The sequence below is a fragment of the Hypanus sabinus genome, chromosome 7 (assembly GCF_030144855.1).
Source record: "Hypanus sabinus isolate sHypSab1 chromosome 7, sHypSab1.hap1, whole genome shotgun sequence".
Lineage (NCBI taxonomy): Eukaryota > Metazoa > Chordata > Chondrichthyes > Myliobatiformes > Dasyatidae > Hypanus > Hypanus sabinus.
The window spans coordinates 171,180,375-171,468,732 of record NC_082712.1 but is presented as its reverse complement, the minus strand read 5'-3'; the positions used below and the strand labels follow the sequence as shown (position 1 = coordinate 171,468,732).

Sequence of the window (288,358 nt, the reverse complement as noted above, 5' to 3'; positions counted from 1 at the left end):
AATCTTAAGGCCCACAGAGCGAAGATGCTTGTGCGTGTATTTGTTTAATGTGTACTTGATGTTGCACTCCAAGAAGCACATGATACTTCACAAATCAACCGATTGATTCCAATGGCATGGAAACCATGACGATTGGAGCTGATGGATTTGTTGCAGCCTTCATCCGCCATCACAGCCATTGAGTTCGAAGTAACTTTCTCCGCCTGTTCCACCGTTGAGGTCTTGGTTGGATTGTTCTTTGTCAGGGACCTCACCCTCGACCTTACCGCCACGGGTGACCCTACCAGGAGCATAGCTCCAGACGGCATCGCTCTCGGGATCTCAGGACCACACAACCCTCTCCACAAAAAGGTGACAATCCACAGAGAAGCTCACTCCTGTACGCCTCCTCATCAGAATAAGAATTTCATTATTTCTAATTTGTTTATGTTCTAGAGAAACACAGAGTCAGAGCTTCAATCTCCATTCACTGGAGTAGAGTTCCAACTTTGCACCTTCTGAACCCAAGGCAGCAAAACTTCCACTAGGCAAAGGTGTGCTCCAATTCTTCTGACCCACACCACTCCTTTTCTGCCTCAAATCCTCCTGGATAAACCTGACTTGCTCTCACCTCAAGGCCTGGTTTGTGGAGACCTCCCTGTGGTGATCTGTCTTGCCTTCTGGCATCTCCCTGGCAGATCATGGACAACTTTCTTACCAAACAATGACTCTGCAGTCTTACCAACCCCAACTGTTGAAGTGAGTTAGGAGAGTACAGGAGGGAAAAAATGTAGCTGCTAGAGTACAGAGAGGTGTTAACAGAAAGAAGGACCTTGATTTACATATACTAAATCCCTTAAGAAAGAAGGGCATGCCGATAGGGTGATTAAATTTGAGTGCAAGATGCCTGCCTTCATCGGCTGCGGCTTAAGATATGAAAAAAGAGAAGTCATGCTGGAACATTGGAAAACATGAGTTAGACCAAACCTGGAGTACCCATACAGTTCTGGCATTTAATTGGATCACTACGGGCCAAAGTGCATATTGAATAAGCAGGGCCCGGGTCAGAGAGCAAGGAATGACCTTCTGTTTGGCCAATTTAAGTGCCGGTTGAGATTGAAAAGGTCAGGTTGTTGGAGGCGGAATCAAGATATGGGCCGGTTTCAGCTTGCTGTTCAGCAGGGTTTACTCATCTCTGTGCTGATCTGAGGCTGCGGCCTGCAACTAGCGGACTCCTGGATCAGCTGCAGTGATGTCTGGCTTCGTGGCTCTGGTTATAAGGACTCTGGTTATTCACCTCCATAGATGCTGCCTGACTTGCTGAGTTCTACCAACCTTTTGTGTGTGTTGCTCAAGATTTCTAGCATCTGAAGAATCTCATGTGTGTTAAGATCCTAAATTGACATTTGACTGTTTCCACAATTTCTATTTTGGTGCTGGATTTTTGGCATCTGCATTCTTTTACTTTATTTCAACAACCAAATTCCGAACGGTTTACAAAATACGTTCATCATCCCAATAACCATGGATGCCGTAGTAGCATGGCATTGTTACAGCTCAGGGCATCGGAGATCGATGTTCAATTCCAACACTATCTGTAAGAAGTTTGCATGTCCTTACTGTATGTGCATGGGTTTCCTCCCACAATCCAAAAACTAATCAGTTAATAGGTTAATTGGTCATTGAGAGTTGTCCTGTGATTAGGCTCGGGTTAAATAGGTCCATTGCTGATCCAGAAAGGTCTGTTCCACACTGTATCTCTGACTGAATGTTTTAAAAAATATATAAAATTTTCAACCTGGCCCTTTAGTCCTGTAACAATAAGGAATCTGCATCATTTTTCTGAAGCATTTAAACAGCACAGTCCTTGTACTGTATAAATCTTTCTGTATGAAGACTACTTCACTGTTAATCTCTTGAAGACTGATTTTACTGTTCTGTTAAATGAGTGCCAAGCAGACAGACTGTTTATATCAGTTTTCCACAGATCCCCTTTTGGATTTTGTTTTACTGGATCTTGCAATGCAGCCTTGAAGACGATCTCCTTGCCAACTTTTTTGGTATAAATACAGATAAATGTCCACTTTATTTATTTTAATTAAGGTTTTAATTAAACGAATCTTGTAGAGTTTTTCGAGGAAGTTACAGGGAAGTTGAGGTTAGTAGGTTTTGGTTTGCATGGTTGGCACCAGAGGCATGGCAACATGATGCAGTGGGGTCACAGGTAGTTAGAGTCGTAAAGAGAGCTTCTGGCACATTGGCCTTCATAGATCAAAGTATTGAGCACAGCAGTTGAGAGGTTATGTTGAAGGTGTAGAAGAAATTGGCAACACAAAATTTGGAGTATTGTGTGCACTTCTGGTTACCTACTTACATGAAAAATATCAATAAAATTGAAATTTACCAGGATGTTGCCAGGATGAGAGGACTATAGGTTCAATAGGTTAGGACTTTATTCCTAAGAGTGTAAGAGAATGAGAGGAGATTTGTTAGAGGTATACAAAACTTGAGGGGTATGGATAAGGTAAATGCAAGCAGGCCTTTCCTGCTAAGGTTGTGTGAGACCAAAACAAGAGGTTGCAGGGTGTTGCTCGATGCCTAGTCATTGGTTAGGATGTGAACACCACTGACTAGGCACATTGCCCATCCCTGACTCCCATCTATTAAGATCAGGGTTTTTAACCATGTTACGCCATTGGCCCTTCTGGCAGTCTGGTGAAGCCAATGGGTCTCTCACAGAAAAAGGAATTTAAATACATAATTTTTTTAAATGCCCAGGATTACAAATGAGACCAATTATATTGAAATACAGTTATCAAAATATTAAACAAAATTGTGATATAGTAACGTGTTTCTTTATTAACACATTAAATAACAAGTAGTGATGAGCATGCTGGAAATATTATTTTGAGATATTTGTAACAACTAATGTAAAATCTGATTTTTTTTTTTCTTTTCCCTATCTGTACCTCCTTCCAGGAGGCAGCAGTGAGACGAGAGCATGACCAGGGTGATGGGGATCCTTGATGGTTCATGTTGCTTTCCTAACTATCTTTGTGAATGAAAATTAAAGCTGCACATGCTAGAAGTCCGAAATAGAAACTGGAAATACTGAAAACTTTCAACAGGTTAGGCAGCATCTGTGGAAAGGGAAAAGGAGTTCACAGACCCATCCTACCATGTCCAGTTGTGATGGATTGTTGACAGTTAGACAGAGTGAATCAATCAGATTCTGACAAAGGGTCTTCCATCTATAATATTAGATTCATTAAGTAGAATCATTCAATAAAATCATGGGTGAAACAATCCTTATCTCATCTCCCCTTTCTTGCATTATTCCCTTAATATTCAAAAATACATTAGTCATTATTTGGATATTCTAAGTGATGGAGCCTCTTCAGACCTCTTGGGTACAGAGTTCTAAAGAATGACAACCCTGGGTGAGGAAATTTCCTTTCATTGCTGTCCTAAATGGTCGGCCCCTTATTCTGAGAACATGCTTCTTCACAACCCAACCAGGGGAAACATGAACTCCACGCCTACCCAGTTATAACTTTTTTTAACTGTAAGGTTTCACAAGCTACAAATCAGATAAAATATCTGAGTTCAGCAAGTCGGGCAGCATATATAACTCTTACAGGCCAAAGACCTACCGGTTGGTAGGTTAATTGGTCATTGTAAATTGTCCTGTGGTTAGGCTAGGGTTACATTGGGGCTTTGCTGGACAGCATGGCTCAACTGGCCTATTCCGTACCATATCTCAATGAAATAAAAAGAGAATAGACGTCAACATTTGAGGCCAAGGCCCTTTATTACTTCTGGAAAGGAAGTGGGAAAAGAAGCCAGAAAAAAGATCTGTTTGAGTTGTGTTGACTGAAATACAAATAATAGTTAAGATATCAAGGAGACAATCCACTTGTACAATATGCTATAGGATATCTCCAATAGGCATAGTTTCCTCCAAGTTTAAGTCAAATTTTCCCACTCTGGCTCCTCTCTTGCCCCTTCTCTTCTCCTCACATGCCCATTACCTCCCTGGTTCTCCTCCTTCCCTTTTTTCTGAGGTTTTATAAGGGTTGGCAAACAACCTTAAGGTGCATTACCGCCACCTTCTGAACTGGAGTGTGGGTCGGGATATCTAAATCCTATATATTTATATTTGTATCAAATTCCATGAAAAAGACCTGTATTCTTAAGGAACTGCACCATACTCCCCTTTCTCTCATGATTCATTCTCCCTTCCTGTCAGATTCTTCTTCCTTCAGCCATTTACCTTTTCTACCTATCACCTTCCAGCTTCTCACTTCATTCTCCACCACCACCCCCTCTTCTGTTCCCCCCACCCACCTGACTTCACCCATCACCTTCTAGCTTGTGCTCATTCCTCTCTTCCCCCATCCCCACCCCAACACCACCTTTTTTTTAATTCTGGTTTCTTCCCCCTTCCTTTCCAATCCTGATGAAGAGCCCCTGCCCAAAATGTCGACTGTTTATTCCTTTCCACTGATGCTGCCTAACCTGCTGAGTTCTTCTAGAATTTTGTGTGTGTGTGTTGCTCCAAAATTTAAAAGTTGGTACAATATATGTAAGTCAAAAATTTTATGTACTAAACTTTTGATGACTCTGAGCTCAAAGTTCCACAGTTCCACTGAGCTGTAAAAGAATTCTCTTGCACTCAGTTCCAAATCACTACACATGATCATTTTACCAACTGATCAGGGTCACCCCTCCCCCCCCCCCCCCCCCCCCCCCCCGACTGTACAGGCATCTGATGTGGCACTCAGCATACTTCAGTGTTTGTCACGCATTCTAAGTGGGTAGAAAGTGAGAGCAACCCTGAGCCGGATGAGATCAGCAAGACCTTAAGCCCAGCACAACCCACAGGCGCATACCACAATGATACTGTCTAGCTGAGCCAGTCTCTCGGTGGCGAGGATATTGATAACCTTATTTCCTCTCATCCTATTGCTTGTGATAGTTACTTTGTGCCACGTGAATAACTTCCAGTGAGTCAAGATCACAGTTTTAGTAACGTGATTTCACCATTCACTAACTTTGCAATGACTAGGGGAAAAGTTAATAGCCTTTAAAGCTTTTTTTAAAAAGTAGCACAGTACCACAGCTACTGTTTTACTGCTCCAGTAAACTGGGTTCAATGGCTCCAGTACTGTCTTTATGGAACTTCCAAGTTCTCTCTATAGAGTTGAATTTCCTATGGATGCTTTAGTCTCCTCCTTAAGATTTAGGAGTAGAACTAGGCCATTTGGCCCCATTAAGTCTGAACCACCATTCAATCATGGATGTTTTATTTTCTCTCTCATCTCCACTTTCCTGTCGTCTCTCCATACCCTTTGATGGCCTTACTAATTAAGAACCTATCAACCTCTGTTTTAAATATACCAGTAGTCATAAACAAGTGCAGTACAGAAACAGGCCCATCAAGTCCATGCCAAAACTATTTAAGCTGCCTATTCCCATCCAATTGAATTGACCATAGCCCTCCATACCCCCACCATCCATGTGGCTGTCGCTTAAATATTGAAATTGAGCTCACTTGCACCACTTGTGCTGACAGCTCATTCCGCACTCTCACAACCCTCTGAGTGAAGAAGTTTCCCCTTCTGTTCCTCTTAAACTTTTCACATTTCACCCTTAACTTGTGATCTCTGGTTGTAGTTCCACCCAACTTCAGTGGAAACGAGGCTGTTTGCAATGACGGTCCCCACAGCCACCTGTGGCAATGAATTCCACAATTTCACCACCTTCTCCCTAAAGAAATTCCTCCTCACCTCTGTTGTAAGGGAAAATCCTTGTATTCCGAGGCTTTGCCTTGTGGTACTAGACTCCTTCACTGTTTGAAACATCCTCTCTGGATCTACTCTATCTAGGCCTTTCAATATTTCATGTTATTCAATGAGATCCCCCTCCATTCTTCTAAACTCCAGTGAACGTAACCCAAAGCTATCAAAGCTCCTCCTATGTCAACCCTTTCACACCCAGGATAATTCTCAGGAACCTTCTCCAATGCCAGCACATCTTTCTTCGATATGGGATCCAAACTGCTTAATAGAATGTCAAGGCTCAATGCATTTTTGTCAAATTCTTCCAAGGTGCCTCTCTGGAACCTTTACAATAAGCCAAAGTCTGTTGTTTTTTTTCAATCTCCCAGTTTATTTGCTCCATTATTCACAAGTGTACTTTCAGTTGAAGAAGCCCTAAACATTAGAATTTACTTCCAAATCTTTCCCAGTCACCCTCTGCTTAAAAGCTTCCCCTTTCGCTGGGGGTTTGGGCTAATGAGGCACCCATGTACTCTTTTACCGAATTTGTACTGGCATTAGTAAGAAATAACTGCTTAACGTAGTTAGAGATTGGCAAGTATAACATGGACAACACTGACATGTGGCTGACGGAAGATCATAGTTGAGAGTTTAACATCCAAGGATACACATTGTATTAAAATGATAGGCCGGTAGGCTGAGGGGTGGGTGGCTCTGTCGGTAAAAATTAAAATCACATCCTTGGGAAGAGGTGACATAGGACTGGAATATGTAGGATCCTTGTGGATACAGTTAAGAAACTGCAATGCCATTAGACAAAGACAACATAGATATCTAGAAGGCAAATATTGTTTTACAAACCTACTGGAGTTTCTTGAAGATGTACTAGCAGAATGGATTTGAGAAAACCAGTGGATGTGGTGTACTTGAATTTTCAAGATGCCTTTGATAAAGGCCACATAAAAGGTTTGTGAGTAAAATCAAAGCAATGTAATGTTTTGGCATTGAGTGGAAATAGGTTCACTATTAAATAAAATCACTATCTCTCAATCAATATTGCTGGAAAACAGTGAGTTATTTACTAGGAAGATCTGTTTTGGGGATCTTGATGTTCACATATCAGCGACTATATTTCCAGGGCTTCATTTTTATCGGCTTGTATTTTGGTTCATTTCAGGGTGATATTTTTTTTAACTATTGTTAAATTCAAAGAAAAATCACTAAATTCAAACTATTTGGCCAATGATGACAAGTGTTCCTACACATTGAGTCATCTACTGCCATACATATTTTACTACCCCAGAGTTTTATTAATTCATTAAAACCATTGAATCCATACACCCTAAGAAACATTCAGCCCATCTTACCCATGCTGCCTCTCAGCAGATGGTGTGCTGTTCCAATCAACAGGGCTGGCTATGAGAAAGCTATTCCAGATTTATTTAATTAAATAAGTGTTCCCTCAGTAGCTTTTAAAATGGCTCTGGATCAATAATAAAGACCTTTTGGATACAAGTACAGTGACTGAACCAGTACATTGAACCAAAGGCAAAAAGCAGAAACTCAAGTGGTTTTATGGTTTTGAAGGAAGATGGTACCAAGTCCAAATGTGGTCAAGTGTGCAGCAGAAGTATGGAACAACAGCCTGAGACTGAAGCAGCCATGGTGGTACTGCTGGTTGCAACAAACAGCATAGAGTAAGTACAAACAAGATTTTGATTCTCTAGCAAATTTCAATAGACATGCTATGGACAGCATTCTGACTGGTTGTGGCACTGTCTGGTTGGAGGAGCTAATGCACAGGCTCAGAAAAAGCCTCAAGGTTGTAAAGCTGTGGAGCAGACGATGGGCTAAATAGCTTATTTCTGCTCCAGTCTTTGTGATAAATTCATCCAGCTTCATCATAGGCACTAGCTCCAACCACCAACTACGTTTTCAATAGGTGATGCTTCAAGAAGGCGTCATCCATCACTAAGGACCCCAGCAGCCAACACGTGCCCTCATCTCAATGTTACCATCAGTGAGGAGGTACAGGAGCCTGAAGACACACACCACACACTCAACCTTTTTGGGAACAGCTTCCTCCCTTCCACCATGAGATTTCTGGAATAACAGAAATTGCTTTTAAGAAGGAGCTGGATAGGTATCTTATGAATAGGGGAATCAAGGGATATGGGGACAAGGCAGGAACCGGGTATTGATAGTAGATGATCAGCCATGATCTCAGAATGGTGGTGCAGGCTCGAAGGGCCAAATGGTCTACTTCTGCACCTATTGTCTATAACAATGAACCCATGGACACTACCTCATTTTTGCACCACTTTTTTAAATTTTTCTTGTTGTAACTGTAGGTTTTTTTTTTGTCCTGCTCTGCTCTATGGCCAGTTCAATTCCCGCTGCTCTCTGTGAGGAGTTTGTACGTTCTCCCTGTGACCATGTGGGTTTCCTCTGGGTGCTCCTGTTTCCTCCCACAGTCCAAAGACATACCGGTTGGTAAGTTAATTGGTCATTGTAAATTGTCCGTGATTAGGCTCGGGTTAAATCACAGATCAGCTCGACAGCACAGCTCGAAGGGCCAGAAGGGCTGTATCCCAATAAAATAAAAATTTCAAAAGGACATAAGGCAGTGATAATAAACCTGATTTTTATTCTGATTCTGATGTTCTTTGGATTGACCTCCAAGGGAACAAACTAAAAGAACCAAGATGAGCTGAAATCTCCTCCTATACTGTGTCATTCTGCAATTTGTCAGAATCATCAGCTGCATTAGATGAGAAAATCACCAGGTTACCATCAGTTCTTTCTATGCATACCTTGGTGTCTAATACTTCATTTTAAAAGTGGTGTTAAAGTAATGTATGAAAATAAAACAGGACTTAAATCTGTGAGAAAAGGTGAGGAGGGATTTGAAAGAGATGCATTATTCTTGATGGCCTGTGTGATTGACCCATCATTAAAGTTCAAGTTCTAGTGATTCAGCCACTTGTGTGTATACAGCTAAATGAAACCTTGCTCCTCTGGGACCAAAGTGCGAAACAGAGTCACACAAACAAATATTGTTAGGATCCAACACACCCAGTCACAAAATAATGTCAGCCAAGTCCTTGAGTGAGCTGGGCTGAATGCTGCCAGTTTGACATGAAGTGTGAGGTGGATGTTTATGTATAACGGTATAATGTTACTGACACTATTATAATAAAACAAGCATAAATACATGAAACAATTGAAAAGTGATCAATTGATAAGTGACATTCAGTACATGTGTGTTGGGTGGCAGCATGGTATTTATTAAGAAATGCACAAAATAAAACATTATTCATATTCCCCAGTGGAAGAAACCAGTGTTCCTACCATGTGTGATGAGGCCATCGTTATCAGCAAGTTAAAATCAGTTTTTACCAAACAGCATTTTTTTTCCAGTTGTATGTTATATGCAAGTGTTGCTGGCAGATCATCACTCTTTGATCCGCACAAAAGGTGTTGGTCTGCCAGCCCATCAAGATGTCTGTAGAGGAATGATGCCAACTGGCAAATTTCAGGCTGCAGAAATATGTGCTGAGAGATGCACTGAAGCTTGGTGGGGAAGGACCATGCAGTGGGGTTCTTCTGCTACTGGAGAGGAAGGGGCCAGGTTGGGGGAGAGTCCCCTCAACTATTGTGGCCATATACCGTCCCAGGGTGCTGAACGAGTAGCAACAGAGCTATTAATGAGTACGAACATAATAGAACAGTACTGAAAGCATTGACTTTGAATATAAAGAATGAAAAGGTATCACACAGTATATTCCTGTAAGTTTTTAAAATTATGAATAAAGTTTATTTTGTTTTTAAGAAAAAGTTAGCAAACATGAAAACAACAATGAGCTGACTTCTTAGGATCTAGCTGGCTCCTGTCCAAAGGCAAAGAGCAGAAACTCAAGTGGTTTTATGGTTTTGAAGGAAGATGGGACGGAGTCCAAATGTGGTCAAACGTACAGCAGAAGTATGGAACAACAGCCTGAGATGGAAGCAGTCACAGTGGTACTGCCAGCTGCAAGCACATTAATTATAACGTACCAAGATTCATCACAGCCAGGAGTGACCTCGAGACTTGTTGAGGAGCAGAAGATAACACTGGCAGGAAAAAGTATATTCCACCCCCCCCCCCCGCCCCCCCAACACCACATATCTACAAGATGCACCTTCGCACATTTTTTTCAGCCCTCATCCCAAGTAGTAAATTTGACTTAATTGCATGCTTGCTTAATACCAGACAAGACTAACTCTTGTAAATCTTCATGCGACTTAAAATTAATGAGATGTCAATAAATTTCACTTCCCTCCATGCCTGGTTTGGAACGAAATCCAGAGAATCACGGGAATCAGCATGTCTCGTAACAATAGATAATCCTCAGTCCGCAATGCACCTCTTCCCCACCCCCTCCTTCACCAATGGGGGATGAAGTAATCTCTCAACATGTGAAGGTCTTCCAGAGATGGTGAAATGCATTAGTAATGTGTAATGTCACTTTCAATTTATCTGCAGAATAATTTCAACAAAGCGCTGTTTTGGAATCTTCTTATCTCTACTTCCCCTTAATGTATTTATAAAGAAATGTTAGTGCTGTTCTAAAAATTGCATACTTTTATTTTTGATTTTAGCTGTTTGAAAATTAGGTACTCTTTAAAAACAGCTGATGTTGACCCTTTGGAATTTTAAGCTTAAAATCCATCCTACAGAATTCTTAGACCTAATATGTACATGTTTATCTTCAATAAAAGATAATGGGCTTTGCTGAAGAATTTGCATATCTACGTTTGACATTTAATATTCTCAAACTGGTCCTCTCTGAATTTTGCCTTTTTTGAGCAGCTTCCAAAAGGCCACTTGGAAAACTGATTTTCCAATGGGATTTGCAGGAATGCCCAGCAGACTCAGCTGCATGATCCTGAATACACCAGACGTTATACATCGACTTCAGCTCGAAGTTTAATATGATTGTCCCTCAGAGGCTGGTGGGTAAACTGTCTTCATTGGGACTTAACACCCCTCTCTGTAACTGGATGTGTACCTCCTTTCTGATAGTTACAGGAGCATTAGGACTAGGAGTTCCAGGCTGGGTAACAGCTTCTTCCCTCAGGCTGTGAGACTAATGAATACCCTGCCCCCGCTGATGTCTCATTTCATTTCATTTTCCAATAAAGAATATACAAATCAGAGGAGAAGTTTAGCAAACAGATAATACAAAAGACATATAAACAGCAATAAAAAAACAAAGTATTTATTGTCAAAATCAGATAGGTAAAATGTTACGCTGTTATATATACAATATATTCAAAAAAAACTCATAACAATCATAAAAAAAGATTGGAAATGTTATTGATAAAGGGAAAAAACCCCACTAACTAAACTAAAACAAAAAAAAGAAAGGAAAAGAAAGATTGGGCAGTCCATTTGAGGATAAAATTAGAAAAAAGAGAAAGAGAAAAAAAACATCCTTCCAGTCATCTCCGAACCTTCACGGATAAGGATTTTCCCTAAAGAGAATAAAGAAAAATAAATAACTAAAAATTAAATTAAATCATGTGAAAATATTGAATAAAGGGTCGCCAGAGGTCTCATCGCTAGAGCATCAAACTGTTTACTATTTTATTTACTGCTTACCTGTGCTACGCACTACATGCATTTTAAATATATTTTATTAACTTATTTGTGGTAATATTTTATTTTATGTGCTGTGTGTGATGTATGTATTGTGGGTGCACTGTGGTCCGGAGGAACATTGTCTTGTTTGGTTATGTATATGCACAATCAGATGACAATAAACTTAATACATTCATAAGGGCCGATCAGGCTTAAGGTCAGCTCTGTTTCAACCGTGGAAGCTATTACCGAACTATCATTGCTCAGCATGGTGTTCTTTCATCTGTGCATTCGAAGGTTGTGGGTTAAATTTCACAATGTAGAGACCTGTGACAGAGTACCAAAGCAGGGCTGCCCTGTTCGAGGAGCCCAGTCCATCACAGCAAAAGCCCTCCACATCAGTGAGCACATCTACCAATAGCACTGTCACAAGAAAGCAGAATCTATCATCAGGAGTCCCCACCATCCAGCCTGTGCTCTCATCTCCCTGCTGCCGTTGGGAAGGAGGTACAGAAACCTTAAGCCTCACACCAGGTTCAGGTTCAGTTATTATCCCTCAATCATCAATCCATCAAAACTTCACTCAACTCAACACTGAACTGACTCCACAATCTATGGACTCACTTTCAAGGACTCTACAACAGGTGTTCTCAGAACTATATATTTATTTAATTATGTTATTATAATTATTATTGTATTCTTTGTATTCTTTGTATTCTTTGCATTCTTTTTCACCTTGTTTGCCCATTTTTTTTGTGTGTAGCTTTTCATTGGTTCTTTCTTTTCAAATCTTTTTATTATTTCTATCCAAAATAACAAGAGTACATCGAAGTAGGTAACACTCACAATGTCTCAAAGGAAAAAAATGTTTTAAAGATTGAAAAATATGGTGACACAAAAAAAGAAACAAAAAGGAAAAAAACCCTACAAAAGCAAAGAAAAGTGAGGAAAAAAGAACCCATTAGGTGTTCAACCTCGGAGCCGTGCGTCATACAAAAAGCTTCTAAAGATTAACATCAAACCGCCAGCAAAAAAAAAAACAAAATTTACAATTAGATCATGGAGGAAATCTATCAATTAACTCAAATGGTAGTAATGAGCAAATGAAACCCATCTTTTCTCAGAATCAAAGATTTGACTTCTAATTTTCTCCAAACTAAGACATAACATCACTTGAGAGAGCCATTGTGACAGAGTGGGGAGCCGACGTATCCTTCCACTTTTTTCATTGGTTCTATTTATCTTCTTTGTCCTACAGTGAATGCCAGCAAGAAAATGAATCTCAGGGTAGGATATGGGGTAAGTTAGTACAGTACTTGATAATGAGGTTACTTTGAACTTTGCTTATCATGTGACAGGTGATACACTGTCACATGACAAGACCTTGCCCACCCTCAGATGGATGCAAAAGATGTTACGCTACCACTTGAGAACAGAGGGATGCTCTTCCTAGGGCTCTGGCCAAGTTCATCAAACAGTACCAATTAAAAACAAATTATTTAGTCATCACATTGTTCTTTGTAGGACCTTGCTGTCCAACAACTGTTTGTTGATCTGGTGTATCATAATAAATCAAAACAATTATTGATTGGCCCATTACTAATAGAAATGTACTGGGCATTTCAGAATTTAGTTATGCGTCAACTGTCTGTGCTCATGTAAACAGTACTGTGCAGAAGTCTTAGGCATGTGTAAAAAAAATCTGTAAAACAAGGATGCTTTCAAAAATAATTAAATAAAAAGCTACCAGATATCAAAATTTACTATAAAGAGTAGTAAACAGTTTGAAAAAAACTAAATCAAATCAATATTTGGTGAGACCACCCTTTGCCTTTAAAACTACATCAGTTCTCTGAGGTACACGGTTGAGTAACTTTTTTTTTAAAATGGGTGATAGGTTGTTTTTGGAGAACTTGCCACAGTTCTTCTGCAAACTTGGGCTGTCTTGTTTGCTTCAGTGTCTCCAGGTAATCCCAGACAGCCTCAATGACATTGAGATTAGGACTTCGGGGAAACCATACTATCTGAAACCATATATATTTTTAAAAATGTAGGGCACATAAACCTTTTGCACAGTACTCTACCTCCCCTCCCCAAAAAAACTGTAATGTCATTAGATGTACTTAAAGTGAAGGTTGATAGATTCTTGAAGAGCAAATGTGTGAAACATTACGAGGAGAATGAGGTTGAGCAGGATGATAAATGAGCCATGGTAGAACAATGGAGCGGATTCAGTGAGCCAAATGGCCTAATTCTGGTCCCGTGTCTTATGGTCAATTAATAACAGGGCTGGCTGCATGAAGGAAGAATGGGAAAATCGGAGTTCAGAAGAACGAGTGGGCACCTCACTGAAACACAAAATGCTGATGGAATTGATCCGGATGATGAAAATGTTCAGGATGGTAGGAATGTCCAGGATCAAGTATCACAGACCGGGTCAGCAAAATAAATCTGAAATGAGAAGAAATTTCTTCAGCCGAGGAGTGATGAACCTTTGAATTTCTCTGACACAAATCGATAAATATATTCAAGATGGAACTGGATATAACACTAAAGAGATTTAGAGATATAGGGAGAAAGCAGAGAAAGAGTTCTGGTTCTCACTGAAATGTGGTTAAACAGCAATATGCCCAACTCGTGTGTTTCAACTCAATGTGATGACTCTGTTCAGCACAGGCAGGAACTCTTTGTCAGGGAAATCCAAAGGAGCTGGAATCTCTGTGTACATTAACAAAGGTTGATGCACAAATCCATCTGCAATTCACAGTCACTGTTCTGAGGAAACTGAGCATCTTACAATCAAAGTCCAGCCACATTATCTGTTCAGGGAGTTTACTGTTGTGTTTGTCGCTGCTGTTTATACTCCCCCCCAAGTGCAAACACCAAGGACACACAGCGGGAGCTTCACAGTATCATCGGCTCTCTGGAAAACAAGCATCCGCACAACCTCTTCATAATTACAGATTTCAATCATCCAAATTCTACCAACATGTCACCATGGTCACTCGGGGAAGCAAACAGACTGGACCACGTTTATACCAAACAGATGCGGTACTCACAAAGCTGTCCCATACCCTCACCTTGGCCCCTCTGACCACAGCTCCACAATGTTAATCCCACCATACCAACCACTGCTGAAAATGGAGAAACCACTCGAGGACCATCAATGTATAGTCATGCCCCAGGATTCTTATAAACAGACTGACAGTTCAAGGAGGACAGTTCAAGTGGAGAAGACACGGACCTTCTCTATCTATCATCAGCTATTTCCGTAAATATGTAGACAACGTTGGTACCTCAAGACCTCATGGCCCAGAGCGCAAAGGTGCACTCCCTACTAAAAGTCCGGGATGCTACCTTCAAGTTTGGTGACAGAGCAGTTCTCGGAGAAGCCAGGAGAACCCTCCTCTTCAGCATGAAGAGGGCAAAGGCCACCTAATCAAAAAATTCAGGATCACCTGTCAGATAACAATCCCCAGTGTATGTCCCTGAGCATCAAAGGAAAAACAGAGCCGACTTTTCCAGTGACACCTCCCTCCCTGATGCTCTAATCAACTTGTATGCATGCGATGAGTCATGAAACGTAACACCAGCCATGTAATGTATTAAGAAGTATCCCCATCCCCGGTATAACAACAGGTGAAAAGGCCACAGCACCTGTCATTCACGTGGCCCCGACACACCTAGAAAACAAGGACACTTCTGTAATGTATGTATCTATTTCCTTTAGAGCAATGACACCCCACCCCAGCACGACGTATTGATCTGTGCGTGCGCATTGCTCTCACTCACAGCAATGTGGACACACCAGTTAAAGCCCTCTCCCACGTACATGCTTTAATTTAATACATAAGTAGTTGCGCACAGACACCACAAACTGGCGGCGAGTACGTGTCAGAGAATGTCACCAACTGCACCAGCAGTTACGGGACAAAACAGCGAGAGCTAAACTGCACCAGAAAGCCATCACGTACACTAACAAACGTGTGAGTACAGTGCATAGAAACAGTGAAAGACGTGTGGAATTTAAAGTGAAAATAATGTGGGAAAGTCGACTAATTTGATAGCACTAATGAAGGCTGAGAGTCTTGTATCAAGGAGGTTGAATTGTACTGTAACATGGACAACATGAAGGAGCAAAAGAAAGCTTCTACACTTCTCAGCTTAATGGGCCCAAGAATGCACAGTCTCTTACGCAACTTAGAAACCCTGCAAAGCCAGACAGCAAGACATTTGACAAAATTGTTATAGTTTTACAAAATCACTTGAGCCCTAAACCACTGGTAATAGCTGAGAGATTTAGATTTTACAAATGGAACCAGTCAAAGGATGAAAGCATTTCTGAATACATTGCAGAATTGCGCAAACTTTCCCAGTACTGTGACTTCCTGATGCATTAAGGGACAGGTTTGTATGTGGCACGCATAGTCAAAGCACTCAAAAGAAGCTATTATCCGAAAGAGGCCAAACCTTACAATGGGCGTTGACCATTGCAATGTCATTAGGACTGCAGCAAAAGATGGAGCTGGATACAGGGTCAGCTTTGTCTATAATTCCAGAAGCTGACCACACAGACTGTTTTCTAAGATACCATTAGAGAAGACCTCAGTGAAGCTAAAGACTTACACAGGCAAAAACGTGTCTCCCGAAGGCAAACTGAAAGTAAATGTGATGTATGTAGGACAAACACAACAGTCAGAGCTTTAAGTATTGAAAGGTGGAGGGCCAGCAATTTTCAGATGTGGATGGTTGAGAAAAATCCAACTAGACTGGCACTCAATCAAAGCTTTGAGTGTGACATCAACAGGCATCGGCAGCCCAAATGGTAGCACTAACCAGAGAATGGAACAGCTGCTTAATGTAATGAGAAGGTGTTTGAGAAGGGAATTGGTAAACTCAAAGGCATGAAGGCCAGAGATGAACTGGACGAAAGAGCAACACCAAGATTCCATAAAGCACTTCCAGTGCCTTTTGCACTATGTCCTAAAGTGGATGCTGAACTGCAGAGCTTGGAGGCATCTGGAATTCTCTCCAAGGCTGAGTGGAGCAATTGGGCCATGCCCATTGTCCCAGTGACAAACAAAGTGAAGGCTGGAGCTATTCACATATGTGGGGGTTTCAAGGTGAGCATCATCCCAGTTCTCCGTACTGTGCAGTATCCCCTGCCTCAGAAGACATTTTTGCATCTTTGGCAGCCAGGGAGAGATTTTTAAAGTTTGACTTGTCACAAGCCCATCTGCAAATGGAGACTGAGGAATCAAGCAGGAAGTTCCTCACAATCAACACTCACAAGGGACTGTCTTTGGCGTTGCATCAGCTCCAGCAATTTGGCAAAGAGCAATGGACCAAGTGCTTCAAGATATCCCAGGAACACAATATTACCTTGATGACATCATTGTGACTGACCAAGATGATGAAGAGCACCTCCAGAACCTTGGTAAAGTGTATACCAGGATGAGTGAGTACGGTCTGCACAGAGAGAGAGGGAAGTGTGAGTTTTTCAAGCATGAATTCTCATATTGTGGACATGTCACTGACAAGCATGGCTTACAGAAGTCACAAGAGAAGACTGAAGCAGTGCTACAGGCCAAACCGGAAAATGTGTCTCATCTCAAGTCATATTTGGGCCTTGTAAACTAATATCACAGTTTTCTCCCAAAAATTGCTACTGTGCTACACCTATTGAATGCACTGTTGCAGACAGGAGCAAAGTGGGAATGGTCAGAAAGACGAAGGAAACAAAGAGACTAATAACATCAGATGAACTGCTCACCCACCATCCCTGCCCATCAGACTGGCTTGCGATGTGTCCCCTTATGGCATTGGAGCTGTTTTGTCATACATGATGAAAGATGGATCTGAACACCCGAATGTGTTCAATTCAAGATCACTGATGAGTGCAGAACACAGCTACCCACAGATCGACTGAGAGGCCCCTCAGTCTAACTTTAGTGAATAAGGAAGTTCTACCACTACCTCTACAGACAGAAGTTTACACTAGTGACAGATCACCAGCCGCTTATATCCTTTTTCAATCCCTAGGAGGGAACTCTAGTGACTGCTGCCAGTCATAATGTTGGACACTGTTCCTAGGAGCCCACTCTTATGACATAGAGTTCAAGGGTACCGAACCACACAGCAATGCTGATGGCTTGTCATGTCTTCCGCTATTGGCAACTATTGGAAGAAAAGTTTTCATACTGTGACCCAGCAGAAAAGTTCCACATCGCATTGGTGGACGAGTTGCCCGTAACAAATTACAATATACAAAGGGAAACAAGGATTGACCCAACATTGTCAAAAGTCTATGAACTAACCATGCAAGGATGGACAGCTCATGGTAACCCTATGTTTCCAGAAAGTTCTCAGCGAGACAGGAACAGCTGTCGGTATGTCAAAGAACGCTAATGTGTGGATCTCGTGCTGTTGTTCCCTCTAAACCGTGCACTAGAGTGTTGGAAAATTTGCATGAAGGACATTTGGGTGAGTCCATAAGACCATAAGACAAAGGAGCAGAAGTCAACCATTCGGCCCATCGAGTCTGCTCTGCCATTTCATCATGAGCTGATCCAACCTCCCCTTTAGTCCCATTCCCCTACCTTCTCACCATAACCTTTGATGCCCTGACTACTCAGATACCTATCAATCTCTGCCTTAAATACACCCAATGACCTGGCCTCCACTACCACCCGTGGCAACAAATTCCATAGATTCACCACCCTCTGGCTAAAAAAATTTTTTTGCATCTCTGTTCTGAATGGGCGCCCTGCAATCCTCAAGTCATGTCCTCTCGTACTAGACTCCCCCACCATGGGAAACAACTTTGCCTCATCCACTCTGTCCATGCCTTTCAACATTTGAAATGTTTCTATGAGGTCCCCCCTCATTCTTCTAAACTCCAAGGAGTACAGTCCAAGAGCGGTCAAACGTTCCTCGTATGTTAACCCTCTCATTCCCGGAATCATTCTAGTGAATCTTCTCTGAACCCTCTCCAATGTCAGCACATCCTTTCTTAAATAAAGAGCCCAAAACTGCACACAGTATTCCAAGAGAAGTCTTACCAGTGCCTTATAGAGCCTCAACATCACATCCCTACTCCTATACTCCATTCCTCTAGAAATGAATGCCAACATTGCATTCACCTTCTTCACAACCAACTCAACCTGGAGATTAACCTTAAGGGTATCCTGTACAAGGACTCCCAAGTCCCGTTGCATCTCAGAACTTTGAATTCTCTCCCCATTTAAATAATAGTCTGCCCGTTTATTTCTTCTACCAAAGTGCATGACCGTACACTTTCCAACATTGTAATTCATTTGCCACTTCTTTGCCCACTCCAAGATGAAGAGTCTTGCCTGGAGCTATGTGAGGTTACCAGGGTTAGATAAACAGATTGAAGACTTGACCAAAAGCAGTTTGTGATGCCAAAAAGCTCAAAATGCATCCCCACAGGCACCGTTACACCTGTGGGAGTGGCCGTTGTCACCATGACAAAGAGTGCATATTGACTTTGCTAGGCCATTCATGTTTCTGATTGTTGTAGATGCTCATTCTAAGTGACCAGGTATGATACCAATGAAGTCAACCACCTCAGCAAAGACGGTCTCCGCAGTGAGGACTATCTTCACCAGAACTCGCTTACCAGAACAAACCGTGAGTGACAACAGACCACAATACACGTCAGAATTCTGACTGTGCGCGAAGAAAAATGTCATCAGACATTTCAAGTCAGTTCCTCACCACCCAGTAATGAATGGGTTAACTGAAAGATTTATCTGACCTTCAAGTGATAGACAAGGAGGACATTTCACCTCAGCACAAGGTGGACAACTTCCTTTTTGTGTATCGGAACTCTGTTCGTGTGACAACCTGCTATGCTGTTTATGAGCAGCATTTGATTGCTCTGGGCTTATATTCAAGGAATTCAAAAGAATGAGGGGGTTCTGCTTGAAACCTATGGAATGACAAAAGGCCTTGGTAGAATGGATGTGGACAGGCTGTTTCCCGTGGTGGGGGAGTCTAAGACCAGAGGACACAGCCTCAGAATAGAGGGGACATACATTTATAATGGAGTTGAAGAGGCATCTGTTTAGCCAGAGAGGGGTGAATTTGTGGAATTCAGTTCTACAGACAGCTGTGGAGGTGATGTTATTAGGCATATTTAAGGCAGAAGTTGTTAGGCTATTGATTGGCCAGGGCATGAAGGGTTACAGGGAGAAGGCAGGAGATTGGGGCTGAGAGGGAAATGGATCAGCCATGATGAAATGGCGAAGAAGACTCAATGGGCCAAATAGCCTAATTCTGCTCCTATATCTTACAATCTTGTGTTCTGTAGAAATTCCTCCTTATCTTTGCTCTAAAGAGATGCCTTCTTCATTGGTACCTCTTCATTAGTCTCTTTTTAGTTGCTAGCTGCAATCAGGAAGGTGAAGTCACTCTGCTAACAGGTTATGTACCATTTCCCTCAAGTTGGATAAATCCAGAGGTCTTGGAGCAGAATAGGATGAAAGCTGAATGCAGGGTAATAAAGTGCAGAGCCACGGAGAGATTTCAACATGAGGCCGTGTATTTTAAAGCAATTATTACCTGCTGTTATCTGGTTAATGGCAGGAACAACTAAAGGAAATGTACATTCACAGAAAAATTCTGTCCTCTATTATGAGCAATATGTTTTTCCTTTTATTGCTTTTGCCTCCAGGGGAAATAAAGCAAGACTTGCAGCCAATAAAAATGAAAAAGGAAACAACAGCTGAGGTGGTTCCTACTGGGCTTACAGAGTCCTGCAAGTTACAGATTTTTCACCAGAACAGCTCAGTAGTGCAGCGGTTAGTGCAATCATTTTACAGCATCAGTGATCACCAATTGGAGTTCGATTCCTGCTGATATCTGTAAGGAGTTTGTATGTTCTCCACCCCCCCCCCCCCCACCGGGCTTCCTCCAGGTGCTCTAGTTTCCTCCCATATTCCAAAGATGTACGGTTAGGGTGAGGATTAGTAAATTGTGGGCGTGCTACATTGGTACCAGAAGGTGGTAGTGCTTGCAGGCTGCCCCCAGCACAATCACGCTGATTTGATTTGACACAAGCAACACATTTCATTGAACATGTAACACATTTTTTAAAAATTCCAAACTAAACTTTATTCATAATTAAAAAGTTACAAGAAAAAAAAAGTGTAATGCCTTTTCATTCTTACATTCATAGTCGATGCCTTTGGTTGTGTTCTGTTACATTCGTTGAAACCAATTGCACTGTTGCCACTCATGTTGCCTCTTGGGGTCGACGTACGTGTGGCCAATAAAGCTAGTCAATAAGATAATTAATCAGTCATTAATCGGTAGTTTAGAGTAACCAATGAACCTGAAAACCAGTACACCTTTGGGTTGTGTGTGGGCACCTACAGGAAATGTGCATCCTGCAATTAGGAAGAATCCTGGATTGCCGAAGCTATGAGACATTGGACGTGGTCATTTTAGCTTAGAGTTAAATGTTATTTGTTTGGATTTACCAACTAAAAATGTTCTACAAGTGCAGGAACTAAACCAGAAAGTGCACAAAATGCTCAGAAGGTCAGCCAGCAACTGTGGATAGAAATAAAATGAGCTGACATTTCAAATCAGTGCCTCTCCTTGGTACTCATCTGATGAATGGCTGTCAACCTGATAAGATTCAGAGTTGGAATCAAAATCATGTTTATTATCACTGATGTCTGTCATTAAATTTGTTGTTTTGCAGCAGCAGTACAGTGCAATTTATTGAAATCATAAGTTACAATAAGAAATATAAAAAGTAAATAAGAGGTGCAAAAACAGTGCAAAGGTGAGGTAGTGTTCATGGGTTCATGGTCCATCTGGAAATCTGATGGCCAAGAGGAAGAAGCTGTTCCTAAAATGTACAGTGTGGGTCTTCAGGCTCCTGTACTTCCTCTCTGATGGCAGTAGCAATAAGGGGAGAGTATGTCCTGGATGGCGAGGGTACTTCATGATGGAGTCATAATAATAATATGCTAGTTCTGTCCCTCTCTTTACAAATGCTGCCTGACACATCAAGTCAAGTCACTTTTTATTGTCATTTCGACCATAACTGCTGGTACAGTACACAGTAAAAACGAAACAATGTTTTTCAGGACCATGGTGCTACATGAACAATACAAAAACTACACTGAACTACATAGAAAAAAAACTACACTAGATGACAGACCTACCCAGGACTGCATAAAGTGCACAAAACAGTGCAGACATTACAATAAATAATAAACAAGGCAATAGGCAAAGTAGAGGGCAGTAAGTTGGTGTCAGTCCAGGCTCTGAGTATTGATGAGTCTGAGAGCTTGGGGGAAGAAACTGTTACATAGTCTGGTCGTGACAGCCCGAATGCTTCAGTACCTTTTCCCAGACGGCAGGAGGGAGAAGAGTTTGTGTGAGGGGTGCATGGGGTCCTTCATAATGCTGTTTGCTTTGTGGATGCAGCGTGTGGTGTAAATGTCTGTAATGGCGGGAAGAGAGACCCTGATGATCTTCTCAGCTGACCTCACTATTCACTGAAGGGTCTTGCGATCCGAGATGGTGCAATTTCTGAACCAGGCAGTGATGCAGCTGCTCAAGATGCTCTCAATATAACCCCTGTAGAATGTGATGAGGATGGGGATGGGGGGTGGGAGGTGGACTTTCCTCAGTCTTCGCAGAAAGTAAAGATGCTGCTGGGCTTTCTTTGCTATGGAGCTGGTGTTGAGGGACCAGGTGAGATTCTCCGCCAGATGAACACCAAGAAATTTGGTGTTCATCTGGTGACACAATGAGTAATTCAAAGATTGCAAAGTATACTTATTATCAAAGTATATTTGCAGTATACAATCCTGAGATTCATCTTCCACACAGACAGTCATGAAACAAAGAAAACCATGAAAGCTATTTAAAGAAAAATATCAAACCCCCAACTCACAAAGAACAACTCGTGCATATGCCACAAAATAATGAGCAAAAAAAACAGAATATAAAGTCATTGAAACAGTCACCAACTCCCCCGGGTGTCAGTAGAGGTCGTGACTGAATGTCATGAGATGGCAGTAGATTTTGTGCAATCATCGAAACAGTCCAGGAATGTTCAGCTCAGTTCAATCCAGTGCTGTGTCTCATTTGTTGCACTGGACACAGGGCCAGTCCAATCGGAACCGCACAAATTAGCAGCCAGAAACCAGAACCACATCATAATGTGAACTACAAAGTCCAGTCCACAAACTGTGCCAACTAAACCATGCCCAAGACCCAGCACTCCGACACCATCCTCTGGGAGCAGCAAGGGAGAGGGAGAGAGAGTCCGATCAAACACAGGTACCTTCCTTGGGGAGCAGCGAGAGAGAGAGAGACCAGTCGTCAAGCACCTTCCTCCGGCAGCAGTGAGCGAGAGTGAGAGAGATACCAGTCACCCGCAGGCAGACAGTACTAAAAACCCCACTCGTCTTCTGCTCTCATCCTCATCTTTCTCAATGCTTTAATCAGCGGGATTGGCGGGAAATGCAGTTGATGATGGATTCACGCCCTGTCCCTGTCTCCAGGCTTCTTGGCCTTGAGGGTGTACACTTTGCTCAGAACCACTGAACTCCCTTGGACACGGCAAAGCACTGGATCACTCAAACAGCATGGAAATACACCATCAAGTTGAGTCGCCTGGGACTGTACTCACTGGAATTCAGAAGACTGAGAGGAGAGCTTATAGAAACATATGAAATTATGAAGGGGATAAACAAGATAGGCAGGAAAGTTGTTTCCACTGGTAGGTGAGAGTAGAACTAGGGGACATAGCCTCAAGATTCAGATGAGTAGATTTAGAACAGAGATGAAGAGGAACTGCTTTTCCCAGAGAGTGGTGAATCTGTGGAATTCTCTGCCCAATGAAGCAGTGGAGGCTACTTCAGTAAATATATTTAAGACAAGGTTGGATAGGTTTTTGCATAGTAGGGGAATTAAGGGTTATGGGGAAAAGGCAGATAGGTGGAGATGAGTCCATGGTCAGATCAGCCATGATCTTATTGAATGACGGAGCAGGCTCGCTGGGCCAGATGGCCTACTCCTGCTCCCATTTCTTATGTTCTTATGTTCAAAATCTGGATCACAGGCTCCAGTAGTAGCAGAATTCCATCTGAAAGAAGAAGAAGCAGTTTTGGTAACTGTCTAAAGGATGTCTCCCTTGCTTGCATTGTTTGCTAGTGCCATCTTCCTCACAACAGAACTTTCTTATTATTTCAGATTTACAGCATCTGTGAATTTTGGCTATTTGGTGCAAATGAAGGAAATGCGAAGGAAGCAAGATTTGAGATGCATGATCCAAATAAATGGTGAAATATGTTTGAGGGATTTCACCTGTTTCTAGCTCTCATTTGCCCAAAACATTAAAACAAATATAACAAGACCAACAAATATATAAAAAGGGCAAACTCACTAAAAGAGTTTTAGACAATCGTGACAGGCTTTCTCACTGTTGAATGTGCCAGGTGCCTGTGAGCCATGGTCATTTATCTGCATTCACATATTATTCTACATTGAATGATAACATTCCTAACCGAGCCCTTTTAAGCTAACTGCCAAGAATTTGTTTTTAATAACTCTGCGCAATATTATTGGCACAGGAAAGCAAAAGCTCAAATGAGATTTGTAGCTTTCCAACTTTTTACTGATAGATTTTATTCTCTCGAACAGACTCTTCTGTCAATGACAAACACTACAGACCTGGCCTTCTATGGAAAATAGCCCTCATTAAATTGCAAAACGTAATGCATTTTACACAAAAGCCTTTAAGGAACAGCAGTGAGAAATGTCAAATGAATGCAAATTTTTTTTTGTGCAAAAAAAAACTCCTGGAAGAATTCCACAGGTTAAATAGCAGCTGTAAAGGCAAAGGTATGGTCAACATTTCAGGTCAACAGCCTGCTTCAGGGCTGAGACTGTAATGGCTCTGAAAATCTGTGCCAACTAACTAGCGGGGGTGTTCAAGGACACCTTCAATCCCTCACTGCTAGAGTCAGAGGTTCCCACCTGCTTCAAAAGGGCAACAATCATACCAGCGCCCAAGAAGAGCGGGGTGAGCTGCCTGAACAACTACCAGTCAGTGGCAGTCATATCTGCTATGAAAAAGTACTTCGAGAGGTTGGTCATGTCAAGGATCAAACCCAGCCTAAGCAAGGACTTGGATCCATTGCAATTCCCCTATTGCCAAAATAGGTCTACAGTGGATATAATCCCACTGGCTCCCCACCAGTGGGGATTAACTGGACTGTAGTAATAGCTACTTCAGGGTGCTGTCTTTCAGTCAATCACCATGAAAACATACCATCAAAATGTAGACCACAGGCTCAAATAGCAGCAAAGTCCCATTTGAAAGAAGAAGATTACAGCTCAGCTTTAAAAACAATCATACCCTCAGTTCTAATCAACAATTTCCAAATCCTGGGCCTCCGTACCTCCCTCTGCAGCTGGATCCTTGAGACATCTCCACCTCACAGACAATCAACACTGGCACACCTCAAGGATGTGTGCTTAGCCCACAGCTCTACTCTCTCTACACCCACGAGTGGGTGGCAAGGCACAGCTCAAACATCAGCGATCAATTTGCTGGTGACACAACTACTGTTGGCAGAATTTCAGATGGTGATGAGGTGGATAGAGATAGATCAGCTGGTGGAGTGGTGTCGCAACAACAACCTTGCACTCAACGTCAGTAAGACCAAGGAATTGATTGTGGACTTTAGGAAGGGGAAGTCAAGGGAACACACACTGAATTCTGAAATCTGAATTGACTATATTTCTTACATCCTTCAGATACATAAGGAGTAAAAAATCTTTACGTTACATCTTGGTGCTTAGAAGTTGGTACAGAGGAGATGTCAGGGGTAAGGTTTTTACACAGGGGGTGGTGAGTGCGTGGAATGGGCTGCCGGTGGCGGTGGTGGAGGTGGAAACGATAGGGTCTTTTAAGAGACTCCTGGATGGATACATGGAGCTTAGAGGCTATGGGTAAAGCCGAGGTAGTTCTAAGGTAAGGACGTGTCGGGCACAGCTTTGTGGGCCTTAGGGCCTGTGTTGTGCTGTAGGTTTTTCATGTTTCTATCTCCATCTAAATGTGGAATTTATAGTAATTTGTAATAAATCGTATTTACAGTAAGATATACAACACAACAGTCAATACAGCTTAGAAATGCAATTGTGTCAGCATGAATTAATTAGTCTGACAGCCTAGTGGAAGAAGCTGTCCCAGAGCCTATTGGTCCTGGTTTTTACGCTGCAGTACTATTTCCCCAGATGGTAGGAGCTGGGACAGTTTGTGGTTGGGGTGACTCAAGTCCCCAGTGATCCTTCGGGCCCTTTTTACACACCTGTCTTTGCAAATACCCTGAATAGTGGGAAGTTCACATCCAGAGATACACTGGGCTGTCTGCACAACTCTCTGCAGAGTCCTGCAATTGATGGAAATACAATTCCCATACCAGGCAGTGATGCAGCCAGTCCTAGGATGCTCTGAATTGTGCCCCTGTAGAGAGTCCTGAGTATTTTGGAGCTCGTGCTGAACTTCTTCAACTGTCTGAGGTGAAAGAGGAGCTGTTGTGCCTTTTTCACCTCACAACCAGTATGTACAGACCATGTGAGATCCTCAGTGATGTGTATGCCAAGGAACTTAAAGCTGTTCACCCTCTCAACTCCATTGATGTCAATAGGGGTTGGCCTGTCTCCATTCCTCCTGTAGTCCACAATCAGCTCCTTTGTTTTTGCAACATTGAGGGAGAGGTTGTTTTGTTGACACCACTGTGTCAGGGTGATGACCTCCTCTCTGTAGGCTGCCTCGTTACTATTTGATATAAGGCCAATCAATGTAGTATCATCTTCAAACTTAATTAGCAGATTGGAGCTGTGGGTGGCAACACAGGCATGGGTGTACAGAGGGTAAAGGAGGGGGCTCCTGCATTGAGGGTCAGAGGGGCAGAGGTGAGGAAGGCCACTCTTACCACCTGCCAGCGATCTGACAGGAAGGTCCTCATCGAGGGATCAGAAGTGGAATGGGTGAGCAGTTTCAAGTTCCTGTGTGTCAACATCTCTGAGGATCAGTTCTGGTCCCAACATACTGATGCAATTACAAAGAAGGCACAGCAGCAGCTATACTTCATTAGGAGTTTGAGGAGAATTGGTATGTCACCAATGACGCTCACAAATTTCTACTGGTGTACTGTAGAGAACATTCCAACTGGTTTCATCACCATCTGGTATGAAGGGGCCACTGCAGAGGATTGAAGAAAGCTGCAGTTAGCCTCCCCAGCATCAACACACCTTCAAAAGGTGACCTCTCAAAAAGGTGCCATCCATCATTAAGAACCCCCATCACCCAGGACATGCCGTCTTCTCATTGCTACCATCAAGGAGTAGATACAGGAGCCTGAAGACACACACTCAGCATTTCAGCAACAGCTTCTTCCCCTCTGCTGTCAGATTTCTGAATGGACAATGAACCCATGAACACTACCTCACTATTTTTTTCTTACTCTCTCTCTCTCTTTGCACTACTTATTTAATTTAATTTTTATATTTGCTTCCCATTGTAACTTATAGTTTTTATTGTTATGCATTGCAATGTACTGCTGCCACGAAACAACAATTTTCACAACATATACCAGTGATATTAAACCTGATTCTGATTCTAAAAGATAGGCAGTTAATAGAATGAAGAGACAAAGGCTGGTAGGTGATAGGTAGAAATATATGAAAGGAGGGGCATGAACAGGTGGACCAGTTGGAGGATGGTGAGGAAAGGAACGCAGGTGATAGGTAGAACCACGGGAAAAAATAGAAGTGCCATGGAGCCAGGTGGCAGAAAGACAGAGACTAGTTGGTCATATAAAGGAGGGATGATGGGCAGATGGAACCAAATGGAGCAGGGTAAAGAAAGGGTGAATCAAGAGAGAAGAAACTCAGGTCGATAAGTATGTGCATGATGGGCAGGTAGTACCAGGGAGGAGAGGTGATGGGTAAAGACAGAGACTGGTTGATCATAGGTGAGGCCACATAAAGGAGGGATGATGGGCAGATGGGGCAAGAGATAGGAAAGGTAAACCAGGAAAGAAAAAACTCAGGTTGATCAACATATGAGTGATGGGCAGATTGAACCAAGAGGAGGAAGGTAATGAATCTAGGAAGCAAAGGATAGAAGGATGGAAAAGGTGATCAGAGAGAGAGAGAGAGAGAGATGTTGGTGGACTAGTGAGAGGGGGAAGGAAGTCAACCACTCCTTCACCTCCATAGATGCTGTTTGACTTTTTGAGTTTTTCCAGAGGCTATGTTTTTGCTCTGTAATTCAGAATATGCGGTCTCTTGAATCTGCAATTTTTGCTTGGCTTTATAAGTAATTCAAACATTAAAATACTTTTTGGGATATAGTTCTAGCAACTGATCACATTTATATAAAGTATTTTCATAAGATGTCCTTGCTTGCTGAATGTAAAATATTTTACAAATGCAAAGTATTTCCTTCAGTTGACAATGTTTCCGCAGATTGTTTCCTTAAGCTGCATTAATTTTCATAGAACTTCTTCGAGTAAATTATATTGTGGAAAATTTCCCTTAAGCTAATCATACTTACAAAATGTACTTCAATAGAACTGTTAAGGGTGAAGTTATGGAGTACTCAGTGACACAGGATAAGTTAGCATGGTTTTCTTAAGGGAAAATCTTGCCTAACAAACCCGTTAGAATTCTTTGAGGAGATTACAAGTAGAATAGTTAAAGGGGATGCAGTGGATGTTTGGACTTTCAGAAGGCCTTTGACAAGGTTCCACAAGTGAGGCTGCTTACTGAGTTAAGAGCCTATGGTATTCCAGGAAAGTTACTAGCTTGGTTAGAGCATTGGCTGATTGGTAGAAGACAATGAGAGGGAATAAAAGGATCTTTTTCTAGTTGGCTGCCAGTTGCTAGTGGTATTCCACAGGGGTCGGTGTTAAGACCACTTATTTTTATTTTGTTTATCAATGAATTAGGTGATGGAATAGATGGCTTTTTTGCCAAGTTTGCAGACAACACAAAGATTGGTGGGGTGGCAGGTAATGTTAAGGGAAACAGGAAGGCCACAGAAGGACTTAGACAGATTAGAAGAATGGGCAAGAAAGTGGCAAATGAAATTCAATGTTGGAAAATGCATGGTCATGCACTTCGGTAATAGAAATTAATGTGAGGACTATTTTCTAAATGGGGAGAAAATCCAAAAATCTGAGATACAAAGGGACTTGGGAGTCCTTGTGCCGAACACCCTAAAGGTTAACTTGCAGGTTGAGTTGGTGGTGAGGAAGGGAAATGCAATGTTAGCATTCTTTTCAAAAGGTCTAGAATACAAGAGCAGGGATGTGATGCTGAGGCTTTATAAGGCACTGGTGAGGCCTCACCTTGAGTGTTGTGAACAGTTTTGGGCCCCTCATTCAAGAAAGATGTGCTGGCATTCGAGAGGGTTCAAAGGAGGTTCACAAGGATGATTCTGGGGATGAAAGGGTTATCATACGAGGAACATTTGATGGCTCTGGGTCTGTACTCACTGGAATTTAGAACGATGAGGGGGGATCTCATTGACTCCTTTCAAATGTTGAAATGCCTAGACAGAGTGGAAAGGGTGCTTCCCATGGCGAGGGAGTCTAGGACAAGAGGGAACAGCTCTGGGATAGAGGGCCATCCATTTAAAACAGAGATGTGTAGAAATTTCTTTGGCCAGAGTGTGGTGAATTTGTGGAATTTGTTACCACAGGCAGCTGTGGAGGCCAGGTTGTTGGGTATATTTAAGGCAGAGCTTGATAGGTTCTTGATTGGCCATGGCATCAGAGGTTATGGGGAGAAGGCTGGGGAGGAGGGGAAAAAAGGATCAGCCATGATTGAATGGTGGAGCAGACTCGATGGGCCAAATAGCCTATTCCTATGTTTTGTGGTCTAAGTTTCACCATGCTTCTGGTGCCGACTTACTAACCCTAACTAATGCATCTTTGGTATGTGGGAGGAAACTAGAGCAGCTGGAGCAACTTGCAGTCACAGAGAGGAATTCAGAAAGCAGTGGGAATTGAACCCCAATCACTGGTACTGCAAAGTGTTGTGCTAAACACTACACCACCACAGTGCACAACATACCCAACCGTATCCAGGGCAACGTGTTCCACTTGACTGCCTTGCAACCCTTACCCCAAATATGTATTGCTCCCATCAGTGGAACACTAGCTGTACAGCACCCCAATGACCTTACTGTCACAAACTGCCAGAGATTACCTCATTAGCGTTTCCCAAACCTTTATCAGCAATGACCCAGAAACAGCAGGGAAACCAACCTCTGCAAGTTCCATTTAAAGACACTTGCTGTTGAAATGTGCCATTTGACACTGAGTTAAAATCCTGAAACCTCATCAGCCTTCCTGCCTCCACTTGAACGCCCCCGTGGGGGGCATCCTGAGCAGAAGGGTCACTACTGGCTCGAGAAAGGAGGAAGCTGAGATCCATCTTCTCAAGGTCAACAAGTTAATAGATTTAGCATTGCCCATATATTTCTCATGAATAGAACACATACAGATGTATAAAATTCTCACCGCTGTCTGTAAGGAGTTTGTACGCTCTCCTTCTGACCATGTGGGTTTCCTCTGGGTGCTCTGCATTCTTCCCACATTCCAAAGATGTATGGCTTAGCAGGTTAATTGGTCACATGGCTGTAACTGGGCAGTTTGGGCTTGTTACTGCGTTGTAACTCTAAAATAAAAAATAAAAATGTATTTTACAGAAATAGATAATTCAGTGCAAATGGCCCATGATAATATTTGTGCTACATATAAAACTCCTCTCACCCATCTTCATCTCAGTCTTTCAGCACATGCTTCTGTTCATTTCCCTCTAATGTGGTTATCCAATTTCCTCTTAAATGCATACATGACATTCCCTCAACCCCCTCCATGCATTAACGTCCTCCATTCTAACCACTTTGGATAAAGAATTTTGCTGAATTCACTACTGAATATATTTGTGACATACATATTTATACCATCTAGTTCTAGTCTCTCCCACATGAGCCTATTAAAGCCCGTCTATAAATTTGAAGATCATTTGGGTTTGCCCCTCAGTCTTCCCTTTCAGTGAGGAGAGAGCCTCAGGCTTTCCCTGAGACCCACGTGTTATAATCAGATTTGACACAACACAAGTGCTGTGATTTGCAGTCACTGCTCTGGGTGATGTTCACAATCCACTCACAAAAAAACTGATTACGGAGCAGTCAAATAAACTCAAGCAATCCTGTCATGATCTGGCAAGACCAGGGCTGTGTGAATCCTCTTGACAAATTAGGCTCTGAACTCCCATCTGGTTTATATTTTACTGTTATTTAAGTCCGAAAAAAGTCCAATAACAAAACTAAAAATAATCTGGAGTTGAATCACCCTCAGAGTTGGTCAGAAAAACAAAACTCCGGCAGTGGCTGGAAGTTTGACTTCCCACATTGAGCTCATGATTTAGAATCTCAAGGGTGTGGACAGTGAGGGCACTTGGTTGAAAGACCATCCAGCGGCAGACAGCAGTGAAAATAGATTGAATAATTGTAAACTTACACCAAATCTTAATAGGTTCAAGGTTCAGGGTTGCTTATTGTCATTCTTCAGCACTCGAGTGTAAATGAGAACCAAATGATTGTAACATCGAATCCGATGCAGCATTAAAAAGCACGATAAATGGAAAGAACATAATAAATATAAATATAAAAGTAATCCTATAAAACACAATGTAGAGTGAGGCTGTATATGCATATACCAATCTTATTTGTAGAGAATTATTGTATATATATATATATGAAGTATCTGTTATAAGGTGACTGACAAGAAATGATAAAGTGACATAGTGACTCTTGGCAAGAGGAACTCTTCTAGGTAGCAGCTGGGCTTCTGAAAACACCACAGGACAGTGACTGTGTCAGTATAGGTATAAGGTACGGAGTAAAAGCATAAAGTGGTGGTGCCTGGCAAGATGAAGGGTGCAGACGGCCTGTGGAGAGGAGTGGCTAGTATGAATGGAGTGGTGGTGGGGTGGGTTAATGAGTGGAGACGTTGATCAACTTGATGGTTTTGGGAATCTTACAGCACACTAAATCATTCTTAGCATCTAAACTCAACCCTAAAACATTTCTAAGGTACCTTAAAGTATGACCCTTACAGAGTCATGGAGTCACGGAGCTATAGAGCAGGAGAAAAAGCCCTTTGGCCCAACTCTTCCATGCTGACCAAGTTGAATGTCTGAGCTGGACCCATTTCTTACATTTGACCCACATCCCTCGAAACCAGGGGTTCCAACCTTTTTTATACCATAAGCAAATACCATTAATCAAGACATCAGTGGGGACTCCTGCTCTAAGCCTTTCTTATCCATGTATTTGTGTGAGGTCGACCTTGGACATTCCACCCTAGCTCTCAATGTGATACTCAAGCCAGGGCAGTAGGATACGGAGAGCAAGCCATTGCCCATGAGGAGGGCCCACCCCTCCACGCTGCTGATGAATCGAAAGGAATGGCGGTATTTAGTAGGTAAATGGGAGCTTATCCGCACTACCTCCCCCAGATTTGACAGCCTTAAGGAAACACCAGTCTAAATGTCTTTGACAGTAAATGTAGATTAGACAGAGAGATTTCCTTTATTTGTCACATGTAATTGAAACATACAGTGAAGTGCGTTGTCTGCATCAACGACCAACACAGTCTGAGGATTGTGCTGGGAGCAGCCCGGAGATTCCAAAAGGACAATGAGTATAAGGGCACTTTATCCAAATGCCCGTAGTATTGGAAACAAGGTTAGTGAACTTGTGGCACAGATCAGTACCAAAGCATATGATTTAGTTGCCATTACAGAAACCTGGTTGCAAGGTGGAGATGATTGGGAATTAAATATCCGAGGGTATCAAGTCATATGGAAAGATAGGCAGGAAGGCAAAGGAGGTGGGGCAGCATTCTTAATTAAGGATAAGATCAGGGCGATTGTGAGAGACGATTTAAGATCTACAGAGCAGAATGTTGAGTCCATCTGGGTAGAGATTAAGAATAGTAAAGGGAAAAAAATCACTGGTGGGAGTTGTCTATAGGCCACCGAATAATAATGTTGCAGTGGCAGAGGCGATTAGCCAAGAGATACCTGAGGCTTGTAACAACGGAACGGCAGTGCAATGGGGGATTTTAACTTCCACGTAGATTGGGTGAATCAGGTTGGTCAAGGGAGTCTTGAGGAGGGTTTTATAGAATGCATCCATGATGGCTTTCTTGAGCAGCATGTTAGTGAGCCTACTAGGGAAAAGGCTATCTTAGATCTAGTCCTGTGCAATGTAACAGGTAAGATCAAGGATCTTGTAGTCAGGGATCCTCTTGGAAAGAGTGATCATAGTAAGATTGAATTTCACATACAGATGGAGGATGAAATAGATCTAAAACTAATGTATTATGTTTGAACAAGGGAGACTACAACAGGATGAGGAAGGAGTTGGCTAATGTGGATTGGAAGCACAGGCTACTTGGTAGGACAGTTGAGGAACAGTGGAATACTTTCAAAGAGATTTTTCACAGCACTCAACAAAAGTATATTCCAGTCACAAGTAAGGACGTAAGTGTGGGGAGAGCCAGCTTTGGATAACTAAGGAAATAAGCAATAGTATCAAATTAAAAGCTCATGTGTACAAAGTCACAAAGAGAGGTGGGAGACTGAAGGATTGGGAAAACTTCAAAAAGCAGTGAAGAACTACTGAACAAGAAATAAGGAAAGGGAAAGTAAATTAGCACAGAATATAAAAACAGATAGAAAAAGTTTTTATAAATACATAAGGCGGAAGAGGATGGCTAAAGTCAATATAGGTCCCCTGGAAGACAAGAAGGGGAAATTAATATTGGGTGATAAGGAAACGGCTGAGGCATTGAACGACTATTTTGTGTCACTCTTCACAGTGGAGGACATGTTTAATATGCCAAGGAATGATGTTATGGACGAAATGAGAGGTGAGGACCTCAATAAAATCACTGTCACTAAAAAGATAGTGATGGGCAAACTAGAGGTCCTGACGGTAGATAAGTCCCCTGGTCCAGATGGGATGCATCCCAGGGTGCTTGAAGCTGTCATTAAGGAAGAAATAGCGAAACATTTAGAAAAGAGTGGTTCCATTAGACAGATGCTGAATTCATGGATTCAGAAAGGGCAGGTCCTGTTTGACAAACTTACCAGAGTTCTTTGAGGACATAATGAGTGCAGTGGATAGAGGGGAACAGGTGGATGTCGTATACTTGGATTTCCAGAAGGCGTTCGATAAGGTGCCGCACAAGAGACTTGTAAGTAAGATATGGATGCATGGAGTCAGATGAAGTGTATTGGCATGGAGAGTGGATTGGTTAACCAATAGAAGGCCGAGAGTTGGTATAAATTGGTGTCTCTCTGGTCGGCAGTCAGTGGTGAGTGCGGTGCTGGGCCTGCAGCTGCTTACCATTTACATTGATGATTTGGAAGAGGGGACTGAGTGTAACGTAGCAAAATTTGCTGATGACACTATACTAAGTGGAAAAGTAAATTGTACAGAGGATGTGGAGAGTCTGCAGAGGGATATAGATAGGTTAAGTGAGTGGGCCAAGGTCCGGCAGAAGGAATACAACATTGGTAAATGTGAGATCATCCACTTTGGAAGGAATAGTAGAAGAGAGGATTATTAGTTAAATGGTGAAAGATTGCAGCATGCTGTTGTGCAGAGGGACTTGGGAGTGCTTGTTCATGAATCGCAAAAAGTTGGCTTGCAGGTACAATAGGTTATTAAGAAGGCAAACGGAATGTTGGCCTTCATTGCTAGAGGGATTGAATTCAAGAACAGGGAGGTCATGCTGCAACTATACAGCACCTGGAGTACTGTGTGCAGTTCTGGTCTCCGTACTTGAGGAAAGATATACTGGCTTTGGAGGCAGTGCAGAGGAGGTTCACCAGGTTGATTTCAGGGATGAAGGGATGAGGAGGGATTGAGTCGCCTGGGACTATACTCTCTGGAGTTCAGAAGAATGAGAGGGTATCTTATAGAAACATACAAAATTTTGAAATGGATAGATAAGATAAAAGTAGGGAAGTTGTTTCCATTGGTAGATGAGACTAGAACTAGGGAACATTGCCTCAAGCTACAGGGGAGAAGATTTAGGACAGAGTTGAGGAGAAAGTTTTTCCCAGAGAGCGGTGAATCTGTGGAATTCTCTGTCCAGGGAAGCAGTTGAGGCTTTTTCACAAAATATATTTAAGATACAGTTAGATAGATTTTTACATAGTAGGGGAAGTAAGGGCTATGGGGAAAAGACAGGTAGATGGAGCTGAGTTATGGACAGATCAGCCATGATCTTATTGAATGGTGGGGTAGGCTTGATGGGCAGGATGGCCTACTCCTGCTCCTATTTCTTATGTTCTTATGTAAGTGTTGCTGTGTCCTGATGCCAACATAGCCTGCCGATAACTCATTAACCCTAAACCCAACCATACATCTTCGGAATGTGGGAGGAAATCAGAGAATTCAGAGGAAACGCAGACAATCATGGGGAAAGCATGCAAACTCCTTACAGACAGCAGCAGGAATCAAACCCCTATCAGTGTTTACTGGCACCGTAAAGTGGTGTGTGAACCACTTGTTACCATGCCTCCCCCAAACACTTCCTCTGACTACTCATTCTATATATGTACCCACTACCCCCAGTGTGATAAACTTGCCCCTGCAGATCTCTTTAATCTTACCCCTCTCACTTTAATCTATGTACTCTAGTTCTAGACTCCTCTAGCCTGGCATTTAAAGTTGCTTCTGCTAACATCTGGATAGGTCTAAGTCAGTTCAGAACCAGCAAGCCACGAGGTAATTTTATAAATGACTTGGCTGAGGAAGTCAAAGGTTGTTTAGTGAGTTTGCCGATGGCACAAGGTTGGTGCTGGTGTGGACAGTGTGGAAGGTTACAATGGGAATTTGACAGGATACGGAGCTGGGCTGAGAAGTGGAAGATCAAGTTCAACCTGGAAAATTCAGGATCAGGATCAGGTTGAACGTCGCCAGCATATGTTGTGAAATTTGTTGTTTTGCGGCAGCAGTACTTTGCAATACATTGTAATGAAAGCTATAAATTACAATATGTATATATTAAAGAAGTTAAACAAGTAGTGCAAAAAAAAGGAAAGAAAACTGCGGAAGTGTTCATGGGTTCATTGTCCGTACAGAAATTTGATGTTGGAATGGAAGAAGTTATTACAGAAATGTTGAGTGTGTGTCTTCAGGCTAGCAATGGGAAGAGGGCATGTCCTAGGTGATAGTTGATGGATGCTGCTTCTTTGAGGCATCGCCTTTCTAAAATGTCCAGGGTGCCAGTGTCCATGATAGAGCTGGTTGAATTTGTAACTCTCAGCAGCTTTTTCTGATCCTGTGCAGTGTCCCCTCACGCCCCCACTCCCCCCCCCCCCCAGCCCCGCCGCCATACCAGACAGTGATGCAGCCAGTTAGAATGCTCTCCATGGTATATCTGTAGACATTTGCAAGTGCCTTTGGTGACATATCAGTCCTCCTCAAACTCTTAACAAAATATAGCCGCTGTTGTACCTTCTTTATAATTGCATCAATCAATTGTAGAGTGAAAGGTGGTTCACTTCGAAAGGTTGAACTTGAAAGAGAAATACATGTGAAACACTCTGGTTTTCTCGGCTAGGACAGACAATCCTAAAAAAATTGAACCAGGGCACTACACATGGTCTGTGGCAGGATTGTTACAAGTGTGGAGGAAGAAAGGGATCTTGAGGTCCCTGTCCACAAACCCCTCAAAGTTGCCTCACAAGCTGATAAGTGTTTAAGAAGGTGTGTGGTGTATTAACCTTCATTTAGTCAGGGGATTGAGTTCAAGAGCAGTGAAGTAATATTGCAGTAATATAAATCTCTGGTTAGAGCACATTTGGAGTAATATATTCAGTTCTGGTTGCTAGGGCTTTTCTCAAAGAAGGATGAAAGGTAACTTACTATGAAGTGCATAGGATGATAAAGAATGGACAAGACCAAGTGGGCAATCAGAGACTTTTCACAGGGAGGAAATGGCTAATACGAAGGGGCATAATTTTAAAGAGATTGGAGGAAAGTATAGGGGGAATGTCAGAGGTAGATTATTTACACAGAGTGGTGGGTGTATGAAACACGCTGCCAGGGGTGATGGTGGAGGCAAATTCACGAGAGGCATTTAAGAAACTCTTCGATAGGCACATGGACGAATGAAAGATGGAGAGCAATGTGGGAGGGAGGGTTAGATTAATCTTAAAATAGGTTAAAGGTTCGGCACAACATTGTGGGCCGAAGGGCCTGTACTGTGCTGTATTGTTCTCTATTCTATGTTTTATATGGATCCACTTTTGATAACCTGGGAAAATTACTTTTATTCTAACTCTCCAAACTGACAAGGATAGGGTCATAGAGTGGAACAGCACTGAGAAAAAGCCTTCGGCCCATCTTGTTCATGCCATATATCTTTCTAAACCTTTCCCATCCATGAGTGTTGTCATTGTAGATGCCTCCAGGCAGCTCGTTCTCCATCCACATGAACTAGTTGCCCCTCGTGTCCCTTTTAAATCTTTCCACTCTCACCTTAAATCTTATGCCCTCGAGTTATGGTAATTATTATTGATAATAGCTTCCTGTGGCAGATTTCTTCATTGACTTGAATTTAAAATTCTCAGCTGTCATGGTGGCATTAAACTAAACATCTCCACATCAAGATCTGCGGGCCCTGGGTACTAGTAGGGTGGCATAGTAACATAGTGGTTAGCGCAACGCTTTACAGCCCCTGTGATTAGGGTTCAATTCCTGCCACAGTCTGTAAGCAGGTTGCATGTTCCCTCTGTGGCCAAATGGGTTTCCTCTGGGTGCTCTTGTGTCCTCCCACATTCCAAAGATGTACAGTAGGGGTTAGGGTTAATAAATCGTGGACCTGCTACATTGCCACAGCACTCGTGGGCCGCCCCCAGCACATCCTCGGACATTGACACAAATTATAAATCTCATTGTGTGTTTCTATGTACATGGGACAAATAAAGCTAGTCCCGATGAAGGGTCTTGGCCCAAAATGTCGACTGTTTATTCCTCTGCGTAGATGCTGCCTGATCTGTTGAGTTCATCCAGCATTTTGTGTGTGTATGTGCTAATCTTTTTATCTTTTTTAGCCCAGAAACTGAACCACTGTGCCACAGGAGACGTATGATGCGTGTTGCTCTTTAAAATGTCTTCAGCAAATTAATTGGCTGCTGAAGATACACAGTTTCATTTGTTACTCTATGTTTTATTCCAGCGCTTTGCCCTCTCGACCAGAAGCAGAGATATGCCGTTCCATCTGACTGCAATATCCTGTATCAAATGGTGTTCTGGCAGTCTGTGTTCTCTTGGACAGGGTTCAGCTACCCTCCGACTTGCAGACACTAGTAATCCTATGACCACGGACTTGCATGACTGCATAGTGGTTCCTAGCTCCGTAACTCACACAAGATTGCTTATATGAATCTTAATAACGTTGTACATACCGTCAGCAGCCGATCCCTGCATCTCTTTCAGCAGTGCCAGTACATTGTGCGAGACAATTACTCAGGTGATCAAGCTGCTGTGGGGTTTACATTTGTCTGAGCAACGGCTAACTGTGTCCCTGTCTCCTGCTTGGGAGGATTCTTTTTAGGTTTTGAAGGCGGGGAGGAGGGTCGATGCTTTTGCTGCTGCTTGTACATGGGAGGGGGGAGAGGGGCCTCTGGGCTTCTAACTTTTTCTGTCTTTCATTCTTTGGTTTTTTCCTCTCTGTTTTGTGGGTGTCTGTGAAGAGTAAGAATTTCAGGTTGTATACTGTATACGTTCTCTGATATTGAATTGAACCATTGAACCTCTGGTTCCAAAATTCAAGATTCAAAGGTATTTATCACATGTATTTCAAAACATACAGTAAAATGATTTGTTTGCCTTAACAACCAACACAAGTGTTAACAGTCATTCTGGTGCCTACATAGGATGCCCACAAAACTCGACAGAACACAAAACAGAAGACAACATGCAACAAAACAAAAACAGCAAAACAAGCCCCACTCCTCTCTCCCACCCATGCTCCACCCCCCAGGGCAGGCATCTTCAACCTCCAGCCACTAGCAAACTCGGACCCGGACGCGCAGACGTTGAGCTTCAACTCCCCCAACAGACTCACAGTAACTTGTAAGACTCAGGCTCCAGCCAATGGACCTCACCTTCAGGTCTTCCGATTCAACTCCGTTCCAGTGAAGTTATATGGAAAAGGGTGTGAGGTGTGCACAATCAGTGGTTAACGCTACATTTGACATTACAGGGAGAAGGCAAATTTCACACAGGCCCACTCACCAGCGCACACAACTGCACGCACGTGCACATCCAACACCAGACACCCAGAAACCATATACACATGCATATAAACATGCATATGCCACAGTCTGTATATAGTTTGTACATCCTCTCCATGACCATATGAGTTTCCTTCAGGTGCTCCGGTTCCCTCCCACATTCCAAAGATGTACAGATTAGGGTTAGTAAGTTGTGGGTACATTATGTTGGTGCCAGAAGCAGGGCAACATCTGTGGGTGGCCCAAAAATATCTTTGTTGATTTGATTTTTTTTTTGAGTCTTAGAAAAGTACAGCACAGAAACAAACCCTTTGGCCCATCTCGTGCATGCTGAACCATTTAAGCTGCCTACTCCCATCGATCTGCACTGGGACCATAGCCCTCCATACCCCTACTGATTTGATGCAAACGACATATTTCATTGTCTGTTTCAATGTACATGAAACACATTTTTAATCTTCTTTACCTTTCAAAATAGATCTCAACCCATAACTGTAAAAATGCATAACCTGCGCAACGTCTGAATTTGAGCCTCGGTCCTGTCATCTGCTTACATGGTTCCAGTGTCAAAGCCAGCACAGAGCGCATTACTCAGAACCAGATTTCACACACCATCTAATAAGTACACATATGTCATCTCAGATGGGCTTTTATGTCGCAGTTCTAACATGGAGATGCTTCAGACCGAAAATGTACAACAAATGAAAACTTTCATTTGCCATTTGTAAATTCACAATGATTTGGTATATTTTGTTTACCTCTTACAAGAGGTTTCTGTGGCATATAGCTCATGCCATGTTGCGTCCAAGGTGGAAGGAGTGAGTTGTAGCTAATCCTCTTCTCCTGCAGTCGGGCTTGTTCCGTGTGATGTCTGTGGTCAGTGACTTGGATATGCACACAGAAAGGAGTTGTAGCTGACCACTGTGTGTCCCACTACCTCTAACACACGACATTCCTCCCTTGCTTTCACCAGCGCCAGCTCTAACTGCTTTAACTCCCCACCCTCCCACACTGTGGGAGCATCTTCGCACACATACTGTACCAATTGAAGACAGTACACCAAGACCTTATAGCATCATAGAGCACAGAAACAGGCCTTTTAGCCCATCTACTCCATGCTGAACTATTATTTTGCCTTGTAATATCAACCCACACCCAGACAATAGCCCTCCATATCCATGTACCTATCCAAACTTCTCTTGTGAAATAGAATGCACATCCACTCTGGCTGCTGGCAGCTCCTTTCACACGCACACCAAGTTCCCATTCAGGTTCCCTTTAAACATTTCACCTTTCACCCTTAACCTATGACCTCCAGTTCTAGTTTCACCCACCCTCTGTGAAAAAAAGCCTGCTTGCATTTACCTTATCTATACCACTCATAATTTAGTATACCTCTATCAAATCACCCTTCAATCTCCTGTGCCCCAGGAAGTAAAATCCTAACCTATTTTCCCTATAACTCAGGTCCTTATATCGCAGCAAACTTGTAAAGTAAAAATCACTCAAGTGGGTAACTTGAGCAACATATGCAACTGGATCACCTGGACAAGTTGGGCCAAAAGGCTTGTCAATACCCTATCCAAACCTCTCATAGTATCTCTATCCCCTTATTCCCCTACCTTCTCAAAAGTAATCAGCGATGGACAAGAAATATTGGTCTTACTAGCCACACCAAGTTGCAAGAGGAACCCAGTATATAAATTTCACTGTAAACCCCTTATGACATCAGAACAATGTGATCCCACTTTCAACCTAATGTGATGTAATTACTCTACAAGGTGACTTTCCTTCAAAATACTTTATTAGTTGTAAAGTGCATTGAGACATTCTGAGGTTACGTAAGCTGCTATTACAATAGATTCCATTCGTCCAGGTTACATACTGTAATTCAAAGCAACACATATGAAATGCTGGGGATTCAGCAGGTCAAGCAGCATCCATCGAAAAGAGTAAACAGTCAATGTTTCCAGCCAAAAGAGTTCACTGTTTTCCATAGATTCTGCCTGACCAGCTGAGTCCCTCCAGCATTTTGTGTGTGTTGCTTTGGATTTCCAGCATCTGCAGATTTTCTTGTGTCTGACATATTGTAGTTCTCCTCCTCTGAGCCAATGCAGCAAGGCATCCACTCCTTGTCCCTATTGTTTATAAATAAAACCAAGAACAAATATGTTTCTAGGTCTAGTCTGTTGTGGTCTAAGGGTACAGTGACCAAACACTAAAAATTATTCTTTTTAATTATAAAATCAAAATGGAAGATGACTTGTCCACACAAGGACATGAAGAAATATCACATTATTCCCAATCTAATTGCGTAAAGCTCAGGGACATATGTGGACAATGTAGAGTGGTAGAGGAAGGCAGATAGAGAGTGAGAGAGAGTGAGAAAGTAAGAGAGAAAGGGGGAGAGAGAAAAAAAACATAGTAACCAATAGAAACACTAATATGGTGTAGACATCAAATGAAAAATATTTTCCAGCAAGTAATCTTCCTTTCTGATATAAACTGATATAAAGGATCCAATACCATTTAATCACAAAACCAAAATGGAGGATGGATTGTCCAAACATGGACATGAAAAATATAAAATTATTCCAAGTCTGTTTGCCATAAAGCGCAGGATATATGTAAATAATCAAGTGTGTGTGAGAAAAAGAGAGAGAGAAGAGGCCGAGAGAGAGTGTGAGAGAAGAGAGAGAGAGAGAGAGAGAGAGAGAGAGAGAGAAGAGGCAGAGGGGGAGACAGAGGTAGAGAGTAAATCTCATTCAGAAGGACACTGATTAAACCTTTCCCAGCACTCAATGAAGATTTGATATAAGGCACCTGCACTGACTGTGGTCCTCAACCATTAAATCAGAGCACAGCCTGGGAAGACGGGCTCACGGACTGACAGCTACGGGGATGGAGCCCATGCCCAACATACCAGTGGCTCAGTCAGTCGTGCAGCTGTCACCCTCGACCCAGGATGTACGATGGGAACCTGTGGCCTGGGGCAGTATAACTGAAAAATGAGACTCGCATCAAGATAGCCGTCAGGCAGATGAACTATGGTTGGAGATATCACAAAAGGCCCATAAAAATAGATTTCCTCTAGAGATAAAGCATCTTTTATATTATTTAGATGTCTACCACTGAAGAGGATCTATGGGTTCAATTAATTTTATGTATCTTTGTTCTGTGCAGAATGTAGAACTATTATGAGAGGTAAAGTGGGAGCGATGCTGACTTTTAGCCCAAGTTTTTTTAAAAGTAATGCACACAGCTCATAGGAAGCGATCAGGTAGATTTTAAAGAGCCCAGAGGACATGGAGAGTAATGAGACCAGAAAGTCTTCATGTTGTCCTGTGTACACACTATCCAAGCTGAACATTTATTGAGAGAGTGAAGCACAGTTAGTGGTGTCATGACCCAGATAAGAATTTAAAAGCCAAGGTCCCATCGGATCTCAGAAGTCAGCACATTGCTGTTTGTGGGTGCTTTCTGTGCACAAAATGGCCAGTCCATCTCCAAAATGATAACAGTGACCATACTTCCAGAGAAAAGACATGTGAGACTTCAGATGCTGGATTCTGGAGCAACACACAAAATGCTGCAGGACAATCTCCAGCAGATGAAGCAGCATCCATGGAGGGAAATGGACAGCCCACATTTCAGGTCAAAACCTTTCATCTAGACTGATGAAGTCAGAAATGTCAACTGTCCATTTTCCTGTATAGATGCTGCCTACTTTGCTAAGTTCCACCAGCTTTTAATGTGATTCTTCAGAAGTAAGACTATAAGACATAACATCAGAATTAAGCCATTCGGCCCATCGAATTTGCTCCACCTTTCAATTGTGGCTGATTTATTTTCCCTCTCAACTCCATTCTCCTTCCTACTCCCCATATCTTTTCACCTTACTAATTAAGTACCCATCAACCTCTTCTTAATGACTGTGCCTCCACAGCCCCCAGTGGCAAAGAATTGCACAAATTCATCATTCTCTAGCTAAATAAATCCCTCCTCATCCAAGTACTTCATTAGCTGTAAAGCACTTTGGGTCATCCTAAAGTCAAGAAAGACGAGTGCTTTGCAAGTTAATTTCTTTCAACTAAGAGTAATTTTGAATTTAGCTCTGCCAAAAAAGGAATCATATTTGCCTCTACAATGTTAACAGCATTTTTTTTTAAATATTTGTAATTTTAGAGTGTTACAGTACTGTAAAGATGCATGAGCTTTTGGCCAACCTCCTGTCAAAAACAATGCATTGCAATTGAACTGAAAAAACCAGAACACATTACATGTAGATATGGCCGCATAAATACATGTCTACCAGTCTTACAGACGCAAAAAGGAGAAGTACTCACTACTGATAATACTTACCCTTTAAACTAATGGACACACACAGAGCAAGGGACCTCATAGTATTTTATATGTCCTGGATTCTGTCTTGCCACAGATCCAAAGGAACCTCAATGTTAAAAAATAAATACAGACATCAACCCATTGACAAGAGAAGCATAATCTTGGCTTTGTGAAAATTATTCATCGTAGACTCTAATTGATAAGCTGGTAATACTGAGCATCTCATTTAAAAAGAAATCTTTCCCCAGCCAAGCCTATTTATGTTCATCCTTTAAGGAGCATTACCCGGATAAAAGGCAGATTGTCCAGCACTTCGCATGTTATGGAATCTTGCTGTGCAGAGACCTGGAGCCACACTTCCTACATTACTGCAATGTTGCCACTTCAAGGGGTATTTGATATGCAGTAAAACATATAATTGATCAGCAATAACTTGGAGGCCTAGTCATTGGGTATATTTAAAGAGCAGGCTGATAGGTTCTTGATTAGTAAGGGTGTCAAAAATTACAAGGATAAGGCAGAAGAATGTGGTTGAATAGCCTAATTCTTCCTCTGTGTCTGATGATCTTATGGCCTAAAGCAGGTTGGGTATTTTATTTTATTTACAGATAGTGTGGGACAGGCCCTTCCAGTTCTTTGAGCCACGCCACCCAGCAACCCACCTATTTAACCCGAGCCTACTCAGAGAACATTTTTCAATGACCTACTAATCTACTAAATGGTACATCTTTGGACAGTGGGAAGAAACAGGAGCACCTGGAGGAAACGCACTCCCACACGGGAAGGATGCTGGAATTGATCTCCAAACTCCAAGGCCCGTGAGCTATAATCGTGTTGTGCTGCGTGATGAGTACGTATGGAGATCAAGGCAGTCTTTTCCACACTTTATATCAATCCTTGTGTAACCCAACTAGTTTTGTTTTGGATATGTTTCTCCCGGTCAGTTGCACTGAACCCAGTGCTGGCTGGAAGTGGACATACATCCAGCATGGCCTCTGGAAGAGAGAATGAGTTTAAAGATACGCTCCTCAGAGAAAAAGGTCAAGGGTTCAAGCTAATGATGTCAATGATGCATCCAATCTTAAAACAGACACCACTGTTCTTATCTGTCCAGTGGGGTCTAGTTATCTTTGTTAAAAAGCAGGATTACAGTTATCAGGCTAGTGTTTTAGGTTATTAAGACACAGGAGAAGATGGAGTGCTTCACATTACAGGCCATGCTCTGACCTGGCCAAAGGGCCCATGACTGAAAACTTCCAGTCTAACCTCCAACAATTCAGGGTCAACACTACGTGATTTGTAAAATGTTCGTTCTTTGTAGCAAATTGAAAAATGAGAAAGAGGAAGATAGAGGAGAGAGCATACGAAGGCCGGAGATGGTGTGGAGCAAAACCAGCTTCAAGAACTCCAAGTGATTAAAGCAGTATTTGGAGAAGACATTCCTCTTATTGTAATCCTTTCCAAAGTTTCTCCAGAGAAGATATAAATTCTGGTTAATTAAACTAACAGATGGTTCATCTGTTTGTAAAATAGTCTTCTCTTTGTTATTCTGGCAGTGACTATGGCCAACTTAAATGAAAAAGATGATGATCTGTGAAAAATAGTGTTTGTAGAATGCTCAAATGGATGCAATTCCATCAGCGTCTTGTTATCAGCATCAATAAATTACAGCCTGTTTGCCAACAAATGTCTCTGCCACGTGTAAGTAATTACTAAATCCCCACCACAAGACTTTTTTTTTATTTTTGCTTTGCATGTAGTTTTAGTGTTAGTATGGTTGTCAAATAATTTAGCACCTACAGAAGATGAATATTTAAAGAGAATTTAAGGCTGGCAGAAAGATTATTTACACTGAAATACTATAGCTGTTCAAAGTCAACTGTCTTTTAGAACCATTTGTAACATACACTACGAGGTGCAAATGGAATAAATTTGGGAGGATTCTACTCATCTGAATGGTAAAAGTACCACATAAAAATCTCAGATAAAACTGGTAAAACTTTGGAAATATTTCCAATTACATCACTTCATCAGCTGGGTGATTTTCTTATTATTAACATAAACTTTATTCACAGCTTTAAAATATTTATGAGAATAAACCATTCAGTACCTTCACATTCATAGGCAATGCTTTCAGTCTCAATGTTCCCTCTAAGGTGTGTGCATGCATGCAAAGGAATTTAAATTGCTCAGAAAAGGTTCTCACCCTCTACCTCATTGGCTTATTAAATATGTTTCATGTTTGTACACAATCACATTTCCTTTTCTGGTTTTTGATGTGGACAGTGTTGACAACGTGGAGTTTGCGATGAGTTTTCTGGAGATATTTAGAACTGGCTTATTTGTGCTATTTTTATTGAAGAAATTATTGATTCACTATGTCAAGTTCTAAGGAAGCAAAGGGCGTGATGTGCAAAAGAACTGCTAGTTCATTTAAAGCAGAATGGCTTAATGAAACAGTAGAAACTGCTACACCGAAAGCTCATGAGGTCAGGAACGTGCAGTTATGAGAAATGTTTATGTACAATACAGAAACTGATGTTACCTGCAAGTATTGTCATGATGCAAAAGTTTCCGGAGAATTTTCAAGTGGGAAGAAGTGGAGTGATATTCAGAAACTTGACTTTTTAAAGCTCTGGCAAGAAAATCTTTCATTACACGCTTCAGGCCTACTACGTATGCTCTGCAAGAGTGCAGACGAGCGACAGTGAAAACAATCAAACCAAGAGCATATCAAAATTCTTATTGACAGTGTTTTGCTAGCTGCTAAAATGAATACTTCCCGGTGAGCACATGTTGTCGTCACTGGGCAAAAAGCGTTGCACAGCTGAAGATTTTTGCACGCACTGGCCATTACAAGTTAGAGGAAACGTTGCTTTCAGTAATGTTTTATGGCATCCCTGCACACCAGTGGCACTGCTGCCATTCCTGTGGCTCTCTAGAGTGGTGGACTATGATGCCGGGTGACTGTCAGGACCGATATAAACATAGAAATTAGCAACAGAACAAAATGCATAGGGACATTTTTACAACTAGAATTATCTATAACATTTCAAACAGGCAGTGATCAACACAATTTATCTAAAATAATTCCCCTTAATCCTCATTTTGCTAAGGTATTAACCTCTCTGCAGTTTGGTACTTTGCTGGTGTGAAGAGAAGTCCTTAACTACAGTTTCTTATCAGTAACAACCTGACTGAGAGTGATTAGTGCCGTTTGTTTAGTTTCTGTGATTCTCAATGGTGCACTTGTGTTTGTTTTACCTCTTGTTCAGTTTTAACATAAACCAGGGCAGCTTCTTTGTAAACTTTGGATATGAACATCTCTTATCAATAGAAAGTGAAATTTGTGTTTTATCTCAAGTGCAGAGCAGTTTGGCCATTTCATGAATTCTTTATAATTATTTATAATCCGTTGTGAGGCCCTTAATTAATTGTTGCTGAGTTTTCAACTACAAGGCCTCCTTTTTAACCCACCTTTGGCCACGGTGGGTTTTACAGTATTCCCAGTCAATGAAATCCCTCCTTAGATCCCTCTGCTATGACACCATCTCTCCTCTTTCAAGTCCCCCTTTCAACTAGCTTGATGATTGGCATTTTGCACACTTCTTCTAATCTCTCCTGGCTTGACATCTGGCAAAGAGTGTTAGGACACCATTCCTTCTGTTAGAAGTGCTCTGTAAATGCAAGTTGTTGGTGTTCTTTTGGCACTGAAGGTATCATTCACATTGCCAAAACTTCTACTATTAGAGTTGCTGACTTTGGGCTGTAACATTGTAGAGAACATTACTGTGGAGAAATGTCCAAGGGGAGTACAACCAAGACGGGCCGCAGCAATGATCACACCACTTTACAGAGCCAGCTGAACGAACAGGGTTCAATTCCCATTGCTTTCTGCAAGGAGTTTGTATGAATACCCCATGATTGTGTGTGATTCCTCTGGGTACTCTGGTTTCCTCACACATTCCAAGGATGTATGGGTTAGGATTAGTGAGATGTGCCTGGGTTACGTTAGCGGCAGAAGCATAGCAACATTTTGTGAGCTGCTCCCAGCACGATCCTTACTGATTTGACACAAACAGTACACTTCACTCTATGCTTTGACATACAGGTGACAAAGAAGATAATCTTATAAAACAAAAATTAACAAAGGGCTAGAGGACTCATGAAGACATGTGGCTGAAAAGGTAATCAGAAGTGTACCCCAAAGAAGAAAAGAGAAGAAGGATGGAGATCTAGAAAGGGTCCTGCAGAGCTTGGACGGCAGCCACTGACAACAGTACAAGATAATTTAGGAATGGTCAAGAAGGCCAAAATTGAAAAGAGCACAGAGATCTTAGAGGGATATTGGTTGCAAGAAATTATAGAGGTAGGAATGCCACTACAGGTTGTTGAAGCAAAAAACATTGTAGTTAAGAAGCAAAAGGGGCTACTGGATATACAGAATTTTGTGCAAATTAAGCAAGAAGGTTGGTAGCAGAATTGGATAGAGAGGAGAATGTGGGAGACCAGCTACACTTGACTGGTACTGTAGAGTAACAGGACTAGCGTAATGTCGGGGGCATATTGGATAGCTACTAAGGCAATATGGGGGGAGGGTTAGTTAGGGAGAGAGGGAGAGGGAAACAGAGAGAGAGGAAGGAGTGGTGAGAAAACAAAATAGAGAAAGAGAAATAGACAGAATGGAAAAGAAAATAAAGTAGCCAAAAGGTGTAGATGCCAAGTGGAAATAAATTACCAGCAAGTAACTTCTCTTTCTAGTATAAACTCAAGGTTCCAATGGAAGAGAAAATACTAAAAAAAAGTTTGAACAATGATAACTTTCACAGAAACACATCATAAAATGTCACCTTGAGGCAACTGTTCAGAATAACAAGAGACCATCACAATTATTGTTCCAATTTTTTTTTTAGTTTTCATATGGTCTTTCAATTCGGCTTCATTCATTCAGTGACCCTTCTACCCCTCCCCAATCCTTCATCTCTTCCCTCTAAACAGCATAGAGAGAGACCACTAGTGTGTCTCTTCTCAATCAGTAGGAAGAGTGGGCATTTCCGATAGCAGTTGGAAATCAGTGAGACATCGAGCTCTACACTTCTAACAGTTCTCTAATTCCATAATTCAGATGGTTGTCCATCTGAAGCAGGAGCATTTTTGGCCAGAGAAAAACATGCTTTCACACAGCATCTTACTACATCTCTGGGAAACATTTCTGATACAGAAATAACTTCTTAAGTACTTTAAATGTGATGTGAACTGTGAAATAACATCTGATCCACAATTTGCTCTCTTCCCATTTTCTGAGGAAGCGAATTCCACAGATTCACCATCCTCTGGCTATAGAAATCCCTCCTCATCTCATCTCTGTTCTAAAGGGACATCTTTCGACCTTGTAGCTGATCCCATTTCTCCTTGGCTCTGACACCACTAGAAACATCCTCTGCACATTATCCAGGCCTTTCAAGATTCGGTAGGATTCAACGGTATCGCCTCTTCATTCTTCTAGGCTCCTGTGAATACAGGCTCAGAGCCATCTAACACTCCTCGCACATTAACCCTGTCAATCCCAGGGTCATTTTCATGAACCTCGTCTGGACCCTCGCCGAAGCCAGCACATCATTTGCCACTTTTGAAACTGTAACTTCCGATTCACGCTGATAGGCAAAATAGACCAAACTGAGCTGTTTAATGACAAGTTCCGCATTTCCGCTACTGTTGGTAAGAAGTCTGTATGCTTTCCCCGTGACCGCATGGGTTTCCTCTTGTTTCCTCCTCCATTCCGAAGATTTACAGATCAGGGTTAGTCAACTGTGGGTATGCGATGTTGGTGGCACAAGCATGGTGACAGTTGCGTGCTGCCTCCGGCATCTCCTCAGACTGTGCAGGCCATTCATGCAAATAGCATGTTTCATTGTACGTGTGAGAAATAAAACGAATCTTTATCTGAGACAAAACGTCACAGTCTACCAATGAGCCCAGCACCAGAGCAGTGAATGGAAAGTGACACTGGCTATCAGGTGCTCAGGCGTACAAATGACAATTCCATTCATTTGAATAGGGTCACCATCCCCATGGTGAAAAAATGTAGGTAAACACTTAAGTTACTCTATTTTCATTATTTTTTCGCAGTTTACTGTGCCAATAGTTATCAGATTTCCAATGATAATCATTCACCTATCTCTTTTTTCTCTGAAAATTTTCAAATTTATTGGGGTCTTATTGCGAATACTTTCCAAACTTTTGACTGAGGGATAACTATTTGGCAGAGTGCTAGGGAGAAAACTCCTCTTCCTCAAAATACAATGTTTGTAGTTGGTATGAGAAAATCGTGACTTGATGAACACTTTGTATACTTTAGTTTGTTGGTTATTAAATATTAAGAGGAAAGAGCATAGAACATTGCAGCACAGTACAGGCCTTTTGGCCCACAATGTTGTGCTGACCTTTTACTCTAAGATTAGTCTAACCCTTTCCTCCGACATAGCACTCCATTTTTCTGTCATCCATGTATCTATCTAAGAGTTTCTTACAAACCTCTGATGTATTTGTCTCTACCACCACCTCTGGCAGGGCATTCCATGTACCCACCACTCGCTGTCTAAAAAAAATTACCTTTGGCATCGCCCCCTATACTTTCCTCCAATCATCTTAAAATAATGTTCCATTATTTCTACCTTGAGAGAAAGTCTCTGGCTGTTCATTTGACCTCTATCTATTAACCATCTTTTACACCTCCATCAAGTCAAAGAAAGAGGAATAATCCAATCAGGTAATGGGGTCTTTTCATTTTTCAGTTGGTCACCAATATGGCAGAGTTGGGTAACCAATGGCTGTGTCGCAGGTAGATGAAGTGATTAGAGGCAGGAGCTCATGTGAAAGAATCTCCTGGTCCAAGTTTGCAACCTTACACCATCAACGAGTACAACTTTGCTGTCAACTACTGTAAAAGCACTCCCAACAGCTGGCAATGCATCATGGTATTTCCCTCAGTTCAATCTGGTTATCAATTAGGTTTATACAGCAGGGTATGATGGAGACAGAGGGTTTTAGGAATTGACGAAAATATCTGCTGAAGAGTTGGTAAAGTTCTCATTGATGAGGTGTACCTGACTTTATGCCTCTGTGTGCATTGTGTTCTTGTGCTCTGCACTGGTGTAGATTCCAACTCAGAATTCATACAGTCAAATGCATCATTCACATCAAATCAAATTAGTAAGGATTGTGCTGAAATCTGTGTCGCTGAATTAAGATATGAATTCCTCAGATACAGTTTTACGTATTTGATGTTTCAATAATAGCTGAATAATCTTGTAGATATATAGTTTGATTAAGTATTCCTGTTTCTTTAAATATTTAATAATTAATTATGGGTTATGTGTAAAAACATAATTGCATATGTCATAAGTAAACACCCACATTTCAGACCCGTGTCTTTCTTTGAATTAGTTTTACGTTTTGAAGTTACGAACCATATCAAACAGGAATGCTCCGTTTGAGGCTCAGTGCATAAATTCTCGTGCTTGATGTTGAACCAGAAGATCATAAGACATAGGAGTAGAATTAGGCCATCTGGCCCAAAGAGTCTGTTCTGTCATTCCATCATGGCTGAGTTATTATCCCTCTCAATCCCATTCTCATGCCTTCTCCCAGTAACCTTTGATACCCTAACTAATCAAGAACCTACCAACCCCTGCTTTAAACATACCCAATGACTTGGCCTCCACAGCCTTCTATGGCAATGAATTCCACAGATTCACCACCAGCTGGTGAAAGAGATTCTTCATAATCTCTGTTCTAAAGGGGCACCCTTATATTCTGAGGCTATGCCCTCCAGTCCTAGACTATTGAAAGCATTCTCTCCACGGCCACTCTATCTAGGCCTTTCAATATTTAATAGATTTCAATGAGATTCCCCCTCATTCATCTAACCTCCAGCGACTACAGGCCTAGAGCCACCTAACACTCTTCACGTGTTAACCCTTTCATTTCTGAGATTATTCTCATGAGCTTTCTCTGGACTATCTCCAAAGCCATCATATTGGGGAGGGCCCAAAGACCAGCATTTTCAGACCATTTTTCTAAAATATACAACAAAAATGTCTTGTGCAAAGTCTAGAATATTCCCAGTGAGTGACAGAGTAATGTCTTAAATTTTCACACTTTTGAATATCAAGGCTTCTTCGGATCCAGATTTTGAGCACCCTCTCAGAATATTTATTGTACGAGGAGCACTCTAATTATTTATCTCAGGCAAAAGAGCAGTGTGTCATTGAATGTTATAAAATCTTCTTGCCCTCTGCCCCATATATAAAGTAACAACAAACAAAAATAACATTGTATTTATACAAAATGTTGATGAGGCGTAATTATTGTGTGCAGTTTTGGTCACCTACCCACATGCAAGATGTCAATAAGAGAGAGAGCGCAGAAAATTTACAAAGTGTTGCCAGGACTTGACCTGAGTCACAGGGAAAGGTTGAATAGGGCCTTTTCCTGTACTGTAGTGTTCTATGACTCTATGTCTCTAAAGCAGCTTTCATGACCCTTGGACGTCCTAATATGCTTGAGAACATTGAACTACATTTCTGAGGACTGCTCAGTCCTGTAGGAATCACGGAAGGTCATTTTCACCTAGACAATCAGCTGATCGGAGCATGGAATTATCCAGATTCAACTCTGCATTTCATTAATCAGGCTGATCCTGACTAACATAGAGGAAAGCAAACCACAAATGAAGATCTAGTGCATGACAAGAGGTCATATTAGGTTGTTACATTTCTGCTTAGAATTTATCACCCTAACTTGACTCTGGATTCAAACTGTCACAATTTCAATGCCCGCACAATGCTGGAGGAACACAGCAGGTCAGGTAGCATCAGTGGAGAGAAATAAAGAGTCAATGGTTTGGGCTGGAACTCTTTATCAGGATGAGAGTCCTGATAAAGGATCTCAGCCCAAAATGTTGACTCTTTATTCCTCTCCATAGATACTGCCTGATCTGCTGAGTTCCTCCAGCATTTTGAGTGAGTTGCTCTGGATTTCCTGCAACTACAGATCCTTATGTTTACAATTTCAATGCTTCTCTGATTCTAGTTTTTCAGTTTTCCTTGAATTCAATTACCCTGCTTCAAGTTACAGTGCCTTCAGATGCCTAGATCCTAAGCTCTGGAAGTTCTTTCTTAATCTCCTATTCCTTTTTCATGGAGCCATAGATGTGCAAAGTCACCCAACATAGAAATAAAGCCACTTCAGTCCATTGATCCCACGCCAACCATCAAGGGCTCCTTTACACTAATCACACTGTCTTCTCCCCCATCCACTCACCAAATTCCAATATTTACCCACACACTAGGGGCAATTTGCAGTGGCCATTAGCCTGCTAATCCACAGTTTCTTGTGAATGTAGGAGGGAACTGGAGCACCCAGAGAAAACCCACATGGTCAAAGGGAGATATTGGAGAGATTCTGCCCCTTTCTGGAAGCACAATCACACCCATTTCTCTGACACAGCTCTCAACCACCTAACCTAACCTTCGGTCCACACAGTTTTAGCTTCAGAGCATGGTGGAAAAGAGACTCTGGGAGGATTTGGGCACAAGGTGAAAATTTCAATATAAAATAAATATAAAACTTAATGTTAACATTCACAGAGATGGGGCTTTTCTCAGATTGTTGCTAATTTTCAAACATCCAATAAAGGAGACCTGGGAGGATTTGAACACAAGATGAGAATGTCAACAGAAAGTAAAATTAATAGTTAATGCTACATTCAAGCAAACAATAGTTTGCTCAGATTGTTGCTAATTTTCAAACATCCAAAAGAGGGAGTTCTACTTCAGTAGCACCACATACACTATTCAGGATTTCACTGGAGTTTTTGTAACTGTAATGAATATTAAAAAAATAGTTAATGACATAAAAGTTCTGAGGTTGGCTGAGAATACTTGTTCTATTCTTCCCCTTCCTCCATTAGTAGCAATCATGAATATTGTGAGTTTGTCATCATGCCCAGCAAAATAAGGACTTCATCGCTCTGAGGATTGTTAGATGCTCTTGCTGATAATCAGTGTACGTAGGAGACATTCAGGAGTGAGGCTGATTGAGTGCTGTTGCAGCAACAACCTTGCACTCAACATCAGTAAGGCCAAGGAGCTGCTTGTGGACCAGGAAGGGAAAAGTCAGGAAAGTGCCCACACCAATCCTCATCAAAGGTTCGGCAGTAGAAAGGGCAAGCAGCTTCAAGTTCCTGGATGTTAACATCTCTGAAGATCTATCCTGGGCCCAATGTATAGATTGTGAAGAAGGCATGCTAGTGATTATATTTCATTAGAAGTTTGAAGAGATTTAGTTTGTCACCAAAAACTCCGGTAAATTTTTACAGTTGCACTGTGGACAGCACAGTGACTGATTCCATCACCATTCTGGTATGGAGGCACCAATGCACAGGACCAGAAAAAGCTACAGAAGGTTAGAAGCTCAGGCAGCTCCATCATGGACACCTGTTGCCCCAGCATGGATGACAGTGGCATACAAAAATGTGACATACATCATTAAGGACTCTCGCAGTCCAGAACAGGCCCTCTTCTCATTACTACCATCAGAGAGGAGGTACAGGAGCCTGAACTTGCACATTCAACAATTTAGGAACATCTTCTTCCTCCCTGCAACCAAAATTTGGAATAGTCTCTGAATCCCATGAACACTATTTTGTTCTCTTTTTGCACTTTTCTTATTGTAATTTATCATTATATTTTGTACCGCATTTGTACTGCTGCTGCAAAATAACAAATTTCATGTCATCTGTCAGTGATATGTCTCATCCAGCAGACTGGGCAAATGAGATCAACAGTGAGATCCAACAGCCGAGAAGGCAGACCTGCAGTGCTTCGTGGAGATTGAAAGGTATGACATGGCACCGATGAAGTCATGGTCATCCACTGTAACCAAGGAAGAGCCCAGTTTGTGATGACTACTTGTACCTCTGGACCCAGACTTCCAAGGTCAGGAGAGAGGGACTGCCCTTGTGCAACAGCTTTTCCACTTCAAAAATTTTTCCACACAGGTCTCCTGTCATTGTTGGGCACAACTGACAACCAACAGATCTACTTGAGAAGAAATATAGGGCCTGAATTCATCAGCACATCTAAAGGAATTCACCCCCAAACAGTGAAGCTCTTCCTTAGTATAACACAAAAGTTTTAGTCTAGATTTAGTACTCAGGACTAATGACATGGACCCACAAACTTCAGACTCAAAAGCATATTGTGTTGTCCATTGATTCATGGCTGATTCCAAGTGGCCACTGCAACATAGTAGACAGCTTCTGGAACCCAGGATCCCAATGCCACTCCAGTAGTTGAAGATGAAATCAAGCTGTGTTTAATGCCAAAGGTCAGAAGTCCAGAACTTGAGGTCCGCTGACCAGTGCCAAGTCTATGGGTCTCTATGAGCTCACGGGGGAGGCCAAAGCCAAGCATCAGCAGGTCTGAGTCCAAATTCACTCAGAGTTCAGGTCTGAGTGAAGGAAGTCAGGATAGGACGGATGGTAAAAAGCAAAGGGAGGGAGCAGTCAGACTGTCAGGAAGGTCGGGAAGACGGTAGGACAAAATTGCAGCCTGCAGGGACAGTATCAGTGCAATAGGGATGCAGAATCAAAAGGGTAACAAATACAGTACTCAAAGTGTTATATTTCATTGTATGGAGTATAAGAAATAAGGTGGATAATCTGTTGCACTTCTACTGATTTTCAGATATGATGTTGTGGCCATTACTGAATCACGGCTGAAAGATGGTTGTAGTTGGGATCTGAATGTCCAAGGTTACACATTGTATCAGAGGGATAGGAAGGTAGGCAGAGGGGTTGGCATAGCTGTGCTGGTAAAAAAAAAAATGGCATCAAATCAGTAGAAAGATGTGACATAGGATCAAAAGATGTTAAATCCTTGTGGGCTGAGTTTAGAAACTGCAAGGCAGCCCTAATGGAAATTACATATAGGCCTCCAAACATTAGCTGGGATAGGGACTACAGAATACAATGGGAAATGGAAAAGCCATGTCATAAAGACAATGATATGATAGTCATGAGAGATTTTGACATGCAGGTAGATTGGGCAAATCAGATTGGTGATGGCTCTCAAGAGAGTGAATTTGTTGAATGCCTATGGGATGGCTTTTTAGAGAAGTTTGTCATTGAGCCTACGAGGGAGTCAGCTATACTGAATTGGGAGTTATGTAATGAACAGGAGGCAATTAGGGACCTTAGGGTGAAGAAACCCTTAAGAGGCAGTGATCACAATATGATTGAATTCAACTTGAAATTTGATAGGGGGAAAGTAAAGTCTGATGTAGCAGTATTTCAGTGGAGTAAGGGAAATGACAGTGGTTTGAGAGAGGAGTTGACCAAAGTAAACTGAAAAGAGATGCTGGCAGGGATGACAGCAGAGCAGCAATGGCTTGAGTCTCTGGGGAAAATGAGGAAGGTGCCGGATAGATGTATTCCAAAAAGTACTCAAATGGCAAAATTGTACAACTGTGGTTGACAAGGGAGGTCAAAGCTAATGTAAAACCAAAAGAGGGCACACAACAAAGCAAAAATTAGCGGGAAGATAGAAAACTGGGAAGTTTTAAAAAACCTACAGAAAGCAACTGAAAGAATCATTAGGAGGGAAAAGAAGAAATATGTAAGCAAGCTAGCAAACAATATCATGATGGATAGAAAAAAGCTTTATCAAGGATTTAACAATAAAAGAGAGATGAGAGTGGATGTAGAAACACTAGAAAATGAGGCCGGAGAAGTAATAATGGGGACAAAGAGATGGCAGATGAACTAAAGGAGTATTTTGCATCAGTCTTCACTGTGGAAGACACTAGCAGAGTGCCAGCTGTTGAAGGGTGTGAGGGAAGAGAAGTGAGTGCAGTTACTATTACAAGGGAGAAGGTGCTGAGAAAGACCTAAGGGTGCATAAGTCACCCACTCCAGATGAACTGCACTCTAAGGTTCTGAAAGAGGTAGCGGTAGAGATTGTATTAGTATTGATCTTTTAAGAATCATTGCGTTCTGGCATGGTTCCGGAGGATTGGAAAATTGCAAATGTTACTCCACTCTTTAAGAAAGGAGGGAGGCAGCATAAAGGAAATTATAGAAGAGTTAGCCTAACCTTGGTGATTGGGAAGATGGTAGAGTCAATTGTTAAGGGTAATATTATGGCGTACTTGATGTCATAGGACAAGATAGGATAAAGTTTGCATGTTTTCCTTAAGAGAAAATCTTGCCTGATGAAGCTGTTGGAATTCTTTGAGAAGATGACAAGTAGGATAGATAAAGGGGATCTGTGGATGTTGTATATTTGGACTTTCAGAAGGCCTTTAACAAGGTGCTACACACGATGCTCCTTACAAAGTTAAGAGCCAATCATATTACAGGAAAGTTACTAGCAAGGTTAAAACTTTGGTAGGAGGCAGCGAGTGGGAACAAAAGGATCATTTTCTAGTTGGCTGCTGGTGAATAGTGGTATTCCACAGAGGCCGATGATGGGACCAATTTTTTTTTATGCTGTATATCAATGATTTCGATGATGGAATAGATGGCTTTCTTGCCAAGTTTGCAGATGATATGAAGATGGGTGTGTGGTAAACTACATATACCTGTCTGGACACACCCCCTGCTGACTGCTCCTGTGGCTCCTCCCACAGACCCCAGTATAAAGGCGATCAAGGCCTGAGCCCAGCCTCTCAGTCTCCAGGATGTAGTATGATGGTCACTCACTGCTTGTTCCTTCTTCCAGTCAATTAAGGCCGATACCTCGCCTTACGTCTCAGAGTGAGTTATTGATGGTGCATCAGGGTGGAGGGGCGAGTCGTGTTGAGGAAACAGGTTGGCTGCAGAAGGACTTAGACAGATTAGGAGAATAAACAAGAAAGTGGCAAATGAAATGCAGTTGGAAAATGCATGATCATGAACTTTGGTACAAGAAATAAATGTGCAGACTATTTTCTAAATGGGCAGAGAATCTGAGGTGCAAAGGGACTTGGGAGTCCTTGTGCAGAACCCCTTGAAGGTTAACTTGCAGGTTGAGACAGTGGCGAGGAAGGCAACTGCAATGTTAGCATTCATTTCAAGAGGTCTAGAACATAAGAGTGAGGATGTGATGCTGAGGCTTTATAAGGCACTGGTGAGACCTCACATTGACCTCACATTGTGAACAGTTCTGGGCTCCTCATCAAAGAAAAGATGTGCTGGCATTGGAGAAGAGATTCATAAGGATGATTCCAGGAATGAAAGGGTTATTGTACGAGGAACGTTTAATGGTTCTGGGCCTGTACTCTCTGGAATTCAGAAGATTGGGTGGGGTGGGGGGGGAGTTTCATTGAAACCTTCTGAATGTTGAAAGGCCTAGACAGAGTAGATGTGAAAAGGATGTTTCCCATGGTGGGAGAGTCTAGGACAAGAGGGCACAGCCTCAATAGAGGGCATCCATTTAAAGCAGAGACGCAGAGAAATTTCTTTAGCCAGAGGATGGTGAATTTATGGAATTTGTTACTGCAGGCAGCTGTGGAGGAGGCCAGGTCTTTGGGTGTATTTAAGTCGGAGATTGATAGGTTCTTGATTGACCACAGCATCAAAGGTTACAGGGAGAAGGCCGGGGAGTGGGGCTGACGATGGGGAAAATGGATCAGTCAATATTGAATGGCCGAGCTGACATGACCGTTAAATGCCCTAATTTTGCTCCTATGTCTTATGTTCTATGTCCATGTCCACTGGTGGCAGTGGCTGGAGCTGGATGCCTGTCCTGAAGTTAAAGGACTGTGCATGGGTGGGAGGGAAGAATGGGACTTGTTTTTTGCTGATGTTGTTTGATACTCATTGTGTTCTGTGTTGTACTGCTGAGCATTGTGGGCATGCTATGTTGCTCCCAGAATGTTTGGCGACATTGGTGGGCTGTCCCCAGCACACGGTTGGATGTGTTAGTCAATAATGCAAACGATGATTTCACTGTATGCTTCAATGTACACTTGACAAATGAATCTTGAATCCTGCCTTATTAATGTTTCATCCTACATATTATTTCTAGGATTTCACTACAGTAATACTTAAACTGAGCGTTCCTGAGTGTCAAAAGGCAGATTGTATATAATCAGTAGTGACTCATGCTGCACATCTGGTCGAGTTAATCTAGGGGAATGTGAGGCACTGACTGTTCCCTACTAAGTGTCATAGAAATTCTTTGTTTTAAGACAACATAATTTATATTGTACATGCTCTGATGATAAGTGGGGGGGGGGGGGGGGTTAAGAATCACATTTCAGAGCCCATGCAACGTCGGTAATTGTGTTCATTCCACAGAGGCTTGCGAATTAGTGATCAGTGGTGTGTGGCACAAGGAATGAACAGTCTTAATTTATAGAATCTCAAGCCTTGTTAAAATAAAACATCATTGGGCAAGGGCCACCTCGAGAGGGCAGCCCCCTGGACAAGTTGGGGGTCTTATCACCATGAGAAATGGCATCGCATTTTTTTCTCTATTAACCTGCACCAGATAATTTACAAGCCTATCAAAACAAAAGAAAAATTCAGCCTGCTGTAACTTTTGCCATACCTCTGAATTTGAAACAAAAGAGAAAAAAAACTAACAAACTAACCCCTTTAAATCTCCTGAATATATTGGCACAGAGTAATGCTTGTTTCATCTTAATGTGATTTAATCGGTTATGAAAACATTAAGGTTTGTGAAAAAGCATAAGATAATGTTGCGGGAATGGATTTCCTCAGGCCTGCACAGGTCCACAAAGGGGGCACCGAGCCTTTACTAGCACAACATCACATAAATCTGGAGCTTCTTCTAACTTTTACAACTCTTTTGATCAAAAGTTATATGTTCTTTGAAAGTAAAGTAGGTTATAAAAGCCTCCTCTAAATCTTACAATAAAATGTCAACCTCCATTAGAATAACAAACGTTGCAGTAATGGTTCACATATTCTGTTAAATCCAGCAATCAGCACAAAATAATGGCGTGTGCTTGTATCAGCCATGTGAGAGATCAATTCATGATCTTGTGCTGAAGATTATTTAAGATTTTGGCTTCGTTACATCTCACCAATCTTTTTCATTACTTTCTGCATAATTTTTTAAAAATCACCAATGATTGGGTGAACCTACTAAATAAGAATTTAGACCGAATGATATTACAAAGAAAGTCTGCATTTACGTAGAGCCTTCTCTGTCCCTTTTTGGGCATCCTAAATTAATTTGTGGTCAGCTAAGCACATTTTAATTGTAGACACTTTATAATGTATGAAAAATTACTGATAATTTGTGTTCAGCTTGTTCCCACAGACAGCAATACATTGATGGCTATAACTGTTGCTCTAACTGATGAGCTTTATAAAGATCATTTGTCACATGTGCATCAAGACATACAGTGAGATGTGTTGTCTGCGTCATTGTAACCTTTTTACAACGTGCTGGGAGCAGTCTGCAAGTGTCGCCACACTTCCGGCACTAATATAGCATTCCCAAACTCACTAACCCCTAATTTGAATGTTGTTGGAATGCGGGAGGAAACTAGAGCACCCAGAGGAAACTCCTGCGGTCGAGGGAAGAATGTACAAACTTCTTACAGACAGCAGGAATTGACCCACGATCAGTGATCGCTGGCACTGTAAAGCAATTGTGCTAACCGCTACATTGCCGTATCGCCCTTTACACAGTACTTACGCTATTGGACTGCAAATTATGAGGAAGGGAAGCCCAAATCTTGATCACAAGAACTTAAGAACATTATATCTTGGAATCTGTAAAGGAATTAATTGAACACAAGAGATGCTGCAGATGGTGGAAATCCAGAGCAACACACACAACATGCTGGAAGAACTCAGCATCTACGGAGAGGAATAAATCATTGATGTTTTGGGCCAAGACCCTTAAGGATTTAATTTCGCTATTAAACTGATTTAAAATGCAACTAAATCACCAATAGCCTTCCTGGAGGAAACCGGGATACAGTTACATTTAGGCCTGCTCTGAAAAGCACCTTCAATTCTCCACCCACCTAAACGGCAACTGTTTATTCATCTCCATAGATGCTGCCTGACCTGCTGAGTTCCTCCAGCTTTTTGTGTATGTTGCTTTGGATTTCCAGTATCTGCAGACTTTCTCATGAATAGCATTCACCTGCTGCTCATTCCAGATTCATCACCTGCAGACTATTTTAGCCCCAGTTCTCATCCACTGCTGGTTCATTTATTGAACCAGCTGGTCTCAGCCAGTTGCACCTAGTTGCCTATTGTGCTTATCTTCTGTTCTGTCTTGGTTTCTGGTCCCTCGTGACCTGTTATTTTGTTGTTTAGTATTAAAGTTACTATTGAATCATCTCTGCTACATTTTGGCACATTTATCTAGTGTAACCTCTGAATTATATCAAACCCAAGCCAATATGACTTAATTGCACTCTGCAGGCAAGTAGACAAATCATGCACACACAAATACCTATGGAAGTGAAACATATATCAACCTCGCCCACAGTGGAAAGAATTAACAAAGAAATGACTAAAAATTAAGAATTACTGATAATCAAAATTTTCAATGTTCTGGTAATTGGCGCAAGTTCAACACTTCCACACACAAATATGCATTGAACCTTCACTTTCAGCTGACCTATTATCTGTGCACCCACTTGCTCATAAGGTCAGCTCTGTACTTCTGGGAATGGCGGTAATGCAGTGTGTTCCGTCAGAGCCAGTCCTGTTTGCTATAAGATGCAGCATATTTGATATATTGTGCTGGCAAGCAGTAAAATATCCATTGTTGGTGTGCATCCAGAGAAAGGGTCAGGATGTGCAACACAGGATGTCAGGAATGTGGATAAGTTTGCTGTTCAGACTGGAGTGCTCATATTTTTGACAAACTGAACAATATGTGCTAGAAGTTACATAGATTTTGCCACAGGTTAATTGCTCATTGTAAATTGTCCCGTGATTAGGCTCAAGTTAAATCAGAAGTTGCCGGGTGGCGCAGCTAGAAGGGCCTAAAAGGCCTATTCCGCACTGTATCTCAATAAATAAATAAATTTGTATGTTCACATCTGATTACAACAGCAACTACATCTATAAAGTATTTTATTGTCTGAAAAATTCTCTGGAATACCATCAGGTCAAGGAAGTCTGTTCCAATGAATTTCGCAGAGGTGTAATCAGACAGAAGTTAACGTCAAGCCAAAAAATGGGACGTTAAGGCAGGTGAACAGACATGATCTCATAGAATGAAAGAACAAACTTGAGAGAGTAAAGGGTCCTGTTCCTATAGCTTCAATTCCTTGTTGTCAAGGTTTCCTGAGTCCTGAAGAACGATCTCGGCCTGAAACATTGAATGTTTACTCTTTTTCCATTGATGCTGAGTTTCTCCAACAGTTTGTGTGTGTGGCTTTGGATTTACAGCATCTGCATACATTCTCATTTTTATTTTGATCATCTTGCTTCATGCTGGCAAATCAATGCATTCCTCGACCACCAGGATACGGCATCTGTCCGCACTCTACTCACAGCTTTAGTGACTCCCATCTGAACTAAGATTTTCCTCTTTGCAAAAAAATTCAACACAGCTATCATTTATACAGCTCTTTCAATATATTAAGAACAATCAACTGTGCTTCAAAGGAGTGTTATCAAATGAAAAGAAAGGTCTTTTCCAAGGAAATACTTGATCAGATGAACATAAGCTTGGTTTTATGTAGGAAGGAAAGAACGAAAAGCAGAGAGGCATTAACAAGGAATTCTAGACTTTGTCTTAGAGTGAAGACACAACCACCAACAGAACATTTCACCAACATCTTGGAAGGCCAGAATGAAAGATGTAAATGGTTCCCAGGACTGGAAAAGAACTCTTTAACAAAACTGTAAGAACTCCCGCTGAACCATGTAGGTTTCCTTTGGTTTCCTCCATGGGACAAAGGTGTACCTGTTAGTGGTTAATTTATATTTCATCATCCGTTAGTTTTGAGAGACCATAGATTTGTGCCTTGGAAAGTTTCCAGGCCTGGTCAGAGTTGTATGGGAGACCCGCAGTTGCCCATGCTGCAAGTCTCCCCTCTCCACGCCACCAATGTTGTCCAAGGGAAGGGCAAGGGCCGATATACAGCTTGGCACCATTGTCGTCGCAGAGCAATGTGTGGTTAAGTGCCTTGCTCAAGGACATAACACGCTGTCTTAGCTGAGACTCGAACTAGCGACCTTCAGATCACTAGACCAACGCCTTAACCACTTGGCCATGCACCAACACAGTGTGTATATTAGTCATTGTAAATTGTCCTGGGATTAGGCTAGGGTTAAATAAGTGGCTTTCTGGGCTGTTGGGATGGAAAGGCCTGTTCCCCACTGTATCTCTAAATAAATATTCTGCAATATTTCAAATAAATAAATACTTATAAGGTAAAGGGGGGAAGACTATGCCTATGGAGGAATTTGAACAAAAGCATGAGAATTTTGGAACTCAGTCATTATTCAACCAGGAAACAAAATAGTTCAGTGGTATAGGGATAGCTGATGAACAGAATTTGGTGCACGTTTGGATACAAGCAGAAAACTAAGGATATGCTCAGGTTCCTGGATTCACTGACTATTCTGAGATATTCCTACATGGAAAATCTAATTGTTAAAGTTTCATTGATCCATTAGCAGAGCCGTTGCCCTCTTGACCTGCTCTATTTAAATCAGGTGGAACGCAGCAAACACAGACGAGAGTGAAGTTGTGAATCCTGCGAACAGAGAACAAACTGGTGCTCAACCCTGCTACTCTGTGTCAGCTACGTTCCCCCAGCGGAGTTCATCCCGTCTTCCTCTCTTCCCTCTACTATCATTGGAGAGGAGGGTCCCATGCCGCCAGGTCATCGGGCTTCACTCGCCTCTGGGCTGACCTGAGTCTGCAGCTGTGGACTCACTTTTGGGGGAATCTGCAGCTCATAATCTCAGTTTATTTGCTTAATTTTTAAACTATTTCCATGATTCGTCCTCTTTTGTACTTTGGGTGTTTATCGGTCTTAGTTACCGGTCTTAGTGTTTTTTTTCATGGATTCTATTATGATTTCATGTGGGTGCCTGCAAGAAAATGAATCTCAAGGTTGTACATGGTATACATACTTAGATAATAAATTTACTTTGAACTTCGAACAAACTATGAATTTGTAGAAGAAGGAAGTGAATTCTCCCCATCACTATCCAAAAATCCAGATGCAGTTTATATTTGAAACGTATGGATCACATTGCTTTGAAACTGGTTCATTACAAATAAAAATGCAACGAGTCGCTATCAAAGGAAATGTCACATCGTAATGTGGAGTTTATGTAGCTTACTAAATATAAATGACGCCATGATTTTATTGGCCAGCTATTGTTCGGTCTGGGGTAAAATTCCAAAGTTAGGATTTCAGAAATGAGGTCACTGCCCTTGCTCAGATCTTTGATGGAAAATCATGATATACGTATTTCCTGTGGCGAACTTACCCCTCGTTTGAAAGACTTTCATCAATAAAAGGATCTGTCATTTAACCTAATGTCCTATTTAAATTTCTAAATCAAACACATACATGCCTGCATCAGTTGGTCATTTACATACTTATCAACATAAGAGCAAAAAAACAAGCAATAAAGTCTCTTAATGGGGTACAGTCTCAATACTATAAGATCTCGACATATTACTGTAATCTAATTGTGGATTTTTTTAAATTTATTTTACAGTATTTAGAAATACAGTTAGAAACAGGCCCTTCCAGCCCAACAAGCTGAACCACCCAGCAGCCTATCAATTTAACTGTATCCTAGTCACAGGACAACTTACAACGACCAATTAACCTCCTAACATTTTTGGACTGTGGGAGGAAACCGGAGCAGTTGGAGGAAAGCCACCAGGTTCATCGGGAGAATGTACAAACTCATTACAGATGACACCAGAATTTTTGCAAGGTAGGGGAATTAAGGGTTATGGGGAAAAGGCAGGTAGGTGGAGATGAGTCCACGGCCAGATCAGCCATGATCTTATTGAATGGCAGAGCAGGCTCAATGGGCCAGATGGCCTGCTCCTGTTCCTATTTCTTACGTTCTTATTGAACTCCGAACTCCAGAATGCCCTGAGTTGTAATAGCGTCATGCTAACCTCTACGCTACCGTGGTGCCCTGTGCATTACTAACAAGATAAACTGTAGTTTTGCTCTGGGTAAGGACTTTTCAATATAATATTACTTTTCTCTGTCTCAGCTAACTTTTTTATTTCATATGGACAAAAATTTTTAGACTGCCGAGCAGCTGAAATTTTAAATGACAATACTTTATTTTCTCCTGTTGTTGATCTTGCCTATTAATCTGTAGCAGTTTGAGGGCATACCCTCCCAATCTTTTCAAAGTGCTACAGCAATATATTAAAGAAACATGTTAACCTGTCAAATGTATTGTTTGCCTGTTCTTCGGATTTCACAATTACTCCTATTTTCTGTCAGAAACTCAGCACCTCCACCACATTCCTCCCTCTCCCAGTGAAATGTGCACTGATATATCTGTTCTTGGTCAAGGCCATTGCCAGGTAAAGTGGCTTGGGCTCAGCTTAAAGATTAAACAGAACTATTATGAGTGAATGTGAGCCTCATCTTAGAAGGCTGTTTTTTTAAATACAAGTGAGGTGGATCAAAAACCACCTCATAAGTGATGTGGCATTCATCACGAGGGACCTGACTTGTGCTTTTTCATGAAACAGAGCAAGACAGACTGCTGCTGATCGACCTCCTGTGACAGGTTGTAAGGAGGCAAGCACGGGAACGGCACTGTTATCTACTTGGCTCTTTTTGCAACGCACAGGGCGTGAACATCACTGGGGAGGCAAACATTTAACACCCATCCCCAAATGCCCTTTGCAAAGGTAGAGGTGAAAATTTACTTGAGTCACTGTGATCTGTGTGTTAAAGATACCTCCAGTGCCACTGAAACATCAACTGTTTATTCCTCTGCATAGATGCTGCCTGACCTGCTGAGTTCCTCCAGCATTTTATTTAATTATTTAGAGATACAACACAGAACAGCCCTTTCTGGCCCAACAAGCCACCCATTTAACCCTGGTCTAATCACAGGACAATTTACAATGGACAATTAGCCCACTAACTGGTACATCTTTGGACTGTGGGAGGAAACTGGAGCACCTGGAGGAAACCAAAGTGTTCATGGGGAGGGATGTACAAACTCATTGCATTGGAATTGAACTCTGAACTCCGTTGCCTCAGACTGTAATAGCATCACACTGACCATTATGCTACCAGGCATGCGTTACTTCCAGAACTGTTGGGTAGGGCGCTCCTGGAGTTAAACACAGCGATGATGAAGGAGCAACACACAAAGTGGCTGGAGGAAGTCAGTAGGTCTGGCATCATCTATGGAGGGGAATAAACAGTTGACGTCTTGGGCCGAGACCCTTCATCAGGACATGACGACAGAATGGAGAGCATAGTGTTTGACTAAACTGTTCTAATATGGGTTGAAAATCACCATGAAAACATAGAACATACAGCACAGGAACAGTTCCTGTGGCCCACTAAGCTGTGCTGAATAATCCGTTGTTGTCATTATGCGCCCTGGCATATGATCATGGTCTTTCCATGTCCATGATTGCTCTGGGCAAATTTTTCTACAGAGTCGGTTTGCCATTGCCTTCTTCTGGGCAGTGTCTTTACAAGACGGGTGGCCCCAGCCATTATCAATACTCCTCAAAGATTGTCTGCCTGGTGTCAGTGGTCGCATAACCGGGACTTGTGATATGCACCAGCTGCTCACACGACCATATATCACCGGCTCCCATGGCTTCCTGTGATCTGATCTTGGTGGGGGGGCGTTCTAAGCAGGTGTTACACCTTGCCTAAGGGTGACCTGCGGGCTAGCGGAGGGAAAGGACGCCTTACAACTCCTTTGGTAGAGATGTAGCTCCACCCCACCACCTACCTGAACTAATTAAACTATTAATAAAATACTTAACTAAACTAACCCCCCTTACTACACAATGTCCACTCTCTACACATTAATGTGCCTATCTGAAAGCCTTTTAAAAACCTCTATTGTATTTAGCTCCACTCCCACCAACTTGGTGTAAAAAAAAACTTGCCCCACATCACTCCTTTGAAATTACTCCCACCTCGCTCTTAAATGCAGACTCTCTACTTTTAGACATTTCAAACACAAGAAAAAGATTCCAGCTATCTAGCCTATCTATTCCTCTCAAAACTGTATAAACCTCTTTCAGGTCTGCCCGCCTTGTCTGCTGCAAAAGGTATGTCTTTGCTTTACGTGTCAAATGTTAAACAAGTATTTAAAATGTTTTGTCATTAATGAAAAATAACGTCCTATAAAATAACTCAATAAAATTAGTGAAGAAGTCATCACCTTTAAAGTGATGTGTATGCTCAGTGGCTACTTTATCAGGTACAATGTACGGCAGCAACTCAATGCATAAAAGCACGCAGACATGGTCAAGCGGTTCAGCTGTTGTTCATATCAAACATCAGAATGGGGAAGAAATGCAATCTAGGTGACTTTGACCACGAAATGATTGTTGGTGTCAGATGGGGCGGTTTGATTATCTCAGAAAACGCGGATCTCTTCGGAGTTTACGGAGGATGGCGAGAAAAACAAAAGACATTCAGTGAGCAGCAGTTCTGTGAGAGCAAACACCTTGTTAATGAGGGAGGTCAGAGGAGAATGGCCAGTCTGGTTCAAGCTGACAGTAACTCAGATAAGCACATGTTAAATAGTGGTGTGCAGGAGAGCATCTTTGAATGCACAGCGTCGTACTTTGAAATGGACATGTGATGGGCGACAGCAGCAGAAGACCACAAACATACACTCAATGGCCACTTTATTAGGTACAGGAGGAACTTAATAAAGCGACCACTGAGTGTAATTTGGTGCCCTCCTCAATGATCCATAACTTAGTGACATTAGTCCCTAGTTAGGTCATTAGTGATGGTGATTTTACTGGCAAGATGCCTGCATTTGAGGGCATGAGTTACAAAATGAGGTTACTTCAATCCCTGGAATGTTAGAGATTAAGGGGTGACCTGATAGATGTATATAAGGTTGTGAGGGGCATAGACAGGGTAAAAGCGTATAGTCTTTTTCACCCAGGATAGGAGTGCTAAAAGCAAGAAAGCATAAGTCTACGAACAGATACTCAATATTTAAAGGGCTATCAGGGCAGCATCTTCCCACAAAGACTGAGGCATATTCGGAATGAGCTGCCAGAAAAAGTGATTGGGATGGGCACATTGGTAACATAGGGAGGCTTAGTGAGGGAGTTCTAAAACAACAGCCAAAGGCATAGTATTTGCTTTTAATGATACATTAAAGTCCATGATAGCACTGGCAAGACACGGTGGCATTTTGCAGGCACTTAACAAAGCTACAAACTATTCTACTAAATACACTCTTTCTGGACCATGATCAATGCAATCCACAGCCTGTAATTTTCCTCTGGAAGATGCGGTATTGAACCATTTGAACAATCTGGCATTTTCGCATCCTCACGAAGGATTTGGTGAACTTGGGTCTCAAGAATGCAGGTACAGCCGTGGCAGCCGTTGCTGGAGCAGACTGGGGTCTGGATTTAAGCAGCAGGGAACTGGGCCTGAGAGCAACAAATAAATGACCGACGTATAGCTGATTTAAACTCTGAGCCAGATTAAGTGGTCGAGGACGAAGGCATAGGACAAACCAGTACTCAACTCAATACCCTGTGAGGCTTTTCTTGCCTCCGCACTGAACCAAATCCACAGCTGTCGCTTGCGGCATTGGCGCTCGCCTAGCGCTGAACTGCCTCCGTGGCTGTGGACTCTCTTCTGGGGATTCTACGGTCCATGTTCTGTGTATTAATTGTTTACATTTTTTAGTGTTTGCACATTTGTTCTTCTATCACACATTGAATGTTTACAGACGAAATTTAAGGTAAATTTATAATGAAAGGACGTATACATCACCATATACAAATCTGAGATTCGTTTTCTTGCAGGCATACTCAACAAATCCAGTAACCATCATATAATCGGTGAAGGATCATACGCACAGGCCCACAGGGCAACAAAAAGACAATAAAATGAGCAAAGCAAATGAAAGAAAAAAAGTAATAATAATAATTATTATTATTATTATTATTATTATTATCATCATCATCATCATCATAAATAAGGAAAAAGTTACGAGAACACGAGATGAAGAGTCCCGGAAGGCAAGTCCATAGACTGAGGGAACAAGTCAATGATGGAGCAAGTGAAGTAGAGTGAAGTTATCCCCTTTGATTTAAGAGCCTGATGGTTGAGGGGTAATAACTGTCCTTGCAGTGTGGGGTTTTTCATGAATTCTAAAGTGTTTCTTTGTTATATGGTTGCTTGTATATGCAACCATAAAACAATCTCAAGGTTGTATATAGTATACATATTAGATAATAAACTTAATTTGAACTTTCAGATGAAGAAGGCCATGTGACACATGCCAAGAAGTAATAATATACTCAACCTTAACAGAGAACACAATGCCTTCCATTCCAGACTGTATGGTAGATTTCCTGCCAGTAAATAAAAAAGAAACAACTTCAAATCCCATAATATCATTCAACTTGTTAAACAGTTTAAACACAGTCAAGAAAAGTTAAAAATATATATATAATTAAAGATTAAAGATAATAAAGTTAAATTTAATTACTTTTTCCACTTAAAACCAAATATAAACAAATAATGATGTGTTCCCAATGTATATCTCAAAGTAGGAACATTAAGTGGTCAGGAAGTTATCAGTTACAGATGCATTATGTAGAATCTATTCTGATAGAAGGGATAAAAAGAACCAGATTCAATTGGTCCAACAAACTGACAGTTTAATATCTAAAATGACAATTGTAAGTGAAATCATTAAAGTGATAGACTAAAGCATGACTGACTGGCACAAAGTTATCATTCCATCCTTATTTAAACCATTACTAGAGAGTCTGGCAACAATTCCATTTATTAATCTATGTGAAACATATGCACACTTGCTCACCAATCATTTAAATATATGAAAGAAGCAGTGATATTAATAGCTAGTTATATTAAAAGGAAAGCAGAGGGAAGGGGTCTAGAAATGAAGAACACAAGATATGGACAGAAATAGACCAAAATGCTCTAAACCTAATTCATCAATGAGCAAGTTCATTGATAATTCATTGCCAGTTCAATCAAGGGCCAGAGGGCACAGCCTCAGAATAGAGCAGGGGTTCCCATGAAGATTTACCATTAACCAAGGAGCCATGTACCCCAGGATGGGAACCCTTGTAACAGAGAGCTGTCCATTTAGAAAGGAGATCAAGAGGAATTTCTTTAGCTAGAGAATGGTGAATCTGTGCAATTCATTGCCACGGGCGGCTCTGGAGAACAGGTCATTGAGTGTATTTAAGGTGGAGGTCAATAGGCTCTTGATTAGTGAGGGTGTGAAAAGTTACGGGGAGAATGCAAGAGAATGGGGTTGAGAAGGAAGTGGATCCGCCATAGCAGAGTAGAATTGATGGACTGAATGGCCTAATTCTGCTCCTATGTCTTATGGTCTTCCAACTTGTTTCAACTCTGCTGTTTTATCCAAATTTCTTTTGATCCTTTCAATGTTCCAAAAAAAGGGGACTCTTCGACAGACCCAAAGCGTCGACTGTACTGTTGTCCTGGATGCTGCCCGGCCTGCTGAGTTCCTCCAGTATTTTGTATGTGTTGCTTGGATAAGTCTTTATCAGTTTGAACATCTGGACACTGTAATTTTTCCCCATTTGTCTCTACAAAACTGCTCAAATAACACAGGAATCGTGAGTGAACAGCCCTCTTCAATTCCAGCCACAAATTCTCAATTGGATTGAGGTCTAGACTCTAACTTGACCACTCCAGGACAGTAACTTTGTTATTTTTAAGCCATTCCTCTGTAGCTTTGGCTTTATACTTGGGGTCATTGTCTTGCCAGAAAATAAATCTCCAAGTCACAGTTCTATTGCAGACTGCAACATGTTGCATGGAATGGGCCACCAGCAACGGTGGTGGAGGCAGATACGACAGGGTCTTTTAAGAGACTTTTGGTTAGGTACATGGAGCTTAGAAAAATAGAGGGCTATGGGTAAGCTTAGTAATTTCTAAGGTGAGGACATGTTCAGCACAACTTTGTGGGCTGAAGGGCCTTTATTGTGCTGTAGGTTTTCTATGTTTCTATGTTTCCTCCAGGATTTCCCTGTATTTTGCTGCATTCATTTTACCCTCCACCTTCACAACCCTTCCAGGGCTTGCTGCAGTGAAGCATCCCCACAGCATGATGCAGCCACCACCATGCTTCACGGTAGGGATGGTCTGTTGGTCAACATTTTTTGCTTTCATCAGACCATGGAACCTTCTTCCAGCTGACTGCAGAGTCTCCCACATGCCTTCTAGCCAAGATTTCATGTGAGTTTTTTTTTCAACAGCGGCTTTCTCTTTGCCACTCTCCCATAAAGCTGTGAGTGGTGAATGAGTGGTGAAGCACTCAGGCAATAGTTGCGTGCGCAGTCCCTCCCATCTCAGCCACTGATGATTGTAACTCCTCCAGAGTTGTCAGAGGTCTCTTGGTGGCCTCCCTCACTAGTCCCCTTCTTGCATGGTCACTCAGTTTTTGTGGACAGCCTGCTCTAGGCAGATTTACAACTGTGCCAGGTTCTTTCCATTTCTTGATGATTGACTTAACTGTGCTCCAAGGGATATTCAGTGACTTGGAAATTTTCTTGTATCCATGTCTTGTCTTGTGCTTTTCAATAGCCTTTTCATGGAGTTGCTTGGAGTGTTCTTTTGTCTTATGGTGTAGTTTTTGCCAGGATACTGACTCACCGGCAGTTGGACCTTCCAGATACAGGTGTATTTTTATTACAGTCAATTGAAACACCTTGACTGCACAGGTCTCCAAAACAGATATCCACTTAACTAATTATGTGACTTCCAAAACCAATTGACTGCACCAATCAGTGATGATTTCATGTGTCAAATTAAAGGAGGTGAATATTTATGCAATCAATTATTTTGTGTTTTATATTTGTAATTAATTTAGATCACTTTGTAGAGATTTGTTTTCAATTTGAAATGAAAAAGTCTTTTTTTCTGTAGATCAGTGTCAAAAAAGCCAAATTAAATTCATTGTGATTCAATGTTGTAAAACAATAAAACATGAAAACTTTCAGGGGGGAGTGAATATTTTTTATAGGCACTGTATGTTGGCGTTGGAAGCATGGCGACATCTAAGGGCTACTTTGCAAATCCTCGCTGATTTGACTTGCCACAAATGAAGCATTTCACTGTATGTTTCAAAGTACACATAGCAAATAAGACCATAAGACATAGAAGGAGAATTAGGCCATTCAGCCCATCAAGACTAAATAATGCTAATCTTTATGTTACAGCCACAATTTGAATACAAATTTTTGCTTGCTGCCATTGAAGAGGAACCTTTTAGTTTGGAAATTGTAGTATTATGCGTTTAGATAACTTTTCCCACTAGTTTCCCTCCTTCGCTTTTTTAGGACAGTTCACCAGAATTTTATTTAAAAAAATGATACTAAGCCACATAAGGAGACATTATGTTGGCTAGACACAAGAGATTCTGCAGATGCTGGAAATCCAGAGTAACACACTGGATTTATGCTGTAATAACTCAGCAGGTCAGGCAGCATCTATGGATTGGAATAAACAGTCGACATTTTGGGCTGAGATCCTTCGTCAGGACTACTTCTCCAGCGTCCCAATGAGAAGTATCGGCCCAAAACGTCGGCTGTTCATTCATTTTCATGGATGCTGCCTGACCTGCTGAACTCTTCTGGCACTTTGTTGGGAGTTACTCTGAAAATAAAGGGTTGACCATCTGACATTAAAAAGTAATTATTTTCAGAATTTCCAGGAGTAGAAGAAAACTGGTGGTGAAGAAAAGCCAAAGAAAGAGAATAACTAAATAGGTATAGACTTGCACAAGAGAGAAGATCAATAAGGAGTGACTATCCTATTGGTCACCTCCTCATGTCTTCCAATGTACAGTACATCATTGCCTGACCTACTGAATTTCTCTGTATTTAATCCAGACTATGAACATGACTTCTCTTATTGAATATTCATAATCAGTATGAAAAAAATAACCGTCTCCAAACCATTTTGCAACAGCTGTTGCATGTTTTCAAAACTGTGCTTCATTTCTTGACAGGCTGGACTGCGTTCAACCTTCCAGAGGAAATTCTAACTGAACTTTAAGAAGATTTACTGGCATCACTTACAAACGATGGATGATTTGAAGTGCAAAGCATCATTTGGCAATACATGCTTCCTCTTTTATTAGAATTTAACCAAAATAGAATTTATGTTTTCTTCACATGGTAACTTGACCATCAGTATCATAGCTTTCCCAGCACCTGTTGAGTATCTACTTTAAAACAGTCACTCTGATTTTCTATAGTTGTGAACACAAAGAGGATGTGCCACAACAACCTCCCGTTAAAGTCAGCAAAACCAAAAAGCTGACAGGAGGAAGAAATCGGGGGTCCGTGAGCCAGTCCTCATTAGGGGACTGGAGATGGAAAGGGTCAATAAATTTAAATTCCTATGCATAATCATTTCAGAGGATCTGCTCTGGAGCAGCACAGTAGGTGCTATTTCAAAGAAGGTACTGTAGCACCTCTACTTTCTTGGAAGTTTGTGCAGATTCAGTACGTCATCTAAAACTTTAACAAACCTCTAAAATGCACAGTGGAGGTCCTGACTGGTTGTGTCATGGTCTCGTATGGAACCATCTATGCCCAAGAAAGGAAAATCCCACAAAATACCCAATCCATCACAGGAAAATCCCTGCCCACCATTAAGTGCATGAACAAGGAGTCCTGCTACAAGAAAGTGGCATTCATCATCAAGGACCCCTACCTTCCAGGCCATGCTCACTTCTCAATTTTGCTATCAAGAAGAAGGTGCAGGAGCCTTAGGCCCCCACCACCAGATTCAGGAACAGCTGTTACCCTTCAATCATCAGGGTCCTGAATTGGCATGAATAACTTCATTCATAAGACAAAGGAGAAGAACTTCACTCACATCAATTCCAAACTGACTCCAAAACCTACAGACTCACTTTCAAGAAGTCATTTGCTCAATATTATTTATTTTATATTTGCACAATTTGTCTTCTTTTGCACATTGGTTGTTTCAAAGTTTAAAGTTCAATGTAAGTTTATTATCAAGATACATATATGTTATCATATACAACCCTGAGATTCATTCTCACAGTAGAACAAAGAAAAACAATGAAAAACTACACACAAAAACTGACAAATTGTGCTAATACAAAAAGAAATAAGTAATAATAAATTAATTCAATAAATAATAGATAGATAAATAAATAATACTGAGAACAGGAGTTGTAGAATCCTTGAAAGTGAGTCCAAAGATTGTGTTCAGTGATTAGTTCAGTACAAGTGGTAGCAGTGAGAAGAGAGCATGGCCTGGATGGTGGGGGGTTCCAACATGTGCCGTGAAGAGTTACAAATTAATGCCCTTCTCTACTGTACCTGGAAATAAATGGTGGTGATGAATTGGCATATAGGAGGGAGACTGAAACTGCTTGAATTTAAACCTCTCCCTCAACGTCAGCCAAACCAAAGAGCTAATTATCAACTACAGCAGGAAGAAGCTGGGGATCTATGAGCCAGTCCTCATTAGAAGATCGGAGGTGGAGAGGGTCAGCCACTTAAAATTCCTTGGCGTTATTATCATGGGGTTTGTCCTGGGACCAACACGTAAGTGCCATTACAAAGAAGGCACAACAGCACATCAGCTTGCATAGATACAGCACATCATCTAAAACTCTGGCAAATACACAGAGTTAATGGATAAATACACAGTGGAGAATATTCTAACTGGTTGCATCATGGCTTCGTACAGAAACACCAATGCCCAGGAACATAAAACTTTACAAAAAGTAGTGGACACAGTTCAGTCCACCACAGGCAAAGCCCTCCCCACCACTGACTACATTTACAAGCGATGCTGACATAACAAAGCAGCATCCATCATCAAGCACCCCCACCATCCAGGCCAAGCTCTCTTCCTATTGCTGCTATTGGCTAGGAGATGAGGAATCTCAGACCCATACCACCAGACTGAGGAATAGTTATTACCCTACAGCCATCGGACTCCTGAACCAGTGTAGGTAACTTCACTCACCACCGCACTGAACTGATTCCACATTCTACAGGTTCACTTTCAACTCATGTTCTCTGTATTATTTATTTATTGCACAATTTGTCTTCATTTACACATTGGCTGTTTATCAGTCTTTGTCTATCAGTAGGTTTCATAAATTCTATTCTGTGGCTTTATTTTCTTATGAATGCCTGCATGAAAATGAATCTCAGGCTAGTATATGGAGACATATGCGTACTCTGATAATAAATTTACATTGAACTTTGACTTTGTGACTGCATGTTATTTAGGGTGCTGTGCTTTTTCTGATTTCATTTTGAACTCTGCATTTCAGTAGGCTGCAAATTAATGTGACAGCATGTACAGGATCTTTGCGAGAGTTCGAGAGCAAAGGCAGACAATAAATCCGCTGTGAGAGGTCATGTGTTAGAGGTTAGGGAGAAGAAGTGGGAGAATTGTCATCCCTTTGGAAAGGTCAACATATGAAGACCCATTAAACAGCGAAGTGATATTTGAAAGATCAGATAACCATGAAATAGAAGAAGGTGCCAAGAGGAAAGTTTCAGGTTTTAGCAGTTTTCCACATAATAAAAAAAACATTATGAAGGATTGCAAATAACAAGGTGTATTATATTAATTTAGTTCAAGAAATAATATCAGAGATCAAGACAATCCAACTGCAATAAATACATTACAGGTTAAAAAGCATTCTCTCAGATTTTCATTAGACACATTCTTCACCAATATTCAATCCAAGGATCAAAGAAACATTAGAGGTGCTTGACTGTTATTAATAACACATTGCACCAACCACGACACTAGGATGCAACATTAGATAACATTTGAAAGAGAACTGTTTTTGAACAATCAGAGCTGCACATACATATTTATGGCCAATATATTTTGACATTACCTCACTCATCTTACTTCAGGCTGAGGTACAGAGCTTCAGTGCTGTTGCTTTAGCTGATCACCTTCCTGACCTGGGAACTAGAACAATAATTTACATAATCAATACATTACTTAAAGACTATTCCATTCATTTGTTGGGGAACCCAAAATTAGCATCCATTAATTTTGGAAATGTTAATTAATATTAATACTGTGTTGTACTGTCCTATGTTAGACCATCAGATATAGGAACACAATGAGGTCATTCAGCCCATTGAGTTTTTTCTGCTATCCCATTATGTCTGATTTATTATCACTCTCAACCCCATTCTCCCACCTTCTTCCTGTAACCTTGAATGTCCTTACTAATCGATAACCTTTCAACCTCCGCCTTAAATATAACCAATCATTTGGCCTCCACAGCCATCTGTGGTAATGAGTTCTGCAGACTCAAAACTGTATGTCTAAAGAAATTCCTCCTCATCTCTGTTCTAAAGGTCCTAGACTCCCCCACTATAGGAAACATCCTCTCCACATCCACTCTATTGAGGCAGAATCAAAATCATGTTTAATACCACTGGCATATGCCATGAAACTTGTTTCTTTGCGACAGCAGTACACTGCAATGCAAATTAAAAATCTGTAAAATTAGAGTTAGGAGTGTGTGTGTGTGTGTGTGTGTGTGTGTGTGTGTGTGTGTGTGTGTGTGTGTGTGTGTGTGTGTGTGTGTGTGTGTGTGTGTGTGTGTGTGTGTGTGTGTGTGTGTGTGTGTGAAATAAGAGTACAAATAGAGAAGAAAAATAGTGTACATGCGCTCATTGTCCATTCAGAAATCTGATGGGGGGAAACTGTTCTTCAAACATTGAGTGTGTGTCTTCAGGTGCCCCTACTCCTCCTTGATGGTCACAATGAGAAGAGGGCATGTCCTTGGTGATGGGGTCTTTAAAGGTAGATGCCACCTTTTTGAGGCATTGCCTTTCGATGCTGGGGAGGTTAGTCCCGTGATGGAGCTGGCTGAGTTTACAACTTTCTACAGCTTTTTCCAACCCCGTGCAGTGGCCCCTTGATACCAGATGGTGATGCAAGCCCTCTACAGTACATCTGTAGAAATTTGCAGGTGTCTTTGGTGTCATACCAAGTCTCCTCAAACTCCTAATGAAATACAGCCACTGTCTTGCCTTCTTTGCAATTGCATTGATACGTTGGGTCTAGCATAGATCTTCTGAGACGCTGACACCTAAGAACTTGAAACTGCTCACCCTTTCCACTGCTGATTCCTCAACGAGGACCACAGTCAATTCCTTGGTATTGATATTGAGTGTAAGTTTGTTGCTGTGACGACACTCAGCCAGTTTATCTGGTCAATAAGAGAAGTAATTAGCAGATAAGAACAGAAACAAAAGGTTCATTAACTTCCATTTCAGTCTCCTCAATTGCTGCCAAGCCACATCTATTGTACCCAATGCTCCCAGTGCTGCTTCCCCTATACTGGTGAGACACAAAGTAAATTGGGGACCATCTTGTCAAACACCTGCAGTCCATCCACCTAAAGCAGGAATTCCCAGTGGCCAACCATTTTGATTCCTATATTTGTTCCCTATCTGATATGCTGGTCTATGGCCTCCTTTTCTGCCACAATGAGGGCACTCTCAGGCTGCAGGAGCAACTCCTCATATTCCAGCTCGGTAGCCTCCAACCTGGTGGCATGAACATCGACTTCTCCAGCTTCCTGTAATTTATCCCCTCCCTCTTCCTTCTCCTATTGGCCTCTTACTTCTTCACCTCACCTGTCCATCACCTCCATGTAGAACCCCTTTTTCTTCCCTTTCTCCCATCACCCACTCTCCTATCAGATTCCTTCTTCTCCACCCCTTTACCTTTCCCACCCACCTGCCTTCACCTATCGCTGTCTAGCTAGTCCTCTTTCCCCTCCAGCCACCTTTCTCCTTCCTTTTCAGTCCTGAAGAAGGGTTTCTGCATGAAATTTCCGTAGATGCTGCCTGGCCTGTTGAGTTCCTCCAGCATTTTATGTGTGTTGCTTAAGTTATCATTGATAGTTATCTCAAATTCAAGTGGTGTGGGACTAACAACATGCAACATTCTAAGTCATGGACAAAAGTGACACCAATTGAGCCTAGACTGGTCTAATTGTGTAGGATTTAGCAGTGACAACTGCAATGTGATGATTGGCAAAAACAACTCCATCTTATCAAGAGGAGAAAACACAGGCCCCTCATATTTACAGTGTTGGCTGTCCAAGTCACCTGGTCAACATTTGTGCCAAAACTGCTGCTAAGGAGCTCTCAATGTCACCTGAAGAACTGCTCATTGACATCTACTACTACTACTCTGAGAAAAGTTCCAAACAAAGAGAAGACCTAAAACAGTTTCAAGAGTTCTGCAATGCTTCCCAGCAGAGAGTACAAAAGCATTTTCCTACACGCTGGCTTTCTTCAGGAAAAGGTCTGGACCATCTGCTGCACCAATTGCCAGCCTTTATTTCATATTGTGGCAAAGAGTGAGAATCAGAAGTCATCTCATATTCAGAAGAGGCTGAAAGACCCCCAAATGAAAATATACACGTTTTCTCCATAATGTCACACAATGTTTTGACAAATTCAATTTGATTTTTCTAAACAAGGCACCAATCCTCTTCAAGTTGAATCAGAGTGTAGAAGAGCTTCTGCATGACAGAGCAAGCAGATTTATTGAGCCAAAGGTATTGAGAGAACAGAACGTTCAGGAGATCGATGTGAGCAACCCTGAAATTCACTGCCCAGATGAAGAGCTTTTTACTGGGTACCTGGCAAGGAGGCAGTTGCTAAGCGAAGAAGCACAAGATATCCTCCCCTTACAAGACAAAGCAGTTCTTCAAAGATGCCAGAGCATTCTACGTCAGGAGCTTTCAAAAAATCTTGGAGAAGTTCCCAATGAGAAACCAAATCTGGAAAAATCTGTCAGTGGTGAATACAGAGAGCCAAGATGAGGTGAATCCAGAGCAGGTTTTGACTTTGGCAGAGAGATTTCCAAATGTGATCAAGGCAGATGCAAGAGTACAGCTCCACTCAGAAGTTTTGGATTATGTCTCAACTAACCTTGAAGGACTGGTGCCAAACTACAAAAGTTATTTGCATTAGCATTGAGACTGCCAACAAAAGACTCAACAAGGGGGATATATATATATGTGCGTGTGTGTGTGTAAATAGTTTTGGTATGTGATCAAATAAATTGTTGTGTTTTTTCATAATAAAATGTCCTGTATACCTACACCCTTGGAGGTTGACTGGGTGGTGGGGGGGGGGGGGGCGGTTGGAATGGCGGTGCTACCTCCCTGAAATGAGTTTTTGCAGGGTGAGATGTCTGTGAACATCACCTGAATTTTTTACAGATCATACTGTATATATGCAAAACCCTGACATATTTCGCAGTTACAAACATTAACCTAAGACCTGATGGCTGGCAGGTATATCAAACCAGCTGGGAAGGGGATTTAAATGAATAACTGGAACAGTATATCTGAAACACTGCTGGGAAATAGGTTCTGAGGGCAGACCAGGTTGAAATCCTTGCTCTTTAGTAACATATCTGATCTTTCCTATACTTTCCTATTCCTACTAGAAGCCCATTTCCGAAAGCTGTCCATTCTGTTCCCTCATGCTTTCAGTGCAGAAAGTCCTGGAGTTGGCCGACAAATATTGTTGGCTCGGTTTCGGTGACGTCACTTCCGGAGCGCGCTGACGGGGCGATCCCTTGAAGAGAGCGCGAGGGTGGAAGTGACGTATGCGCCGGGCTGTTTAGCAGGCGAAGCGGTAGCCATGAGTGTGCCGGCTTTCATCGACATCACCGAGGAGGATCAGGTGAGGCCGCGGGGGAATGGGGTCGGTGACTGTGAGGGAGGGGGGTCGGCCGGCCGGCAGGCAGCCGAGGAGCCTGGTGGGGAAAGGCCGCTCCCAACGGCCTGTCTGCTCCTTGACCCGCCCGCTTCCTACACGTGTCAGGCCAGGTCAGCTCGGGATCGCATCCAACCCGTTGTAGGCCTTGGAATAGAAAACCGCACACAGCCTGAGACGAACCGCAAATAAAACGCTGTAGCTGAAGTTTCGTTAAGTAAAGCATCTTAATTGCTGTGGTTGACGTTTCGGGTTGAGGCCCTTTTTAAAATCTGGTGGACTGTTGTCGTGTGGTAGATCCGCTGCTGACCATCTCCCTCCATAGATGTTGCCTAACCTGCTTAGTGCCCCTTCTCTGTTGCTTCAGGATTTCCAGATTGTTCTTTTCCAGTGACCACCTAGGGTCAGTAAGTTGCTTCAAAATTCCAAAGTAAATTTTATTGTCAAAGTACATATATGTCATCATATACAACCCTAAGATTAATTTTCCTGCGGACATACTCAACAAATATATAGAATAGTAACGATAACAGGATCATGACAGATCGATTAGAGTGCAGAAGACAACAGACACTGCAAATATATATAAATGAATAGAAATAAATAACGAGAACACGAAATAACAAGATATAAAGTGAGATTATTGGTTGTGGGATAGTAACTGTCCTTGAACCTGGTGGTGTGAGCCCTGAGGCCATTGTGCCTTCTACCTGATGACAGCAGCGACAGAAGAGCATGCCTAGGTGGTGGGGATTTCTGATGATGGATGCTGCTTTCCTATGACAGCTTTTCATGTAGATGTGCTCAATGGTTGGCCCAGTATACTGGGCCGAATTCACCATTTCTTGTAGTGCATTCCATTCAAAGGCATTGCTGTTTCTATATCAGGCCGTGACACAGCCAGTCAACACACTCTCCACTACATGCTTATAGAAGTTTGTCAAAATTTTAGATGTCATGCTGAATCTCCACATACTCATGAGAAATTTGAGGCGCTGCCATGCTTTCTTCGCAATTTCACTTGCCTGCTGGACCCAGGACAGATCCTTTGAAATAGTAACACTCAGGAATTTGAAGTTGCTGACCCTCTCCACCTCTTGAAGCATCAGTCAGATTTATTATCACAGACGTGTTGTGAAATCTGTTTTATAGCAGCAGTACAGTGCAAGACAAATTAATATCAGTTGTAATAAATTAATAAATAGTGTAAAGGAGGAATATTGTTCAAAAATTAGATAGTGCAGGAAAGAGCTATTCCTAAAATATTGAGTGCAGCCTTCAGGCTCCTATACTTCCTCCCCAATAGCAGTAATAAGAGAGTATATCCCGGATGGTGAGGGTCCTTAATCCTGGATGCGTCCTTGTGGCACCAGCTTTTAAAGATGTTCCTGATGGTGGGGGGCTGACTATAAATCTCTGGCAGCCTTTTTCAGTCCTGTGCATTGGAGCCTCAGTCCCAGGCAGTGATGCAATTAGTCAGAGTGCTTTCCATCATACACCTATAGCAACTTACCAAATCAACTCAAACTCCTAATGAAGTATAGTAAATAAGTATAACAAATCTGCAGATTTATTGAAATGGAATGGAACTACCAACCAGGTGAAGTTCACCCCTGGAATAGTTACAACTGTGTAGGTGGCATCTCCTTTGTAGGAATTCCAAGTCACGTCATTGTCATAGACATGGATTTACCAGGCTATAAATAACATGATTAGCTTTTTGAAGTACTACAATACATTACAGTCATGGCAAACATAAGCTTAAAATAACACAAATTATACACGTTTGGGCCAGGGACTGAGAACCTGAGGCCAAGACTGGGTTGGAGGCCTGTCTTGTGTGTGAGAGTAAGTGGAAGTATGGGAAGGAGCCTGTTTTGCTGTGGTTGGATTTTTTTTTATAACCATATAACAATTACAGCACGGAAACAGCCCACCTCGGCCCTTCTAGTCCATTCTGAACCATCAGTGTTCTGTTGTTTCTGCTTGTGCTATTCTGCTGAATATTGTGGGGATCCTATTTTACTGACAGTTGTGGGCTGTCCCCTGTGCACCCTTGTTAGTTGTTAATGCAAATGACTTATTTCTCTGTATGTTTTGACAGTGATAAATAGATCCAAATCTTAATCGAACAGCTCTTGGAGAGAACTGATATCAGAATCAGGTTTATTATCATGTCATGAAATTTGTTAACTTTGCAGCAGCTGTTCAATGCAATGTAATATAGAAGAAAAAATAAATAAATACAGTATATGGATATTGATTAGATTAAAAATCATGCAAAAACAAAAATAATATGTATTTAAAAAGTGAGGTAGTGTTCAAGAACTCAATGTCCATTCAGGAATCGGATGGCAGAGGGGAAGAAGCTGTTCCTGAGTGTGTGCCTTCAGGCTTCTGTACTTCCTACCTGATGGTAACAGTGAGAAAAGGGCATGCCCTGGGTGCTGGAGGTCTTTAATAATGGACGCTGCCTTTCCGAAACATCGCCCCTTGAAGATGTCGATGTCCTGGGTACTTTGTAGGCTAGTATCCAAGATGGAGCCAACTAAATATACAACCCCCTGCAGCTTCTTTCGCTCCTGTGCAGTAGCCTCCCCCCCCCCATTATTTGTTGTCATACCAAATCTCTTCAAACTCCTAATGAAGTATAATCACTGTCTTGCTGCCTTTATAACTACATCAATATGTACTCAATTTTGCATACCTTGACACTGTCTTATCCCCCCTTGTTCAATCTGTTCCCACCTATGTTCGTGACACTTCTCATGCTTTGAATTTTTTCAATGATTTTAAGTTCCCTAGCCCCCACCGTTTTATTTTCATCATGGACGTCCAGTCCCTATATACCTCCATCCCCCACTGAGATGGTCTTGAAGCTCTTCGCTTTTTTTTTGGATTCCAGACCTAACCAATTCCCCTCTACCACCACTCTCTTCCGTCTAGCGGAATTAGTTCTTACTCTCAATAATTTCTCCTTTGGCTCCTCCCACTTCCTCCAAACCAAGGGTGTAGCCATGGGCACGCGTATGGGTCCCAGTTCTGCATGCCTTTTTGTTGGCTTTGTGAAACAGTCCATGTTCCAAGTCTGTACCGGTATCCATCCCCCTCTTTTCCTTCGCTACATTAACGACTGCATTGGCGCTGCCTCTTGCACGCATGCTGAACTCGTTGACTTCATTAACTTTGCCTCCAACTTTCACCCTGCTCTCAAATTTACCTGGTCCATTTCCGACACCTCCCTCCCCCTTCTTGATCTTTCTGTCTCCATCTCTGGAGATGGCCTATCTACTGATATCTACTATAAGCCTACAGACTCTCACAGCTACCTGGACTATTCCTCTTCCCACCCTGTCTCTTGCAAAAAGGCTATCCCCTTCTCACAATTCCTCCGTCTCCGCCACATCTGCTCTCAGGATGAGGTTTTTCATTCCAGGATGAAGGAGATGTCTTCCTTTTTTAAACAAAGGGGCTTCCCTTCGTCCACCATCAACTCTGCTCTCAAACGCATCTCTCCCATTTCCCGCACATCTGCCCTCACCCCATCCACCCGCCACCCCACTCGGGATAGGGTTCCCCTTGTCCTTACCTACCACTCCACCAGCCTCCAGGTCCAACGTATAATTCTCCGTAACTTCTGCCACCTCCAACGGGATCCCACTACCAAACACATTTTTCCTCCCCCCCCCCCTTCTGCTTTTCGCAGGGATCGCTCCCTACGCGACTCCCTTGTCCACTCGTACCCCCCCATCCCTTCCCACCGATCTCCCTCCTGGCAGTTGTCCTTGTAAACGGAACAAGTGCTACACCTGCCCTTATTCCTCCCTCACCACCATTCAAGGCCCCAGACAGTCAGTCCTTCCAGGTGAGGCGACTCTTCACCTGTGAGTCGGCTGGTGTGGTATACTGCGTCCGGTGCTCCCGGTGTGGCCTTTTATATATTGGTGAGACCCGACACAGACTGTTTCGCTGAACACCTACACTCGGTCTGACAGAAAAAGCAGGATTTCCCAGTGGCCACACATTGTAATTCCACGTCCCATTCCCATTCTGATATGTCTATCCATGGCTTCCTCTATTGTCAAATGAATCCAAACTCAGGTTGGAGGAACAACACCTTATATACTGGCTGGGTAGCCTCCAACCTGATGGCATGAACATTGACTTCTCTAACTTCCATTAATGCCCCTCCTCCCCTTCTTACCCTATCCCTGACATATTTAGTTGTTTGCCTGTTCTCCATCTCCCTCTGGTGCTTCCTCCCGTCCCATGATCCTTTCCCTTCTCCAGCTCTGTATCACTTTCGCCAATCACCTTTCCAGCTCTTAGCTTCATCCCACCCCCTCAGATATTCTATCATTTCGCATTTCCCCCTCCCTCACTACTTTCAAATCTCTTACTATCTTTCCTTTCGGTTAGTCCTTACGAAGGGTCTCGGCCCAAAATGTCGACAGCGCTTCTCCCTATAGATGCTGCCTGGCCTGCTGTGTTCCACCAGCATTTTGTGTGTGTTGCTGTTTGAATTTCCAGCATCTGCAGATTTCCTCGTGTTTGCTCAATATGTTGGGACCAGGTTAGCTCCTCAGAGATCTTGACACCCTGGAACTTGAAACTACTCACTCTCTCCACTTCTGATCCCTCTATGAGGATTGATCTGTGTTCCTTCGTCTTACCCTTCCTGGTCCACAATCAGCTCTTTTGTCCTACTGACGTTGAGTGCCAGGTTGTTGCTGCGACACCACTCCACTAGTTGGCATATCTCACTCCTATACACTTTCTTGCCACCACCTGAGATTCTATCAAAAATGATTGGACAATACCAGGACAATGGCCGGAGTAAGTTCTTGCTGTTAACTATTCAACCACAGCCAGTGTCGTCCAGTATTTCTGTGTAGGACAATGTAGAATGCAAGAATACCATCCTCTTTCTCTTTCTCTCCACGTTAAGTTACCTGGTTTCAAGATCTTGACCCCTTGACAGCATCTATAAACAGTGATGCCAAAAAAATGACAGGGTAGTTATTTCTTTAGGGGTTCAGGTGATTTAACATAGAAAACTAAAGTCCCATACCAAGCTGGCTCTTCCTCACTTTCACTGGTTCCTTGTTTTCACCATTGAGCTGTGGTCTGTGGGAAACTTGACACAAGGGCATTAGAGGGATGAAAATATTCTGACAATAAACATTCTGAAAATAAAAGAATGAATATGTAGGAGTCAAAGTGTGTGAAGGAGAAATACGAGATTTTACAGATTTGAACAAAGCTCAAAAAATATTGTGTTGCTCAAGGTGAAACAAGCCCCACGCCCCACCCACCCACCTACCTTCCTCCTGGCCTGCATGCATCTATTCCCTGCCAGCTTGTCCTCCTCCTCCTCACTCATCCTCAACTTTTTTATTCTGGCTTCTACCCCCCTCCTTTCCACTCATGAAGAAGGGTCTCGACCCAAACAATCGCCTGTTCATTTCCCTCCATAGTCTGACCTTCTGAGGTTCTCCAGTATTTTATGAGTGTGTGAAGAAGGCAAACATTTCATTAAGAAAGACAATACTAAGAATGAATCATATAATTCTGCATTTAAACTTGCTATTTTAATGCAGGAGCCATACATACTCAAACTCAACAGAAATAAATAAAAAGCCTTTGCAAAACCACTCCCAAATAACACCCTTTAGACAGAACCATCAAGGGTGCTTTCTTTTTTATCCAGAGAAGAGTGTTTTGTTTCATGTGTGTATCAATTGTGGCACCTAGTCCTAGGCTGACTGTCAGTGTAAATCAGTTACAAAGCAGTTGTCAATTGTAAAGAGTAATTTTCACTTTCTAGATTCCAGTTGACAGTATATTCAGCCAATCAATTAACTGTAATTGTGAAACGATTGAAAGTGACGGTGTTGTCATGATAATCTGAATGAATGTGAGTGCAGTGCTGATCAAAATACAGTCAGTCCTCCTTAATCCACGGGTTCTGCATGTGCAGATTCAACCAACCGCGGATCAGGAAAACCCGTAAGTTCTCTCTGCAGCACTCATTGTTTGAGCACGTAAAGACTATTTTATTCTTGTAATTATTCCCTAAACAATACAGTAGACCAACTATTTATATAGCATTTATATTGTATTAGGTATTACAAATAATCTAGAGATGATTTAAAAGTACAGGCAGTCCCCAGGTTATGAAGGAGTTCCGTTCCTGAGTCCGTCTTTAAAACGGATTTGAAGTCAGAACAGGTACATCCGGTATTATCTAGCATCAGTTAGTCAAATGTTTGTCTTAGTATATAGTGTATATTTTACCTTTATATGCATATAAATCACTTAAGAAACATATGTATTTCAATAATCAAACCACTGCGTTGCTTAGTAATAATTGTAGCTTTCATTGGGGCAGGGCCTTTCACATTATCCATTAAAATAGTTCTGATCGTTGACCGACTGTAGCCTAACGCTTTTCCAATGACTGATGGCATTTCACCTCTGTCTGATCGCTTTATTATTTCCACTTTATTTTCAATCGTGATCGTGATTATTTTTGTGAACCGAAACACTGCGGATTCAGAGCTTGGCCACCGGGTCCTAAAAACCACCGCACTGAGAATAAGGGACTTGAGCATCTGCGTTTTTTTGGTATCCGCAGGGGGTCCCGGGACCAGTTCCCCCATGGATAAGGAGGGCCGACTGTAGTGTTCTGAGATCATTAAGATATCGCTTTGCCTTTGCTGGGGTAAATAATGGAGTGATGACTGGCCATTGTCTGCCAATGTAAAAGATTTTTACTCCCTCACATTGTGGGTTGGATGTAAGATTTAAATAAGTTCTAAATCAGCAACTGTGAATCCACAGCAAGTTGTTACCATTCAGTTTAGCTTCTTTCACTATATTCTGTCTAGTCAAAATGGACTTTTTTTCCAATTTTTACAATATTTCTCATCTTTACACATTGGCAGACCATGTCAAAGGTTTGCATACATTTGAGTTAAGAAGTTTCTTCTAATCTTGGTCTTGACTGGCTGATCACTGTATCCTGAGATTCACTGCCCTGGATTTAAATTTTCCATCTGAAGGGAACACATTCTCATCATCTCAGAACCTCTGGGTCACATTGTGCTGAATTGACCAATTGTCACTGCGTACCAGTGCATACCCGATTCTCTTTTGAAGTCACTGATGATGAGCCCTCATGAAGAATATTGCTGAAGTACTGCATCACAGAAACCTCTGATACTTCGACAGAAGGCAGAAGAGGACATTTTTAAATGAAATTAAGTTTTCTTATTCAAGTTGTACTAAGTAATAGATGCTCAAAACACCTAGAAATAATAAACTAGCAATGCATGACTTTCTTTCAGGAAAGGCCAAACTCTTCTGATCAGCCACCTGGTGGTGTAGTGGCATCTGCAACAGATTTCAGAATGAGTAGCCCCAGGTTCAAATCCAGCTTGCTCCTTGCATGCTTTCCAACCGTACTGGGTTGAGCGTCGAGCTAGCAACTCAGCCTCATAAAACAGACAAATGCTAGAGAAATGGCAAAGTTACCGCCTGATATGCCAGTGAGGCGTGGGAGGATGTTATATATTATATCAACATCTCTGAGGGTCTCTTAGCGATATTCTGACACTTTCTGTATTACAGCCTACCTTATGCTTAAATAGGACAAGAAGAACTATATAACTCATTTAACAGCAACAGTGGCTTGAAGTCATTTAAAAGAATCCAACTAGTCCTGGAGATTTTGACTGCCTGGGCTTTTGATCCTACTACAGCCTCATCAAAGCTTTTTAATCTTTTATTGCAAAGGACATTCTCCTTTTGCAACCTATAGGTCTTTTTATAAAATCAAAATAGATTATTCCAGTTTTCTTTCCTTTCAGGCCTGACAAGGTGTTCTCTTGAACCTTAATGGAGGATAATGCAGGAATTGTAGGGGCCCTAGGCAGAGGTGCTTAAAATGTCCTTAGCAGCAGGAGAGGTGCGGAGAATTGGAGGATAGTTAATGTTTTTCCATTGTTTAGTGAAGGCTCTAAGAATTAGCCAGGAAATTATAGGCTGATGAGCCTGACTTCAGTAGTGGGTAAGTTTTTGGAAGGTGTTTTAAGGTGCTGGATATGTAAGATTTGGATAGACAGGGACTGATTAAGGATAGTTAATATGGCTTTGTACCTGGTAGTGTCTGACCAATCTTAGAGTTTTTCAAGAATGATTGATGAAGGGAAGACAGTGGATGTTGTCTATGTGGACTTTAAAAAAAGTCTTTGACAAGGTTCCATCTGGGAGGTTGGTCAAGAAGGTTCAGTTGTTTGGCATTCTGCATGAGGTAGTAAGTAGGATTAGACATTGGCTTCACTGTAGAAGCCAGAGAGTGGTAGTAGATGACTGGAGGCCTGTGACTAGGAATATGTTGTAGGGAACTGTCCAGAGTCTTGTTGTTTGTCATGTATATCAGCAAATTTGTGGATGACACAGTGGAGGTGTAATGAGCAATGAGGAAGGTTATGGAACCTTGTAGCGAGGTCTGGACCGGTTGGAAAAATGGACTGAAATTTGTGGAATGCAAACAAGTGTAAAGTGTTGCATTTTGGGAGGACAAACCAAGGTAGGACTGTCATAGTGAATGGTAGAGAGTCACTAATGAGTGAATGCAGTAGAACAGAGTGATCTGCAAGTACATATAATTTTCCATAATCTTGTTGTTGAGCAAAATTGAAATAAACAGGGATGAGAATGGAAAGCAAGCGGACGTTAAGCACCATCTGCCTGCATTTGACTCGTCTCTGTTGCTCGCTGCTGCCAGAGTGTTTGGTCTTGGGCAAGATGGAATTGATGTGGTTTGAGGATTGGACATGTTTCGATGCGTTTCTGGTTACTCTTGTTTTTTTTATATCGTTATTTTCTGCAGTTATGATCAGGGCGAACTGGTTCTATGGCCTTCAGTCAACGAGCTGCACAGTGCTAAATTGAACTGAATATTCCTAGACTTTCAATGACTGTGGTTTGATGTTTTATATTCTGTGTTTTTCACTTGGTTTTTCTACTGTTCGCATGATTTGTTCTTTTATTTTATGCATTGGGTGTTTGATGTTTTTGCTGAACTGTACTTTGAATCTTTGAATAATTCATTGAAAGTGGCGTCACAGGTAGATAGAGTCATAAAGAGAACTTTTGACACATTAACCTTCAAAAATCAGTATTGAGTACAGAGGATGGGATGTCATGTTCAAGTTGTTTAAGACATTGGTGAAGCCTAAACTGGAGTACTGTGTACAACTTTGTTCATTTACCTACAGGAAAGATGTCAATAATGTACTAGGGTGTTGCCGGGACTTGAGGACCCTGATAGGTTAGCACTTTATTCCCCATAGTGTAGAAGAATGAGGGAAATTTGATAGACGTATACAACATCATGACTGGTATAGTTAGGATAAATGTCAGCAGGCTTTTTCTAACTGAGATTACGTGAGATGAGAACTAGGTGTCATGGATTAAGGGTGAAATGCTTAAGGGGAACATGAGGGGAATGTCTTCACTCAGAAGGTTGTGAGTGTATGGAATGAGTTGCCAGCAGAAGTTGTGGATGTGGATTTAATTTTAACATTTTAGAGAAATTTGGATGGGGAGGGATATCGTCTATGTTTAGGAAGATAATAGTTTGGCATGGACTAGATGATCTGAAATGCCTGTTTCTGAGCTGTAGTACAGTATAAGAACATTGAGAATATGTATTTAAAGATACAATCAGGCACTTCCAATCCAATGAACCATGCCACCCAATTGCACCCCAGGGACCAATTACTTACTAACCCTTATGTCTTTGGAATATGGCAGGAATCCCACCTTGTCATAGGGAGGACATGCAAACTCTTTACAGGCAGCGACAAGAATTGAACCCAGGTTGCTGGTATTGTAATGGTATTGTACTAACCACTAAGCTACCATGGTACAAAAGGAAAAGCAATAACAGAAAATAGAATATAGAGTTACAGTTATAAAGAGATTGGATCACAAAAATGTGTATGTTGTGAGGTTAGATCCTGCTGTCAGCAAATTCTAAGTAAATTATCAGCCTATGCTAGAAATATGCAGATGATTAGGCAGTGTCTATGGAGAAACAGTTTAATATTTCTGATTGAATACCTTTCATCTTCTAATTACTTTGTCTTTGAATCAGAAACTGATTATAAATCTCTGACATTGCAAAAGTCCATTAGAAGTTTTTGTGACCTCCTATAGGCCGATCTCTCTGCTCAATGTTGATGTAAAGACCTTAGCTAAAGTTTTGGCTCATAGATTAGAAACTGTCATTCCCTCCATTATCTCTGATGACCAAACAGGCTTTATTAAAAACCGTTTCCCTTTTTTTAACATTTGGCGTTTATTTAATATCTTATACTCACCTCCAACTGGGATTCCTGAATGTGTTATTTACCTTGATGTGGAGAAAGCATTTGATCGTATAGGCCATATACCTTTTTGCAGTTTTAGAAAAATTTGACCTTGGCCAAAGTTTCATCTCTTGGATCCAATGGCTGTACCTGTGTCCTACTGCCTCTGTTTTAACCAATTTTCAGAAATCCCAAGTATTTAATCTCAAACGTGGCACCAGCCAGGGATGCCCCTTAAGTCCCTTTCTCTTTGATTTGGCTATGGAACCTCTGGCGATAGCATTTCGAAACTGCCCTGAATTGACTGGGATTTGGAGAGGGGGTGTTGAGCATAAAGTTTCTCTCTATGCTGATGACTTATTATTCTTTCTCTCAAATCCGTCTACATCCTTACCTCTAATGTTTTCACTTCTTGGCCAGTCAGATCTCTGGCTATAAACTTAATTTACATAAGAGTGAACTTCTCCCAATTAATAAAGAAGCACAAGAACTAACATTTCATGATCTCCCTTTTAAAGTAGTCCATAATCAATTTACTTATCTTGGAATTACAGTCACAAGGAAGTTTAAAGATCTCTTTCGTGAAAACTTTGCCAACCTTTCATATGCTATAAAACAGAGTCTGGTACAATGGTCACCTCTATCTATGTCTTTGGTCGGTCGTATTAATGTTGTTAAAATGTATGTTCTCCCCAAATTTTTATACCTATTTCAATCTATCCCAATTTTTATTCCTAAATCTTTTTTTGATTCCTTAGACTCTATTATTTTGTCATATCTGTGGCAGAAAAAGCGCTCTAGAATTAATAAAATCCATCTCCAAAAATCTAAAAAAAGAGGGTGGCATGGCTTTACCTAACTTTCGTTTATATTATTGGGCAGCTAATATACGTTGTGCTACCTTCTGGTCTTTCTTCCATGGCCAACCCGAGTGCCCTAACTGGGTGGTGATGGAGCTGAGCTCCACCAAAGAATTATCTATCTCTGCACTTCTAGTAGTCTGCCCAGATCAATAGCTAATCCTCTTGTTAGACACACTTTGCGTATATGGGCTCAGTTCAGGAAATGCTATGGTTTCCAGGGGTTTTCCGTTTCCAGCCCTATTGCTCATAATCACCTTTTTTTTTACCTACTACATACGATTCAGCATTCCAGGTTTGGTATAGGAAGGGCATTAGACATTTTGAAGATCTTTTCATTGATAATCGCTTCGCTTCTTTTCAACAGCTCTCTGTTAAGTTCAATCTGCCCAATGCTCATTTTTTCAGATATCTCCAAATCCGACACTTTATTGCTCCTTTAATTCCTAACTTCCCTGAAATGCCTGCGAAAAATTCTATGGACCTATTTCTTTCCATGAATCCACTAGGTAAAGGCTTAATATCAATCATCCGAGATAAACTAGCGGCCTTACGACGGGCCCCCATGGATAAAATCAAAATGGCCTGGGAGCAGGATTTTAATATCTCCTTTTCTGAGGAGAGCTGGGATTCAGTTCTCAAATCGGTTAACTCAACCTCTCTTTGTGCTCGCCACTGCCTTTTACAGTTTAAAATTGTTCATAGAGCCCATATGTCTAAATCCAAACTATCTCGATTCTACCCTAGCATTAGTCCGCTCTGTGATAAATGCAAGAGGGGCGTGGCCTCTCTCATCCATATGTACTGGTTCTGTCCTAGCTTGGAGAAATTCTGGAAAGATGTCTTCACTACGTTATCGTGTATTCTGAATCAGCACCTAAAACCAAACCCCTTAATTGCTCTGTTCGGTTTTTGGGGTGAGACAGATTTATGTCTGGGTCCGACCAAATGCCGAATATTATCCTTTGCCTCGCTTCTGGCTAGACGCTTGATCCTCCTCAGATGGAGAGATGCTGCCCCGCCCACTCATGCTCAATGGCTTAACGACATCATGGCCTGTTTGGACCTCGAAAAAATTCATTATTCAGTTCTCAATTCGGATCTAAAGTTCCATAAGGTCTGGGGACCTTTTATCGAGTACTTTCATAACCTTCCTCTTGACTAGGGTTTTTTTTTCTTTTCGGTCCCTTGCTTTCAGCTCCTTTTTTTATTCTGGTAGAAGGCATTATTCTCTATTGCTGAGTGTATTCACAGTCTGGGAGCTTGGCTGTCCTGACTTATACTCTCTATATTGTGTTGTGGTTGGTCTGGAGTTGCTGTTGTTTTTTCTTGTGTTGTGGGGCTTGGGGAGGACACTAAGCTTACTTGTCTTTAATTTAGGTGCTTTTTTTTTGCTAAATTCTCTTCCTTTGTAGCATATTGTTATTGTATGCTTAATTTTGCACTGTTTTAATGTTCCTCATTGGGATTTGGGGGTTTTGATTTGTAAAATGTTTTGAAAAACTAATTTAAAAAAATTAAAAAAAAGAAGTTTTTGTGAAAATTGAGCCAGTGTGACGATTGTATTAAATGAAAGATTGTGGCGACCCATTTCCTGGCACATCCGAACCGACTCACAATTAGATAGCCTACGGGGGTTTGCGAGCACAGAGCTTTGGAGCCTCTGCGCCATGGGGGGCAGGTTGAGGGAGGCTTAAAAGTGAGGCTGAAGATTTCGAATAAAGTTTTTTCCTTCGACTGCAGTTACCGACTCCGTGTCGTAATTTTAGCGCTGCGTGTAGCACACCGCTACAATTGGTGACCCCGACAGTCCAAACGATTTTTGGACCAGAAATGACCGACGCCGCCTCTGTTCATGCAGTTTCGTTGAAACTGCCGGGTTTCTGGACACAGCGCCCGAACCTATGGTTCCAGCAAGCCGAAGCCCAATTCCACGTTCGCCAGATCACCTCAGACGACAATTGGTCAATTCAGCACAATGTGACCCAGAGGTTCTGAGATGATGAGAATGTGTTCCCTTCAGATGGAAAATTTAAATCCAGGGCAGTGAATCTCAGGATACAGTGATCAGCCAGTCAAGACCAAGATTAGAAGAAACTTCTTAACTCAAATGTATGCAAACCTTTGACATGGTCTGCCAATGTGTAAAGATGAGAAATATTGTAAAAATTGGAAAAAAAGTCCATTTTGACTAGACAGAATATAGTGAAAGAAGCTAAACTGAATGGTAACAACTTGCTGTGGATTCACAGTTGCTGATTTAGAACTTATTTAAATCTTACATCCAACCCACAATGTGAGGGAGTAAGGGACTTGAGCATCTGCGTTTTTTTGGTATCCGCAGGGGGTCCCGGGACCAGTTCCCCCATGGATAAGGAGGGCCGACTGTAGTGTTCTGAGATCATTAAGATATCGCTTTGCCTTTGCTGGGGTAAATAATGGAGTGATGACTGGCCATTGTCTGCCAATGTAAAAGATTTTTACTCAGGACTTTCGGACTCTCACGGCGCGAGCGGGCTGCCCGTTTACTGCACCTGGATGGCTTGGGTGACAGACCTCCATCGGCGTTAATGAATGAGATGTTGTCTCTCGCCGACGGACACACACCCTGCCTCATGTTTGAGCAGGCATTCCTGGAGCAGCTGCCCGAGGACATACGCCTGCTGCTGTCCGACGCGGATTTCAGTGACCCCCGGAAGGTGGCATCCCGGGCGGACTTGCTGTGGGGCGTCCATCGCACAGATTTCCCAGCCACGCTCCCGGCAGCAAACCAGTCCAGGCCCGGCCGCAGAGCCCGCCAACCCCCGGCCCAATGAACACTGGTGCTTCTACCACCAGCGGTGGGGCGCAGAAGCCCGCCATTGTCGCCCGCCCTGCAAGTTCCCGGGAAACGCCAGGGCCAGCCGCCGCTGATGGCTACGGCGGCTGGCCATCGGGATAGCCTCCTGTATGTGTGGGATAGAAGGTCAGGACGCCGGTTTTTGGTCGATACTGGGGCTGAGATCAGTGTTTTACCTCCGACGAGTTACGACACCCGCAGCAGGGCACCGGGTCCCCCCCTGAGGGCCGTGAATGGCAGCACAGTAAGGACCTATGGCACCCGTCAGGTGCAGCTACAGTTCAGCTCCAGCCAGTTCACGTGGGACTTCACACTGGCCGCCGTAGCCCAACCGCTTCTGGGTGCGGATTTTTTGCGGGCTCACAGCCTACTGGTCGACCTGCCCAGGAAGAGACTGGTACACGCCGAGACCTTTCAGACGTTCTCCCTGGGTGCAGCCCAGTTGCCAGCCCCTCACCTCGGCTCCATCACGCTGTCCGACAACGACTTCACCAGGGTCCTGGCGGATTTCCCATCGGTTCTGGCACCGCAGTTCACAGCGGCCATGCCCAGGCACGGCGTACAGCACCACATCCCGACCCAGGGACCACCCCTCCACGCCCGCGCTCGGCGGCTTCCCCCGGACAAGCTCCGACTGGCGAAGGAGGAGTTCCAGAGGATGGAGGAATTGGGGATCATCCGGCGGTCCGACAGCCCTTGGGCCTCCCCCCTGCACATGGTGCCCAAAGCGACGGGGGCTGGAGACCGTGCGGCGACTACCGCAGGCTGAACGAGGCTACCACACCGGACCGCTACCCTGTGCCGCACATTCAGGACTTTGCAGCAAACCTGCACGGCGCACGGATCTTCTCCAAGGTAGACCTCGTCCGAGGGTACCATCAAATCCCGATGCATCCTGACGACGTCCCCAAAACGGCTCTCATCACCCCGTTTGGCCTTTTCGAGTTCCTCCGCATGCCGTTCGGCCTGAAGAATGCCGCACAGACGTTCCAGCGGTTAATGGACGCGGTGGGACGGGACCTGGACTTCGCGTTCATCTATTTGGATGACATCCTCATAGCCAGCAGCAGTCATCAGGAGCATCTGTCCCATCTCCGTCAACTCTGCGCCCGACTGAGTGAGTACGGTCTTACAATCAACCCCGCCAAATGCCAGTTCGGACTCGATACCATTGACTTCCTGGGCCACAGGATTACTAAAGACGGGGCAACCCCTCTGCCTGCTAAGGTAGACGCGGTCCTCCTCTTTCCCCGACCCACCACGATCAAAGGCCTTCAGAAATTCGTAGGTATGGTCAATTTCTACCGTCGCTTCCTCCCTTAAGCTGCCCGGATCATGCGCCCCCTGTTCGTCCTGCTGTCGGGTCCGAGCAAGGACATTACCTGGGACGAGGAGTCGGCCGCCGCTTTCGTTCAAACGAAGGAAGCTTTGGCGAACGCCGCAATGCTAGTACATCCCAGAATGGACGCCCCTACCGCCCTCTCAGTGGACGCATCAAACACGGCAGTCGGTGGGGTGCTGGAGCAACTCATCGCAGGTCGCTGGCAACCCCTGGCGTTTTTCAGCAAACACCTGCGACCACCCGAGCTCAAATACAGTGCTTTCGACCGGGAACTGTTGGCGCTCTACCTGGCAATCCAGCATTTCAGGTACTTCCTAGAAGGTCGGCCCTTCACTGCGTTCACGGACCACAAACCGCTTACCTTTGCGTTTACGAAAGCGTCCGACCCCTGGTCGTCCCGCCAGCAACGCCACCTGTCCTACATCTCTGAATACACGACGGATGTCCGGCACATCTCGGGTAAGGACAATGTCGTGGCGGATGCGCTCTCTCGCCCTACCGTTCATGCCCTTTCCCAAGGGGTAGACTTTGAGGCACTGGCAGAGGCGCAGCAGGCGGATGAGGAGATTCCGAGTTACAGAACCGCAGTCTCCGGTTTGCAGCTCCAGGACCTCCCCGTGGGCCCGGGTGAGAGGACCCTACTCTGTGACGTCGCCACCGGCCAGCCCCGTCCCGTCGTCCTGACAGCCTGGCGGCGCCGCGTTTTCGACTCCATTCATAACTTGGCGCATCCCTCCATCCAGACAGTTGTCCGGATGGTTTCCAGCAGGTTCGTTTGACACGGACTTCGCAAACAGGTCAGTGAATGGGCCAAAACGTGCATGCACTGCCAGACGGCCAAGGTGCAGCGGCACACCAAAGCCCCACCGCAGCAGTTCCATCCCGCCCACCGGCGTTTCGACCACATTCATGTGGATATTGTGGGCCCCCTGCCAGTGTCGCGCGGAGCGCGGCACCTCCTGACTATTGCGGACCGGTTCACAAGATGGCCAGAGGCGGTCCCGCTCACCGACACCACCTCCGAATCTTGCCCCCGAGCCCTGATCGCCACCTGGATATCTCGCTTTGGTGTACCAGCCCACATTACCTCCAACAGAGGCGCCCAGTTCACCTCCAGCCTGTGGTCAGCTATGGCCAGCCTTTTGGGGACTCAGCTGCACCACACCACTGCCTACCACCCACAGTCGAACGGGCTAGTGGAGCGTTTCCACCGTCACCTGAAGTCGGCCCTCATGGCCCGCCTGCGAGGAGCCAACTGAGGACGAGCTTCCCTGGGTCCTACTCGGCATCTGCACAGCGCCCAAGGACGACCTGCACGGCTCGTCGGCCGAGTTGGTATACGGCGCACCCCTGGTTGTCCCCGGGGAGTTCCTACCAGCCCCAAGGGGGCAAGAGGAAGATCCCGCAGCAGTCCTGGGCAGACTACGCGAGAAGCTCGGTAACCTGGCCCCCATACCCACTTCACAGCATGGGCGGCACCCGACCTGCATACCCAAAGACCTACAGAACTGTAAGTTTGTGTTTGTACGAAGGGGCGGGCATCGGCCACCGCTGCAGCGGCCATACGAGGGGCCGTTTATGGTGCTCCGGAACAACGGGTCCACGTTTGTGCTGGACGTTGGGGGGAAAGAGGAGGTTTTCACGGTGGACCGCCTCAAACCGGCCCGTGTGGACCTGGCGCAACCGGCCGAGTTTCCGGCACCTCGGCGCAGAGGCCGACCTCCCAAGCAGGTTCTGGCCCAGACTGTGGACATTGGGGGGTGTATCGCCGGTTCTGGTGGGGGGGGGGGGGGGTTATGTGGCGACCCATTTCCTGGCACATCCGAACCAACTCACAATTAGATAGCCTACGGGGGTTTGCGAGCACAGAGCTTTGGAGCCTCTGTGCCATGGGGGGCAGGTTGAGGGAGGCTTAAAAGTGAGGTTGAAGATTTCGAATAAAGTTTTTTCCTTCGACTGCAGTTACCGACTCCGTGTCGTAATTTTAGCGCTGCGTGTAGCACACCGCTACAAGATCACACTATTTGTGGAAAAAAATTTTGTTGTCAAGATTGCTTGTCCAAGGTGTGAACCATAATGAGGTTGGAGGTTTATTTTGTCATAAACAATTTGTTTAAGCTTTACTATTTTTTTATTTCCCAGGCCTCTGAGCTTCGATCCTACCTGAAGTCAAAGGGGGCTGAAATTTCAGAAGAAAACTCAGAAGGTGGACTGCATGTTGACTTAGCGCATATCATTGAAGTCTGTGATATTTGTCTTAAAGAAGATGATAAAGGTGTGTTTCTCCATACAATTTCTATTTGGCTTTGAAGACATTGCTGTTTTACCTGTTTATCTGAGGCTTTGATTCCAAGCAGACTCTTTAAAAAAAAAATTGCAGAATCTTTCAGGGATAAGCTAAGGTGTGTAGGGTTTCAAGAATGGCTACACTTGGCTAATATTCTTTAAATGCTTTTCTCTACTCGTTTTATTCAGATGTGGAGAGTGTGATGAACAGCATTGTGTCTCTGCTGTTAATTCTGGAGACTGAGAAGCAGGAAGCTCTGACTGAAAGCTTGTGTGAGAAACTGCTGAAAGCTCGTGAGGGTGAGAGGCCTTCACTCAGATTGCAGCTGTGAGTATACTATGATCACTGAGCATAACCAGATTAAAACATAAAGAGTAATGTACTGCCTTACTGGATGTCATGTGCATTGTTTTATATTGAGAGCTTGCTGTGTATCAATTGGCTACGGCATTACCCTTGTTGCAAAAATGCTGTGGTTGTGAAGCATTGTCAGTTGTGAAAGACACTATATAAGTGCATTTATTCTCTTCACAATTGGTAATTGCATTTTCAGACAGTAGCTTCTTTGAGACCCTGGAGTTCAGAAGAATCTTATTGAAACTTGTCAAATATTGAAAGCCCTTGATGGAGTGGACATGGAGAGGTTTTTCCTATACTGGGCAAGTCTAGAATTAGAGAGCACAGTCTTAGAATAGGACGTCCCTTTAGAACAAAGGTGAGGAATTGCTTTAGTCAGAGGGTGGTGAATCTATGGAATTCATTGCTACGGATTTCTGTGGAGGCCAAGTCATTGGGTATATTTAAAGTGGAGATTGAAAGGTTCTTGATTCATAAGGCATCAAAGATTACAGGGAGCATGCAAAGAATGGAATTGACCGGGAAATAAATCAGCCATGATGGAATTGGTTATATGGGTTGAATGGCCTAATTCTGCTTCTGTGTTTAATGGTCTTATGGAGTCACTGGAGGCATTGAGTGCCCTAGTAACTGTTGCCCATCACATTATACCAGCACCCCTCCTGAGCCCTATTGTTTTGTCATGTCTTTGTTTTAGCATTATATAATTAAGACAGTAGAGACAGTTACAGCCTGCATTAATATTTAGGCAGGCAGAAAAAATAATAAAAATGTCACAGAGTAGGCTTTTAGAAGAGGATTGAATAAAGAATTTTTCTTCTAATCTACTCGCATTTTCCCACAGGATTCTTTTTCCTTTAGAATCACAATAATGGTATGAACAAAGGAGCCCCAGCACTGTATAGGACAACATCTTCTTTCTCCTCTTTTCAAAGCTGCCCAAGTGGGGTAACCTCAGCCTTAAATGTATTGGAATATTGTCTGCAGATATCAGGCAGACAAATTGGTAATTGCTGCCACTTTTAGAAATTTAGGCCAGTTTGGCCTGAACCTTTCTTTAACTTTCAGTAGTGACACCACTTAAGCTCTTCCATTAGTGCAGTGACCTTTCATTTGAAATTTGCTTACAATCAATTGTCGTTCCTTTTAGCTTTTTGTACCTTGTTGTCTAAAATCTTGCTGATGTTCTAGTGCAGGCATTAATAGTAAAATTTGAACAGCTTTCCCAGTGGTCCTGGTCAGACATTTCACCATCCATCAGCAATGTCATCCGACCAAAGCAATGAAAGATGAGGCAGACACACTAGACACAATCATTTATTAATTATATGCCACAGGGCACAGGAATGCTTAGTATTAAGAGGACATGGGGAATGTGATTTCTTCACCAGTGTCAAAAAGATAAACTTTGTTTTTAAAAGAACATTTAATGCAAAAATTGGTAGATTTATACATAAAGTCATAAAATATAAATGCGGCATAACCTTATTTAAACTTTATAAATTTGGATATGGTCCTCAGATCTAGAAAATTTTACCCTTTTCAGTCAGGGAAGAGGATCCTCAGTTACAAGGAGAGTCTGGAAAAGTTAATTAAGCGGATTAATAACCAGGTGTCATAGATTTAAATGATCACGTGGGGTGATGCGTCATAGACTCAGAGGTTCATTACAGCACTGAAAAGGATCAAAAGGGCAACATGAAGAGAATGCCTGTGCTGTTTTTTTATGATTGCAGTTGTTCAATCTGAGAACAATCTTTCTAACATTCGTATATAGTGTGAATGTGGCTATCCTTTTCACTTAGGTTGCGTAATCTTTTTCATGGAATGGAGGAGAACGCTCCTGCCAGGTACATTGTATATTGCAGTCTCATCAAGGTAGCTGCATCCTGTAATGCTATTCAATACATTCCTACTGATCTCGATCAGGTGAGTCACTCACTTCACATGTTTTAGTTCATTATGGTCATTGGCTGTTTTAATTCTGGAGCAAGTGGTAATGATGTTGGCGAGTAACTTCCAATAATGCTACAGTCCTGTAATAGAACATTCTGTTTGGTGGTATCCCCTTGTCAATCTAAGGCAGCAACACACACAACAAGATTTAAAGTTCTTCAGGGTAGACAAACCTTGAAGAGATTTCTCAATGGAGCAGCAAATCATTTATAAATCCCTGCCAACCTAAGGCAGGCAGGGATTTAGAAACAGGAGTAGGCTACTGAGCTCCTCATCCTGTTCTGTTCAATAAGATCATGGCTTAATCCTAAGTAACTTCAGTTGAAACAATTCTGTCAATCTTTCATTGATCCACCATAAATTCCATTTTGCAGAATACTGTTAGTTTCTTAACTGTGGAAAGAATTGTCTCTAAAGTTGAGTATCTGGCCCAGACTCTCCGTCCAGCAGCTACACTACCGTTTCACTTAATAATTTGAAAAGCTTAATCAAAACTTCATTTCCCTGTCAATAGGGACTAGTTTCATTTTTCAAGGATAATAGATACATGTACATATGTACACACACTCTCCTGTTACCAATGTTTCACCAGCAATAGAGCTTTACTAATGTTAAAACAAATAACCTCACTATTTTCATTTCATAGTGTCAATTTTTATGCCTTGGTTATTTAAATCATGCCAGATTTTTCCACCATTCTCTATTTTCTCCAAGTCAGTTGTTTGTTTTCCAAAATCATTTTCTAATCTTTATTTTCCTGGCTAGATTGGCAATCTTGGTATGATTTCTTTACCAGTTTTCAATGCACTAACAAGATCAAAGTATTCCCGATTCTGAGTCAGGAAGTATTAAACAAATCAGTCAGCATGTTTTTTTTTAAGGGTTGGCACTTTAGGATTAGTGACTGCTGAAAGTTCAGACAAACCACTTTTGATCAGAAACAGTTTCTTGAAGCAGATGTTGCCTGATCAACTTAGTGTTAACAATTTCCTGTTTGCGTTTATCTACAGTTAATGTCCTGTAGACTTTTATGATGAATAATATCAAAAAGTTAGTGAGTAACTTTTGTTTTCCAACAAGGTTCGGAAATGGATATCAGACTGGAATCTCACTGTGGACAAGAAACACCATGTATTGCGGTTGCTCTATGAAGCCTTGGTTGACTGTAAGAAAAGGTAATGTCCAGTTTTGAATTCAGTGGGTGTGCCACAGTAGCATAGTAGTTAGAGTGATTCCAGTACAGCTCGGGGCTTCAGTAAGGAGTCTTAACCACAAAGTACACTGCAGATGCTGTGGTGAAATCAACACGTACAAAAGCTGGATGAACTCAGCAGGTCGGGCAGCTTTTCATTGAAATGAGCAGTCAATGTTTCGGGCCAAGACCCTTCGTCAGTCTTGACAAAGGGTCTCGGCCCGAAATGTTAACTGCTCATTTCAACGGATGCTGCCCGATCTGAGTTCATCCAGCTTTTGTACGTGTTGAGTAAGGAGTTTGTTCCTGTGACTATGGGTTTCCTCCCACAGATCAAGGAAGTACCAATTAACTGGTAATTGTAAATTGTCCTGTGATTAGGCTGGAGTTAAATAGGTTGCAGGGCCAGAAGGGCCTGTTTCACGCTGTATTGCTAAATAAAATAAATAAACATTAATGTGCACTTAACTTTTGAGGTATTTGAAGTTAAATAGAGTTATAATACAGAGGCTTTACGGAAATGAATGATTGAGTAGTCACTGGGGACTGGATGTCCTGCTCTTGGTCCTCCTGCATTTTCTGCTGAACAATTAAACAAATTAGCAACAAAGGAATACTTGGGCATTAACTGCTATATTTTGATTGACTGGGCTTGCATTCTACTGTTTGAAGGGTTCTGCTCAATGTGTCTATAACATAACTCCAGTAAATGTAAAGGCTATTAATACGGTGACAGATTGTGCGCTGAGCCTTTGACAGGAAACAATTAAAACACTCAAGTTACCCCTCTTTGCTTTGTGTCTGGATGTCATAACTGCCGAAGTTTCTCTTGGGTCACGATAAAACACTGCTGCTGTTTAGGACTGTCTTCTGTATTTCTGAATTTCATCCTTGCTTATATCCAGGTCATTCAAGGATGATGCCAAGTAGCAAAAGCTCCTGAAAACCTAAATTTCTCTCTTCAAAAGCTGAGGTTTAGGATAACTTGAAAATGTTGAGTTTTACAAATGCTTGTTAGGTAGGAGTAATCAGGACTAGAAACAAGGGCAGTTATTTACCTTCCTTTATTTCAAACTTACTGGGTTATGAAGCCCCTCTATAGCATATTATAACTCCAGCCTTTACCTATAGTTCAGATTTCATCTTTCCAAATGCTCTTGTACTCCCTGATTGGTTCTATGGTTCTTAGTTCTGAGCCAACATGTGTATCCTTCATTTCAGCATAGCTGATAAGAACACAGTCTTAGAAATTTCAGAATAGAAGATGAGTTCAAATTCACAGGATTTCAGTAGAATATTAGAAACACTACTTGTTCCAATTAACTGGAGCTTTGGTAAGACTGCATCTGGAGTATTGTGTCCAAATCTAGGGTCTTGATTAAGAATATCCTTGTCCCACTCCCATCAGGGCAGAGACTTGGCAGCAACCACGTCAGGACCACTAAACTCAAAAACAGTTACTTCCCCAAGCCTTCAAGCTAATCAACCCATTAATCCACCCCACCACAACTAAATATACATCACCGAGTGTCACTTCATGTATGTAGAATCAATCTGTATAAAGTCTAATGAGTGGACAGTTATTGCAAGAGGAGGTTTATCATGAGGCAAAAAGAATTTGACACAAGGTAGCATCTTCCTCACATAGTACTTTGCCCACTAATGGGAGCTTTATGGAGCTGTGGAGGCTGATTGGCAGGCCTGAGAATAAACAGTACCCACCCACTTTCCAGCATGTTGCCTAGAGGTTAGGCAGGGAAAGCTAGAAGACAACCACATGATTCTGCAAATGCTGCAAGTCCAGAGTGACACGTACAGACTGTCGGAGGAACTCAGCAGATCAGGCTGCATTTATGGAAAGGAATAAACAGTCGATGTTGCAGGCTGAGACCCTTCATCAGGAAAGACAAAGCTGTATATTAAAAAAGAAAATGCCTTAATTGTTTTCATCAGGAGATAAAATACGGTAGTTCACAAAAGGTAAATTGTAGCTACTTGGAAATTTGTATCCTTAGTCAATGTTTGAGGGGCTAGGGAATCTGATAATAGCTGAAAGTCTTGCTTTCAATAAGTTCACAACATCTGCATGCTCAAAATAAACCTAAATCATAACAATCTCTAACTGTTGAACTTAATGACCCAGTGGCAATTAATCTCTATATACTCTAGGTGGAAATTCTGGAAGTAATGTTTATTTAGTATTTTAATTTTTGATTCTATATTTCATTATGTACTGTGTAGCACAGCATGTGGTGTTATAAGACAGTTGTACATCAAAGGCTTGAAATAGGAACAGACTTGAGCTACTTATCACTGTCATCTCGTGCCCAAGTTGCATTGCTTTGTTTGAACATGCGCCAGAATATCTTACTGCAGATCATATAGGAACTTTGTGCCTGACCTTAGTAGGCATGTTTGTTTACAACTCAAATGTGAAGCACATTTTTGAGCTGTTTTATTTTAAAGATTTAAACTTAGCTTCTTTCAGAAGCTTTTTTTAATGCTTCTATTGCCCTGACTTGATAGAAACATAGAAAACCTACAGCACAATACAGGCCCTTTGGCCTACAATGCTCTGCCAAACATGTAGTTACTTTAGAAATTACCTAGGGTTACCCATGGTCCTCTGTTTTTCTAAGCTCCATGTACCTATCCAGGAGTCTCTTAGAAGTACATATTGTATCCGCCTCCACCACCGTCCCCGGCAGTCCATTCCACACACGTACTACTCTCTGCATAAAAAAAACTTGTCCCTGATATCTCTGTATCTACTTCCAAGCACCTTAAAACTGTGCCTTCTCATGTTAGCCATTTCAGCCCCGGGAAAAAGCCTCTGACTATCCACACGATCAGTGCCTCTCATCATCTTTGCCGCTCCAAGGAGAAAAGGCTGAGTTCACTCAACCTATTCTCATAAGGCATGCTCCCCAATCCATGCATCATCCTTGTATATCTTCTCTGCACCCTTTCTATAGTTTCCACATCCTTCCTGTAATGAGGTGACCAGAACTGAGCACAGTACTCCCAAGTGGGATCTAACCAGGGTCCTATATAGCTGTAACATTACCTCTCGGCTCATAAACTCAATCCCATTGTTGATGAAGGCCAATGCACCGTATGCCTTCTTAACCACAGAGCTGACATACGCAGAAGCTTTGAGTGTCCTATGAACTTGGACCCCCAGATCCCTCTGATCTTCTACACTACCAAGAGTCTTAATGTTAATACTATATTCTGCCAACATATTAACCTACCAAAATGAACCACTTCACACTTATCTGGGTTGAATTCCAACACCCACTATCCACAACACCCCCAACCAACAGCTACATTCTACTATTGTTTATTAACTACAGTTTTGCCTTCAATGCTATTGTTCCAAGTAAACTCATCATCAAGCTCCAGATCCTAGGAATTAATGCCTCATTCTGTAATTAGATCTTTGACTTTCTAACAGACTGCAATTAGTAAGGATATGCAGCAACACCTCTACCACAATTATTCTGGTCCTCCACAAGGTGTATGCTCAGCCCCCAACTCTACTGCCTGGACACTCGTGAGTGTGCGGGCAGATTCTGCTCCGATTCCATCTACAAGTTTGCAGATGATAGCACTGTAGTGGTCTGTATCTGAAATAATGATGAGTTAAAGTACAAGAAGGAGGTAGAGAGCTTAGGAATATGGTGTCATGAGAACAGTCTTTCCCTTGATAATAAAACAAAAGAGCTGGTCATTGACTTCAAGAAGGGGAGGTGCTACACATGCACTAGTTCATGGCGTTCATAAATTTATGCGAGATCTTTCAAGAGCAATTTTCTGCTAATCAGTCCCTTAAATGCATAAAATTAGCAAGCCATTAGGTTTCCAAACATGTTTCACATTCTGTGGTAGGTCATAATATAGGCAACCCACTGAAAAAATTGCTCCATTTGTAGTTTCTTGTACTTTGAATTAGGGGAAAGGGAAGACAGAGAATGGGAACAAGAGGTTCTTCAAGGAACGGGTATGGGGTGAATGACATCCTCCTGTGCTGCATCATTCTTGCTAAGATAACTCAACAACTTGCACACTTTTTTTGAAATTATAATTTTCGATCACTGTCAACTTCAAAATTAATAAATATAAAACATTGTAGATCCAAACAGCAGTGATTCTAAAATTGCATGTTAAACTTCCATAGCTTATTATGATCTGCAGTGTTAGAATCATTGGTGTTTGGATGTACTGTTGTTAAAGGCACTCTAAAACTGCAACTCTAGTAGATTATGACAAATTTGGTGCATCAACATAGTGGTTTTGACAGAAGACAAATTTGTCCTTTTTAAAGAAAAGCTTTTAATCAACAGAAAAGGTTTCTTTTTCCTTTGTGAAGCAGCTGAAAAACCTATTAACTTTGAAAGAAAAAGTTAAAATATTTGTATGTCACAATGAAGTATGAATTAGCTGTATGTTATAGGAAGTGACTCAGAATGAGCCTTTAAGTATACAGGAAAGCAGCCTTATATCTGTGTCTAAAGGGCGAACTACTACACACTTACAGATGCTTGCCCAATGAATTATGAGGCATGGTTACTCTCCAAAAGGAGCAGAGAGATTGTGCACTGAAGCAAACTTTTGATCTAGTTTTCAAGTGTACCAACTAATTCATTGAAACCAATTTAAAAAGATAAATAGCACAACTGTGTATTTTATCAACCTTCTCTGTTCGCTTTTAGTGACTAGATAAATATGAAGCAAATGATAGGAATTAGTTGCTGTAATAGCATTTTGAGATTAATTGAGACTCAGAATGTAGGACTTATTAATACACAACTTTATCAAAGTTAAACTAGCAAACATTGTGCCTCATAACTGTAGCCAAAATGCCCAAAAGACAGCTAAGCAATATTGAAAATTGACACTGCATAGATCACATCTGGACAACTGCATCTACTTCTGGTTACCATATTTGAGGAAAGGTATGAAAACGCAAGACAAGATGCAAGAAAGATTTATCAGAATGGTTCCAAAGATTTAAGCCATAATGATGGAAAGGAGATGTTTGGGTTGTTCTGAGAAAAGAAGTCAAGAAGACATAGGGTAGAGGAATCAGAATAATTAATTGAGTTGGGATTGAGGAAAAAAGTAATCACTGGTGTAAGAGTTAACAATCAGAGGATACAAAACACCCCTGGCAGCAAGAGTAATCGTTACTTTAATTGCATTCCTATGAATAGAAATTGGAAGGTTTTTTTTGCAGAAAGCCGGCAGTGGACCTGGACTGAGTGATCCCTTTGTGTGACTTGGTGTTTCTGAATGAGACTGTAAATACCCCTTGTTAATGGGTACTTAAGGCCATATCCGTGTTTTCCAAATTATTTACACAAATGAGATAAAAACACACAAGTGTTCTTCAACCAGAAACATTAATTCTTTCTCTTAACAGATGCCACCTGACCTGCTGAGTTTCACCAACATTTTATTTCGTATTTTCTGCGTTTGTAGTTTGTTTTCCCATTTACTATTAATGAGTAATAACATGGATAATAGAGCTGTCAGAAATAATCTAAGGCTGGCACTGACAAATAATTTCATTGAACTTCACTTAAAGCCCGTCATTGAAATGTTCCCACAACCAGTTTCCACTTTCAAGGACTCTTCCTCTCATATTCTCTATATTTATTGCTTATTTGTTTTCTGTTAAATGGTAAATGAGTTCCATTGATGCAACTTTAGACACAAGATTGTCCAATACTTTCTAACAAAAAAATAATTATTAGAAGTGCTTGGTTCTTCATTAGAATCAACTATGTGTTTAAATTCTCACTCTTTTTAACAGTGATGCAGCTGCCAAAATTATGGTGGAATTGCTTGGAAGTTACACCGAAGACAATGCTTCCCAGGCTAGGGTTGACGCTCACAGGTAATGAATTAGTTTGGACTTTCTAAACCTAAATTGTCTTCGATATAGTTTTGGTTATGAATTATATAAATGACAGTTGAAAATCTTCTAGATAAATTGAAAACTTTACAGAGGTAATGCTTTATTGAATTTTTTTCCAACAGATGTATTGTAAGAGCATTGAAGGATCAGAACACATTTCTTTTTGACCATCTTCTTGCTTTAAAACCGGTTCGATTCCTAGAAGGGGAACTTATTCATGATGTGAGTTATAATTATGGGTTTGTTGCATTACAATGCCTTAAAATCAGGTTTTATAGTTAAGCAGTGGTTTGATGCATAGACTGAAGAAAGGTATTCTCCAACCATAATATGTATCTTTTAAAGCAATGTCTTGTTCTGCCTCCCACATGTAGTAATGCAAAGTAAAGCTATCAGGGTCAGCAGCTTACTAAGAGCACGGAGGAAATTGTCTCTGTCCGTAGCCTTGACCGTGTGTTTTAAATTACATTCTTCTGTCATTTTGTAATGAGAGGTATAATCTTGGCTGTGGCAATCAAAGAGGTACAGTGTACAAGATTAATGGATTTTCTGTTAAGTTGCCAGTGTTGTATTTTAGCCTGCTAATCTCTTTAATAACACTCGGCACAATGCTCTGTCAAATCGATTTGCCACTACTGGACGGATCCCAAAATTTCCTTTGATCTTTTAGTTATAACCCAGGGAGCACTGAAGTGAGTATGCTAACTGGGCATTTATTCAATTCCCACATGCCTCTGCAGTTTTTCTTTTTTTTTACAAAAAAACAGTCCATTAATTTTTTTTTCCATAATTTGGGTTGTAGTTCCATTCAGACAACGCAGTACAGGAAGTTCGAATCAGAGACCATCAAGGTTGCATGGAAGTGAATCTAACATAAACAAGAGTTTTGATGTTTATTTTTAATTGAACTACAGGCCAAATTCTGAGATTCTCATCATGAATCTTGCCTTGATTGGTCAATCTATTAGAAATAAAGCTGGAAAGAGCTAGTAACAGAATAAGCACCTTGATTTAACAATTTAATTCTCAAACTATTTATGTAGAACATTACAGCACAACACAGGCCTTTCAGCCCACAATGTTCTGCCAGTCTTTTTAATCTACAGACATTGATCTATCCTTCCATCCCACATAGCCCTTCATTTACTGCCTCTACCACCACTCCTGGCAGTGCTTTCCTCTGTGTGTGGGGGGACAGGGGAGAATCTTACCTCTGACATTCTCCCTCTCCCCCCTCCACCCCATTTTTCCTCCAATCACCTTAAAATGATGCCCCCCCATATTAGCCATTTCTGCCCTGGGAAAAAGAATCTGGCTGTCCACTCTATCAACGCCTTTTGTCATCTTGTATACCTCTATCAAGTCATCTTCCTTCACTTCAAGAGAAAAGCTCTAGGTTTCTCAACCTTTCCTCAATTTAACTATTTGTATCTATTGAAGGGTTAATCTAAAATATTGTTTTACAAATTACTTTTTCTCAGCAAGAAATGCTTTGGAATTCTAATCCAACTTTAACCAACTTCAGGCAGGAGTTTTAGAACTAAACTGTTGTAAACCCAGAATTAAAAAGGTAAGGCACATTACAAGACAATGTTTTGGATGGACATGCCAAAATACACACCTGTGACAAGAGAAATTATTGAGCTGACGTCACTTCTGACCAAAAATGATTGACCTTAAATGTTAACTCCTTTCCCATTCTGTGGCTCATGTCTTGATTTGTTGAATATATCCATCGTTTACTCTTTTTCAATTGTAATTACATTTCACAAGAGTTTAAGAGCACTTATAACTATTCAAAATCCTCTGGGAACTAATGCTTTTAATAATGGTTTTATGTTTTGATCCTTAACTATGGGGATAAGTAAACTGTTTATGGAAACAGTTTGGAAATATCTCAGATTAACTACGTTTTTCTCACAATGTTATCAGAGTGTTTAGGCTGCTTGCCAAAATCCTTGTTGTGTCAGTTTCTGTTAGGAGTATTTGGCATAACATTTTACAGTTTTGTGTTTTAATTGTATATCTGACCTTTTGTATTTTTGAGTTTGACCCAATACATCTCTATTTTTAGCTCCTGACGATTTTTGTTAGTGGAAAATTGGCCGCTTATGTCAAATTTTACCAGAGTAACAAAGATTTCATCGATTCACTAGGTGAGATTTCAATTCTTAAAATATAGTCAGAATTTAAGTATAATATTATAGTGGAGAAAATATATTTTTTCTTTTTACTGAAAATACTTGCATTTTTGAGTTGCCTGTTACAACCTCCAAACATTTCATTGTGCATCACAACCATTCGAGGGTTCCATTCATTCACAAGTAGTGGGCATTGTTTACAAAGGCAGCTTGTTTTGTCCATAACACAAGAGATTCTACAGATTATGGAAATCCAAAGTGACACACACAAAATACTGGAGGAACAATGAAGAGTAATAAATCGTCAATGTTTCCGGCCACTATCATTCAACAGGATTGATGTTTTTTGTCTATACAGTGTTGTCCCTTAAGCTATCTTGCTAAACCATTTCAAATGGTGGTTAAGAGTCAACCACGCTGCATTTATTTCCAGATTCAATGAAGGTGGCAAATTTCCTTCTCTGAAAAACATGAGGGAAACTACATAATATAAAAAATAATATTAGAATGTAAATACAACCTGAGGCTTTATAAGGCCTCATTTGGGGTATTGTGAACAGTTTATGGCCCCTTATCTAAGAAAGGATGCGCTAACATTGGAAATGGTTCAAAAGAGGTTCACAGAAATATTTCCGGGAATGAGATGCTTGTTTGATAGCTCCAGGCCTGAATTTGCTGGAATTTAGAAGAATGAGGGTGGATCTCATTAAAACCTATTGAATGTTGAAAACCCAAGATAGAGCAGATGTGGAGAGAACGTTTGCTATAGTGAGGGAGTCTAAACCAGAGGACACAACCTCAGACTAGAAGGATGTCCATTTAGAATGGAGCTGAGGAGGAATTTTTTTAGCCAGAGGGTGGTGAAGTTGGAATTCAATGCCACAGGCAGCTAACCCCAACCCCGCCAGGTCCAGGCCTCCCTCTTTCCATTCTCTCAACTTTCATTCCCCCAACCCTAACCTCCACACACCCACAAACCCTGGCCCAGCCAAACATGAGCGCTCATTCCCTACAGTCCACCCCCCAACCCACCATAAGCAATAATTCCACCACCCCCATAAACCCTTAGCATGTTACTAATGCTAAACCTTAAGATAGATGTAAGAGGGATAAAGATCCTGATAAAGGCAAGTTGTGTTGGACCAGGTTAATGAAGATTTGGGGCAGATTAAAGTGACAGGGTCAAGCGACACTGAATCTCCAATTATGAGATCAAGAAACACGAGGGATAAGAGAGAAGCACAAGAGGGTTATGGCAGGTTGAAAGATTCCTGATTGGTCAAGGTGTGAAAGGTTACGGGGAAAAGCAGGAGCATGGGGCTGAGAGGAAAAATGCATCAGCCATAATGAAATACCAGAGAAGGCCCAATGGTTGAATGGCCTAGTTCTGCTCCTATATCTTATGGAGTGAGTGAGGGCCTCCAGCGGTCAGAGTTGACCATGTATATTGCATCCTAGCTGTCTCGATATGCAAACCTGGGAAGTATGATATGGAGAATAAGCTGTTGCCCATGTAACAAGCCCCCCCTCTCCACACATCTGATGAACCCAAAAGAATAGCAGAGACCGACACAGTATGGTACCAGTAGCGTCGCACAAGTTGCCAATCAGCACTGAATTCAATACAGGGACTCCAGCTCCAGATTTTTCCCTCTGGGTTTACTCCTGAAGCCTTCCCCATTTGAATGGGTATAATCCCAAGGCAGTGGAGGTTTGAGATCAGAGATTTCCTTCTAGATGAGCTGCCAACCACAGCTGATGAGCCCCACCTACCCGGTGACTTTAAAAAACACTCTTTCGGGCTTAGTAGCTAAGCCATACATGAAGGCCAGAAGCTGGACTTGGTTATCAGAGACTATTTGAAGCACATGCCATTGGGAGCATTTAGTAGGTGGTCGGAGCTTGTTGCCTTTACCACTACCTGCTATGACAACCTTAAGAATCCAGTGGTCTTATAACCCAGTAGATTTGTAGATCACTGATACTAGCTTTTAATTTTCAGAAAAAAACTTGAATTTAAATCCTCTGGTGATATTTGAATTTGCATTAGTGGTTCAAGCCATTTATACTATTTTACTATTAAGATACTGTACTTCCTATATGGTCAGTTATAATCTAGGTAACATTCATCCTTACCACATGTACATAAAATCATACAGTGAAATGCACCATTTGTGTTAACAACCTACACACCAAGGATGTGCTGGGGGCAGACTGCAAGTGTCACCACACGTTCTAGTGCCAACATGCCCACGATGTTCAACACAACACAGAACAAAACGACAACAGCAAAACAAGTTTACTTCCTATCCTCCCACACGTAGACCTCCAACCCCAGGTCAGGCTGGCTCTGGGCATCTGGTCCTTGGCCCTGTGCTCTCAAACTCACAGGTATGGGGCCTCCAACCTCCATTCTCTGGCCCAGACTCATCCTCTACCCCTGAACTCACCAACTTCAGTCTTCAACATTTCAGGCATTATACGTCCAGACTCACTGAGCTAGGGACTTTTAACCTTTGCCTTTGCCGTTTGGACTTTGCTGATGATTTTGTTCACATGGTTGGGAGGCAAATTATGAAAAGTATATAGGAGCAATTTCCTTTTTCTCTTTAAAGTAGTGCCACAGTATCTTTTACATCCACCAGAGAGAATAGAGGATGTTTGTGCTTAACATCAAGTCTTATAGCACTTTTATCAATACATTGCTTCTTTGGTACTACAAAGATCGTCAACCTGACAACAACCTGACAAGATGATCAACAACCAACTTGTCTTCTTCTGCACTTTGGTTGTTGGTCAGTCTTTGTGTGTAGTTCTTCATAAATTCTTTTGTATTTTTTTGGTATTTATTCTTTTGTATTTGTTTTACTATGAATACCCTGCAAGAATATGTGTATTAGAGTAGTATGTGGCAATATATACACAAGGGATTCTGCAAATGCTGCAAATCCAAAGTAATACATAGAGGTCAGCTGCAAGAGGTCAGGCAAGGCAGCATCGATAAGTAAAGTTGATGTTTTGGGCCGAGACTCTTTGTCAGTCCTGATGAAACGTCGACTGTTTATTCCTCTCTATAGATGCTGCCTGACCTGCTGTGTCTCCAGCATTTTGTCTGTTATGATGACATATACATACTTTGATAATAAATTTACTTTGAACTTTGAATTCCTGTTTTCAGCAACTTCATGGTATAAGAGATGAGTGTTATTTTTCTGAAGTAATTACTCATTGTTCAAAAGTTTGTGGCATTTAAAAATCAATTTCAATATCAACTTTTAATTCCAAATACTTTGTCACAATTTGTTCTCAGGGTGTGAGGATCACTGACAGGGCTGGCACTTAATGGCACAAATAACAAGGGAATTGCTTTTAGTAGCTTGATGCAACCAAGAGGCTTCTCAAGTCAGAGGATTATAAAATTAGCTAGCGTGGTGTGGAATTGAAGCAGAAACTATGCTTCAAGAACTGTGATTGCCTTGTGACAACTTGAACTTGTGAAAGAAACTATAACAATAGAAGCAAAATAGTACAGGTGCTGTAAATCAGAAAATGTAAATGTTCAGACCAGGGAATGTGTATGGAGAGAGAGCACCAAAATCCATATTGGTAAATCAGTTCATTATTGTCACACATACTGCGGTACAGTGAAAAGGCTTTATTCTGCATACCATTAGGGCATTGAGCTAGTGCAAGGGGAAAGTAATAAGAGAATGCAGAATGAAGTATTACAGTTACACAGAGAACAGACAAAAAGGTGCAAGGCCATAATGAGGAAGATTAATTCAAAGGTTATGGGGAGAAGGAAGGAGAATGGGTTTGAGTGTGATAATAAATCAGCCAACGGAATGGTGGAGCAGACTTGGTAGCCAAATGGCCTAATTTTGTTTCTCTCTGTTATGGTCTTGACTTGCACTACGTTCATTGGCCTTATAACAACAGGTTAGAAGCTGTCCTTGAGCCTGGTGATGTGCTTTCAGGATTTTGCATCTTTTATCCTGTGGGGAGGTGGGAGATGGGGCATTTTTTAGCTCAATAAAGTATCAATTTTTGTTTCTCCTTCACAGGTGCCAATCCTACTGTAGTTACACATATTAAAACAGAAAACCCCAGGAACATGCAGTCATTCTGGTGTAGGGGTTTTGACTTCAAATGCTAACTCCTGTTACTCTATTCACTGCCTAACCATTTTTATTTTAGATATCTACATCTGTGTGGTCAACTTTTAATTTTTATTTACCCTCAGGTATTTACATCATTTGTGAATTTATCATAGAAGTGGGGACTGTTTTAAAGGAAATGAATTTTAAGTCTATACAACAATCCATTGACAGTTTTGGATGGTTCTTAGGCTGCAAGGTAGGGCTGTGGATTATTGGCTGGGTTTCGGGCAGTAACTTAACCACCGTAATGCTATGGTGCTGTCAAAAACTGCACAGGGTTGCAAACAATAACCAACTATCTCAAAAATCGAGGCAATGTTGGTGTGCAGCTTCCCAGTTCCCAAATAATAAAAGCAAATACTAGCTTTTAATTCTAAGTTTCCATCTAGTTCTTGGTCTAGATTAACCAAGGTCAGAAATTGATGTTTTGGCTAAGAAATTGGTGATGCTCCAAATGTGAGAGAATCTCCAAGATTGTGCTTCATTGTATCCAACAGCTGTTGGGGAAACGGTACTGACAGAGGCCGTGCAAACAGCTCCATCTCCTGTCTTTTGTCTGAAGGATTTGAAATGACGTGTTCTTTGGACATATGTATTAACAATTTTTTTGAAGTGCTAACCATGTCCTGATATAGTCACTCAAATTTATTGAATAAAAATTAACAATTTTAATTATTTTGAATTTGCCATTCTATTCAGTGGTATTTCACTGTATTAGTCAGACCTAAATTTCTTCCCCCTTCCTTTCCAGTCTGTTTATTCCTCTCCATAGATGCTGCCCGACCTGCTGAGTTCCTCCATCACTTTGTGTTTTGTTACTCTGGATTTCCAACATCTGCAGAATCTCTTGTGTTCTAAATTTCTCTTATTTGCCAATAGCTATACTGACAAAAATATCCTGTGATAGGAGGTCCTGGTACCAATTTACCATGGTTCCCATGTTGTCTTGATATTTAGTGTGTTTTTCTGAGTTTTCAGAATGTTCATTAATTTATTACCATTATAGATACCAGGGCCTGAGTTTAACAATTTCCTGTATAAAGACTCTAATTTTTAGAAAGGGAGAGAGTTGATATTAAAAGCAGAGATTAGCTTTATTAAGATTAGCTGTATTTGTTACATGTACATCGAAACATATAGTGAAATGTGTCATTCTGTGACCAACACAGTCTGTGGATGTGTTGGGGACAGCATGCAGGTGTTATCAACGTGGCATGCCCGCAACTCACTAATCCTGTCCTTTCGAATGTGATAGGAAACTGGAGCACCCAGAGGAAACCCATCCAATCACAGGGAGAATGTACAAACTCCTTACAGACGATGGTGATAATTGAATGCCAATCACTGGTCATTAGTGATGTAAAACATTGCACTGTCTGCTTTGCTAACATGCCAACAGCATCAGTTTCAAAGAGGGGGAACACTGGGGAATTTGGATGGCACGGGGGGATCAAGATTCGATCCTGAGCTCAGGTGCTGGCCATGTGAAGGTTGTGTGTTCTCCATATGATCATGTAGTTTTGACCAAGGTTCTTGGGTTTCCTCCTATGTCGTTAAGACAAGCTGATCGGTAGCTTTATTGGCCACCATGAGTTGTTCCAAGTAAGTAGGTGAGTGGTGGAATGGTGAGGTGTTGATGAGAAGGCGGAGAAAATACAGTGGGATTAACGTAATGTACGTTTGATGGTCTGTTCCATATTAAATGTGCTGGCTGTCTTTGTGTTTGTGCATAGTCATTCTCCCCATGACTGCATTGGTTTCCTCTAGATGTATTGGTTAAGGCAGGGGTTCTCAACCTGGGATCCATGAACCCCTCAATTGATGTTAAGGATCCATGGCATAAATAAAGGTTGGGATCACTTGGGTTAAGGTTAGTGAGTTTTGGGCATGCTATGTCAGCGCCAGAACCATGGCAATACTTGCAGGCAAACCCCAGCACAATCCTTAGACTGTGTTGGTTGTTGATACAAAACAATGCACTTCATTCTTTGTTAATCTTAATAAAGCTGATCTCTTTGCCTTTATCCATACCATGTGGATGGCACAAACTCCCAAGAACTATTTGTAAGAGATGAAAAGAAATCAGATTAAACATGTGTGACTGCAGTGTACTCTATAGTAGAATGACAGTATGGAAAAGGCTTGCATAAAGAAAGCTGTTCAGATTCTTCCATCTTCTACTCTATTAAAATAGATAATCTGCTTCGTTGCTTAAGGCAGGGAGTGTTGATGTCAGCAATCTCCTTATTTACACATGCCGGGAGGGAGTGGTAATTAACACTTCAGCACTCCCACAGTGCTGTGTAATTGACTGTTTAAAAGGTGCAGTGGTTTCTAATGTAATATTTGTATTAAAATGTGATTTTCATATTGCACTTGTTTTTGGTTGGCAGGGTTTAACAAATGCAGAAATTGCTTAGTGATGCAGAATACTTTATTAGTGCTTTAGGAGTTTGACATAATGGTAGTAAGTAAATCTGTTTGGCAGAAAATGAGATGCTTTTAAAATTTTGTATGCAGCTGATGTCTCTTTTCTGCTTGGAAATCAGTCCAGCAGCAAATGAGCTCTGTTTTGTAAGAAAACATTTGGACAATATTAGGTATGTTTTCAATTTTGTTCCAAGTGAGTTGTCTGAAACAAACTGACTTTCAAGGAGATCAGCGCAGTGGAGTTTGTGTCTTTCTCCTGCGATGGTGACATTTAATGCATTTTAGAATTTTATAGTGATGTACTGTATATTCCGGAGTATAGGCCGACCCCTTTTGTAGAGGTTATTGATTTAACCAGAAAAGATCACAAGATCTCACATGCAGGTACTCAGCTTTGCGGGATCCAGAACCAGAAAATTTTGTGAACCAGTACCTGCTAAGAAAACAGGCCTACACATTGTGGAGCATTATAAGCGAATTCTTAATAAATAAATCAGGGAGGGAAATTTTGGATTAGGTCTCCAATGGTAAAGAATCCTCAGAATTGTAACCCCCGCAAGACCATTTAGCGCCCATCGTAATCTTGTTAAAACATAACATGGGGTGGCGGGATCAGTACAGGTACTCAGTATTGAGTTTGCGACCGTCATGTACAAAAGATTAAAACAAATGCGATATGATGCTGGCTTCAAGCTGAAGGTTGTTGATTTTGCTAAAAGAACGAATAATTCTGCAGCTGCTAAGAAGTTTAGTGTAAAAGAGAGAGAGTGACAGAGTGGAGAAAGGCAGAGGACATTCTGAGGGAAATACCAAAGACGAAATGTACAAACCACAGGAAAACATGCCTGTGACCAGAACTGGAAGAAAAAGTTTTAGAGTGGGTGAATCACCAACAATCGTCCAGATACATTGTTACCAGCGAAATTATTCAAGTTCACCATTGAAATGGGCCAAAAAACACCGTGAGGTCAGCGAAAATTTTGAAGCTATGCGAAGTTGGTGCACCCAATTTATGAATAGATGTGATCTTGTGTTGAGACAAAAAACAAAGATTGCTCAGAAAATTCCCACGGGGTGTTGTTTATGTTCAAGAATGCTGCTGGATGGATGAAGTGGGTTAAAGAGGTGTGGTGTCAACATCCCAACGGTTTCGGGAAAGAAAAGTCGCTACTTTCTGGGACGTCTTGAAAGCGTCAGGTGAGACAAAAGCAGCATTGAAAGCTGAAAATACAGACATTGCAGTCATCCCTGGTGGTTTGATCTCTGCTCCAGCCACTAGATGTGAGTTTAAACAAATCATTCAAAGAATTCATGCAACGACAGTGGAACAAATTTGACTGAAAAACAGCCAGTAAATATGACCTGTCTTCTGTGTATTAATTTTTCCAAAGTTGGCACCCTGTGTATAAGCCGACTCCCTAATTTTAGGGCCAGATTCTTAGCTTATACACCGGAATTTACGGCACTCAAGTCATCTCAAGTTTTTTCCATGGTTGAAATTAAATATAAATTTTTAATACAAAAGTAATCAAATTATAAGGAGTACACCACAATAGTTGAATAATTGATTTTTTAAGAAGTTCATGTGAACAGATAGGATGATTTGGCAGAGTTTCAAATTTCTGGATTATTGGGATCTCGTCTGTGGAAGGTATGACTTGTACAAAAGGGACAGGTTGTACCTGAACCCGAAGGAGACCGATAAAAGGCAGGTTTGCTAAAGCTGTTGGGGAGAGCTTAAACTAATTTGGCAGGGGGGTGGAAGCCAGAGAATAGGGCTGAAGATAAGGCTGTTGGTTTACAAGCAGAGACACTGTGTAGTGAGATTGTCAGGAAGGACAGCAGATGCTAGGGCAAAATTGCAGCCAGTGGGATAGGTTGCAGTGTAAAAGGGGGACAAAATCGAAAAGGGTGTATTTGAATGCATGCAATATATGGAATGAGGTCAATTTTGTTGTGTAGTTAGAAATGGGTATGATGTGAGCATCATTGAGTCACAGCAGTAAGAAGATCATTGTTGGGAACTTAACATTCAATAATGCACATTGTATTGAAAGGACAGGCAGGTTGGCAGAGAGGATGGTGGGGGGGGGCTCTGTTGGTATAAAATGAAATCAAATCCTTAGAAAGAGGTGCCATAGATTGGAAGACATAAGAAACTGCAAGGGTAAAAATACCCTGATGGGAGTCATATACAGGCCTCCAAACAGTAGCCAGGATGTATAGGCTACAAATTACAATGGCAGATAGAAAAGGCTTGTTAAAAGGATAATGTTACAATAGTTATGGGGAATTTCAATTTCAGGTAGATTGGGAAAATCAGGTTGGTGCTGAATCCCAAGACAGAATTTTTAGAATCCCTACAAGATGTTTTTTTAAAGCAGCTCATGGTAGAGCCCACTAGAGGATCAGCTATTTTGGAGTGGGTGTTGTGTCATAAGCCAGATTTGATTAGGGAGCTTAAGGTAAAGGAACCCTGAAAGGAGAAAGTAATCATAAAATGATAGAATTCACCCTGCAGTTTGAGAGGGGTAAGCTAAAGTCAGATGTAGCACTATTACAGTAGAGTAATGGGAATTACAGAGGCATGAAAGAGGTGCTGACCAAAATTGTTTGGAGGGAGACACTAGCAGGGTTTCTGGGAGCAATTCTAAAGATGTAGCTTCATATATCCCAAAGAAAAAGGAGTATTCTATGGGCAGTATGACACACACCTTGGCTGACAAGGGAAGTCAAAGCCAATGTAAAAAAGAGAGGGTATACAATACCACAAAAATATCAACAATATCAAAAGAGGATGTCAAACTTCTATGGTTGTACCGTGGAGAGCATTCTGACAGGCTGCATCACTGTCTGGTAGGGAGGGGCTACTACACAGGATCAAAAGAAGCTGCAGAAGGTTGTAAATCTGGTCAGCTCCATCTTAGGTACTGGCCTGCAGAGTGCCCAGGACATCTTTAGGGAGTGGTGTCTCAGAACAGCAGCGTCCAGCACCCAGGGCATGCCCTTTTCTCACTGTTACCATCAGGTAGAAGATACAGAAGCCTGAAGGCACACAATCAGCGATTCAGGAACAGCTTCTTCCCCTCTGCCATCCAATTCCTAAATGGACATTGAAGCTTTAGACACTACCTCACTTTTTTTTAGTATACAGTATTTCTGTTTTTGCATGTTTTTTTAAAATCTATTCAATTGATTTACTTGTTTATTATTATTTTTTCTCTCTGCTAGATTATGTATTCATTAAACGGCTGATGTTCAGTTAACAAATTTCATGTCACATGCCAGCGATAAACCTGATCCTGACTTTTTTTTCAGATATATAAGGATTAAAAGAGGTGAGAGTAGAGAATTGGGTTTAATATTATCCACCAAATGCCAAGAGTTGTCTGTTACTTCAAATTCAGGTTTATTTGTTTAGGACATATACATCAAAACAGAGTGAAATGTGTTATTTACATTAACAACCAACTAAACCTAAGGATGTGCAAGCACACAAGTATTCTGGCACCAACATGTTCACAGAACAATACAAACAACAGCAAAACAAGCCTTCCTGCCACTATGGCAGTTAAGGCTCAATGGCCAGAATCCTGCGTCTGACGGCCCACTGGGAGAGGTGAAGGCCCAATGTCAGTAAGTCCGAAACAGCTGAAGGCATATGTCTTCTGTGTGCAGGCAAACAACTATCCAGCTTTGATTTTTATTATACTCTCCAATGACAACAGATGATGACCCCAAACTCCAGGCCTTGAACTATAGACCCTAGGGGGTAACCTCCTGCCCACGCAGAACCCTATCCCAAAACCTGCCAATAACTCGCTGACCTGAGGGGGCCAGCAAACTTTGTTCTCACTCGTCTGCCAACTTAACATCTGACCAGGGATGTCCTCTGGTGGTGCTGGTCCTTGCCATTGTGGTGTGAATGTTAACTTGTCACAGATGAGCCCATGAATGTTTGGACTGTTTTAATATTTAACAAGATTGCAAGTGAATATTTGAACATAGTGCAGTCTCCGAAACTGAGGACCTTCTTCGGTGATACCCTGTGGTTGGAATCCTGCTCTTTTGTACCTGATTGGACTAAGGCTGTGAAACTGAAATCGATCGAATGTGAGAAAGTGTGATGTACAGAATTTTAGCATTGCCTTCCATTGCTTTGTTCTGAATGAGAATAAACTATTAATCTGCTAGATTGTATTTGTCCAGCTTCAAGTGGGCAGGGCATACTTGGGGGAATTGCTTGATTGTTTGGTTGTGCCAGTGTTGTCACTGTTGTTGGCTGGTCCTCTGTTCTTGGCTGAGTGCACTGAACTTGGCTGTGGGAGAGAATCGAATTGGCTGGTTAAGGGCTTTGGTAAGGGTGGGGGATCTTAGTAAATAAACCCTGTTATCTTCATTTCTCCTCTTCTAGAGCACCTTTATCCATGTGATATGTGTAGGAATATTTTTTATTTTGATTTGCACACAGTTGAGAAATAAATTTTCAATGGCGCAGGAGGGAGAGAGTCTAAGCATTGAGATGTTTAGTGGGAAGGAGATTATGGAATCAGCAGGTGTTAGATTGAGCATTGGCGATCCAGACACCAGTTATCAGGCAGTCATTCTTTTTGGTTTTAGTTTTGATCTGGATAATGCTGTCAACCCTTTAATTGACTTATCGTTGTAAGCAAATCAGAATCAGGTTTATTATCACCAGCAAGTGTCATGAAATTTGTTAACTTAGGAGCAGCAGTTCAATGTAATACATAATATACAAAAAAATAAATAAGTTACAGTATATGTATATTGAATAGATTAAAAATCATACAAAAAGAATATATATTTAAAAAATGAGGTAAAGTTCATGGGTTCAATATCCGTTTAGGTATTGGAGGGCAGAGAAGAAGCTGTTCCTGAATCACTGAGTGTGTGCCTTCAGGCTTCTGTACCTCCTACCTGATAGTAACAGTGAGAAAAGGGCCTGCCCTGTGTGCTGGGAGTACGTGCTGCCTTTCTGAGAAACTGCTCCTTGAAGATGTCCTGGGTATTTTGTAGGCCAGTACCCAAGATGGAGCTGACTAAATTTACAACCCTCTGCAGCTTCTTTCAGTCTTGTGCAGTGCCCCCCCCCCCCCCATATCAGACAGTGATGCAGCCTGTCAGAATGCTGTCCACAGTACATTTATATAAGTTTTTGATTGTCTTTGTTGACACCCAGGAACTTAAAACTGCTCACTCTCTCCACTTCTGATCCCTCTGAAGATTGGTACATATTCCTTCGTCTTACCCTTCCTGAAGTCCACAATCAGCTCTTTCATCTTACTGACATTGAGTGCCAGGTTGTTGCTGCAACACCACTCCACCTGTTGGCATATCTCACTCCTGTATACCCTCTCGTCACCATTTGAGATACTCCCAACAATGGTTGTATCATCAGCTAATTTATAGATGGCATTTGAGCTATGCCTAGCCACGCATGTTTGAACCTGTCAGGCAATTGCTTTTTTAATGTTGTATAAATCGAGCCTGATGGAGATAGTGTGAATCAAACAGTCAGAGGTATGAAATAGAAATGGGTCCACAGAATCCACATGGGACTGTCAAATATCTATTATCTACATTCAACCTACTTTAATCTCATTTTATTTATTCTTCCCACCTTGTCATCAACACCCTGAGATTCTACCACTAATACTCAAGGGGACATTTTGCAATGTTAATGCCCATCTCTTTGGGATGTGGGAGGAAACCAGAACACCTGGGAGAAACCTGTGCAGTCACGGAGAGAACATGCCTGAAGTAAGGACTGCCTCTGATGCTGGCTCAACCAACTATGCCACAGTTTACCAACACACTCTAATGTCCCTCTCTGTTTTGTCTAATTCTCTCTTTCAAAAGGTTCAAATCTCTGTGTAAGGAATATTAAACAATTTAATGCCAATAATTTAACTACCATAATGGAAACAGAGTTAATACAGGGCAGGATGAGAACTATTAGGTCAACTATTAGGATTTTCTACTAGGAAGTATTTTTGTCAGTGGCTACTGTCAAATAGCAGAATAAAAGTTGCTTTATTACTTGTATTATAGTTTAATATCAATTAATGAAAGTTGTTCAATGACAAGAAGAATAAAGGCAGATCTTGCCACATGGTGCAACAGAAATTTAACTGGCCAAGGAACTAATCACAGGATGGAACAGGAATATCCATCTCTCATTTCTCGCAAACATTTGTCAACAGAAATTGGTTCCTCTAGAATGTGTACAAACAAGAGGTAGTACAAGTTTTACTGTCATCTTCAACCCTTATAACTGCTTTAGGTAAATTTTACAGTTCTTGTTCCTTTTAAGTTCTAATTTTGGAGCAATTTTGAATAAAGAAATATAAAATTCAATCTTGAGAAATTCTAGCAATTAAAGCTGACATGAGACAGTGTGCATTAATATTTTAAGTATTTATAGTGTGTTCCAGAGGTTCCTTGGGCATCACAGTTGATGATCAGGCATTTGTCAGGAATGGGACCATTTTATTCATTAATCTGCTGATGCGAGACTGAGAGAATTGAGTATTCTGCGTAGCAGTTGATACTATTAACATGCAAAACCAGAAGTTATAAATGAAGATTTATAGCTCTGACTTATTTAGCATTTTCCATTGTTTACTACTGACCATGAAAAAGGTTGCTTGATATGTTTAGAACACTGGAGTATTGAAGTAATGGTTGAGTTTTTGCAAACTATCTCCAATAGATGGCATGATTCCTGAAGTAATAATTTGCTTTTATTAAATGGTGACAAGATAGGCCAGAAGCAACAATCTTTTGTCAACTACTTTGCCCTAACATGTGTAGCCTTTCAATAAACCTAGTCTCATCACCAGCATGCTACTTAAAGTTCATCAGGATCCTATTTGCATTTGTTAATTAGGGATAGTGTGTGCTAATTGATTTTTTTCCCTGTGTAATTTCTATTAAGTTGCAATAGCTCTAGTTTTGCCCTAGTGTACCTCATTCAAGTGAGTTATGTTTTTCCACTGTTCTGTGCCATTAATGCCTCATTTGATGAGACAGTGTTAATTACAGTCTGAAGACTGGTTGTAACACTACTTTGGGCTTGTAAGGTTTGCTTTCTGTTCTGTGAAGAAAGTTATGTTGCCCTACAATCATTCCATTTTATGGACTAAGTCCAAACTATTCCTAATTTTAATTCATGTTGTACTAATATAAACATGTTTAATAACTTTTTGTCTTTAAAAAGACAAAGTAATTAACAGGAGTTTGTAGTATGTAGAGCTTTGTGGTGATATATGATCAGAAATTGTTCAGTCACCAATTTTGTGTACATCAAAAAATGTACTGGAAGTAAACAAAAGGCTGAACTGATGTTTGTTGTCTACAGGACTCTCTCATGAACAGAACACTGCCAAGATGAGGCTCCTCACCTTGATGGGAATGGCAGTAGAAAATAAAGAGATTTCTTTTGATACATTACAACAAGAACTACAGATTGCTGAGGAAGATGTGGAAGCGTTTGTTATTGATGGTGAGCAAACCCAACAAAATACACTAGTAATGAGAGTGTGTATTAATCCAATCCTGGATTTTACATGAAGTGTGCTGATGTCTTTGTTTCTCTTTTTCTGACATCTTCACAATTGTGAGCTGTCACTTGATGAAAAAAGGGAAATTTTTGGTTACTTCCTCAAACTATTTCTCTTCCTAATCTGTTTTCCTATCACACATGATCTGTTTGGGAGTGGGGATAAATTAAGGAGTGAATCATTTTTGGGCAAATCAGCATTGATGGTTATCAACAAATGTTTCTGGGATGGATCCTTGTTTTTTTTTAAGCACAGAAACCTGCCTTTCAGCCCGTTTACATCTATGCTGACCTGTTTGCCCACTGTCTTTTTAAAGACGTCTGGTAACATTTGGGGTGTAAGCTAGAACAGCTCTTGAATTTGATTATTGCATATGATTACAGATGAAGCAGGGAAAAAAGTAAGTTATTCTGCACTATTATTATATTATTATTTTCAACTACATCCCACTTTTGATATTTTCAAACAGAAGTGATAGTAGCAATAATTATACTCCAGTTTTGGTCTAAAATCTGCAGGTGTCAGTGCCAGTGATGTCAAATATCTTGTTATTAGTTAACTGAATTGTTTATATGGATTGAAATGCCCTTTTTATTTTAAAACCAGCCAGTAGCCCTCATTCAATTATTCTTGTGGCATTGGAATACTAGTTATTAAAACATGTTTAGTTAGATCTAGTCTTTCCTTATTGATACTTAAATCACAGCCATGTTATGGAAATGAGCTTTATTTTCACAAGTTATCCAAAATTGATTTGAGTTCAATATTTAAAAAAAATTCGTCTTTTACAGCTGTTCGAACAAAGATGGTGTACTGCAAGATAGACCAAACTCAACGCAAAGTCATTGTAAGGTAAGTTCACTTTATTTATCTTGTCAGTCTGGATGTCTTCAATAGTTACATAACTGACTCTGCAGCAGTGGCCTGCAGCCATCAGCACTCACCTCAATGCTGAATTGGTTCCGTAACTCTGTGGTTAATATTGTGTGTATTATTGGTATACTTTTTTTTATTGTTTGCGCATTGGGTGTCTGACAGTCTTTGTCTTGTGGTTTTTTTTTAAATGGGTTCTATTGTGTTTCTTTATTTTTTAGTTGCCTGCAAGAAACAAAATCTCAAGGTTGTATGCAGTGTACATACTTCAATAATAAATGTACTTCGAATGTAATCACAGCTGTATAAATGGAGGTGCTTTGCTGAAGTTACATATTGAAAATCCTAGCACTTGGTTACTTAACATCATATCACTTTTTCAATACAATAACTTGTAACATTATCTTTGAAATCATAGCCACATTGAACACTTTAAGATAACTGGAGAACGAACATGGGATCATGAACACTTGAGTTCTTAAAATTAGGATGGTACTAATTGTTTTCATTCAATTTACACCAACTATAATCTGAAGCATGCTTAAATAAAACAAGTTAATATTTATGTAAGAGCTGTAAAACAACCTTTACATTCACAGCAAAGATGAATAATGGTGTTCATTTGAAGTACTAATTGAAGGGAATATTATCTGCTCTTCCTGACCTTTGTGAAGAAAATGTTCCCTTCTGTCATCCTTGTCTACTAGAACCTACAGACATTGCCTTTAGAACAATATGCTGTCCTCTTGCTATCACTAGACTGTTAGGCAAGCTAAATTGTAGCAGTTTACTGAATGTGTGTGTGCATCAATATAAACAAACTCATTCTTGGGAATGTGTTGTAAAGTTGATCACAGAAGTCATCAATTGTTCTTTTTCTCATTTTAGTCATACCACACACAGAACCTTTGGCAAACAGCAGTGGCAACAGTTGTATGATAGTCTTAACTCCTGGAAACAGAACTTGAACCAGGTGCGGAACAGCCTGCTCAGCATTTCCACAGCATGAAGTCTGAAAGCTTTAAAACATTTAATTGTTGCAGCAAATGGCTTTTTTTCAGTAAATAGTCCCGGTATTATGGAGGTAACTTGTAACTTTTCCAGCACCTAATAAAAACAATGTACTTTGCTCTTTGTCATTGTATTGTGTAAAAGTGAAATACAATTTACAACTGGAATTATTAACCAAGACAAATTACTTTGCTAATGAGGGAGTAATTGCTCCCAGAATCACTTGAACTTCATTAGAAAAACAATGAAATTATAAACAGAATTAAGGTTAAGTTGGTGTAATTTTGCTTACACGTCCATCAGTGTCATCAACGGCTTTCCTTTTCCGTGTGTGCTTGAGCCGGTCCGTGCAGAGAAACCTCTCAATTTTATCGATTTGTCCTTTAATTGTAGGATACTGAGTATCACATTCATCCTCAAACAGTAGATTTTGGGTAGTGGATGTGACCACCTCTGGCACTTGGAAGCAAGTAGGGGAAGATTCTGTAAATTTATAATGACCTATGGAAGTCGGCAAGGAAGGAATCTTGCAACTTTGACTGGATGCTGAACAGTGTTGCTCCTAATTGGAACAAGTTTTGCAGAAGAAAAAATTAAAAGCCAGTTGTGGGATTTTAATTCCATAAACTGCTGTAGATTTCTTAATTTAAGCATTCAAAACTTAACCTGCTCTTCATTGGATGGCAGGCATGGTGCAGTGCATAAAATGGTTGTACATCACAACCCTTCAGGTAATAAAACCAAAAGGGACAAAGTGAATGAATTTTAAACAGGTGCTGAGATACACTTCATACTTATGCAATTTCTTAGAGTACAAAGACCTAAATTTCCTCAGTACCTCTTTTTTAAAGATCATACACATGCAAAAGTTAACTTTAAAGAATAATGAATAAAACCTGGATAACATGCATCCTCCTGCTAATAAAGTAATCTACTGGTAAAAGCACTATACTTCAGAATCAGGTTTATTATCTAACATATGTTGTGAAACTTTTTGAATAGCTTAAAGAAACAGTAGTTGTTTGTATACAGGAAACTCTTTTGTCCAGCCTGAGGTGAACTTTATACTACAGGAAGACTAAGCCAAGGGCCAAGAGAAGAAAACATAGCTTAAGGTAGCAAATAGCCATTAAACAGGACAAGAGGTAAACTTAAAAAGTTTCTGAAAATTAAGCAACAAACTAATGTTTCAATGGTTTGTATTAGAACCCAATAACAATTTAAAGAATGTAGCTGAAAATGTTTTGTGGATGGAAATACTGCCATATGCAGGACGTTCATCACACTATATCTCACTCAGAACAGGTAAATAAGCCAATTAATTGTCAAAATAGGTCGGACTTTGACATCAACACCTGTAAACACATTACAGAAAAAGCAAAACTAATAGCTTCCATCATATGAAGAACAAAGATGTATTTGCCGTAGATCATCTGGCCTGTGTCACTTTGGTAAGATTACAGCTTAGTTGATCGTAAACCTCAACCCCACTTTCCCAGCCATTCCACTTCCTTATCTTGCATCTACTTCTGCCTTAAAAAAATTTGAAGAATGCTTCTACTACCCTGTGAAACAGTTCCAAAGATTTGAGTGTCAGAAAAATACTGGCCCTCAATCTTAAGTGAACAGTCTTTGTTATTTAAAGAGTTACCTGTAGTTCTAGGTCATAAGGACAGATGATGCACAGTATGCCACCATGTACAGAACATACAAATTCCTTATGCCACCACAGTATGCCAAAACATACAGAATCTTATGCACCATGTAAGGAATTTGTAAGTTCTCCCCATAACCGAGTGGATTTCCTCCTACATTCCAAAGATGTACAGGTTACTGGGTCAATTAATCACATGGGAGTAATTGGGTAACACAGGATCATTTGTTTGAAAGGGCCTGTTACTGAAGAAACAGACGAGAAAGGACAGGAAGAGATGGAAGGAGTAAGTCAACTGTCAACTAACCTGGGAACAAATTCAAATTCAAGATCTTTTTAAAATGTGATAATTTTCCACTGCTAGATCCCACCTTGTGAAAGTTCTGATGCCAGTTTAAGCAAAATGAGAAATCCCAGCACCAGCGTCTGAAGGGAATGGCTGTGGTGTGGGTAAATTAAACCCAGTGCAAAGAACAGCAAATATTGTTCTGATATAGATTTAGTGGAAAAGCAATAGATTAGCAACAGAAGACCCATATAGAAAACAGATTTGAGGGAGATACTTTTATTTGTACAGTGTAAACTTAAGCCAGGTTAGCTGGAAAACAGTAAACTGGAAGATAAGAAATTGTGCAATAAGTGTGAATAATTATATGGCTTTTAAAGACAATTGGCACAGAAACAATAGGCTGAATAGCTAAATGTGCTGTAAGAATCTGTCTCTGAGGATGTTAACTATCAAGTCAAGATTAAAGCCACTTTCCCACCACAGGTTTTGTAGGACGATCTGATTTTATTATTTTAACCTAGGTGAGACCTATATTGAATTACCGCGGAAGTGAATTAATAAAGCATGCAGTCTCTTAAGGTCCAAGTTATAAACAGACAGTAAAACATTCAGAATTTTTATGAAAGTGTAGGAGGCACTTCCATAGAGAGACAAAGTGGCCAATACTGATTTAAAAGGAAATAATAAGAACTCACTGATGATAATGGAGAATAATAAATAAACATTGAACAGAAAAACTCTGAGCAGACATCTCAGAGAAATGCAATACCATAGACTGACAGTAAAGCATTACTTATGACTGGATTTAAATCTCATTATATAGAGAAGGATGGTCGGGAATTGAGGCTGAAGTTAGAAGTTTTGAGTTCGGCAGCCAGTATGACAGAATGTGAGTTAGTGTCTTAAAGGGAGAGGGTTTGAAGGAAAGTAAGTTAAAAATAAACTTTCTAATGCTGCTAGAATAGAAGATCTTTATCAAAAGAATCAACTTAGTAGCATTTTTAAGCATCTAAAAAAGAATGATGATTTGCAGTAGTTTGGGTTATGTTTTGTATAATAACTTTGTTCAATAAACCAGGATAAATGCTTCCTCCAATATCATTTAATGTGGTTGTGCCCTATTGAAATAGTCTCCATATACAAGCTCATGATAATACTACAGTACCACATGTAAAATGGCAGACTAATCACTAATAAACCAGCTCTCAAAATGGTACTAGTACTAACTGGAAAACTGATCTTGTATGTAAGAAACAGAAAATTCTGACATATTCAGGCCAGCAGCATTTGGAAACTAAAATTAATACTTATTCCTTTTCTAGCTTTTCTCGGTTCTGATGAAAGGTCATTGATAATGAAACATCAGTTTATATTTTTATTCAGAGACATGGTGCAGTAATAGGCCCTTCCTGCCCAACAAGCCCACACTGCTCAATTACACCCATGTGACCAATGAACCTACTAACCTGTATTGTAGGAGGAAACCAGCACACCTGTAGGAAACAAACCTATGTGGTCTGGGGAGAACGTACGAAATCCTTAGACAGTAGCAGAAACAACCAGGCTGCTGGCAATATACTAGTGCTACATTTACATGGCACCATTCTATTTTTATTTCAATTTTCTAGCAGCTGCAGTATTTGGTCTAGATCAGGGGTGGGCAAACTTTTTGACTTGAGGGCCACAAAGGGTTCTAAAATTTGACAGGGGGGCCGGACCAGGAGCAGATGGACGGAGTGTTTTGATAATACACCTCATAAGAGAAAATAAAATATCATGGGATATGTAGAAAACATGTGCTTTAATTTCAATTGAAAATGAACAAATGCATTACAACAAAATATCTGTCTTTGAAGTCCCATGGTATTTAGCTATTTATTGAAATGACTTAAAACACTGAAAATTAAATGAATAAAATACAGCTTTTTTTAACAGTAACAGTTATTATTTTAAAGCACTGAAAATTCTGTTATCCTTCAAGATATTATCATCATCACTCTCCTCCTGACTGTCTTTATTTCAAAAACGGTAGGAGATGCAGGTCTACTTGTCCTGCTCCTTCTTATTCAATTGTCCCCTGTGCCAAAACTCAACAACGACCCGCACAATGACAGAACAGTGAGAGCGCGCCAGTATGCAGAGCTCTGTGCTCGCAAATCCCCGTAGGCTATCTCCCTTAGCCGGAACGCTGGCTAATTGTGAGCCGGTTCGGATGTGCCAGGAAATGGGTCGCCACAAGGTCACAAAGTAAAGCGCAAATGTGGAGTAATACGCTGCACCTCAACAAAGGTCAATGTATATAGAGTGCGTCATCTATTGGGAAAACGCCAGAATTGCGGGGAAAAAACGTTAACAAGGTTTATTAATATAATTTCATTAAGTTCTGCAGGCCGGATTAAAAAGCTTAACGGGCCGCATATGGCCTGCGGGCCGTAGTTTGCTCATGCCTGGTCTAGATGTATGTATGTATTTAAAGATTGCAATGTAATGAAGCAAGTGCGAGAAAATATCAACCAAGTATTTAAAAATACAAATACATGGATGTGGGTATAATTCAATGAGAACACATCCATGCAACTGAAAATAAGTGTCCTTCAGACTTCACACCTTTGTTATACAAAACACACATTACTCCTTAAAAAGTAAAATGATCTGCTGTTGAGTTATACCATTGTCATTGGAAGCCATTGCCCATGAAGTTAATGTAGGCACAAGAGAAAATATTGCAATGTGAAGAATTTACAAACAGTCTTACTTCAATATCACTAAGTGTACTTGACATGTAAGAGAACAATTCATTTTGCAGTTTTCTCACTAATCAGTTATCCCAACAATCTTGATGCGTTTTCTCTCTTCTCCCAGGACCCTTCACTCAGCTGACATCAAATTTCCCATTTGTTTGATATGCTCAATTATACCTGAAACACAATCCTACTGATTACCTACTTTAATTACAAGTGCAACCCAAGGTAATCTCTAATTAATGCACTGCTGACAACATCCTCAAAGCAAACAAGTTTGTATCTCTCAACTCCACTCAAATCATAGTTTTTCCAAAATAAAAAATTTTACTCATTAAAGTCAAAATCGCAAGCCTGAATATTGCTTATACTGGCACATAATAGACTGAGTTTTTAATCAGAATCCAACTCATGGCCACAACCTCTTGTCTCATGACTAATCATTGATAAACTGCCAGTTTTACAGAAAATTACCCTTTAGAGAGTCATTTATGCTCAAAACACACATCTACAACTTGCCTTTTCTGTGCTGCTAATATCTATATTCGTTAGAGTGTACTGGACTGTTATGTTATTGCAATGCTTGCAAATAGTTTAAAGTACTTCCTACTTCCCCCCCCCCAATGTTAGTTACAGCTAAGGTAAAGTGTGTGTACTTTTGATGACAACTTATACAGAAGTATTCAATGCATAATGTATTATTCCACAGCCAAGTTGGGGTTAAATGTAAAGCGTTTCACTCCACTAAGACCAAGAGGTCTAAATTGTGCATATTTGAATGACCTGTGGTTAGTTTCAAGCTAATTCTTCCAATGCAGACCCCCAATTGCTCCAGCTTTGCAAAACAATTTGGTAAACACTTTCATAACACACAGCTGGGATTCAGAAATGTGGTAGTGAATGGTTCATGCAAAACTTCAAGAAATAGAATCAGGTGCAAACCATTTGTTTTGTCACCTTAGAGCCATTTCTTACATAACTCTGTAACTCCTGATGGCTTCGGGATTTAATGTTTTTCCTGTCCATCATGCCCCAAACTGTTCCTCTGATGGGCAAAAGTTTAGATATACAGTAAGTATTGAACTTTCTTCATTCTTGCCTTGACAATTAAAGCATTGTTCATAATAGCCTGTACCACATTTCTCTCTGTGAAACCAGCCTTGTAAAGGAATCAGATCTGGCCTTGTTGACATATGCAGTCTGCCTATTTATCAGCTTTAATTGCATAAAAATCTGATGCCATGCCCGTCAGTATTTTTGAAACCCATCTGTGTAATAAATTATCTGCTTGCCTATAAAAACTCCACATTCCTCTCAAATTAGCTAATCTAACATTGAGAATTATGTGTTAAAATATACGTACCTGCTTTGGAGGTTGTGAAAAATCACAAAACGTCTGCACTATTGCATTCCAATCTTCTTTGGAATTTCTCTTGGGGTAAAGAGGAACACTGAAGGTATTAAAAGTGTCATTCACCCTTTTAGTACTGGGAGAATCTGAGTGACAGAAAGGAAATGGTTACACTACACTCAATGCTCTAAACTTTGAAATTCCCCAGATGCTAATTTTGAAGTCACTGAACTGCTAGTTTCTATCTGACCTTGAGAATTATGGCTATTCCACTTTAATCAGAGACACTTCACTGTTCATCCATTCACAATACAATTTCCTATTCAAATTCAGGCTTTGATCTTATACTGTCAGATCACTCAAAACTCATTTACAATATTTGTTCAAAATGCATCTTTCCTTGATAAATGCTTAACTAGTGGTTAATTTCTAGAAATGACAAGTATTAATTTACAAAAATTCCACCTTATTAGGCCTCAGATGTGCATATTCTGTTATTCTGATGATTTGGTTTCCTGTCAGGATAAGGAGAAATACACTTTGTAGAGTTCACGTCTGTGTCTGGACTTAGTCACACAGGGTCTGGTAAGTTGATCATGTGAGACAGTAAATCACCTTTGATTAGTTTGATGATGGAAAGCCCCGTATGACCAATACATTTCAGACTTTGGGAGTAAGCCAGGAGAGGAGACATACGTGTTCCGTGAATTGGCTTATGCCTTCAAAGTTACATAGGAGATACTGGATAGATGGAAGTGAAATACAAGGTAGTAATTTATTCAAAGGATGCAGACAACATGATGAACTACAGAAATAAAAGGCAACATTTTTGAATTGTGTAATTCAAGAGCACGATTTCAATGGCTACTATTGTGGATTAATTATTTGCTATGGCTAGGTATAACAGTGCAAAGAAGAGAGAAATATATTGACAATTCACATATAATTGAAGGGGAAATTAGAAAGAAAGACTTCAAAGGAGTGTAAAGAATCTGTAGGGCGAGTCTATAACCACACTGTAAAAAGAACAATAAATAAAAGTAGATTAGGCCAGGTGATCCACAGTGGGGGATAACTGCAATGACTGGATGAGACCATTTTAGCTAAACAGACACCAAGGGTAGTTAATATTGTTGGCAACTTATCTAAATTGGTGGCTACTTGCTCTCTTTTGCTATCCCATTATCTTCCAATTTTATTAAGAAGAAGACAGAACTATAAAAACTTAATTTCATAAATGAGCTGTTTCAGACCATGTCATTTTAAGAAGCTGTAGTTATCTCTGGGACCTCTTTTAACTTTCACTAAGTACCCTCCCATTAATATACGCCTAAGGTAACAACTGATCCTCCATATCACTGAATAAAATAGATTCGCTTGTTATAGTTATCTATTACAGTGTATGTGCAGCACCACTTATTAACTATGCAGCAGAGATGTGGTTCCTCAGAAGAATGCTATGCATATCATATACGAACAGGATAACCAGCGAAGAAGTTCTACAGAGAACGAAAACAAAACATTCATTACTTTAAAAAAAAATCAGAAAACAGCAATCAAAATTCTTTGGGCACATCATGCGAAGAGAGACATTAGAACATTTAGTTACAACTGGAAAGCTGGAAGGAAAAAGAAGCAGAGGCAGAGAGAAAAGGAAAATAATAGATGGAATAACATGCAACACACACAAAATTCCACAGCATTTTGTGTGTGTTGCTTGAATTTCCAGCACCTGCAGATTTCCTCATCGATGAAATAACATCATGGTTCGAAACAGTGGAGGAAACAACTACAATTCAGAGGGTCAGGGACCATGATGGATGGAGAAACATGATCACCCAAGCCGAACGGCAAGGCACCTGAATGAATGAAGTAGTTCTGAGGGCATTAACAATCAACAGCGGAGCTGGACTGGTCACTTGTGGCCACAGGTTGCATTTGTAAACCAGCTGAGTCCATGAAAAAGGACATACACAAATTGCCAAAGTTACTAAATTCAGTCAGATTAATGGCAAGCAAGGTATGACTGGTAGTATACACCACTAAAGTACAGGAGCCTTAGTTCCCACACCAGCAGGTTCAGGCACACTTCTTACCCTTTTACCCCTCTACATTCTGGGAGTTGTGGTGGTGGAGGAGTACAAATACTTGGGTGCTCACCTCACTAACAGACTTGACTATTTTATAAGAAAGGTGAGATCCTTCAATGTGTGCAGCAGGATGTTGGAGATCTTCTACCAGTCTGTTGTAGCGAGTGTAATCTTCTTTGCAACTTTATGTTGGGGGAGCAGCATCGGTGCTGGTGATGCAAAAAGACTGAATAAACTCATCAAAAGGCCGGACCTGTCGTTGGTTACACCCTGGACTCCTTTGAGTTAGTGGTTGAGAGGAGGTCACTAAACAAACTGCCATCCATTATGGACAATCAGGCACATCCTCTCCATGATCTACTGAATAAGCAGCGGAGCACCCTTTCAAACAGACTCATTCAGCTCCGCTATCACAAGGATCATTACAGAAAATCTTTCCTATCAAATGCAATAAGCATATACAACAGTTCATCTCTGTGACAGCAGAACACACATCAAGGTAAAATAGTCTGTTTTATTATTTCCTACATATGGCACATTGGTAAATTCTGTTTATATTATTATTCTGTACTTTTTATTAGTTAAGTCTACACACTAAGTGTGTTTTTAAATGTTGCTGCTGTAACAAAAGGATTTCCCACTTGTGATCAATAAAGTATTTATTATTATTACTATTCTTTATTAGGCTCCTGAACCAGCATGGATAACTTCACTCACTTCAACACTGAACAGATTCACTATGGATTCACTTTCAGTGATTCCACAACTTATGTTCTCAGTATTATTAGTTAGTCATTCATTTACTTTTTTGTATTTGCACAGTTTATTTTCTTTTGTGAATCGGTTGCTTTTCAATCTTGTGTCATTTTCATTGATTCTACTGTATCTGCTGCGAATGCCCGCAAGAAAATGAATTGCATGGTAGCATATGGTGACATATATGTATTTGGGAAGTAAATTTACTTTGAACTTTATCAAAATCTACCACTAACCAAGTTTCTATAAAATCTACACTGTGTGTGAATCATGTCTGGACTGGTACCAAGCAGATAATCTCTTCAAAAACAAAATCTCAAATGGTACATAATTGAGTTTAACCTTGGCAGACACTTTCATATATTAAATATAATGTGGGAGAGGTATAAATAATTTCAACACATCTTTTTCTTAGTGTCAGAGCAAATAACAGGAACCTCCGTGCTGCTGTAATGATGTACACACAGCCTCCAACCATTAGATAACTTCCCTTTACTAACAGTCAGTGATGATCTATAGTTCATTATGAGAAAGTAACACATTATAAAATAACATTGCTAGAGGTTAGATGGTTCAGTAATTAAGAAATTAGCCTTGCTATGTATTAAGTAGACCACTACTTCCAATTACATTAGATTTGACTGATACATCCCTGAAGGGTACATTACTTAATAGTTTAAATTCTAACTGTTCCTTCCATTCATTTGCAATGCTAGGATCACATAAAAATAAACATTACCTGCTACAATTGGCCTCGTCAGGCTCATTTCACTGATGGATTTCGGTAAAACAAATGTCAAAGGGACCTTTCTGCTTGTGATAGGAGCTTCCAATTTGTCTCCGGGCAGCGAGAATGGGAGTGATACCACGGCTTTGTTCACCACATACTTTTCTTTTCTAGGGGCCAGAGAAGGCAGATGACAAAATTTCCAGGAACACTGATTTACCGTTGTTTTGCTGGTTGCAGCCTCTGCCTCTGAAGTTCGTGTTTCATCTCTGTGATCCAGACTGATGGCTGCAACTGGATTCAATGCAGTATTTATAAAGATGGGTTTGAGTTCATTTTCTGTTACCTTGGAGAAGACCCCTACTTCTCGTGATTCAGGGCATAAACCTAGTTTACTAATTGCTTCTTGCCCACTTTCCACTGCAGCTGCTAAATCCATTGCACTATGAACTTCCTTTCTATCTTGAGAGTTTGGGGTTACAGTCACACTGTGTGTGATATTTAATGAGAGGTTACTGTTCTCACAGTCTTCATTTTGAGTCATATTGTCTTGTAGATATTCAAGGTTTCCTGAAGTTTCACCAGCGTTAAGTTCAATTTTATCCAAACATGTGGCTGCTTTGCTATCAGAAGCAAAAGCTTCTAGGTAATTTGTTTCCTTCTGTTGGTCATCAGTATTAATAGGAATGCTTTCTGAATTACTACCAACTTCCTTAGTAATGTCTTTCCCATCACTGGTGGGGCTCAGCAGTTTTTCAACTGAAATGTCTATTTTATTGTTAGGATTAACACAAGGGTTAACAATACAGTTTTCAAATGGAACTTTATGATCAGACTGATCAATGGATAACATTGGGGAACTGACATCTGGTTTACAGCAAGGATGAAACAATGTGGGAGATCTGATTGTACCACTGGTAGCAGCACAGTTTTCCTCCATTACAGTAATAGCTTGTCTCAGGCATTCTTGTTGCTGCTGCTGTTGTAAGATGGAGTTCTGCTCATTTTTAATTTCAGGTATTGCTGATTGAAAGACGAGATCAGAAACAGCATGGTTCTGAGCTTGGATAGTCTCCCTTCGTACTTCATTTGCACTGACTTCCTTTGTCAAAATCGCATCATTGCCAAGTGTTGTTCTGGCTTCAGTCCTCGGTGGTTCATTTATAAAGACACCTTTGTCACACTGTGTGGTTTCTATCTTATCATTGGTATCGCTCTTGCCTGCACCGAATTTATGTGCAATGGAGTCTGTCTGCTGACCCTCATCTGCACTGCAGACACCTAATGCATCAGCACTGTCTGAGAGCACCTTTCCTCCTTCCACTGGGACTTCTGCCAAACAGACAGAGCCGCACTGTGGCTCCAGTTTTGCATGTGCAGATTCAGCCTCACAGAAAATGTTTCCTGTTTCACCTCGGTGAATAACTTTCAGCTCTTCAGCATTACCTTCCACAGTTGCTACGCAAATGCACTCTTTCTCATTCACAAAGACAGCCTCGTTATCAGTTGCTTTCCTTGGCATTTTTGCAGATGTGTTAGTAGCATCTGGAGAAAATGCACTCCTGTTATTAACTGTTGGGATTTAAAAATAAGTAACTTGTAGTCCAGATCTACATGTAAGTTTCTCCATATTTGATTTATTCTACACAAATTTGTTTAAGGAAATGTTTAAGATAGGCAACTCATACTTGGTCAAAATCTTGTTCAGTAGAAAATTTTGTTAGTGTCCTTTAGCAAAGTGAAAGACCTTACCTTTTACTCTCAACTCTAACCATTTCCCTACATTTCTTCCTCTATTTCCTCTTGGCTACATCTTTATTTTAATGTGAGGATGGTGGTTGTAGCTAACAATGATGGCACTAGCTGATGTACTATTCCCAGCCATACCCATTAGTATCTCAGCTACCTCCCCCACCCCTGCAAGTTTCAGAATCAGCAATACCTCCAACATTCCCATGAGCAGAAATCATCCCAACATCCACAGCAAGTAAAATCCACAGTAACTTAAGACAACAGAACCCCGTCTGCAATTTGGAGGTGGTGTTGTTTGTGGAAGTACAGGAGGAACTGTGAGCTTAGGAAATGGTGAGAGTGGGATTAATATCCCAAACTCAATGGTTTTGTCATCATCAGAAGCATGGGGGTTTCTGTTGTCTTTCACTACAGTGGATTTTTCTCGCTATAAATGTTTCTGCTCAAGAGAATGATGGAGATATTGCTAATTATGGAATTTGCAGGATGTACCTAATAAAATGGCCAATGAGTTCATGGTCTTCTGCTATTATAGCCCATCCACTTCACAGTTTGACATGTATGTTCGGAGATGGTTTTCTGTACACCACTGTTGAAACACATTATATGAGTTACTGCCACCTTCCTATCAGCTTGAACCAGTCTGGCCATTCTCCTCTGACCTCTCTCATCAACAAGGCATTTTCACCCACAGAACTACCACTCATTGGATTTTTTTTTGTTTTTCACACGATTCTCTATAAACTCTAGAGACTGTTATTGTGTGAAAATCCCAGGAGATTAGCAGTTTCAGAGATGACAGTCAAAGTCACTTGGATCAAATTTCTTCCCCATCCTGATGCTTAGTCTGAACAACTGAATCTCTTAACCACTCTTATGCCTTGTTGGCTGGTGGCGCAGTGACATCAGCGCCGGACTCCAGAACAGAGGTTCCAGGGTTCAAATCCAGTTCCCGAGTACACTTTCCATCAATGACAGGTTGAGTGTTGAGCTCGCAACTTGACCTTATAAAATAAAAAAAAGAAAAATACTGCAAAATGTCTGTGTGAGGAGTGGCGCACCACACAGTCTTTCGTTCCGCACCTTGTAAGGCATGAAAATGCCCGATGCTGGCCTCTCAGGCCTGAATCAATGTCATCATCATCATTTATGCTTTGAGGTTCTGCCATATGATTGGCTGAGTAGATCCTCTGTACCTCCCTCTGTACTGGAAGACCACAATCAGTGGAAATTATATCTCCACCTTGCTAACAATAGACACTGCCGCACATCCAGGATGTGTGCTTAGCCCACTGTTCTACTCTCTCTACACCCATGGCAGCGCGGCAAGGCACAGCTCAAATGCCATCTATAAATTTGATGATGATACAACAATTGTTGACAGAATCTCAAACAGTGACAAGAGGGCGTACAGGTGCAAGATATACTGGTAGTTGAGTGGTGTCACAGCATCCTCAGTAAGACCAAAGAACTGATTGTGGAGTTCAGAAGGGGTAAGACGAGAGAACACAAACCAGTCTTCATAGAGGGATCAGAAGTGGAGAGTGAGCAATTTTGAATTCCCAAGTGTCAATATCTCTGAGGACCTAACCTGAACACAATATATTCATGCAGCTATAAATAAGGCAAGACATCAGCTATAAGTAAGACAAGACAGCGAGTCCTTGTGCAAGATACCCTAAAGGTTAACTTCCAGGTTGAGTTGGTGGTGAAGAAGGTGAATGCAATGTTGGCATTCATTTCTAGAGGTATAGAATATAAGAGCAGGGATGTGATGTTGAGGCTCTATACATTACAGGGGGGCATTGGGAGCGGACCCAAGTGCAGGACACAGTCACAGAAGTAGTATGAACAGAACGGTGTATATTGATATTTACTGGGAAGGCCAGGGAGTGAGGACTAAATGTCAACATGTATGTAAACATTGGATAACAAACCAGTAAAACCTGGACTAGGACATGGACTTGGAACCTGGACTTGAACTTGCCTTGGACTCAACTTGGACTAGGGACCCGGATCCTGGACCTTGACCTGGATTCAGAACTTGGATCTTGATTCGGACTTGGAACTCGGACCACGAGCTTGGACTTGGACAATGAAGAGACAGAATACCCAACTTGGAGTAGAGGCAATGGCCGGACCTACTCAGCTGGAAGGACTTGGACAACGAGAAGACTACTCAACTCGGAGTAACGGTAAATGGCCAGACCTACTCAGCTGAAAGGACTTGGACAATGAGGAGACAAAATACCCAACTCAGAGTAGTGGCAGATAGCCAGGCCTACTTAGCAGGAAAGGACTTGGACAACAAGAAGACAAAACCACACAATGACAGTCCATACTTATCTTTGCTCGGAGTGGCAGCAAATGGCCAGCAAGTCTTCAGCCGACCACGAAAACGATAGAATATGTACCTTACTCAGAGCAGCAGCAAAAAAACCGGCAACTCAGCTGGACACAAAAATGACTGAATTCACTAAGCAGCCACAGGCACCGAGGTGACTAGAGTCCACAATTAACGGCAGTCCTGGGATGAGCATAACCACAGTGGCTACGGTGAAATTACTGGCTTCCAGTGACTGGTTTCCGGTGATGAACTTCTGGTAACAGTAACCCAGAGCCTTTATGTTGCCAGTACGAAATGAAGATCCAGTGCCTTAATCAAGGCGCCCAACGGAACACAGGGAAAAGGAAATAACTGCAATGAGGAATCCACGGACCGGACCGTGACACTATAAGGCACTCATGAGACGACATCTGGAGTATTGTGTGCAGTTTTGGGCTCCTTATGTTAGAAAGGATATACTGACATTAGAAAGGGTCCAGAGAAGACTCACAAGAATGATTCCAGGAATGAAAGGGTTATCATATAAGAAACGTCTGGCAGCTCTTGGGCTGTATTCCCTGGAGTTCAGGAGAATGAGGGGGGATCTCATAGAAACGTTTCAAATATTCAAAGGCCTGAGCAGATTAGATATGGCAAAGTTATTTCCTGTGGTAGGGAGGGTCTAGGACAAGAGGACTTCAGGATTGAAGGATGTCCATTTAGAACAGAGATGCGGAGAAATTACTTTAGTCAGAGGGTGGTAAATCTGTGGAATTTGTTGCCATGAGCAGCTGTGAAGGCTAAGTCATTGGGTGTACTTAAGGCAGAGATAGATAGGTTCTTGATTAGTCAGGGCATCAAAAGGTATGGGGAATTGGGGTGACTGGAAGAATTGGATCTTGACTGGTGAAGCAGACTCAAACGGCCAACTGGCCTGCTTCTGCTCCTATATCTTATGGTCTTATTTCATGAGGAGTTTGAGAATATTTGGTATGTTGCCAAAAACACTTGCAAATTTCTACGTGGAGAGCATTTTAACTGGCTATGAAGGAGTTTCTGCACAGGATCAATGTAAAGTGCAGAGCTGTAAAATTAGTCAGCTTCATCATGGGCACTGGCCTCCATGGTATCCAGGACATCTTCAAGGAACGGTGCCTCAGAAAGGCAGCATCCATCATTAAAGACCTCCACTATGCAGGACATGCCATTTTCTCATTGCTACCATCAGCAAGGAGGTATAGAAGCCTGAAGGCACACACTCAATGATTCAGGATAGCTTCTTCCCTCTCCCTCTCTCATCCAATTTCTGAATGGACATTAAACCCATTAACACTGCTTCCTCACCATTTAATATATGTATTATTTTCTTTTTTTTCCTCACCCCTTATGGGTGGTGTATGTCTATTTTTCCCTCAATCTCAGGTCCTCTACCAGAGGCCTGGGAACTTGAGGTTCAGCACAGTATCCTTGCTGGTCCTAGTAGTGTACTCTTCTGGATCTAGATCTCAGATGCTGGTCCCGGAATTTTTTGGAGCCAGCCCAGGTGTCACAGCTTCCACATCCTTACTATCTGCTCTTTCAAGCCCTGGTATTTCTCCAGCTTCTCATATGCTTTCTTCCTGATGTTACTGTCATTCAGGATTGCCACATCTATTACTATTGCTTTCTTCTGCTCCTTGTCTAGTATTACTATGTCTGGTTGCTTGGCCAGTACCCAATTATCAGTCTGTATTTAGAAGTCCCACAGGATCTTAGCTCTGTCATTCTCCACTACCTTCTCATCAGGTGCTTCCCATTTGGACTTGGGAGTATCCAATCTATACTCAACGCAGATGTTTCTGTGCACAATTCCTGAAACTTGGTTGTGCCATTCAGTGTATACTGACCTGTCTGCACCTTGGGTCTTGTCTAGTGTGACAGACCCTTGCTTCTATTGCTCTTGTGCTCAGTGTCTGTTCTTATGCAGCCATGAGGAGTGCCTCTGTGCTGTCCCTCAGCCCTGCCATTTCCAGCCACTGGTAGGACTTTATTATGTGAGCCACCACTGATAGCTGGCGAGGGTACATGCTGTGCTTTGGCTTGTTGTGCCATGGTCTCTGGTCCTCTGGCTCTGCTTCACCCACTTCCATTTCCATGTCCCCTGTCTGGTGTCTGAAGTATTCTCCTAGCAGGTCGTCCTTAGGGGCCATCTGCCTGACTATATTATCCATAAACTACTAAAACTCTCATGCTCTGTTTGTGACCTCCAATTAGTGCAAACGGTGCATTGCAGCGGCACTGTTTTTGGCTAAATCAACTTAAAATGCATTAACGTACAGAATGCAGGCAAAGTTCAGGGTTATATATTGGTATAAAATTGCTCACTCACCAAAAACAACAGCCCCACCTTCACCCAAAAGCCGATGTCAGCCATGATGGAAACCGCGACGCGACACCACGATGCATGCACACGGCCAGTCTCAGAAGCGCCTCACGATGCTCACAGCAGCAACACCAAGCGGAGCAAAAGGGCAGGACAGCTCTATTTCAAGTGGTCACATTCTGCTAATCACCATCAAAATGTGCAGGATTGGGACAGATCTAACTGCCACCCATCAATAAGAGATAATTAAATCTTATTGTAATGATGTACTTCGAAACACCCATCAAACCCTTGCTGCAGTCAAAGGACAGTGGTAACTCTATCCCATCCACTTAGGAGAGCGCCAACCACATCATCAAGAATAATCAGCATCTTGGAGGCTTTGGTGTTACTGTTTCATATCTTCTATTCAGCATTAGGGTAAAAAAAATATATGGTCAGCCTAATTATGCCATGTGGAAAGAGAAGGGGGACATTATGGTCAAGAGATGCCACCAAACATCGTCAAGAAGCGGCAAGAAGAAGGACAGAACAAGAATCAGATGAGTCCAGGGCCGCACGACTCCAGGATCAAAGAGTCAGGACAAAAAAGATGAGAGAAGAAGAGACAGAGGAGGAGAGGCATGCACATCTCCAAAATGACAACAACTGGTACAGGAGAAGGAGAGAGCAAGAATCAGATGAGGCCAGGGCCGCACAACTCCAGGATCAGAGAGAAAGAACAAATGGTAGAAGAGATAAAGGATGAAAGGGCTGCATGTGTCCAGAATGACAAAAACAGGCACAGAAGAAGGAGAGAGGAAGAGACAAAGGAGCAGAGAAATATACGTCTTCAGGATGACAACGAAAGGCACAAGGGTCACAGATCAACCAGAAATGTTGCCATCAAAAGTTCCTTCATTAAACGAGGAGGAGCTATATTTCCCTTGCTACGCGTCTTTCTTGTTTAATAAACTGAGTTTTTCAATTTCCAAAGCAAAGTGATAGCAATAGCATTCAGGAAAATTTAATGTTCATTCTGGTCACATCAGACTGCACTACCCTTCTCTCAAAGGGTACCCCAATAGGTCACCCCATTGGTGGGGGTGGGGGGTTTTGTGTGTGTGTGTGTGTGTGTGTGTGTGTGTGTTATAGTGACCACTGAATGTAAATTCTGAGTGTAAGCCCTGATATATTTTGTGCATTCACTCGACCATGCCTGTCCCAGCTTCTAGACAGAGCTATCCAATTAGTTTCATTCACTATTTTTTTCTTTTATCAAGTACTGTATATATCCAATTCACTTTTGAAATCTGTTTTTAAATACATTTCCACTATTCTTTCAGTGTGACCGGCTATGCAGCAAAAATCTCAACTCATTTCTGCTTCTTTACCAATTACATTATACATAATCTCACCACTATCCAGCCTTTAGGAGAGTCACTAGAAATCTGGCAGCAAGTGTTTAAAGAGTTCCTCGGACATTTTACAATCACTTAGTGGCATCAGCTTTATTTCACATATCTGGAAATCCACAAAATACACCAAAGGGTCAGCCACTCAATACTGGGATGAGAAGAAATTAATTTACACATGCAGGAATGGAATTTTGAAATTTTCTACCTAACAGGGCTGAGTATATTAAGGTAGAAACTTCAATTTTTTAGTTATTAGACAAATCAAGTTTAGTATAAGAAAGTGTCACTGAGTTAAAAGGTCGGTCATGAATGGCAGAGAAGACACAAGGGGCTGAATGGCCTCCATGCTGCTGATTCTTATGTTTTTGCATATTTTAATATTAGCCATCAAGCTGAAAAAAATAAGACATGCTAAGACAAATCATACTCTGTATCACAAGACACCAACTAGTATGTATTCTTAAAACTGAACTTAACAATAAATCAGTATAGCCTATACTGACAACAGCATGTATTTGCAATTTCATTTGGAACATTTGATCACTTCTAAAATAAACATTTTGTTCTGAATTCAGTTTTTGACTAAGACTCATAAGCAACAGACAGAATAATTCAGAAGATTCCTGTTATTTCTAGAGTGTCATGTACCTGTATTATCTGTAGTAACTTTTCCTTCCTGGTCACTGTTCTCTTGTTTTGTGATGTCTAACTCATTGGACTCTTCATCTATTTCCTTTATGTGGCTGTGAATTCCTACGTGGTTAAACTCACTGTCAGTAACCACTAACGCTTCACTCACACTAGTCTGCAGTCCTGATGTCCCCTGTACTGTGGGTTGCTCAGAATGCTGCAAGATATTCTAAAGGGGGGAAGAGGGAAGTGAACAAGTAGCTCTGCGTTAACACTGGAGTACTTTTACCAGAAATAATAATACCAATAAATAATTTAACATGATTTTTTTGTTCATTTCTGGATCTAGGCTTGTACCTCAGACCGAACACCATGAGTTTAAAAAGAAAGAATTTACATTTTCATTCCACCTTCCATAACCTCTCATAAATTTCTCATAAGAAGATTTCTTCTTCAAGCAGCACACATAAAATGCTGGAGGAACTCAGCAGGACAAGCGGTATCTATGGAAAAGAGTACAGTCGACTCTTGGATGGGTGCACTCAGCCAGCATGGATTTGTGCGTGGAAGGTCATGTTTGACAAACCTTATTGAATTTTTTGAAGAAGTTACGAAGAATGTTGACGAGGGTAAGGCAGTGGATGTAGTCTATATGGACTTCAGCAAGGCCTTTGACAAAGTTCCACATGGAAGGGTTAGTTAAGAAGGTTCAGTCGTTAGGTATTAATGCTGGAGTAATAAAATGGATCCAACAGTGCTAGATGGGAGATGCCAGAGAGTAGTGGTGGATAATTGTTTATCGGGATGGAGGCCGGTGACTAGCGGGGTGCCTCAGGGATCTGTTTTGGGCCCAATGTTGCTTGTAATATACATAAATGATCTGGATGATGGGGTGGTAAATTGGATTAGTAAGTATGCTGATGATACTAAGGTAGGAGGTGTTGTGGATAATGAGGTGGGTTTTCAAAGCTTGCAGGTAGATTTACGCCGGTTAGAAGAATGGGCTGAACGTTGGCAGATGGAGTTTAATGCTGAGAAGTGTGAGGTTCTACATTTTGGCAGGAATAATCCAAATAGAACATACAGGGTAAATGGTAGGGCATTGAGGAATGCAGTGGAACAGAGCGATCTAGGAATAACAGTGCATAATTCCCTGAAGGTGGAGTCTCATGTAGATAGGGTGGTGAAGAAGGCTTTTGGAACGCTGACCTTTATAAATCAAAGCATTGAGTACAGAAGTTGGGATGTAATGTTAAAATTGTACAAGGCATTGGTAAGGCCAAATTTGGAATATTGTGTACAGTTCTGGTCACCGAATTATAGGAAAGATATCAATAAATTAGAGAGAGTGCAGAGACGATTTACTAGGATGTTACCTGGGTTTCAGCACTTAAGTTACAGAGAAAGGTTGAACAAGTTAGGTTTCTATTCATTGGAGTGTAGAAGGTTAAGGGGGGATTTGATCGAGGTATTTAAAATTTTGAGAGGGATAGATAGAGTTGATGTGAATAGGCAGTTTCCATTGAGAGTAGGGGAGATTCAAACGAGAGGACATGATTTGAGAGTTAGGGGGCTAAAATTTAAGGGAAACACGAGGGGGTATTTCTTTACTCAGAGAGTGATAGCTGTGAATGAGCTTCCTGTAGAAGTAGTAGAGGCCAGTTCAGTTGTGTCATTTAAGGTAAAATTGGATAGGTATATGGACAGGAAAGGAGTGGAGGGTTATGGGCTGAGTGCGGGTAGGTGGGACTAGGTGAGATTAAGAGTTCGGCATGGACTAGGAGAGCCGAGATGGCCTGTTTCTGTGCTGTGATTGTTATATGGTTATATGGTTACAGTCGACATTTTGGGCCGAGACCCTCCAGCATCTGCACATTTTCTCTTGTTTGAGATTTCTTCTTCAGCCTTTTTCTTTTCCCACCTATCCCCTCCCAGCTTCACACTTCATCTGCATCTCCCCCACCAGGTCTCATCTAACACCTGGGAGCTTGTACTCCTTCCCCTCCTCCCCCCCCCCCCCCAGTCACCTTACTCTGGCTTCTGTTCCCTTCCTTTCCAGACTTGATGAAGGGTCGCAGCTAAAAATGTCCACTGTTTATTCCCTTTCGTAGATGCTGCCTGACCTGCTGAGTTCCTGCAGCACTTTGAGTGTGTCACTCTGGATTTCCAGCATCTGCTGATCCTTTTATGCTTATATCACATTACCCAAAATGCTTTAGTACTGATAAAGTATCTTGAAATGTGGTGGTCACTACTGTCATGTTGGGTATTTAATGGCAGTGAAATCCTTTAAATGGTACTGTGATAAATTGCCACATCATTGGCTTTATTGCTGCTGGTTAAGGGAAAATACTGCCCAGTACACCAGGGAGATCTCTGGCAATGTATGAAAATAATCCAGGGTAATATTGAGAGATTACTGAATTCACTTGAGTTACAGTTCTCTGGATGGGAAATGCCACTTGTCACCACCTCAGAACAAGTTCTCATGAAACATTTGGAAAGTAGGGGAACTGTGGGATTAAATGGCTTGTTGCCATTTTGTAAATTCTATGTTATACAATATGAACAATGTTCTCAAAGCAGCTGATCGTTAAGAGTCATGGGGATGTGGCAGGTGGATTTTTCCAGGTAAATGCATTCTTAAGTCTCTCTCTCGCTCTCTCTCTCTCTCTCACACACACATACACTCACCCCTCCCCTCAGCAGGTCAGGTAGTATCTACGTGTCCTAATAAAAGGTCTCTGCTCAAAACATAACTATTTCTTCCTCTCCACAGATGCTGCCTGGCCTAACGAGTTCCTCCAGCATCTACAAATTCTCTTGTGTTTTCGATTGTGAAGTGATTTTCCAGAGGCAACAATCTTAAAAAAAGAGGTTTTGTGAATGCATTAAATCAGTAATATACATCTTCAGCATGATTATGATACTGATTCCCTTTTCATTGTGATGCTACAGTTGAGATACATAAAGTCAGACCATTGCTAATCCTGTGCACCAAAAACAAGAACACAAAACTAATATTCCTACCACTGCTAACTGTTTAACCCTACTATATCACAATTCCAAGAATAATATGTATAATAATCTTTCATTTAGTGGTAGCTTTAAGTTAGAGTTAATTTACTGTTTTTCAATCCTCATAAAAACAGGCTAGTCAGTGTCAGAGAATTAGACAGCATGGAAACAGGCCCTCTGGCACTGCAAGTACCACCTGAAGCTGCCTTTGACCCAGATCCCTTGAAACCTTTCCTATCCACTGTAATTGTACTTGCCTCTGGCAATTCATTGTATATCCTCACTATCGTCTGTGTGAAAAAGCTGCACCTCAAGTCACCTCCAAATCTTTCCCCTCTTGCTTTAAATCTATAATCTCTGGTTTTAGATTTGCTTATCCTGGGGAAAAGGTTGTGACCATCTATCCTATTTATGCCCCTCGTGGTTTTATAAAGCTCTCTAAGGTGCCCCTTCAGCCTCCTGCACTTCAGAGGAAAAAGTCCCAATATATCCAGCTCTGCAGTCCCAGTAACTTCTCAGTCTGATTTGTGGAAACTTGCTGTATACAAACTGGCCATAGTTTTCTGCAATGCATTGATGGCTGAACTTTAAAATCTGCACAAAGTGTTTGGGATTTCCAGAGGTGACTGAAAGTACCTATCAATGCAATTCTTTTCCATCATTTGAATTTTCCTTCATTTCAATCTGGATCTTTCTAGTGATCTTGGTCCTCCTTAATTTCTAATCTGCATTTGTTACTATACTTTCAAATCTATTTCTCCTTCTTTGCCAGTATTCCAAACTTTAAACTGGCCATCTAAGAATAATTTTGATGCTAGGAATCCCCAATACATTACATCACTATCAATCACACAATATCAATGCCAACTGTATCAGTATATCACCAAATAGTCACATCTACTAATAACAGCCTGCATTATTCCTTCTTAACTTTCAAACAAGTCAGTAATTTAAGAACTATTTGCTCTTCTATAGCAGTGTATCTGTACAGAAATTTGAAGGCTGCAGACCAGTCAAAAATGTTCTCTTAATATTTAGTTTAGAGCTTCGAAATTTGTAAATCCATCTAGATACTATAGCTACAGTCTATGAGATATACTAAAACCTACCTCTCTTTCTGGACCCTTTAAATTAAAATTCACCTGTTGTATCTTTATTTGGTGTTCTTGTACACTCTGTGCAGGAAGTTCACAGTAGACTTCTTGACACGTTGCATGGGCCTTTTTGAATGATTCTAATTCAGATTTAATTTGTTGCTTTTCTTCATTTAATCTAGCCTCCTGCAAGCAAGAATCACAGGTCCTATAAGTCTTGTACAATAGAGAAACATCCAAGTGGGAAAAATGTGATTACTTCAACTTGCTCCTATAAAGTCAGTAGTTACCAAGAACATTGTGTCTTGATTGTTGTATGGATTATCAGAGAAGAAAATTTAACCATTTTACCACATTAAAGAGATTTATTTATCTATGCTTCCTAAGGACTCATTAACAGTATTGGTACAGACTTGAAACTTAGACACTCAGCTGTACTCTCAGTTGTTAGTGAACATTATGGGTGCGAAAAAAAGAATTTATTAAAAAGAGGCAAAGTGCTATTTGTCTGTAACTGATTTACTACTCCCTCTCAATCCCATTCTCCTGCCTTACACTCATATCAATCAAGTACCCATCAACCTCCACTTTAAATGTAACCAATGACTTGGGCTTCGCAGCCATTTGAAGCAATAAATTCCACAGATTTTTGGAGCTTAACATCCAAGGATACACACTGTAGTGAAAGGATAGGCAGAGGGGGTGAGGTGGCTCTGTTGGTAAAAAATGAAATCAAATCATTAGAAAGAGGTGACATATGATCGGAAGAGGTAGAATTCTTGTGGGTAGAGTTAAGAAACTGCAAGGATAAACAGACCCTGATGGGAGATACAGTATATATTGGCCTCCAAACAGTAGCTACGATGTGAGCTACGAATTACAACAGGAATTACAACAGCAGATAGAAAAGGCATATCAAAAGGGCAACGTTACAAAAATCATGGGGGATTTCAATATGCAGATAGATTCAGAAAATCAATTTGTGCTGATTTTGGATCCCAAGACAGAGAGTTTGTAGATTGCCAGCGAGGTGGCTTGTTTAGAACAGCTTGTGATTGAGCCGCGAGGGGAAAGCTTATTCTGGATGGAGTGTTATGTAATGAACATGATTTGATTAGGGAGCCTAAGGTAAAGGAACTCTGAGGATACAGTAATCATGATAGAACCCACCCTGCAATCTGAGAGGGAGAAGCTAAAGTCAGATGTATCCATATTACAGTGGAGTAAAATGCATTAAGAGTGGAGCTGGCCAAATTTGATTGGAAGGGGACACCAGCAGGGATGACGACAGAACAGCAATGGCTGGAGTTTCTGGGAGAAATTTGGAAGGTGCACAATAGTTACATCCCAAAGAAGAATAGCATTCTAAAGGTAGGATGATGCAACCGTGACAGGCAAGGGAAGTCAAAAACAACACACATATAAGCAAAAGCTCAGTATATAATAGAGCAAAGATTTGTGGGAAGTTAGAGGATTGGAAAGTTTTTAAAAACCAACAGAAGGCAACTAAAAAGCCATTGGGAAGGAAATCATGAACTATCAAGGTAAGCTAGCCACTAATATCAAAGAGGATACCAGAAGATTTTTCAGATGGAGTGCCTCATAGAAGCATTCAGCACCCAGCTCTTTGTTCACATAAAAGCATTACATCCATATTCTTTAATCAATTTAACCGAGAATTTTTATTTGTGAATCACATGCTCCTTTTTTGAGCAGAGCCCAAAAAGCAGGGAAAATTGTAAAGTATGAAAAACTAAAAATTCAAAAACTGAAATCTCAGCAGTTCAAAAGCATTCATCCCCCTTTGCTTAGTACTTAGGTGAACCACCTTTCACAGCTATTACGATCTTTTTGGATAAGCCTCTATTAGCTTTGTACAATGTGATGGAGCAGGACCTCAAGGGTAGTAATCTCAGGATTGCTGCCTGTGCCAGGTGACAGTGAGGATAGGCATAGAATGAGGAAGCAGATAAATCATGGCTGAAGAATTGGAGCAGCTTGTGGTTGAGCCATGAGGAGAAAGGTTATTCTGGATGAGTGTTATGTAATTAACACAATTTGATTAGGGAGCCTAAGGTATAGGAACTTCAAATTTCAGATTTTTGGATCATCGGGACCTCTGCTGGGGCAGGTGTGACCAGTACAAGAGGGACAAATTGTACTTAAATGCAAGGGGAACCAATATCCTTGCAGGCAGGTTTGCTAGAGCTGTTGAAAGAGGTTTAAGCTAATATGGCAGGGGGATGGGAACATACGACAGAGCTGAGGATGAGACAACAGGTTTACAAGTAGATGATGGGTGTAATATGAATGTAAGAAAGGACAAGCCAATGATTGGGTACAAATGCATTCAAAGAGTTAAATTAGGGGCAAAACTCAAAAGGGCAAAGAATGCAGGACTGAAGGTGCTGTTTTTAATGCACATAGTATTCAGAATAAGATGGACAAACTTGTGGTGCAATTAGAGATTGGTATGATGTTGTGGCTAAAAGGAGGTCATAGTTGGGAGCTTAATATCAAAGGATATACTTTGTATCAAAAGGACAGGCAGGTAGATATTGGTGGTGGTGTGGCTCTGTTGGTAAGAGATGGAATTACGTCTTTAGAAAGAGGTGACATAGGGTCAGAGAATGTCCAATCTTTGTGGATGGAGTTAAGAAACAGCAAGGGTTAAAGAAAAACATCATGGGAATCATATCTAGGCCTCCAAATAGTAGCCAAAGGAAGCCAGAAAGTGCATGTAATAAGGGTATATCAGAATTGTAATGAGGAACTTCAATATGCAAGGGAATTGGGAAAATCAGGTTGGTGTCGGATCACAAAAGAGAGAATTTATTGGATGCCTACAAGGTGGCTCTTTAGAGCAGCTTGTGCTTAAGCCTACTCAGGAAGAGGCCATCTTAAATTGGGTTTCATGTAATAATTCAGATTTTATAGGGAACTGAAGGTAAAGGAACCCTTAGGAGACACTGATCATAATATGATTAAATTCATACTACAATCTGAGAGGTAGGAGCACAAGTCAAATGTATCAGCAAAGGGAATTAAAGAGAGGAGCTTGCCCAGGTGGATTGGAGGTTACTGGTGTGGTTGATGGCATGGCAGAGATGGTTAAAGTTTATGGGAATAGTTCACAAGGCGCAGGATAGATACATTCCACAGAAGAAGTTGTTCTCAAATGGCAGGGATAGGCAATTGTGGCTGATGAGGAAGTTAAGGACTGCATTAAGAAAAGGGCAAATAATGTAGCAAAAGTGAGTGGGAAGTTGAATGAGTGGGAAGTTTTTAAAATCCAACAAAAGGCAACTAAAAAGTTATAAGGGAAAAGATGAAATATGAGGGCAAACTAGCCATTAATATAAAGCAGGGTGCTAAAAGTATTTTTTAGTTATATAAAGACTAAAAGGGAGGTAAGAGTTGATATGGGACCACTGGATAATGATGCTGGTGAGGTAGTAATGGGGGACAAAGAAATGGCAGATGAACTTAATAAGTACTTTGCATCAGTCTTCACTATGGAAGACACCAGGAGCGTATCTGTGTGTCAGAGGTCTGTGCGTGTCAGGGAGGAAGAGTGAGTGCCATTACAATTACAAAGGAAATAGTGCTAGGCAAACTCAAAGATCTTAAGGTGGGTAAGTCACTTGGACCAGATGCACTACATCCCAGAGTTCTGAAAGAGGCTGCTGAAGAGATAGCAGATGCAATGGTTATGATCTTTCAAGAAGCACTTGATTCTGGCATGGTTCTGGAGGACTAGAAAATTGCAAATGTCACTCCACTCTTTAAGAAGGGAGGAAATTATAGGCCAGTTAGTCTAACCTCAGTGGTCAGAAAAGTGTTGGAGTCCATTATTAAGGATAAGATTTCAGGGTACTTGGAGACTAATGATAAAACAGGTCAAAGTCAGCAAGGTTTCTGTAAAGGGAAATCTTGTCTAAGAAATCTATTAGTTCACTGAGGAAGTAACAAGCAGGGTGGACAAAAGAGAGGCAATAAATGTCATTACTTGGATTTTCAGAAGGCATTTAATAAGGTGCCACACACGAGGCTGCTTAACAAGATAAAATCCCCTGGTGTTGCAGGTAAGATACTGGCATGAATAGAGGAATGGTTGACAGGCAGGAAGCAGCGAGTGGGAATAAAGGGGGTCTTTCCTGGTTGGCTGCCAGTGACTAGTGATGTTCCTCAGGGGTCAGTATTGAGACTGCTACTTTTCACATTGTTTGTCAATGATTTAGATAATTAATTCTGGCAAAGTCTGTGGATGATACAAAAATAGGTGGAGAGGTAGGTAGTGCTGAGAAAAAGATGCAACTGCATCAGGACAAGACAAATTGGAAGAATAGGCAAAAAAGTGGCAGATGGGATACAGTGTTGGGAAATGTATGATAATGCACTTTGGTAATTATTATCTAAATGGAGAGAAAATTCAAACATCAGTGATGCAAAGGAACTTAGGAGTCCTCATGTAAGACTCTCAAAAGGTTAACTTACAGGTTGAGTCTGTGGTAAAGAAGGCAAATGCAATGTTGACATTCATTTCAAGGGGAATAGAACATAAAACAATGAGATAATGCTGAGGCTTTATAAGAAACCAGTCAGGCCGCAGTTGGGAATACTGTCAACAGCTTTGGGCCCCATATCTCAGAAAGAATGTGTTGTCATTGGAGAGAGTCCAGAGGAGATTCACAAGAATGATTCCAGGAACGAAAAGATCAACATATGATCAGCATTTGGCAGCGTTGGGCCTATATTGACTGGAATTTCGAAGAATGCAGGGAGATCTCATTGAAACCTATCGAATGTTAAAAGGATTAGATGAGGTGGATATGGAGAGGATGTTTCTTATGGTGGGGGTGTCCAGAATTAGAGGGCACAGCCTCAAAATTGAGGGGTGACCCTTTAGAACAGAGGTAAGGAAGAATTCTTTTTAGCCAGACAGTGGTGAATACCAGACAGCTGTGGAGGGCAAAAACATGGGTATATGTAAAGCAAAAATTTATATTTTACTGATTGGTCAGGGCATCAAAGGTTATGGCCAGAAGGCAGGTATATGGGGTTGAGTGGGATCCAGGATCAGCCATAAGGACATAAGAAATAGGAGCAGAAGTAGGTCATCTGGCCTGTCGAGCCTGTTCCGCCATTCAATAAGATCATGGCTGATCTGGCCATGGACTCATCTCCATCTACCTGTCTTTTCCCCGTAACCTTTAATTTCCTTACTATGCAAAAATCTATCCAACCTTGTCTTAAATATATTTACTGTGGTAGGCTCCACTGCTTCATTGGGCAGAGAATTCCACAGGTTCACCACTCTCTGGGAAAAGCAGTTCTTCCTCATCTCCATACTAAATCTACTCCCCTGAATCTTGAGGCTCTGTCTCCATAGTCCTAGTCTCAACTACCAGTGGAGACAACTTTCCTGCCCCTATCTTATCTATCCTTTTCATAATTTTATGTTTCTATAAGACCTCCTCTCATTCTTCTAAATTCCAGCGAGTACAGTCCCAGGCGACTCAATCTCTCCTCATAGTCTAACCCCCTCATCTCTGGAATCAACCTAGTGAACCTCCTCTGCACTGCCTCCAAAGCCAGTATATCCTTATTTAAGTAAGGAGACCAGAACTGCACACAGTAATCCAGGTGCAACCTCACTGGTACCCTGTACAGATGCAGCATAACCTCCGTGCTCTTAAATTCAATCCCTCTGGCAATGAAGACTAACATTCCATCTGCCTTCTTGATACCCTGCTGCACCTGCAAACCAACCTTTTGTGATACATACACAAGCACTCCCAAGACCCTTTGCACAGAAGCACGCTGCAATTTATTACCATTTAAATTATAATCTGCTCTTTAATTTTTCTTTCCAATGTTTACCAACATTGTACTCCACCTGCAAGATCCTTGCGCACTCACTTAACCCATCTATATCTCTCTGCAGACTCTCTGTATTTTCTGCACAATTTGCTTTTCCACTCAATTTAGTATCATCAGCAAACTTAGATACACTACACTCGGTCCCCTCCTCCAGATGATTAATGTATATTGTGAACAGTTGCAACCCAGCACCGACCCTGCAGCACACCACTCACCATCGATTGCCAACCAGAGTAACACCTATGTATCCCAACTCTCTGCTTTCTATTCGTTAACCAATACTCTATCCATGGCTATACATCACCCACAACTCTATGCATCCTTATCTTATAGTTAAGTCTTTTATGCGACATCTTATTCAATACATTTTGACTACATCCTTTTTTTGAACAGTAGCATGCTATTCACCATCTTCCAATCCACCAGGACCTGCCCACAGTCCAGAGAATTTTGGCAAATTATCACCAAAGCCTCTACCATAATTTCTGCCATTTCTTTCACTACCCTGGGATGCATTCCATCACAACAGGAGACTTATCTTCAGGCCCATAAGTTTGCTCAGCACTACCTCTTTAGTGATAGCTATTGTATGAATGTCCTCACCTCCCAGCACATCCATAACATCTCTCCTTGGCATGTCAGATGTGTCCTTCAACATGAAGACCGACATAAAATAGACATTCAAAGTCTCTGCCAATTCCTCATTACCGAATGTCAATTCCCACTTCTCATCCTACAAGGGCCTACATTCACTTTAGCCACCCTTTTCTGCTTTATATAATTATAAAAACTTTTACTATCCATTTTTATATTTTGTTCTAATTTATTTTCTTAATCTAGCTTCTGTTTCTTTATTGCTCGCTTAGTGGTTCTTTGTTGCTTTTAAAGTTTTCCCAATCTTCCAGTTTCCCACCACTCTTGGTGACTTTGTATGCACGAGCTTTTAGTTTGATGCCTTCTCTTATTTCCTTAGTTATCCAAGGCAGGACCACCCTACCCTTACTGTCCTTGCATTTAACTGGAATATACTTTTATTGCGCACTGTGAAAAATCTCTTTGAAAGTCTTACACTATTCCTCAACTATCCCAACATATAGCCTGTGTTCCCAGTCTACATTAGCCAAATCCTCCCTCATCCATTGTAGTCTCCATTGTATAAGTATAAGACACTGGTTTTAGATTGAACTATTGCACACTCCATTTGTATGAGAAACTCAACCATACTGTGATCACCCTTTCCAAGAGGATCCCTAACTGTAAGATCACTAGTTTTACCTGTCTCATTGCACAAGACCAGATCTAAGATAGCACGTTCCATGATGATAATGGTAGAGCAGAATCAATGGGCTGAATAGCCTAAAACTGCTTCTATGTCTTATGATCTAAGATTTGCCCTTTGCTTCTTGCAAAATTGATCTAGCTCTGCTAGGTTAGTTGGGGAATGATGATGGACAGCAACCTCAAGATTTTGCCAGAGATGTTCAATCATGTCAAAGTCAGGACTCTGTCTGTGCAACTCAAGGACATCAATTTTCTTCATTGAAGCCATTTCAGGCTTGCTCTGACAGTATGCTTTGGGTCATTGTCCTGCTGAAAGTCGAACTTCCTCCCCAATTAAGCTTTCTGGCAGAGACGAAAAGGTTTTCATCCAGGATCTCTCTGTTCTTAGCAGCATTCAATTTCCCAACAATCCTGACCAGATTCCCAGTCCCTGTTGCTGAAAAGCATCCCCATAGCATGATGCTAACTCCACCATTCTTCACAGTAGTGATGCCTGTATTAGATCTACACCACACATACGATTAGTGTTGAGGCCAAAAAGTTCCACTTTAGTCTCAAATGAGCACAAGATTTTCTTCCACATCTGTACAATATCTTCTAAATGATGCTTTGTTAAGCCTTAACGGGCAAGGATATGCTTTTTTTAAAAGCCGGGGCTTCTTCCTTGCCATTCTTCCATGAAGAGCCTTTTTGTACAAGGCCTTAGAGATCGTGAAGCCATGACCTTCATCTCTGGTTGCAGTCACTGACTTTTGCAGCTCACTCAAGAGTGACCGCTGGTGTCTCAGCAACCTGTCTTACAAGTGTAACGCCCTGGTTAAGATTTTTACTGCTATGCTGTAGGTACTTCATTTTAGAAGTTCTGTAAGAGCAGTCTGTTCTGCTTTCAGCCTCTTTGGGTTTGAGCTGAGATTAGGGGCTTTTTTGTCCAATTTTGGAATGTTGTGTCATCTGATTAGGATGGTGGAATTGGGAGAAGGTTCCAGAGAACACTGTGTGAAGAGTTTTTCTTTGTGAGGGACACTGGTGTAGGTCGAGGTCTTTCTTGGCAGGAGCTGGGAGAAGGCAGGAGGGAAGATGGCTAAGGATACTGTCCCTGTTGCACAAGGTGCTTCGTGCAGATGAATGGCTTCAAGGAGGAGGGAGCAATACTCCTGTGGGAGAGCCCATTTGTTCAAGATGGACTCTGAGCGACATTCGGAAGGTGTAGTGTGTACATCGAAAAGAACGGCTTCTGGAAGATCTGAGTTCCACCGTGCACATGTGACTGTTGAAGTATAGTGGGCCCTTTTATGTTTTTTTTCTTTCCTTTAATAACTGGTTGCTTAAGTTAACATTCTTAAATATACTTCTTTATAATTGTATGCATTGTACAATCTATTACAAGAGTCGGCAACCTTTTGCCTCTGTGGACCGGATCATGTATTAATGAGCGGACGGTGGGCCAGATAAATGCCATTAAAAAACTTGAAATATGGGAATAATCCATTTAAGTAAATCTAGTTATGTTTTGCCTCAAATTAATGAATAATGCATGCTAGAAAATCCTTGAGGTTGCCTACCCCGATCTATTATTTCTTGCCGAAAGGTGAGTGCCGGGACAGTAAATCACATAGCATTCGCACAAACCAAAGTTTGGGTGGTCAAGCCATCCCAACCTCACGGATTTAGTGGGTTCCTCGCCACGGAGTCGAGTGGCTGTTGCGAGGGGCTAACAAGCTGCATTTCCAGAGATGTCCAGTAAAATGGGCTTTCACAAGCATCATTCCTCTCCAGTGATTAAATTTAAAGTGGCAGCCTAACCTAGGGAGTGTGGTTGTGGTTTCATATTTTTTCTCCACTGAGCCTTAGGTATGTTCAGTGCCTTTGAGATGTTCTCGTAGCCTTCTCCAGATTTGTGCTTCTCTATTATCACCCCGGCATTCAGACCACTCCCTCTCTCACCACCTGTCTGGATCCTTGCACCTTGAATTTGTCAGACTGATTTTATGACATTTAGTGCTAAATGTTAGAAATTGACATTTGGTTAGACAAACTTGGGGTTGATTTCTCTGAAGCACTGAAGGCTGAGGGGAGATATGATAGAGGTTTATAAATAGAGTAGATAGTCAGCATCTTTTCCCAAGTTAAAATGTCTAATACCCGTGGACACATATTTAAGGTGACACACACAAAATGCTGAAGAAACTCACCAGGTCAATCAGCATCAGCAAAATCTCTTGTGTTTATGTATTTGAGGTGACTGATGAGGTATTTGAGATGCTGTACAGGGCAGTTTATTTTATACACAAAGTAGTGGGTGCCTGCAATGCACAGCCTTGGGGGTGAAAGCAAATATGATAGGGGTATTCAAGAGGTTTGTAGATAAGTACATGACTGTTCAAGAGATGGAAGAAAATGGACATTGTGTAGGGTGAAGGATTAGCTTAGTTGGGCATTTGAATACTAATTTAATTCATTCGCCAGCTGAAGTGCCTGCTTTATGTTCTAAATGAGAAATTTCTTCAAACATAATTTTGCAAGATAGAAGCCAGTCTTCATTCTCCACCTTAAATCCATTCCTCTTCCCTGGCAACAACCCAAAGCTGAGCCAAAGGATTTTAAATCTAGTTGTCCTACCAATTCCAAGTGGAATTTCTTATTATATATCTGATCCATTATTCATGATGGATGCTACTGTCTTGTGGCAGCACTCCTTGCAGATCTGCTCAATGATGGGGAGGGTTTTGCTTGTAATGGACTGGGCTACATCCACCATTTTTTGCAGACAGTTTGCATAGGTAGGTACAAAGCATCATAAAGGTTCAAATCTCTTGTAAAGAAGGGCAAAGAAATACTTGGGGGTAGACACGTAATTTGGTGATAGGTGTAACTGCAGATGGTGCAAAGACTTCATTTTTAATGAGGAGTGGTTGATGGTAATTTTAAACTATGAAAAAAACCATTATTGATAATCTGAGTTGGGAATCAAAGACATGAATTGATTGGTCAGAAGCTTGGATGGACCTGTTGTGAATCCTATACAGAATATAAGCTTGTAGAACAGGCAAGATGGAAAGAAACAGCAAGATTATAGGTTGGTGTATTTAGAATTGCAAAAACAGTATAAAATACATGGACAACCTAAAGCTGAAACAAGGTCAGCCTTGAAATTTACTCAGCTGTTAGAAAAGTCAAAAGAAGAAGAATTGGAAGATTTATCTAGAATGAGGAGAGCACATGGGAGCTTGTCATTCATCATGATCTTGCAGTAACATACAGTTTCAGCCAAGGGGAAAAAGTAGTACTGTAGAACTTGACTTTGTTTGAATTACATCAATTAATGCACAAGTAAACCAGATAGAAACACAAGTTAAGAAATATCCCTCAAGTGAGAGCTGTCCGTTCGGTTGGAAGAATGGGTAATCTGAAAAATGAAAAGGTGAGTTATAGGGTGTTAGGCTATAATGAATTTTAATTAGAATAAGACCACCAAAGTCGATCTTCAATAAAAACACTCTGATGGAACTTTGGAAAAGTTTTCTGATCTGTTAAGTGACCATGGGAGGACTCTATAACATTTGAAGGTGGGTCTATTAAAATGCTTTCACTGTTAGGCATTTGTAATAAATGCAGCTATGATCTAAAAAAAATTTATATATATACATTTTGTATTATTTTAATTCATGTTACCTCCTTTTTCCACTGAGCTGTAGACTTTTCATTTTCTCTCTCAAGAATCTGAACTTTATCTTCATTTTCTTTTGCCTTCTCCTGGAGCAGCTCATTATCCCTTTCCAGAACCTGCCATAAAATTAATTGCCCCAGAAAATTAATATGGCATTCTTAGTCTTACGTGATCTCTCACTACTACATAGCTCTTGTGTGTTTCTTCTAATAGATTTGTACTCTAATAAAGATTAGAGTTGATCTGCCACGTTGCCAATGAATTTCATAAATTAGCAAACCACCAAATTTAAGAAATGTACATCTGACTTGGCTCATGGAAACCTGGAGGAGTACATAGGGGGAAAAATGATGGCCTTTTCATAAAACCAATGTCAGTAATAGGTATAATAAACACATCTGCTATAACTTGCTGTTTCAGTGAGCAACTTCCAATGTGCTTGGATAAGCAATATAAAATGCTGAGCTGAGTTATTAGAGACAGACGTTGGACTAATCTAATATACCGTGAGCAAAAAATATTAAAAGTGAAATAAAAATGGTGTGTCTTTCAAGTGAAAAGTGGTAATTAATACTATAAACACTACAGTTTTTGCATGGCTTCTCCATTGATTAATTTAAGCAGTTACTTAGCAGGAAAAACTATACAGCTTCATTACAGTTTATGTTTCTACACACCAAGCATATTTCAACAATGACAATTTCAAATCATTTTAATTAGTGATGACAACTGCTTAAACACCAACCATATACATTAATCCTTAAAATATATTGTATAATTCATCCACATCTTCTTAAACAATCAATTCAGCAAATGGTTTTGTTTGAAATGCAAATCCAAATATATGACCAATTTCTAACCTCCATAGTTTCAAAATAAACTATGAAGTTATTAGATATCCAGCAACTGCAATATTCTGCTCTGTGTATTTGACTAGTATAAAGTGCTATCATGTTCAGGGTTCCGCTCCGTGCATGGCTTCTTTCCAAAGGAAATGGTTCATTATATGTACTGCAGAACTTTTTGGTTCTGCATTCAAATCCCCTCTCCAACATTTCTACTTGCTTACTTTATTTTTATTTTTATTTAGAAGGTACAGCTCTGTAACAGGAGCTTCCTGCCCAATGAACACGCACCACCCAATTACACACATGTGCCCAATTAACCTTCTAACCAATACGCTTTTGGAATGTAGGAGGAAACCGGAAAACCAAGAGGCAATTCACCCAAAGAACAAGACGGTAGTGCTTTTTCCTACATTTCTGTTTCTCTTACATTGGTACACCACTGCAAGAGATTGCACACAATTACCATTCTTAGGCTGGTTTAATTTTTATAAAGAGTTGGCCCTTGGCAACTCTTAGACTCTTATTCTTAGACAACATGTAATGCACTTGTGTTAGGACATTGCAAGTTTAACTTAGCTTGTTCCAGTCTCAGAACTCCCCTCCAGCACTGATTCACAAGCTAAATAAGAATCAGAATCAGGTTTATTATCACTGGCATTAAATTTGTTAACTTAGCAGCAGCAGTTCAATGCAATACATAATCTAGCAGACAGAGAAAAAAAAATAAAACATAATAATAAATAAACAAGTAAATCAATTACATACATTGAATAGATTATTTAAAAATGTGCAAACACTGAAATACTGTACATTAAATAAAAGTGAGTTAGTGTCCTTAGCTTCAAAGTCCATTTAGGAATTAGATGGCAGAAGGGAAGAAGCTGTTCCCGAGTCACTGAGTATGTGCCTTCAAGCTTCTGTATCTCCTACCAGATGGTAACAGTAAGAAAAGGGCATGCCCTGGGTGCTGGAGGTCTTTCATAATGGACTTTCTGAAACACCGCTCCCTAAAATATAGACTTTATTACATTTTTTTAATGAAGTTACCTAAGACTTCCTTATTGCTGCTGTATGTAACTGCTCCTTTCTGTGAAGTAATTAAACCCACTATTCTTTTACCTAATCTAACCTGTACAGCAAATTATTTACTCAAGTGATGGGAAAATTGAATGACTTTAAACCTCAGCAGTTTCCTGCGTGGGAGATCCAATATCAACACCAATGGTATTTCCTATTTCGTATCACCCCACCTAAAATGTCTTATTTTAATTGTTTACATTAAATACACAATGTTTAACCTTGTTGTAGCTCACAGAAAATTGTGGAGAAAGAAAGTATTGGTGTTGAATGACAGTTTAAGCCTTGAGAATCCAATTCATTGGAGAAATCTTGTATGCTCTAGCTTCTAATGGAGGAAGGCAACTCTCCCTACATGAGTTCACCCAAAATTCAAAATATAAATTACATTTATTATCAAAGTATGTTTATTAAATACAGCCTTGAGATTCATCTCTTCGCAGGAAGCCATAAAACAAAGAATCCTAATAGAACCCATTAAAAAAACTATCAAACACAATGTGCAGAGAAAAAAAATCAAATCATGCAAACAATATAAATAAGCAAAAAAAAGTCAGAACTGTAATTTCACAAAAGTAAATCCACAGCCATGAAGCCAGTCATCACTACAGCCAATTGAAGAGCCATTTGTGATAGGCCACAGCCTCAGTTCAGCACAGAGACAAGTAAACCTCACAGAGCAGTGAGCTGTACACTGGTCTGTATCTCTACTCTGGCCATGACACCCTGACCTGGCCTGGCACTTAAATCAGCCAAATCTCAAGTCATTTATCGCTCTCAGGCATGGACCCCACTGGCAGTGCAAGGTCATAATGAATAGAATGCAAATAGTAGGTTTATTTAATCCTGCTATTTTGACAAAAAAATAATTTCAGAACAAAACTATCATTGCTAGTCTACAGCTGCTACATCTTCTCCAATCTACCACCCTAACAATTCATAAATCCTCATTAACAGCTTCCTTGCGGGAAATTGTAAAATGCCATTGTAAATACTTGGAGGTTGAATGCAACTGTCGTTCCTAATGAAAATGCAGCATCAAGACAAATACATTAATGTAGTGGTTTGCTTTACTGTAAGAAGCATGTATTCCCAGAATATTCAGTAAATACTTCTTAAACAAAAAGAAGTTTGAAACAATACCACCATTTCATTTAGAGTAAGACATACAAAATGTTGGAGGACACCAAGCCTTGGCCCTAAAAGTTGGTTCTTTATTTCTTTCGAGTTGATGCTGCCTGACCTGCAGAGTTCCTCCAGCATTTTGCATGCGTTACTCTGGATTTCGAGCACCTGCAGAATCTTTTGTGTTTAATATTTTATCTACACATGGTTATAATTTTCAAGCTTAAACTTTTGCAATTTATAGCATCAGAAATATTTCTCAAGCAGGCTACCTCACTTCATCAAGAAGGGTGATAAACACTACTGTACAAAAGTCTTAGGCATCTTAAGACTTTTACACAGTACTCTATATTGATTAGAATATGAATGTGGTTGGGAAACAGAAATAAAATTACTTTGCTTTGTATTATCTTAGTATTAAGTGTTATGTGGAAACTGGAAAGGTACAATATACAGTACTGTGCAAAAGTCTTAGGTACCCTAGCTATATTATTGTGCCCAAGACTTTTGAACAGTACTGTACACTTTCAACATTTCTGCATTTTGTTAAATCTCATAGGTGGACAATTTGCCATTCCAAATTATTCTGCTATAATTTTACATCTGTAAGTCTTTTGCATCTCAGGTGCTAAGGCAAACATTTACTTACAATATATTTTAAAAACTAGAACAAAAAGAGTGATTTAAAGAACTGTGTTTAAAGTGCCTTGAATCTCAGTATAAATCTTAAAAGAGTGACAGAGACCTTATATAATGTAAATGGAGTTCTAACTATACAATGTGATTAAAAGCACTACTTGTGTTAAGATGCGCTCAAGGGTAAATGCTTTGAATGTTTTTGGGATGATTCACTAAATATAGAGAAAGTAATTCTATTAAACAGGTATGCAATAATGGGAAATGAACCAGATCTGAGCACTCCTCCATATTTCCAGATTTTTAAAAAACTCTGAAATTAATTTGGATAATGGACCACCAATGTGACAGCTTTTAAGAATTTTATAATCAAGCAATTTTCTCTTCCACCATTAATCAAAGTAGTACCACAAATTCAGCTATTAAGAAATTAAAATACGTTAAACACAGAATGTGCTATGCAAAAATAGGAATTACTGAACCACTCATTGATATTGTCTGTATTAGCATCATAGTGCACCAAAATTGGTAACCTAGTTTACCTTTTAATAGTTACCCATTGTTTTTAAACCAGGATGAAGAATAAGCACTAATTAGGGACGATGACAGTAGCTATTTACGAGGAAATAGTTTGAGAGTACAGATATTACACTCCTTATTTTTCTTGAAAGGTATACATTTTCCAGGTCTGTAGTAAGAGCACAGCATATATTTTTTAATATCAAATCCTCAACTTCTGTTCTTTCTCTGTACGAGACGATCCACTATCTCAGACAGTTCCATCATACCCATTGCAAACTTTGCCAAATCCCTAAACAGAAATTTTATTCTTCCAAACTGGGAAAGTTTATATCTTTAACCAGGATCAAGTTGGACAATAACCTGCATTTAAGTAACACTCTTCACACAGAAAATTTATACAAAATGTATTACCAGAGAGTAGCAAAGACAAAAACTAACTTGGAGTCAAAGTGGTTTTTGAGAGATTTTCAAAAGATTTTCTAAAACTTACACCAGTAACAAGGATTTGAGAGGAGCTGAAGAAGGGAAAGGGAGCGGGGATTCCAAAGTTTCACTCGCATAGCTGAAGTTGCAGCTAGCAACACTGAATGGAAAGCACATTCAGAAGCACTCCTGAAAAGCACAAGAGTTCTCACAAACTTGTGAGACAGTGGAAATCTGCATAAATTGGAAAAAGAAATAAGAGTCACATCAATGAAGAATTTGAACACAAAGAATTTTAAGCTTGGGAACTGGTGAATTAGAAGCTGATAAAGGTGATGGATTGGTTTGGTAATGTGGATAGTCAATAGGAAGATGGGATTTATACAGCCTCAAATCTTGATGGGATTCTAGACACTACTAATCAGTCCAAAAGTAATAAAAAATAAGAATGTAGATTTCAGTAGTTGATTCCTGATGTAGGAGCAAAGCTAGTTAATATTACATTGAGGAAAGCTGCTATTTTATTCTGTTTCTGAGCAGGTATGAATTACATATTGCTCATCATAATCAAGTCTACTCTTCAGAAGACAACTCGAGATTGTGAACACCATAATACAATTGCATTACCTCTTGCCTAGAAATTGGACCCATTTGCTCCCAATACTTGTGCAAGTAAAATTATACAAGTCATTTAGTATATGTTGGATCAAAGCAGTGATCAGTTCCGGGTTGACTTATTTCTGAGAAATGGTCAGTCCGGTGACAATATGGTGAAACCATCTTAGTGTAGCCAATGACTGCACATCTCAGCCAAGCAGATTATGATGTCATGGGTCAAGCAGCACCCATTCTTCCACTGCTGTACTAGGTTGCATCTTTTGAGAGAAACCCAACATTGTCATTAATGACTCATAATAAAATCAGGAGCACATCATGCAGGCTTTGGGAATAAGATGTCAATTCAAGGATGTGCTGTGTCACAATCTCTTGCACTTTGTGTGTGTTACACAGCTTTACATCTGAATGGCAAACATAACGTTAAACAATTTACTGGAGCTCCTTTTCCAATTTGTGGTGAACTACATATACCTGTCTGGACACGCCCCCTGCTGACTGCTCCTATGGCTCCTCCCACAGACCCCGGTATAAAGGCGATCAAGGCCTGAGCCCGGCCTCTCAGTCTCCAGGATGTAGTATGGTGGTCACTCACTGTTTGTTCCTTCTTCCAGTCAATAAAAGCCGATATCTCGCCTTACGTCTCAGAGTGAGTTATTGATGGTGCATCACAATTGCAGCCATTTTATTTTACCCAGATGCAGCAAACACTGGTCCGTTGACTGGCTAATTAGCCACAGTGGCTTGAAGCCACTTGGAGCATGGGAGTTGTTAAGAGCAGTTCATTTTTCATTGGAACCCCAAGGAGAATTGGTGTGTTAACCAGAAAGCACAGTTTGTCTTTTCACATACCATTGTCCAATACTTATTTTTTGGGAATTGAAAGAGTACATTAGTGCTCTACAGCACAATGCAGCCTACATTTTACACACCAGAGAAGGATTACTTCTGATTTCTAGGCAATTTTCCTTTCAGTTCAACTCAACAAAACAATCTGCCAGATAAAATTACTGTATGGTCTGAGATTGCTTTGTGGAGAAGAGATAGAGATAAGAGCTCATGCTTTTCCTCAGTAAGTCCCAACTGTCACAAAACAAAGTCAGAAAAGAAATTTCTAAAGTTTCTGACAACTTACTTTGTGGGTGTTAAGAAACATTACGTCATAAATAAGGCGGCTCTGTTTCCAATTAAAAATATTAACTTGAATTAGTATTATTTTTTTTCTACCAAAATCTAATGATTTATCTTCAGTTGAAAGTATTTACAGCTGCACTTCCAACTGCAATAAAACATGCAGTGGGTGAAAATTCTGGTCTTCTTTAAAAAGTTGGAGAGTTTCCACCACTTATACAACTTGCTGTCATCCAGAAGGTTAAAAGGTCAGAACGGCATTGTGGGCCGAAGGGCCCATACTGTGCTGTAAAGGCCTATGTTCTATATGTCACTGTGGCAAATCTTTTGGATCTAGAAGAGAAAATCTGCAGATGCTGGAAATCCAAGCAGAGTACACAAAACACAGGAGGAACTCAGGACAGGCAGCATCTATAGAATACATCAATATTTAAATAACTAAGCTATATGAAAGTATAGTTCAAATCTACCATCACTGCAGGACTTGTATGTACCCAGGATAAAGAAGTGGGCAGGAAAAGCATTTGATCACTCTAGGCCTGTACTTGCTGGAGTTTAGACGAATAAGGATGGGGCAGGAGGGGAATCTCACTGAAACCTATCGAATATTGAAAGACCAAAATAAGAGTGAATATGGAGAGGCTGTTTCCAATAGTGAGGGAATTTAGGACCAGAAAGCACAACCTCAGAATACAAGGACGTCCCTTTAGAACAAAGATAAGATGGAATTTCTTTAGCCAAAGGGTGGTGAATCTATGGAATTGATTGCCACAGACACATGTGGAGGCCAAATCATTGAGTACATTTAAAGAACCTTGATTAATGAGGATGTCAAAGGTTATGCAGAGAAGGCATCCACATCACTGAGGACCTCACATGGTCTGTGCACACCAACTGTGTGGTGAAAAAAGCACAGCAGCGCCTCTTTCACCTCAGACGGTTAAGGAAGTTTGGTATGGGCCAGCATATTGATGAACTCACACTAATTTGAGTACTCTATATTACATTGACTGTTCTATTTATTATAAATTATTATAAATTACTATGATTGCATATTGTACATTTAGATGGAGACGTTAACTTAAAGATTTTTACTCCTCATGTCTGTGAAGGATGTAAGAAATAAAGTCAATTCACACAAAATTCACAGAATGGGGTTGAGAGGGATAATAAATCGACCATCACTGTGCAAACTCAGAGTAGACTCAATGGGCTGATTGGCCTAATTCTGTTCCTATGTCTTAAGCCTTGTTTGCTTTTACCTCACATGTTCTTGCTGCTTGTGCAGCATGTTCTACTTACACAACAACTGCCACTCCTTATGTTGCAAGGTGCAGAACTGCACTTCCAACTCAAAAGGACATTATAGTTATTGCAATTGGTAACTACTTCTATACAAATACCTAACCCTGATGCAAAATCTGTAAATGATTCACTATTGAGAATTTCAAAAAGCTGTACTGCATTTTCATCAAAAGCATCTAAGTTTGAAGCATGAATTCCATACCAACATCAGAAAAGATATACGAGCATGGATAAGCACAAAGATGAAAATCACGTGTATCACAAAATAAGATTTTTCTTAAATACACAATAAAAAAAAACATTTTGTGGTCAACTTAAAATCACATGCACAGAAATTTATTGAAAATAATCTTCTGAGAAAGTGGAGTTTTTGATCATTGTTCTGGAGTGTACATTTTATCCCTCAGCTGGGCACATCCCAATTACTGAGCCTGAAGAATGTTTATACAATATGGCATCAAAATGGAACAGGACTACCACTTCACTACAACCAGTCAAACTTAGTCACTCAGAAAAAACAACAATGTGTGCACATGAGGATAAAGAGTAGCCTCAGAAGAGGCTTGAACAAGAACACTTTGCATTCTTCCACACCCAAGACTGAATTCTATAACTTCAGGTAACTCATTTTCTCAGTCCACTGAATTCTACTTCTGGTAACTCTCTTTCTCAATCTGCAGCAAAACTAGCCAGTCCAACTATGATTATTTTTATACTTTTCTTCTGTCCATTCACATGGCTCAACCTTGTAGACATATTATTAACTCTGCATTTCACAATGTATATTGTTTGTGCTCTCACTTTCAAACAGCCATGGTTTTGTATCTTTTATTTTGCTTTGTTTAAGTTTTCTCTAACTGCCCCTATTAACTCATCAGCCAGATGATGTTATTTATAGCTTATCCCCATAGCAACCCAAACCTTGCCTCATCAGAGATACTTCCTTCATCCAATCCACCCCTCCCATAACTGCTGTGCAATTTAAACCGTTATTTCTCTCTTTCTGAGAGACTTTAAAGGGTCTTTGACTTTAAATGTCAATTCCATTTCTCCTTCTACATTTGTTGCTTGATGCTTCTACCTTCACTCCTTTTTAAGAATGATAAGGAATTGGCTCACAAAATAACAGGTCTAATATTTCAGAATCAGATTTAATATCACTGGCATATGTCATGGAATTTGTTGTTTTGCAGCAGTATATTGCAATAGATAAATAATAATGAAAAACATTAATGTGCAAAATGGGAGCAAAAAAAAGAATTCATTTTTAAATAGCAAGGTAGTGCACATGACCTCATTGTCCATGAAGGCAGAGGAGAAGAAGCTATTCCTGAAATATTGTGTGTCTTCAGTCTCCTGTACTATCCTCCTTAATAGTAGCAATGAGAAGAGGGAATGTCCTGAGTGATGGAGGCCCTTATAGATGGATGCCACCTTTTTCAGGCAAAAGGTGTTTTCAATGCTGGGGAGTCCAGTGACCATAATGGAGCATATTCAACTTTCTGCAGCTTATTCTGATCCTGTGCAGTTACTCCTCCATACTAGATGGTGATGCAACCAGTCAGAATACTCTCCACATTATGAATTTCTTTAGTGACATACCAAGTCTCCTCATACATCTAGTGAATTATAGCCATTGTTGTGCTTTCTTTGTAATTGAATCAATACTTTGGGCCCAGGATAGATCCTCAGAGCTGCTGACACCCAGGAACTTGCAACTGCTCACCCTTTCCACTGCTAATCCCTCGAATATCTTCCCTCAACTTTCCCTTTCTGGTCCACAATCAATCCCTTGGTCTTACTGATATTGAGATCAAAGTTGTTTATTAGCACAGCAATCATTAACAGTACTTCATGGATCAATGTGATTCAACTATAGAACTTTGCCACAAAGTTAATTTTGTTCCAACCTCCAAGCAAGAAATTATATTGATCGAAGAAAAATAATGCATGAAAACAAAGCAGAGAAATTTTGTGACAGAGTTTCAATCCATTTAACAATGGAAATATTGTTTCCAATAGGACTACTATTTTCAAAACATTGGACAAATATTTAAAATACTCACAAAAATCAACAACTGCTTTCTCTTTCATTTATCTGCAAGTCCCAGGTACCTAATATTCATCTTATTCCTTTCTGAAAATGTTCATATGCCCTGTGTCTTGGTCTGCCATTACTTATTTTATAATCAACTTACTTGCATAAAATGAAGCCACCAGAGTTTAGGATCTTAACAAAGATAAAGTATTTCTCTAGTGATAGAGTATCCAAAATTGGGGATACTCAAGATACCACAATTGGAAGAGCTTAGGATCATGGTATCATAGAATCATAGAGCACTACAGCACAGAAACAGGCCCTTTGGCCTGTATTGGTTGTTCTACTAAAGACAAACAGCATGGGTAGCAACTAGTACATCTTTATTCAGGACACTCCAGCAATGGCTTCAGCTTGACATGAGTGTGTGCAACCTGCTCGGCATCATCGCTCCCAGTTCCGGGTGAACCGCCTGCATTGTCTATTGGGAACTGAAGTTCTTTATTATGTACATACATAATAACATATCTTTCTCCTTTAAAGAAAAAGCAAGCACAAAGCAATGTCCTCATAAACTGCAGGAAATAATAATGCTTTCCAACACATTGTAATGAACAAATACAGTCTCTTATTCACTCAACTACTTTCAAACCATCTCTGTGGTGGTTTAATGATCCTTCTTGGTCTGCTATTTGTTTCCACAGATGCCTTGCTTTCATTTGCTGCGTTAATGTTAGTGCACTTTTGAGAACTCTGACCAACATGTTCATTTTTTTTGCATCTTTCTACTAAGATCCTATCTGTTTGTCTCTGCACTTGTTCTTGCTGTGTGGCCATAATTCACTCCACGTGCCCTATAATGGAGCCCTGGACTACATCCAAGTGATTAGTGAGTCTTTGCACAAGTTCCAAATGATTCTGTCTCAATTCCCAGAGATCCTTCTTTTGGACTGTGTATCATTGATAGGAACTCTTCCTGTTCATTGGTGTTGAACTGGTGTTGTTGTACCGATCTTGTGATCTGTATGGTCTCCCCATCTTTCTTTTTATTTTTCCTCTTTAACTTTGGTGAGGATAGTGGAGATATTTTTGATTTCCAGTCTTTAACTAGAAGATGATGAGAGACAGATTTTGAACCAAAATTGCACAATGTGGAAGCAAGACTAGCAACTTCTTCATTATGATCACTATGTTTAACACTGGCATTCTGACAATCATGCTGGTGTAGTTGGTATAGATGTTTATGGAAAGTGGAATTCTTGTGCTTCTCTTGCATAACCTCTCTGGAGCTCTCATGAATCCTGTAACAAGATTCTTGAGTTACATCAGGTAAGCATCAAAGACATTTGCATACTCTTCCGAGTGTTGTGGTTCTCTTTGGTCTGTGAAGCCACTACAAAAACTCTTTCCACCAGGTTGAGCTTTCCACATGCACTCAGACCTAATATTGGCTGTACTCACTTTTCTACAACCAGTAGTTGTGCGTTTTGGTGCTGCCCCTTGTGCCCCCTTTTACTGGGATATTCTCGCCAGTATAGCCCGTCATTTTTAACTTCACTGGGTAAATTTTGCTCTTTACTTTGAGAGCCATGGACAACAAATTTAACTAGGCTCCAGTGTCAAGCTTGAATGAATTACTGTCTCATTGACAGTCACTAGAGCAATCGATTCTGTTTTATCACCATACGCAGTCTGTAGAGGATCTACAAAGACTTCCTCCATTTCCTAAGCAACAGTGTGCACCTTTCTCTTGGTAGTCCCAGCTTTGCAGCACTTAGCAAAATGATTCTTCTTCCCACAATTATTGCAGGACTTTCCATAAGCAGGACACATCTTTGGAATATGCCTACCTCCACATTTGCTGCATTTGCTGTTTGAGGCTACATCTTTGCTATGCTGTTCTGCTTTGTGCTCTGCCCCTCTGTTTTCACAGCATGCACTGTTGTTTCTGCCCTGTGCAGCTCCTTGACTTCAGGTCATGTGGCATCCATTGCCCTATACATATCCACAGCTTTTTCTAGAATCAAATCCTTTTCATGAACCAATCTTTCTCTGAGCCCATTATTTGACGAATGTCCAAACTCACAGGACTTACTCAGTGTGTGAAGCTCAGCTTTGTATTGGTCAAAGCTAACACTTTGTTTCTGGTCACAGGACGAGAACTTGTATCTTTCAAACATGATGTTTTTACTTGAGAAAAAAAAACTCTTCAAATTTTGTTATCAGAGCGTCCAACGTAAAAACTGTCCGATCAATTTCAAAGGGGTTTTGATGTCCAAACCATCTTCACCAATTATGTGTAAAAAGATAGACACCTTCAAATTTTCATCAGCCCCTTCAGCTCTATTCACTGCTAAATACATATTGAATCACTATTATCAGTTAGATTGCTGATAAACTGCATAGGTGAGGGAGGACTTAGCTCATCCATTATGGTTTATCTCTCTCACTCACTCTCACTCTCTCTTTCTCTCACTCATTTTGTGAATCTGATGAACTTCTGCACACAATGTGCTCTGTTGCCTCCTTGGCCGACACCACTCACTGTCTTCCATACTCAGTTTTTTCTTCTTCATCAGAACTAGCATCTCTTTCTTAGTTGTCATGGTATTCATTTACACTCCACATTTAGACCTCATGCTGACTTCTGACACGATGTTACATTTGTCCTTACTAAAGACTGAACGGTTTAGGAAACAACTAACACATCTTCATTTGGTACACTACAACAATGGTTTCAGCTCAACACAAGCACCTGCAACTAGCTCACCAACATCACTTCCAGTTCCAGGTTATCTGCCCACATTGCACAATGAGAACTGAAATTCTTCATTATGTACACACATAGTAACACATGGCCCATCTAGTCTATGCCAAACTGTTTTTCTGCCTAATCCCATTGACCCACGCCAGAACCACGGTCTTCCATACACCTCCTATCCATGTACCTATCCAAAATTATCTTATATATTACAATTGAACATATATCCACCACTTCCACAGGCAGCTCATTTCACTCCCTCACCACCCTCTGAGTGACGAAGATCCCCCTCACGAACATTTTAAATATTTTGCCTTTCACCCTTATCCGATGATCACTAGTTCTAGTCTCACCAAACCTCGGTGGAAAAGCCGTTTCAATTTACACTCAACTTCAGATAGCATTGGTTTTTGGAGCTGTAAGACTTAACATATACCATTTGGTTTAATCATAACATTATAAGTTAAAATGATCTTATGACATAGTGTTGTTATTATAGTCAAAGTCGAGAAATGATCAGCAAAGCTTGGTCTAATAGAGATTCAATTGCCTTTGTAATCACTTTGCAATCATCCTTTCAAGGAGAGTGCCCCTTATATTCTCTCAACTCTGCTACATTTACTCTAATTAATTCTGGTACTTGAAAAAGTAATCTCTACTGATTTAACCCATGACCTGTACAAGATATGAATCCACAACTAATTGTATCCTATATTCTGGACACATCCCAAGATTTTTTAATTAAGTCTCTTCTAATTATATTTTTCATCAAAGTTACACTCCAGAATTGCAAGGTTTGCCGGCCAGACATCTCCCACCTCTAAAATAAATAACAAAACCTAGAAAGCAAAGAATAAAAAGAACATATATACAGTATTTAAATGAGCTCAGACAGGAATAGATCCAATATCTGTCAGCAGCCTTGCTTCAACTGAACTCCCAGTGACAGCCCCAACCCACATAACTCCCACCAACAATCCTGACCCAACTCTCAGTGACAGCCTTGATCTGACCAGAATCTAATGACACCCAACTCAGACATTTAAAGGAATAAACTTTCAGTAAATAGCATTTACCTTTAATGCAAAGAGGATAAGTACGGTCAGTTTAGTTTTATGGTAGTGAACTCATTTTAAAAAATAATAATAGAATAAATACATTATAACCTGAAATGAATGATCTCATAGGTGAGAAGACTGATGAAAATAGCTTTGACTCAGAATTCTGCTCTCCAGCACTGATTACTCTGAGATAGAGGAGGATGCTTGGAGGTACATAAGATGTTAAAGATTAAAGAATAACTTTATTTGTCACATGTACATTCAAACATCATTTTCCATCTATTGTGCTGGGGGCAGGCTGCAAGTGTTGCTATGCTTTCAGTGCTGACATAGCATGCCCCCAACTTACTACCCCTAACCATACAACTTTGGAAAGGAGGAAATGGGAGCACCCAGAGGACACCCACATGATCATGGGGAGAACTATAGACAGCGGTAGGAATCAAACTCCAATCAGTAATTATCGGCACTGTAAAGCAATTGCACTAACCACTACTCTACCATGCCTCCCTCTCAACATCCATGAACAATTAACCAGAAAGCTGTGTTATGGAATTTTGCAACATGTGACACCTATAAAACAACATTCTGACCTGATGCTTCTCTCCAAAGTACTTCAGCTCAGTCTCAGCTCTGCCTAGTGCCAGTTCCTGTCGTTGTAACAACTGCTGAGTTTGTTGAAGCAACTTCAAAACTTCCTGAAAGAAACGAATGCCTTTAAATGTCCACTTATATTTAATGTAAAATGTAAATTGAAAAGTATAGTGTCTCTAAAACCAAACAAACATATATCTTTTTTTACTCTGTATATTTCTTATGTTCATCAGAATATTTTTGTATATTATTGCAAGTAACAGATTAGCCAAGAGATGGTTAAAGCTAGTCATAGAACACATTGATCTAGATGATATTATGAATTTACAAAATATTTAAGCAGTGCCTTAATCATTAATTAGCCAGCTGATATTTTATTCACAAATTTTTAGTTGTAGTTTGAAAACTGGACAAAGATGAAGCAATTTAAAATACTACAGTACTACTACTACGTCAACTCAGGCCCAGGGGACCAGCATCAGGCAATGACTTACAAAGCGCGAAACGAAAGACTGTATGGCACGCCACTCCTCACACAGACAGTAGGTGGCCATTGACTCACAAGGAGTTCATCCGCCCTTTGACAGGTTTTGTTTTTAGTCCTGCTGGGTGCCTACACACTCTCCTCCCTGGTTAACTGAAGTGCCCAGGGGGTGTGCTGGTTGAGTCGCCAACAACCCGACCCAAAACAGGTAGTACTGGGCAATGTGGTACCAGTAGCAAGGCAAGGCCTTGACCTGACTTTCAAATGCTCCATTATAAAATCAAGAATTTTCAAAAAATTCACTGCAAATCCAAGAGATTCTATATCAGGGATAAAATGAAAATGAAACTACATAATTTCTAAAAGAGACAATAATTTTAAGCTATTCCCTATAAAGACAAGATTAAGAAGATCCGAGTAAAACTGATCAAAAGTGGCATATTTTGTTTTCTTCAGTTTTACTGCTTAAATTTAACCATTTTCGTGCCTTCAAAAATAGTCAAATCTTGATTATATCTATTCTATAGAGAGCAGAAATAAACATTGGATCTGTCTACAGTCATTACACATAAACCAATTCCAGTAAGTGAGTATATCCAACTTTAAACAGCTTATGAGCAAAAGTAGTGATGAATAAGGGATGGTGAAGGAATTGAACTTAGTAGGGGAACAAGGGTATATAGGAGCAGGAAGGGTGGTGAAAAAGATATAGCTAAATGCCAATTAGTAACCCAATAACTCAACTCAATTCCTGACCCAATTCCTGCTGGCAGCTCTCATCCTGGTACAACCTGACTCCCACTTGTGGTGACAGCTTGCACAATGAAAACTATGAGCTAACTTACAGCTGATAAGCAAACCCACAGCTTAATTGCTTTCAGAGTAACTTCACTGTTCATTAACACAGATGTTTATTGCCAGAAACATTGCACAAAGGAATGAAGCACCTCTTACTTTGGCAAAATAACGTCCTTATGTCGTATACATAAAGTGGCAGAGATGAATGAAACATTGCTCATCTTTTGTATTATAAAATTTGATTGAAGTCTTTGGAAGAATTTGGTCGTCTTTAAGTGGCATTACAGAATTTAAAACATTCACTGGAAGAAAACAACTGAGAAATTTGGGGGGGGGTGCGCGCGCACATACACACACACACACACACACAGGCACAATAAGAAGCACGCGTATTAGAAAAGGAATGAGATATAGTGATATAATTGGAGGCATACAGAGCAAACAAATAAATAATAGATGAAAATAATTAATAAAAAATACTGAACTTGTATAAATGAGCTATACCTCAGTGGAATATTGTGAGCAATTCTAGGCACCACAGGCCTCTGGAGAGTGCAAGATGTTTATTACCATAAAATTAAGAAACAGGACTTATTATGTAAAGAGGTAAGATCACCTGGGAATGATCTTTTTAGACCAAAGTTGCCAAGAAGAAATCTAGAAATTCAGAACTTTGAATAGATTGGGGGAAACCATGTCCACATTCATTGGGTATATTGAAAAGACAGCCAGAGGTGAAACACAAAGATTTTTCATACATTAATTAACATTGCCTTCAAAGGTGGAAGAACCGCACTCAATATAGACTCAAGAAAAAAATTACAAGCTCCAGGGGCCAAAGCAGGGGACTACTTTAATAGTTGAGAGACATCACAAGCATGGTTGGCTGGATGGACTTCTCATGCTTTGTTTAATTCTAAATAATTCAATTTTGCAACATAAAGCAAGCAAGCTTTAGATGGGAAACTAAACTACCCTTCTGTCACAGATGCAGTAAGTTAAAAAAATTCAAATAAATATGACAGGACAAACTGCCAGCAATGATGAATTAGTCACCGGTAGGAGTTAGTTGGGATACAGTTGCCGGGGATACATGAGCTAGGCTCCAGGTAATCAGAAGGGATCATATTAACAGGGAGTAAAGTTGTAACCTATCCGATGAAGCCACTGCCTCTTGCCATGTTGTGAGTGTTTGCCACATCCTTCTCTCATTCATTTGGTCATTTCAATCAGAATATCTCTGTGGCCCAGCCAGTAAAAACAGGATTTCTGAAATCTTACTCAGGTTATTTCAATTAAACTTTGTGCACAGCACAGCTGAATAAGTAACATGTTCAGAATTATTGCAGACAATTTCCATTTAGGCACTCCTTTTCTTAATGCTAACTGGTTCAGATTTAATGGAAACTTTGGAAGCAAAGTGATGATCACTCCACTATTTGGATTCCCACACTGATTCCCTACAAGAACAAATCTCTCTCATTAACATTGTTGCACATACATGAAACAGTTTCAGTATTATTTTGTCTGGAATAAACAAAAAAAATTAAATAGAACATGCAGAAGTATTTGTTCAAAAGTGTACTGTTGTTTGCCACATCCTAATGAATTCAGTTCACCAACTAGATAAAATAAATAATAATTTAAATACAAGAACACTGAGCTTGACTACCTGAATTAGCTGCACGTACCATTCCTCCCATTCACATCATGGTGAATTTACTAGCATTACTTCCATATAATATTGTTTTATTGACACCTTTTTAAGCAGAACCATGGTTATAAGATGACAAGAGGCATAGATCGAGTGGATAGCAAGAGACATTTTTTCCAGGGCGGTAATGGTTAATATGAGGGAGCACAATTTTGAGGTGATTGAGGGAAAGCATAAAAAAAATCAGAGATAAGTTCTTTGCACAGTGAGTGTGGGAGCCTTGCCAGGGGTGGTATTAGGAACACTTAAAGCACTCTTGGTTAGGTACATAGATGTTAGAAAAATTGGAGGACTATGTAAGAGGAAAGGATTAGACTGATCTTAGAGTAGGTTAAAAGATCGGTACAACATTGTGTGCTGAAGTGTCTGTACTGTACTGTACTGTTCTAAAGTTCTGAAGCTGGTCCAAAGAATTCCAGTGAAAACTCATTTTTTAATTAATTTATTGCTGTGGTTAGGATTGCTCTGAATTAAAAACAGCCTGATAGAAAGCATTTGAATAAGCTTGGCTCAGTTATTTCTATGGCAGATATTGATAGGTGATCAAAAGGTACTAATATATTTGTCCAACAGCTTGCCTTTAGTTGCAAGTAGGTTAGCAGACATGTCCTATGAGCGGATTGACAATTCATATGGAAATTCAAGTTTAAAAATGAAAATGCTAGAATTCCAGCCTCTGTTTACAGACATTTCAGCCTGTAAACTAGATTGGTTTTGTGACTAAATGGTTTTAACCCAACCTGTTTTTCTTCTTGAACAGCTGACATATCTTTAGACAGCTCCTTGTTTAATTCCATCTCCTTTACAAAAATAAATGTAAGGTTATATAAATGTTTGCACAATTAGGTCAGCTTATAATTACTATTTAAAAAAAGTCTGAACCAATTTAGCAAGCAGTGCATCACAAAGTTTCAAGGTATGGACTCCAAGTTCCTTATTTTAGAAATGTAATCCATGCACCAATTTACAAAGTAAAAGGAAATATTGAGACTTATAACCTACAAGCCTCTAAAACCTGCTTCCCTTCTCATTCATACAATGATATCCTGATAGAAGAGTTTACAAGTCTTGACCTACTCTTCACCATGTATCATTTCCCTATTTCCTCAGTTTCCTGCAACCAGATGGCAAGAGCCATTGCAAAATTGTCCTTGGCCTATCCTAAGGAGGTATGTGAAAGCCAACTGTTATGACTCTCATTTTCCTGAACAAGTGTTTGGGCAACAGGTATGCATCTACTACACTGGTAGCAATAGTATAATAAAGATCAAGGTTTCAGCAAAGGTGGAGAGGTTGAAAAATTAATTTATTGCCTCAATCTCAATTCCTAAATCCTGTGCCACAATTTTATTTTAACAAATAAAATAAAATTAGTTACTAATAACATTATTTCATTTTCCTGGCATCACATATATTAATTCTCAAATCAAAAATTGGAGTAAGGGCAAGTTGAAAAATTAATTCTATTCAGGACTTAATGTCTCAATAATTTTGACAGTGCTATGGGTGATCTGTAAAGCAACTGCCTGATTTACTACTCTACAAATTTTTACTTCCTGTGAGTAAATTAAGATGCCCATATGCTATCACCTGCCTACCAGAATCACAGTCAAATTTATTCCCATTTTATAATTAGAAGCAGCTTAGAAATATATTAATAGATCCTGAGGAAATACACTGTAAAGTCATTTGTGCTTATATCTACTTAGTGCCATCTAAAAAGTACATAGTGATTAAATTTTCAATTTGTTATGAAACCATCTGCAGTTTCTGCTTCAGTTCTTGCAGCTGTTGTTGCTGTGTTGTAAGATGGATGTTGTCTTCGCCCAGATTGCACTGAGAAGTGACCTTGGATCTTATCAAGTCTGCGGTTACTTTCTCCAGTTCCTGAATACAGACAAAAGCGTACAATAGGTCATTTGAATATCATCCACTTTGAAACTGCCATTTCTTTTGGGGAAAAAAGATGAAAAATCTAAACAATTTTGCTCAATCAAACAAAATACAAGGTGATGGTAAGTCATCAGTGCATGAGCCTAACCCTTTTATTTCAAATGTGCAAGAATCATTTAAATTTAAATCATTAATTTACTTTGCTGTTTGAACTGATGGGTGTAAAAAAATAAATGCTCTGCGCTTTGATCTCAATTAATGACAACTTATGGAACTTCAAGTCATAAATACGCTGCCCTTTTCTCCCCCACCCGCTCCCTTTCTGGAGCAGGGTAGTCTGCTTTATATCTTTCTCTCCTTGAGCACATTGACATTTACTCAGACAAACGGCAGGGGTTATGAATGTAACTCTCTGATAGTATCAAGGATTCTTGATGATGCCATCATATTGAACTAAGCATTCAGCACAGTAATAGTTTTATCAGGAAAATGTTTGGTCTGTTTAACTTTTCTCTAAAAAACTGGAATTCCATCTTATCACATTGCAATTGTTCAACTGCTCTGGACTAAATCAAATAATGATGCAATTAGGTTTAATTTTATGTGGTAAATGCAATAGTATTATAGCAGCTTTCAACCTAAAACAAAATGTAAGTTTAATATAGACATATTTGGGAATAAGGCAACAATAATTCAGCAGTTGGCAGCCGATCTGGTAGAGTACCAAGAAGTATTGTAAACAAGAACATGAGGAAGCTATTCAGTGCCTCAAACATACTCAGCCATTTACTACATTTGCAAATGACACGTATGCCAATCACATTTACCCATCTTTTTCCATATTCCTAAATATACTTGGCTAACAAAAAAATGCTCCATTTTCAAAATGGAGATCAATAAATGATACTTTAATCCTGTTTTCAGGAGCAGCAATGCAGTTCTTTCATTTTGCATACATAACATCAGCTAAATCTTTCCAAAGCAATGTTACCTGAAACAGATTTACAGTAAAAGGGATTTTATAATTTTCACAACAAAATGATAACTACCACTAAATAAATAAACAGTGAATCCTGCAAACTAACAGAATATTATTAGTTCAACCTTCTTTAAAATGAAACAAGCTCACACATTCATTAAAAAATGCACTGAATCAGAAAAAGAATCAGGTTTATTGTCACTGATACGTTGTGAAATTTGTTGTTTTGCAGCAGTACAATGCAGTACATTAAAAATATAAAAAAGCAATGCATAAAGAAAGCAAAATGTGAGGTGGTGTTCATGAGTTCATGGACTGTTCAGAAAACTGATGGTGGAGGGAAAGAAGCTGTTCCTAAAATGTTGAATTTTTAAATTGCATGTTGATGTTTTAGAGAGCAACATAAGTTTGAAAAGTTAGTTCCCTGGTATGCATCATCTCCTGGCATGTACTTTATGTACTCAATGTTCATGAGGGAGTACTTTGGACTATAATATTTCTTGTTTGTAACACAAAATATATATCTGTAAAAACTGAAGAATGCTTATGTAAAACAGATAAATTAATCATAATACTAATTAGCACTCATTTTGAAGATATTGTTTTTATGTTTATGCACATCAATTTCCTTCCTCGTATATTAAAGATTATATTATTTATTAAACAAGTAACAATATTTTTGTCATTATCATGAAGAATCTTAAAGATCGGTAGAGAGGTTTATAATGGAATTCCAGATTCCATCTGAGAAATGGAGAGCTTAACATGATGGATGCCTATGTTTGGGGACACATTAAGATGCCAGAGTTGGGGAATTGTACATATTTCTTTTTATTTATTTATTGGAATACAGAATGGAGCAAGCACTTCCAGCCATGCCACCAGCACCCTCTGATTTAAATGTAATCTAATCCTGGGATAATTTATAATGACCTCTTAACAGCTGGTATGTTTTTGGACTGTGGGAGAAAACTGAAGCACCAGAGGGAACCCACAAGATCACGGGGAGAATGTACAAACTCCTTATAGACAGCAGCAGGAATTCCACCTGAGTCACTAGTACAGTAAAGTGTTGTGCTAACCACTACACTACCATGCCAATCTTGAGAGAACTGTAGAAAGTTATCAGAATATGGAGGAGTAGAGCCATGGAAAGGATTTTAACATACGAGGTTAAGCATTTCAAAACAAGTTAAACTGGTGGGCCAGAATTTGAGATAGGTGAGCGAGTACAAGTGAGGAATTAACTGCAATTGGTGTGTGTTAGGATGCAAAAATTAAAGATAGTAAGTTTAAGATGTATGGAAGTTGAGAGGCCAGTCAAGAGAGTAGTCAAATAGTTAAGAGGAAACAAGTGCATGGCTGAGATTTTGAGCACCAGCTAAGCTAAGACCAGGACAGCAGCAGACAAGGTTACAAAGCTGAAATTAGGCTTTAAGATGAGGTTGAAGGATCAATCACATTACTAAGAAAGGAAAGCAATACATCATGATTGATGAACAACCAATTGAACAACCAATCCAACAATAAAAAGGAAAATGTGGAACTTAGTTCTATGTATGAGAAGCTGGCATACCTTCTTGGATGTCAAATTAACTTTTCCCTACTTAAGTTACAATTCCTATTAAACACATTGATTATCCACCTAACAATTCTAATGCAAGTAAATGAACTGCAGAAATAAGTGCAATACAATGAATAATTACAAAAAAGAAATGCTGAACATTCAAGTTCAAGTTTAATCATCATTAAACCATACATGAATATAGCAAAATAAAACAGCATTCTTCTGGGGTCAAGGTGCAAAACACATTACCAACAGCACATTGCACATAGCACATATAGTTATGATTTCAGAAAAATATAGAGAGATAAAGAGAAAAGAAATATATCCCCTGTCTGAGTTGTCCTGATCCAGCTTGTTCTTCAACCGAATGAACACTGGAGAGCATGCACTGACGGGAGGAGCCAGCCCCCAACCCAATATGAAATCTAGCACCACACAGCCACCTCCAACATCTCCTTCATCAGCTATCACAATACACAACTCCAGGGCATGAAGGCTGTGTCTGCGCAACACAGTTCCCCTGTCAGTCTCGCTAATGAACCAGTGAACTGGACTTACAGTATTTTACATTATCAATGCCCAACAGGGTCTTGTGTTCACAATATAAACATACAAGATGACCCGTTGCACCTTTTTTTGGACCAGGCACTGTCTCAGCCCAACAGTACACAACAAGTCCAGGCAACAACACAACAGTACTCAATAAGTCTAGCTCCACCCCAATCAAGCAGTTCTCTGATGGGATAGTCCTACAGCAATCAATATTCTTAGTACCCAGCAATGACTTTTGATCATAAAAGAGACATCAGGACAAACAAATACACCTTTGATTGGATCTGGAATGGCCACTGCGTCCAACCATGCCACAGCTTACCTGAATGCTGTGTAAACTTAGCTCAATCACATACCTTTCAAAAATACACTAATTTTATATTTAGAAACATAGAAAACCGACAGCAAAATACAGGCCCTTTGTGCCAAACACGTACTTACTTTAGACATTACCTTGGGTTATCAATAGCCCTCTATTTGTCGAAGCTCCTCATACCCATTCAAGAGTCTCTTAAAAGACACTATCATATCCATCTCCACCACCATCACCAGCAGCCCATTCCACCATCACTCTCTGAGTAAAATACTTACCCTTGACACCTCCTCTGTACCTACTTCCAAACAGCTTAAAACTGTGCCCTCTCATGCTAGCCATTTCAGCCCTGGGAAAAAGCCTCTGACTATCCACACAATCAATGCCTCTCATCATCTTATACACCTCTATCAAGTCACCTCTCATCCTCTGTTGCACCAAGGAAAAATGGCCAAGTTCTCTCTGCCTATTCTCATAAGGTATACTTGCCAATCCAGGCAACATCCTTGTAAATCTCCTCTGCACACTTTCTATAGTTTCCACATATTTTCTGTCGTGAGGTGACCAGAACTGGGCACAGTACTCCAAATGTGGACTGACCAGGGTCCTATATAGCTGTAACATTACCTCTTGGGTCTTGAACTCAATCCCACAGTTGATGAAGGCCAATACACTGTATCCCTTCTTAACCACCCAGTCAACCTGCACAGCAGCTTTGAGTGTCCTATGGACTCTGACCACAAGATCCCTCTGATCTTCCACACTGCCAAGAGTCTTACCATTAATACTACATTCTGCCATCATATTTGACCTATCAAAATGAACCACCTCACACTTACCTGGGTTGAGCTTCATTTGCCACTTCTCAGCCCAGTTTTGCATCCTACCAAAGTCCTGCTGTAACCTCTGACAGCCATCCATACTATCCACAACACCCGCAACCTTTGTGTCATCAGCAAATTTACTAACCCATCTCTCCACTTCCTTATCCAGTATGAAGAGTAGGGGTCCCAGAACAGACCCCTGAGGCATACCACTGGTCACAGACCTCCATGCAGAACATGACCCGTCTACAACCACTCTTTGCCTTCTGTGTGCAAGCCAGTTCTGAATCCACAAAGCAAACTCCCCTTGGATCCCATGCTTCTTTACATTCTCAATAAGCCATGCATGGGGCACCTTATCAAATGCCTCGCTGAAATCCATATACACTACATCTACTGCTCTACCTTCATCAATGTATTTAGTCACATTATCCAAAAAATTCAATCAGCCTTATAAGGCATGACCTGTCTTTGACAAAGCCATGCTGACTATTCCTAATCATATTTATGCCTCTCCAAATAGTCATAAATCCTGCCTCTCAGGATCTTCTCCAACAACTTACCAACCACTGAAGTAAGAATCACTGGTCTACTGTTTCCTGGGCTATCTCTACTCGCTTTCTTGAATAAGGTAACAACATCTGCAATCTTCCAATCCTCTGGAACCTCTCCCATCCCCATTGATGATGAAAAGATCATCGCTAGAGGCTCAGCAATCTCCTCCCTCGCTTCCCACAGTACCCTGGAGTGTATCTCATCTGGTCCTGGTGACTTACCCATATCCTCTTTCTGGTGACATATCCTCTTTCTTAATGACTATATACTCAAGGTCCTTTTCCATAGTGAATACTGAAGAAAAGTATTCACTAAGTACCTCTGCTACCTCCTCTGGTTCCATACACACTGTTCCACTGTCACACTTGATTGGTCCTACTCTCTCACATCTTATCCTCTTGCTCTTCACATACTTGTAGAATGCCTTGGGATTTTCTTTAATCCTGCTCGCCATGACCTTCTCGTGGCCCCTTCTGTCTCTCATAATTTCATTCTAAAGCTCCTTTCTGCTAGCCTTATAATTTTCTAGATCTCTATCATTAACTAGTTTTTTGAACCTCTTGTAAGCTCTTCTTCTTGACTAGATTTTCAACTGCCTTTGTACACTATGGTTCCTGTACCTTACCAACCTTTCCATCTCGTTGGAATGTACCTGTGCAGAACGCTTCGCAAATATCCCCAAGCATTTACCATATAACAATTACAGCACGAAAACAGGCCACCTCAGCCCTTCTAGTCCGTGCCGAATGCTTACTTTCACCTAGTCCTACTGGCCCGCACTCAGCCCATAATCCTCCATTCCTGTCCTATCCATATACCTATCCAATTTTACTTTAAATGACAATACCGAACCTGCCTCTACCACTTCTACTAGAAGCTCGTTCCACACAGCTACCACTCTCTGAGTAAAGAAATTCCCCCTCGTGTTACCCTTAAACTTTCCCCCCCAACTCTCAACCCATGTCCTCTTGTTTGAATCTCCCCTACTCTCAATGAAAAAAGCCTATCCACGTCAACTCTATCTATCCCCCTCATAATTTTAAATACCTCTATCAAGTCCCCCCTCAACCTTCTACACTCCAAAGAACAAAGACCTAACTTGTTCAACCTTTCTCTGTAACTTAGGTGCTGAAACCCAGGTAACATTCTAGTAAATCTTCTCTGTACTCTTTCTATTTTGTTGATATATTTCCTATAATTTGGTGACCAGAACTGTACACAATACTCCAAATTCAGCCTTACCAATGCCTTGTACAATTTTAACATTACATCCTAACTCCTATACTCAATGCTCTGATTTATAAAGGCCAGCATACCAAAAGCTTTCTTCACCACCCTATCCACATGAGATTCCACCTTCAGGGAACTATGCACCATTATTCCTAGATCACTCTGTTCTACTGCATTCTTCAATGCCCTACCATTTACCATGTATGTCCTATTTTGATTATTCCTGCCAAAATGAAACACCTGACACTTATCAGCATTAAACTCCATCTGCCATCATTCAGCCCACTCTTCTAACTGGCCTAAATCTCTCTGCAAACTTTGAAAACCTAATTCATTATCCACAACTCCACCTACCTTAGTATCATCTGCATACTTACTAATCCAATTTACCACTCCATCATCCAGGTCATTAATGTAAATGACAAACAACATTGGACCCAGTACAGATCCCTGAAGCACACCACTAGTCACCGGCCTCCAACCTGACAAACAGTTATCCACCACTACTCTCTGGCATCTCCCACTGTTGAATCCATTTTACTACTTCAATATTAATACCTAACGATTGAACCTTCCTAACTAACCTTCCGTGCGGAACCTTGTCAAAGGCAAGGTTCTGCCGTACATTTCCCTGAGAACATCTGCTCCCAATTTATGCTTCCAAGTTCCTGCCTGATAGCTTCATACACTTCATATAGCTTCATGCCAACTCCACTTAAAAGCTTTCCTAACTTGCCTGTTCCTATCCCTCAGGTAAAAGAGATAGAATTGTGATCACTATCTCCAAAATGCTCTCCCACTGAGTGATCTGACACTTGACCAGATCCATTTCCCAATACCAGATCAAGTACAGCCTCTCCTCTTGTAGGCTTATCCACATACTGTGTCAGGAAACCTTCCTGAACAAACCTAACAAACTCCACCCCTTGCTCTAGACAGATACAAATCAATATTGGGGAAATCAAAATCCCCCATCACGACAACCCCATTATTACACTTCCCCAGAATCTGTCTCCCTATCTGCTCTTCAATGTCCCTGTTACTATTGGGTGGTCAATAAAAAAACACCCAGTAGAGTTATTGACTCCTTCCTGTTTCTAACTTTTACCCACAGAAACTCAGTGGACATTCCCTCCATGACTTCCTCCTTTTCTGCAGCCGTGACACTGTCTCTGATCAGCAGTGCCACACTCCCACCTCTTTTGCTTCCCTCCCTGTCCTTTCTGAAACATCTAAAGTTTGGCACTCCAAGTAGCCATTCCTGCTTCTGAGCCATCCAAGTCTCTGTAATGGCCACAACATCATAGCTCCAAGTACTGATCCACGCTCTAAGCTCATCCGCTTTGTTCATGATGCTTCTTGCATTAAAATAGACACATCTCAAACCATCAGTCTGAGCGCATCCCTTCTCTATCACCTGCCTATCTTCCCTCTCACACTGCCTACAAGCTTTCTCTATTTGTGAGCCAACCATCCCTTCCAACATCTATTCCGTTCAGTTCCCACCCCACCAGCAATTCTAGTTTAAACTCTCCCCAATAGCCTGAGCAAACCTCCCTGCCAGGATATAGGTCCCCCTCGGATTCAAGTGCAACCCGTCCTTTTTGTACAGATCACAGCTCCCCAAAAGAGGACCCAATGATCCAGAAATCTTAATCCTTGTCCCCTGTTCCAATCCCTCAGCCACTGATTTATCCTCCACCTCACTCTATTCCTATATTCACTGTCACGTGGTACAGGCATTAATCCCAAGATGACTACCTTTGTTGTCTTGCTTCTCAGCTTCTTTCCTAACTCCCTGTAGTCTGTTTTCAGGACCTCTTCCCTTTTCCCACCTATGGTGTTGGTACCAATATGTACCATGATCTCTGGCTGTTCACCTTCCCACATGGGGTGTCACCATAGTGGGGTGGGATATCTTCAGGATATGGTGAATGTCATCAGAAACATCCCGGACCCTGGCACCTGGGAGGCAAACTACCATCTGTGTTTTTTTCCCTGCATCCACAGAATTGCCTGTCTGCCCCCGTAACTATGGAGTCTCCTATCACTGCTGCCATCCCCTTCCTTACCCTACCCTTCTGAGCCACAGGGCCAGACTCTGTGCCAGAGGCGTGGCCACTGTTGCTTCGCCCAGGTAAGTTGTTTCCCACCCCCCCCCCCCACAACAGTACTCAAACAGGAGTACTTATTGTTCGGGGTAACAGCTATTGGGGTACCCTCTAGTATCTGACTCTTGCCCTTCTGTCTCCTGACTGTTACCCACTTATCTGTCTCCCGAGGCCCCAGTGTGATTATTTGCCTATGGCTCCTATCTATCCCCTCTTCACTTTTCCTGACCAGACAAAGGTCATCAAGCTGCATCTCCAGTTCCCTAACCCGGTCGCTAAGGAGCTGCAGCTCAACGCACCTGGCACAGATGTGGCCGTCTGAGAGGCTGGGAATCTCCCAGGCATTCCTCATCTGTAACCCAACACAGAACATAATATATGTAGCAGTCTGCCTAAATCACAGAGTGACACGCTGGGAAACAGGCCCTTCAGCCCAACCAGACATAGTGCACTAATTTACATTAATGCAATTTATTACATAGAAACATAGAAAATAGGTGCAGGAGTAGGCCATTCAGCCCTTCGAGCCAGCACCGCCATTCAGTATGATCATGGCTGATCATCCAATTCAGAACCCTGTATCTGCTTTCTCTCCATACCCCCTGATCCCTTTAGCCACAAGAGCCATACCTAACTTCCTCTTAAATATAGCCAATGAACCAGCCTCAACTGTCTCCTGTGGCAGAGAATTCCACAGATTCACCACGCTCTGTGTGAAGACGTTTTTCCTCATCTCAGTCCTAAAAGGCTTCCCCTTTATCCTTAAACTGTGACCCCGCATTCTGGACTTCCCCAACATCGGAAACAATCGTCCTGCATCTAACCTGTCCAATCCCTTTAGAATTTTATACGTTTCAATAAGATCCCCCCTCAATCTTCTAAATTCCAGTGAGTATAAGCCTAGTCGATCCAGTCTTTCTTCATATGAAAGTCCTGCCATCCCAGGAATAAATCTGGTGAACCTTCTTTGTACTCCTTCTATGGCAAGAATGTCTTTCCTCAGATTAGGGGACCAAAACTGCACACAATACTCTAGGTGCGGTCTCAGCAAGGCCTTGTACAACTGCAGTAGAACCTCCCTGCTCCTGTACTCAAATCCTTTTGCTATGAATACCAACATACCATTTGTCTTTTTCACCGCCTGCTGTACCTGCATGCCTACCTTCAATGACTGATGTACAATGACACCCAGATCTCGTTGCACGTCCCTTTTTCCTAATCGGCCACCATTCAGATAATAATCTGTTTTCCTGTTCTTGCAGCCACAGTGGATAACCTCACATTTATCCACATTAAATTGCATCTGCCATGAATTTGCCCACTCACCTAACCTATCCAAGTCACCCTGCATCCTCTTAGCATCCACCTCACAGCTAACACCGCCGCCCAGCTTCGTGTCATCCGCAAACTTGGAGATGTTGCATTTAATTCCATCATCTAAATCATTAATATATACTGTAAACAACTGAGGTCCCAGCACTGAGCCTTGCGGTACCCCACTAGTCACTGCGTTGCCATTCTGAAAAGGTCCTGTTTACTCCCATTCTTTGCTTCCTGTCTGCCAACCAATTCTCTATCCACATCAATACCATACCCCCAATACCGTGTGCTTTAAGTTTGCACACTAACCTCCTGTGTGGGACTTTGTCAAAAGCCTTTTGAAAATCTAAATATACCACATCCACTGGCTCTCCCCTATCCACTCTACTAGTTACATCTTCAAAAAATTCTATAAGATTCATCAGACATGATTTTCCTTTCACAAATCCATGCTGACTTTGTCCAATGATTTCACCTTTTTCCAAATGTGCTTTTATCACATCTTTGATAACCGACTCTAGCATTTTTCCCATTACCGATGTCAGACTCACCGGTCTATAATTCCCCGGTTTTTCTCTCCCTCCTTTTTTAAAAATTGGGGTTACATTAGCCACCCTCCAATCCTCAGGAACTAATCCAGAACCTAAGGAGTTTTGAAAAATTATCACTAATGCATCCACTATTTCTTGGGCTACTTCCTTAAGCACTCTGGGATGCAGACCATCTGGCCCTGGGGATTTATCTGCCTTTAATCCCTTCAATTTACCTAACACCACTTCCCTACTAACATGTATTTCCCTCAGTTCCTCCATCTCACTAGACCCTTGGTCCCTTACTATTTCTGGAAGATTATTTATGTCTTCCTTAGTGAAGACAGAACCAAAGTAGTTATTCAATTGGTCTGTCATGTCTTTGTTCCCTATGATCAATTCACCTGTTTCTGACTGTAAGGGACCTACTTTTGTCTTGACCAATCTTTTTCTTTTCATGTATCTATAAAAGCTTTTACAGTCAGTTCTTATGTTCCCTGCCAGCTTTCTCTCAATCTTTTTTCCCTTTCCTAATTAAGCCCTTTGTCCTCCTCTGCTGGTCTCTGAATTTCTCCCAGTCCTCAGGTGTGCCGCTTTTTTTTGCTACTTTATATGTTTCTTCTTTGGACTTGATACAATCCCTCATTTCCCTTTTCAGCCACGGGTGCACTATCTTTCCCTGCTTTATTCTTTTGTCAAACTGGGATGAACAATTGTTGTAGTTCATCCATGTGATCTTTAAATGCTTGCATTGCATATCCACCGTCAAATTGCCAGTCTATCTTAGCTAATTCACGTCTCATACCTTCAAAGTTACCCTTCATTAAGTTCAGAACCTTTGTTTCTGAATTAACTATGTCACTCTCCATCTTAATGGAGAATTCCACCATATTATGGTCACTCTTACCCAAGGGGCCTCGCACGAAAAGATTGCTAACTAACCCTTCCTCATTGCTCAATACCTAATCTAGAATGACCTGCTCTCTAGTTGGTTCCTCGACATGTTGGTTCAGAAAACCATCCTGCATACACTCCAAGAAATCCTCTTCTTCAGCACCCTTACCAATTTGGTTCACCCAATCTATATGTAGATTGAAGTCATCCATTATAACTACTGTTCCTTTTTTGCACGCATTTCTAATTTCCTGTTTAATACCATCCCCAACCTCACTACTACTGTTAGGTGGCCTGTACACAACTCCCACCAGCTTTTTCTGTCCCTTAGTGTTATACAGCTCTACCCATATCGATTCCACATCCTCCAGGCTAATGTCCTTCCTTTCTATTGCATTAAACTCCTCTCTAACCAGCAATGCTACCCCGCCTCCTTTACTTTCCTGTCTATCCCTCCTGAATATTGAACATCCCTGGATGTTGAGCTCCCATCCTTGGTCACCCTGGAGCCATGTCTCTGTGATCCCAACTATATCATATTCATTAATAATTATCTGCACATTCAATTCATCCACCTTGTTATGAATGTTCCTCGCATTGACACACAAAGTCTTCAGGTTTGTTTTTACAAAACTCTTAGCCCTTATACAATTATGTTGAAAAGTGGCCCTTTTTGCTTTTTGCCCTGGATTTGCCTGCCTGCCACTTTTACTTTTTACCTTACTACTTTTTGCTTCTACCCTCATTTTACACCCCTCTGTCTCACTTGTTCCCATCTCCCTGCCACATTAGTTTAAATCCTCCTGAACAGCAGTAGCAAACGCTTCCCCCTAGGACTTTGGTTCCAGTCCAGCCCAGGAGCAGACAGTCCTGTTCATACCGGTCCCAACTCCCGCAGAACTGGTTCCAATCTTCCAGAAATTTGAATCCCTCCCCCTTGCACCATTTTTCAAGCCACGCAATTCATCTGAAATATCCTCCTATTTCTACTCTGACTAGCACGTGGCACTGGTAGTAATCCAGAGATTATTACCTTTGTGGTCCTACTTTTTAGTTTATCTCCTAACTCCCTAAATTCACCTTGTCGGACCTCATCCAGTTTTTTACCTATATCGTTGGTACCTATTACTTCCACCTTCCCATCAAGATTCTACTATTCAGTTATATGATGGATAATTTGCCCTGGCCAATTAACATACTAATCCTCATATCTCCCGGAGCAACACAGCACCTGGAGGAATCTCACATGGTCACAGAAAAAAGGGGCAAACTTCACAACGACAGCACTAGAGATCTGGATTTAAAAAAGGCAACAGCTCTACTCGATCTTCAGCAGTGAATTTGACTTTATTTCAGCAGTGCTCTATTAAGACTCAAACCTGGTGGATAATCAGGTGAGGTTTTGTGCAAAATGTGCAGGAAAAGGTTTGTTGTGGATAAATCATTTTAGGTGTTGGGAAGAAAAGTTACTGAGATATACAAAAAGATATACATGCTTCCTTTTGAACAAACTGAACATGAGAATGACAGTGACATTTCTTATTCTTTAGGATGGTGGTGATCATCTGCACACTGAGGATATCATCCTCGACTGGTGGATGAAATGTCTGCAAACTAATTGCCAAACTCGGCAAACACCACATATCAAATCTTTTATTCTATTGTAACAGGCAGAGTACTCAGCTTTCCAACCCTTTCATCTCAAACAATGTATTCAATCTACACTGAAGTAGCACAAAACATTTTTATAATATTAGCTTATATGAATTCAAGATTTCTTTACTCTACTTTGACCCAGTGAGAGTGAACCCTAAGTTTGCTAAGGTTAATCATTAGTTTTACATACTGATTATGTTTTGCCTATCCAACTGATGCAGATATATATTGTTAATGAATTACAATGTAAATAAATATCTTAAAATTAGGTAAAGTTTAGGATAGTTTGAAATGCTGACTTAACATTGTGGACCAAATGGCCTGTATTGTGAGGCACTGTTCAGTTCTATTATCTGTACTGCACACAATCATGCCTTAAATAAATTACCATTTTACAGAAAAAAAGACTGCTAACTGTACGTAATGAAAATAACTGAAATTGTAAGACAAAAAACAATTGATACTGGTCATCTATATGTTAATGTTTAAACACATGATTGGGTGTAATCCAGCTAATAGTACCGAACGGTGCCTCACAATACAGGCCATTTGGTCCACAACAAACAGGTTTGTTGTCTACAAATAGAACACCAGCATCAATTTGTATGCAAATTGTCAATTTTAATCAATAGGACAGTACTTTTTCCCCTGAAAGGGTTTTTCAAGGTAAGGAATGTTACTGGGGAATAAAATATTTCCCATTTGAGGCACTTAGAAGCATGTCTGAACACTAACAATTTGAGTCTCATGATTCTCAGACTACATCCACACTACATCCGTAACCAAAGCGTTTCCTCTTCGTTTTTACCCTCCGTCCAAACTAAAATGGCCTTTTTGTTCCCCGAAACCTGAGCTTTTCAGAAACGCTCTCCAAAGTGTGTAATTTTAAAAACACTGGATTGGCTGGAGCGGTGTGGACGGGATAACCAGAGAAATCTGAAAATGCTGTCACACGGCAGCGCGCCATTTCATTGTTTTCCTGAACACAACCTAACATTTTCAGAACAGACAGCAACAAGACTGAAGCCAGAAGAGTTAGAAATGTACTCACCAAATACTTTGACCCATAACTTACTGAATAAATAAGTATACTCACTTTACCGTTTTCTGTCCTTGCTCATATGAGGGTGGTTTTACCTATTTATGCAAGTACTTCTCTGACAACAGATGTGTAACAGCCTAATGTAACATTGTATGGAAATACAAGATAACACTGATGCAGACATGTTTTATACACTCAGCAAGGTGCTTTATTAATGCAACAGTCAGTCAGTTTTTCAATGTTCGTCGTCAGCTGGGTCAATATGTCCGTGAACTCCCTGTCGGTTGCCTCCATACGCTCCACTATTTGTTTTCTTTAGTTTTAAATTCTCCTGCGCGAGAGCCAACAGCTGTCCGGCGTTTTAAGATTTTCTAGTCTGTAACTACACAAACACGCACTTTCATGGCGAGATTCGACACCAAACATGTCACTTGTTTTCGGTAGATGTGTCCTGCACATGCGCAGTAGGAGGAGATTCGCCAAAATCTCCATTTCAATGTGGACAGAGATTTTTTTAAAAATGCATAGTGCAAACGCCTATCGTTTTTACGCGAAACTGGCGTTTTCAAAATTATCCGGTCTAGTGTGGATGTAGCCTCAGTATCTGCAGAATCACTTGTGTTAATGTCTAAACACTCGCTGTATTGCATTAGCTTGAAAAGATGCCACTTAACCATTAAATCTGCACCAGCTCTTTGCTCTTAAACCCATTATCCAGTTCCTTATAGCAGAACTTCATTTTACCCTTTTCCTACCCAATTCAATCCTTTTCCAAAAGTGATGACTGATCCCATTCCACCAGCCCATCAGGAAGATAACCTTCCAATCATAGTTGTTCACCATCTGAGAGATATTCCCATCATCACTAGGTCTTTTTTCAATCTCACATCTGTATCCTATGGTTCTCAACCTTTCTGCCATAAATACTATTGACGTTTATTTCTAAAAAATTAATTTTAAATCTTGTGTTCTAAGAATGATCCTAAATTCTTCAGTCTATCCATAAAACTGAAGACTTTCCCACTAAATCCTCTTTTTATCCTCTTATACAGTGCCAAAATTGGCACAATGCACCAGCTGTAACCAAATCATCTTTATGGAGACCATCTCCTAGCTTGTGTATTGTATTCATTTTTAAAGAGAACACAAAGGAAGAAAACACTTCTTGTTCATTCACAAGGAAGGCCTTGAAGATAAGGAAGCTCAGGAACATAGCCAAGTGGGTGGGAGGGGTGGTAGGGGGAGAAGAACTGACTGAAATTGGAGTCATTGATAAATGACAGAAGAAAAAGCCAAAATAGAACCAATATAGTAGGAGTACCCAGAAAAGATATAACACAACCAAATCCACAATGTCATTCCTCTGATTCTACCCTTTCCTAGAACTTCTTTCGTTAATCAGTAACTTTGCATCTTATCTCATAACTCTTCTTCCAAACACCAACCTTTAATTGGCAGTGTCAGTCTTAGGGAAATTTATGCCATGGCTCTATTTACACGAGTACAATTATTGGGCCTGCCAAACTTAGTTTACAACTGACTTACAATCAGAACACAAGTTAGGTTGCTCTGCTAGTAGGGAACGGGTAATATCTAATGACTATGATATTTAAATATAGGAAAATGAGTTTTTAGCTGTTTGAAGTATTGTCTATTTACACATATCTGCTGTTAGTGAACAAAGGAATAGAGTCATTAATAACGCCAGTAAAATAAACTGGTTATCACCTCCATTAAATTACAGATGAAGAATTTAGCATAAGAGCATTAAGCATTTATAGGCAGCGTGGCCAATAATTGCATCTATCCTAAAATGTTTGCTGGCATGGAATTACTAACTGCTAAATGTTTAAAACTGCTTTGGAGCAACACCAGAAAAAATGGAACTTGAATCTACTGTTCTAGGCTAAAATTTGATTTCCTACTACCACCACCCCACCCCACCCTCCCCCCCACCATGAATGTAATTTCAAACAGATTAATTTATCACATGTGTATTAAAATAAACAGTAAGATGTGTCATTTGCATTAATAATCACACACCTCAGGAACTGCTGGGGGTTCACATTCCGGCACCAACGTAGCATGCCCACAATGCTCCGTAGAACAACACAGCATACAGAAAAACGGAATATACCAAGCAACAAAGCAACAACAGTGAAATAAGCCCTGCTCCTCCCTCCTTCCCACCCACCTCTCACGCACATACAGTTCGCTAACCCCAGGAAAGCTGTCTTCTTCGGCTTCCAGAGACCTCGACTTCTGATTGGTCTTTGGGCCTCAATCCAGACTTCCATTCGACCTTGGGTTTAGATCTTCAGTATCAACCCAAGATTCACAGATGACGATGAATAAGGAAGCTGGATGAAGGCCAGACCTCCAGGCCTCGAATGCTAGACTCGCCAATGATGGGACCATGAAAACTAAGCCTGAGGCCGCAACATCAACAGAGACAGAAGCTTGGCCCATCTTCAAATAAAGTTTACTTTGTTAACTGCATTTTTCATTGTGATAAAATGTGTGAACAGTCTTGTGAGTTAAATCAGAGTTCACAATGACAAATATTCATAATCTAGTCACGGTCCGTGCATACATTTGTTAAATCAAATATTTTCTCTCTCATATGTAAAATATATTGTGTGTATATAGGCACATACACGTATACACATAGATATCAAATATGTTAATATTAAAAATATGAGGATAATTATCTTGCTTGGTGCACAGTTTTCTTACTGTAATTTTAAAGCTAGCTCTACTTGGTTTATTTTTAAATCAGTTGAAATTTTCATTAAAATAATGGTGCAGGCAATGTTACAAGAGCATATTAGCTTTAATCTACTAATGGTGAACTCTAGGCCTTAAGTGCACACCATTTAGAGTTAATAATCTATCCTAAATATTCCAGTAAAGGGTGTAAATCAGATTTTTTTGAACAAGTGACAGAATCATTAAGTAGCTGTTATGCCTCTTAAAAATATTACTATAATTATAGCAAATTGCCAGCTATTTAGATTTTAGCACTGATAATTTCATATCTCCATATAAATCTCCACAGAACATCAAATTGCACAACAGAATTTATTAATAATAATCTTAATAAATAATTGTGAACACACAACTATAAAATTCAGTCAAAGAATAATTATAATGCATTAATACTGACCATCAATGCAATTACATGCCCTCTGAGCAACACAAAATTCCATTTTTTCTCAATGTTATTAACTGTGATTGGTGTCCTTTAGCATTTAAGCACTTCATCCAAGCTGAAGTTAAAACTGGTGAATCTTTCACTGCAGCTGCACCACAAAGGATGTTATCAAAAAAGAAGAGCAACTCAAATATACGTAGACAAATAATTAGGAATGCTTCCCAAACACAATAAGAAGTGTTGGTATTTATTGGGTAAAGGCCAATGCACTTTTATAGCTGAGCTATAACTATGCAGTAATCTATTATAGAAAACCCTATTTACATTGTATGCTAATCAAAAGGCAAAAAATGAACATCCTAAAATAAGCTGTAATAGAAAAATCAAGAGTTATAGTTAGCTGAGTTGTGCCACATTTAGCTCGCCACCCAGAGTCACCACCTTCAGTACCCAGACTCCATTAGGCCAGATGCAAAGATCTCATTAAGCTGTCTCTCTACACTTGAGAGGCACCCAGTGAGGCCTCAGCAGTTAAGTCTGAATCAATGAATTTCTGAGTCCCATTGGGCACACCACCCCATCCCTAGCTGTAAAATTCTGAAAGCCTTCAACTCTCTGAAAACCTATGGGTTTTAATATTTCTAATCTTAAGAGCTATTTGAACCATTAAAATGTCTGTAAATTTTAGAGAAATGTGAATCAATTTTTAAAAAGGTTATAAAATTAATTTAAAACAATAACTAATTAACCATATCAAGCTATATTACATGAAAACAACAGCAAATCTTATTCAAATGAATAGGGTCGCCAATCCAATGTCAAGTTTGATTGGCTTTGATTAGAAATTAGGATTTCCCACCATAAAGCAGCAACACCCCACTTAGACAAGATTCTGCTATTGGAGTCCTCATGGAATCCAGCTATGGAGTACAGAGACAGATGTGATACCATACATCTATCAGGACTTCTCCAACCTACCATGTTTAATAGATACTGCAGTTTATTTTTCAGGACACTTGGTCACAACAATCTTGATCTGGTTTTTCAGAATCGGATAGTACAAAAAGCTAATTTTGATTGTGCCAGCTACAAATGATGGAGTGAAAGGAAAGCAGAATGTTTTTCTTCAAATATTAATATTACATTAATTTTAGCATTTGGGAAAGTAGTTTAAATATTTAAGTGAGGATTTACTCAGAAAAGTAGTTTTGTATTAAGCACAGGAAATAAGAGTCAAGTAGCCTCTGCTTGTAAATATACATCTAAATATACCATAGAAATGTTTTCAAAGATTAACCTAAAATAATCCAAAAGGATGTCTCCTTTGTTCTAAACTTACTTCCTTAGACTATTTTTGAAAAACTGCCTCTATAAGTTTAGATCTGGATACTCTTTTAATACTTATTGTAAAACATCCCATGTATCAAGCTTTGAATGGCATCAACCTCATTCCATTAGTACTGTATCTTCACAAATAAATGCACTGAAGCAGATAGTTTAGTCCTTCAGGCTAATTTCACACATCCAGTGACATCATAGCTGATCTGTGGCCCAACTCCAAATGCATATCTTTTCCCAAAATCTCTCAGTATATTTGGCTAACAGAAGTCCATGAGCCTCTCAATGAAAATTCAAAATAAATGTAGATTCAATTGTTTTTTGCAGAAAAGATCCAGTTTCTATATTGTTTGTGCAGAGAAGCACTTCAGTGTTTGTTAACTTCACTTTAGAAAAGTATAGTTCATTCAGGGCACAGATGAAGGTCCCCCCAGTCCTAACTGTTACCATTAGGTTAGAGGTACAGTAGACTTAGGTCCTACACCACCCGGTTCAGGAACCCAGCTGATGGTTGAACCCTCCAACCATCAGCTCCTTAACCAGTGTAGATAACTTCACTCAGCTCAACTCTAAATTGATTCCACAACCGACAGACTCACTATCAAAGACTCTACAACTTATATTTTCAGAATCATTTTTTTGTTTGCACAATTTGCCTTCTGTTGCACATTGCTAGTTTGTTAATCTTTGTATATATGTAGTTTTTCATAAATTCTATTCTGTTTCTTTATTTTTCTGCAAATACCTACAAGAAAATGAATCTCAAGATAGTACATGGGAACATATATGCACTTTAATAATAAATTTACTTTGACTTTAACTGCAGTTGAAAACATGTCTATAACAATGCCAGTGTGACATATACTGTGAGGAATTTAAATAAGTATACTATTATAATTCTGCAGATTATTGTTGAACCCCTTTTAGCCCTCACTTTGCGATCTGACAAAATCTGATAATTTATTGTAGCCAGATGCATTGCTCCACTGATGCACTTTGCCAAAATGAAAAGAAGTAAGTCCTCCCCAGTGATTCTTCATTCAATAAGATCAATGTAACTCCCGCATGCTAACTGGTGGGTTGTTTATAGCTAACCCAGTAAAGAAGGACCGAAAAGTCTATTACAAGAAAACAAAGCAATAAAAAGAAGAAAATAAATGGCAGAGAGAATGACAGTTGTGTAAGGTTCTTTTAAAGCTCACCCAAATAAATGAATGGAATTGCAGTTCAATGGTTCAGATATATCACTGTCTTGACTCAAAGAAGAAAAGTTATCTATTACTGCTTCTTAAAGAATGTTATCATTACTGTAAAAATTCCTCAATCATTACATATAGACATAGTAAATCACATCTGAAGATTTTTTCTGTCAACTATTCCACATGAAATCATAACCACATTCTAAAGGAATCCACTTCCTACATTAGTAACATTAAACAGAAGAAATCTCAACTGCATTTAGAAGGCAACAAGAGGAATTATTGATCCATTCTCCTTTAAGAATTCAATGGTGCAGTATTTTCACTTGCCTGTTTTAGGTCATGGATGGCATTCTCCTGAGTTTCATTCACAGCCATGAGCTTTTTGTTCAATCTCATTGCTTCCTCCACTGAAAAAAATGGAAACAACTAAATAAAAGTTACAAACTGTTTTAAAAGCTAGTTTCCATTTTAAACATTATTTTATCTACTGTTAACTGTATACAAGAATTTTAATTACCCACATAAACAAAACATGTGATACACTTTAAAAAAATTTTAAGATAACTAGAACCAATTTCTTTTTTTTTGGGGGGGGGGTGTGTGTCCTTAATTTTGTTCTACAATTATTTAAATTGGAAGATTAAATAGGGCATCCTATTTAGAATCCTTATTTAAATACAGAATGTCATGATCAGACAGTACTATTCAGTACAGTCTATTCAGTATCATCTTGATCTTCTTCAAACTCTTGTTAAGGACTGGATTTCTACAAATAAGCTGTTAAAGCATGGAAATCTCTACCTTTCAAATAAGGAATAAGCACTTTAAGCAGATGATGATACAAAGTAATAAGAGGTACTAGAAGCAGTGGGATTAGTTCTTGAAATAACTGGGAAAATAGCATAAATATAAAAGTTCCAAGTAAAACTCACAAAATGCAGGTGTAATTCAGCATTTCTACTGTATGGAAGGGAATATACACTGTTGACTTTTTGAATCAAGACCTTGGTCCAAAACATCGACTGTCAATCCTGATGAAGGGTGTTGGCCCCAAATGTCGACTATTTATTTCCCTCCTTAGATGCTGCCTGACCTGCTGAGTTCTTTCAGCATTTTGCATGAATTACTCTGGATTTCTAGTATATGCAGAAACTTTTGTGTTTAATACAAAAGTACATTTCTGATAGTTTAGCAATGCTCCAAATGCCCTTGCAACATGACTATTGTCAAATACAATGGAAAAAAATTACAACTCTCAGTTTAAGAACATCTAAATAAATTGATATTCAAGAATACATGACATTAAAAACAAAGCCATTTAAAGAGAACTGCTGAAAGGAAATTCCTTACTTTGTGGGCATATATCCAACGCAAGAACCTTTAAAGAACATAATAAATACAGGAGGTGTTTGGCAGATGGTCCACTGAGACTGTTCTACCATTCATTAAGATCATGACAGATCTTCCACCTCAATAACATCTTCCAGCCCTCTGCTCATGTTCCTTTAATCCCTTAACATCCAGAAATCTATCAAATAAATTTACCTGCAACTTTCACAGTCATTCTAAGTAGAGAATTCTAAAGGTTCACCTCTTTTGAGTGAATAAATTTCTCCTCATTTCAATCCTAGATAGCCATGATAATTCTCATAAACTGCATCCCTGAACCTTAACTCCTTCAATGGAAAAATATCTTTCCCTCATTTAGGCTGTCATCACTCTAAATTCTGAAGAATACAAACCAATTTACTCAGTCAATTCTCATACTGCAAACCTGCCATTCCAGGAATTGGTTCATGAAACCTCTGCTATAGCTCTCTACGGCATGTACGTACTTTATTAGGTAAGGAGACCAAAACTGTACACCGTACTCCAAATGTAGATTCACTAAATCTGATACAGCTGCACGAAGACTTCTTTACTCCTATAATCAAACCACTCATAATGAATGCTAACACATCATTTGCCCTCTGCAATACCTGTTATATCTGTATATTAACCTTCAATAATTTGAGTAACACATATAATGTAATCCTATTTGCAACGATCTTGTGCCACACACCAGCACGTCTGATCACGTGACTGTACTTTACTCCCAGATATAGGCAGAGACTGAACACCAGAACACCAATGGTGAGAACCACAAAGGCACTGTCAACCAAGGCAGAGGAATGTTTACATGACTACTTTGAACTGATTGATCTTCAGATCTGAATAAATATGCCATGGTTGTCATTGACTTCATCAAGACCTGTGTTGATGAGTTCTTGGCTTCAAGAACATACCAAGTTTTCCCAAACCAAAGTGCCTGAACGAACAAGGAGATCCACAGTCTATTGATGGTTATAGCAGTCAAGACTGGTGATTGAGAGTCCTACAAGAAGTCCAGGTACAACTGAAAGCCATTAAGAGAGCAAAAAGGTAATTCTATGTGAAAATAGAAACACAATCAGATGCACAACAGCTGTGGCAGGATTTGTAAGCCATTGCTTCCTATAAGGTGAAAATTAACAGCATAAATAGCAGTGATGCTTTACTCCACAGAGCTCAATGCCTCTTATGCACACTTTGAAGAGAGAATAACATTTCTCTTGTGTGAATACCCAGAGTATCTCGTGACCCCCATGATCTCAGTCTCAGAGGCTGATGACAGAACATCAAGAATGTGAACCTTTACAAAACATCGGGTCCTGACAGTGCTTCTGGCAGTCACCGAAACCCTGTGCTAACCAACTAACTTCAAGAGGTTGATTATGGCTAAAACTGATTCCCGTCTAATTAGGGACTTGGGCCCACTGCAATTCACCTACTGCTGCAACAGATCTACAGAGGAAACAACCTCACTGACTCTCCACTCTGCTTTGGAGCACCTAAACAATGGCAAAACATACATCCAACTGCCATCTATCAATTACAGTTTGTCGTTCAATATTATTATCCCCTCTATATTAACTATCAGGTTTCTTAACCATGGTCTCTGTACACATCTCTGCAACTGGATCCACAACTTCTTTATTGAAAGACCACAGTCAATATGATCAGTGATAACATCTCCTCATTGACAATCAACACAGTTACTGTACACCTTAAGGATGTGTGCTTAGCCCACTCTCTACTCTCTCAATATTCATGGCGGTATGACTAAGGACAGCACAAATGCCACCTCTAAATTCATTGATGACACTACTGTGGTTGATAAAATCTCAGATGGTGATAAAGAGATATACAGGAATAAGACAGATCAGCTGGTTGAGTCATATTGCAATAACACCTCACATTCAACATCAGCAAGATCAAGGAATTGATTATGGACTTCAGGAAGGATTGGTCAGGAGAAAACATGCCAATGCTCATTCACAGGTCAGTGGTGGAAAGGGTGAGCAGCTTTAAGTTTCTGGGCATCAACACCTTAGAGGATCTGTCCTGGGACCAACACACTGATACAGTCATGAAGAAGGCACATCAGCAGCTCCACTTCATTGCAGTTTGAGGAGATTTGGTATGTCCCCAAAAACCCTTTAAATTTCTATAGGTGTATAGTGGCAAGCATTCTGACTGTTACATCACAAACTGGTATGAAGACTCCAATGCAAGGGGCTGCCGAGGGTTATAGATTCAGCTAGCTCCATCACCGGCACAACCCTCCCTGTATTCAAGAACATCTTTAAGAGGGAGCGCCTCAAGAAGCAGCTTCCATCACCATTTGGAACGTTCCATCATATCATTATAGGAGTCTGAAGACCCACACTTGACAACTCAGAATCAGCTTCTACCACCTCCCCCACCGCCATCTGATTTCTGAATGATCCACAAAAACTACCTCAGTAATCCTTTATTTTTGACTATTCGTAATTTATAGAAATTTTATATGTTTGCACTGTACTGGTGCCATAAAATAACAAATTTATGTCATATAAGACAATGATATTAAACCTGATTCTGAAAAGTAAAACTCATTAACAACTTATTGTTTATTTACAACAGTACTGTTAATGAAGTAAAAAGCTCCAATGTGTAACTCAGGATCACCATGAAACAAAATTTAGCAGTGAGTAATGTATTGGCCACTCTTTATTTTAGAGGATTACTGAAAGCGTGATGCACCATCAATAACTCACACTGAGACGTAAGGTGAGATATCGGCTTTTATTGACTGGAAGAAGGAACCAGGAGTGAGTGTCAAATCATACTATGTCCTGGAGACTGAGGCCGAGCGTCAGGCCTCAGATCGCCTTTATACAGGGGCCTGTGGGAGGAGCCACAGGAGCAGTCAGCAGGGGGCGTGTCCAGACAGGCACATAGTTCACCACAAAGCGATCTTGCAGTTTTTAAGTAGAGATTAGCTCACTGCTAATTGTAAGATTCAGCCAAAGTTCTTCCCCTCTAGTCCTGCATTGGTTCTTAATTTTTTTTAAAATGGCTGATTTAATTCACAGATGTGAGCATGTTTTCTGAATGTTTTGAAAATTTATTAATTTTATTGTAGCAGATTAATGGTTTATTTAGATATACCAATATGGCCAGTTTTCCCCATCCCATTTAAGAACCCAGTATTAATTCACTAGAATCACAGATTTTTTGATATGCCTGCACAACTTACATTACAACAAAACTTAACTAATTCTAGTAATATTAATGTTATAAGCAATCAAAAAGCTGAACATCAAAACCCTTATCTACAGAACCTGCTTTTCAAACATTCTGGATACTGTTGGTGACAATATTATCATAACATTGGGGCATACACTTAGTTTTACAAGCATAAAGTTTCTTTGCTATTTATACACGCAGAAACAGGCCCTTTGACACAACTTGTCCATGCCGACCAAGATGCCCTCCTGAGATAACTGCATTTAGCACCTGACCTTCTAAGCCTTCCTTATCTTTTAAACATTATACTCATTCCAACTTTGCCACTTCTGCTGGAAACTCATCCCTTATACCCACCATCATCTGTTTGGAAAAATCTCCTCTTCAAGCCTCCTCTCACTTTAAATTTATGTCCTCTGGTTTTCAATTCCCCACCATGGGGAAAAAACTGTGGCTAACATCTTATCTATGTCTCTCATGATTTTGTAAACTTCTATACGGTCACCTGTCAGTCTCCCTCGCTTCAGGGAAACAGTCTCAGCCTATTCAGTCTCTCTACAAGAAGTACAATTTTTAAATTTTACTTTCAAACATAATGGAAATTGTAAATAAATACTGATTTTAAGTCTGAATAACTTTAATCTCAATAAATACATAAAATGCTGGAGGAAATCTATGGAAATGAATAAACATTGAACACCGGTCGAGACGTTTCATAAAGCAAACCTTTAATATGATTAAGTATTTTATTCTCCATTGAGTCGCAGAATCAGACCAGCAAGACACACAATCCATGAATGATTAAAAAGATGTCTGTGTTTCATAACGAAATAAAACAAAAATGTAGAAGTTGAAATATAAGAATTTTTTTCATATTTAACAATCCTTTAAATTTAAAAGAATTGTAAGGCAATTATAATATAAAAGTTGATTTTTAAGTCTGCTTGTCCATCTTTCAGTCTGCCTTGCAGTGGCTGCATTGTACACTATTATGTTACCCTATCTAAAGCTCAAACATTTCTCCACCAGCTACAGAGAATAATCATGCCACTATATGCCACTTGCTCCACCTGCTTTCCATTTGCTTCAACATACCGTGGATGGGCTCACATTATATCTTTAGCTACCTACTAATTTTGAAGCCAACTTGCACAGTCTCTAGCTAACTGCCCCTTCTTCCCCTCCCCACATCTGACAAGCACAATTTCTCCTCCATCTCTCTCTCTCAAAAGACCCTTAATCCATCCAAAACTGTAACTGGTTTCAATTACAGTCTTCACTCAGCTTTCCATTGCTCAGCCATCTCCCCTTCCAAGCTGATGTTCTTCACCACCTTTTCCTTAAGGGTAGCTCACATATTTAATGTAATTTTGCAATTTCCTGAAGAAACACTCAATTTTATTTAATTGAATGACTTTAGTCAGGGTCACCGATTCCACCAAAAAGTTTTAAATTACAATGCCTTCAGAACATCCAGAAAAGTACAGTCACAGTCAATGCCTACATCACCGTTCAACTCTATCAGGCACGCATTAATAACTTTACTTTGATATTTTTCTTTTAAAACTCTGCCATATCATGAGGCAACATTTCTGATTAAAAGGCTTTTGCTCTGCCTTTACCTCACCTTTGAAATTTCTATACTTTCTGAAAGAAATAACTGTGAAGAGAGAGAAATGATGAACAGGAAATATAACAGAAATAATTTTAAATCTCCTGATTAATTTTCTTCTAAAGAAGTTCAATTCTATGTTTGTACAATTTAGTTGTTCAGCAATATTTATAAGTCATTACACGATTTAAAACTCACATTTTTGAAGACAATAATCTTCTTCATCTATTTCTAATCCTTAATTAGTGGGTAATTGTCCAAAGTACAGAATCAGAATCAGGTTTATTATCACTGACATATCACAAAAGTTATTGTTTTGCAGAAGTAGTACTGTGTAAGACATACCAACACAGTCACTTCCATACAGCCTGGTACTGCAACAATATACCCTTTGCGAAGCAGGGTATCTCACATCAGCTTCTAGATTTCTGCATTTAGTTATGCACATACAGACCAAAGAAGTTCTCAAACCTTGTTCACAAAACTAATGAGCACTTGTAGCCTCTTTTCTTAATTACAGTGCAAGTCTGGCCTAGCATTTTGGATGACTTTTTGAATGATTTGGACACTTGAATCTTTTAATTTAGACTTCAAACATCAGCAGCATTTTGTATTTAACAGACAATGCATCCAGTTGTATTTGAATGTTCAGGACAGATTAGAAAATGCTAAAAATTGCTTCAAGGTTTTTAGAAACTGAAATATTCTTTTTAAAATCATAACAATATTCCTCTAGAATTCTATTTTTAACAGTACCTTATATTTAAAGTATTTTACATATACGCAACGTACCATTACAAATAAATCCAACTGAGCAGTAGAAGCACTAACCAATTCAGTATAAACTGCTCACAGCCTATATTAATATTCAACAGGAATTTTGTACAAAATGTTTCATTTGATACTGACAATGGTGATATCTAATACTATGTCACCCCAGGATGGCTATACTTTGTTGCAAAATTACCCAACAGTCACAAGAACTGACATTTAGAACCTAGTTCTTGCCTAACAATTATTCAAATTTTCTGGCAACAAATCCTGAAGTTCAAAACCATACCTGTAAGATATCACAGAGCAGGTCAACTGAAAACATTAAAATAACTGAAGTATGCTTATCATTTTCCTCTGATAAAATTGGCTTGTTTTCTGTACCAAATCTTTTGAATGGGCACATTATATCAAGTCATAATGAATAATATAAATTTTGCAGTTGAGATAAATATTAATTCAGTTTATCTTTCTTGCTTTAAAAATTTCACAAATGAAGAAATCAATGAGGTTCTCAGAAAGCTGGGTTCAGAAGTTTACTGAACTCCTAGTCAGCTATGACACAGGCTTCACTGAGAAAATAAGATCCCTAAATCTCCCATTGCATTGAATTTTAATCATACTCCTTAAGAAAATACAAAGACATTAGAAAAGATTCCAGAAGGAAGAACCATCCACATTTCTGTAGACAGACTGAAAGAGACTGGTCAGAAGAGCAGGTGAGGTATTAGGCTATTTATCAGCATAAGAGTGATGTCAAATGCAAGTGACAAAATTCATGCCAGAATGCAGGTTGGCTATCCAATCTTTGTAACCTGTAAGACCTTAAGACAAATGAACAGAATCAGGCCATTCGGCCCATCGAACTTGCTCTGCCATTCCATCATGCCTGATCTATTATCTCATGCTCCTGCCTTTTCGCCATAACCCAAGATGACCTAAGATAACCTAATAAAGAACAGATCAACTGCCACTTAAATATTCTCAATAACTTGGCCTCCACTGCCATCCGTACCAATAAATTCCATAGATTCGCCACCATCTTGCTAAAGAAATTCCTCATTTCTGTTCTAAGTGGATATCCCTCTATTCTGAGGCTGTGCTCTCTGGTTCTGGACTCACCTACTATAGGAAACATCATCTCCACATCCACTCTATCTAGGCTTTTTAATATTCAATATTTTTCAGAGAGATTCACTCTCCCCCACACACATTCTTCTAAACTCCAGCCAATACAGGCCCAGAGCCATCAAACACTCCTCATATGTTAACCCTTTCATTCCCACAATCACTCAGTGAACCTCCTCTGGACCCTCTCCAATGCCGGCGGACCATTTCTTAGATAAGGGTCTCAAAACTACTCACAATACTCCATACAAACCGCCCAATGCCTTATAAAGCCTCAACATTATATCCTTGTTTTTATATTCTAGTCCTCTCAAAATAATTGCAAACATTGTATTTGCCTTCCTTATCATCAATTCAACCAGCAAGTTACGCTTTAGGAAATCATGCACAAGGACTCTTAAGTCCCCTTGCACCTCTTGTTTTTGAATTTTCTCCTCCTTTAGAAAATAGTGTACACCTTTATTCCTTCTACCAAAGTCCGTGACCATATACTTCCCTGCACTATATTTCATCTGCCACTTCTTTGTCCATTCTCCCAATCTGCCTAAGTCCTTCCGCATTCTGCCAGCTTCCTCAACACTACCAGCCCCTCCACCTATCTTTGTACAGTCTGCAAACTTGGCCATAAAGCCATCAATTCCATCATCCAAATCACTGACATACAATGTGAAAATAAGCGGTCCCAATATTGAACTGGTCACAGGCAGCCAACCAGAAAAGGCCCCCTTTATTCCCATACTAAATCTGCACAAAATTGACCTCACTAGTGAGTGGAATAACAAAGTCAATCAAGACACTAACTAACACGAGAAGTGGATTCTCATTCCACACAATAACTACTACTACTACTCATGGAAACAGCCACTGGAAGCAGTGCACTCAAACACGGAAGCATGGGAAGAATACCAATATTAAAGCGAGACCTAAAGCAGATCCTTGCAGGCCCATACTCCCATCGATTCTACTTGCTAATGACTGAATGGTGGAAAATAAACTGGATTACCTGCATCTGCATCTGAAACAGAGGGAGATGAGGGACAGTGGCACACTCATCTTGACAGAAACATGGCTTCAAGATACCTTTCCAGACTCAGCATCCAACTAGATGGCCTAGTTTCCTTTCGGGTGGGCAGAAATTCTGAGACCTCCGACAAGACCCGTGGAGGAGGTCAGTGAATCTACATCAATATGAATCAATGCGTTAATGTCTTGGTAGTAATGGTCCACTGCTCTCCACAGTTAGTTTTTAAATGGTGAAGTACAGGCCCTTCTACTTACTGAAGGAGTTCACTGCCATTGTAATTACTGCTGTTTACATGTCCCCTTGTGCTAGTGCTTGTGAAGTACTGCAGGACCTCTGCAGTACAATCTGCAAACTCCAGGCCATTAACCCCAATGGTGTCTTCATTATTGCTGGTGACTTCAATCATGCCAACTTTAAAAACAGTCCTACTAAAGTTCACTTGTCAACTTCACAACCAGAGCAGACGATATATTAGACCTGAATTATACCAACTTTTGTGGAGCACACAACACTATCCCCCACCCTCACTCTGGATAGTCAGACCATATATCCTATTTGCCAATCCCTGCTTACAAACCACTAGTTAAATGAGTCAAACCTATTCACAAGAGGATCAGGACTAGGCTGGAAGGTGCCATCTCAGCACTGCAGGACTGCTTCGAAATCACAGACTGCAGCATATCCAGGGAGGCAGCCACTTATAATCATCAACATTGATGAATATTTGGGATCGGTGACTGGCTAAATAGGAAAGTACATTGTGGATATTACCGTGATTAAATACTGCACTGCCCAAGCACACTGGAAATCATGGCTGACTGCAGAGGTTTGGGCACTGCTTAGGATTTGGAACACTGCCTTCAGATTGAGAAACAAGACAGCTCTACGGTCAGCAAGAGCTACACTCTCCCATACCATCAGGAAGGCAAAGCAAGAAAACCACAAAAATCCATAGTCACCAGCAACATGCAGAGCATGTCAACAATAGTGACACCTCTCTTCCTGATAGGCTGAATGCTTTCTATGCATGACTTGACTAAATAAGTGATGTAATATCGAGGAATGCTCCTCTCTTCCTAAGGAACAGGCACACTGTGTGGCCACAGCTGAGATGTGAAGGACCTTAGCCTCGGTAAACCCATGAAAAGCTGAAGGGCAGAACAACATAACTGGTCAGGAGCTGAGAAACTGAGCAGCCCAGCTAAAAGAAGTCTTAATAGTCATTTTTAATAGCTCTCTGAAAAAGTCCACTGTCCCTGCAACCATCATCATTCCAGTGCACAAGAGGGCAATGGTAACTGGCCTAGATGATTACCACCCAATGACACTGACTTCAACAACCATGGAATGCTTTGAGCGGCAGGTAATGGATCCCACCTTCCAGCTACATTGGGACATTTCCAGTTTGTCTACCACTCAAACCAGTCCATAAATTATACCATAGCCTCAGCCCTCCACACCATCCTATCCCACCTCGAAGACTATGCCTGGTACACCAGGATACTGTTCATTGACTTCAGCTCAGTGTTTAACATGATCATCCCTCAGAGGCTGGTGGGACTCAGCACCCCTCTCTGTAACTGGATCTTGGGACTTCTTGATGGAAAGATCCCTGTCAGTCTGAGCTGGCAGCAACATCTCAAGTTCCTTCACACTAAGAACTGATACCCAACCCCATGCACCCCCCCCCCCCAGGGTTGTGTGCTCTGCTGTTCACAGTGCTGACTCATGACTACACAGCCAGATCCAGCTGAAAACACATCATCAAATTCACTGATGATACTACAGTGGTTAGCCACATCAACCATGATGACTCGGCATACATAGAGGAGGTAGAGAGTCTTGTCAAATGGTCTGAGAACAACCACCTGAGTCTTAACGTAGACTTCAGGAAAGCACAGGTTTACCATTCTCCATTGCACATAAATGGTTCTGCTGTGGAGAGAGTGGAGAGCACTAAGTTCCTTGGAATGCATGTAACGGACGATCTAACAGACGTGTGATATATATTGCCTTGTTATTCTTTTCTCTTGCACTACTTATTCGTTTTTGTAGTTTATAGATTTTTAAGTCTTTGCACTGTACTGCTGCTGCAAAGCAACAAATTTCACTTTATATGTAAGTGACAATAAATCTGGCTCTGATTTCCACTCCAACTAATACCCACACTCCCATACAAGGCTCCCAGGATTAGTCCCATACATGATCAGGGAGCAGGCAGCAAAGAACAGAACCCTTTCCCAACTTTTTATATATATGTTCTTTCAAAGAATGTGGGATCCACAAACTAACCCTACATTTAACTGTCCATCTCAGTATCAGAAATTAAACCCATCTGGTCTTGGCATGTTCTTCAGAGCAATATCAGCCTAACCACCAGCCTGGTCAGTAAATCTGGTTGAATTTTGGCTAGGTAAGATAGATTACAGTCATTCTTCAGTACATAAGAGTAAAGAAGGAGGAAATGATTGTTACTCCAGATCCAATGCAGCATAAATATACAATAAGCATAAAGAACATAATAAATAAAAATATATTAAGATTAGCTTATCTACATGGAATAATCTTATGTATTTATATTTATTGTGCTTTTTCTTCCTTGACTATTGGGTTTCAGGCTCCTGTACCTCCTCCCTGACAGTGGTAAGGAGAGAAGAGCATGTTGTAGATGGTGAGAGTTTATTGATAGATGTTGTATTTTTGGGCCACTGCTTCTTGTAGATATCATCGATGGTGGGGAATTATCCATACTAGTTAAATATACACCGTACATGAGAAAAATGTTGTTCTGTATCCTTAGCTTCCCATTCAGAGTTACAGAGTCTGTCTCAACAGTTGTAGAAATTTTGAGTTGATCGAAGAAAATTAGTAACAAAAGCAGCGGAGTTGGCAAAGACAAAGGGTATGAGCTATAGATCATTCAGTGTCCTGCCATCAAACACAAGACCTACAAAACCAATGTGACAACAATCAAAGCATAAATTATAGTCGAGGCTGCCAAAAGGCAGCCAGCTCTAATCTGTTTTACAACAGCATGAGATTTTTTAGCATTACTGTTTAGACAGTTCACGGCTGATAGACTGGCAAGTGTATAAGCATTGATGCTTCAAAATGTTTGTTAGACGATCATTATGGCAAGATGCAAGTGGCGTATTTACATTAATAATCCTTGGATGTTTTATTACACCATCCAGCTGAGTTAGAGTATATGGAGGTAGCACCAATTGTTTCAGTTGCCTCTACTCCCAATATATTTCAATTTGCAGGATACACTGTTCCTATATCTCAAGAGTCACCCTGTACTCATTGATTCTATACTTTTGAATGTAATACTTCCCATAGGTTTCATTTTTGTAGTAATTTTCCATCTTATTTCACAGAATATATTCTTTGCACCCCCTTCAGGTTGTTGTACAAATTGTAATCCTACCATAGCATTTCAGTTTCTTCCCTTTCCCGGGAAATCCACCTAATTACTGGCAGGTCTCCAGTGGCAGCCTCGGAAATTTGTCAGGGTCACCAGAGGCACTGGAAAACCAGTCAGAAAATTTGCTAATGCAATGATCCTGTGAGAATTTGAGTTCTATCATGTCAAAGTTGGTGCCTCCAAATAATATGCAAATTTTGTAAAAAATTATTGTTTGGTAACTTGCTCCAGGTTTGTACAGATTCAAAATAAGGACAAACAAAATGACTCTAAGCATATTCCAATATTAACAATATGCAGTACATATCATAGGAGTCTGCAATTATTACTTTACATTTGCTAAAAAGCATTTAAAGATTAACACACCAATGCATATGCATCTTACATGTATATAAAGCAGAAGAGTTCTTTCTGAATAGCTTAATAACTCAATGTTATTTATTACTTCACTTTGTATTGCAATTCCAGGTTACTGAATCAATTTGGATTAAATAACTGAAGATACTCAAGAAATCAGGTCTTTCAACAGTAGTAAACGTACATCATGAGTATAAATAAAATTAACTCCATTTGATCTTACACACCATGACATGAACGTCATCATTCCTTAAAACTATATCTGTCACTTTCCCAGAGGCTCCTTAAGTGCTTAAAAATAATTCAAACAATTGTCCATACAGACAATTTGCTGATTATTCTACTTTTTTGCAGATACTTTTTGGAACTTTTATCAATTTGTAACTTTCTAATGCAGATAAACTTACTAGAAGCTTAAAAAATATTGTTTCCCAGCCTTGATTGTATTCCAAGAGAGAAATGATTAATATAGAACATAGAAAACCTACAACACAACACAGGCCCTTCAGCCAACAAAGTTATGCTGAGCATGTCCGTACCTTAGTAATTACTAGGCTTACCCATAGCCCTCTATTTCTCTAAGCTCCATGTACCTATCCAAAAGTCTCTTAAAAGACCCTATCATATCCACCTCCACCACCATTGCCGGCAGCCCATTCCATGCACTCACCACTCTCTGTGTAAAAAACTTACCTGACATCTCCTCTGTATCTACTCCCAAGCACCTTAAACCTGTGTCCTCTGTTGGCAGCCATTTCAGCCCTGGGAAAAAGCCTCTGACTATCCACACGATCAATGCTTCTCATCATCTTATACACCTCTATCAGGTCACCTCTCATCCTCCGTTGCTCCAAGGAGAAAAGGCCGAGCTCACTCTACCTGTTTGATGTGGAAATTTCACCCTATGATGGTTCAAATAGACTGAATTGCCTTTTCACATTTAACTTCCTAACCGATTTCATAATGTTATTTTCAGTGTACCGATCATAATGCATGAACATATATGATGTGTAAATTTACAGAATTTATTTACCATTCTGTTCTAACTTTCCATGAGCTTGTATGATTAATCCACACTGATGACTTATTGCAGCAAATCGCTTCTCAACTTTACTCAGTTGACTAAGCTGATTTTCCTTTGCTATGTTCTGCAAATGTACTTTTTGCTCCTAGAAAACAGTAAATAAATGCATCTATCACCAATTCAGTTTCAAAAACTTACGAACACTCCTGAAGTTAGAGTGTCATCACACAATGATGAAATGAGGTCCTGAGTACATATGAATCCACTAAAGAGGGTTTGAAAGGGGGAGGAGAAGCCAGCAGGACCTGATCAGGAAGGGAACAATTGATGCTGAGTGGTTCATGTGTTTATAAGTAATAAAAAAATCATCAAACTGCATTTATATGTTGTTAAAGAGATTCTAAGGTACTCTGCAGAAACTGACAAAAATAAATTCAACCAAGCGGTAAGACAAATGATTGAAAAGGTGATCAGCAGGACCACTTTTAAAGGGAAAAAAAGGAAAGCAGAGAGATTTACAGAACAAATTCCAGCAATGAACACTAATGTTATACTGTGGAAGATATATAGTAGATCAGAAATAAAAAGTGGAGTAAATTAAAATGATCCTGAAGGGAAATGAGCCAAGATTTAAGAATTTTAACATTCTTCCAATGGTAGATCAGGAACTAATACAGATTACCAAGGTCAGAGGTGAGTGAGAGTGTGTTGGATGAAATATGGAGAGTGGTGTTAACGAAGTAAGGATTAAACAACATAGAGGGTGAGAAGCAAGCCAGGAGGTCGCTGGAATTGGTCACTCTGGATGCAAAATCAGCAGAGACCATTGGTAGGGAAGGACAGGGTTCACGGATTTGAGGTTATCAGGTAACAGAGAAGGATAATGGAAAAAGAGAAAAAGGAAGGAATCAATGTAAGGGAAAACAGATGAAATTTTGGTTCTTTCACAACAAAAGTTTGGGACAACAGCAGAAGCATCAAGAAAGAATGGGTTATGACCTGCATGAACATTCAACCTGGCATATATAACTACAATACACAATTGATTCAGTGTCTATTATATTAGAAAATATAAACAAGTTTATAATATTGTTTGTATCAAATACTTTTGCATTTCATTCTGATCAACAAAATGAAAATTTTTGACAGTCATGTCTTAAGCAGATTTTACAAAAAAGAATCATCAGTAACTACTGCCTGAAATCAGTTAAACAATCAGGTAAATGATTGAGTTTGAGTCTCCAACCGTTGCTTTCCTCTTACAATTTACTGTAGGCCCATTCCATTTATGTTTTGTATTTCATTATCTGGCCTGACAATGACTGGATAACAACATAATCCTTACCAATTCACTTAGCTTCTTTTCCAGGTTATACTTGGAAACCTGTGTGGAAGGTGCATATTTGCTGTTAATATCTCAAATGAAAACAACCGAGGGGGTGAAAGAAACAATTGCTCAAAACCTGTATCACAAAAATCATTTTAAAACCTACAAGCATGATGTGATTCAACATCACTTCTTTCTTGTAATGAATGTAATAAGCATGAGCAAAGTATCAGGGAAAAATAGAAAGCATAAAAATATTTACCTTTCCAGTTCTACTGTACTTCTCTGTGATGTTAGTTAATATGCCTAACATACAATATTTAATGTATTACTTCCAAATATATTACAATATTATGCTCCAATTCAGAAGAAAATTGTGAAGGACTAGGTTCATTTAAATTTATTGCACTCACCATATTTTGAATTAAATGCTTTTTTTAAATCTCACACAATGTGTTTTAAAGAAACCTTTGGAGACTGCAATCCTGTAAAGCAAGATCAGCTGGCAAAAAAATATTTCAATTTAAACTGGTGGATGAACCCAAACCCTCAAATGAACAGCTATGTTTTGCTTACTGCATCATTGCAAAAAGCAGTTTATTTTTCAAACTTCAGTATTCCTTTTTTTTTGTTTTCCATACTCTGATTTAATTAAAATTCTTATATAAACAAAGTAATTAGTTACTTGTGTCACCTTTTGCTTGTTTTAATCATCTACTTAATACAGGGTGTGCTTTCAAAATCTACGGAATACCTCCTCTTGCCTGACCTTTTACGCTGTAGCTGTAAGGATTTGTTTGGCTTGTTCAGTCTGTGACATAGCATAGGTGATGTATAGGGTTTGCTGTGCTCTGTTGCACATGACACATAGGTATTGTAGAGTAATAAAAAGAACTCCAGGCCTTCTCTAAGTGAGATAATGGAATTTTTTACATTAAATGATATTGAGACCTATATAGATAAGACAGTATGATATTTGCCAGCACTTATGAGGTCAGAACTATCTAGTCCAAGAGTTAATATAGAGGTTCCAGTCACTGGCTTCATTTTGGATACTGCTTTTTCAAGAGCTAGCTATCAAATTACTCAGGTAATCTATCCACAGAAGCTCTTTACCTAGTCTTGATGTGCTTGAAACAACTTGTACTTTATACAAAATGAATCCATTCTTACTAAAAAAATAGTAATTATGTCTAGTCCTTCTATATGATATTTACTTAATAAATTATTCATTTTCTTGTTAATATGACTTGCATTAATGGAGCAATAACAGTTATCACTGTGTCAGTCTAAAATTACAATTATTGTTTATTCCATTTTAATGTAAGTGTACATATAAATAGCACAAACATTAATCTGTTTGTGCATGTACATTATTAAAGATTCAAAAACCAGCTTCTTTGATAGATTGAATTTAATCCCAACCTTCCTAGGCTGATATTATTGTACAAAAATAATAAGACACAATTGCTAATATAGCTTATTTACTGTCTACTATTGAATCTTTTGTTAACAAACTGATACACAATTTGACAATTTACTCCAATTGGTAAATGCAGAATTTTATAACCTTCACATAATTACAAAATATTACCTGCCTCTGGTTTACTGGTTTTATATTCAATTGTACATCACCCTTGTGTTAGTATATTGATAATTTATAAGCAAAACAATAATTGTTTGATTAAAAACAGGCAATTGCATAACTTTAATCAAGTCTGTAATATTTCGTAACTCCAACATGTTAAAACTAATTGAAAGGAAAACAAGGAGCCGGCAGATAAGCATATGTACTTCGTTTTTACTTTAAGCAAGACACATGGAAATGACATGATGGCTTGACGTACATACAGTATAACCATAATGAATCATTTAAACGAGTAAGATTGTTTAAAAAACAATATACTTACGACATTACTCAAATATTACTGTAATATTAAATACACAACAAAGTGCAATAGAATTGCCTTAAGATATTACAAAGTTTGAAAATTGTCTTTGTAGCATCTAGTTTATTTCGGCAACTATTCAAGTTAAATTTGAAGTTAAAATGCTTAATTATGATACAATGCTTTTTTCAGATTAAATTCATTGTTTCCTTACCATTTGGCTCATCAAATCTATGTTACCTTCACTAATTTTCCCTGCTACTCAATCTTCCCACATTCTCATCAACTCTTCCCCACCCTCTCTTCCTTCCACCCCCACCAGTTCATACCATTCTATTCATCAGACCTGAAAGTCTTTGGGATGTTGAAGGATGTAGTCATAAGAAGATGGCATAAATAGCACCAGATATTAGGATTGGTCCCTGGCCACAGGAGGTATGAGGCAGCATCTCTGCTGGTTCTACTACCTTGCAACCATATTCATCATTATTTCATATCCTACATCCTGCATCATTACTATTATTTTGAGAATGTGAAATACCGATCCATGTGTTACCTGTAATACTTTTAATTCTTCCTTCAGCACACTAATTTCCCTTTCTTTTGACTCCAAGGTAAATTGGAATTTTCCCTGTAACAGACAGTATACATTATCTTATCATCTGATCTACAGGCATTCTTCTACATGCAAAGAACTTCATTAGGAGATGCTGAATAAAATGAACAGTTTTATTATATTAAAACAAAAGAAAATTTATATTTGTTTGTCCAACAGCTTATTTATTTTTTCTAATGCACTGTATAGCATTCATCCAAACAAAGAATAATTAGACAAACATTATTGGAGAAGCAGATTTTTTGTTTACTTTTTTTAGAGTCATAAATTACATGAATTATCAGCTGCCAACTGCCTATTTCTGTGAAAAGTCAAATTAAAATCAAGATCCATTTCCATTATTAAATTTTAGTTTTGATAATTGTGTTGACAAAATTCCTGGCAGGAACAACTTTGTAGATCTTCCTTTAAGAGTAATATACTGATCATTAATTACTAAAGTCAGTTGCATCTCACAAAGTATAAAACTGAAACAATAGCTGCCTCAGAAAAAGACACAATAACCATAAAGTCAAAAAGGCATTGAAACTACAAACTTAAAAATAGAAAATGTAGGGGAAATGTTCATCAGACCAGGTAGTTTCTGAGGATAAAGAAATACAATTAACACTTCAAGTCAATTAACTTTTTCCCAAGCTGAGAACATTTCCCAAACAGATTTGTATAAACCTGCAGAGAAGGGGGAGGGATGGGAAGAACAAAGTGAGCTTGGAGATCAAGATGGATGACACAGATTACTATTGATTAGGAGAGGGTGCTGCAGGCTTGTTAATGTCAATTAATCTGTCCAGAGGGCATTTTAATAGAAGAACAGAGCATTTACTACACTTGATTTTAGCCAAACGACTGAAAAGTGAAGAACAGAGAGGATCAGAAAACCTGTTGGAAAAGGTGATAACCAGATCACAGCAGTTGCTGGATATCTAAAAGGAGGAATGCCAGCAAATCAAGCTATAGTTAGAGTGAGAGAAATATTTGGGGTTTTAACTCTATTATGGATACCGCCTGACCTAAAGAGCATTTCTAGCATTTTCAGTTTTTGCTACAAGATTCTGCCGGTATTTTGCATTTCAATACCTGGCCAGTTCTTATGCAACTTTTTCTCTCTCTGCAGATATGGCCTAACCTACTGGCCTTTCCCAGAATTCTCCTGAGTTCCAGATTTCCAGAAACTATTATGTCCAGTATTTCACAATTCCAGCAGAGATTTTCCCCCTTTCTCTTCTCTGTCCATCCTCTATTTACCTCTGCTCCAGAAAGACTTTATATAGGCAACAAAAATTTAGCAAGTAAGTTTTTAAAATAATGTGTATTCTTCTATGCAGCTATAGCATTCAAAGTAAGTAATACCTTTTCTTCTTCCACTGCATTTATCTGGGTCTGAAACTGTAAGGAACAACTCCAGTTATTATCAATGTTTACTAAAATAAAGTGAAAAAAGCCCATGTCATAATTCCCTTCCACTTGGTCACAATTTACTTTTATACTTCATAGGTTGCATGTAATAAAATTTAAGTCATTTCTAAAATAAAGTATTTTTGCTTGCACTGGTACAAATCTATGCAAGATAATTTCTGTCTTACTGCTATGTTCACAAATAATTTGTCAGAACATTCTAAGAAAAATCAACAAATAAAATATGCGCAAGTCAATATTTTATCTAAACTGATGAAAAACATAATGAAAAATACTAGATTTAACCAGTTTAGGATAGCCCACAAGAACCCAATGTTGTTCTAAGAATTTCAGCTTAAAAGGTGTGGTGTTGAATAGATACTTTAAATGTGAAAATAATTGATATACCTAAATGAAAATATGCAATTTTAATCTTAAGGCATGCTATTAAGAATATTGCCTTTTGGTTTTAACCAGTAATTATTACTTATCTTTGGTACTGCCTTATGTCCATCGTATGCAAACAATGGAATGGTTCAAAATATTACAAAAATACTTTAATAATAAAACTTAAAACCCCATATTCCAACAATATAAATAGATTAAACTGTAGAGCTTTTGCATTATTAAAATTTATGTACCATTAGAATTTAATGATCTTATGTCACAAATTCTTTTATTGGCAAACATTTTTTTTTCTTTAAATCAATCACAAAAGATACATACCTGCTTTTTTAGGGCAATTACGGCTTCTTCATGCTGACTGGATAATGCATTGTACTGATACTGTAATGATTCCTGCTTTGCAAATAAACATCAGTGAACCAAGCTATTGTCAATAACTAAAGGAAGCAAGTGTTAGCCTTTTGTGAACACCCAGAAGAGATGACAATATTTACATACAACAGTTTTGTAATCAATACATCTGTGTAGAAACAAGTTAATATATTTTAATTATAATTGTAAAATGACTGAGATTATCAAATTTCAATGTAGTACAGTTCATTTGAGCTTGGATTGTTCTTGTTATATACAATAATTCAAATGCAATTGCTAATTTTAAATAATGTTATATGGCTTAAAAACAGAGATTAATGAGTACTATCACACTTTGCAGAGTGATCAGGCATGAATTTTTAAGTAAAGACTATGTGCAAATATAATTTTCTGGGTAAAGGGGGCAAGGACAGAAAGAAGAAAAAACTCTAAAACTTCTTTATGAAATGACTGAATGTACAGTTTATCTGAAAAAACTCTCAAGTAGAAACATACAAATCCATCATCTAGGTAGGGTTACATGTCTGTTTGTCACTAAATGAAGTTGTTTATTGTGACAAAGTTGCCAAAGACTTCCGCAATTGTTTTAAAGAATACTGTCCATTATTAATGCTCTTTAACTCTATGCATTTCCCCAATAAAAAGCAATTGAACATTTTTAAAAAAGCATTCCTGTTGTTCCATATATAAAATATTTAATTTCTGTTTTGTGAACATTTTGTCTCTTCCTTCCAAAATTATTCAAGCATCAATTGATTCTACAAAATCAATAAATGGCATATATAGTTTAGTATCTAATTCCATCATGACAGTCATCATGTCATGACCATTTTATTTTCCTCAATGACTACCTGTCTTTCAGTGCTTATTTCACATTTGTTAGTCACCAGTCATATAGCTCAAATCTTTTTTTCTCAATGTTAGTTTTCTAATCAATAATATTCCTCAGGAATTAAATTCTTACATGCATAAACCATGACAAAAACCATTAATAGCAATGCAGAAAACAAAATTATTAATGTTTCTAGGCTCGAATCCAAAAACTCTCAATACCTATTACAGGCAGCTTGCCTCACCACATCAATTTCTAACATACTAAATTCTAAGTACACCCCCTACCAAGTGTTTCATGATCTTCAGCTACCCAGCCAAGGGATTTTCTGGGCTCCAAGACAACTCAAATGTGCACAGGCAGTAAGGCAAGGGAGAAAGATCCTCTGTTAACTGAAGAGAAAGAAACCCTTACTGAAGCAGGGGGAGGTGAGGTACGAGAGGGCAACCAATAAATCTGGATGCCTTCAGACATGTTTTTAAACAGGATACATCAAGAATCATTGTAAATATTTATTGCACATGGAATTAGGGATTTCTGCTCTGTACATTGTGATCAAGTTCATAACTAATTTTGTTCACTACACAGGGATCAAATGCTTTAAAATGACAGACAGTTCTGTTTTTTTTAAATCAACAACCATTAGCTATGGAAGCTGCACAAGAACAGTTTTCCAAATGCTCCCAGTCTAATCTGGTTAGTTATAACTTAGAGAGTTTAATATAAAAATAGTTTAAAATAAATAGATGAAAAAGCAATTTTGTAAGGTGCTACTGTTTTAATCAATCTATAAAACAATTGTACATCAGACTGCCAGAAGTCACAATAGGAGCCTGCTGTTGGGATTACCCAGAGACAAACAACCTGTCAACAACCCGTCATAATTCTATTTTATTTATTCAGAGTAGCATGACACCAAAAATAAGTGGCCAGTTGTAGAAAGGGCTGTAACTTCCCATCAAATAATAGTGCATACATGCGTGTTGAGGTAGCAAACAAAAGGAAATTGTGTTAAAAGAACAAACAAATAAGCATCATTGATTTCTTTTATTTCACAAGAGAAATCTCCAAAACCAAATCATCATCACAATCTATTCATGGCTCTTTATTAAATATATCTACTCAAGAAGTATGCATTTTGTATGATTACTAACACTTTACTATGATTTCTGTGTACCAATACAATACCTTTTGCCACTCTAGTTCTTGTTTTTCCACCACAAGGTTACTGATTTGTTCTTCATACCGACTTTCTGCAGCCTAAAACATGCACTAAATCAGTATAAAAACTTAGTAAAATTCAAACTTTAATTATCTCAGCAGTAGTCCAATTTGCTGTATGACTTGGCAAAACAATTCAATAAACTGAACGGACTGTAACTATATTTTATGTGATACATAGCTTTTTATTATGATGATAAAAATAAAGTTGGTAACATTTATACTATAAAGCAAACAATTTTTACTGAAAGCTACATCATACAAAACTGTAATTATTCCTCCTCCACTACCCCAAGGTGGAAAAATAAAGCAAATTACCTCATGCACCTCCTGATTTTTTTTTACTTAGAGGTAGGAGTACATACCTAGTGCTGTGTTATTTATAAGATGTCATTAGAGAATGCTGCTACCATAACAGCAGAAATTACACACAAGATAAAGCACTTAAGTATTTCAAAGTAGAGGATAAAAAATATGCACCAAAGAAAGGTCATGCTTCATTGCTGAAGTTTTACAATGAAAACTCCACAGCAACCTTTAACTTCATCTATTCACCGCCACAACAGCAGAATAAACTTCCACAGCGACAAAGGTAAACTATTGTGTGCACAGTATTCGAAATCTGAAATGACCTTGCCCACCAAATAAATCTGTTTCAACTTCGTGAATATGATTAATTTCATCAAACCAACCAATCTTCTTTACGGAGCAAGACTTCAACATTATACAGCAGACTGCCCTGCTCCTGGCCCACTGCCCACATACCCCACTCTGCTTACTCTGAATTTCTCTGGATGAGAGCAGTATGATAAACTGAATAACCACACATCAGGCAGATATCCTGCAAGGTGGAGCAAGATACAAGCATACTACCTCAGGTAGCACATCCCAAGTCCTTAACTGCAAAACACATTTTTAAAAATATTTAGAATAAATTTAATGAAACCTACATCAGAATATTAACAAATAATTAACATTATTACAAAATAAATTACTCACTTAAATGCACTTACTTTTTCCATCCAAGCCATCTGTGATATAACGCTGAGGACCAACTAAAAATGTATTTTGACCCTCTTCCTTTTTCAAGTTCACTGACAAGCATTTGACTGTTCATAAATGAAATTTCAGGAAATCTATGGGAAAAAATGTTGATTGCCAATGATCCGCTTAAGGAACCCCTAAGCTATCAGCTGCCACAATTTGCCCTATAATCCAGATTATCATTATTACATTCTGATGCTCTGTTGCAGGTGTCATCTTCTGAATAAGGTTGTGTCATGCTTATTTGTGTAGATGTTAAGAGACTCCACGGAACTATTTGAAGGGCAAGGGAGATATCTTCCCTGAGGGTGATCAATAACTTTCCCGTCAACCAAGACCAGCTGAACACAGAACAACTCGACATTAATCAGACTGTTTTTATCTAGAATCTAGCCATATATTGAACAGTTGCAATTTTCACTTGGCAGTAACACTAGCTACACTTCAAATGCATCCCCTGTGTAGGAAATGCTTTGGACCCAAACTTTCCATTCACTTAAAAGTATAATGGAATGTCACCAAGTTATATAAAGTTATGTTCCAAAAATAACTTCACAAGTTAAAGAACAGCAGTTTAAAGGTAATGTACAAAATACAGCTACAACCTAGTTTTCTCAAATCACATACAAAATGCTAGGGGAACTCAGCAGGTCAGACAACAACTATGGGAATTAATGAACAGTCAAATATTTTGGGCCAAGACCCTTCTTCAGGAAGAAGTGGTTAAGGAGTTAAGTTAAATGGTTAAGGAAAGGAGTGACCTTTCAAAAGTTTGCAATGATCAGCTGAACGTGAAAATAATCAGCTGAAAATTATTGGGGAAATAACTTTAAGATGTTGGGAGGTAAGTATAAAGTGGGAGGGGGGAATGTCAAAAGCAGGGTTTCTAATGCATCAGAGAATGACGGGTGTGTGGAACACTACTAGGGGTGGTGTATGAGACAGATACATTAGGGATATTTAAGAGACTAGGATAAGCACATGAATGAAAGAAAAATGGAGGACTATGTGAGAGGGAAGTATTAGATGAATACTGAAGTAGGTTAAAAGGGGGCACAATATTGTGGGCCGAGAAACCTGTACTGTGTTGTAATGTTCTATGTCCATCATTTGCAGTTATGAGCACATCAAGTATATTGTGCAACCAAATGAAATGGAACATTGCAGCTTAACTTGGAATAGACAAAATCTGTTTTACCTTTTTCATTGATTTTCAATTATCTGGTTCCACTGCAAGTAACGGATTTTGCAAGAACACCAGTGACAATAACTTCTGTCAGACAACTTTAATGGAATATTCAAATGTTGCAACTTATTAGCAGATTTATATTTGGCATTTGAGAAAATATATTATTATTAAATTGAGGGGATGTGTATATGGTTTATAATTTTTCAATAATGGTCAAAACAAATCAGTATTGAAATAAGATCATAGCTCTAAGTCTCCACAGGCCGTTAATCTTGGACAAATCAATGATAAAAGGGAGCCAGAAGAAGAAATGATAAACCAACAATTCTCAGCAAATGATCTGCTACATGCTGACAATGTTTTAAGCTGACTACTGGTTATATTACAAAATGGAGCAACCCCTTACTCACTTACCATTTAAGCCTTAGCTCAGCTTGAGTTCTATCTGTGACACCATTACTTCACCAATCATAGCTGCCTCCTTTAAAGTTCATTCCACCCCTCAACCAATGAATAAGTTCCTTGATCCAACAAACTAAACTGCAGTGGTGGAGTCAGTTGAAGTACAAGGAAGCTAGCTATTGGCTACCAGTCCACCAATGCCTTGATTTTTAAATTCTTTCTTTGAATCTCTCTGAAGTCTTAACCTTGGCAATTTCTGTAAATATCTCCTCTGCTCTGCTATCCCTTCAGGAATGCTTTTGTTTCTTTTTCAGTCTAGTCTCTTGAATGACTCCACTTTCTTTACTCCATGTCTGATGATAATGTCTTCAACAATTTAAGCCCTAATCTCTGAAACACCCTCCCAAAACATATGTGTCTCTCCTGCACTCTCACGCATTTTTCACCTCAACTAATTTCTCAATTTTTGGCTTGGTATCATTTTCTGTTAAAAAATACCTCTTTGTAGCATCCTTACAATGTTTACAAAGGAGCTGAACTGCAGGGGCTGTCACTAGAAATTCCACCTTGACCCTAATTCAGGGCAAATTTATTGGAAAAGTGAACCAGCCTCACAGATCACCTATTCAAGAGAACACTATTGTGGTCAATACTACAGGTGCAAAATGTTCTATTTAAATACAAAATCGAATGTTGGTCATGATGCACATGTACTGAAGATTCCTCACTATTAGGGAGATCAAAAATGAACGAAAGAGGATGCAAGTAGTCAGAAAGCACAAAGTTAATGAATGTCTAACCCCATGAAAGGATCTAGATGCTTCACGCAATGGCAGACCTCACTGACAACAGATTGTGTACCATGCCACAGCAACTCCCCCAAACAGCCAACACATTTTTATTTGTTGCAAAAACTTATTTCCTAAGCAGAATGTTTTGATTGGAGAGACTTCTGCTTCTTGACCCTGAACATACTTAGGGACAAACTGGCTTAGGTCAAGAAAGTTTCACAACAAAAAAAATCTGCTGTTAGGTTACTTTACTCTTTTCTGTGTGCTCATAATCTACCTCCTACAAAATTGTAATTTTTCCTTTCTCATGACTCTAAGCCAAATAGTTTTCATACTTCACAGCCTCCTCTGTTTTGATACACTGATTGGGATATCTCAAAATGCCCCAGTGAAAAAGGTGAAACAAAGGGTAAGCTTAAGAAGATTTCTTGGCAACACAACATCAGTTATAAAAACATGATCATCTTACAAAAAAAATAAATCATATTGATAACAGCGTCTCTTTATGATACTTTTTCCAAAGTTTATGGGAAAGAAAGTTGACAAAATCCTATAAAACTACCTTAATTTATGTCGATCCCTTTTACATATAATATAACTGATCTCTAATTCCTGATGAACAATTTCCACTCTATTTTCTAGGGTCAACGACTCAGGTTCAAATAAAACTTACTTGATGTTGTTCAGCAAAAATAAGGTTTCACACAACATTCTGATTTTAGTGCACAAGGTGCCAGCTGGAGGCCAGATAATACAAACGTATAAAAAGTCTGTAATTCATTAAGTTTGGTATCCAAAGAACTCTTCCTATGTCAAGTCAAACATGAAATCATTTGTAGAATCCAAACTGCTTTTGCAACACCTATGTGCTTTTATCAAGAACAGAAATGAAATAACTCAAGTACTGTCACCACTTGTTGGCACTTTGAGGTCAAAGCTTATTTCTCATTGTGAATTAACCTACACTGGTTAAACAGGCAAGACATGGGTGAATTAATCAGCTCAGCCTATCTGCTGAAAGCAGTAGTGCATAAGAAACAGTACCAGAGAGAACTGTTGATCTATGGTAAATAAACCGCACATTGACAACCTATAAAACTTGTATTTAACTCTGGGGAATATATTAACAAACCTCTCAAAAACAAAGCATGCAATCAAGGGAGAAGTCACAAACAAGAGAAAAACTGCAGATACTGGAAATCTGAGCAACACACACAAAATACTGGAGGAACTTAGCAGGCCAGGCAGCATCTCCAGCATTTTGTGTGTGAATCAAGGGAGAAATATTTTTGAGTAGAAAATTAGCTTTGTATCCATGATTCATGGGGAATAAAATGTATAGGAAATCTGACTCTGTAATGCCTACATCAAAAAAAAGGCACAATGAATAAATGTGAGGTTTTATTAAAGTATCTTCAAATTCCCTTCACAACACAGGTCATTCACAGTCTGCTCAAGAGGTAATTTAGAGCTATTACTGACCAGGAGCCAACTGTACCTATTACAAGATACTTTAATCAAGTTTATAACTTTGAACTAATGTCCAGTCTTTTATGAGCCCAATGAATCCTGAAAAAAATAGTTTACTGATAGTACTTTAACTCACAGTGGCCAGGAGAGTGCTGCAGAATAAAAACCTAGGGGTGCAAGTACATAGATTTCAGAAAGTGGTGACATAGGTAAACACAGATGAATAAGGCATATGCTGTGTTTGCCTTCACTGGATGGGACACTGAGCATAAGAACTAGTCTGACATATTATAACTGCACAAGATATTGGTAAAACTGTATCTGGAATATTGTACATAACTTTAATCACTACAGGAAGAATATCATTCAGCTAGAGAGAGTGCAGAAAAGATTCACAAGAATGTTGGCAGGACTGAAGAGCTAAACTTTAAGTGGAGACTGTATAAGCTAGGACTGCTTTCCATGTAACACACACAAAATGCTGGAGGAACTCAGCAGGCCATGCAGCATTTATGGAAAAGAGTACAGTCAACATTTTGGGCCAAGACCCTTCTGAAGGACTAGAGGAGAAAAGACGAAGAGTAGATTTAAAATGTGGGGGGAAGGGGAGGGAGAAACTCAAAGTGATAGGGTGAAACCAGGGGTGGGGGGCTGAAGTAAAGAGCAGGAAAATAGATTGGTGAAAGAGATACAGAACTGGAGAAGGGAGAATCTAATAGGAGAGGAGGGAAGGACTTGAAAGGAAGGGGGAGAAGCATCAGAGGGAGGCGATGGGCAGGCAAGGAGATAAGGTGAGAGAGGGAAAAGGGGATGGCGAATGGTGAAGGGTGGGGGGCCATGACCGAAAGGTTGAGAAATTGATGTTCATGCTACCAGGTTAGAGGCTACCCAGGCTGAATACGTCTTTAGGTCAAGACTCCTCAACAGAACTGGAAAGGAAAGAGACAGAAGCCAGAATAAGGTGGTGAGGGAAGGGAGACTGGGAGGTGATAGGTGGAAGAGCTAAAGGGCTATAGAAGGAGGAATCTGATAGTAGAGGACAGTGGATCATGGAACAAAAGAAAGGAGGAGGGACACCAGAGGAAGATGATGATTAGGTGAGAAGAGGTAGAGAGAATGGGTAATGAAAGAAAAGAGAGAACAGGGAAGGGGGAGAAATTACCTGAAGTTGGAGAAATTTATGTTTATGCCAGCAAGTTGGAGGCTACCCTACGGAATATGAGGTGTTGCTCTTCCAATCTGAGAGTGGCAGTAAAGGCCCTCTGTGGTGGTGTAATGGCATCAGCGCCGGACTCCAGAGCAAAGATTCCCGAGTTCGAATCCAAGTCAGGCCACCCCCAAGCATGTTTTCCATCTGTGCCGAGTTGAGCGTCGAACTAGCCACTCGACCTCGTAAAAATACAAGGGTCGAGTCAGGAACATTCATATCATCTGAGGGGCAAGTTCATATAACGTTCAGATCTGAGGGGCAAGTATTTCCACACAGAGATTGGGGGATATATTAGACTGAACTAGTTCAAATATATTAGTCTGAACTATACCAGAGGAGGTGGTTAAAGCAGGTACAATAACAATATTTACAGATATTTGAACAAGTACATGGATAGGAAAGGATTGGAGAGACATGGGTTAAATATGGTCAAATTGCACTAGCTTAAATGAGCATCTTAAGTTGGGCCAAAGGACTGTTTCCATGCTGTATGACTCTACAATTTTAATAATTCACCATTGTTCCCTGCTCTGACTCTTTGAAAACCCGATTAGCCCCTGCCAATGCTACTTTGCCTTCAGAACCACACCTTTTTTTTCACCATTCCAGTACATATCCAATTCCACATCAGAAGTTACAGTCGAAAAAACATAGCTCACCACCTTCTCAGGCAAGGCAACTAAGATCAAAACATCCCATAACACAACATAAATTTTCTTTATTTTCCATCTTACTCTTCTGCCATTTATCTTTATCCTGCATTTGAAGCAGATGAGCACTTCTGGAAAGTTCCCTCATTAAAACATACACCAAATTTAGATCTTTTGGAAGCAGTTAGACTTTATAGCAGCCAGATGATGATTGAATAAATTGATAATCCTGCCGTTCTGGAACAGTGCATCAGCCCTGTGACTATGAACAGGAGATTTATAATCACAGGAGTTCCGAGGATTGCCAAGTTTTCTGAATATTTTTTAGTCAAGTACTATGAAAACTCTACTATCTGATGACATCAACTGATACCTACTCCTATAGAGGGCAGAAACCTATACTTCAAGATGGCATTCAACAACTGAAATCATTCAGGATTCGCACAGAATCTTTACAGTGGCCAGAATTATTTCCCAAATATAATCGTAAATAAACATGACTCAGGGAAACAAACTTTGCAGCCCACTGCATTCACTAAAGTAGTACCTTAGGGAAGTGCCCTTAACCCAAACATCTTGACCTGTATCTATATCTTTTCAAATCAAATGATGTTGCTCACTAAATGACTTTGCAATGTTCATCTGTTTAAAACTGTTCTTGTAATGAACCTTTCCATACCCCTGGTTTCTATTAGACCTACTTTCCATGCATGGGGTGGCAAGCAAATCAAATGCTATGTAAAACCTATGTCCAATGAAGTAATGCTTATCATCACCAGTGCCAGATTCTCTACATGCCTGGAATTGAAGCTGTTATTGTAGCTTCATTTCCAGTAAAACTAACCAACATTTCCAGTAACACAAATCAACATTTGAATTACATCCAACAACCTGAGGAAACTCCATCAGTGGCATCTTCCTTCAATATTACCAAGTGTTCTGACATGGATGTACTTCCCATTGCTTGATCATTTCTGGATCAAAATACTGGAACTCTCCATCAGATGTCACTTTCAGAATCAGTTTTAATATTGCTGGCATACTAACTATTTTAATTTCAATCTATATTCCCATACTGACATATGGGTCCATGGCAACATGTCGGGATGGGAATGTAGACTGAAATCAAAATAGTCTAGGTAGCCCCCAACCTTATGGCATAAACATTGATTTCTCCAACTTTCGGTAATTTTTCCTCCTCTCCCCCGCCCCCCACTTCAATTCTCCACTCTGGTTACCCTCTGACCTTTTTTCACCTGCCTATCAGCCCCCCGTGGTGCACTCCCTCCTACTTTTCTCCCATGGTCCACTCTCCTCTACTATTAGATTCCTTCCTCTCCAGCCTTTTACCTTTTCTAACTATCACCTCCTAACTTCTTATTTCAACCCCCTCCCTCACCCATCTGGCTTCACCTATCACCTTCTAACTTGTATTCCTTCCGCTCCCCCTACCTTCTTACTCTGGCTGCTTCCCCCTTCCCTTCCAGTCTTACTGTATGGCCTTGGCCTGAAACATCAACTGTTTATTCATTTTTATAGACGCTGCCTGATTAGCTCAGTTTCTCCAACATTTTGTGTGTGTTGCTTTCGATTTCCAGCATCTAAAGAATCTCCTATGCTTATGTCATGAAATTTGATGTTTGGCAGCAGCAGTAGATTGCAAAACATAATAAATAAAACTATAAACTACAATAAGAAATATATATTTTTAAATAAACTAACTTAGTGTAAAAAGAGAGCAAACAGAAATATTGAGGTAGTGTAATGGTTCATTGTCCATTTAGAAATCTGATGGCAGAGGGGAAGAAGCTGATCCTAAAATATTGAGTGCACCTTCAAGTTCCTGTACCTGCTCCTTGATGGTAGCAATGAGAAGAGGGCATGCCCTGGGTGATGGGAGGGGGAGAAGGACCTTAATGACAACCGTTTCCTTTTTGAGGCATCGTCTTTTGAAGATGTCCTCAACGCTTAGGAGGCTAGCACCCATGTTAGAGCTGGCTGAGTTTGTAACTTTCACAGAAATAGCTAGCTACCACTTTCAGCAGTAATTAGGAATGAGTGCGAAGAATATGATAAATATGGCCCTTGAGTCTGCTATCTTTCTATATGATCATGGCTGATCTGATCTTGGCTTTAGCTCAACTTCTCTGACCATTCCTCATAATTCTCGGTACTCCTATGATATAAGTTTCAGTCTATCCCTGTCTTGAATATAGCCTCCACAGTTCTGGTAAGGAATTCCAAAGATTTACTACCCCTAAAAGAAGAAATTTCTCACAACTTGTCTTAAATGGGTGCCTCCAATTCTAGATTTTACTTCAAAGGGGAACATCCTTAATGAACAAACATAATTTTGCCAGCATAATCAACCTTTGAAGAAAAAAAATTAAAATTGCTATTAAATATAGAAAAACAGATAGAAAATAAGAGGGAAAAAACATGAGAGGTAACTTCTTTACAGAGAGTAGCAAGTACCTGGAATGAGTTTGCCAGAGGAAGTAGTCGGGGGGTGGGGGGGTATAATTACAAAAGGCAACTGGAACTTGCAAGGAGGATGCTTCAGTTGACATGGACTAATTGGGCCAAAGGCCTGTTTCTATGCCATATTAAACTATGACTCTACACTCAGTGGCCACTTTATTAGCTACACCTGTATATCTGCTCGTTAATGCAAACATATAATCAGCCAATCATATGGCAACAATTCAATGCAAAAAATCAAGCAGACGTGGTCAGGAGGCTCAGTTGTCATTCAGACCAAACATCAGAATGGAGAAGAAACGTGATCACTTTGACTGTGGAATGATTATTAGTGCCAGACAGGAAGGTTTGATTATCTCAGAAACTGCTGAACTAGGATTTTTATGCACAACCGTCTCTAGAGTTTACAGGGAATGGTGCAAAAAAGCAAAAAACATCCCATGAGTGGCAGTACCGTGGGGCCAAAACGCCTTGTTAATGAGAGAGGTCAGAGGAGTAAAGTCAGACTGATTCAAGATAACGGTAAAAGGTGATATAGACAGACATACTTTATTGATCCCGAGGGAAACTGGGTTTCATTACAGTCGCACCAAGAATAGTGTAGAAATATAGCAATGTAAAACCATATATAATTAAATAATATTAAGTAAATAATACCAAGTGGATATTAGTCCAAGACCAGCCTATTGGCTCAGGGTGTCTGACACTTCGAGGGAGGAGTTGTAAAGTTTGATGGCCATAGGCAGGAATGACTTCCTATGACGCTCAGTGTTGCATCTCGGTGGAATGAGTCTCTGGCTGAATGTACTCCTGTGCCTAACCAGTACATTATGGAGTGGATAGGAGACATTGTCCAAGATGGCATGCAACTTGGACAGCATCCTCTTTTCAGACACCACCGTCAGAGAGTCCAGTTCCACCCCCACAACATCACTGGCCTTACGAATTAGTTTGTTGATTCTGTTGGTGTCTGCTACCCTCGGACTGCTGCCCCAGCACACAACAGCAAACGTGATAGCACTGGCCACCACAGATTCATAGAACATCCTCAGCATCATCCGGCAGATGTTAAAGGACCTCAGTCTCCTCAAGAAGTAGAGTACAGCCTCAGTGTTCTTTGACCAGTCCAGTTTATTGTCAATTTGTATCCCCAGGTATTTGTAATCTTCCACCATGTCCACACTGACCCCTTGGCTGGAAACAGGGGTCACCAGTGCCTTAGCTCTCCTCAGGTCCACCACCAGCTCCTTAGTCTTTTTCACATTAAGCTGCAGATGATTCTGCTCACACCATGTGATAAAGTTTCCCACCGTAGCCCTGTACTCCGCCTCATCTCCCTTGCTGATGCATCCAACTATGGCAGAGTCATCAGAAAACTTCTGAAGATGGCAAGACTCTGTGCAGTAGTTGAAGTCTGAGGTGTAGATGGTGAAGAGAAAGGGAGACAGGACAGTCCCCTGTGGAGCCCCAGTGCTGCTGACCACTCTGTCTGACACTGTGCTGCAAGCGCACGTACTGTGGTCTGCCAGTCAGGTAATCAATAATCCATGACACCAGGGAAGCATCCACCTGCTGCATCACTGTTCGCTTCTCACTCAGCAGAGCAAGGCGAATGGTGTTGAACGCACTGGAGAAGTCAAAAAACATGACCCCCACAGTGCTCGCCAGCTTGTCCAGGTGGGCGTAGGCACGGTTCAGCAGGTAGATGATGGCCTCCTCAACTCCTAGTTGGGGCCGGTAGGTGAACTGGAGGGTGTCTAAGTGTGGCCTAACCAAAGGCTGAAGCTGCTCTAGAACAAGTCTCTCCAGGGTCTTCATGATGTGGGAGGTCAATGCCACCAGTCTGTAGTCATTGGAGCCACTGGGGCGCAGCGTCTTTGTTACAGGGACAAGGCAGGACGTCTTCCACAGCACAGGAACCCTCTGGAGACTCAGGCTCAGGTTGAAGACATGGTGAAGTACTCCACATCGCTGGGGGGGGGGGGGGCACAGGCTTTGAGCACCCTGGGGCTGACACCATCCGGGCCTGCAGCCTTGCTTGGGTGGAGACGTTTCAGCTGTCTTCTCAACTGTTCAGCTGTGAAGCCCACCGTGGTGGTTTCAGGTGGGGGAGGGGTGTAGTCATGCGAGCAGGGTGGGGTCTGTGAGGAGGGGTAGGAGGGGAGAGTGGAGTATGTGTTGGTTGGGGGCCGACAACAGATGAATCATGTGGGGAATGGGCAGGGGCCACAGTGTCAAATCTGTTGAAGAACAGGTTAAGTTCGTTAGCCCTGTCCACACTGCCTTCAGCTCCTCTGTTGCTAGTTTGCCAGAACTCAGTGACGGGTCCTCATCCCACTCCAGACCTCTCTCATGTTGTTCTGCTGGAGTTTCCACTCAAGCTTCCTCCTATACCTGTCTTTAGCCTCCCTGATCTTGGCTTTCAGGTCCCTCTGTAATGTCCTCAGCTCCTCCCTATTTCCACCTCTAAACACCCTTTTTTTAGCGTTCAGGATGACCTTAATGTGATGGTAACTCAAATAGCCATACGTTACCGAAATGGTAGCCGGCCAGAAGTATACTGGCATCCTCACTGGACTTTAAGGCAAGTGGTCCCATGTTCAAATCCAGCCAGCTCCTTACACGCTTTCCATCTGTGCTGAGTGAGCGTCAAGCTAGCAACATGCCCTCACAAGTTATACAAAAATGCTGAAGAAATGGTAAGGTTGCCACTTGATGCGTCACAAGGTGCAGAAAGGAAGAACAACATCAGCAACACCAACAACGGTGTCCATAACACACAACACATTGGACCTTTAAGTGGATGGGATACAACAGCAGAAGACAACATTGGGTTCCACTCCTGTACCTAATAAAGTGGCCAGTGACTGTATGTGACAAAAATACAAGGAGGTTGGAACAGAAAAATCTTTAACAAGTGTCATATGACTAAGATAATAGAAAGGCAGGTGTTTATGTAATAGTCTTCCAATTTGTCACTGATATCAAACTGAATTAACAATCAAGAGTCTCACCATGAACTAAGTATAGTATAACTGCAATTGCAAGATGAAACAAAACTGCAAATGCTGCAAATCTGAAATCAAAACAGAAAGTTCTGGATTTACTCAGCAACATCTGTGGGGAGAGAAACGAAGTTAACATTTTGGGCCAACATTTCTTCATCTGATCATTAAAGCTGTTTCCCTTTCCACATCTGCTCCTTTTCTGCTAAGTGCCTCCAACATTCCACTCCCATGGCATATCAACATAGATTTACATACATTCATAGCACAATACTGTACAAAAATAGTTTCTTTAGCCAAACTCATCCATGTTAACCATGGTGTCCACCAAGCTAGTCACATTTGCCTGCATTTGGCCCTCTAAACCTCTCCTATCCATGAACTTCTGCAAATGCCTTTTAAATGTAATAGGTCCCACCATCTGGCAGCATTTTCCACATGCTCACAACCCTCTATGGAAAGGAGTCTCCCCTTTAAATCTTTGCCCTCTCACCTGAAAGCTATGACTTCTGCTGTTAGATTCCTCTACTCAGGAAAACAGACTGTGACCATGCACCCTGTCTATGGCCCTCATGATTTTATATGCCACTATAATGACAACCCTTTGCCTCCTACAATCTAGGGACAAAAGCCCCTGTCTCTCCTTGTTACTCTAGCCCTCTGGTCCCAGTAATATCCCAGTGAATTTTAATCCTCCAGAAAAAAAAATTCAGCCAATCTAATCTAGGCAAGCTCTCAGAGGAATCCCAATCACTTGCATAATTCCCTGTAATTCATTTTCTCAAACACGCCCATTAATTGGTTGTCTAACACCTATGCGTATTACATCAATTTACAGCCACCAATTAGCCAATTAACAGTACAGTATAGGCCTTTCAGCCCATGATGCTGTGCTGAGCTTTTGTCCCACTTCCCTCCCACATAGACTTCTATTTTACTTTCACCCATGTGCTCTTTAATTAACTTATTAATTTGATTTGGAGTCTCTTAACTCTCTCTGATGCATCGGTCTCTACTATCACCCCTGGCAGCTTATTTCACACACCCACCACTCTGTAAAAAAAAAACCACCTGACATCCTCTCCTTCCCACCCATATATTTTCCTCCAATCACTTTAAAATTATGCCCTTTCACATTAGCCACTTCCACCCCAGGAAAAATGGCGCTGGCTGTCCACTCTATCAATGCCTCTTAGCTTACATATCTCTATCAAATCATTGCTCATCAGCCTTTGCTCCAAAGAGAAAACCCTAGCATGTTTTATTTGGATATCTTTGGAAGGTAGGTGGTAAACAGTGTGACCAAAGAAAAACCATTCAGTGACTGGAAGAATATGTAGACTCCACTCTCCACTCACGGAGCACCAGGGGTCAGAAGCAAATTTGGGTCACTGGAGCTGTGAGAGAACTTCACTTTCTGTAGTACCACTGTGATTCCCAAAATAACAACACATTCTCAAGAATCAACTTCATTTGCCATATACATTTACATGTATTAGGAATCTGCTGTGGCAGCGGTCAGCCGCAACAATAAAAATAACAATAACATTCAACAATTACAAAGAATAAAGAATTATATAAAAGTTAAAGTTAGAGGTTAAAGGATAGATATGGAATAAAATGGGCATAATGTTCTTAAAATGTGGCTGCTATTTGTTGTGTTTTTATAATTAACAGACAGGGTGTAAGTGTGATGCTGAAATTATATTCTTTATTACAGTCCACAACTTCATCATTAAGATAAATGATTATAATAGTAAATAAATTTTGATTCCTTTGTCCATGCACTGCAAAAATAAAGACTGATTTGAACAATTACCACAAGAATACCAGTAAGGACCTATGACATGCATGATCTCCCTATTACTACCGATTCATGGCTCATCTTATGCCAAAACACTTAAACATCAATGCACAGTACCATCACCAAGACTAGGAAAGATCAAGGAAAAGCACCAATTATTGGCACATTATTTCACACCCTCTGCATGCCGCCTTGGCTGAACAAAGGAGCACTTTTAGTAACAGACTAAGAAAACTGCGCTGCTCCAAAGAGTGTTATTTGAGATCATTTTTACCCTTGGTAATATAATGAGTCAACCTATAGCCGGGGAAGTGATGATCCTCTCCTGTAAGACTGTTCGTTGTAACTTTTTTATTCTTTCTAATTTCCTTCTAATATTTTTATCTGTGCACTTGTAATGCTACTGTGACACTGTAGTTTCCTTTGGGATCAATTAAGTATCTCTCTATCTATGTCATTTACAAACAGGTAATAAATATGATCCAACCCAAGTCAGCCACACTCCAACTTCTAGTGACAAAGAATTATTTTGAAAGTGTGTTTACCATCATTTCATTAGTAAAAAAGACACTGGGAATTTAGCCATATTACGATCTTCAAAGCAGTGTAGGTTAGAATACGAATATTCTATGGGATATTAAGAAAATTCCCTACTCCACTTCAAAGAAAACAGTAGCTCCATAAAGATAAACCATTAATGGCATTGCATTAGAAGTAGTGTTACCATAGAATCATAGAGTTATATAGCACAGAAATAAGACCCTTGACCCACCACGTCCATGTCAATCATTCTGTCCATCTGCACTAATCTCATTTTCCCACATGAGGATGGTATCCTTTGATATAACTTTTACTGAACTAATAGAGTGGGCTTGAACTTTCTACCTCGGGTAGGAAAATAAATGCATTTTTATAGCAAGCGTTTTCACCCCAGGATATTCCAGAAGATTTTTAACAGACAATGAAGTATTTTTGAAGTATAGTGGTTGTGGTAAAAATAAAAGTGCCTCTGTTAGCTTCCACACAACAATATCTCACAATATGATTAAATGATTAGCTTTAGTGATTTGGAGAGGAATAGCTTGGACAGAGGGCCAGAGAATGTCTTCTAGCACTTCATCAAACTGTTCCAAAAGATCTTACATCTACCAACAGTTTAGAAGGATCTCAGTTTAAACTATCTGAAGGGCAATATTCTTTATATTGTCTGGAGTGACTGGCTTTTATACTCAAATATCTGGAACACAGTTTTGTGCAATTAGCCACCACTGTACCATAGCTGCCATTAAACCAAGAAGCAAAGAGCAAAAAATATGAAAAGATGTTTATAAAGAATGCAATGCTAAAAAAAATTGGTGCAAGATTATTAATTCTACTTTTAACACCTCAAAACATACACAGATAACTTTGCATATATGTAAATTCAGGTTACTCTGGATTGTATTTAAATATGTAAGTTCATGAACTTCCAATTTCTAAATATTAAGAGTATGCTACCAAAGTTGAAAATGTGAATATTCATATTACTGTTCACTAAATTTAAAGATGTCATACTCACACGACAAATACGAAGCTCCTCAACCACCTCCAAAAGGCTTGTTTTAAATTCAAGCTGATCAACCGAGCAAAGTAGGGCTGCAGCAGGGCTCTGAAGGTTATATGTAATGTTCAATCCAGTGTTTGATCTTTCTAAGTTTCCTGTCATTTTGTTGTCCATCTATGCAACTAGAAAGCAAATCGAAATGATTTCTCTCAAATAAAATTACAAGATAATTTGAAGTAATATTCTGGTACCAAAATGTGTAACCCACTTCAGCAACAAAGCATAATTTCCAGAGGGAACAAATCTGCTGAGGTGTAATAAATTACCAATGGTTTAAAGCTGCAGCTCCTAAATAACAAAATAAACCCTTTAGAACAGAGATGAGGAGGAAGTTCTTTAGTCAGAGGGTGGTGAATCTGGAATTCGTTGCCACAGGTGTCTGTGAAGGGCAAGTCATTGGGTATGCTTAAAGCGGAGGTAGGTAGGTTCTTGATTAGTAAGGGCATCAAAGGTTATGGGGAGAGGGCAGGAGAATGGGGTTGAGGGGTAATAAATCAATTATGATGGAATGGTGAAGCAGATTTGATAGGGTGAATGGCCTAATTCTGTTCCTATGTCTTATGGTATTATAAATACAGTTTCAAGGCTAAGTAATTATGATGGTTACTGACTATCAGTGTCTCTGAGGGCAACAAGCCAGCTCTTAACTTGGGCAAAATTTCAATGAATCAACTTTGAGTAATATTACAAATAGCCAGCCAGTGGTGTAGTGGCATTGGCACCAGACTTCAGGGTGAACGGTCTCAAATTCAAATCTGGCCAGTTCCTTGCATGTTTTCCATCTGTGCTGAGTTGAGCATCGAGCTATTAACTTGGCCTCATTTTAAAAAAGCCAAATGCTATGGAAACAACAAAAATGCTGCCTGGTATGCCAAAAGGAACAACAACAAAAATATTACAAATAGCAAATGCTTCATGTGATCCTGTGGGCCAGATCACCTGAGAGAACTGGAAAAGACTTTTCCAAGTTTTTTTCCCCATTCCCAGTGCTTGCTGCCTTCTGTTTCATTCAAGACATGAGGTTGCTCTAGAAAACAAGGTGAGGGAGAATACTAACGGCTTCTACAGATATACCAAGAGCAAAAGAGCAGCAAGGGGCAAAATCGGTCCACTGGAAGATCAGAATGTGTGGAGTCAAGAGATGGGGGAGATCTTAAATAAATTACTTGCATCTGCATTTACGTGGGAGACAAGCGAGACAAAACAGCAACAAGGTCACGGACCCCATACAGATTACAACGGATGAAGTGTCTGCTGTTTTGAGGCAAATTAGGGTGGATAAATCCCCAGGGCCTGACAAGGTGTTCCCTCAGGGGTCGGTAACCTTTATGCCTCTATGGGCCAGATCGCATATTAATGAGCAGACGGTGGGCCAGATTAATGCCATAAAAAAACTTGAAAAATGGGAATTATCCAGTTAAAAACATCTAGTTATATTTTGCATCAAATTAATGAATAACACATGCTAGAAAACCCCATGGGCCATACGTTGCCTACCCCTGCCTCAGACCCTGCGGAGAAATGCAGGGGCCCTAGTAAAGATATTTAAAACATCCCTAACCACTGGTGAGTGCGAGAAGACTGGATGTTAGTGACCACTGTTCCATTGCTTAAGAAAGGCTCTAAGAATGAGCCAGGAAATTTTAAGCTGGTGAGCCTGTTATCAGGAGTGGGAAAGTTATTCTAAGAAGGTATTCTAACTTGTGTCTAACCGATCTTACAGAATTTTTTTTGTGGCAGTTACCAGGAAAATTGATGAAGGTAAAGTGGTGGATGTTGTCTACACGGACTTTACCAAGGCCTTTGATGAGGTCCTGCATGGGAGGTTGGTCAAGAAAGTTCAGTTGCTTGGCATTCAAGATAAGATAGTGAATTGGATTAGACATTAGCTTCGCAGAAGCCAGAGAGTGGTTGTAGTTTGTTGCCTCTCTGACTGGAGTCCTGTGATTAGTGGTGTACCTCAGTGCTGGATCCACTGTTGTTCGTCATCTGTAACAACAATCTGGATGATAATGTGGTAAATTGGATCAGCAAATTTGCAGGTGTCACCAAGATTGGGGGTGTAGTGGAGAGTGAGGAAGACTCTCTGGACCAGTGGAAAAATGGACTGATAAATGGAAGATGGAATTAAATGCAGGTAAGTGTGAGGTGTTGCACTTTGGGAGGACCAGCTAGGGGTAGGTCTTACACAGTGAGTGGTAGGGCTCTGAGGAGTGCAATAAAACAAAGGGATCTTGGAATACAGATCCATAATTTTTTAAAAGGGGTGTCACAGGTTGATAGGGTCATAAAGAAAGCTTTTGGCACTTTGGTCTTCATATATCAATGTAATCAGTACAGGAGTTGGGATGTTATGCTGAAATTCTATAAGATGCTGAAGAATATTATGTGCAGTTTTGGTCACCTACCTACAGTAAAGTTTTCAATAAGCTTGAAATAGAGCATTTAAAAGAATGTTGCTAGTATTTGAGGACCTAAGTAATAGGATAAGGTTGAATAGGTTAGGACTTTATTCCCTAAAACACAGAAGATTGAGGGAACACTTGATAGAGATAAAATAAATTATAAGGGGTACAGACATGGTAAAATTAAGCAGTCTTTTCCATTGAGGTTGGGTGAGACTACAACTACAGGTCATGGATTAAGGGTGAAAGGTAAAATGTTTAAGGAGAACACGAGGGAGAACTTCACTCAGAGGATGGGAGGATGGTGAGAGTGTGGAATGAGTTGCCATTGGAAGTGGTAGATGCGGACTCCCTTTCAACATTTAAGAAAGTTGGATAGGTTCATGGATGAGAGCGTTATGGAGAGGTATGGTTAGGATGCAGTTGATGGGGACTAAGCAGATTAATGGTTACCCCATACCAGATTGGCCTAAGGGCCTGTTTCTGTGCTATAGTGTTCTATGACTCTTTAACTTTACATAATTATATGACTGACTGGAAAAGGAGAAATGTTTAGTCTTCATGCTCCTTTATTATGGGGCACACTTCATGGACTGGTTGACCCAATCTTGTCAATAAACTTCACATTTTTATTTCCTGTATCATCACTCTGGAACACATGGCTTAGTTCCACATAATAGAATGCAGCACAGTTATCAACATAAAAATTTTCAGTTTGATAACTACTTCTCGAAATATTTTTCTCATAAAACAGGATAGTAACTGGAATTAAAACTATCCACTCACAATATATTTGCCATCTCCATTACCAAATGGCAGCCAGTTTGGAGAACAAACTGCTATGTCTCTCCAACTATTAAAGGCAAGACTATTTGCAATTAGAACAGCAAGGGACTATTTGCCACACTCATAACCCATTTTAAACTATTTACTCCATTGTTTTTGGAAGAGACAGATTGAATTTAAAAGGCAAATTAGAAAGAGCCTAGCAATTCAATCACATAGCAAGAAAAGTCAAATACAACGAACCATCAAGTCATTGTGTCAACCTGTAACTGTTACCTGCTCAGTTGAGGAAAAACACCAGAGACTCAAAATTACCTCTGAAACGGTTTTTATTCAGAGAGGAGTTCGCAGCCTCACACACTTCGGGTGTAAGGTAGCCAACTCCCAATTTGTCGGTTTACAAAGGTCATACTTATACCCAAAAGCAGGGTACTACATTCGCAAATATGGTTACCGATTCAAATTCATCAATTGATTGGCTATTGCATTGCTAAGCATGCGAAATACTCAGAATTAGCAAAGGTTAAAGCGTAATACTTAGAATTAATACTGTCGCACTTCAAAACACTTGAAATAGGTATCCACAAAATACTTTCCCAAGCACATTGTCTTGTGGTCGCAGGTTCCCTTTTCCTTCTGGTCTCCACGGCTGGCCTGGCACCTTATTTTAGCTAGCTCTCCTTACTTCCCCAATGATGTACCTCTCTCTTGTCCTGTCTACATATTTTGCTACACTTACCCCTCGCCCACCCCCTCTACATGTACCCCTTACCCTCTTCACATTCTCAATTGATGTTCTCATTGTAGACTTCAATGCAGTACACAACCTGCTGCTCAGGGTGTGTTAGAAGGAAACAACTGTTCAAGAATCCTACCATGATTCCTTGTCAGTGTAACCCTTCATTATATATGACCTTCCAGAATCAGTCTGCCCATATTGTACCCACCAAAAAATCAGAGAGTCCTATTTTATTATACACAGCTTCCGACTTGAAAATGTTTTAACTTGAAAATTCGGGATGCAACTTTCCGTTGTATGCTCTCCACATGATTGTGTGGGTTTCCTGTGGGTGGTGCAGTTTCCCTCCACATTCTAAAGGTATGCAGGTAGTCTACTTCAATAAATAAAACGATAGAAACACTGAGCCAGTCAAGCAGAGTCTGTGAAGAGAACCATGGTGAATGTTTTGGGTCAAAGATCATCCATTCTCATGAAGGGTCTCCAACCCAAAAATAAACTTTCTTTCTCTCTTTCCACAGATTCCAGCTGACCTGCTGAGCATTTGCTTTTTGAAATTTCTTAATGCATTTCTTTTCACTATTTGCTAAAATGTGATTTGAACTATAAACAGATCTGTCAAACGATAAATTCCTTTCATTAATTCATGTTGACTCTCCCCAATCTTATTACTTTCAAAGTGTCCTGCTGCCAACATGTTTAAATTAATTGTTTCGAGTCTTTGACAGACACTATTGGCTGCACTTACTCACCTTCACAAGATTAGTATGGCTTTTAACTTTGAATTAGTAATTTAAGTATGCCCAAAAACAAAAATTAGCAATGAGATGTATTGAATATGCATGTTTCTTATTGTTGGAGGACAAGATCAAAATTTACTTTTGGTCCTATTCATTGTTATTGTCCATCATCTTTGAATGCGATACAGTATCACCAGTGAAAATTCTATTGTGAAGTCTTACAAAATATATAATTTTAAAATTTGAGAGGATTCAGGATTCTTTAGGATCATGTTTTATTAGTAACAATTACTCTACATGTACAAGCTAGGAAATTAGCAGAGGATTTTGGCATTCTGATTATTGTGAAGGGTTTTGATGGAATGGAGCAGAAAAAAAAGTTTTCCATGTGAGGAAGAATATAACTAGATGTAACCAATACAACATGGTCACCTGGAAATCCAACAGAAAACTGAGAGTAAGGTTCTTCACCTGCACTAGTTAAATGTGGGGCATTATGCCACAATTGTCTTAGGTATATTTAAGGGGTGGGGGGCTGAACATCATGTAAGAAAGAGGGAAAGAGAGGAGCAATGCACAACATTTAGAAAGAGGAGAAATTTGAGTCAGCATAATCTTTGAAATGTACAATTAGGTTCAATGGTTTCTTTATGTACCAAATTGTATATCCCACATGATTCTATGTACACCAAGGTATTGTTAACAAGATAGCCAATCAAATAGCTATCTTTTTCTTTTAATAGATATACTTTTATAACAGAAGCATGATATTTAGTAAATAATTCTATAGTCTAATATTCCAAAATATTTACTTATTTACTCAGAGATACTCTGCCAAACATGCCCTCCAACCCAACAAGCCTCATCACTTAGCAACTTACCTATTTAACCCTAGCTTAATTACAGGACAATTTACAATGACCTATTAACCTACTAACGGTACATATTTGAACTGTGGGGGAGAAACTGGAGCACCTGGAGGAAACCCATGCTGTTCACGGGGAGAACGTAAAACCTTTACACCGGAATTCTTAACTCCAGAACACCCCAAGCTGTACTAGCATTGCAATAAACACAATGGTATATTGAACCTATACTTAAGCTGACTTGCTTTTGTAAAGTACTGAATAACCTAATAGTTTTAAGTAACCACAACCTGAGGATAGCTAAAATATAACTGCTGACTTAAAGCCCAAAATTTTGTAAACCTCCTAGCTCCAGGTAAAAAAAATAGCATGTAATAATATTTATGGTGTCAGACGCATTTCAAAAATGCCTGTATAAATTACTGCTTCTCTTCTGCAAACATTTGGCCACATGTTTCAGCATGACTCTAACAGTATTCATTCATAAATACGCCACTGTAGTAACTTAGTAATCTGGCTACATGTAAACTCCTTGGGTCAAAGAATGCCTTTTGTTGATTTCAATGACCAGTTCAGCAAGTGGACATTTTATGCAGAAAGACTTTATTGTAATAAAAAATGGCCATAGTTTTATTGTTAAGAAATTAAACACAGCCACAATATCCACAAACAAGCAACCCCCAAGACACACATTGGTTCCATTCCTTTAATTGTAAGCCAAAATATACATAAATCAGAAACATATATTTTCTATAGTAATCCATATTGTATTGCCTAACATATGCTTGCTATAAGTATTTAATAATGTCAGATTTCCATAAGTAAGGTAATTAATAATCCTTGTATTTGTTCTTTTTGGATAAATGTGCATTTTTATTGTGTAGCTCTGTGTTTCAGTGTAATTTGCCAACAAAATGGATAAGTGCAGCAACTGATTACTAACGTGTAGATTTTTTCCATATTGTCGGCAATGTAATCAGCTTCTGTTGGCCAAATTCAAGCTGATTCAAAAAGTTAATTAGCAACCACACAAAGAATATAAGCACCAGTTAAATAAACAGTACAGTTAACGGGAACATCTTATTACATTTGTCACCAAGCCTATAAAATCTGCAGGAAATACATTGGCACTATTAGCTTACTTGACTTTTGAAAAACAATGCACCGCTCACATCAAGTTATCACATTACAAAAGTTATTTTCACCTTTGTGAGGTACAAAACACAAGTACCTACAGCATTTACGCAACTAAAGAGCACAAATGTAAAGTATTGTCAATTGCTGTAAAATTACTATTATAGAAATTTTCAATGGACTATTTAAAAGGTATTCATCTGGCAGATCTCATCATCCTGCTACCATTCCACACCCACATGTGTTAGGTTTATAAATCTAACAGCAAAGGAACTAAAAAGGCCAGAGCTGAATTGCCAGTTAATTAATGAGACAGAGTTGTAGAAATGAGCCACTCCGTCCAACTCATCCAGGTTGATCAGTAAACACCTTTCCATATTAATCCCATCACCCGGCACCGTAGCCCTTCATAGCCCTCCCATCAATGTACATATCTAAACCTCTCTTAAATGTTGCAATCAAACCCACATCCACCATTTTTGCTGGCAGCTTGTTCCACACTCGCAGCACCCTCTCAGTAAGGAAGCTCTCCCTCACGTTCCCTTAAATATTTCACCCTTCACCTATGACATCTAGTTCCAGTCCTCAATGGAAAAAAAATCTGCTATACCCTTTCTAAACCATTCATAATTTTGTATGCATGTATCAAATCTTATCTCATTCTCCTAAACTCCAATGAAAACCTAAGCACTGCATTTATTTGTAAGTTATGCATTGCTTTACTCCAAATTAGTAATTGTGATAACAGCAAAACAATGCCTGCAGTGAACAATGATTTTAGCAGCTATGGCAAGGATGACATGTGTTCTTATGTCCTCATATTTCACTATTCTTGTGTAGCTCACTGAAATTAAAAAGTCATTAAAGAGATACAATAAATTCATATACTAAATTAAATAAAAATATTATTTCACTAATGCACACACAACTGCCTAGATACCCTAATTTGTTTACCTTGCACAACCTCTTAAAAGAACAATCTTCTGTTTCCTGTTCAAAGGTAGTTCACCACTTGACATTACTCTGATGCCCTGATTATTAATGTTTAGTGTCCACAGTTCTACTAAAGATTTTTTCTTTAATTCACAGCAAGCTACAAACACACACAGGCTAAAAAACTGTTCATCATTTGTGGCCAAGAGAAAATTCATTGTTCACTCATCTGTGTGATGGTATTGGGTTTGCTGACCGCAAAGTTCTAAACTCAAATAAAGACCTTAAGCCCTGTCAATATAAATATCCACAGTACTCTCACTAAAGGGAATTTATACCATAACTACCCAATCTTCAAAGACTAGTTCACTTCTCTGTTTATTCTCCATAGCAAGTTCAGCTGCTAATACCCACTATCTGAGCAACACTCACAAAGTGCTCTAAGAACTCAGCAGATCAAGCAGCATCTACGGAAATTAATAAACAGCTGACATTTCAGACCAAGACCTTCTTCAGGATTGGAAGGGAAGGAGGAAGATGCCAGAATTAAAAAGGTGTGGGGGGGGGGGGAAGAGGAAGGTGATAGATGTAGTGAGTCCCCCCTCCCTACCAAGGAAAATATAGCTTTAGCTAACAATGTAGTCTCACAGTTCATATAATTTCAGTGTTACACGTTCAAATTTAAACAGCTTTCTTAAAACACATTTAAAACTCACAGAGGATTTGTAGCTTATAAAAGACCTCCAAATTACAAACCATTTCTCACACAAAGGATTTCCAAAACACAGGTATAGTTCCTGTAAGGTAAAAAGACATTCCCACGATCCACAGACAAACCAGTCGTCTGTCACAGAAATCAAAACAGAGCAATGGATTTTACTTCACCACACCCTGTTCCAATTCCAACCTCACTCCTTCCAAACGCTCTGCTCTCCGCTCCCTCCGCACCAATATTGAACATTGACTTCTCTAACTTCCGTTAATGCCCCTCCTCCCCTTCTTACCCCATCCCTGACATATTTAGTTGTTTGCCTGTTCTCCATCTCCCTCTGAGGCTCCCCCCCCCTTTCTTTCTCCTGAGGCCTCCCATCCCATGATCCTTTCCCTTCTTCAGCTCTATATCACTTTCACCAATCACCTTTCCAGCTCTTAGCTTCATCCCACCCCCTCCAGTCTTCTCCTATCATTTCGCATTTCCCTCTCCCCCCACTACTTTCAAATCTCTTACTATCTTTCCTTTTGGTTAGTCCCGACGAAGGGTCCCGGCCTGAAACGTCGACAGCACTTCTCCCTATAGATGCTGCCTGGCCTGCTGTGTTCCAACAGCATTTTGTGTGTGTTGTTGTTTTAATTTCCAGCATATGCAGATTTCCTCATGCTTGCTCAATGGATTTTAGTTCACCCGTATTTCTGTCATGCTTCTTGATATGTCTGGACCATTCCTAAAAACCCAAACTGCTCTCTAATTTTATACTGTCTTTCGGATAATTTCATACAGGAGATACTTTTTCAGATACTTCTTAACACAAATGGTCTAAAAGCTTCTGGAGACAGAGTTCCCAGGTACCCATAATTAATGCTGTAAGGCTGACTCCATGAACACATAAATCTTCCAACTTATTAATAGATCAACTATTGATATGCTAAATAATAATATCCGTCTGCTCTGCAAGCTTCCTTGAACTAACAACTAAGCCAGTATCGACCATTTTATAACAAGTCCAATTAAATAACCCATTGTCTTACAATGCACCTCTTGAGCAATAAAACAGGTGATGTGGGCCAGCAGCTCTGTGGCTCTGTGGACAGTGATGTTTGCAAAGCAATGTTTTTAACTTCAATCTGAATACTGCTTGCCATTTACATCAAGAACAGAATGCTGACACCCATTTATAACCAGAACCTAAACAAAAAAAAAATTAGTTGGGAGTTTCCCTTATTCAAAAACAACACTTTGATCTTTACAAGGGTCAGCTGTTATGTTTAGAGAGCTGAGCTTGGCAAAAAGCAAAGACCCGTTCACACAGGAAAGTGAATATCCATCATATTTGCAAATTATTATGGGTCCACATTGATTGTGAATCTGACAACTTCTAAACAAGTTTTACGGTAACAATAACATGCATTAATAAATGTTTTAATATAGCATATGCGCTTCACAGAAATGTCAGCAAACAAAAGTTGATACACACTCACATAAGGAGATAATAGGATAAATTGCCAAAATGTCATATCTATATTGATTTAAAGAATGACACTGGAAGGAGAAGCTTAAGGAGAGGATTCTAGATAAGCAGTGGTAATTTCATGAGGAAGTTTGAAAACAATGATGAAGAGTTTTAAAAGTAGTCCCAGATACATGTATTTAGTTTCCCAAACCAAAGATGGAATCAATTTATTAAAGAACTAGTTCAATAAGCTATTTTTCCTAGGAAGTCACAGGGATATTATTTTTGTATCTTTCACTAAGTGTCCAATGGAGACAGAGAAATGCCAAGTTTTAGTGAAGATCAGATGTTTTTCTCATACCCAGGAGAGGGTAAATCTGGTCCCAGCAGTCCACTTCACATCCAATGTAATTTTACTACATTTTATGTCTAATATGAGGGTCTTATGGTTAATACAAGGAGTATAATTTTAAGGTGATTGGAGTAAACTATGGGGGGGGGGGTATCATTGATAATTTCTTTTACACAGAGACAAGTGAGTGCATGGAAGGCTCTGCCAGGGGTAGTGGTAGAGGCAGATAGTTTAGGGCGTTTAAGGATCTCTAAGATAGGCACAGGGTTGATAGAAAAATGGGGGTGGGCTATGTGGGAGGGAAGCATTAGACTGATCTTAGAGTAGGTTAAAAGATCAGCACAATATTGTAGGCCGAAAGGCCTATACTGTGCTGTAATGTTCTATCCTCCCACATAAGCAAATGTGATTTGAAACAAAATACTGCAAATGCTGGACATAGGAAACAAAAGGAAAAAGTGTCAGAAATACCCAGCAGGTCAGGGAGCATCTGACAGGAAAGAAACAGTTGGCATTTCAGGTAAAGGACCCTTCATGAAAACTGAAAAGTGAGAAAGTAAGCATGTTTTAAGTTGCAAAAAGGACAGGATAGAAGAATTGTCCCTGGCAGGGTACAGACAAAAATTGTTCAATCTATTTTACTCAATACTTTGGCATTCCCTCATTAAAGCCTGGAACTTAGAGTTAAGCGAACACATTTACAAGGATTATTATGTTACATTATCACTTTAGACTACCTCATGTTACTTTCAACTTGCAGCAACATCCAAGCACATCAACATTTGTTTTCCTCAATATCCAGAAACAACAGAGAAATTAATGACCCATTTCCATTATTTAAAAGTGTTGGTTGTAGTTTAAACCTGAACATTTTTTTCTTTAAATACCCTAACTTAAACATTTTCTTAGCTATAAACATCAAAGCTTAGTACTTTATTTTCCCTTCAAATATTTTCCCTTCACAGTACAGACTGCTATAAATGCCTAATCTCAAACTTTTATTTATTAAAAAATACATCTTAAACACCCTGGGGTTGGATGCAAGATGGCCTACAAGTCTGATAGGGGTCAAGGTAATAACACAGAATGGACAAATTACACTGTCATTCCAGTTAAATTATTTAAGTTATTTAATTTGACCTGTGGATAGTCCCTTGTCTTCTCATCACAAATGTTGCCATGCCTGACTTTTAAGTGGGAGGTCTTCACTGGAGATGATCCTTTAATGGAACCAAACCATTCTCCATTTAACCCATAACGTTATCAATCATGTACAGGGATAAATGAGCCCGTAAGAATTTGCCAGTATCACAAATGACACTGTGACCTGAGGCCAACATCTTTATTTGCTTCTCCACTGGTTCAGTTCAGTGGATATTAACCAATTTTATAATCCATGAAAGGAAAAATTAAAAGGACATCATCCATAAAGCAGAATTATTTCTAGCAGCAACAAAGTGATTTTGTATTATCTTTATGAATTATATGGTCTTACAGTAACAGTGTAATGAAAATAAAAATGATAATAATCAGTGCCTTGGGCAAACACTAATATGCATTTAATCACATTGCAAAACCGCATTTATCACCAGAGTTGAATGCAAGCAACAGTAAATGGTATGTGTATCCTTTTTACAAAGATCAGGACATCTACTGTGACATTTGCCTACTCTGAGCATCATAACAACAATTTATACAAACATTAAGAGAGCCTATATTTATTATACGTTGATGAATTTCAGATATTCTGGTCTTTCTCATTTCGTGATTTTAAAGCCATGATTTTCAAAATCCATTAATACTAAATAAAATAGTGCATGAAAATGCAAGTCAAAAACAATTAAGCATAAATACTACATAATAACATTTGCACAAAAAAAATCACAATTATACAAAATACTGCAAATTAAGTGAATATTTAACATTTTAAAGCACCTTATGCATCAGGCATTGATAGCCAGTTAGAATGCAATCATCAATAAAATCAAAACAATTTTTAAATTCATCTTACATCATACTTTCAATAGCATTATTGATTGTTAATTTATCTTATACCTACAATCTAAATGTTTTGCAGAACTATAGGATGCAGAAAAGCTCAAAAAGCTTATTGATCACAGGGCAAATTGGTGAAAAAAATGGCATGATGAGTCTAATACCCACAGAAGAACATAATTATTTCATAATTTTTCATGTAAATCTTCACTTAACATCAAATTCTTTGATAGAAATTTTTAAAGTTGCTGTATTCCAAGAGTTTACACTAGCTTTATTTATTAATTTTTACTGATTTCTTGTTGCAAAATTTGTTCCAGATTTACAAAATACTGCATGATTTTGAAATGTACTGTAATCAACAACCTGTGACAGACATAAGGAATTTTGGGTAGTTTGGTGAAGACAGTACATGGGAGTTTTAACAAGAAAGGAAATTATGCACTGAACATCACCTACAAAGTACATGAATTGAATTTTATTTCAAATAATCTTACAGAGAATGTTGTTTTTGACAGACAAGATAAAGTGTCATCCAATTTACTTCAAAATATTCCCCTGTGTATTTAAACCAAGTAAATGTCACAATGGTGTAACATACATCCCAATGAATGATGTACATCCATAATGAAATAATACAAATATTCCACTTCCTCTGTTTCTGCAAGACAAACAATTTGCAAGAAAATAAGAAACTGCTGGGAAGTTTGCACATTTTATATGGTGTTTCAGGAATCAAGTTTGCACCAAAAATTTTGTTATCATCCATCACCCCTTGAACTGACAGCACCTCATTTTAGAAAGCCAGTATTCATTTCACTGGACCTTTCTGGAGCTCAAGCTAACACTCCCTTTGCTCCATTAATCATAATTATTATAAAAACAATTTAAACTAGTTTGTCAACTGATGTGCCCTTGGATCAGTGATACTCAAAGAGCATTCACAACTCTGTATCAATTATATGCTACTAGGTTTAATTTGGTCTTCAATCTTGGGGACTTTCCTGATGAAAAATTATGCTTGAGATGATTTGGTATGTCACCAAAGACTTTAACAGATTTCTACATGGAGCATGGAGATGTAGCATGGAGAGCATTCTAACTGGTTGCATCACCATCAGTATAGAGGCATCAATGCACAGGACTTAAAAAACTCAGCAAGATTCAAAGGCACTAGTTTCCCCACAGTTGTGTATTTAATATTTCAGTAATATTTGAGTAATATTGTTTGATTAAGCACTCTTGTTCATATAAATAATTAATTACATTATGGCATAGGTCATTACGCCACCATGCCATACATGCGTGTCTCACTAAAAGTGAAAAACAGAACTAGGTCTCTCAAGACTCCCTTGTTTTTTTTTAATAGTTTTATGTTTTTGAATTACTAAACGTAACAGTGGTAATGAGGTATTTTTAAAATGAACCTGAAACAACTACCTACCTGTTGAAGCAAAGCGAGATGTTCGAGTTTAAAAAAAAAGCAGCACAGCATGTCTCTTTTGAAGGGAGAGAGAATTTAAAAAAGGCAGAAAACAAACAAATTCATGGGTTCATATACATTTGGTACTGAGTATTAATAATCATAAAAAACAAAAAAGAAATGGGTGGGCTACAGCGAAACAATAGATGTGATGGATTGCATAAGAGATAACCGGAATATGTATATTGAGTGAATTGAGCAGTATTTTAAAGCAAATGGAATAGCCAATGAGAAGCAAATATCAGTTTTGCTGAGTGCATTGGATTTCAAGGCATATAGCTTTCTTACAGGTTTAACTGCTCCAACCAAACCAGCTGAAGTTAACTTTGCTAATATTTTGAAAGAAATGCAGGAACATTTAGACCAGGGTTTCTCAATCTAGGGTTCCATGCGATTTAAAAAGATAAACAAAAATTTTTGAACTTCCCACAACACACAATGCTAGTGCTCGTAGTGGTAGGCAGTGACCGAGCCATCCCGTTAGCAATCTCGTTAGAGGTCTCTCAACACAGTATGGCAGTACACAGTCAGACTGTGTTTAGTTGGTTGAGTCCATTTCAGTTTTTGACATGAGATAGGGGAAGCCATTGATAATTGGTGAGCGCTGTATTGTACAGGAGGAGGACCATAGGCTGATGAGGAGTGTGAAGTGTGTTTTCTGAGCATTGAATGGACTCGCCGACTTTTATATTTTATTAACCCGTGTTTTCTAGACATGTCTGATGGTCCAATGTGGTGATGTTTGAATTACAATCCTCTGAGTCATTTCACTGCACTAGTGCAACAACGGACACAAAAAATTCTGTCATTACAATGAAAGCTGCTTATCAAATGAGTTTATGAGTTTTATATGGACTGGTGATCCAAGTTCTCTTAGTCCATTGTGCCTAGTCTGTAGCAAGCAACTACAAATGCAGCAATGGCTACAGCAAAAATTCATAAGACAAACATAATAAATTTCTGTTAAATAACTGACTTAAACCAAAATGGGATTTAATATTTCTAATGGTAGGCTTGATAGATTTAATTTAAGTAAAGGTTATAAATTGATTTTAATTAATGTTGTAAATAACATTAATCAAAATCAATTTACAACCTTTATTTAGCTTACTTTTCTTGAAATTAATCTTTCTTTCCTTTTCATAAATTTTAAAAACTCAAGACAAGCATAATTAATTTCAAGAAAGGTAAGCTAAACTTTACCTGTTTTTTTCTACACAGAATAGATTATATCTTTGCAAACCTTTCTGAGGGAAACACTTCATCAAAGTGGACTTAACTGAGGCCTACTTCAAATGGAGACAAAAGTCCAAAATGTTTCTCAGCATAAACACTCACAAAGGGCTTTATCATGATAATAGGCTTATTTTTGGAGTAGCATCTGCACCTGCACTCTGGCAGAAAGCGATGGACCAGGTGCTCCTGGATAACATCATTGACCATAAGACATAGGAGCAGAATTAGGTCATCTGGCCTATCGAGTCTGCTCCACCATTCAATCATGGCTGATCCTTTTTTTCCTCAACCCCAGTGCCTGGCCTTCTCCCCGTAACCTTTGATGCCATGCCCAATCAAGAACCTATCAATCTCTGCCTTAAATACACCCAATGACCTGGCCTCACAGCTGCATGTGGCAACAAGTTCCACAAATTCACCACCCTTTGGCTAAAGAAATTTCTCTGCATCTCTGTTCTGAAAGGGCACCCCTCTATCCTGAGGCTGTGCCCTCTTGTCCTAGACTCTCCCACCATGGGAAATATCTTTTCCACATCTTCTGTGTCTAGGCCTTTCAACATTTGAAAGGTTTCAATGAGATCCCCTCCCCCATCCTTCTGAATTCCAGTGAGTACAGACCCAGAGCCCTCAAACGTTCCTTGTATGATAACCCTTTCATTCCTGGAATCATCCTTGTGAACTTCCTCTGGTCCCTCTCTAATGCCAGTACATCTTTTCGAAGTTGAGGGGCCCAAAACTGTTCATGATACTCAAGGTGAGAATTCACCAATGCCTTTTAAAACAGGATCACATCCTTGTTCTTGTATTCTAGACCATTTGAAATGAATGCTAACATGGCATTTGCCTTCCTCACCACCGACTCAACCTGCAAGTTAACCTTCAGGGTGTTCTGCACAAGGACTCCCAAGTCCCTCTACATTTCAGATTTCTGGACTTTCTCCCCATTTAGAAAATAGCCTGCACATTTATTTCTACTACCAAAGTGAATGGCCATGCATTTTCTAACATTGCATTTCTTTTCGCCCATGCCTGAATGCTATCTTGGTGTTGTTGATGCATGCAAGGCTGCTTCAGTTGATGAATTGCAAATAGGCTTGTACAATATGCATTGATACATTTCTGAGTGAACATCCACAGTTTAGTCTCATGACAAAAGATCATAGATGAAGCAGCTGAATTTGGTTGGTTCAACAACACTCCAAGGAACTCCTACAATTCTGGGCTGGGATTATTGACCTCTGACATCTTATTTTAGGTGAGATATTACTCAAACCATAAGCCTTTTTTCTTTGATACACACTGACGTAGGTTTTACCGGAGCATATCAATGCTGCACTTGATCAGACGCTGCATCAATACTACATTCATTTCTAGAGTTCAGCTGTAGCCCACATTTCGATCAAGGCTGAGATAAAGTCCATAGCCAAGTGGTCCTGATTGGTCCAAATTGAACATCAGTGGTGTATTGTTAATGATAAGGATAGTAAGGAATATCTCCAAAATCTCAAGACAGTTAGTAGATTAGAAAATTATCAGCTCAGAGCCCGACACAACAAATGTGAGTTCTTTAAACCAAGCATCTCTTACTGTGGTCACACCATTGACACACAAGTGTGCTGAGAAAATTCAAGCAGTGGTGGATTCCCCAAGGCCAAAAGACATGCTATAGTTGTGGTCTTTTTTTAGGATTTGTCCATTACTATAACATGATTCTGCCAAACCTTGCTACTGTGCTCCACCCTTTGATGCCATTACTACAGATCGGGAAGAAATGGCAATGGCAAAATGGTGTGAGGTGGCTTTCCAAAAGATAAAGGAAATGATGATGTCAGACATTATACTGAAATAATGATCCACGTTGTCCAGTGAAACTTGTCTGTGACACCTCGGCTTATGGTATAGGTGCAGTCAAGTCACATGTTATGAGTGATGGAAGTGAACACCCCATAGACTTTGTGTCATGTTCCCTTATCTCTGGAGGGAAAAAGTACAGATTGACAGAGAGGCCTTGAATCTGGTTTGGGGTGTAAAACCTTTCCACCAGTACTTGTACGTAAGACAGTTTACCCTCATCGCTGATCATCAACACTGGAGTCCATTTTCAACCACAAAGAGAGTGTTCCACTAACAGCAGCGGCACAAATCCAGAACTGGGCTCTGTTTCGTAGAAAGCACAAGTATAAGATCGAACTCAAGAGGATAACTAGACATGGAAATGCTGATGGAGCATCTGGAGAAAGGAGAAGAAAAGTATCCAGAGCTGTCAGACCACTTTCTACATTCACCATGGGGGAGGCCCCAGAACCTAAGATTGTTTCATAGCCACAAGTCTCACCTGCCCAGCAGAGTGACCCCTCCCACCCCGCCAAATCAGGAAAGATGCTATCCCACAAAAGTAAGAAATCCTCCGCAATGATTAACCTTTAGGCCTGAATGGAACAATTTAAAATTCACTGTGATGTGAATGTCTATGTAGTAGTACACTGTGTCTATATATGTGTGTGTGTATGTATATATACATTGACATGCATTCTATATTGAGTTGGAGTCTATTGCTAAGCAGGCAAGAGGATTGTGTATTTAATATTTCAGTAATATTACAGCAATATTGTAAATATATTGTTTGATTAAACATTCTTGTTGGTTTAAATAATTTATTATGGGTTATATGTAAAAGTATGTGAATGGCACGTGTCATCACTCCACCACATCATATGTGCACATCTTGCTAATAATGAAACTAAGATGCACATCCTTAGGATCCCTTGTTTTTCTTTTTGCTTATTTTTTGTTTGAATTACAAAACATCATACCCACCATCAAGGGCATATTCAAAAGGCAAAGGCTGAAGAGTCCATTATTAAGGACTCCCATCATCCAAGTCATTTCCTCTTATTCTAACCATCAGGAGGAGGCACAGGAGCTTGAGGACCTACACTCAATGTTTTAGGAATAGCTTCTTCTCTTCTACTTCTGAACAGACCATGAACCCATGGACACCACCTCACTATTTTGCTCATTTTGCATTTTCAATATATTTCTTAACGTAACTTACAGCATTTTTAGGTATTGCAATATATGACTACTGCAAAATAGCTAATTTCATGATATATATCAGTGAGAATGAATCTGTTTCTGATTTTAAATCCCTCGTTATTCAAGCAAAAATACTAAACCATTCCAATCTACTGACCTTTTTTCTTAAAATGTTAACATGTCCCAACAATGTCAATAATACTGGTAAATGCCAACTCTTGCTAAAAACATGGGCAAAACTACTACTGAATTTAATGACTGCACTGATTCTAATTCCAAGAGTTATGTGCATTTGAACATTCCATTTCCTGTGGATTCAATCTTCAGAAGCTTTTCCTTTATCAATAGATGAGCAATAAGAGCCATATTAACAAGATGTACATTTTGCAGACACTCAATACTCAGAAAGCATATTTTAAACAGTGGTAGAAACACACACTTTGCTGATCTGTTCTTATTTCATTTCATCTAGAGAATTTATTTCAAACCATTATATTGATGTCTGGAAACTTTCTAACAACAACAGTGCATATAAGGTGTAAAGTGATATAATCTCAACATTTAAAGTTTAAACTGCTATAACCATGATGGTAGAAATAGGTATGTAAAAAATTTAAAATACAGCATGCGAAAATTTTTGGAAGAGTTTATAAATACTTGTAAAATTATTTGTTGAAACAAAGAATTCCACAATTCCACAAATTACAAGGAGGTAGAAATCACTAATAGCAAACCTTCAGGATTTGTAATTGGTTATTTGAAACAAGGTTAAGACAATGACCTGAAGATGAAGGGAAGACCCCAAGTATAAAGGTCATGAAAGACATGCTTTATTGCTAACAATGTGGTTAAGTGCCTGTAGGACAAGTGTTAAAAACATTAGTCCAGATACACATAACCTTTAGACAATAACGCCCCAAGCAACACATCGACAGCATTTCAGATATGGCAAACATGGTATTATTTTTCCAAAAGTTCATCATATATCTATTTGAATAGAGGAAATATCTTCACTAAAATACTAACTTACAAGGCTGGCTCTGTATGTTATTACTAGATATGTAATCCTGATAACTTTCACACTAAAATATGTAAAGGTTCCTTACCTGCTCTATTGATAGAAGCAGTTAACACTATAGAAGCACCCCACATATAGTTCTCAATCTACACTGTACTAAATAGCAATAGGCTCAGTCAAACTGCAACTTTTGAAATAGGATAGGATAAAAAAGGAGTTGGGACTTAAATTCCTTCCACATTTTAGCTTTAATAAAGTGTGACCCCCCCCCCCACCAAGGTGGTTTTATTTCTTCAGCCAAAATTAAATGACACTCTATCCAATTTTTCAAGGTGCATTATACAAAATGATTTCATATTGTTTAACTAATTATAATAATATTTTAAAATATTAAATAGCAAAGTTTCACAACTATGAGCTCAAAAATTAGGAAAATTATTTCTTATAACTCCTAGCAGAAATTTCACCACAGTACAAGAGGAATTTCAAATCTGAGTATCCTGTTGATCCAATGCAATTTACATCAGCTACAGTAACACCATAATTCCATACAGTACAGGTTTACAAAATCCATAGAATGGTTAATATTCCAATTATTTCTATTCAAATAAAATGAAATCCAAATTTAGGATAATAAGTTTTGAACATGATCATCTGAAGTTACTTTCTCACTTAGTTTGTTAATCTGTTAACCCTTTCATTAAAATTAAAAAGGAAAAATTCATAGTAAGCATTTACACATTGCTATTCAACGACAGATCATAAAAACAAGAGATTCTGCAGATACAGGTTATCTGCAGATTCTGCAGATACAGGAACTCAACAGGTTAGAAACATAGAAAACCCACAGCACAACAATACAGGCACTTTAGCCCACAAAGCTGTGCCGAACATTTCCTTACCTTAAAAATTACCTAGGGTTACCCATAGCCCTCTATTTTTCTAAGCTCCATGTACCTATCCAGGAGTCTCTTAAAAGACCCTATCATATCCGCCTCCACCACTGTCGCTGGCAGCCCGTTCCCTGCACTCACCACTCTCTGTGAAAAAAAACTTACCCCTGATATATCCTCTGTACCTACTTCCAAGCATCTTAAAACTGTACCCTCTTGTGCTAGCCATTTCAGCCCTGGGTAAAAGCTTCTGACTATTCACACGGTCAATGCCTCTCATCATCTTATACACCTCTATCAGGTCACCTCTCATCCTCCTGTGAGGCAAGTTAGGCTGCGTTTATGGAAAAGAATAAATGGTTACCATTTGGTCCAAGACCTTTCATCAGGACTTGAAAGGAACAGGGAAAAAGCCACAATATGAAGGCAGAGGGAGGAGAAGGAGTTACAAGCTAGAAGATGATAGGTGAAACCAGGTGGGTGGGTGAAGAGGAATGAAGTGAGAAGCTGGGAAGTCAGAGTGGAAAAGTTAGAAGGCTGAAAAAGGATATGACAAAAATGATGAGTGGGTCATGGAAGAAAGGAGGAGGGGCCCCAGAGTGAAGTGATAGGCAGGTGAGGAGAAAAGTTATGAGGGGAGCTAGAGTGGAGAATAGAAAATAGGTGTGGGAGTAGGCCATTTGGCCCTTCAAGCTAGCACCACCATTCACTGTGATCATGGCTGATCATCCACAATCAGTAGCCCATTCCTGCCCTCTCCCCATATCCCTTGACTCCACTATTTTTAAGAGCTCTAGCTAACTCTTTCTTGAAAGAATCCAGAGAATTGGCCTCCACTGCCTTCTGAGGCAGAGCATTCCACAGATCCACAACTCTGGGTGAAAAAGTTTTTTTCTCAACTCCGTTCTAAATGGCCTACCCCTTATTCTTAAACTGCTTCCTCTGGTTCTGGACTCCCCCAACATCGGGAACATGTTTCCTGCCTCTAGCGAGTCCAACCCCTTAATAATCTTATATGTTTCAATCAGATCCCCTCTCATCCTTCTAAATCCCAGTGTATACAAGCCCAGTCACTCCAATCTTTCAACATGTGACAGACCAGCCATCCCAGGAATTAACCTCATGAATCACACTGCACTCCCTCAATAGCAAGAATGTCATTCCTCAAATTTGGAGACCAAAACTGCACACAATATTCCAGGTGTGGGCTCACCAGGGCCCTGTACAACTGCAGAAGGACCTCCTCGCTCCTATACTCAACTCCCCTTGTTATGAAGGCCAATATGCCATTAGCTTTCTTCAATGCCTGCTCTACGTGCATGCTTACTTTCAGTGACTGATGAACAAGAACACCTAGATCTCGTTGTACTTCCCCTTTTCCTAAGTTGACACCAGATAGTAATCTGCCTTCCTGTTCTTGCCACCAAAGTGGATGACCTCACATTTATCCACATTAAACTGCATCTGCCCACTCACCCAAACTGTCCAAGTCACCCTGCATTCTCATAACATCCTCCTCACTAAGCCACCCAGCTTTGTGTCATCTGCAAATTTGCTAATGTTACTTTTAATCCCTTCATCTAAATCATTAATGTATAAGTGTAACTGCAGTCCCAGCACCAAGCCTTGCGGTACCCCACTAGTCACTGCCTGCCATTCTGAAAGGCACCCATTAATCCCTATTCTTTGTTTCCTGTCTGTCAACCAATGTCCTATACATGTCAGTACCCTACCTTCATCCGGAATGGACAAAGAGGAAAGACAGCAGGGGAATTATTTCCAGAAGTTAGAGAAATTGATGTTCATGACATCAGGTTGGAGGCTACTCAGATGGAATATGCTCCCCCAAACTAAGAGTGGCCTCATCATGGCAGAAGAGGAGGCCATGGACCAACGTGTTGGAATGGGAATGGGGGCTGGAATTAAAACGGTTGGCCACCAGAAAAAACTCTGCTTATTGCTGACAAAGCAAAGGTGCTTGACAAAGTGGTCCCCCAACTTACATCAAGCCTCACTGAAGTAGAGGAGCCCTCTTTATAATTTTAAACTTCAATGTAAGAACAAAAGAAAAATACCCAACAATGCTGGGCATAAACTATCACAGAGCTCCTTATATTCTCTTCTATTTATTTCTTAAAAGATTGCAAAAAAAAGCTATGTTTCAAGTGATGAATACACTCCACAAAGAGGCAATAGTCTCTAACCTGAAACAAAAAAATCCACTTCACGATTATCCATTTGCCTGAACTCGTGCTACTATGAAGTCAAAATAAGTATATAAAGGTTTAACCTCCAAATAGACCGAAGTTTTTCAGAATGTTTATTAAAAGCTTCAGGTGGTGAGGTTAAGATACACCGCTACAAAAGGAGGGGTAAGGAGCTCCTTCCCTCCCCTAGCCTGCTGTCATCTTTGGGCAAGGTATACCACCTGCTTAGCCCCTCCACCCCTGACCAGGGTCACATGAAGTTATGGGAGCCAGTAGTGGATGGTCGTATGAGCAGCTGGTGAACACCACAAGTCCTGATTATGCAATCACTGAGACCAAAGAGAATTGATAATATCTGGGGTCTCGTGTCATGTAAAAGACACTGCTCAGGAGGCAATGGCAAATCACTTCTGTAGAAAACTTTGCCAAGAACAGTCATGGACATGGAAATACCATAATCACCCACATCATACAATATGGCACATACAAAGACAGGATCAGAACCTTAGCTAAGCTTTAACGGTTAAACTGCCTATCTAAAAGAATTACTGTAAGTACCTCAGCTCTATAACACTCTGGTTTGAATACTTGGAGAACTGTGTTCAGTTCTGGTCCTCATTATAGGAAGGATGTGGACGGTTTAGAGAGTGCAAAGGAGCTTTACTAGAACACCACCAGTATTAGAGAGCATGTCTTATGATGAAAGGTTAAGCAAACAAGGGCTTTTCTCTTTGGGGCAAAATGAGAATGAGAGGCAACTTAATATAGAGGTATGAGATAAGAGGAAGTGATGGAATATATAGGGTTATATAGAAGAGAGGGGTTAGATTGATCTTGGAGAAGGTAAAAAGGTTAGCACAACATTGAGAGCTGAAAAGCCCATTCTGTGTTATACGGTTCTATGCTCTAACACTATACGTTCAGACATTTGGCAGTTGTTAGCAGCCACAGTAATATGGTTACCAATACTCCATCATCATCAGGAAGGAGGTAGTTTCTTATTCAAAGTAATGGAAGGCTAACAAAGCTCATCTCTTCCCATGTTGTATCTGTTTTTAATAATTTCAGCAGGAGCATCAATGAGGTGTTGACTTGTAAAGTGAGTTATTGTCATAATCATTTGAATGCTTAGCAATTCATTTTCCAATATATAGGAGAAATGTACATGGCAATACATGTAATGTTACCAGTACACACAGAAACACACACACACACACTTACTTTCATTTGGTCCTCGAGTTATATTGTTGCTGAATTAGATGTTCTCCAATTGGAAACTCTAAAAATAACCTTTGATGCTGACCCAAATGCAGACCGGTCATTTGCAGACAATACCATAAGAAAATCAAAAGGAACAGAAGTGCACTATAGCACATCAACAAAATATTCAACATGGGCAAGTTTCTTAATTCCTAACTTTCAGTTAGTTTGGACCTACTTATTCATTTAGTTCGCAAATTGGGAAATGAAATTCTATTTAGAGCCTGATTTACTATATGCTAAATCATAAGCAGTGTCATAAGATATTTTTCTTTACTTACTAGCACAATATCACTTAAGTTATATGCATGATCACTGTATAACCATGGGAAAGGAGGTTCTACAAATACAAATAAATCTGCAGATGCTGGAAATCCAAGGCAACACATACAAAATCCTGGAGGAACACAGCAGGTTAGGCACCATCTATGGAGATGAATGAATAAACAGTTGACATTTCCTGCCAAGACCCTTCACAAGGACTAATTAAGTTCTGGAGGTTCTAATTAAGTTTCAAAGATAATCACTAGAGCTAGTTAACATTACACCATCAAAAATGCATTATGTCTGCAAAAAATAAACATAATCAGTTAGTACCTTCCTTACATATATCAAAAATGTATTTTTTTATTTGTCATTTCCGTTTGGCACTAAATCCTACATAGGCACTTCTTATAGCTACCAAGTGGTCTATTCTATTTCCACATTGTTACTTTTGGTTTTGGTCTTCAATAACACTTTAAAATCTAAGTACACGTTTATTACTTCCCAAGGGTTCACCAATTTCTTCCCTACAAATTAGTCCTCATGGACTGCTGAACACTAAACTTAATGCAACATCTACTCCAATATTCTGCTTACAGACCTCCCAAAGGCATTCATATGGTGGAAAATGTGTTTATTTTCAGTCTTACACAGGGTAGGGCAAGAGGACAGCAGGTTGAAATCCTGGATTTGTTCAAATTCGGTCACCAGCTTAATAAAGAATTTATGATGTAGATAAAATACTGCCCTTAATTCATCTAAAACAAGGCATGGCTGTTTTGTGACAAGAGCATTCTCATTCATTTTCCCGGCTGGTAACAGCTCAGGAGACCAATCACTTTTCAAATTAGGAATTTCACATCAGTATCACCCATAAGTTTGAAAGGAGAATGTCACAGTTTAAAAATTTGAAATCACACCATTCATAAATTTGGAAGTATTCAATCATCATAGTAAAAGAAAAAACAATACTAACAGAGGGGCAATTTGTTCACTGGTAGCGATTTTTCATTTATCAAAAAAGAGTATAATGTAATATATGTATTCTGTCCAATGCACACATTTTCATGTGGTCCCCTCAAGGTCAGGTTGCCGACTAAAGATCTGAAGAATGATGGCAAAATTCCCACCTTCTGAACAAATGTATATTTGGTAGATTCAGCAGGTGAGAACCCACTAAACTGAAATTTAATTTATTATTTGTTTTAAGGATAAATAAAGAATCCCTTGACATCTGCTGTATCATGCCAAGATTATAACATTGAAATTCATCCGCTGTTATTTTTCCTACAATTTTTAGACCAATGTTGAAATATATCAAACTGCAGCATCAGTCAGTTACAAGCACTCAATATTAATCTGCACTACATTCACTGCAAAACATTGCAAGTATACTATCAGCCTTGTTATATGAAATTACATTAAAACCTTATTAGATGTCTATATCTGTAAAACAGCATCAATTTGCACTTATATAGGCAGCAAGAAGCAAAACTGTCAGAATAGGGAAAGACAGAAACAGGTAGTTTTTGGTTGCTGAGAAGATGAATGAATGGAACAAAGAAAATATCAGATAGGTTGAGACTAAGGCTACGTCCACACTACACCGGATAAATCCGTAACCGAAGCTTTTTCTCTTCATTTTTACCCTTTGTCCACACTAAAATCGAGTTTTCATCCCCGAAACCGGAGCTTTTCAGAAACGCTCTCCAAAGTGGGCATTTTTGAAAACGCCGGATTGGCTGTATCAGTGTGGACGGGGTAACCGGAGAAATCTGAAAACATTGTCAGTTGGCAGCGCACTATTTCATTGTTTTCTTGAAAGCAACCTCACAATTTCAGAACAGACAACAACAAAACCTACGCCAGAAGAGTTAGAAACGTACTCACCAAATACTTTGACCCATAACTTACTGAATAAATAAGCATACTCACTTTGCCCTGTTTTCTGTCCTTGCTCGTAATGAAGGTGGTTTTACCTATTTATGCAAGTACTTCTCTGACAATAGATTTGTAACAGCCTAATGTAACATTGTATGGAAATACAAGATAACACTGATGCAGACATGTTTTATACATTTAACAAGGTGCTTTATTAATGCAACAGAGTTTAGTCAGTTTTTCAATGTTCATCATCAGCCAGGTCAATTTGTCTGTGAACTTCCTGTTGATTGCCTCTGTACACTCCAGTATTTGTTTTTTTTTTACTTTTAAGTTCTCCTGCACAAAAGTCAACAGCTGTCCGTCATTTTAAGATTTTCTAGTCTGTAACTACACAAACGCACACTTTTACGGTGAGATTCGACACCAAACACGTCGCTTGTTTTTGGTAGATGTGTCCTGCGCATGCGCAGGAGGAAGAGATTCGCCGAAATCTCAGTTTCAATGTGGATAGAGATATTTTTTAAAACGCATAGTGTGGACACCTATCATTTTTATGCAAAACCGGCGTTTTCAAAATTATCCGGTCTAGTGTGGACATGGCCTAGGAGTCGCTGTAGGGAAGAAATTGTAGAGGTTACCTGTCAGTTGGTAATGGGGCAAATTAGCAAGAGGTAAATTGAACAAAAGCTGTGAAATGAGGGCAGTTAGAGAGCAAAGTGCAAACAAGGGAACATAAACACAAGAGATCCCGCAGATGCTGGAAATCCAGAGCAACACATACAAAATGCTGGAGGGACTCAACAGTTAAGACAGCATCTACAGAAATGTATAAACAGTTGATGTTTCAGGCCGAGACCCTTCATTTGAACTGGAAAGCAAAAGGAAAGACTTCCTTTCGCTTTCCTTTTCAGTCCTGATGAAGGATTCTCAGCCTGAGATGTTGACTGTTTATTCATTAACAAGGGAACATAAAAGATGTGAAATGCAGAACTCTAGAATAGTCCCAAGAATTGAAAGAGAAAACCTGAGTCAGTATCACAGATGGATGTCTGTCAGCAGTAATGGCCAGATAGCAAAGTTACCTGGAACTGGAGCTTCTACAGACTTTCTCATGTTTGTGAAATTGCAGCATTTGTATTGATTCTAAAAGTTTGCAACATGCACTGCCAGGAGTGTTGGTAGATGTGTTTTAGAGGCTCCTAGACAGACGTGAATATACAGTGAATGGAGGGATATGGACCACATGCTGGCAGAATGGATTTGTTGTTATTAACTTGGCTCATTTGGCAAAATGTAATAGGCCAAGGAACCTGGTCCTATGCTGTACTGTTCTATGTCTATATCCCTCACTGCTTCACTGCAACATTATCAAATAAAAGGTGAGATGTTACAGTGGATTTCTGATCTGAACATCATAGAGTGAAACAGGATACAATGTATGCAAATAGAACAATTTCATTGTTAGGAGATAGAATGGAGACTGTGGTGGATGGCTTCAGATTTTTCAAAATTCAGCTGGAGAAAATTTTCTGTTTATTTCTTGACATGAAATGTATTGATAAGACAAAACTAATTTACCTGGTCCTGAATCCAGCAACTGATAATCAAAATTCATTAATCTGTACTTGGATTTGTCTCACAGACCCTTTTAGTAAGAATAGTTTTGGCAAATAACTTATTCATAAGTATGCTGAGTTAGTCTTATGCTATCCATAAAGCACAGAAAGACTGACCTCCGATTTAAGAAAAACTATAAAAATAGAGACAAAGTAGTTATTGAAGCACCAAGCTTACAAAACATCCTGAGTGCAACCTGCCAATGCAATTATTTGAAACGCACTTTATCTTGATCACCTCTAGTCACAATAGCCAGTTGAATCCAATGGCTTTGCTTAATTAGCTGTGCCTCAGTGTCAACACGCACTTCTAAATCAGAAAGTTCTGAATCACCACTGTACTCTTTCTAATAGCACCACATCCTTCCTGTAGTATGGCATAAGAATGATATACAGTCGGCCCTCCTTATCTGCTGGTTCTGCATGCGCGGATTCAACCAACCACGAATTGGGAAAAGCCAGAGGTCCTCTCTCCAGCATTCATTGTTTGAGCTTTGTTCGCCTCTCATCTCGTTCGGTCGCTACTTTGTTTCTGTGAAAAAAATTGCTCCTAAAAAGCAATTAAGTGTTCTAAGCAATTCCTCAAAGGCTAAGAGGGAGCGTAAAGCGCTATCCCTTGCCAAGAGAGTAGAAATCTTAGATCTTTTGAAAAGTGGCATGTCACTTCCCGAAGTGGTCCTCAGCCCTCAACCTCCACAGATCCTGACTTTAGTATTATTAAGCCTCCTCCAAAGCGTCCTTATTCCCTAAACAAGACAGTGTAACAACTACTTACATAGCATTTCCATTGTATTAGGTATTATAAGTACTGTAATCTAGAGATGATTAAAAGTATTACTCGTTGTTTGCTACTTGTGTTGTGAGCGAGAGGAAGGAGGAAGGAGTTTAAAGCTCGTAAGGGATGGCTGGCTAGCTATGTAAAGCACGACAGTCTCAAGAGCTTAAAGATCACGGGAGGGTCAGGATCACCTGATGCCAAGGCAGCATCAGCGTTCCCAGAAGAGCTACGATGGTTCTGTCTGTACTGAACATGTACAGACTTTTTTTCTTGTCATTATTTCCTAAATAATACAGCATAGCAACTATTTACATAGCATTTACATTGTAATATGTATTATAAGTAATCTAGAGATGAATTAAAGTATACAGGAGGATGTGCGTAGGTTATATGCAAATACTACACCATTTTTTATAAGGGACTTGAGCATCCATGTTTTTTGGTATCCGCGGGGGACCCTGGAACAAATCCCCCGCGGATAAGGAGAGCCGACTGTACTAGCAGATGTGTTTAAAGACATTTTCAATCTCTCATTGCTACAGTTGAAAGTCCCCTCCCCTGCTTCAAAAGGGCAACAATCATACCAGTGCCCAAGAAGAACAGGGTGAGCTGGCCTAACAACTCTCATGCAATAGCACTCACATCTACAGTGAAGAAATGCTTTGAGAGGATAGTTACGACTAGAATCAACTCCTGCCACAGCAAGGACCCAGTCCCACTGCAATTTGCCTATCACCACAATAGTTCTACAGTGTATGCAATCTCAATGCGGTCTTGAATTGCCTGGACAATACTAATACTTATGTCAGGCTGCAGCTCAGCATTTAACACAATCATTCCTACTAGTCTGATCAAAAAGCTCTAAAACTTGGGCCTCCGTACCTCCCTCTGCAACTGGATCCTTAAACTTCCTCACTGAAAGACCACAGTCTGTGTAGATCAGAAATAACATCTCCTCCTCCCTGATAATCAACACTGGTGCACCTCAAGGATGTGTTCTTAGACCACTGCTCTACTCTCTCTACCCATGACTATGCGGCTAGGCACAACTGAAATGCCATCTATAAATTTGCCGACAGTGCAACTATTCTTGGCAGAATTTCAGATGGTAGCATGAAGGCATGCAGGAGTGAGATGTGTCAGCTATTTGAGTAGTGTTACAAAAACAATGCACTCAGTGTTAATAAGACCAAAGAATTGATTGTGGACCTTAAGAAAGAGAAGTCAAGGGAATAATGCAAGTCCTCTTCGAGGTATCAGAAATGGAAAGAGTGAGCAGTTTCAAGTTCTTAGGTGTCAACATCTGAGGATCTGTCCTGGGTCCAACATATCGATGCAGTTATAAAGAAGGCACAACTGCATTTCATTTGTTTGAGGAGATTTGGTATGTCACCAAGGACACTCGCAAATTTCTATAGATGCATCATGGAGAGTATTCTAACTGGCTGCATCACCATCCAATATGGGTTGGTGGGGAAGGTGGGAGGGATTCACTGCACAAAATCGAAGTAAGCTGCAGAACGTTGTAAACATAGTCAGCTCCATCATGGACACTAGCCTCCCAAGGATATCTTTAATGAGCAATGTCTCAAAAAAGGCAACATCTATCAATAAGGACCCTCATCACCCAGAATATGTCCTCATTGCTACCATCAGAAAAAAGGTACAGGAGCATGAAGACTCACACTCAACGATTCAGGAACAGCTTCTTTTTCTCTGCCATCAGAGTTCTGAATGGACATTGAACCCATGAACACCACCTCACTACTTTTATTTCACTTTTTGCACTATTTATTCAACCTTATATACTTATGAAATTTTGTTTTATTATAATAATGTTATAACAGTATTATATATAATACTGTTGCCAGATAACAACACATTTCACAACATATGCCAGTGATATTAAACCTGATTCTGATTCAATACTCCAAGTACAGTCTGACCAATGCTTTGTACAACTGTACTTGACATCTCAACTCCCAATTCAAGACAATAGGGTCTTTTAAGAGACTCTCAGATAGGTACATGGAGCTTTAAAAAATGGGTCTATGCAGTAGCGAAACTCTAGTCAGATTCTAGAGTAGGATATGTGGTCGGCACAATATTGTGGGCCAAAGGGCCTGTAATGTGCTGTAGATGTTAATGTTCTATGTTCTTATACTCAGTCCCTCGACTTGGGCACAGAAACATGCCACATTTTTTCTTCAATAGGCTATTTACCCCATCACCATTTTCAAGGCACAAAGAACTTGCACCCTACCAGTCAGAAAAATACTGCTCAACCACCATCCGCTCCACCCTGACACCAAACTAATTTTGGACCTTGTTTGCCAACACTTGGATCCTGTATGGCTTAATATTATTTTTGAAAGTAAAAGATTAAGCCCACCGGAATTACACAAGATGCTACAAGAACTCAGCAGGCCAGGCAGCATCTACGAAAAAGATAAACAGTCAATGTAAACAAATCAACAGTTTACTCTTTTCCATAGATGCTGCCTGGCCTGCTGATTTCTTCAGTATTTTGTGTGTTGCTTGGATTTCCAGCATCTGCAGATTTTCGCTTTTTTGCGAAGCCCAATAGAAATCATGTTTGTTTTCACTGTAGTATAGCAACTAACAAAGAGATTTTTGCAAGACTAAGGGAGTGTTAGGGCAGCAAGAACAAACATCTCCATCATAAGCAAATTACGACTGCACATAAATTAATAGAGATATGATTTAAGAGAAATAGGCAATTCTGACCTTTGAAAATCCTCCACCATTTAATAAGATCATGGCTGATTTAATTCCATTTTCGTACCTAAATTTGGCAACTTTTTACATAATTTTTTAAAGTAAGAATCTCTCTAGCTCTATCTTAAAAATAGTGAAAATCAAGTTCCAAAAATTTAAAATCCTATGAAATTAAATATTGTGGTTCAGCAGTGACTTAAATTGGTTATGCATTATTTTTAACTGATGACACATAATTGTAAATTCTCCAATAGGGTGGCACATCCTCTCCATACCTACCCCATGAAAGTACTTACTCTTCTATATTCCAGCAAATATAACCTAGATTATGCAACATCTCTTCATGTAACCACACTTTGATTCCAGATGCTAATCCAGTAATCCTTGTCTAAACTGCTTAAAATGCATTACCAACCTTCCTTAAGTAAAGGGGCCACCGCAGTACATAAACGTAGTTGTGCGAATTCCTTGTATAACTGAAGCATAACTTCCACTATCAATAATTTATACGAATCTGGAGGTATTCTTAATTAGTTACTACATTTGCATGCAAACCTCTTTTCAAAACATGCACTAGAGTCCAAGTTCCAATGCAATCCCTTAACTTTAAGATAATGTCCTCTGTTTTTAGAATCATAGAAGCACAGAAACAGGCCCTTCAGCCCGGCTACTCCATGTTGAACCATTAATCTGCCTAGTCACAACGACCTACCTGAACCAGCTCCACAGCCCTCCATACCCCTCTCATCCAAATTTCTCTTAAGTGTTAAAATAAAATCCCACATCAATCACTTGTGCTGGCAGCTCATTCCACACTCTCACCACTCTCTGAATGAACATGTTCCCCCTCAGGTTATCCTTCAAAATTTCAATTTGCACCCTTAACCCATGACCTTTATTTGTAGACTCACCCAACCTGAGTGTGAGAGGCCTGCTTGCATTTACCCTATCTATACCCCTCATAATTTTGTATACATCTATCAAGTCTCTCCTCAAACTACTACTTTCTAGGGGATAAATTCCTAATTTACTTAACTTCTCCTTATAACTCAGGTCCAAGTCCCAGCAACATCTCTACACTCTTTCAATCTTATTTACATCGTTCCTATAAGCAGAAGACCAAAAACTGCATAGAATACTCCAAATTAAGTCTCACCAACATCTTATAGAACTTTAACATAACATCCCAACTCCTATACTCAATACATTGATTTATGAAGGCCAATGTACCCTATCTTTATGACCCTATCTACCTGTGACTCCACTTTCAAGGAATTATAAATCTGTATTCCCAGATCCCTCTGTTCTACCACACTTCTCAGAGCCCTATCCTGGTCGGTCCTCCCAAAGTGCAACACCTCACACCCGTCTGCATTAAATTCCATCTGGTCCAGGTTCCAACCCAATCTTGGTGACATCTTCAAATTTACTGAAATTTGCTGATCCAGTTTACCATATTGTTGGTACTATGACAAACAACAGACATAGCACCAATCCCTATGGCACACTAGTCACAGGCCTTCAGTCAGAATGGCAATCATCTACAATCTCTGATTTCTCCCATGAAGCCAATGTCTAACCCAATTTACTACCGCATATTAAATGCCATGTAGCTTAATCTTCTTAACTAACCTCCCATGTTGGACCTTATCAAAATCCTTGCTAAAGTCCATGTAAACATCCACTGCCTTGCCTTCATCAACCTTCTTGGTAATTTCTTTGATAAACTCTATAAGATTGGTTTGACATGTCCAAAGCCATGCTGAGTATCCCTTTAAGATCCCTTTAAAAATCCATTTAAGATTTCCCCCATTTCTTTCAGCTCCACTCATAGATTACTATCCTGATCTTCCAGAGGACCAATCTTGTCCTTTGCTATCCTTTTGCTCTTAATATATAACCACATAACCATATAACAATATAACAAGTCCATGCCGAATGCTTACTCTCACCTAGTCCCACCGACCCACACTCAGCCCATAACCCTCCATTCCTTTCCTGTCCATATACCTATCCAATTTTACTTTAAATGACAACACCGAACCTGCCTCTACCACTTCTACTGGAAGCTCGTTCCACACAGCTACCACTCTGAGTAAAGAAATTCCCCCCTCGTGTTACCCCTAAACTTTTGCCCCCTAACTCTCAACTCATGTCCTCTTGTTTGAATCCTCCCTACTCTCAATGGAAAAAGCCTATCCACGTCAACTTTATCTATCCCCCTCATAATTTTAAAAACCTCTATCGTCCCCCCTCAACCTTCTACGCTCTAAAGAATAAAGACCTAACTTGTTCAATCTTTCCCTGTAACTTAGGTGCTGAGACCCAGGTAACATTCTAGTAAATTTTCTCTGTACTCTCTCTATTTTGTTGACATTTCTCCTATAATTCAGTAACCAGAACTGTACACAATACTCCAAATTCGGCCTTACCAATGCCTTGTACAATTTTAACATAACATCCCAACTCCTGTACTCAATGCTCTGATTTATAAAGGCCAACATACCAAAAGCTTTCTTCACCACCCTATCCACATGAGATTCCACCTCCAGGGAACTATGCACCATTATTCCTAGATCACTCTGTTCTACTACATTCTTCAATGTCCTACCATTTACCATGTATGTCCTATTTTACCAAAATGTAGCACCTCACACTTATCAGCATTAAACTCCATCTGCCATCGTTCAGCCCACTCTTCTAACTGGCCTAAATCTCTCTGCAAACTTTGAAAACTTACTTCATTATCCACAACGCCACCTACCTTAGTATCATCTGCATACTTACTAATCCAATTTACCACCCCATCATCCAGATCATTAATGTATATGACAAACAACATTGGACCCAGTACAGATCCCTGAGGCACACCACTAGTCACTGGCCTCCAACCTGACAGTTATCCACCACTACTCACTGACATCTCCCTTCCAGCCACTGTTGAATCCATTTTACTACTTCAATACTAATATCTGTATAATATCTGTATATCTGTATAAGCCCTTAGTATATTTCTTCATCTTGTCTGCAACCTCATGTCTTATTTTAGCCTTCCTGATTTCCTTCTTACGTACTCTCTTGCATTTCTTATATTCCTCAGGTACCTCATCTGTTCCCATCTGCCTAGACCCGCTATGTGCCTTTTTTTTTTACCCAGGGCCTCAATATCTCTTGAAAACTAAAGTTCCCTGAACCCATTATCTACCCTTACCTTTTATTCTGACAGCAACGTGCAAACTCTGTACTCTCAAAGGTCTCTAACCTACCAGGAAACAACCTGCCCCAATCCACACATATCAGATCCTTTCTGAGACCATCAAAATTACCCTTTCTCCAATTAAAAATCTCAACCCGAAGACTAGACCCATCTTTTTCCTTAATCACCTTGAAACTAAAAGCATTATGATCACAAGATGCAAAATGTTCCCTACATAAACTCTGTCACCTGCCCTGTCTCATTCCCTAATAGGAGATCTAGTGTAGCACTCCGTCTAGTTGGAGTTTTTATGTCCTGATTAAGGGAACATTCCTGAACACATATGACAAACTCTTTCCCATCCAGCCCTTTTATAGTAGGGAAGTCTCAGTCAATATGTGGGAAGTTAAAATCACCTGCTATCGCAACCATCTTCTGGTAAGATGGTGGTGCATTCCGTCTTACCAGCTTCTACAGGGTCAACAAAAGGTGCTATTGTTGTATTTTTAATGATCGCAAGACCCTGCTGAATATTAAGAACTTTAAGCACTGCAAGTCTATCCATCAGTGAGTTGCCCACTGGTGGAGAAAATGAAGGAGCTGCACATGGTGCTGCTGCCTGGGTCAAAGGAGGCTTACAGACTAATGGTGATTGACTATCTTGGTCGCCTTTCTTTTGACTGAAAGACACTTTTGAACATTGTTAATGCGGAATGCCACAAGTTCAATTTACTAATTTATTGGTGGAGAGCAGGAGCGGATGACAGGGAAAATGCGTAGCCTCAGTCACAGTGAGGAATAGGCCTAAAGCCACAGTGTCACCTGTCTACAACTACAGGAGAGGGCGTCATAGCCGGCACCCTCCAACGGGGCAGAGTGGCATGGCGACCAGGCTGGAGTTGGTGCTGCCCCCCGAGAGTTCGCTCGGCAGAAGACAAGCTGTATAGTGGTCGACTGCAGATTTCAGTGGTATTCAGTTGGATTCAGGGACTCCAATGGTGGCATTACCTGTTTACAGCCGCTGTGAGAGAGACATCAAACCCAGTGTGCTCCACCGGGAGGAAGGTGGCATCAATTCTGATTGGTGCTGCCCCCCCACCACCTGCCAATGTTCACAGGGCAGAATAATGGACTCAGGGTCTGGACGATATATACATATATATAGCATGGTTGTATTTTACTCATATCCCGTATGTGCTTGCTGCTTTGAATGTGCAAGGACTAAGCCTCAAGCTGTGGTGCTGCCTGTTTGCAGCTACCAGGCAGAGGCATTGGGGAAGGTGTGGCACTCAACTTCATTTCAACCAAAGATCTGATTGTGGACTTCAGAAAGGTTAGGACGAGTGAACACAAATCAATCCTCACAAAGGGATCAGAAGTGAAGAAGGTGAGCAATTTCAAGTTCCTGGCTGAGAACCTAACCTAGTCTCAACATATCAATGCAGCTATATAGGCAGCAAGATAGTAGCCATATTTCATTTGGAGCTTGAGGAGATTTGGTTTGTCAACTAAAACCCTCAAAAACTTCTACAGAAGTACTGTGGAGAGTAATTACCTATAGAAACTCCAGATATGTTTTTGTATTTCTACCTAGCTTTTATTCACACATTATTTTTCCCTCTTTATTAATTTTTTCTACTCCATTTAATCTTCTGACTTTCCAACAGTCTTTGCACAATTATGTGCCTTTTCCTCCAGTCTGATTCATCTTTAATTTTTTACTCTTTAGCCTAAACGCACCACTGTGCAACTGGGTGTTGGACTTCCTAACCAACAGACCTCAGGTAGTCAGGATGTAGAACTGCTCCTCCCTCCCCATCATCCTCAAAATGGGTGTCCCCCTTCCAGGCCTGTGTGCTGAGCCCATTGCTGTGTACTCTGCTCGCACACAACTACATGGCTAATCACGTTATCAAGTTCACTGATGTTATGACAGTGGTGGAAGCACTGGTGGCAGAAAGCAGGTGGAAGTGTTTAAAGGCTGGTGCCAAACAAATAACCTCTTCCTCAATGTCAACATGAGGTAGGTAACAACTTTAGACAAACATACACCACTCACAACAACACCCTTTACATCGGCAGCACATCAGTGTAATCTGCGAGGAGTTTCAAACTCCTGGGAGTGCAAATCGCACAATCTCTCATGGTCCCAGAACACATTCTATACAATTAGGAAAGCTCACCAGTACCTCTACTTTCTGAGGAGGCTGAACAGAGCTGGACATCTGAATTCACATCATTCTGACAAGATGCATTACTGCATGGTATGGAAACTGCACTGTGGCAGACAAAAAGGCTCTACAACAGGTACTCAAAACTGCCCAACACATCACTGGCACCAGCCTCCTCATCATCAAGCACATATATACAGAAAGGTGCCAGTAAAGGGCCTGTAACATCATGAAGCATCCTACCCATCCTTCTCATGGATTGTGTGTCCCTCTCCCATCACAGAGAAGGCTACGTAGCATCCACACAAGAACCACCAGACTCAAAAACAGTTACTTACCCCAAACAGTAAGACTGTTCAAACCCTCCATCCACAATTTCAACCCACCATACACCAACCACCACTACTTTATCATTTCCTGTCAGGATCACCTTTCGTACTGACACTGCCTAGTGTCACTTTATGGACATACGATCAATGTATACAAGCTATATTACATATTTATATTTATTGTGCTTTTATTAATTACTATCATTATTATTGTATTATTTTTCTTATTGTATTTTTATTTGTGCGCTACATCAGATCCAAAGTAACAATTATTTCATTCTCCTTTATACTTGTATTCTGAAAATGACAAACTATCTTGAATCAACCTGTCTTTGAATAATTATGTGCCTACTCCTTAAGTCTGATAGCATCTTTAATTCTTTTCAGTTAACTGCACAGAGCTTAGGCCCTGCTCTTGGAACTGGTCATTTACGTTTCTGTTTAATTTGCCTCCAGAAACAGAATAACTTAAATTCCTACACAACCCAAACTTCTATTATACTCACAGAGCTTTACTACCACATGAAACAAGCTGCATCACCATCTAGTGGACTAAAATGGGCACAAAATTTTTGTTAATTTCCAATGTAAATTGATTGCTGAAAATACATTTTCAAGTCCCTAACACTTACTATTTTAAAAATATAATTTGCAGAGAATTACACAAACACATGATGTTGGCCACTCAACCAAGCCAATTCCTGGTAAAATTTCTTGAACCTTCTATCATTCCTCATTTAATTCTTTCACACTACCCTCTATTTCCATGTTCCTTTATTTGTTTGTTGAGATTCCTCTTAAATACATCTTTACTATTTGTTTCAACTACTCCACAACAGGAGGTTGTATTTTTGCATCACTCACCAAGTAAGAAATTTATTCTCAATGACCTTTTTTCCTAAGTGACAATATTAATAATTTATGATTTTGTTCTTTCCCACTTATAGAATCCCTGCATTTCGATCAGCAATGCTTCAGAATTTAAACCAGCGTTTTACTTCTCAAAGATTTTTTAAAAACCTAGCTTATTTAAATTCTACCATCTTAATGGTATAATGCCTAAGATTTTTTTGTTGCGTATTCTCTAGTACCTTATGGCCTCTTTATTATAGAATTGCCAGTACCAGCAAGGTAGAGAGATAGATAGAATTCCTCTTCGTGCCTTGTGGGGCATCGGGAGGTAACCTGGCCATTCCTTTAGCATTTGTCTGTTTTTTTTACAAGATTCATTTTACAATGCTAAACCAAGCACAGATGGAAAGTATGCAAGGAACCAGACGGATTTGAACACTGGACCACTTATCTCGAAGTCCACTGCAGATACCACTTTACCACTGGGTGGCATTATCAAGGGTGCTACAACTAAATGCTTATTTATTTTATCAATTCTATCCCTCTAGAAATAAATGCTAACAGCTTCCTAGCTTTTGATTTGATACTTCATGGGGTTATTTGGACTTCCAGAATGGGTCAAAAGCTGTCCTCATCACATGTAAAATTATTAAGTATAGATGGTATGATTTTCATTGAGTTTCATTCTGGACAGAATTCAGCAAATTTTAGAGGGGGCCAAAGGGATTTAACAAATTGAATCTAAGTCTTGATAAATGTCACCAGTTATGAGAGAGACTAGAGAAGTTGGATCTCCTTCAAACATTAAAGACCAGGAGACATAATAGAGGAGGTCGACATCTTGTGTACTTGTGGTAAGAGTAAAAGGAGGGATGGCTTCTTGTGACAGAGGGGTCATTAACCAAGAAAGACAGATTTAAAAGGATCAGTTAAAAGACCCGTGGCAAAACGCTGACATATTTTATTGTTAATGCTACAAGTCGTAATTGGAACATGATGCCAGTGATAGTAGAAGATTCACTAGTAAAAGGATGGATTTAAAATGCTATTATGGTAAGAGTAGGGAAATAGCCCTAATGGAATAGATCTGCCAGTGAGGAGGCAAAAAAAATTGATGATCTGAAGACCCTCTTTCTGTGCTGTACATTTTTATGATTCTACTTTTATGATCCTATTTTTTAAACTGCACTCAGATGCTTAAATTCTGAAACTTGGGTGCAAGGTCGTGGCAGAAATTGGAATTTGTAAATCTCCAACCATTGTGTGCTAAATGAGAATGTCAAACAGAACTGATATTACAAAAACAGTTTCATTTACAGTACATCTTTTTAATGTATGGCCATCGCAGTTTCTTGCAATTCAGCCAGACTTACAAACCCATACATGCATTGGCATAATGTCAAAATTCTATACCAGAAGCAAGTAAGCATAGATGAAGTTAAAACGTTAGGAAAAAAAAAGTATCCTTCTAAACACCCTCGAAAAAGATGCTTAATACCCCTATAGATTATTCTAAGATAAATTGTCCAATCCAGATAATCACCTTCCTCCACAGATATCCAGATATTCCAGCACTTATCTGCTATTCCTTCTGTTGATTTTGTAAATCATTGTCAATCAGTCACGATGGGCCATCCTGGGGTTAGAGGACTATATACGTGTTGGTGGGAAGGATGAATGAGACTTGTTTTGCAGTCGTTGTTTTGCCATTTGGTATATTCTGTTTTAGTTTGTTGTGTTTTGTGTAGTTCAGTTGAGCATGGTAGAGACTATATTGGAGCCGAAATATGTATGATACTTGCAGGCTGCCCTCAGCATACCCTTCAGTGTGTTAGTAGCTAACACAAACAATACCTTTCACTGTATGTTTCAAATGTACATGATAAATAAATCTGAATAATCTTGATAAAGGGCAGAGCAGACTCAAAGGGCCATAAAGTTTAATGCAGTTCCTTTTTTTTGTACTTAGGTTCTCACCCTTAACCATCATAACAATCAGTGTTAACCCCCCCCCCCCCACCACCATTAGATATCTTTTAACAATTGGGGGGAGAAAAATAGTAGCATCTTCTCAGGAGACAATTTCTGAGAACTGTGCAAAGTACCAGCAAAGTCAAAACTATTGATCACAACAAATAACAACCACAAAACATAAGATAATGCAAACATTATGTATATCAATGACAATGCTTTCCATGCAATTGGTTAGGTAATTAAGTCTCCCTCCTCCCTAAACTCAAAAGAACAAATTTCATTACAAAAAACATCTATTGCAGCCACATAACCACAACAATAGGCTCTGTGCTGGTGCTGAAAAGTCAGTGTAATGTGCTAGCTTAACCTAAACAAGAAGACCCAGACAGAACTGAGCTAAGATCAATTGCAACCAAAGCAGACTTACAATATCCTCACAGAAATAGATGCCCAAGTGGATTATGTGATTCAACTGTTGCAGAATTATCTAGATACTCTGGACATGAATACAACTGAATTTCTCATGTATACCTTCAATATCTAAATTATAACTCTATATATTCATAGTTACAAGATAAAGACATAATTGGCACATTGGAACTAGCACTAGTGAAATTCACATATTATAGCACCTGATTTCAACAGCTTCCTGGTGCCATCATTCCTATTGTGATGTTCTGTCTGCACTGTTTGAATGAGGTTTCTTTCAATCACTTTCTTCTATTAACAAGAGATTATTTTTTCCTCTCCTAGCTTCTCAAAAAATGATTCTGAACTATTCATCTCAACAGTCCATGTGGAAGCAAATTCCAAATCCACTATACATGAATATAGATTTTTAAATTCTCAGTAAGACTCTCAGCCGCAGCAACTAAGGTTGTGTGGCTCAGCTATTCTTGCCAATACAGTTCATATCCCAAAACTGAATTAGCATAGAGGTTAACACAACCCTTTACAGCTCCAGCAATGGATTCATTTCCACCACTACCAGTTCTCCCTTTGACCATGTGGGCTTCCTCACCCGCAGTCCAAACAAGTACCAGTTGGTAGGTTAATTGGCCATTGTAAATTGTCCTGTGATTAGACCAATTAAATTGGGGGACGCTGGGCATTGTGGCTTCAAGGGCCATAAGGGCCTATTCCGCACTTAACTCAATAAATTAAATGAATAAGTGTGTCTTACCTACCAGATGTTTCAGGGTCATAGTCAATGAGTTCTACAGGACAGAAATAGTCCTGTAGAATCCTCCATGCCAACCAAGGTGCCTAACTAAACTAGTCCTATTTGCCTGCATTTAGCCTATATCCCTCTGAAACTCTTCTATCCATATGCCTGTCCAACTACCCTATAATTGAATTGAATTGACTTTTATTTCTTACATCCTTCACATACATGAGGAGTAAAAATCTTTATGTCTCTGTCTAAATGTGCAATGTGCAATTTATAGTAATTTGTAATAAATAGTATGTTAATAGGAGTTAATCCTGTAGTCCACAACCAGCTCCTTTGTTTTTGTGACATTGAGGGAGAGGTTGTTTTCTTGACACCAGTGTCAGGGTGATGACTTCTTTTCTGTAGGCTGCCTCATTATTATTTGAGATAAGGCCAGGCATTATACTAGTCTGTACCATTTCCTCTGGCAGCATGTTCTACATAAATACCAACTGTGTGTGAAAAACACCTTTAAAATTTTGCCCTCTCACTTTAAATCTATGCTATGTAGTTTTGCCTCCTCTAGCCAAAACAAAAAGCTTTGATTATTTACGTTAATACACGCACTTCATGATTTTATAAATTGTTATCAGGTCACCCCCTCAACTTCCTACACTCAAGGGGAAAAAAGTCCTCGTCTCTCCAGCCTCTCCTTCCCAAACCTTCCACACCTGGCAACGTTCTCTTAATTTTTTTGTTTGCACCCTTTCCAGTTTAATAGCATTCTTCCTACAGCAGGGTGACCAGGAGTGTAATATTGAAATTCAATCTTCAGATGTTAAGGGTCAGGTACTGCAATGTACTTACTATAACATCTAATTTCTGATGTATTACCTGTACTTTCAGTTACCCATTTCTCCAAGTCTCTTCTCAAAACTCTCCCTTTGAATGTAATCAAGAAGTAGGTAACATTTTCCTGAGAATATTTAAAAATCTTATCCAGTTACATGTATTCTCCATTATTCTCAAGTTATTAAAATTCAAATTACAGATAGCAGAAGAGTATCAATCGTCTACTGCCAGTACGTAGGCACTTCCACACCAGTGATTGTCTTGTGAAGGAAACCCCGTGTGTATTTTCATGCATCCTAAGAGACATCTCACCATTCACATCTGCTTTGACCATGAGGCAGATGGACTAAATCATGAACAAAGTAGCTAAATGTCAAATACGAAAGTAGAGAGAGAACTATAGAATTTAGAAACTTGTCAGATGAAGGCATGGCCATCTAATATTGAAGGATAATGAAAAGACCAGATCTAAAGAGCTACATATTATCAGAGTTACAGTAATGGAAGAACTTTCTTATATAAACACAAGAGATTCTGCAGATACTGAAAATCTTAAGCAACACACACAAGGTGCTAGAGGAAGTTAGCAGATCAGGCAGCACCTATAGACGGAAATGAACAGTGAACATTTTGAGCAGAGACCCTTCATCAGGACAGGAAAGGAATAAGCAGCTGGAGGGGGAGGGGAAAGAGTACAAGCTGGCAGGTGATAGGTACGAGGGGTAAAGGTCTGAAGAAGGAATCTACCAGGAGAGAACAAGGGACAATGAAAGAAAGGGGAGGAGAGGCACCAGAGAGAAGTGATGGACAGGTAAAGAGAAGAGGTAAGAGATGAACCAGAATGGGTGATGGAAAAAGGGGGGGGGGGGGGAGAACGAACCAGAAATTAGAGAAATCAATGTTAATGCCATAAGGTTGGATGCTACCCTGACAAAATATGAGGTGTGTTTTGCCTCCAACCTGGGTGTAGTCTTTTTGTGGCCATAAAACTGGCTTTAGAACAACATGTCAGAATGGCAATGGAAGTTGAACAGAAATGGGTAGCCACTGGGAGATCTTGCCTTTTGTGATGGATGGAACAACTGTGCTCAACAAAATGGTTGCCCAATCTACATCAGGTCACAACAGTGTTGAGGCCACACTGGGAGACCTTTCTTGTCCATTATTTTGAGATCAAGGAAAAGTCAAGCTTTAATGACCCCAGCTTGAGATCCTGGTGATGACAATGTCACTAAATATCATGAGTAAGTGATCAGACTATTATTGGAGACGGACTTTGTGCCAAGATGTTACTTGCTACTTATCAACCCATGTCTGAAAGTCATTAAGATCTTGTTGGAAGCAGTCATAGGCTTTTGCTGAGGCATTCAGTATAGATTTTAATATAGTTTAATCATGAACCATCATCCTTACTTACATTTGAATGGAAGGAACGTCATTGACGAAGAGTTCAAGGTGGTTGAGCCTGAAGAACATCTCATTGTGCAAATGAGCATTTTCCCCTTAATGTCCATTGATTTCAGCTTTATTTGGACCTCGCTCAATCATATCCAGTCTTGCTAATAAGGGCAATCACTCTCAACTAACTTCTGGAATTGAGCTTTTGATTCATCTTTTTTCTAATGTTGGCACAATACCGCAGCCAACAGAGTTGCTCCTTCAAAGCCAGCAACCCAGGTTCAGTCCTGCCCCCGATGATGATGAATGGAATTTGCAAATTTTGCCTGCCAGTTCAGTGGGCTAGGACCATTTCTGTAGTGTATGACTATTGCTGTGAGATGAGATATAGAGCTAACTGATCCAGGTAAACCCCCAAATGAATATTGATGAACAGGCTATTAACACCATCCAACACTTTGCCGGCAATTAAAAGTGGACAGGGGAAATACCACAGATGACAGAAATAAGGAAGTACAAGATTATGGAGTGAAACAAAGACAAGGGTGACAATTTATTTAAAACTGCTTAACTGATTCCTAATACTGTAGAAGTATAGCTTCAAAGCTCTCTTGTTAAAATACTTGCATACAAAAGCTATTATCACCTAACATAAGGTGACAGATATGGATTGCATTGCAATTGTTAACAACTAGAGCGGGGGTCGGCAACCTGCGGCTCCTGAGCCATTTGTGGCTCTTTCACCTCTGTGCTGCGGCTCCCTGTGGCTTTGGGAAATAATTGGTCAGTATTTAATTAAAATGTATTTTATGTTAGTTTGTTAGCTTTTGAAATGTAATTATGGTGATCTTGTACATTTCCTGCCACATCCGAAACGGCTCACAATTAGCCGGCATTCCGGCTAAGGGAGATAGCCTACGGGGGTTTGTGAGTACGCGTCTTTTGCAGCATCTGCGTCCATGGGGGCTGGGTTGAGGGAGGCTTAAAAGCAAGGCTGTTTAGTTCGAATAAAGCTATCTTTGACTGCAGTTTACTGACACCGCTACAACGTGTTTTTATCGCTGGCTGTCCAGACGGAAGGTGCTGAAACGCTTTGTCGCGTGTCTGGAAGAAATGAAAACTTTCCTGGGCAGCAAAGGGCTCACCTTTCCTGAGCTGGAACAGCCAGAGTGGCTGGAAAAGCTACACTTCATGGTAGACATGACAGCGCACCTGAACACGCTGAACACAGCTCTTCAGGGGAAAGGACGTACAGCCCTGCACATGTTGGAGGATGTTTTGGCATTCGAGCGCAAGTTGACAGTGCTTGCCAGAGATTTACAGAAAGGCACTTTGTCTCACTTCCCCAATTTGAGAGAGTTCAAACAAGGTCACGACATGATAATTTCGGAGTATTTACATTCTGCAATCATCGCAATGCAAACATCGTTTGGGAAACGCTTCTGTGAGTTCAGAGAGGAAAAAAACACATTATCCTTCCCGGTCACTCCCTTAAGCATCGATCCTTCCCTACTGAATACGACTGCATTGGCAGGTGTGAGTCAACCTGATCTTGAGATGGAACTGGCCGACATAGCCGACAAAGACATATGGGTGTCCAAGTTTAGATGCTTGACAGCAGACCTTGAAGATGTTGCCCGTCAGAAGGCCGTTCTTGCTCAGAAACACAAATGGAGTGATATTGAAAACCTCACAGATGACAGCTTGCGATCCTGTGTAAAGATGAAGGTGACATCATACAGCCCTGATGTGCAGACGCTGTGCGGTGAGGTCCAGGAACAGAAATCCCATTAACCAAGTATGATAAATATTTTAATTGCCTATTATTTTACTTATATTCATATTTTTTCATAGTTCAGTGAAATAGTCCTTTCATTTTTCAGGATGACAGCTGGCTGACGTTATTTTTGGTTTGCTGCTGGCGGAAAATTTAAGTTCGGCGTTTTTCATAAATACAAGAAGGACTCAAATAGACATTGAATATTTTACTTAAAAGTAACTTTCAACCCAACGTCTTTTTTTCGGAGTTCAAAATGTTTTTGTTGCATGCAGAAATGTAATTTCGTTTTCTCTGCAGGAGTTCATCAATTTCATAAATGCAACACATTATAGTTTGTTTATACATAGCATAAAGGCAAAAAAAAACGTTGTATGCAGTGTTATTTCATTTTAAATGTCAAACGGGTTTTGCGGCTCCCAGTGTTTTCTTTTCTGTGGGAAACGGGTCCAAGTGGCTCTTTCAGTGGTAAAGGTTGCTGACCCCTGAACTAGAGTGACTAGAAAGTAAAACCTGCTACAAGGAGTCATGGAAGTAAAGAGCAGAGCAGCTAGGCAGAATCAAGAACCAAAAAATATGCCTATACCCAGGACAAAATGTACAGCTCACAACAAGCACAAATGTCATTCTACAGAAAGAAGATATTTATGCATTTTAACAAGGGAGTGTTACAGATGTCAGAAAGAGATATAAATCAAAACTTCAGCAAAAAAAAGGCTTATAATTTCAATTTAAGTATTTTGGTATCCAGGATTTTGCTTGGCCATTCAATCCCTATAGTACCAATATCTCCAGATTTAGTTCAGGGTCAACAAGTAAGTAGTTGATGATGGGTGGAGTAGAATGGGATGAGCGGTGGAGATGTAGAAAACACAGAACATAGAAAACCTACAGCACGATACAGGCCCTTTGGCCCAAAAAGTTGTGTCGAACACATCCCTACCTTAGAAATTACTAGGCTTACCTAAAGCCCTCTATTTTACTAAGCTCCATGTACCTATCTAAAAGCCTCTTAAAAGACCCTATTGTATCCGCCTCCACCACTGTCACTGGCATCCCATTCCACTCACTCACCACTCTCTGTGTAAAAAACTTACTCCTGACATCTCTTCTGTACCCCAGCACCTTAAACCTGCATCCTCTTGTGGCAACCATTTCAGCCCTGGAAAAAAAGCCTCTGACTATCCACACGATCAGTGCCTCTCATCATCTTGTACACCTCTATCAGGTCACCTGTCATCCTCCTTTGCTCCAAGGAGAAAAAGCCAAGTGGTTGGGATTGGTGTGAGTAGATGGTACTGGGTTAGAACAGGTTAGGAGAGGGTTTGGGGCACAATGGATTGTGTGGGAGATGGGGAAGGGTGGAATGTAATGTGCATAGAAGTTGGGCAGCAACAAGATGAGGGCAGGTGGTTTGGATTGAAGTAAGATGAAGGCAGGAGATGGGGCTGCAGATGTATGGGTTAGGAACATGAGATGGGCTGGGCTGGAATTGAGTGGAAGCAAGGGGTTGATAATGCTGGGCTGCAACAGGCTGGGATGGGACAGAGGTGGAATTGGTTTGCAGCAGAATAAGAGGTGATAGGGCTGAGGAATTGAGTGAGGGTGAGGGTGAGTATGGGGGTGGGAGATAGGGACAGAATGGAATGGGTTGGGTGGTAGATGATGATTGGGTTGAGGTGAAATGGGTTTGGGATAGGAATTGGGAGTGAAGACATGGTAGAATGGGATGAGGTATGGTGGACTGGGATGGGGTGGGAATTGGGAATGGGGTTGTGGTATAAGTTGAGGGTGTAGAATGGACTAGGTGTGGTGGAATGGTATGGGTTGGAGTAGGAATTGAGTGTGGAGTTGTGGTAGAATGATATGGGGAATGTGGAATTGATTCTATAGAATAGGTTGAGAAAGGGGCAATGTGGAGGGGCATGTGCGAAGAGAGAGCTCGAGCTCGCTATGGTTGAGCATATTCCGAGAGATTTCATCACAAATCAACAACTCAAGCAGATTTTTCACACTGTATCCGACATATTTTTGATAATTGATGAAAGGAGGTGTTTTCTCTCTCTCTCTCTCCGAGAACGGTTACGGTTCACAATATTGTGGAAACTAGGGGTAGAGCCGGCAAGTGTCGTTTGATTGGGGGGGGTCATATAGTGGGTGTGTGAGGCGCGAAGAGTTGCTGCATTGAGGAGACTCCTACCCACTAAAGAATATCATCCGCATATTTCAGTAACCGCGCACCTACTTGCCTTCACCATCGGCACCCCTCGTGCTCGACTGGCGGGTAACAGCGCAAACCGTCCCACGAGCCTTTGCGCTGCGCTGGGTAATAGAGGGCTTTCTCGGGAGCTGTGCATGTCGGGATAACATGGACACCATACTGGATGGTCTTGACCCAAAAGTCCATGATTTATTTCCCTCTAGAGATGTTGCCTGACTTGTTAAATTCCTTTTGCATTTTATGTCTGTTGCTCAGTCCTATCTAGAACACCCGTTTGATGATGCAACTAGCACGGAGAAGTGCGATGGAGACCAGAGATCGCAAGCTCGGGAGAGTTTGCAGGTGCTGGAAATACACAGCAACAACACACAAAACGCTGGAGGAACTCAGAAGGTCGAGTAGCTTCTATAGAAAAGCCTACACAGTCGACGTTTCGGGCCGAGACCTTTCTTTGGAGACTGGAGATGGAGTTCTCTGAGAGATTGATTTAGCAAATCAAGTTTTATGATGATCTCGCTGCGTAGGGTTGATACGCACAGTCGTTAACTCTGTTGGAGAATGAAGAACGAGAGGAGGGGAAAGATTTAGCAGGAACCTGAGCAGCACCACTTTTCACCCAAGGGGCTGCATGTGTATGGAATGAGCTGCCAGAGGAAACGGTTGAGGCAGGTATGCCTGTAACATTTAAAAGGTACCTAGATGGCTATCTATATGGGAAAAGTTGAAAGTGATATAGGCCAAATAGGATTAGATTAATTGGGAATCATGGTCGACATAGACCAATACAGCTGAACGACCTGATGCGTGATGTACAACTCTATAATCCTTCAAAGTTTAAAGTCTATAAATTCACATTTATAAATAAATCCACAGTTACAATCAAAGTAAACAAATCTTTAACTGGAGAGGGTAAGGAAAATAAAGAAAATATCATGGAAACATTCAATAGGTCAGGATGCGTTTTGTTTTAATATATTGAAGGTTTATTTCAGATTTTTATTATCACCAACATTTTATTTCTCGAACTTTTAAAGGTTGTAGTTCAAAGATTCAAAGTATATCACCATATACTGTACAACCTTGAGGTTCACTTCTTGTGGGCATTCACAGTAAATACAAAGAAATAATAATAATAAAGCAAGAACATTAGATTAGGAGTCATTGAAAGTGAGTCCATAGACCGGTAACAGAGTGTTGGGGTGAGTGAAGTTATCCCCTCTAATCAAGAGCCTAGTGGTTGAGGGGGTAATAACGGTACCTGAATCTGGTGCTGTGGGTCCTGGGCCTCCTGTACCTCCTTTCTGATGGCAGCAGTGAGAGAGAGCATAGCCTGAATGATAAGGGTCTTTGATGATGGAAGCAGCTTTCCTGCAACAGCACTCCATGTAGATGCACTCACTTGTGGGAAGAGCTTTACCTGTAAAGGGCTGGGCTACCTTCTGTAGGCTTTTCCATTCAAGGGCATTGGAGTTTCCATTCCAGGCTGTGATGCAACCAGTCAATATACTCTCCACCACACATCTGTAGATTGTCAAAAGTTTCAGATGTCTTGCAGAATCTTCACAAACTAGTAGAAATGTTACTGTGCTTCCTTTGTAATGGTACTTATTTGCTGGACCCAGGACACATTCTCTGAAATTATAACACCAAAGAATTTTAAGTTGCTGACCCTCTCCACCTCTGATCCCCTGATGAGGTTTGGCTCATGGAGCTCTGGTTTCCTCCTCCTGCAGTCGTTTTACATCTTACTGACATTGAGTGAGAGGCTGTGGCACCACTTAGCCAGACTTCTAATCTCCCTCCTATATGTTGATTCATCTCCACCTTTGACTCGGCCAATAATAGTGGTGTTGTCAACAAACTTAAATATGGCATTGGAGCTGTGCTTAGCCTCACAGTCGTAAGTGTAAAGTGAGTAGAGCTGGCAGCTAAGCACACAGCATTGTGATGCACCTGTGCTGATGGAGATCGTGGAGGACTCGTTGTTGTCTATCAATCTGACTGGGGTGTGCAGGTAAGGAACTCTAAGATCCAGTTGCTCGAGTTGGTATTCAGGCCTAGGTCTTAGAGTTTATTTTTTTAGTTTTGAGGGGATGAATGCATTGAAAGCTAGCTGTAGTCAATGGAGAGCATCCTGATGTATGCACCTTCACTGTCCAGCTGTTCCAGGGTTGAGTGAAGAGCCAGTGAAATTGTATCTGCTCTTGATCTGTTATGACAGTGGATCCAAAACACTCCTCAGGCAGGAGTCGATATGTTTCATCCCCAACCTCTCAAAGCACTTTATCACAGTGGATGTAAGTGCTACTGGGCGATAGGCATTGAGGCGTTGTTCTTAGACACTGGTATGATTGAATTCTGCTTAAAGCAGGTGAGTACCTCAGACTGCCAAAACGGGCAGTGAACACTCCCCCACAATGCTGGAGGAACTCAGCAGGCCAGGCAGCACCTATGGAAAAGAGTAAACAGTTTTCATTTTGGGCCGAGACCCTTCAGCAGTCCTCCTTTTATAAAGTCTGTGACTGCTGTGGCATATTCGTTCAAATCCTCTGATGAGCCTTTGAACGCGGCCATTCGTTGAACTTGAAGCAATCCCATAACTGTTCTCTGCTTCCTGCGACCACCCTTTATTACCTTTATCTGTGTAGTCTTGCCCTTCTGCCTCTGCCTGAATGAAGGCATCTGTTGCCTGGTGTAATCTGACAATTTCTCCAACATCCATGAATCCTGCCATCAAGAAGGATAAGGGCAGCAGACACATGGGAAGAGCGCCATTTAATATTCTTTATCATAACTGGGTCTAAATCCTGAAATTCAATCAGGAACATTGTGGATGAATCTTCAAATATGACTGGGATGGTTCAGGGAGCTGGCTCACCAGTCCCTTCTCAGGGATAGTTCAGGATGGGCAGACAATGCAAGTGACACCCACATCATGACAACAGCTGTATGTTGTGACAGCTGTAGTTACCACCTCACTGTTCAGTCTTCACCACCTGTATTCCCTGTAATGAAAAAGAAGAAGAAAGCCCTTAACTCTGGGTGGAGTCATCAGGATGCCATTGTGACACTGAGAGGGCAGGAACGGGGTACTGATTGTGTATGATCAGCCATGATCACAGTGAATGGCGGTGCTGGCTAGAAGGGCCGAATGGCCTACTCCTGCACCTACTGTCTATTGTCTGTTGTGACTGTTTTTTTTAGCAGGCTTTCTTGTCTTTACAAGGCCAAGTTGCTAGCTCGGCCCTCAACCCAGCACGGACGGAAAGCATGCAAGGGAGCCGGCTGGATTCGAACTCAGGAGCCTTCACTCTGAAGTCCAGTGCTGATGCCACTACGCCACCAGCTGACCACTCCCTGTGACGAGGGTGGAAGCCAAGACCCGATGGCTGACACTCTGGGGAAGTTGGAGGACTGATGTCTGCAAGTCCCTGAGCCTAATGGAGGCTAAAGGCCCAGAGGTGGCCTGTCTGTGCATGTGAGTAGGTGTCTGGCTGGGTGGGAGGGAGGAAGGAGTCCTGTTTTGCTGATGCTGAACATTGTGGGCACATTATGTTGGTGGTAGAATATGTGGCGACACTTGTGATCTGCTCCCAGCACATCCATAGCTCACTTTGTTATTAATGCTAATAATGTATTCCACTGTAAGTTTTGATATACATGTGATAGATAAAGGAAACAGAATCTGTGTCTGCATGGGTTTCTCACAGGTTCTATAGTGTCTTTCCTCAGCCTATAGATTTTTGGATTTGTGGTTTAATTTGCCACTGTAAATTGCGCTTGTTTGCAGGTGAGTAACTGCACATGAAGGAGTTGATTGGAATACAGGGAGAATGTGATTGCTCTGTGAACTGACATTGATTTGATGCATTTACAATGGCCTCCTGCATTACAAGGACTTAGGTTGAATTGATAAATAAATGTTTTCACCCATCTCTTTCAAAACTACCATTTTCTGTCTTTATTTTCCAGACTCTCTCCAGTTAAAGTTATTCATTTTGATTGTAATATGGAATCTGTCGCTCTGCAGCGGAAATCATGTGTAAAGTTTAATGCTATAAAGTTTTCTGAGAAGTTACTCTGGAATTTAACAGCACCTACAAAAAGTTCATTGATTACTGCAAAATCCTTTCTTCCTGTAGAAGTACTCAATGACAGTTTTATAGGTTGGTAAGTGGCAGAAGAAAAGTAAAAGATTGGCCAAGTAATTGGCTGTACACACATAATGGCTCCAACAACCAGTAAAGACCTGATAACGTTTTATTTCATACAAAAAAACTTGGAAATTACTTACAATAAAATCTTGTTATACCTATACAATATAATTTGTATACACTTATTGTTTTCTAAAGATCTCATTCCAGGGTTTAAGTCATCTCATGTCTTTGTCTATTGCAGACAAATTGATAAGAGTCCTTGCCCTTATTCATTAAAAACCCAATTTATTGTTGTCACCCAAAAAGGGCAAAAGGATGATACCTCCACCCTTCCTCTATTCCTCACTCTGACCTTTTACTTCTTCTCACCTACCTATTACTTCCTCCTGTGTTCCCTGTCTGCTATAGTCCACTCTCCTCTCCTATGGAGTCTTTCTTCTCCAGCCTTTGACCTACCCCACCCATCTATCACCTATCATCTTCCAGCTAGCCTCCTTCCCCTCCCCCATCTTTATATTCTAGCATCTTCCCTCTTCCATCTCAGTCCTGAAAAAGGATCTCGACCAGAAACCTTGTCTATCTATTCATTTCCATAGATGCTGCCTGACCTTCTCAGTTCCTCCAGCATTTTGTGTGTGTGTGTGTGTGTGTGTGTGTGTGTGTGTGTGTGTGTGAGAGAGTGTGTGTTTGTGTGTGTCTTGAAAAGGATAATTATCTTTTTTTACATGGAGTTTATTGCCAGTATTCACTCCTGCTTCCTTGGAACTGTCCCTCAACTCATTGGTTTGTTTAAGGAACCCCACTAATTATCAAAAACATTTGAAAATATACAAATATGCATGCAGCCTCTGGAATCATGATAGCACTTATGATTTGAATCAGTTGATTATTGTTTTAATAATAGACCAGGTAGGTTAGATTGATTACATCATAATCAATACATTCTGATGGAAATACAGTGCAACGATATATGATCTTACTGTCAGTTGCTAGCCTTCAGACCTGTGCTGTTTTTAAAATACTGGTCACCGCACTTGAGCTTCTGTGTAACAACGTATGCAGCGTAAGTAATTTCTGACAGGTATTCAAATGAAATCCAATTCCCAATGGCCATTGATTTGATAGAATTATTTCTTGTGTTCAGTTTAAATTTTTTAATATGCCCTTATGTAAGGAAGGCAAATGCAATGTCAGCATCCATTTTGAGAGGACTAAGGATTCTTGCTGAAGCTTTATACAGCATTGGTCAGACTGCGTTGGGAGGATTGTGAGCATATCTAAGAAAGCGTGTGCTGGCATTGGAGAGGGTCCAGAAGAGATTCCCGAGAATTATCCTGGGAATGAAAGGGTTAATGTATGGGAAGTATTTGATGGCTCTGGGCTTGTACGAATGAAGGGAAATCTCTAAAATATTTGGTATCAGGACATCATGTATTATGAATATTGAAAGACCTAAAAAGATTGGATGTGCAAAGAATGTTTCCTATAATGGGAGATTCAAGGACCAGATGGCACAGCCTCAGAGTAGAAGGATATTCCTTTGGAACAGAGAAGAGGAGGAACTTTTTTAGCCAGAGAGTGGTGAGTCTGTGAAATTCATTGCCACAGATGGCTGTGGAGGCAGTCACTGGGCATATTTAAAGAGGAAATTGATAGGTTCTTGATTAGTAAGGGTGTCAAAGGTTATGGGGAGAAGTCAGGAGAATGGGGTTGAGAGGAAAAATAAATCAGCGATGATAGAATGGCAGAACAAACTTGATGGGCTGAATGGCCTAATTCTGCATCTATGTTTGATGGTCTCTTTTGGGATTGAGTCTCCATAACCATGGTTATGGGGATCTCATGTCCTTGTACTGTCTGCTTAAGTCTTCACTACTCTCAACTCTGACAAAAGAAGCTGTTATGAGATGCTCCTAAATGTGCCAGCTTCCTCATTCAATGCTTGTTAATATTTGAACTTCAGCCATCCCAGTTCCCTCAGAGTGCGGACGAGTGGCCTTCATTACCTCTCCTGACAGGAAGAGCCCTGGCCTGGGCCACTGCACATTGGGAACGAAAGTCAGAGCTCCGTGTGGATTCGGAGGCCGCCATGAGCAAGATGTTTCATCATCCCGTTGGAGCCAACTAAACGTCAGATCGCCTGATGAAGATTCAATGGGGGCATGGTCAGCGCCCGACTACGCGATCGAATTTTGGACCTTGGCCCAGGAGAGTGGTTGGAACAGGGAGGTCTTGGCCATGCTATACCGCCACAGACTCTGAGTTGAACTGAAGGATGCCCTCACCTTGGGAGAGCCAGCAGAGGTTCTCATTGATCAGTCCAGACATCTCAATAATTGACAGTGAGAGTGGGACCACTTCAGGAGGTCAAAGGGAGCCGGTCTGAACCTGACCCCTACACAGCGCAGTTCCACTCCCCAACCTCGGGCCATGACCAGCCCATCACCTGCTCAAGGTCCAGTCGAACCCAGGCAGGCCAGTTGCACTAGACTCTCTGCTGATGAGAGGTCCCGGTGTTGGAGTCAGTGTCGCTGCTTTTACTCTGGGAAAGCAGGTCACCTGCGGGATGAATGTCTGAAACTTCAGCACTTGGGTCATCCCAGTGTTGGGAGGACTGTGACAGTAGCAGCCACTGCACCCAACCCCACGGATTCTGGTTTTGTGCTGAAGGCGGAGTTCACCTGAGGTAAGAACCTGAGGCAGGAAAAGGCTTTTGTGGACTCGGAGGAAGCGGGTAATTTTCTGGACTTAGAAACCACCTGTCGGTTCGACATACCACTGCAAGAGTTGAGCCAGTCCTTGCCCACAGCTTTCTTGGACAGCCGAACACTAGGTTCCGAGCAGATTCAGCAAGACTGTGGAATTGCAGATGAGGATAGGGGGTCATGTGGAAGACATTGGTTTCTACATTATTGACTCCCCACTCATACCCCTGATCCTTGGGTATCCTTGGTTGCCCCAGCATAACCCATCCGTGGACTGGAGAGAGGGGAGAATTATTACTTGGTCCAGACATTGTCAGAGGCTTTGTTTACAGCATGGTGTTCCGACACCCAGACCAATGACCTATGACCAGGCGGACTTCAGTGCAAGGGAACCTGGGACCTTCTGAAGCCTAGTCCAGTCCAAAAGAGTGGACAAGCCAGTTGTGGCCAACAGGACAGCGCGAGACCCGACACAGTCCAGTCAGAATCCCACAGGAACTAGGAAGAGGGAATTTCTAGGTCAGAAGAAAACCACGGAGAATCCCAAGCATTCTAGGGGACTTGCTGCTAAGCTGAAGGAAACCAGCTACCAGGTCTCAAGGATGGGAAAGACTCCTTTACACCAATTCTTGAAGCCTATTCCCAGAGATACAAGAATCCCCTCATGCCTCACTGCTATTGCCTGTGAATACAGACGGGGAGTCTGACTCTGATTTGGCCACTGTTTCCATGGATGAAATTGGTGAGCTCAGAGAAAGGATTCTGAAGCTTGTCACCAAATAAATCTCAGAAGTCATCCTTGAAGGGAGTTCCAGAGGAGCCAGCAACACCTAAACCAGTCAAACTCCCTTCTGTTTACAAGAACTTGGAGGAGATCTTCAGCAAGGGCAAAGCCTCGACTGTTTCACCACACCAACCCTACAACTGTGCCACAGATCTGCTGCCCGGTACCTGTCCCCCACAGGGCCTTTTGTATGTACTCTCAGGCCCAGAGAGAAGTGCAATGGAGGATATAAAGGAAGATCATACCATGGGCTTCATTCAGCCCTCCATCTCACCTGCTGGTGCAGGTTCAGTGCTCAAATGTAAGCCGACCAGTGATTTTACCTAGCATTTGTTTTGTGCTCAATTTCTCAATCCCGTTTGAGATGGTGTCTCGATCCCAGCCTCGAATACTCCATTTGGGTCCAAGCCATCCTCATCAAGGACTTGCATCTCATCAACTACCACTCCAGAGACTTGAACACTGCAATCTCAGAGTCCTTCATTTTCGGATTGTTGGCTTGGATTAAACTCATACAAACAGCAGTAAAAGTAAACAGCACACAGAATGTTAACTGCAGAGTCCTTGAAAGTGAGTCCCCAGCCATGGAGGCAGTTCAGCACTGAGGCAAGTGAAGCCAGTCAAGGAGTCCGATGGCTGCAGGCCATAGCCACAGGGTCAGTTCAGCACTGAGGTGAGTGCCAGTGATCGCAGGCCATAGGCACAGGGTCAGTTCAGCACTGAGGTGAGTGCCAATGATCGCAGGCCATAGCCACAGGGTCAGTTCAGCACTGAAGCAAGTAAACGTTGCAAAGAAACGAGCTGAATACCGTTTCATCTTTCACCCTCAGCCTTGAGGCCTTGATCAA

General features: G+C 40.2%; 2 protein-coding genes across 2 annotated transcripts; one reads left to right on the top strand and one right to left on the bottom strand.

The window, feature by feature from the left end:
• Positions 1–78,979: 78,979 nt before the first annotated feature.
• Positions 78,980–124,578, top strand: eif3m (eukaryotic translation initiation factor 3, subunit M). Its single transcript, XM_059976117.1, has 11 exons — positions 78,980–79,094; positions 96,690–96,822; positions 97,023–97,161; positions 98,997–99,120; positions 100,228–100,322; positions 106,158–106,241; positions 106,385–106,484; positions 108,337–108,418; positions 122,375–122,518; positions 123,368–123,428; positions 124,338–124,578. The coding sequence occupies exons 1-11, from the start codon at positions 79,053–79,055 to the stop codon at positions 124,456–124,458; spliced, it is 1,125 nt and encodes a 374-aa protein (XP_059832100.1). The 5' UTR covers positions 78,980–79,052; the 3' UTR covers positions 124,459–124,578.
• A 142-nt stretch (positions 124,579–124,720) lies between these two features.
• Positions 124,721–264,383, bottom strand: LOC132397397 (coiled-coil domain-containing protein 73-like). Its single transcript, XM_059976118.1, has 19 exons — positions 264,357–264,383; positions 250,314–250,403; positions 233,365–233,531; positions 217,728–217,799; positions 215,657–215,728; positions 214,886–214,921; positions 213,476–213,550; positions 211,049–211,087; positions 209,713–209,848; positions 196,098–196,177; positions 176,369–176,497; positions 175,351–175,410; positions 171,614–171,718; positions 157,484–157,594; positions 146,696–146,833; positions 142,554–142,764; positions 134,081–135,640; positions 130,508–130,641; positions 124,721–125,022 (listed from the first exon to the last, which is right to left on the bottom strand). Exons 3-19 carry the CDS (start codon positions 233,521–233,523, stop codon positions 124,729–124,731), a joined length of 3,411 nt encoding a protein of 1,136 aa, XP_059832101.1. The 5' UTR covers positions 233,524–233,531; positions 250,314–250,403; positions 264,357–264,383; the 3' UTR covers positions 124,721–124,728.
• Between the last annotated feature and the right edge of the window lie 23,975 nt (positions 264,384–288,358).

Coding starts and splice junctions, on each gene's coding strand:
- LOC132397397 (XM_059976118.1), bottom strand. CDS start 233,523: ATGGACAACAAAATGACAGGAAACTTAGAAAGATCAAACACTGGATTG. Junction 213,551..214,885: donor ATGCAGTGGAAGAAGAAAAG/GTATTACTTACT, acceptor TGTCTGTTACAG/GGAAAATTCCAATTTACCTT. Junction 211,088..213,475: donor AAGAATTAAAAGTATTACAG/GTAACACATGGA, acceptor CCTTCCACACAG/GTTTCCAAGTATAACCTGGA.
- eif3m (XM_059976117.1), top strand. CDS start 79,053: ATGAGTGTGCCGGCTTTCATCGACATCACCGAGGAGGATCAG. Junction 96,823..97,022: donor TCTTAAAGAAGATGATAAAG/GTGTGTTTCTCC, acceptor CGTTTTATTCAG/ATGTGGAGAGTGTGATGAAC. Junction 122,519..123,367: donor GGAAGCGTTTGTTATTGATG/GTGAGCAAACCC, acceptor CGTCTTTTACAG/CTGTTCGAACAAAGATGGTG.